Here is a 288358-nt window from a genome sequence, read left to right on the forward strand (position 1 = left end):
TTAGTGATGCCTTTTGGTCTTTCTAATGCTCCGTCAGTTTTCCAGTCCTTTATGCATGATATTTTTCGCGATTATTTGGATAAATTTATGATTGTGTATCTGGATGATATTCTGATTTTTTCGGATGACTGGGACTCTCATGTCCAGCAAGTCAGGAGGGTTTTTCAGGTTTTGCGGTCTAATTCTTTGTGTGTGAAGGGTTCTAAGTGTGTTTTTGGGGTACAGAGGATTTCCTTTTTGGGATATATTTTTTCCCCCTCTTCCATTGAAATGGATCCTGTCAAGGTTCAAGCTATTTGTGATTGGACGCAGCCCTCTTCTCTTAAGAGTCTTCAGAAATTTTTGGGCTTTGCTAACTTTTATCGTCGATTTATTGCTGGTTTTTCGGATTTTGCTAAGCCATTGACCGATTTGACTAAGAAGGGTGCTGATGTTGCTGATTGGTCCCCTGATGCTGTGGAGGCCTTTCGGGAGCTTAAGCGCCGTTTTTCCTCTGCCCCTGTGTTGCGTCAGCCTGATGTTGCTCTACCTTTTCAGGTTGAGGTCGACGCTTCTGAGATCGGAGCTGGGGCAGTGTTGTCGCAGAAAAGTTCTGACTGCTCCGTGATGAGGCCTTGTGCCTTCTTTTCCCGTAAATTTTCGCCCGCTGAGCGGAATTATGATGTTGGGAATCGGGAGCTTTTGGCCATGAAGTGGGCTTTTGAGGAGTGGCGCCATTGGCTCGAGGGGGCCAGACATCAGGTGGTGGTATTGACTGACCACAAAAATTTGATTTATCTTGAGACCGCCAGGCGCCTGAATCCTAGACAGGCGCGCTGGTCATTATTTTTCTCTCGGTTTAATTTTGTGGTGTCATACCTACCGGGTTCTAAGAATGTTAAGGCGGATGCCCTTTCTAGGAGTTTTGAGCCTGACTCGCCTGGTAACTCTGAGCCCACAGGTATCCTTAAGGATGGAGTGGTATTGTCAGCCGTTTCTCCAGACCTGCGGCGGGCCTTGCAGGAGTTTCAGGCGGAGAGACCTGATCGTTGCCCACCTGATAAACTGTTTGTTCCTGATGATTGGACCAGTAGAGTCATCTCTGAGGTTCATTCTTCTGCGTTGGCAGGTCATCCTGGCATTTTTGGTACCAGGGATTTGGTGGCAAGGTCCTTCTGGTGGCCTTCCCTGTCACGAGATGTGCGAGGCTTTGTGCAGTCTTGTGACGTTTGTGCTCGGGCCAAGCCTTGTTGTTCTCGGGCTAGTGGATTATTGTTGCCCTTGCCTATTCCTAAGAGGCCTTGGACGCACATCTCGATGGATTTTATTTCAGATCTGCCTGTTTCTCAGAAGATGTCTGTCATCTGGGTGGTGTGTGACCGTTTTTCTAAGATGGTCCATTTGGTTCCTCTGCCCAAGTTACCTTCTTCTTCCGAGTTGGTTCCTCTGTTTTTTCAAAATGTTGTTCGTTTGCATGGTATTCCTGAGAATATCGTTTCTGACAGAGGGACCCAATTCGTGTCTAGATTTTGGCGGGCATTCTGTGCTAGGATGGGCATAGATTTATCTTTTTCGTCCGCTTTCCATCCTCAGACGAATGGCCAGACCGAGCGGATTAATCAGACCCTGGAGACATATCTGAGGTGTTTTGTGTCTGCTGACCAGGATGATTGGGTTGCTTTTTTGCCATTGGCGGAGTTCGCTCTCAATAATCGGGCCAGCTCTGCCACTTTGGTGTCCCCGTTTTTCTGTAATTCGGGGTTTCATCCTCGATTTTCCTCTGGTCAGGTGGAATCTTCGGATTGTCCTGGAGTGGATGCTCTGGTGGAGAGATTGCATCAGATCTGGGGGCAGGTGGTGGACAATTTGAGGTTGTCCCAGGAGAAGACTCAGCTTTTTGCCAACCGCCACCGTCGTGTTGGTCCTCGGCTTTCTGTTGGGGATTTGGTGTGGTTGTCTTCTCGTTTTGTCCCTATGAGGGTCTCTTCTCCTAAGTTTAAGCCTCGGTTTATCGGCCCGTATAAGATATTGGAGATTCTTAACCCTGTTTCCTTCCGTTTGGACCTCCCTGCATCCTTTTCTATTCATAACGTTTTTCATCGGTCATTATTGCGCAGGTATGAGGTACCGGTTGTGCCTTCCGTTGAGCCTCCTGCTCCGGTGTTGGTTGAGGGTGAGTTGGAGTACGTTGTGGAGAAAATCTTGGACTCTCGTGTTTCCAGACGGAGACTCCAGTATCTGGTCAAGTGGAAGGGATACGGCCAGGAGGATAATTCTTGGGTGAATGCATCTGATGTTCATGCCTCCGATCTGGTTCGTGCCTTTCATAGGGCCCATCCTGATCGCCCTGGTGGTTCTGGTGAGGGTTCGGTGCCCCCTCCTTGAGGGGGGGGTACTGTTGTGAATTTGGATTCTGGGCTCCCCCGGTGGCTACTGGTGGAATTGAACTGGTGTCTTCATCTTCTCTGTTCACCTGTTCCCATCAAGATGTGGGAGTCGCTATATAACCTTGCTGCTCTGTTAGTTGCTTGCCGGTCAACAATGTTATCAGAAGCCTCTCTGTGCTTGTTCCTGCTCCTAGACAACTACTAGATAAGTTGGACTCTTGTCCATGTTTGTTTTTGCATTTTGTTCCAGTTCACAGCTGTAGTTTCGTTACTGTGTCTGGAAAGCTCTTGTGAACGGGAATTTCCACTCTGGTGTTATGAGTTAATGCCAGAGTTTTAAAGTAATTTCTGGATGGTGTTTTTTGATAGGGTTTTCAGCTGACCATGAAAGTGTCCTTTCTGTCTTCTGCTATGTAGTAAGTGGACCTCAAATTTGCTAAACCTATTTTCATACTACGTTTGTTATTTCATCTCAACTCACCGCCAATACTTGTGGGGGGCCTCTGTCTCCTTTCGGGGTATTTCTCTAGAGGTGAGCTAGGACTAATATTTTCCTCTGCTAGCTTTATTTAGTCCTCCGGCTGGGCTGGGCATCTAGAATCAACGTAGGCATGCTACCCGGCCACTGCTAGTTGTGCGTTAGGTTTAGTTCATGGTCAGCTCAGTTCCCATCTTCCAAGAGCTAGTTCCTATATATGCTTATGCTATGTTCTCTTGCCATTGAGATCATGACAGTGTTTCTGCTTATTGCAGCTCTATTAGGTATTTAGGTTTGTAGGATCCATCAATCCCTGCCAGTTGTCCATTGTATCTTGGAGGGATTGCATCTCTGTCTGGCTCCACTGCCCTGCTGTCATTTCAGCTAAGATAAGTGCCTTGTTTTGGTTCTCTGTAGCACACATGCAGTGTGCTTTATGTGCAGTGCAATCTATTGTGTTTTTGTCCAGCTTGACTTGTTTGGATTTTTCTGTCATGCTGGTTTCTCTGGAGATGCAGATATACATCCTATGTCTTTAGTTAGATGTAGTATATAGTATTTTCTGCTGTGGAATTTTCTAGTGTTTTAATACTGACCGCTTAGAACTCTGTCCTATCCTTTCTATCTAGCTAGAAGGGACTCTTTTGCTAAACTCTGTTTTTTCTGCCTGTGTACGTATTTCCTCTTAAACTCACAGTCAATATTTGTGGGGGGCTGCCTATCCTTTGGGGCTCTGCTCTGAGGCAAGATAGGATTTCCCATTTCCATCTTTAGGGGTATTTAGTCCTCCGGCTGTGTCGAGGTGTTTAGGCCTGGTTAGGTACATCCCACGGCTACTTCTAGTTGCGGTGTCAGTATTAGGATTGCGGTCAGTACAGGTACCACCTACTCCAGAGATAGTCTCATGCGGCTCCAGGGTCACCGGATCATAACAGGGGACACTGAAGGATTTTCAAGTTAGGTGGCTGGAGAATAAACTTTCAAAAGGGTTTAACTATTATGATGTAGATTTTAAAAGTAAATACAATAGCTTCATCAGGTATACCAGATATATTTAGTAATACATGCAGCTTGTATTGTGAAAGCTGATGACAGATCCGCTTTAATTACAGATTCAGTTGTACTGAGCAATCATTATCACATTTTGTTCTATTCGAGCATCTTCTGTTCCCCCCCATTACCGCCTTCAGCTGAAATATTGTTCTGTGAAAACTAGACATATTGACCAAATGTTAAGCAGCAGTGATGGATTACGCCCAAAAATCCTTTATTTTTATACCAAACACATTATAGATGCTGAATTTCCCGTCGTCTCCTGTTAATTCTGCGGTCAGACGAGCCAAATCACAAGCTTGTTATGATGATTTGATGTTAGGGTATTAATACGACCGGTGATTATGTGTTGGAGTTCAGAAATTGTACGTTGTGGTGGTTTTTGCAGAATGTAAATGACCAAATGATGAAGAAAAAGGTCCAGGCTTGGAGAAAGCAAATGTACGGTAACAGAAAAACACGAGGGAAAGAGGCACAATATGCTGCTCTATTTCTTGCCAAAAAAGCTCAGATTAATTACTTTCAAGTGAAAAGTGCTCACATTTATAGCTGGTTGTCAGTCGCCACCCCATGAAGTCTTCAGTAGTATATGGTAATAAGGCTGTGCCCATGAAGTCTTCCGTAGTATATGGTAATAAGGCTATGTTCACACATTGCGTTTTTATTCTGCAGGCAAAACGTGCTCTCTTGGCAGTAAAGAACTTGCTTAAAAACAGGTTTTGCTGCAGTTTTTGCTGTGTTTTTCAGGTACATTTGTCTCTTGTGCATGCTGATACAGTTTAGTGCCTGTTGTTCCTGAGTTTTCTGCACCAAAAAGGCAAAAAAAAACCCAATACCTGTGTTTTTTGCTGTATTTTTGCACTTATTCACTGCTTTCTATGGGTGAAAAAACGCTGCAAAATTCCTAAAAAAAAAAAGTGACATGTGAGGGCATGAGCAGACGATCAGGAATTGGCAGTGTTTTGGACGTAGCACATGTCCGCTGCATACAAAGCACTTCCGTCTATTGAACACAGGTGAATCGCATGTGTTAATTGAACCGAGACTAGCTTCTCCGCAAGAGAAATTGACATGCTGCAGTCTGGAAAGACGAGCCTTACATCCGTCTCGGCGGGTGAGCTGTGGGCGTCTATGAACGCATGGTGGAGATGGGATTTCTTAAAATCTAAACCTCTGTGCTGTAACATTTGGCTGCTGCGGGTTGGACGCTGCACAAGTGCACAGTGTCCACCCCGCAGCATTTACTGATCATGGACAAATACCCTTACAGTTTTCAAAAACGCCGCAGTTTTCCAATTCAGTCAGGTAAAAGAAAAACAATGTGTGTGCAGATTTCTGAAATCTCATAGTTTTTCCTGGTACTGTAAAAATCAGCTTTTAATTTGGATAAAAAAGCCGCAAAAAGGCAATGTGTGAACATAGCCTAAATGGATGTTACAATCTAATTGAATAAAGGTTTTTCTGACAATGAAAAGTGATGCATCCTTCTAATATATTTTCTGTATCAATTCATTTTTTTCAAGTTTTCAAGATCTTTACTTCCTATCATTTAACCCCTTTGTGCCGTGGCCAATTTTCAATTTTGCATTTTAGTTTAACCAATCGTACATATACAGCTCTGGCAAAAATTAAGAGACCACTGCAAAATGTTCAGTTTGTCTGATTTTTCTCTTTATAGGTATATTTTTGAGTAAAATGTAAATTGTTCTTTTATTCTATAAACTTCTGACAACATGTCTCCGAATTTCCAACTCAGGAAGAGTTCAGGAATCAATATTTTGTGAAATAACCATGATTTTTAATCACAGCTTTCATGCGTCTTGGCATGCTTTCCACCAGTCTTTCACACTGCTTTTGGCGCAAAAATGTAAGCAGTTCTTCTTTGTTTGATAGCTTGTGACTATCCATCATCCTCCTGATTACATTCCAGAGGTTTTCAGTGGGGTTCAGGTCTGGAGATTGGGCTGCCCATGACAGGGTTTTGATGTGGTGGTCTCTTAATTTTTGCCAGAGCTGTATGCACTCACAAACAACAGAGTGGAACATCGGGGAGTAATGGAAGGAGAAACAAAATGGAGAATATTACCCTTCATACCTGAGCAAGTGCTGGGACCCTGCGCAAGCAGGGGGGCCCACTTGCTGTCAGGGACGACAGCAGGCACACTATGTGGCCCGCGAGTTGGGGGGCCCCCAGTGCTTTAACCTGTTTGAAATACTTACCTCTCCTTGTTCCCCGCTGGCCGCAGGTCCGGTCTCTTCAGGCGCAATGACGTCATTACATCGTGCTCTCTGCGCTGAGCAGTGCAGAAAGTCAGAAGAGGCTGAAGACACCCGAGCTGAGGAGACTGAAGCTGCGGCCAGTGGGAAACAAAGAGCGGTAAGTATTTGATTATTTATTTTTTATGTATGTAGCAATATATGGGCTCATTCTATACGGAGCATTATATAGGGCAGGGGTGTCAAACTGCATTCCTCAAGGGCTGCAAACAGGTCATGTTTTCAGGATTTCCTTGTATTGCACAGGTGATCATTTAATCACCTGCACAGAATGATTCCAGCACCTTGTGCAATGAGAAGGAAATCTTGAAAACACACATGGTTTGAGTCCCTCGAGGAATGCAGTTTGACACCCCTGATATAGGGCCAATTCTGTATGGAGCATTATATGAGGCCCATTCTGTATGAAGCAATATATTGTCACGCAATGTGTAGGAAAGGCTAAGTGCAACACGAAGGGATAAGGGAAAGGGAACCAAACACTAGGGAAGGGGGGAGTGGAGACCCCTAGACAGATCTAATGTCACCATGTCAGCCCTATTATTCCTATATAGGTTCTACAACTATCGCCGAGCAGGATACATAATCCCTGCCTGTCCCTGGCGATAAGCCTTGCAACGGGAAGGACAGGAAGTGCGCTAGTCAATCTCCACTACCACTAAAGATACATGGGATAAAAAAATGGAGAACACTTAGCTTGAGTAGACTCAGAGAGGAATACGGACGTCCTCCAAACATCAGAGAGGAAAATAGCAGACTTCTATAGCTCTAAGCCGCAACAGTGAACTGGAAAAGGAAATATCAACCTCACCTTTCCAGCAACAAGCTGGAAGTTATAAACATAAACACCACTGTCCAGGTTTGACAACTAGAGCCGGAGGCAGGTTGTCACTGGGTCCTAGACTCAGAAGGCCCAGGAAGAAGTCTGCAAAGCAAACTGCTGAGACCTTCTGCAGTCAGATGCGGAGCGACGGTCTGCAGCCTCTGACACACTTGTGACGTATATGGGGCCCATTCTGTATGAAGCAATTTAAGGGGCCAATTCTCTATGGAGTATTATATGAGGCCCATTCATTATACTGTATGGAGCATTATATGGGGCCCATTCTATATGGAGCATTATATGGGACCCATTATACTGTACGGAGCATTATATGGAGCCCATTCTGTATGCAGTATTATATGGGGCCCATTCTGTATGCAGAATTATATGGGGCCCATTCTGTATGGAGCATTATATGGGGCCCATTATTCTGTATGGAGTATATGAGACCTATTCTGTATGGAGCATTATATGGGGCCCATTATTCCGTATGAAGCATTATATGGGGCCCATTATTCTGTATGGAGCATTATATGGACCCCGTTATTCTGTATGGAGTATATGAGGCCTATTCTGTATGGAGCATTATATGGGGCCCATTATTCTGTATGGAGCATTATATGGGGCCCATTATTCTGTATGGAGTATATGGGGCTAATTATTCTGTATGGAGCATTATATGGGGCCCATTATTCTGTATGGAGTATATGAGGCCTATTCTGTATGGAGCATTATATGGGGCCCATTATTCTGTATGGAGCATTATATGGGGCCCATTATTCTGTATGGAGTATATGGGGCCCATTCTGTATGGAACATTATATGGGGCCCATTATTCTGTATGGAGTATATGAGGCCTATTCTGTATGGAACATTATATGGGGCCCATTATTCTGTATGGAGCAATATATGGGGCCCATTCTGTATGGAGTATATGGGGCCCATTATTCTGTATGGAGCATTATATAGGGCGCATTATATGGGGCCCATTATTCTGTATGCAGCATTATATATGTTTCCATTATACTGTATGCAGGACTATGTGGTGCTCATACTGTATGAAGCACTATACTGTTCGGTCTAAAATGAAAACTTTTGAATCCCCGCAGGACATGCACTGTGTGCTGCGAGGATTTGGCGATTTCTGAGCTATTGTAGAATTTACAATACATATCACTCATGTGATGTAAGAAGTACCGTAAGTGAAATTTTTGGCATTGTACTATACCTATATTTCTCCACCATATCTGTGCATTCTAAATTGTGGTATGTGTTAAAGTGGTCCACTGAGACCCTTTCGCCTGGAGCCCAAGAAAACCTGGAGCCGGCCCTAGGCACACAGACAAAACTCCAAGCAACAGTCTTCTGAACAACTCTTCAAAATGCCTCCTCAAACAACCATCTCCTCCAACTCCAGAACCAGGCAGTATGAACTTACACTGGCAAACCCTGAATGCCAGAATTTAGTATACAGCTCTGGCAAAAATTAAGAGACCACTGGACAGTTGTATAAAAATCAGCTTCTCTACATGTCTGACAGCCATTCCATTCCTGTGTCAGTTGAATTCCAGCCAGAATACACCTCATTCTACTTAATGTGCTTCTGATTAGGTGATCACCTGAACCAAATCTTATTTAAGGAAGGAAAGTATAAAAAACACTGTTGTGGTGTTCACAATCTTCTTGCAATAGGAAAAGCTGGATGGCAAAGCAAGTGGTAGTAATATCCCAAAAGTAATAGGTATGAAAAAATAACTTTTAACCATGCCAAAGGAGTTGAAAAGAAAAGTCTTGAGTGAGGAAAAGAAGGGCTCAATTCTGGCTTTATTAGCAGAGGGACACAGTGAGCGTCATGTTGCCTCCATCCTTAAAATTTCTAAGACAGCAGTCCATTATAACAAGGTCAAGCAGCAGACATTGGTGACAAGAAAGCTACAGACCGGCAGAGGGCGAAAATGACTCTTCACTGTCCGGGATGACCGTCATCTTATTCGAATGTCACTCAGCAACCGCAGGATGACATCAAGTGACCTACAAAATAAATGGCAGCTGGGGTAAAGTGCACGGCAATAACGGTTTATAACAGGATCCTAGAGACAAGACTCAAGCCATGTAAAGCTAGAAAAAAGCCTCTCATCAATGAGAAGCAAAGGAGAGCCAGGCGGCTGAAGTTTGCCAAATACCATAAGGATTGGACCATAGAGGACTAGATTAAGGTAATCTCTGATGAGTCTAGTTTTCAGCTTTGCCCAACACCTGGTCATCTAATGGTTAGATGGAGACCTGGAGAGGCATACAAGCCACAGTGTCTTGTACCCACTGTGAAATTTGGTGGAGGATTGGTGATGATCTGGGGATGCTTCAGCAAGGCTGGAATTGGGCAGGTTAATCTTTGCGAAGGGCGTATGAATCAAGCCGCACACAACGTTATTGTAATAATTTTAGGAGACTCTTTGCGTGGATCAAGACAACTACAGGACACAGTTTTATAAGTGGTAAAGTCTATATTATCACACGGTGATTCAAACAGGTGCAGAGAGAAACTCAAGTCCACAACACTTGGTGCAAATAATAAATGCAGCTTAACAGTCTATAGGAAACTTCAGAGCAAAATGCAATCAAGCAGAAAGTCTATGAAGCACAGTTCTTGAGGATACTTGACACGAATAAATCCTTGTCTTAGTCCAGACACAGATATGCTTATAGGCAGTTCAAATCATAACTTAGCTCAACCAGGGAGGCCTGGTTAATAGTCTCAGGTTAATGCAAAGCAGCAGCAGCTTACATGTCCAGCAAATGCAGATGGAAGTAAACACGAAAAGATGGTAACAAATTGCAAGCTTTCGAGACTACATACGTCTCTTCATCAGGCAAAGACTAAAACAACAAATTCTGAAGAATCACATATTTATGCACAACATAGTATAGAAAAAAAAAAAAAGGGGGAGGGGAAAAAAACCTCTCCCTTTTTTTTTTCTTTTTTTCTATACTATGTTGTGCATAAATATGTGATTCTTCAGAATTTGTTTTAGTCTTTGCCTGATGAAGAGACGTATGTAGTCTCGAAAGCTTGCAATTTGTTACCATCTTTTCAGTTAGCCATTAAAAGGTATCAACCACTGAGGACTCTCAATTCTAAATATTTTTCTATCTACTGACTAACACGGTACCAAGATATATTTCTTTCCTGAAGTAAACACGAGCAGCAGATGAAGGAGGATTACTGGAAACTTGTGTATGCAGCAGGGACTCGGAGCAGAGTAGCAGGATCACCACACAGGTTCACAGAAGCAGGTGTATAGCCAGGGAGTAATCAGAGGTCAGGAGCTGGATGAAAGGCAGAATACTCTAGCACAGACTGAAGGCTGTGGTGGAGCTTTATAGCAGGAAGACAGTGCACATGAGACCAAAGACGCCATCTTGGAAAAGGGCAGTAATGCACAAAAGGTAAAAAATGTTCAGAGTCCTGACAGTTATCCTGGAAAAACAGTTGATTCCTTCTTCTCAGGCATTGTTCCCCAACTCTGAGGACTGGTTTTTCCAGCAGGACAATGCACCATGCACACAGCTAGGTCAATCAAGGTGTGGATGAAGGATCACCACATCAAATCCCTGTCATGGCCAGCCCAATCTTCAGACCTGAACCCCATTGAAAACCTCTGGAATGTAATCAAGAGGAAGATGGATAGTCACAAGCCATCAAGAACTGCTTACATTTTTGTACCAGGAGTGGCATAAGGTCACCCAAAAGCAGTGTGAAAGACTGGTGGAAAGCATGCCAAGGCGAATGAAAGCTGTGATTAAAAATCATGGTTATTCCACAAAATATTGATTTCTGACCCTTCCTGAGTTAAAACATTAGTATTGTTGTTTCTAAATGATTATGAACTTGTTTTTTTGCATTATTTGAGGTCAGCAAGCAATGCATTTTTTTGTTATTTTGACCATTTCTCATTTTCAGAAAATAAATTCAAAATGTATTGCTTGGAACTTCGGAGACACGTTGTCAGTAGTTTATAGAATAAAAGAACAATTTACATTTTACTCAAAAATATACCTATAAAGAGAAAAATCAGACAAACTGAAAATTTGGCAGTGGTCTCTTAATTTTTGCCAGAGCTGTATATATATAGTCATGGCCAAATGTGTTGGCACCCTTGAAATTGTATCAAAAAATGGAGTATTTCTCCCAAAAAATTATTGCCATTACACATTTATTTCCTTTGTGGATATTGGAACAACGCTAAAAACTTGAGAAAATAGGCAAATCGGTCATTTCGCACAAATCCTTCAAAAATGGGTTGAACAGAATTGTTAGCACCTTTCTAAAATTGTGGGTAAACAACTTTGATTCAAGCTTGTGATGCTAGTTCATATTCACCTGTGGCAAGTAACAGATGTGGGCAACATGATAATCCACAGCTGAAGCCAGATAAAAAGAGGAGAATTTGACTCAACCTTTGCATTTTGTGTCTCTGTGTGCCACACTAAGCATGGAGAACAGAAATAGGAAAAGAGAACTGTCTTGAAAACCAAAATTATTGAAAAATATCAACAATCTCAAAGTACAAGTTCATCTCCAGAGGTTACACACTTGCGTCGATTTCATTGAACTTGGACCGCTTTAATCAGGTTGTTGGGGCTCAGTGGTTTTCCAAACTGGACCTTAGGGGGGCATATAACCTCATCCGTATAAAGGAGGGGGATGAGTGAAAGACTGCTTATAATACACCAGAGGGACACTATGTAATCTGCATTATGACATTTGAGTTGACTAAGGCTCCCACCGTTTTTGAGCACTCTGTAAATTACGTTTTTCGTCACCTGGCAGGTAGATTTCTGGTAGTCTATCCCAATGACATTGATTTATTCGCCGGACCTCGAGTCACATCAGGTACATGTCAGGCAGGTGTTACAAATACTCAGGGACATTAAATTATTTGTCAAACCTGAGAAATGTATGTTTGTGGATCAGGAGATCCCTTTTCTGGGATATTTCTTATTGCCCACCAGTTTTCACATGGATCTGGCGAAAGTGCAGGCAGTACTAGATTGAGATCGTCCTGAAGACTTAAAAGCTTTTACAAAGGTTTTTAGGGTTCACCAATTATTACCGGAAGTTCATCAAGAACTTTTCGATAGTGACCAAACCACTGACTGATATGACCAGGAAAGGGATGGATTTTTCTGTTTAAATCAGCTATCATGTGCCAGGAAAGATGCGGGCTTACAAATGCAGGGACACGACACACGACATAAATGTACATCATATGTTGTGAAGGGGTTAAAATAAATTTCCATGCTACATTTCTATATGAAAAAAATAATATTCCATCTAAAAATTAATGTGTGCAAAAATCACTTTTTAGCAGGTATATCATTATCATTACAATAAAATGTAATGTCTTTTTTATAAACTTACAATAAAATGTAATGCCTGTAATAAAATGTGTTACAGATAATACGGGACCATTATAGTGTTGGAAACATCTTTTCTCTGACCCTCTCCTCCTTTTGTAGTGACCATTTCAAAGAAGTCAGTGCAGAATCAACTGTAAAAACCTAAAGCTTTATTCCCATCAAACGTGCCATATTTTGTTTGCTTAAAGGGGTTGTCCAGAACTACAATATTGACTATCTCTCATTAATATCAGATTAGTAAGAGTCTGACATCTGGCACTTCCACGTACAGCTGTTTCTTTGAAAGTTAAAGGGACTATGTCAGCAGAAAATTACTGTTCAAACCAAGTACAGGTGCTCGGTGCACCTTTGGCATGGCCAAACATTTAACTACGCTCTATCTCTACCTCCCCTTCTACCGTGATTGACAGCTCTGGCTTCATAGAGCCAAAGAAAGGTGGAGATAGATGGAAAACAAGGAGGTGGGATGGTGCAATTAAATGTTTTACCCTGCCATGATGCACCGAGCACCTGTACTTGGTTACTTGGTTTGAACAGTCATTCTGCGCTAACAGACTCCCTTTAATGACCTGAGCTGCAGTATTGAAGAATGGCCACAACACAGTATATGGTGCTGTGGTATTCCGACTGTACTATGTGTACTTCCTGCCACCAGCTGATCGTGGGTGTGTTGGGTGTCGAACCCCAACCAATCTTATATTGTTGACCTATTCTAAAAATAGGTAATCATTATCATAACCCTAGACAACCCTTAAATTTGAGCAAAGAAATATTAGCAGTAGCTTATCTATTTTACTCAGGTATATTTATTATTCATTTTAGTGTCTTCAGATCGATCTCAAGCCATGGTGACTTGATGGATGAACGATCTGTAAGAAGATCTATCTTGTGCAAGCCTAGATAGGTCCACCAGGGTCTTCTCTGCCATTATCTTGATTGTATCAAGCCATCGGATTGCTGGTTTTAATCTTAGCCTTATTCCTTCTATTCTTCTGACCATGATGTCCTTCTTCAGTCATTGTTCTCTTCGTATTATGGGCCAAAGTAGGTAAGTCGTAGCTTGGTGATCCTTGCTTCGAGTGACATGTCTGGCTTGATTTGTTACAAGATTGATTTATTTGTTTGCCATCCATGGTATTGATAACCTCTTTCTCCAGCACCACATTTCAAAGGCATCACTTCTTCTCTCTTGTTTCTTTATTATCCAGGTTTTGTATATATATATGTTACTACAGAAAAGACCAGACTATGTACGAGCTGTGTCTTTATCACCATTAAAATGTTCCTCAATTTGAAGACCTTGCCTATAGCTTCATTGTTTATTTGCCCATAGCTATTCTATTGACTTCCGGTGACATCACTGTGTAAGGAGGTGGCGGAGTACCTCATTGTTTCTCTCTCTTGCTCCTTTTGTGCTGGGCCCGTACATCTTATGTGGTACCCGGACGGTGTACCCGTTTAGTAATGTCTGTTTTTCTTATGCCTTGTGTATTAATGTATTGCCCTTTTATTCCTATGTTCTGAGCTGTGTTAGTAATGTTTGATAATTTTCATTATGGTATTTGCCTGTATGTTAGAGACAGGGACAGCAAGGGTTAACTAAGGAGGTTGAGTTAACAGCCCCAAAAAGGAGCAGGAAGTTCCTGCTCCTCAGTTGGAGCCGAGGCAGGCTTGCCTACAGCAGGACAAGCTCCCCTGTGGGGAGCTGACCAAACCCCAGGAGGGGAAAAGACTGCTGCCCCGGACTTTTGGGCAGCGAAATGGGCACCAGGACTACGGAGGTGCCCCGCCGAAGGGAATTTAAGCATCCATATTCCGGCATATGGACTACCTCCTCTTTCGGCCACCATGGCTGCTGTGGGTACGGCTGTGGATGTCGTTAGGGAGAGAGCAGGAAGGTTGATTGATTTGCTGCAATTACATTTTTCTTCCTTCGTCTTATTATAACTACCTCCTCTACGCATTCAATAAAAAGTTATCCCTGTTGGATTTTAAATGAGTCCCTGGATCCTGTTTGCCTGTGCTGCAGCTACTGTGGAGAAGAGATAATTCATCTGGGTTATCTCTGTCCTGCGCATTTCATGTGCAAGGGGCCGGGGTGCTTGCTGACTGTTTTCTCAGTGGACTCTGTTCATGGACTGTAGCTTTAAGTGACTCGCCTGGGACTACCACCCCATGCCACCTTGTTACAGCTGCATCTTGAGAGATCAATGATCTGAGTAGGTTCAAGTCCTTTACAATTTCCTGTTCGTCGCAGTCCATCTCAATTGAGTCCTGGTCGTACCTAGCAGTAGTGAATATCTTTGTCTTCTTTGTATAGTAGCAGTCCCATGTACAAACTTTCCATCTTGACACTCCATAATAAGTCCTTCATTCCATCTACTCTTCTTGCTGTCAATGTTGTATCGTCCTGTATATTTAAGATTGTTGATTCATCCAGCAATTTTGATTCCTTCTTTTCCGGCAAGTTCAGCCTTCCTGAAAATAGCTTCTGCATATAAATTGAAGAGAAATGGTGACAGGATGCAGCCTTGTCTGACGCCTCACTCTACTTTGAACCATGCTGTGTCGCTGTGTTCCATTTGGACTGCTGCTTTTTTGTCGATGTAATTGTTCCTAATGAGGCCAATCAGATGGTTCGGCACATCCATATTGTTTTTGGTATTCCCAAGTTTCTGATGAACAACAGTCAAAGGCTTTGCTGTAGTTAATGAAACAAAAAGTCTTGGTGTATTCTTTGTCCTTTTCCATTATCCATCTAATTTTAGCAATTACATCTTTTATTCCTCTGACTTTTCAGAATCATGCTTGTTGTTTGTTTCTCTAGCAGCTATTTTTCAACGTAAGGCTGTCTTTGTAGGATCTTCAGTAGTATTTTGCTTGCATGAGGTATGAGGGCAATAGTCCGATACTTTTCTCAGTTGGTAGCATCTTCATTTTTCCAAAAAACTTCAGGTATGTTGGTCAAGTCGATGTTGGAAAAGGCCTGTTTGCGCTGCTCAACTGTAATCTTTGTTGTCAAAAGTTCATGATTAGCTCCACAGTCAGCTCCTGGCCTTGTTTTCACGGTAAGGATTAACGACCTCCATCTTTGGTGAACACATATGTAGTTAGTCTGATTCTTATGGGTCCCATTTGGTGATGTCCATGTATAGAGTCTCCATTTGTGATTTTGGAAGAAGGTGTTCATGATGGACAGTTGATTTGTCATACAAAAGTCCATGGATCTTCCTCGAGCCTCATTTTATTCACTAAGTCCAAAGTTTCCAACAATGGTTCATCATGGCAATTTAACCTTACAGGCTGGGATGACTAAAAAGCATTTAAAGGGAATCTGTTAGCGTTTTTTTGCTGTTTCATTTGAGAGTATCATAATATAGGAACATAGACCCTCATTACAGTAATGTGTCACTTACAGGGCTGTGTTTTGTTGGTTTAATACAACCAGTGTTTCAGCAGAAGGAGGTTATAATCACAGAACAACTTGGCACGTCCAGGGTAGTCCAACCATGCCCCCAGCACTGATTGCATTGTTACATTACGATGTACAGAGAAAGCTCAACAATAGAGATGGGTGAACCCGAACAGTAAAGTTCATCGTCCGAACCAAACACCAACTGTTCGAGCACGGACACCGAACATGGACTTCACCAGGATGTCCCTGTTGCTGTTCGGGTTCGGCTGCCCGAATACCCGGTGTTTGTCACGCTGTCATGTGAATGACAGCGCGGCAAACACTGCTTCTATTCAGCGGTGAAATCATCCCCACCGGTCGGAGAGCCGTGGTTCCCACGCTGTCAAAAGACAGCGTGAGCACTCAGCTGTGATCGGAGGTTTACAGTTTACCTCCGGTCACTGGTGTCAGCTGATGGGACTACAGCTCCCATCATCCGACACCTGCTGTCGCTAATAGTTATTTTTGATAACCAGCCAGGCAAAACTCACAGCTGGGGACTGCAACCCTCAGCTGTCAGCTTTCAACAAGGCTGATTATCAATACGGCTGGTTATAAATAATTTAAAAAAATGGCATGGGGTCCCCCCATATTTGACAACCAGCCTTGCTAAAGCAGACAGCTGGGGGCTGGTATTCACAGGCTGGTAAGGGGCCATGGATATTGGCCCCTCCTCTAGCCTAAATATAGCAGCCCGCAGCTGCCCACAAAAGGCACATCTAATAGATGCGCCAATTCTGGCGCTTTGCCCGGCTCTTCCCACTTGCCCTGTAGCGGTGGCAAGTGGGGTTAATATTTTTTTCATGGTACTAGCAGGGATCTCACTTCTCATGGTGCTAGCGGGGATCTCACTGAGGTCACAGCAGTTCAGCCTAGCTGGGAACGCAGCCTCAGTGACCGGAAGTAACCTCGATGATGTCACCGCCAGTCAATGATGCTGCTATTGCAGCAGTTCAGTCACCAGTGGTTCTCAGCCTGGAAGGTCGCATCTTGGCACTGTCCAGGTTGAAAACTGTTTTTCCCCCCCAGACATGGATTACTGCGTGGGACAGAACGATGGAGAGGTGAAGGATATTGTTTTTTTTTTTTATTTTAGTTTTATTACAGGAGAATGAGGGCTTTGGTGGAATAAGCGTTTGGTGAGTATAACTGTGTTTGTTATTTTTAAATAAAAAAAGTAAAAGTGTATTTTGTTTTATTTCTAATAAAGGACTTTATTAGTGCTGTGTGTTTATTTACCATACCACTATTGGATTAGTAATGGATAGGTGTCTTATAGACGCCTCTCCATTACTAAGCCGTGGGCTTGATGTCACCTGACAATACAAAGGTGACTTCGACGCGACAAATATTAACCGCACTTGCCACCGCTACAGGGCAAGTGGGAAGAGCCGAGCAAAGCGCCAGAATTCGTGTATCTAATAGATGTGCCTTTTCTAGGCAGCTGTGGGCTGCTATTTTTAGGATGGAGGGGGGCCAATATCCATGGCCCCTTACCAGCCTGAGAATACCAGCCCATAGCTGTCTGCTTTAGCAAGGCTGATTGTCAAAAATGGGGACACCACGCCGTTTTTATTATTATTTATTTAAATAATAAAAAAAAAATGGCGTGGGAATCCCTCTATTCTTGATATCCAGCCTTGTTGAAGCTGATAGCTGAGGGTTGCAGCCCCAGCTGTGAGTTTTGCCTGGCTGGTTGTCAAAAATAAAGGGAACCTACGCTGTTTATTTTTTTAAATTATTTACAGGCAGGAGCCGGCTAATGAATACTACACTTCAACAGATCCCACAGATTCTGAGATTATTTTTTCATGACATATTGTACTTCACGATAGTGGTAACATTTCTTCGATATGACTTGCGTTTATTTGTGAAAAAAAACGGAAATTTATCAAAAACTTGGAAAATGTAGCAATTTTCAAACTTTGAATTCTTATGCCCTTAAATCTGAGAGATGTGTCACTTTAAATAGTTAATAAATAACATTTCCCACATGTCTACTTTACATCAGCTACATTTTTTAAACTTTTTTTTTGTTAGAAAGTTATAAGAGTTAAAAGTTGACCAGCGATTTCTAATTTTTACAACAAAATTTACAAAACCATTTTTTTAGGGCCCACATTACATTTGTGCAATTTCTCCTGAGCATACCGATACCCCATATGTGGGGGGAAACCACTGTTTTGTTGCACGACAGAGCTTGGAAGGGAAGGAGCGCCATTTGCCTTTTTGAGTGCAAAATTTACTGGAACAATTAGCAAATACAATGTTGTGTTTGGAGAGCCCCTGATGTACCTAAACAGAGGAAACCCCCCGCAAGTGACCCCATTTTGGAAACTAGACCCCTCAAGGAATGTATTTAAATGTGTGGTGAGCACCTTGAACCCCCCCAGATGCTTCATATAAGTTTATAAACAAAAAAACAAAAAATGTTTTTTTTATCCCCATATTTTGCATTTTATTAAGGGTAACCAGGGAAAATGCACCATACAATTTGTTGTGAAAAATCTCCTGAGTATGCTGATACCTTATATGTGGGATAAAACTACTGTGCAATTTGACTTTTTAAATGTAAAATTTACTCGAATCATTAGCGGCCGCCATGTCCCGTTTGGAGAGCCCTTCATGTGGCTAAACAGTGGAATCCCCCGCAAGTGACCTCATTTTGGAAACTAGACGTCTCAAGGAATGTATTTCAATGTGTGGTGTGCACCTTGAACCCCCAGGTGTGCACCTTGAACCCCCAGAAGTTTATAACGTTCAGCCGTGAAAATAAAAAAATCACAAAATCACATTTTCTCCACAAATTTTTATTTTAGCCCCAATTTTTTTATTTTCACAAGAGTAACAGGAGAAATTTCACCATACAATTTGTTGTGCAATGTCTCCTGAGTACGCCGATACCACATATGTGGGGGAAAACTACTTTTGAGGCACAGTGCAAAGCTCAGAAGGGAAAAAGCGCCATATTGGAGTTCAGATTTTGCTGGAATGGTTTGAGGGTGCCATGTCACATTGTCAGAAACTTTTTTTATCTTCTACAGTTTTTAAAAACGGTTGATTAAAAATCAATGTAGAAAAGCTGCGGAGACACCATCACGTGTTTCTCAATGCAAGCAATGAATAGCCAGGTCTTTCACCGGGAAGGAACAACCACGGGAAGGGCAGCATCCAATAAAGGAAAACCACCTATGCCAAAACATGGTATCCATCCACAGACAGCTGTTTCGGGGTATTTGCCCCTCATCAGGGTGGAGTAGGAAACTGGCTATTAGGAGCAGTGCCTAGTGAAAAGGCTATGAACATAAGGATGAATGACCTCAGGGAGATCAAAACATCCAACACCGCGGAGACACCATCACGTGTTTCTCAACGCAGTGATCCAGAACACGGCCCCCACCCCTGATGGGAAATATGCAAATGCATGTAGAAAAGCCGTGGAGACACCATCACGTGTTTCTCAAGGCAAGCAATGAATAGCCAGGTCTTTCACCGGGAAGGAACAACCACGGGAAGGGCAGCATCCAATAAAGGAAAACCACCTATGCCAAAACATGGTATCCATCCACAGACAGCTGTTTCGGGTAGTCTTCCCCTGATGACACTTCACTTGAGTATGCACTGGAATTCTCAGACTAGGCATCATTAAAAAGTAAGTAGGAAAAAATAGAAAAGCAGTTAGTGTAATTAGGGAAGGTTAAGGAATTTTTTATGCAAAGGTATTAGAAAATAATTTAGATGATGGCACAAGATAGGGATTTAGAATGAAAATTACTTTGCCTTCGGACCACCCCTTTAAATGTCTGGACTGCTAGGTGGTAGGAGAGATACTGTAAAATTTAGTAGGACAGCTTTCAAAGGTTGGTGCCAGGATGTGTTGGCAGGGACAGACATTAGAGAGTGTGTGGTTGTAGCACCGTACGTCACAATATTATGAAATTAATTACACATGTTCGATCCATTTTTCGCATGCATTGAGATTTTATATCTACGATCTATTGATTAAAACGTACACTTATGTAATTTGCAATTCTTTCCAAAGACCAAAAAGCAGGCATTGTTACATCTGTGCATATAATGCAGCCCTGGGGAATAAGCCTGCTCTTCAGATAGCAATGCATCACGTCCTTCCCCCACCAGTAATGTAATGGTCATGCATGTCTGAGTGTACATCCATGGGGAAATCAATTTCATTATAAAGCTCGGTGCCAGACATCAAACTCTTTATGTCTTTATTTTTACTGATGATGGAAACAATGTTACCACTGTGGGGATGAATCTGCCTTGAATGCACTGAATTGTAACAATGACATGTGTCTTATTTCCAGGTGGATACAAAATCATCTTTCCTTTTCCTGCTATGTAAGGAATCAGCAATTCTTGCAGATCACATATAACATTCCAGGTTTGTTTCAGACCATTTATTGGTTTTGATTTCTGAATTGTAAAGCGCTGCGGAATATGTTGGTGCTTTATATATTAATAGATTAAAAAATATATATATATTTATTAGTAATTATTCCAGCCAGTAAATTAATCCGCTGACTATATTGAACAGATACTAATGTAAGCCCCCAAGGGCAGGGTCCTCTCCCCTCTGTATCGGTCTGTTATTATTAGTTTGTTTACTGTAAGTGATATTTGTATTTTGATGTAACCCAATGGAATCAATGGTGCTATATAAACAAATAATAATAATAAATACTAATGCTTACGCCGATCCCAACTCCAGAGGTAGGTACTCTGATCCCTAACCTGTCACTTGCTTTTTACCAGGCTACAGCAACTGCATGAGCAATCTCATACTCCCTGCTCAAAGCCTATTGGTCCAGAGTGACTGTCAGTCAAGGACACCACTGGCTTTCTATACTAGGATGGGGTGGGTTTTTAGGTTTCCTGGGTAACCATAGTCTGGGCTGAGCTGCAGCGGAGCCTTGGCAGGAGTGTCAGCAGCAGCAATAGGCGAAGGAGGAGGGAGGGGGCACTCTGACCGTCACCTCTCCCACTCAGGCATATTGGGCGACCAGGACTATTCTGTGTATCTGACACATGTATGTGCTGCCAGCGCCACCCTGGCTTGTTGCCTAGGGGGATATCACAGACAGGGGGTGAGTTAACTTCTTTATTTCTAAGGGTGGGGGGAGGAGAGAGGGGTAAGGGGGTCTACAGCTCATTGATGCATGATGTGTGGGGGTGTGTATTATGAGCTCTGACATTGGGCAGGGCTGCCTACTTACTGTCAGATGGAGCTTCCTTTGTTTTGCACATATTCTATAAATTCTGCACAATTGCTAATATTCTTCAATATTGACTTTGAGCGAACTTTCATTGGGTGACATGTGGAAATGATATTCTGTAATTCGTTTCCTTGGTGCAGTGGGAAAGTTGAGTATTGCGCTGGGAAAGCATAGTCCAGGGGAAGATGTATGTGAAATTGTGAATCGGAAAAACCTGCAACATATGCAAAATGCATCTTTTTTTTTTTTTTCCTTGTACCAGCGCCGAGTATGTAAAGTATCCAGCTGATTGCACATGATGGACATAACCGACGTGTCGCACACACCAATTTAGGGTTCATATAACCATAGGGATCCTTGGAGGCGTTCATTTAGTACCAGAGCGGTCCGTGCCTCCGGTTGGTATTCTGGAATCAGTGATGCCTAATTGAATTCTTTTGTTGTGGTCTCCTAGCAGTATGGCCAGCGTCCCCTCTGATGCAATGGGTACCTGCAACTCCTTTGCTTGCTCTGTTGGCATCACTGGCTTGGCTCTATAAATGACATGATAATTACACATCCTAATACAGATGTGTTGATAAAAAAAAAAAATTCTGTAGCAGGCGGCATTGGATCTTCCCAAGCCTCTGCAGGATGTTGCACAGCTAGGGGGCAGAGAAGGGGTTAAATCCACCCCGTCCCATGTGTGAAAATCATGGAAAGGATCCACTTTCTCCCGTGGGTATATTTGCTGTAAGACGAGATGTGTCAGCTGTTGATCTTTGGGTGCTGGTGAGTTACTGGCAGCATTGATTACAGAGGTGTATGCCCCGCCGCAGATCGGGAGGAAGCCTGCTGCCAAAACATAGCCGACTTATGGAAACATTTACCTTGGCTGACTCTGGGGCCAGAGGAAAACTTTATCTGCTGCATCGGCTGAGAGCAACGTCACGATTAGAATCCTACTTCCATGTATGTTGTCACCATATTGAAGACTTCAAACAGGTTGGCGGATTTTTAATGGCAGCATGTCATAAAATGAAAAGTTGTCACTCTCAGTGATACCCCCTCGTCAGTCCATTTTTTTTCTTCCCTTGGGTGACCTCCCTGTAACATTTGATGAGCATGCAAACAATTGCGGCTGCCGTAAAGGCACGACTGCTGCATCCATAATGTCTCTTCTTGCACATCGATATATTAGCTGTTGCCAGATGTCAAAATACAAACTGCATGCGTTATTAAATAGATATGTTAGACCTGGTAAGGCTGACGTACTCACTCTGAAAAATCATTTTTCTATGGATACATGATAAATACACCAGGCTTATCAGGTCCAAGACACTTATATAATAGTGGATGCAGTTTGTACTGTTGAATTCCATTTAAAGGGGATCTACAGATGTGTAAGTGTGAGTACTTAGATTATTAACGGAGCTTTCTCCTGAAAAGAAATGATCTTCAGTGCTGGGACCCTCTCTGATCATCAGAATGGGGCACTTTTATCCCGCTAGAATTGGTACATATGTTCAACCGGCGCTGCATTCGTTCTCTATGGGGATTGTCGAATAAAGCTGGGCACAGCGTTCCTACATTTCCATGGAGAATTAATGGAGAGGTGATCTAGCAGGGATAAAAGGGCCCCAATGTGCCGATCGGTAGAGGTCCCAATGGTCAGGCCATCACCGATCTATTATTTTCCACTGTGGATAGGTGATCATGTATTTTCCCCAGACAACCCCTTTAATGAAACGACAATCCTGGAGAATCTTTTCTCATAACTCATTGCTTTGTGCCATTCCTTAGTTATTCATTCTAGAAATTTGGGAAGAAATTGATTGTTGGGTCTTGCTATTTTTCTTGCCAAAGGGCCGTGTCTCTACAGAGTCGGATACTCTTAGCACTGATTGGGCAGAGTCAGATTGTGTAGGGAGACGCCCCCGACTAGTAACACCCAGTTGTCAATTTGTTCATAAACCTCTAAGAGGGATAACGGAGGAATAACAAGATAACAGGAGCAGTCCTGTCCATTTAAATGAGATGGACTCTATGGGAAGACACGTGGCTGTAGTGCCAAGTGGAGGGGGGTCTCTCTGAGCTGTGGCCTATTAGACAGCCTCCTGTTATACCAGTCATGGCCACTTTACTGTGGGTACCATACATTAATGACGGCCTAGAGCTGAGCCATGTGTGGGAGACTGCTCACAATCTAAGGACCTGGCAGCAATATGCTGGAGGACTAGTCCACATAACTACAGTAGGTGAAGGAAGATTGAAAAGAAAATTACCCAAAGTCCTGTAACCTGGACTAAGTCCGCCTACCGTTGCACATCACTGGAGGTTTTGCCTTCGCCCCATTAGACGAAATAAAGCCACTCTAAATGATAGTCACACAAGTGTCTGTCTCCTACTCTCTAATAGTAGTATCCACCTTGACTTCCCCATTAGTCATCGCAGTACATCCATAGAGCAGAAAGACTTCCCTGGGGGTCACAGCAGACCCTCCCACACACACACACTTTTCCAGTAGTCAAAGCAGCCCTCCATTCACTTCTTTAGTAGTTACAGCAGACCCCCCATCCACTAAGTTAACCGTCATAGCAGTCCCCTCTGCTTCCCTAGTAGTCACAGCAACCTCATATTACTTTTCTCCCTAGTAGTCACATCGAACCCCCAGTTCTTTAGTAGTCATAGCAGTCTCCTCTGCTTCTCTGTAGTCACAGAAACCTTATATTACGTTTCTCTTTAGTAGTCCCATCAGACCTCCACTTCCTCAGTTGTTGTTGCAGTTTCCTCTGCTTCCCCAGCAATCACAGCAACTTCATATTATATTTCTCCCTAGCAGTCAAATCAAACCCTCACTTCCTTACTAGTCGTGGGCCTAGCAGTCTCCTCCGCTTCCTTTATAGTCACGCAAACCTCATATTCCTTTTCTTCCTAATAGTCACATCAGACCTGCACTTCCACAGTAGTTATAGCAGTTTCCTCTTCTTCCCTAGTAGTCACAGCAATCTCATATTCCTTTTTCCCTAGCAGTCACAGCAGATCAATAGTCAGAGAAGTGTGCACACCAAGCCCTATTCCTGTTCTACCACAAAATCTATCATTTCCATTTGGAGGGTATCTATGTGCCCATAGTTTATAGATTTGCATTGGGGTGCCATTTTAGCTTTCATACCTGACCGTCACACATTTCACCTGACATCACTCTTTTAATGAACTCTCAGCGATTGTTTTGACAAATGCTTTTCGAGTCTCCTTTAGCCGATCCAGCTCCTGATAATGCTCTGTTGTGTGCGCTTGGAGGATGCTACAGCTTCAATCAGAGCATTTCATGTTTCCTCCATAGCTACACAGACCAGGCTATGGACCTGACCAGTCTGTGGTCCTGACCAGTCTGTGGTCCTGACCAGTCTATGGATCTGACCAGGCTATGGACCTGACCAGTTTATGGACCTGAACAGTCTATGGACCTGACCAGTTTATGGACCTGACCAGTCTGTGGTCCTGACCAGTCTATGGACCTGACCAGACTATGGACCTGACCAGTCTGTGTTCCTGACCAGTCTATGGACCTGACCGGTCCTTGACGATGACCCTATGTAACACTTAATGTGATCAGTAGTGGAACTGTAGCCTCAATTCCCCCACTCGTCGTGCCAAAGTGGCCTCCTGAGAAGCTCCTCCATTTCTCTCCCTAGCAACAAAGCTTCAGCCACTAAGACCAGAACCAGTGCAATCTGGGACATCTCCTCCGATTCACACACCTTCTCAGTGCTGATATCAAGCGGGGGTTTTGTCAGAGTGAGAGAACAGCTGCACGGATCCTGTAACTGAAGCATTTTTTTTTCTTTACACGTTTCTTCTACATCTCCCACGATATTATGTGTCGGAGAAGCTGCAGCTGAGTCACTTCTATATTTGCTTTATATTTGATCAGTAGAGTATAGGAAATTCCAAGATTCCAATAATCAGTATGAACATGTCAATAGAAATGTATCAAATCTAAAAATTTTTTTAATAATCTATGCATTTTTGGGGATTTTTAAAAACTTTTTTTTAGTTTTATTATGCAGCAACCATCTTCCTCTGATCATCATTTTGGAGATTTTCTGTACAGCAGTCACATGGACATTAGAAATCGACACGGAGACGTGTGCAGAGTGTTGTGGGCATGGGCTGTGATCTGTGCAGTGCTTACTGCGCAGGGAGAGGGGAGGCCATCACTCAGGCCACGTTCACACTAGCCGTATTTGGTCAGGATTTCACATCAGTATCTGTAAGCCAAAATCAGGAGTGGAACAATCGGAGGAAAAGTATAATAGAAACATATGCACCACTTCTGTATTTATCACCCACTCCTGGTTTTGGCTTACACATACTGATGTGAAATACTGGCCTTATTGTCAGTGTCGGTTCTGTATTATCTGCCTCCAGTGACCTCTATGAGACTGTATAATGATCTTTATAAAACAGGCAATGTTGACCTAATATGATGCTGAGCGAAAACTACTGAATTTTTTGATATTTTAGATAGATTGTGGCAAGGAAAATACATAGAAAAATACCCAAAAAAAAATAATATTTTTGGACAAATTATTCACTTTAAACATCAATTCCAATTAAAGGTATCTATAGAGTAATGGAATAGATATAGAGTGGTCTCAATTTCCCACCATTGCTTAGAAAATTCTATTATCAGAATGTGACTTTTTACTTAAATCAAGTTTTTGTCTTAAATGTTTTATTTAAAAAAATCATTTTTTTAACATATCTAATATGTATTAAAATATCGAAATATTGCAATTTACACCATGGCCACTGGGGCTTTTTAGCAATTAGGGTTAGGGACCGGGTTAACTCTATTAATTCAGTAAATCCACATGTACACAGCCACAGTGGTCAGACTCCGACCCTATCTTTGGAATTGAAGCATCTAATGTGTGTGTGCAAAGGTCATTGTGAATGGAGGGAAGCAGGGTCAGCGGTAACATCATCTATTGTGATCGGTGGGTCAGTGTCACGGGGGTACTGGGTAGACTACAGCTGATTACCCGGGCCCCTGCAATATCCCTCAGACTAGGGAAACCCTGTCTGTCCCTCTCCCAGAATTTACACTGAAGGTGTGCATGTCTGGGCCGCCAGGCCTGACCCTGACTCCTGTTTCAGTACTAAGCTGAAACCTCCACCCGCCACCCAGTGATAAAACCTCACACCAGCCCCTACAGAAAGCACAGACAGGGAAAACTAAAAACGCACCACGCCGCAGACACACAGGAAAACACTATAATGTGCGCAGGGCAAAATACAAATATAGGAAGGAGAAATATGACGAAGGATAATACACCACCAGATACGATATTTCCTCTCCTAGACCACCACTCCAGACCGAGATCACCAGGCACAAGACACAAGCTATAATCAGCGACGCCCAAAGCCCAGCAGAACTATTTAAAGGCAGTGGGCGAGACCCAGCCTCCAATCCGAGTACCAGCTAGATTAACCCCCGAACAACCTAGATGAAATCTAGCCGGCGCCACTGAGCGCATAGTGGACGAATGTGGAATTACCGCTGTCTGTCGGACGCCCTAGTGTGAATAGCGTCCGACATGACAGTCAGTTGTTTATAGAGGCATTATCAGTAATGATGACTCTGAGTGAGCATGCTCGGGTGTTATCCGAGTATCTTGGGCGTGCTCGAATATGTTCCAGTCCCCATGGCTGCATGATTCAGGCCTGTAAGACAGCCACAACACAGGCAGCTGCTGGGACTATTGGAGCATGCCCGAGATACTCGGATAACACCCGAGTAAGCTCGGATAACATGTTATCACTAGTTATCAGCCATTGTAAGCCTGAATTTTAAAGCCTTGCTGAAATTTCTCCCTGAAATCACAATTAGTGAGTCTAATAAAGCCCCAGTGGCCCATGTGGAAATTGCAAAATTACTATATTTTTTTTTATATAAAGATCATAATCTAAAAGAAAAAAAAAATTAAAATAAAAAAAATAAATAAATGTAGCACGGAAATCTGATTTAAACAATAGATCATTCTCTGATGATGGCTTTCCTTTAAGCCTTGTGATAGCACAAGTGACATAATAGTGGACCGGTTCCCTGGGGACTCTGTGCTCTACTTTTTCATCACTGACACGCTAACTGGAGCAGTCCCTTCAATAACAATATATTAGTATATTGCTCTTATTTGATGTTAAGCACCCGTAGACTAGATTTTCTGCCTAATTTTGGTTTTCTTAACTTAAAAAAATGATTAACGTCACAGCCTGGCACCCCACTGATATCTGCGGTCTGATACAAGCAATGTAGGGAGCGAAACACGGCAGCTTCGTACATTGTTTGTGGCCAAGTACTGTTGTTTATCTCCCATTTTCGTGAATGAATTGGACATACTCTTCCCAGATGGCAGATTAGATTTCGATTGACCAAGTCTTCCATTTTCTCAGAGACATAAGCCGCTGCCAGATCTGTCCTACACCCCTTTTCCTACTGAGAAAACATGCATTCCTAATCATGTATGGGGGATCGAAAAAGCTGGCCATACACATAAGGACAAGATATCTGCTGATTTTGGTGGGACCAGCAGACCTTCTGATGACTATGGTGGTCTTCTACTTCTCATAAATAGTTTATGTTGGAGAAAATATGGATCGGGCTGTTGATTTTTTTAGTCTGGGTTCACGTAATGCGGTGTAACGCAGTCCGTTAACGCTGCCATTAACCCCTATTATCGGACGCATCGCCAACGCATGCCATAATCGGCATGCGCTAGCGATGTGCCATCATTCTGTGACGGACCCTTGGACGCGGGTCGTCACCGCTAGCGCAGATAGAGCATCTGCGCTAGCGAGATTGCATAACGCGATCTTTTTCGGCACTTGCGTTAACGCAGTCCTTTTAACGCATGCGTTGAACGGACTGCACTAACGCATTGTGAACCTGGCCAAAAGCCTGATCCTTTTGTTATTGCTGGAGATAAGTTGCCAGCAATGAGCTAACTGAGAGTAAATGTTTATGGTGGAATCTTGGATTTTCCCATAGACTTGCATTACACGCGGAACATCCGTAGGTAAAAAACTCACAAATGTACTAAAAACACATCAAAAAAGTTTTGTCAAAGTCAAATACCGGGATGTATCAAAAACAAAGCAGCTTTATTTAATACATAACGTACCAGAGATAAAAACCTCAGAGTCAAAAATACGCTAATAATACATGTAAAAAAACGCAAGTAACCTAATTTATTTAATAAGTGCAGAAATCCTGCAGAAAATCTACATTAAAAATTCCCCACCTCATTGTGGTAACATAGCCTAAGCCCTAAGGTCTCATTTAGACATCATTTTTTTTCACGTAAGACAAAAATGTCCCAAGTTTCATCAGTGATTTTCATTAGAGTTTGGTCAGATCTTCATCAGTTTTTTTTATTGAGGAGAAGGTGGAAAAACTTTTTTTTTCATATCTATAAGGGTTCGCTCACATCTGCATATATAATATCGTACAGATTCTCAGCCAGAAAAGTTGGCAAGAGTCATGCGTATGGCATTCCGTATGTCATGCGAGTGTGAGATTTTTTTCTCGCCTAGCATCCATATGACATCCGTATTATATCCGTATACAATCCATATGCAATGTGTTTTTAACATCATGTTTTACATTCTATAATGCTCTATGTAACTTAAAGCTAGTTTACAAAAATGATTAGGCGATCTTAGATAGATAGATGATAGAAAGATAATAGATAGATAGAATAGATAGATATCCTGTAGACATATAATTTCACAAGCCCCCTACATATAATAAATTAGCAGCCTTTAGTGCCTTTCATGTGCCACTAAACGGTGTTTAGCCTTATTTAACCTAATAAATAATTAGAAAAAAAATGCCCCCTATTTTTGATAACCAGCCAATGTAAAGCAGACAGCTTCAGGCTTATCAGACTGTGAAGGTCCTTGGTTATTGGGCACTTTCCAGGCTAAAAATACCAGTTTTCAGCCACCCTAGAAGTGGAGCATCACATGAGATGCGCCATATCTGCTGCCCGACTAATCCATCTCTCTCCTCGCTACTCCTCCGCTTCCCCCCTCTGCAAATCTCTTCACTGGCTCCCATTTCCTCAGCATATCCAGTTTAAATTACTAATACTAACCTACAAAGCCATCCATAACCTGTCTTCTCCATATATCTCTGAACTAATCTCCCAATATCTTCGCTCACGTAATCTCCGGTCCTCCCAAGACCTCCTTCTCTCCTCCACACTTATTCGCTCCTCACCCAACTGCCTCCAAGACTTCTCCAGAATATCCCCCATCCTCTGGAATTCTTTGCCTCAACACGTCCGACTATCAACCACATTCGGATCCTTCAGACGGAACCTCAAAGCACACCTCTTCAGGAAAGCCTACAGCCTGCACTGACCCCGCCGCCTCCTCATCACTACCGAAGCTACCGCCTCACCAACACCGGAGCTCCTGCAACCCTCAACCTATTGTCTCCTTCCTCACCATCCTGTAGAATGTAAGCCCGCAAGGGCAGGGTCCTCGCCCCTCTGTATCAGTCTGTCATTGTTAGTTTGCTTACTGTAAGTGATATCTGTAACTTGTATGTAACCCCTTCTCATGTACAGCATCATGGAATCAATGGTGCTATATAAATAAATAATAATAATAATATCTGGTGCTTTGCCCAGTTCTTCCCAATTGCCCTGGTGCGTTGGCAATCAGGGTAATCGGGCTTGGAGTTGATGTCAGGTGTGATTTCTGATATACCTTTTGTCTTTGTAATCCTAGTTGAGGCGAGCAACAAGACGTAGAAGACTATCTCTTACTGCCTGCCTCATTAGGTGTATATGGCCGAAAATGACGCACGTCAGAGCACAGTGACTCAGTCTACATCATTATAGTCAATGGTATCATCGGCGCATTAGCCCAAATCCCATTTTGCAGAGGGTTCGATTGTAATCCACAACAGAGCCACTGACTGAGGGTTAAAACACTATGTGAAATCATCCAAATAAGAACCAATTTGGTTTGTAGACTCTGTGGTTAAAATTGGTCAGATGTGTGTAAGGCCTCATTCAGACATCTGGGAAACACAGCCCATGTAAAACCCGTGACAGATGGACTGTCCGCACGCAGGTTTCCTGGCTCATAGGGATATAAGACACTGTTGATTTAAGTTGGGATGCCTGATGCCAATCCAAACACACGGACTGTGTTTCAGGGACGTCTGAATTTGGCCTTAGCAGGACAGAACTGTACATACATATGTAGCACTTTACTGCAGCAAAATACACGGCACCAATTCCTTGTGTAAACCGTGCCTATTGGGATCTTTTTTTACAATCTTCTTTTTTTTTTAAAGAAAATAAATGGAAGATTGTAGAATCCCTGTCTGTATAATCACAATTGTCATCACTCTTATATGTACAATTAAAAGGTAATTCCACCAAAAACAAATGATCTGATAAAAGTCCAATGTTGAAAAGAACAAACAAACTAATTATTACATTATATATATATATATATATATATATATATATATATATATATATACTATACATTATGCCGCTAATCTGAAATATTTTTATACCCTACAATCTCAGCAGTACGCCATGCACTCCGGGGTGCTAGGCATGGTTATCCTGCTATTCGATGTGTATTAACTTTCATGTTTTCCCTGGAGAAATATTCATTTTACTCTTTTTTGCTTTATACTAATATATATTCCTTTCCTGACAGGCAGCTTGGCTGCGAAATATTAACCTGCTGCAATCAATTTTTCTTTTCATCTGCAGGTAAACAGTGTATAAAATGGCCACAATCCATCCCCACTAACAAGCATTGGTGCCAGACAATAAATGAGTCAGTTTTTACAGGTTTCTGAGAGTTCTGAAAGTAACAGTAGAAAAATTAAATCTTAGAACTTTAGATAATTTGGCAAAATGGCACAAAAAAACACTTCTCTGTTTCAATAAAATTATCATTTTTATTAGCAATCCCCAAAAATCCCATAGGAAATAATATACGGTATATGCAATGAAGATCAAGGGGCCGATTCATTAAGGTGTTAAGCCAGAATCCTGGTGTAAAACACTTTAATAAGTCGCAATATTTTTGTGCATCTTGTAAGTTGTGCAAAAATATTGCAATTCTTAGTGCTTACGTGCCAGTCCTGGCTAACTTCACCAATATGGAGCTACCAATACATGAGTCCGACTCTGGATGTATGATTTTAGCCATATATGTTTAACTCTAAAACTCTGGAGTGTTTCATAGGAAAAAATAGTTTAAATGTCACCATGGACCGATCCACAAGGGAGACTAGTCAGACAGGCGGGTCCACAGTGGCTTCTCCCAACCCTCTACTCTGGAGTGACAGGTCTTTCCTGTGTACCTGTATAGGGAGAGACCTGTCACTCAAGGGCAGCAGGCAGGGAGAAGCCACCAGAGACTTGCCTTTCCCCGTGCCTGACTAGTCTCCCATGCGGCTCGGTCCTCGGTGCCTAGATATTGTAATTTATCTTCACAGATTCATTATCTTCATATTATTTTGTATTTTCTGTATTGTGAAATACTAATATAAATGTTAGTGTGGGCAGCTATCCCAGAGAGAATAAGTAAAATGTTATTTACATTATATTTAATAGGTTAAACTACAAAGTAATTGTAAAAACAAGCAACTATTCAATTGTATTCTTTATAGAAATCCTCTCTGCTCGTAAGAACGGAGGGATTTTTAATTTTATTGCTTAGTGTCCTAGGTTTCCGGCCATTCGTGCAGGCTATCAGAGGTGGCTGCTCTGCTAGCCATACAGTGCAGTACTTAGAAGCTCTTTTCTATAAAGCTTGTAAGCTCTGCTCTGAAGCTGACCGGATGTCACGATCCAGCCAGCTCTAGCGTCCTTGCGCTCCTCTGATGCTGCAGAGGCTAAGGTATCTGTGCTTGCAGCATAGGACAATGCTCAGGTTCAGGTCAGAGGTGCAACCATGATGCTGGTCCAAACTGCCAATCAATCAGGAGCTCATGGCCCCCAGGCAAGCAGGAAGGCCGGGGAGCAGTGCGCAAGTGAAAGTAAATGATAAGAAAACTTCTTTAACTGTAAATATAAGGTACATAAATTGCCACATTCCCTTTGTAAGGTGCCAGAGGGCAGTAGCTGTGGTCGAGCTGCTGCTCCATGTTACTTAACAGGAAAAACGTGTCCTAGTGTAGGGTACATTACACTAACTTGTAGGCCATAGGCCTCCGCTGTCTTGTGTTCTCCATCTTCAGGAACAGCCACACATTATTCAGGAGACGTCCAGTTCATTTCCACGTATAAAAGTTTACTGGACAGTTCAAGTACATCAGATTGTACACGCAGTATCGGCAAAGCACCCTGTTGTGAATTCCATCTGGGCTCCCTCTGGTGGCCTTTAGCGTTACTGCGGGTCTGTAGCAGGGCTCAGCTGCCTCATTTCCTGCTATGACTGGTCCCTATTTAATTCCACCTGGACCTTCACTTGTTGCCTGCTGTCGGTGTATTCAGTCCTGATTCTGTGCTCTCCTGCCGGAGAAGCTAAGTTTGTTTGTTACTCTTGCTCATTATTTCCTTGAAAACGTTTCTCAGTATATAATGAGTTCAGTCCAGCTTGCTATTATGTGATTTTTCGCTTGCTGGTTAGTTCTGGGGTGCAGAGTGCGCCCCTCACATCGTGAGTCGGTGTGAGGGTTCTTGTTTTCTCTGCGTGGTTTATTTTTGATAGTTTTTGTACTGACCGCACAGACTCCTATCTATTTTCTGTCTATCTAGTGTTAGCGGGCCTCATTTGCTAAACCTGTTTCATTTCTACGTTTGTATTTTCCCCTTAACTCACCGTTATTATTTGTGGGGGGCTGTCTAAAACTTTGGGGTTATTTCTCTGAGGCAAGTGAGGTCTTTGCTTTCTCTCTAGGGGTAGTCAGTTTCTCAGGCTGTGAAAGAGGCGTCTAGGTTTTTAGGAACGCCCCATGGCTACCTTTAGTGTGTGTGGATAGGATCAGGATTGCGGTCAGTATAGTTTCCACATCCCCAGAACTTGTCCTATATTCTGGTCATATGTGTCAGGTCAGTTTTGAGATCCTACCACCGGATCACAACAGCACCCTCCATTTCTTGTTTCAGTAATACAATACATTTCCCGCTTTACTTTCCGTTCCACCTGGACTATCCCTACTTCTCCTGTTAGCCCCAGGGATTTCTTGTCCAGCCCCGCAGTATTGCCAAGATCCGTTACCTTTCCCTCACGCGGTTCCACGTACATCTTCCTCTGTATGGGAAGGGTTAAGGTGCTCTCCATATCACCTATTTCGAGGCTTATTCTCCCGACGTTGCCTAGAACAATATGTACTCGCTTCTGCTAGTAGCCCACTGCATCTTGAACTTGATCTTGTTACTGTCACTCAACGAACTCTCACACGATCTGCCTAAAACAGGAAGTGGTACTCGTTTTAGTTGCCCTATCCCCCTCGCAATCTGGGCTAGTCCCAAACATTTACGGTTTCCTATCCTAATGTCCTAGTCTACCTGCCGTTATTGTACTTCCCTATCTTTTATCCTATTGACATAACTACCCAATGTCTTTTTTGGAATTTTACGGATACATTGCAATTCTAAAATAGGAAACTGTAAATGGTCTTGTAAAAGATTAATAGATGCTGCTGTAAAAAAACATTGTACAAAACAATTCCCACTTTTCTGGACGAATGTGACTGATTTTTTTTTTATACTCTTGTGTGAACCTACCCTAAGATAGATCATACTGTAGAATCCTAGAATGTTAGAGCTGGAAGGGACCTCCTGGGTCATCGTGTCCAACCCCCTGCTCAATGCAGGATTCACTAACCCATCTCGGACAGACGTCTGTCCAGTCTCTATTTGAAGACTTCCATTGAAGGAGAACTCACCACCTCTGGTGGCAGCCTGTTCCACTCAGATAAGCAGCCCCTAGAGGTGTCTGACAGTGCATTATTCCCCTGATATGCATGCTTAGCTGAACTAGCCTGTATGTGTATGGGCTGTTTGCGAGGAACATCAATTATATTGCTACCTAAAGAACATACAGTATATATAATGATCACATGTGCCAGATTTGCTGCATCTTTTTCTGTGACTGAAAACCAGGTACCTTCATTTTCATTTGTATGGGGTTGTTTTGGTGGTAAATGCATGCTATTTGTTTATTTTGCAAGCCCCATGCAAAAGAATAGACAAAATAGAAAATAGAATAGAAAATTCTGCAACCAATCTGCAGCACGCAGGTCCACTCCAATAGGCATATAATCATGGCAGACTTTTGCTGAAGGAAGCCTTGGCCACCGCACAATCATGTTGAGTGGGTGCAATGTAACCGCATTATTTAAACTCAGAAACAGCCCATCTATTGCAGCAGGACTGTTACAGTTGACTCTTCTCATGTCTTGGGTACAGCTGTGGAGCAGCCACTACCCACACTGTGTGCAGCAAGGGCTTTATTGGCAGCAATATAATTTTTTCTAGAAAATATAAAACAAGAGCCAAAGTAAAAAATGTCACTCTGTGTATTATCAAAAACAATGGAGCCGGTCTGACTTACCGGCAATGACTATTGAGAAAAGGTGTGAGAATGATAATAACTGGAATATGTTGTTTCATTCCATTCCGAGATGTAGGGCAGGTTTGTGCGTCCTCACCCTGGACAGAGCAGGAAATCTGGCTGATTGAATTGATCGCATTTGTTTTCCAGGACAGCGGCTTAGCATGGGATGTATCTGGCGTTGATTTCTGTGAAATGTTTGACATGACATTAGACTTGTAAACAAGTGCAGTCTGGGAATATTTCCTATTAACGGAGCTCGCTGGAGTCACTGATTGAGCGATGAGAGCTCCGTACACACAGGATATGCTGTATGTGAAACGAATTTGGATGAATGTTCTTCTCCATGGAAGATGAAGGTGACGCAATTGTTTTGAAGCAGGTGAATACTGGAGCAATTGTTTTGGGTTTTTTTAATGGCCTTTGGCTCGATCTTGAGCCATGGCGACTTGATGGCTGAACACAAAAATTGTGATAAACTCCAAGCTCTACCTAGTCAAGAATAGGCGGTCATCAATCCAGATTTGGCCCAGAAGCTGATATCCAGCTGCCAGGGCGAAGGGTAGTGGTCTGGAAAAATAAGGAACAACACTGTCTTTACATAAACTTGATGTATTTGTTGATTTCAAGTGTAAAAACATATGAAATGTTACTCCAGTAGGCATGGAAATATCCAACTAAGAGATCTAAACGGAAGCAGCAAACTTTGTGAACATCTAAATTTGTTTTAGTCTCAATACTTATGGCCACAACTATAAGACTGCATCCTTTTGCTGAAAATCACTTCACAGAGGAAAGCTTTTCAACGGTTGGAGGAGACTGATGGACAGGTCTGGTCACATAGTAGAAAACAAAGCAAAAAAACAGCTCACCTGATGCGGCTTGTGGTGTGGGGAAGCACGGAGCACGTGTAGTTACTCGCTGATAAGATCAAAGAAAAAAAGAGAGATTGTTCCAGATTCCAAGTAGTAGTCTAGTAGTTGCATATAAAACCAGACTTATGGGGGCAAGTTAGCATGACCTTTGTCAAAGAACGCCTAGTGTGTTTGAAACGCGTAGCTGCTATACGCTGCTATTTGCTCATGTGAACTTGCCCCCATAAGTCTGGTTTTATATGCAAGCAATAAGTTACTCCTTTTGGGCTACTTGGAAGCTGGAACAATCTCTCTTTTTTTCTTAGGTCTGGTCACATGTTCCTCCATCAGCAGCCATATTGTGGACAAGAGATGTGCGCAGTGAGAGGAAGGCGGCACTGAAAAGAGCTGGAGGAGAACCTGTAATACCCTACATATTTGTTAGAATTAAGGTAAAGTAGCCAACCCCTTTAACCCTCTATTTTTTTTTCTTTTATCAGGTGGTGAAAATTTTTGTTGGCTCCTGATTTTGTCTCCACTTTACACTGATTGATCCTTATCCCTAGTGTTTCATAATTTTTAGATTATTATTATTATTATTATCTTTTTTTTACTACCGGCTGAAGAGTAGATAAGATAACTCCAAATAGATAATTGATTCCCTTGAAGAAAAATGCATAATAATGTGCGTACAGCCAAACAAATGATCGATTAAACACAGGAGAAAGTAGGACATGTTCTATTTCCTCTTAGGTTAAACAGCTTGCCGTGAAAGGATTACAGCGCAAAGCTTGTATGAAAAAAAAATTAAAAGCAGCACAATTCTCCGTGTTTCTGTCATCATGTTTTATTATGTATATTTTCAACGAGACAAAAATAAAAGACAATATATGTGAAATTCATATTAATAATGATAGAGATTATACAGATGTTAACGCTGATGTGTTACTGAAAGTAGTGGTTTGCTCCAAGTTTAAAGAGTCATATGTTTCCTGCATTTTAAATTTATATTTTTTTTGAGTATTTCCAAAATGTTCCATATTTAATGTGCCCTGTAAATTTACATTGGCTTTAATGATATTGGTTCTTTTATTTGTAGGCCAGGGTCACACAAGGCAATTTTTTAAATGTCTTTTATATTGGTTATAATATATAAGCCAGTAGTAAGGGGAAAAACTATGATGGAGCAAGGAGTTTTCTTTATACCTTCCCAAAATGGCTCGCCACATGGACCGCTCACCTTATATGCCGCGGTCAGCTCTTGTCTCAGCTGTTAAGAGGTGAATGCCAGCTGTATAGCTGTATTACACAGCTGGCATTCACCATGTGTGTATTGTGCTCTTGAGTCTGCTCCCTATTAGCCCCTGATGTGTGAGATACATGTGCATCACACATGGGTAAAGGGTTGAAGGGAATGTGCCATCAGAAAATGAACTACTGGTTAAATATGATTATTATGTTAAATACATTTTTTTATGTTTTAATAGTTTTCTTTCAATTTTCTAGATCAATATATACATACAGTATATATCTTGCAATTTGCAATTTTCTCAATACTAGACTCATACTTCCTATTCTGTTCAGAAGACTTTTCAGCAGTGTCATTATCATCGCAGACATGATAAAAAAAAAATAACACCTCTATGCACATACTGGTTCCATCATTCACAGTGGTTGATGTCACAGCTCACTTCATCCACCTTTCTGCATAATGACCTTTGCCCATTTCAGAACATGCACAGAAAATACTTGGCAGGTCTATTATTTCTATGTGGCTGCAGTCTCTGTAGATCTATTATTTTTATGTGGCTACTGAAAAACAAAGTGAGCCTAATGTTTCAGAGCTCTTCTGAAGACTCCCATGCCTGCTCCTAGCTTGTAGCTTGGCTTCATAGGAAACTGTGATTTTATCCTATATACTGCTATACTGTGGTATTGCAGTATGTAGTATAAGCAATCGGGCGATGGTATGTAGTGTTATGTGGCTCATATTAGCCAAGCCAGATGCATTTCGAAGTTTACATATATGTTACATAGTTACATAATTATTAAGGTTGAAGGAAGACTTTAAGTCCATCTAGTTCAACCCATAGCCTAACCTAACATGTTGATCCAGAGGAAGGCAAAAAAAACCCATGTGGTAAGAGTAAGCTCCACATTGGGGAAAAAAATTCCTTCCCGACTCCACCTACGGCAATCAGACTAGTTCCCTGGATCAACGCCTTATCAAGGAATCTAGTGTCTATACCCTGTAACATTATACTTTTCAAGAAAGGTATCCAGTCCCCTCTTAAATTTAAGTAATGAGTCACTCATTACAACCTCATACGGCAGAGAGTTCCATAGTCTCACTGCTCTTACAGTAAAGAATCCGCGTCTGTTATTATGCTTAAACCTTTTTTCCTCCAGACATAGAGGATGCCCCCTTGTCCCTGTCACCGGTCTATGATTAAAAAGATCATCAGAAAGGTCTTTGTACTGTCCCTTCATATATTTATACATTAACATAAGATCACCCCTTAGCCTTCGTTTTTCCAAACTAAATAGCCCCAAGTGTAATAACCTATCTTGGTATTGCAGACCCCCCAGTATTCTAATAACCTTGGTCGCTCTTCTCTGCACCCGCTCTAGTTCAGCTATGTCTTTCTTATACACCGGAGACCAGAACTGTGCACAGTATTCTAAGTGTGGTCGAACTAGTGACTTGTAGAGAGGTAAAATTATGTTCTCCTCATGAGCATCTATGCCTCTTTTAATACATCCCATTATTTTATTTGCCTTTGTAGCAGCTGCCTGACACTGGCCACTGAACATGAGTTTGTCATCCACCCATACACCCAGGTCTTTTTCATTGACGGTTTTGCCCAGAGTTTTAGAATTAAGCACATAGTTATACATCTTATTACTTCTACCCAAGTGCATGACCTTACATTTATCCCCATTAAAGCTCATTTGCCATTTATCAGCCCAAGCTTCTAGTTTACATAAATCATCCTGTAATATAAAATTGTCCTCCCCTGTATTGATTACCCTGCAGAGTTTAGTGTCATCTGCAAATATTGAAATTCTACTCTGAATGCCCCTACAAGGTCATTAATAAATATGTTAAAAAGAAGAGGGCCCAATACTGACCCCTGTGGTACCCCACTGCTAACCGCGACCCAGTCCGAATGTGCTCCATTAATAACCACACTTTGTTTCCTATCCCTGAGCCAGCTCTCAACCCACTTACACATATTTTCCCCTATCCCCATTATTCTCATTTTATGTAACAACCTTTTGTGTGGCACCGTATCAAAAGCTTTTGAAAAGTCCATATACACTACATCTACTGGGTTCCCTTGGTCCAGTCCGGAACTTACCTCTTCATAGAAGCTGATCAAATTAGTCTGACATGAACGGTCCCTAGTAAACCCGTGCTGATACTGGGTCATGAGGTTCTTCCTCTTCAGATACTCCAGCATAGCATCCCTTAGAATGCCCTCCAGGATTTTACCCACAGTAGAGGTTAAGCTTACTGGCCTATAATTTACGAGTTCAGTTTTTGCCCCTTTTTTGAATATTGGCACCACATTTGCTATACGCCAGTCCTGTGGTACAGACCTTGTTATTATGGACTCTTTAAAGATTAAAAATAATGGTCTATCAATGACTGTACTTAATTCCTGCAGTACTCGGGGGTGTATCCCATCCGGGCCCGGAGATTTGTCAATTTTAGTGATTTTTAGACGCCGCCGTACTTCCTGCTGGGATAAGCAGGTGACACTTAATGGGGAATTTTTGTTATCACTAGTCATATTGGCTGCCATGGGATTTTCTTGTGTAAATACTGATGAAAAAAGGTCATTTAGCATATTGGCTTTTTCCTCATCCTCATCCACCATTTCACCCAGACTATTTTTAAGGGGGCCAACACTTTCATTTTTTAGTTTCTTACTATTTATGTAGTTAAAGAATATTTTGGGATTATTTTTACTCTCTCTGGCAATGAGTCTCTCTGTCTCAATCTTTGCTGCCTTGATTTGCTTTTTACAGAATTTATTTAATTTTCTGTATTTATTTAATGCCTTATCACTGCCTACTTCCTTTAATTCTCTAAATGCTTTCTTTTTGTCCCTTATTGCGCCCCTTACAGCTCTATTTAGCCATATTGGTTTCCTCCTATTTCTAGTATGTTTATTCCCATACGGTATATACTGTGCACAGGTCCTATCCAGGATGCTAATAAACGTCTCCCATTTTCTTTGTGTACTTTTATGTCTCAGGATATCGTCCCAGTTAATTGCACCAAGATCATCTCTCATCCGTTGGAAATTTGCCCTCCTGAAGTTTAGTGTCCTTGTCACCCCTCTACTACACATCTTATTAAAGGATACATGAAAACTTATTATTTTGTGATCACTATTCCCAAGTGACCCCCAACCCTTATATTTGATATGCGGTCTGGCCTGTTGGTTAATATTAGGTCTAGCAGTGCCCCCCTTCTTGTTGGGTCCTGAACCAGTTGTGAAAGGTAATTGTCTCTCATAGTTGTCAAAAACCGATTACCTTTGCTGGAACTGCAGGTTTCTGTTCCCCAATCTATTTCAGGGTAGTTGAAGTCCCCCATAATAATGACTTCTCCTTGAGTCGCTGCTTCATCTATTTGCTTTACGAGGATATTCTCCATTGCTTCCATTATTTTTGGAGATTTATAACAAATCCCTATCAGTAATTTATTATTTTTTCCCCCTCCCCTTATCTCCACCCACAGGGACTCTACATTTTCATTAGATTCACCTATATTATCACGCCGGATGGGTTTTAAGGTCGATTTTACATACAGACACACCCCACCCCCTCGTTTATCTGTACGGTCATTTCTGAAAAGGCTATAGCCCTGCAAGTTAACAGCCCAGTCATGGCTCTCATCCAGCCATGTCTCAGATATCCCCACCATGTCATAATTATGCTCCAACAACATTAATTCTAATTCGTCCATTTTGTTGGCGAGGCTTCTGGCATTAGTATACATGCACTTGATGTTCCTCTCTGTACCTCTATTCTTTCTTAAATTACTAACTGTTCTAACCCCACCCCCCATGCCACCGCCACCCCCAACTTCCTTATTTGTGCCCAGGTCTCTATCTGCCCTATCTTCCCCTCCTATAAATTGAATACCCTCCCCCCCAATCCCTAGTTTAAACACTCCTCCAACCTTCTAGCCATTTTCTCCCCCAGCACAGCTGCACCTTCCCCATTGAGGTGCAGCCCATCCCTAGCGTAAAGCCTGTAGCCCACTGAGAAGTCGGCCCAGTTCTGCAGGAACCCAAACCCCTCCTTCCTACACCAATTCTTGAGCCACTTATTAACCTCCCTAACCTCCCGTTGCCTCTCTGGCGTGGCACGTGGTACAGGCAGTATTTCGGAAAATACCACGTTGGAGGTCTTTGCTTTCAGCTTGCAGCTTAATTCCCTGAAATCATCTTTAAGGACCTTCCACCTACCTCTAACTTTGTCATTTGTGCCAATGTGCACCATGACCGCTGGGTTCTCACCAGCCCCTCCCAGTAATCTGTCAACCCGATCAGCGATGTGTCGGACTCGAGCGCCAGGTAGGCAGCACACCGTTCGACGATCCCTGTCTTTGTGACAGATTGCCCTATCTGTTCCCCTAATAATTGAGTCCCCCACTACCAGCACCTGTCTGGCCTGTACTGCTCTCCTATTTCCCTCCTTACTGTAGCAGTCACTCCTCTGGCTTTCAGAGGGCATGCCTGGCTGCAGCAGTGCTACCCCTGTACTGGCACACCCCTCATCCGCCAACTTAGCAAACTTATTGGGGTGTGTCAGATCAGGACTAGCCTCCCTGGCACTCTTCCCTCTACCCCGCTTTCTGAGTGTCACCCAGCTACCTACTTCACTGTCCTGCATCTCCATCCTACCATCCCCCCCCCTCATCTATCCCATTGAGCGTCTGCTCAGTGAGCAGAAGACTCCTCTCCATATTGTCTATGGATCTCAGTGTTGCCAGCTGCACATTTAGATCCAGAATCTGGGTTTCCAAATGCACAGCAGTATGCACCCTCGACCGGCTGATCAAGGACTGCATACATGTGGCAAGATGAGCACTGGATGGCATTAACAATAGTGGAGCACATTTCCTAATGGGGATTGCACCAGACAGAAACGTTAAATATGTTTATTCAATTGAATGTAAACTGCGAAATGCATCTGACTTTTGTACAGTATTAAGATGCATAAAACTACATTCTGCAGCACTTGTGCAAAATCTGGAGTGGAATATTCTCAAAGTGCTGAATAACCAAAAAATGCATTAAAACATGTCAGAAGAACTTTATTTTGAGCCTATATAAAGATGTAAAAGCAGTGGTTTTTATAGGCATTATATGATAAAACATAAATTTGTGCATTTTTTGACACAGAAGAAAAAGAAAAATCAGTGGAGGTCTACGAAACAAAGACAAAACTGACTACAAACACCATACCTAAAGCATGCTGTAATCTTGGAAAAAAAAGCCACAAACACTAAAAAAGTGAACTAAAAAATAAAACACAGCATATATGTATTATATTTAATATTTCCCTGTTGACTCCCATCAAACATCTAGGCACATTACGGTGATTGCTGTTACTGCATTGAAGTGCTTTACAAATGATACGGCAACATGATTCTCTAGGTCAGTTCTTTTACGACAATATCAAACTTGTGTATATATATATATATATATATATATATATATATTTAAATTGTTTATTATTATTCATTGTCTATTTCGTTTTGTTATTGTGGTCAAAAAAGTTCAGAAATTTGTACAAACAATTGGTTTGTGTGGCCATGTTTAGAGGCCAGTAGTGGAGCTGTGTGCACTCTTTTCGTTGACGTGGCCTGCTTAATCTTTTTGGTACCATTTTCAGGTACACGCAACATTTTGAGAAGTTTTAATTGAATTTTTGGGGAAGGTATGGCTCCTTACAAAAAAAAAAGGATATTTTGTCATTTAATTTTTTTTTTTTTTGCTTTACGACTTTTACCATACTGGTTACATTATTGTAGATTTCGATATATCAGAATTTTATGGACATGGCAACACAAGATAGGTTTTGTTTTTTCTTTATTTCTAACCTGGAAAATGTGATAATTCAAAATTTTTAGATTTTTAAAAAAAGTTTTTAATGCTTTGAGATCTGGTTGACCAACTAATGTTTCTGGAGCATTCCGACTTTCCTACAACTGATTTTGCCATGCCCGGTCATTTTATTTTCATAAAACAGTTGCTGCCAGGGGTTTCTGGCCCCTATCTACTCCCTTCTTCCCTTTAAGAACTCACTTCGCTGACACAAGCAAGTATGTCCGGTATATGGGGGTTTGAAGGAGAATCTGTAGACGGGAAAGATATCTAAAGCGTATAGCCAGCTTGAAGGGGATGTCCACCTTTTTGTTTAGGTTCTCACAGACTGAATAGCTCTCCTGTTTGTCATTGGAGGAGGCAGACAGACGGATCTGGTCACATGCTCCACTATCGTCAGTCATACTGTGGACAGGAGAGCTGTGTGGTCTGTGAGAAGGGAGAAGAACCTGTAATACTTGTATAATAGTACAGTATATCACAAAAGTGAGTACACCCCTCACATTTTTGTAAATATTTTATATCTTTTCATATGAAAACACTGAAGATCTGACACTGATACAATGTAAAGTACCGTAGTCAGTGTACAGCTTGTATAACAGTGTAAATTTGGTGTGCCCTCCAAATACCTCAACACACAGCCATTAATGTCTAAACCGCTGGCAAAAGAGGGGGGACACCCTTTAGTGAAATTAGTCAAATTGGGCCAAATTAACCATTTTCCCTCCCTGTTGTCAGGTGACTCATTAATGTTACAAGGTCTCAGGTGTGAATGGGGAGCAGTAGTGGTAAATTTGATGTTATCGCACTCACAGTCTCTCATACTGGTCATTGGAAGTTCAACATGGCACCTCATGCAAAGAATTCTCTGAGCATCTGAATAAAAGAATTGTTCCTTTACATAAAGATGGCCGAGACTGTAAGAAGATTGCCAACACCCTGACACTGAGTGACGGTGTTACAGTGGCCAAGACCATACAGCACATAACAAGACAGGTTCCACTCAGAACAGACTTCACCATGGTCAGTCAAAGAAGTTGAGTGCACGGTCTCAGCGTCATCTCCAGAAGATGTCTTTTCATAATAGACATATGATTTCTGTGGAGGTTAAAGAGGTGGGGGGTCAGCCTGTCAGTGCTCAGACCATACGCTGCGCACTGCATCAAATTGCTTTGCATGGCTGTCATACCAGAAGGAAGCCTCTTCTAAAGATGATGCAAAGGCCACAAAGTCTTTGCTAAAGACAAGCACACTAAGGGCAAGGATTACTGGAACCATGTCCTGTGGTATGATGAGACTAAGATAAACTTATTTGGCTCAGATAGTGTCAAACGTGTGTGGTGCCAACCGGGTGAGGAGTACAGAGAAAAATGTTTCTTACCTACTGTCAAGCATGGTGGTGGAGTATCATAGTTTGGGGCTGCATGAGTGCTGCCGGCTGTGGGGAGCCAGAGTTTATTGAAAGAACCATGAATGTCAATATTTACTGTGACATAAAGAAGCAGAGCATGATCCCCTCGCTTTGGAAACTGGGCTGTGGGGCAGTATTCCAACATAACAGCCCCCAATACACATCCAAGATGACCACTACCTTGCTAAAGAAATTGAGGGTAAGGGTGCTGGACTGGCCAAGCATGTCTCCAGACCTAAACCATATTGAGCATCTGTAGGGCATCCTCAAACGAAAGGTGGATGAGCACAAGGTCTCTAACATCCACCAGCTTCGTGATGTCATCATAGAGGAGCACAAGGTCTCTAACATCCACCAGCTTCGTGATGTCATCATAGAGGAGCACAAGGTCTCTAACATCCACCAGCTTCGTGATGTCGTCATGGAGGAGTGGAAGAAGATTCGAGTGGCAGCCATGAAGCTCTAGTGACCTCCATGCACAAGAGAATTAAGGCAGTGCTGGTAAATAATGGTGGCCACACAAAATTTTGACACTTTGGGCACAATTTGGCCATTTTCACTTTGGTGTGTGCTCACTTTTGTTGCCAGCAGTTTAGACATTAATAGCTGTGTGTTGAGTTATTTAGAGGGAACACCAAATTTACACTGTTACACAAGCTGTCCACTGACTACTTTACATCGTATCAAAGTGTCACATCTTCAGTGTGGTCCCATTAAAAGATATAATAAAATATTTACAAAAATGTGGGGGGTGTACTCACTTTTGTGATATACTGTATATGCCAAAAAATCATGCCCCCTACACATTTGTTAAAGGTGGACAACCACTTCAAGAACACATTGTTGTATATATGTCCATTGATACTTCCCACATTTATACCACACAGCCGCGGTGGGAGTTTATTTTACCTTCTAAAGAGACCCCTCACCCACCGTCTAGAGAAGATGAGGAGATAAGTGGAATCATGTTCTTTGATCGACACTTAAGTTCAATCAGTGCGGTCTAATCAATAAGTCTTCAGATGTAGGATCATACATCTGTCCACAATATTCTATTCATGTATTGTGCAGAGCGGCACGGTGCTATATCCTTTATTGTGTTCCATTTATTCCTTTGGTCAGTGACTGCTGAGTTCTATGTAACTAGTTTTATGGACTGATATTGTGATCAATATTTAATTATTTATAAAGTAGGAAATGTCACACTCTTTTCTTTTACCAGTGCCTGTGTCTGACCTTTGAAATGGTATAGTCCATGGATTGGCAATAAATGGTGAATTTGTGGTGTAACTGAATAGGATTAAACATGTCATCGTGTGAGCCTCCCCTACCATTCAATTTGCAACACATTTATAAGACATAAGATGTTATTAGGAATTAGAGATGAGCAAATTGATTTATTGCCAGATTCTGGTCTAGCGGTCAGTATTTCGTGGCAGCCAGATGGTAGCCCTGCGAACCACCTCCTACCTGCTGACATCCATGGTGCCTATTCTGATTTATTGGCTCGTCGCATTGGTGTATCTAGGTTTTCTGGCACGCGGGCCAAGAATTTATTTCTGCATCCTTCCCCAAGCACATATGGGATGTGTGTGTTCACTTAGTCATGTGTTAGTCAATGTTCAGTGAAAAATCGCATGAGTGAAGTGGCCGTGTGATGACTGTTGGAACTTGCAGAGCTGAATCTCGACAGAGTATATTACATGCTGTTGGAATTGGCTGCAGGGCTTCATTTTATAATTAAAGGGTGCGTCCAGATTGGAGATGAAAGTCTTCAGGCACTATAAGTGACTGCAACCTCTGATTTCTCACAGCACATGCACTGCACACTTTTAGGGTTCTCCCTTGCACAAATATGAGATTTGTATACTTCTAGCCACATTCCAACTAGACTTGTCCAGCCTCACTCAATTCATTTTCATTGAGTCAGGCCACACGTCTAGTCGGCACATGACTATATGTATGCAAATGGCTGGCACGAGACAATCCTGACAGCAAGCAGTGCGCACTATGAGAATTCAGAAGTCTGCAGTCACATAGAATGACTGCAGACTCATCAGAAACGTGGACAACCCCTTTATTGCTCCTAACAAATAAAAATATGAGAACTAGTATCACAAAAAAAAATACATCCAGGTACCTGATAGATCACGTTGCCTCTGGAGTCGTTCACTTCCTTTTCTTCATCTTGTCCAGACCCCATGATGAGTTTTCTCTTCCATAGCCCGTCTTCAGACTTCCATTATTCTGCGGGTTTCTGCAGCGCATCTCCACCTGTCCCTTCTTTGCTCCCCAAACTTGGGCCCTCAAATCATTCCCACACTAAATCTCCTCCAGCCCCGTTACATTAAATACCCCCATCACAGTAAATCTCCCCCAGATACCTTACGCTAAATACCCCATCACAATAAGTCTCCCCCAGGCCTTTTTCACTAAATGCCACCGTTACACTAAATGCCCCCATCACAGTAAATCTTCCCCAAGCCCATTACAGTAAAGGTACCTTCACACGAAGCGACGCTGCAGCGATAGCGACAACGATGCCGATCGCTGCAGCGTCGCTGTTTGATCGCTGGGGAGCTGTCACACAGACCGCTCTCCAGCGACCAACGATGCCGAGGTCCCCGGGTAACCAGGGTAAACATCGGGTTACTAAGCGCAGGGCCGCGCTTAGTAACCCGATGTTTACCCTGGTTACCAGCGTAAAAGTAAAAAAAACAAACAGTACATACTCACCTGCGCGTCCCCCAGCGTCTGCTTCCTGCACTGACTGAGCTCCGGCCCTAACAGCACAGCGGTGACGTCACCGCTGTGCTTTCACTTTCACTTTAGGGCCGGCGCTCAGTCAGTGTCAGGAAGCAGACGCTGGGGGACGCGCAGGTGAGCATGTACTGTTTGTTTTTTTTACTTTTACGCTGGTAACCAGGGTAAACATCGGGTTACTAAGCGCGGCCCTGCGCTTGGTAACCCGATGTTTACCCTGGTTACCAGTGTAAAATATCGCTGGTATCGTTGCTTTTGCTTTCAAACACAACGATACACGGCGATCGGACGACCAAATAAAGTTCTGGACTTTATTCAGCGACCAGCGACATCACAGCAGGATCCTGATCGCTGCTGCGTGTCAAACTAAACGATATCGCTAGCGAGGACGCTGCAACGTCACGAATCGCTAGCGATGTCGTTTCGTGTGAAGGTACCTTAAGTCTCACCCACACACAGTAAATACCCCCAGGCAGTAAATACCTCCCCCCACACACAGTAAATACCTTCCCTATGGCAGTAAATACCCAACACATAGTAATGCCACACACACACAGTAATACTCCCCACAAACAGTAACCCCTCCACAAACACACACACACACACACACACACACAGTAATAACCCCATAGTAAATACACACACAGTAATAACCCCCACTGTAAATACACACACAGTAATAACCCCCACTGTAAATACACACACGCAGTAGTAACCCTCACACACAGTAAATACACACAGTATTACCACCAGCACACAGTAATACCCTCCACACATAGAAATAAACCCCCTCACACAGTAATACCCTCCCACACAGTGAATACACACAGTAATACCCCCCACAGTAATACCCCCCACACAGTACTACCCTCCCACACAGTACTACCCTCCCACACAGTAAGTATACACACAGTAATTACACACACACAGTAATTCCCTCACACAGTAAACATATACATACAGTAATACCCCCGCACAGTAAATACCCCCCACACTGTAATACCCCCACACAGTAAATAGACACAGTAATACCCTCACACACAATAATACCCCTCCCACACAGTAAATGTACACACACAGTAAATACAGACGCGCAGTAATTACACACACACAGCCGGCTTCGAGAACTGCCGACTTCTAGTCCGGGGGGCGGCAGAATGCAGACACTGGGGGAGACGTGTCAGACCGCCGTATTATGCAGCCCGACTGCACCCCCCTGCCGGCTGCGCCTGGGGAACATACCCTGGCTGCCCCTCCCAGATACGCCTCTGGCTCCTCTTGACATCATTATTGCAGCATAACGCAAGCATGATGTTATGTCAGTTTCACTAATCAGAAGGGACGCCGGGCAAATAATGTTTGCTTTCAATTTATTTTAGGCAGGTCTCTTAGGTCTCTCCAAATCCCAGCACATAATAAATTCTGGGGCTAAAAAATTATTACAATCCCCTTGCCCCTTACCGATCTTGGCTGGCCAATTACCATTTTGCTTGATTTGAGTGAATCAAATCACACAGAACTCAGGTTCTGGTAGAATTGAAGTTTGATAGCAGTCCAGTGCCTTAATTCCAGTATGTGTCCATAGGCTCCTCTGCCACGTTCACAAGTGTTAAAAAACATGTGGTACTGTAGGTAGTTGGACTCGGTCAAGAGTTTTGCATTGTGATTACATTAGCATGTTCTGTTAGGGTAAGTTCTCATGATGAGGTTTTGTGCATTTTTGACTCTGCATATGCAGCGCCCCAGAGTCCTGGTCGTTGCAGTAATACCATTCTCCTCTAGGGGGGAGTGATGTTACGTCTGGAGGCAATAAAGGAGATCTCTTTACCAGGTATCACAAACAAGACAACACACTTCACACTCCAGCCCACCAGGGGGAGCTATGCTCCTATTACTAGGGCACTCCTCACAATTAGGTATAACTGGTGGTCTGGATAGGAAGTTAGGCAGAAGCTGACTGGGCTTCACCCAGGCAGCACCCTGTCAGGCAGCCAGAGGGGAAGGAGGAACATCAAAGAGCTGCAGACAGAGAGGTCCCTGACGGGTGGGATCCTGTCAGAGGCCTAGACAGAAGGCCACGGAGCTGCGCCTGCCCCACGTGCGGCAGCATCCTAAGAAAGAGACAAGAACAGAGAATTGTATTGCGGAGGGTGAGAAACTAAGTCATAGCACAAGGAGAGGAAACCAGAAGGAGTTCTGCCCTGTAAAAGGCTGCCTCCTTCTGAGGCGCAGGATCCGGTTGGCGGGACACCGAGGGAGTAATCGTCTCCAAGCCTTGCTCCAGAGACCGGCAGGACAGCTAATTCCATATTAGTTGCCCGACCTATACCCAGGAGGCACGGTGGCAACTTGTGGGGGCCGGGGTGTGATAGAGTCCCTGTAAAGAGCCTCAGGCCACCAATCATACAGGTTTGTCCTATCCTAACCATCAGGGGGACAGAGAAAGAGAAATAACATCTAGAACACCAACATCAGTTGTGAGGACCTTACCGAGAAGCTCAGCAGGGAGGTACTACAACACCCAGGCGCTAGAGGAAGGCTACTGATTTCCACCCGGATAAGGGGACTCTGGATTTGCCTTCAGACCGGCCGGACTCTGCCTGCCCTGTGATCTGGTGCCCTGGACTGTGGACACTGAAGCCTTCAGTAAAGGTGAAGAGACTGCAATCTTGTGTCCTCTTTCTTCACTGCGCCTCACACCATCCCCCCTCTACACTCTGGGAAGCCCTGGGGATACACTTCACCTGTGGGAAGGTATACATCTAGCTGCCATTACATCACCCCAGCGAACCCCTAAGCAGTGTCGGTCACCTTGACCGAATACCACAGGTGGCGTCACGAACATTATCCCTTTAAAGACCTTTCCCCCATATACAACGGACGTCCCTAGGGCCACGGACCGGGTCAGCCACCGTGACATCCCCACTGAGAACCGAAGGACCCAGTACCGAGTACCCCATTGCCCTACTGGGGGCGCTCCACATACTTTCACTTACAGTTCCAGAAAAGTGAATGGGATTTATAGAAATCTCATGCCCACTGTACTTTTTTTTATGCAGCGTGAACTGACCTGCGGTGCGTTTTTTAAGTCCACAACGTGTCAATTTCTCTTGTGGGAACGCTGAGTTTTCTGTGCAGATTTTCCCCCTAGATCTGCATTAGATGCGGAAAATCTGCAGGAGAAAAAAACGCTGTGGAAACACATTAAAAATGCATGCAATCTGCACATGAAGATTTGTTAAAACCAAGTACAAGGAAGTATAGAATACAAGGAGGTGTTATTTAAAATATGACATGCCAAAAAGAGACCAAAAACACACACAAAAAAACACATAAAAAATGCACTCAAAAACACAAGTCACCTAATTCACCTAACAGGTGTACAAAACGGACATACTGATGGCACATGAAAGTAAAAATCAGACATCCGGATGCAACACAAATGTGAAAAAACTGACATACAGCGCACAATACGGATGTACAATCGCTTTTTCAGGATGAAAAATGGACGATTTTCCATAGGCTCGTCTAAATCCGGTCATAGAGGTTTGCTATAATTATTTCCCCGTTGATTTCAGCAAAGATTAAATCAGTATATAAAAGACATACGCGGTTTATGATTTTTAGCAAAAATGAAATATACGACATCGGATCTTTATGTGATCTTTCCAGTCAAGTAGCTAAAATCATTTTGCAATATGTAAAAGTATAAGCAATCAATAGATGACAAGTGTTATGTATTATAAGACTCATGACCTTCATCTTAGGAGGCCGCCGCTTTAACAATACGAAGACATATTACATCAGGTACATTAGATTTTGCCTACGTAAGCGAGACACTACATTATTCTTCACCGACGTTAATGTTTATCCCCCGTTCGGCAGTGAATCTGCCAGCATAGGAAAGCCGGCAATATGGATTATCAATTGCAAGATTACCGGAGGGGGAACCTGCCAAACAAGAAATTGATTCCCTTTATCTAATGGAAACCAGTAAAGCGCATTAAGACATGGACCTTGTGGCATCCACCTGTCCTGCACATGCATTGGCAGCCTTGAAATGCCGCCTAGGATACAGTTGAACTCCTAGAAAACATGATTTTGTGACTTTATCTGCATTGTATGATCAATTCTAAACTCTGGGGAAATTGGGCAGAAAAGTCTAACATCTTTATTCTAAGAATAAGGTCACTTTTAGTGGGTGGTAATGTGTCACTGTCCATATTATGGTGGTGACACCACAAACACAACTTTAGATCTCCAATGAACCGTGTAGATCATCCGCTAAAAGGAAATTGATATAAAAGGCGTTCCGTGAGTTTTATGTTGTACCTTTAAATAACAGGGGAGCACGTGGCTCAGTGGTTAGCATTGCAGCTCTGGAGTCCTGGGTTCAAATCCCACCAACGACAACATCAGCAAGGACTTTTTATGTTCTCGTTTTTGCGTGGGTTTCCTCTGGGTTTTCCGTTTTCTTCCTGCATTCCAAAAACATACTGATAGGGAATCTAGATTGTGAGCCCCATCGGGGACAGCGATGATGAGGTGTGCAAACTGTAAAGCGCTGCGTAATATGTTAGCGCTATATAAAAAATAAAGATCATTAAGATTATTAACAGACATTACTTAGTGTGATGATAAGTAGAGTTGTGCACCATCCTAAAGGGCAAATCCAGTGCGTCTATATTGATGACCTATCCAAAGAATAGGTCATCACACTAAGGCCGGGATCACACACAGCGAGATACGGCAGAGTCTCGCAGGTTAAAACCAAGCTCTGGCACCGGCACTCCACAGCGGAGCGTGCGGCCGCACAGCAATACATGGAGCCGCACACTCCGCTCCGGAGTGCCGGTGCCAGAGCTGGGTTTTAACCTGCGAGACTCGGCCGTATCTCGCTGTAGTGTGTCTCCGGCCTAAGATCAGTGGTGGTCCAACATCTGGCACCTCCATTGATCACCTGCGGCTATTGCGCGCACATGTCAGCTGTTCAAAACAGCTGACATGTTGCGACTTTGATGTGGGCTCACTGCCAGAGCGCACACCAAAGGGGGAGACACGCCATGTGCAGTACTAGTACGGCCATAGGATTTCTGCTCATAGTCAATGATATCACCTCTGGCTGTAATGGAGCAAAATAGGTTAGGTTTGAAAGATATTGTTACCGTTGATAAGCGCGCATGTTTTCTCAATAAGCGGTGTAGCTCTCATGGGAGCAAAGGATCAGGCATGTTGTGCATGCTGAATTTCAATCTAGTACAGAACAGACTTTTAACCACAACTCTATTTTAGAAACATGAAAATTCTTGTTCCAAGCCCTTTCACTTTATTATTTAGGTTGTTATATTTATTTCTTCATTAATGGGTATTCTTTTATTAGCTTTGATGTGTATATGTATTATCTATCCAGGAGTTTGAGGTAGCCTGACATCTAATTTCTCCCTCGTCAGGGTATGTGTCTACGGGCCGTATTACATCCGGAATAGCTGCGGATTGAACGCTGCGTAGAGCCGCAGCGTTCAATCCTCGGCATCCAGATGTTACAGCATAGTGGAGGGGATTTTATGAAACCCCGTCTCCACTATGCTTGCGAACACACACCCGGCGGCCCTACGTTTCCAGACATGCGGCACGTCTTTTTAGAACGCAGCATGTCCGTTTACCTTGCGGCGACGCTGCATCGCCGCGAGGTAAAACACAGGGCCCTATGTGTGGGGTACGATGATTCCGGATGTGTGCAATGAACACATCCGGAATCATCGCGTCTACAGAAGGGGGTGGCGCTTTGGGCGGTGCGAGTTTTCCGCTCCGTCCAAAGCGCCGGCCTTCCTGAACGTGGACACGTACCCTTAGATGATCGGTATGCTTCTGTGACTCGTCCCTTGGCCATCATTCACACTGCAGCTTTACTTTTTCAGATTGATTATCATGTATATGCACAAACCCAGCACAAGTAAGCTGCAATAAGTGTCTGCAGGGATAGAATGATTACACATCACCAGGAAAAGATAACCGGGATCTAGTCACACATATGGTCTACTCCTGCCATCTTTGGATAAGATTATGTTACCAGTTCTATGACAAGTGGGGAGTCCACTTGCAGTATAATGGGGTTGTCATTTTTCTAACCATCTTTTTTACTTTCTTGCATTTTGAGCAATCCCTTTTATACATCTGGATGTCACATTATATACTAGTTTGTCATTACAGACACTTCGAGTATTTCCACACATATGTAGTATATTTTACTTTTATTATCGAATGTGGTGTCATTTGTATGTAATATTAGTTTAGCTAAATAATTATTCCTTTATTTTCCTATTAAATGGTTATTACTAACTTTGCAAGTGGTTGCTGACAGTCCAACTACTGGGACTCCCACCAGTCCCAAGAAAGGGCCTAATAAATGTCTTGTTGGAATTCATTAGTGCCCATGCGTGCCCACTACCGCTCTATCCATTATGGGACTGCCATAGCTGAGTGGAGAGGTGATAACTAGCCCAGTTGGGAATAACCGTCTATAATGCTGATAGCTCCCCTTCTCTCTCCATGCATGGATGCCGGCATACTCACCGCCCAGGCCCTGCGGCATGTTTCCTGGCGTGATGCCTGCTTCCTGGGCTGTGTGTGCAGAAAACTTTTTCAAAGTTGAAGGAAAGACGAATACAATGCGTTATGTGAGGCAGTGACCGCTGTTACAGCTAGGGGGCGCTGTTTGTGCTCACCAGAATGCGCACGGAGGCGTAGTGAGGCCATGAGGGCGTACTGCAGTCACAGGTGTGGCTGTAATTAGAATAGTGAAGCAGTGACTGATTAAAAGCCCTGTAGTAGAGGGGGAGGTGTGTGTCACGGGGGTACTGGGTAGACTAGAGCTGATTACCCGGGCCCCTGCAATATCCCTCAAACTAGGGAAACCCTGTCTGTCCCTCTCCCAGAGTTTACACTGAAGGTGTGCATGTCTGGGCCGCCAGGCCTGACCCTGAGTCCTGTTTCAATACTAAGCTGAAACCTCCACCCACCACCCAGTGATAAGACCTCTCACCAACCCCTACAGACAGCACAGACAGGGAAAACACTATAATGTGCACGGGGCATAACAATACAAATATAGGAAATACAGACAAGGTAAAGGTAAACAACACTTAGCTTAATGCTGCAAGGCACAGAACAGCAAGAAGTAACACCAGATTCACTGGACACAGCAGAACAACAGTTCGCAGCAAGCTCCTACTCCCAGCTTGGTCGCTTTAGAATGAACTAACACCGACAGTCAGCTGATGAACCAGGTGACCTCTTAAAGGATGGAGGGAATGGTCACCACAAACATCAGCTGACCCAGCAGCAATGCAATAACACCAGCGGCCACCGAGGGGGGGGGCGCAACTGCATTAACCCCCGATGACCAGAAAGGAACAAAGGTCTTAAACTGAGGTAAACCAGATCTGCCACAAATCCAAAATTGGATCGTGACAGTGTGTCAGTGTTGGTTTGGAGGCAGAGCAGTTGTCTGCAGAGCTCTTTCTGTGGGGAGTGTTATGACCCCAATGGCAGGGGGTCTCAAAGACAAATAGCGAAGTCTGCAAACATAAAACCCAGCTCATAGGGCAGTGGTAACTGGGCTGACCATATACCTGAACCTAGCACACAAATAACAGCAGCCGGGGAACGTACCTACGTTGATTCTAGACGTCTCGCGCCAGCCGGAGAACTAACTAACCCTAGCAGGGAAAAGAAAGACCTTTCTTGCCTCCAGAGGAAATACCCCAAAAAGTTGGATACAAGCCCCCAACAAATAATAACGGTGAGGTAAGAAGAAAAGACATACGCAAGAAATGAACTAGGTTTTTAGCAAAGAGAGGCCCACTAACTAATAGCAGAATATAGGAAGATGACTTATATGGTCAGCAAAAACCCCTCACAAAAACTCCACGTGGAATATTCAAGAACCCCCGAACCGTCTAACGGCACGGGGGGAGAACATCCGCCCCCTAGAGCTTCCAGCAGTATCAGGAATCACATTTAGTACAAGCTGGACAAAAATAAGAGCACAGTAAATAACCAAAAACAAGAAAGCAGGACTTAGCTTAATTTTGCAAAGAACCAGGACCAGCAGAAAGGAGCAAACAGAAGGATCTGATTACAACAATGCCAGGCACCAGACTGAAAATCCAGGAAGTTCAAATAGCGACACCCCTGGACTAACGAGGCCAGGTGGGTACCAAGCAAGGGAAGGAATATCAAAGTGTCATATCACTAGTGACCACAAGAGGGAGCCAAAAAGTCTAATTCACAACAGTGGAGCAACATAGGGGCAAGAGGAACCAAGGGGACTGACACCCTGCGTCCCGAGCTGTCTTGTGTTTGCCAGGCTGCATTCCGGAGGATAGCGTGTGGTGCATGGCGTGAGTAAAGAGACTTGGTATCAACGGGCGGTCGCCCCAGGGAAACTGGACAAAGGGAAGTCTGGCCTGTGTAGGGACTGCAAACTAAAGCCGTTTACTGTGTATTTCTAATGCACTATGTGAAGAAGCCATGTACTGTGTATTTTCCATTGGTCTGGATGGAGAAGCCGTTTACTGGGTATTGCTAATAGACTGTGTGAAGTAACACAATAAATTAACATTTTGATTGAACTTGCTTGGGTCACTGCCGTTTCGCTGCGTATGGTCCTACCGCTGCATTACGTATGGTGGAAATAATGCGGGCCATGTGAACTAATAAGGCATACCTCAGAGAGTGCTGCAGATCGTTGTGCAAGTCTGCTGGAGAAATGGAGGAACTTTTGAAGCAGGTTATGCTCAATCAGCAAAGGATTCAGCAAGAGGTTCTGCAGCAGCAGGAGATGAAGTTGCAGAGGCAGCAGGAGGTGCGGCAGTGGAAGCTAGTAGAGCTTCAGCATGTTAAAAAGGAGACCCCTAAAGTGAGGGGTGAACAGCAGAGTCCTGAAGAGACTCCAAAGGTAAGGAACGATCATTGGGTGTACCAGTGGTCCTATGTAGAGACTCTGCCTGCCTGGTCTCAAGCAAATTACTTATTGCAATTGGTGGAGGAATGACCCCAGCCTGAGTTTTTTTCCCATTTGAGATGATGGAGAGAATCGTGGCTGACCAGATGGTGAGGGCTCTGCCAGCTGCCATGCAGCGTTGGGTCAGGCTAAGGGACCTAGGCAACCTGGAACTGTTGATAGAATTGATTGAGCGGTATAAATCCACTCAGGACGTGGCACCAGAGCCCGGGCATGGGGTTAGTAATTGTTCGGTGACATCTAAGCCCATGGACTGTGGGAACACCGGTCAGGAGTCTATGTGTGCCCAGCCAGTTTCTGTCGCCACTACGGGCACAGCCGGCAGCGAACCAGAATTGTGCCAGGTACTTGTGAATGGGTACCAAACAGAGGCTCTCCTGGACACGGGGAGTAAAGTGACTCTGGTTCATGGGTCCCTTATTGCCGGGGACAACCCCAAAGGACCGAAAGTGAAGGTGATGGGTATCCATGGGGAAATCCGGGAGTACCCGACCTCGGAGGTTAATTTTTCCACACTATGTGGGGACATTAAGCATGTGGTGGGAGTGGCAAACACCCTTCCCTATGGGGCTGTGTTGGGGAGAGATTTGCCCCTGATTTGGTCCTCGTGGGAAACCAGGGTCAACCCACTCACGGAAAGTGTTGTTCCGGGTGCAGAACCCAAAGATATTGACATACCTGCCATAGGGGTCACCAACCTAGGGACAGAGTGTAATCCTGATAGGCTCCCCCTAGAGGTAATGGCAGGAGAAATTGAAGATTTTTTTTGGGTGTAGAACCCGAAGATCCTAAGTGGTCTGCCACAGGGGTCACAAATTTAGGGTTAGAGTGTAACCCCGATAGGCTCCCCCTAGAGGTTGTGGCAGTAGAGGTCGTGGGGACCCCATTGAACCCTGAGCTGGAGGTGTTCCCTGGTAAGGTCGAGACAGCTCCGATCCAGGGTCCAACACGGAGACGCAGGTGTAAAAGATACAGGTATGAGAAGAGCCGGGAGTGTATGGTCGCGGAGGCGACTGGGGATGTGCGCTCGAGGCACCTCTGACACCAGTCAAGGATGGGGCCGGGGTCAGGGTAAATTAGATAAAGCGCTCGCTAGACAGCAGTGTTGGGAGGCTCAGGTTGGGGTGCGACGTAATACAGACATATGCTCAGAGTTGCCGGCGCAGTCTGTGGCATTTCAGCATGATATAGTCACTGAGGCACGGCTAAGGGTACAGAGGAAATGGTACCAGGGGCCCGAAAGTAGATACTTAAATGACAGGATGACCCGTGAGGTTAGTGAACACAAAATAAACAAGGTCGAGACCACCCAAAACTGGCCCAAATCTGTGGTTAATCAGAAAAGAGGGCTTGGCTTCTGCAATGGAGAATGGGGTGGGTGGTCCCGTAATGAAATATGGAGGAGAAATGCAAAGGGAAGGGATGCATGCGCCGATCGATGGTTCCAGTCCCTACTTTGGTTTCTTAATCTAGTGTCAAGCAGGGATGTCACAGGGGCATACCGATGCCCTGTCTTTCGCCCATACGGGGTAACAAATGTTCAACCCCACAGGTATGAACAGGGGGGAAAATATGTGAGGCAGTGACCCCTGTTACAGCTGGGGGCGCTGTTTGTGCTCTCCAGAATGCGCACAGAGGCATAGTGAGGTCATGATGGCGTACTGCAGTCACAGGTGTGGCTGTAATTAGAATAGTGAAGCAGTGACTGATTAAAAGCCCTGCAGTAGAGGGGGAAGTGTGTTAGTGTTTGGCTTGGAGGCAGAGCAGTTGTCTGCAGAGCTCTTTCTGTGTGGAGCAGCACAGGGGCAAGAGGAACCAAGGGGACTGACACCCTGTGTCCAGGCTGTCTTGTGTTTGCCAGGCTGCATTCCGGAGGATAGCGTGTGGTGCATGGCGTAAGTAAAGAGACTTGGTATCGGCAGGGGGTTGCCCCAGGGAAACTGGACAAAGGGAAGTCTGGCCTGTGTAGGGACTGCAAACTAAAGCTGTTTACTGTGTATTTCTAATGGACTGTGTGAAGTAACACAATAAAGGAACGTTTTGTTTGAACTTGCTCGGGTCACTGCCATTTCACTGCGTATAGTCCTTCCGCTGCATCACAGTTATCAGCAAATACTGGAGGCAAATTTGCAGTCATCAGCCCGGAAGCTGCGCATGGGACGTACTTGGACGTTCCAGCATGACAACGATCCAAAACTAAAGGCCAAGTCGACCTGTCATTGGCTACAGCAGAACAAAATGAAGGTTTTGGAGTGGCCATCTCAGTCTCCTGACCTCAATATCATTGAGCCACTCCGGGGAGATCTCAAGCACACAGTTCATGCTAGACAGCCCAGGAATTTACAGGAACTGGAGGCTTTTTGCCAAGAAGCGTGGGCAGCTTTACCACCTGAGAAAATAAAGAACCTCATCAACAAGTAGCACAAAAGACTTCAAGCTGTCACTGATGTTAGAGGGGGTTATTTTGATGTTTTGGGTTGTCATTATGATTTAAAAAGAGATAACACAGTAGTTTGATAATAAATGGCTTTACCCAACCACTAACCATGAGTGGAGAAAATGTTTTGGTGTTATCATTCATATTCTCTGAAAAAAGGCCAAGAAAGCAAAATTTCTGCCTGGGTATGTAACTTTTGAGCACAACTGTAAGTCATAGTTAAAAATTGCTGAATATGTGCATGGTTAAAAAAAAACTCCTGCAGTCTTACGAGTTTTGGATTGCATAAAGTTTATGCAATCCAAAACACGTAAGACTGCAGGAGTTTTTTATGCCAAAAAGGATCCTTACTGATGTGCATGACAACAGCATTTCAAATCACATAAGATTCCTTACTCATTAGTAATTTTATCCAAAATGCTTGAGATCAGTTTTTTAACCATGTCCATATTTTCTAATTTTTAACTGACTTTTTAAAGGTTTCATTATCTATATTTTTCTTTTTGTGGATCCTGGACTGGTCTTACATGTTTCGGATCTCATAAGGATCCTTACTCATCATTATGTAATCTGAAATGCAGAAAGCCAGAGTTTTTTAACCGTGCGCATATTCAATCATTTTTAACTATGGGTGGAAAGACGTGATTTTGGTGGCGCTCAGCAGGCACAGTAGAAGGTAGTGAATGGTAGATTAGCTTCACTATAGGTGGGAGATGGCACTAGGAGAGAACGTGTTCAGGGAATAAGCGGGTTAACAATCGATGTAGGAAACAGCAAGGTCATGAAATTATCTCTTGGTTTGTGATCTAACAATTTGTGGACTTCAATAAAGGTAACATTATTCACTGAGTATTGCACTTTATACCTCATCTAGGCAGCGCACCGCTATCTTGTCGTTTTTTAATTTTTAACTATGACTTATTAAAGTGGTTGTCCACTACTTAGGAAAACCACTTCTTAAACTAAACGTTATACCCCGATAAAATAATCAAGCCTATACTCACCTACCATGGAGCCATTCCTGCCGTGTCTGCACTCGCTCTTCTCCCGTGCAGTGTTGTGACAAATGACGCTGGCGCTCATTTGGCGTTTGTCACTGTCTCCGCCTTCGGGCAAACTGAACATAAAGAGGAACTCAGGGATCAGTTGACCCTAGGCTCTTTTCTTCATGTTCAGTTTGTCCGAAGGCGGAGACAGTGATGCCAGCGCTAACTGGGCACCAGAGTCACCTCTAACAACACCGCATCACAGCCCCAGGCAGAACGAGTGCCGATACCGCGGGAACTGCGCCGGCACGGGAGGTGAGTATAGGCTTTATTATTTTAACGGGGCCAGACATTTGGTTTTAGAAGAGGTTGTCCTAGTAGTGGAATACCCTTTTAACCCTAGAACGCATACCTGGGGCCTCGCAGGCCTTGCAGGTTACTTGTTTTTTATTTTCTGTAAAAGTACTTTAGTTAGAATTTTGAAAATCTAGGTATTCCTCAGGTATATAGTTGTTAGTAATTTCCAGTTATTTATATATTTTTATGTTACAGACATTTCGGTATAACAACCTTTTTTGGGACTACCCCATATTCACGCACCTGGGGCCTTTTAGGCCTGTACTAGGTTTACATGTGATACACAGATTTGCTTATCAAGGCAAATTACGGAGGCAATGATCCGATGTGGAATACGCTTTCTGGAACATCCAGAGCAAAGAGAAAAAAAAGAAAGCGCTGCTATATTTGTCCAGCAAAGAAGGAAAGAAAATCGGAGCGTTTCTGTTCTACTTGCGGACAAAATGTATGCAAGGAACATTCAGCCGAAAAAATAATATGCGAGAATTGTCAGGGGAATATGTAAAGTTACAAATAAATATTCCTGCACCAAGTTTGCTACAGCCAAAAAATGTTTTCATTAAAAAATTGCATATAGAATGCCTATATTTGGCGTGCCCGTTTACTTACTTTTTTGTTGTTTTATGCACATAATTATGTTTTGAAATATACACATCTTAGGCTGTGTTCCCAGTAGCGCTGGGGTTCGCCAGAAGGGGATCCATAATGGATCTGACCTCCTGGTAACTCCAGGATTCCGCCAGCCTTAGCTGGGGTCACCAGGAGGTCAGATCCATTACGGATCCCCTCCTGGCGGACCCCAGCGCTAGTTGGAATGCATCCTTACCTTGCAATTGTAAAATACATTTTGAAAAGTATTTTATTTGAGTTATTCCATGATAATTGTAAACAGGCCTAAAAGGCCCCAGGTGCGTGAATGTGTAGATTTCTATGGGTATGCGTTCTAGGGTTAAAGGTTACATTTTTCTATATGTTTCTTTTTGTGAATGCTGGATTTTCTCTCCCTACGGATTATGCCTTATCCATTCGTAGCTCCCTTGTTCTTTTCATAGCAGTGCCTGTTTATTACATTATACATTTTATAATTTCAGAAAATACATAAGGTGTAGATATGTTCACGGCTCGGCCTGCTTACAATATTCCAGCTTGCAGTCCTTCCAGTCATCCCTCCTCTTATTTACTTGCCCTTTAACATGCTCCCACGTCAGCAGATAAGTAAATGCTCAGCGGCCTCGGCTAGTCCTGCACATAGCCATAGCGTTCCTGTATTTGCTGCTATCACACGTACAGTTGTACAGTAAACCTCGGCTACAGCTGTATTTAACAATGTTGTATAAAGGAGGTAAAGCATAAATGTAATTTCCACTGGCACACGCAGCGGAGGAATAAAATAAATGGCTTGGCGGATGCCTGCGGTGAGGTTAGAGTAACACAAAAACACTATCACATCCATCCAGAAGAAAAATACAGCCCCCTATTCATCAGTTAATGTGTCATCTTCAATAACGCGCAGTAAATAATACCATAAAATATATGGCAACGATCACGTTTTCTTTGCTTTCCGAGGATCCTGCTGTGATTTCAGTTTTTCCTTTTTCTACTCGACAATGTTCCAATAAATATTCACTTGTTAGGAATCATTGTCAGTTCTGTTACAGAGGAAGTGTCCTCCGTTCTGCGATGTGCGGTGATCAAGGCTTTCTACCAACCCTGGATTTCTCTTTGAAGATCTGTGTCAGTTAATATGAAAGGTAACCTCTCTTGTATGGAGGGGTTTTTGCAATTTCGGGAAAAAAAAATCGTCTGTAGACGTCCAATAACGGATCATAGAGATTGTCAAACGGAATCATCTGTTTTGCTCGATTTACACTTCAATAACATAGTTTTTTTCTCAACTTGCTCCACCAGATCATCCCCTGTGACCCGAACCTGTAGAAGATATACTGTAAACATGTAGGCTATGTTCACATCAGAGTTTGTTTTTTCTGTTTCTTTATATGTACTGAAGAATAGAATTAATTCAGGAGATGGATCCATTACATGTAAGACACAAATGTTGCCAGACAGATCTCATTGACTATAATTAGGTCCATTGGGTTTCCATTATTTTACCAGAAAAAAAAGGAGCAAACATCTACAACAGTAGCATTACAAATAAGCAAGCAGAGTGCTAATCCAAAATTATTTGAAGAAAAGATGCGTCCCTATAAAGAGAGACTGCACCGCCAAAGGATGTCATAAAGATCCTTTATTCAGTACAAAATCACTAACACACTGATACAAAATAGGGTGAAACACAGGCAAAAAACCCCCAAGATGAATATTACCACATGCAGGCATGGCCAAAATGACGCCATATGTACCGTCAATTTTGCAGCTTCTTCAGGGCACATTTTGCCCAAACCTGGATAACTGCATATACTGTATATATATATCCATATATGTATATAAATATACACACACATACAGTGCCTTGTGAAAGTATTCGGCTCCCTGGAACTTTTCAACCTTTTCCCACATATCATGCTTCAAACATAAAGATACCAAATGTAAATTTTTGGTGAAGAATCAACAACAAGTGGAACACAATTGTGAAGTTGAATGAAATTTATTGGTTATGTTAAATTTTTGTAAAAAATCCAAAACTGAAAAGTGGGGTGTGCAATGTTATTCGGCCCCTTTAACTTAATACTTTGTTGCGCCACCTTTTGCTGCGATTACAGCTGCAAGTCGCTTGGGGTATGTCTCTATCAGTTTTGTACATCGAGAGAGTGAAATTATTGCCCATTCTTCCTTGGCAAACAGCTCGAGCTCAGTGAGGTTTGATGGAGATCGTTTCTGAACAGCAGTTTTCAGCTCTTTCCACAGATTCTCGATTGGATTGAGGTCTGGACTCTGACTTGGCCATTCTAACACCTGGATACGTTTATTTGTGAACCATTCCATTGTAGATTTTGCTTTGTTTGGGATCATTGCCTTTTTGGAGGACAAATCTCTGTCCCAGTCTCAGGTCTTTTGCAGACTCCAACAGGTTTTCTTCAAGAATGGTCCTGTATTTGGCTCCATCCATCTTCCCATCAATTTTAACCATCTTCCCTGTCCCTGCTGAAGAAAAGTAGGCCCAAACCATGATGCTGCCACCACCATGTTTGACAGTGGGGATGGTGTGTTCAGGGTGATGAGCTGTGTTGCCTTTACACCAAACATATCGTTTGGCATTGTTGCCAAAAAGTTAAATTTTGGTTTCATCTGACCAGAGCACCTTCTTCCACATGTTTGGTGTGTCTCCTAGGTGGCTTGTTGCAAACATTAAACAACACTTTTTATGGATATCTTTGAGAAATGGCTTTTTTCTTGCCACTCTTCCATAAAGGCCAGATTTGTGCAGTGTACGACTGATTGTTGTCCTAAGGATAGACTGTTCCACCTCAGCTGTAGATCTCTGTAGTTCATCCAGAGGGATCATGGGCCTCTTGGCTCCATCTCTGATCAGTCTTCTCCTTGTTTGAGATGAAAGTTTAGAGGGACGGCCGGGTCTTGGTAGATTTACAGTGGTATGATACTCCTTCCATTTCAATATGATCGCTTGCACAGTGCTCCTTGGGATGTTTAAAGGGAACCTGTCACCCCAAAATGGAAGTTGAGCTAAGCCCACCAGCATCAGCGGCTTATCTACAGCATTCTGGAATGCAGTAGATAAGCCCCAGATGTATCCTAAAAGATGAGAAAAGGAGGTTAGATTATACTCACCCAGGGGCGGTCCCGGTCAGGTCCGATGTGTGTCGCGGTCCGGTCCGGCGCCTCCTATCTTCATCAGATGATGTCCTCTTCTTGTCTTCATGCTGCGGCTCCAGCGCAGGCGTACATTGTCTGCCCTGTTGATGGCAGAGCAAAGTACTGCAGTCCGCAGGCGCCGGGCCTCTCTGACCTTTCCCGGTGCCTGTGCACTGCAGTACTTTGCCCCGCCCTCAACAGGGCAGACAAAGTATACCTGCGCCGGAGCTGCGGCATGAAGACAAGAAGAGGACGTCATCGTAAGAAGATGGGAGGCGCCGGACTGGACCGCGACACCCATCGCACCAGGACTGCCTCTGGGTGAGTATAATCTAACCTCTTTTTCTCATCTTTTAGGATACATCGGGGGCTTATCTACAGCATTCCAGAATGCTGTAGATAAGCCCCTGATGCTGGTGGGCTTAGCTCATCTGCGATTTTGGGGGTGGCAGGTTCCCTTTAAAGTTTTGGAAACCATTTTGTATCCAAATCCGGCTTTAAACTTCTCCACAACAGTATCGCAGACCTGCCTGTTGTGTTCCTTGTTCTTCACGATGCTCTCTGTGCATCAAACAGAACCCTGAGACTATCACAGAGCCGGTGCATTTATACGGAGACCTGATTACACACAGGTGGATTATATTTATCATCATTAGGCATTTAGGACAACATTGTATCATTCAGAGATCCACAATGAACTTCTGGAGTGAGTTTGCACTGAAAGTAAAGGGGCCGAATAATATTGCACGCCCCACTTTTCAGTTTTTGAATTTCCACAAAAATTTAAAATAACCAATAAATTTCGTTCAACTTCACAACTGTGTTCCACTTGTTGATTCTTCACCAAAAATTTACATTTGGTATCTTTATGTTTGAAGCATGATATGTGGGAAAAGGTTGAAAAGTTCCAGGGAGCCAAATACTTTCACGAGGCACTCTATATACACATTTATGCCTAAAATTGGGATATATGTCTGGAAAATCCTTTTATGTTCTAAGCTCAAAAAATGTCTGTTTTTTCCCTAAAATACCCCACCACTTTCGTCCATCTTCTGTCTCTGATCTTGCAGATTAGTCTCGTCACTTGTACACGATTGGATCTGTTTCTGATAAAAGGGAGATTTGGCCATAAGTACTAAGGTTTGTACCATAAGCAGCATCTCTGCGTGGGATAATGTGAGCAGAAGAAGCTGTACAACAAACCATGAATATGCCTGACCATTTATAAATGTATTATCCCTTTTTGTATCCAAGCCAATATACACAACCAACCATCATCCCTATAATTTTGCCTTTCATACAAAACATTTATTTCCCTTTAATCCAATTGTGTATTAGTAAAATCCTCACTAGTAAGCTGCTCACGTACGCACTAGACATGAATCCTCCCCTAGAGAACTGTATCATACAATGCTTTTATGTTTGTTTTTGGCCGTAGTGATTTATGACCTTCATTGTTCAAGCGATTTGCCATTATTCCGCTGAAATTCCCCAGAAAGTCTTCTCCAGGCATGAGATGTAAGATGGCTTTTTTTTGTTTCCTAAGTAAGAACTGATCTCATTCAGGAAACAGTCATCAAGCGAATAAATCTGAATGCCTGGCATCCTCAGTAGGTTAAGATAATCCTACACGTCCATCTCCCCAGGAGTCTGAAGGAGAGGACAGGTGGAGGCAGGGAAAGTCATACACTGGTTTTTCTCTAGGGAATAGTTGCCATTCAGGGCTAGACGGTAGTCACCAGCTGCATTGGCCACGTTTCTCTCCTCGTTGGAGGAAAAGAATAAAGAGGAAACTTTTGTTTCATCTTGACATTCGCATGAAGGTAGAGGATTCTTTAAGCCTCACTTTAAATTATTCAAGCCCTGTGGCAGGTATGAAACACGGAGATTTGTCTGCCGGAGGCTGAATAGGAGACGTGGTCAGTAAATTGAGATGTTGCTCGGTTATATGTTCCAGCGGATTGATGCTGATAAGTGAGTGAAGATGTAAAAAGTTTCTTGTAGCGGCATTTACACATGAAAAAGGGACCTGCCAACAAAACCTCAGATCCTTAAACATTCCTCAGATCCTTACACGTTCCATTTGACAACATGATCAATTGTGACACCTTTTTTATAGCACGTCGCACAATGCTTTCATCAAATCTTTCATTTGTCTCCAGTATATAAAAAGAACACTGAACCTGCTACAGTAAATAAAATCTTTAATCTAGGGTTGTGCATATTCTTTTTTACTTTTTACATTTTTCTTTTACTGCAATCCATGCCTCATTATGAAATTATTTTCCAAAAACTTATCAATCCAATTGACCTAAAAAACCCTAAACTTATTGTCTTTGCTAAACAAGCTGCTAAAATACTAAAAAATACAGAATATTTTAATCATATCATTTCAAAAGCCCTGTGCATTTTCTGGTGTTGCAAGACTATGTGCACACATTACCTTTACTTTTTCATTGCGTTTTTTTTCCCATATGCATTTGGTGCAGAAAACACTAACAAAGTGAATGAGATTTCTGAAATCTGCATACTCTTCCTTTACAGATTTGTCGCAGATTCATATTTGCAGCATATCAATTTTGTTAGTGTTTTTGCAGTGTATTATACCCATGCTAACCAGTGGGGAAAAATATGCAACAAAAACAACAAATGTCAAAAACGTGTATATTTTATACAGCGTTTTTTTCTCCCAACACATCAGGATTTGCAGCAGAATTTTCTGAATGTGTCATAGCCTAACAATCATAGGAATGAGACTTTCCATCTTCTCTGTTGGCTAAATAGAGATAAGTCCCACCACAGGACCTCCTTGAGGATGCCCAAAAATTGAGAAAAACTAAATATGCTGGAACAGTTTCTGAAAATTCTACACTGTTGGCAACTATGTGGCTTACATCAGTATGGATTGGAACACGATTGTAGTCATTGTCTTTTTAGATAATATCAAATCAAATATCACTTTCTGTCTGAATAACCATGGAGTCCATGACCTAGCAGACTTATCTATTCTGGTTAGTGATAATTCACAAAGATATCTGAAAAAATACATGGCAGAAATACTCCAACCATGGAGGAAGTATAGACGATTACTTCTAGCCTCATACTTTCCAACATACCATCATTGAAACCCTTCAAATCAGGTATTTTAAAGCCCAATCCCATGAGCTCCCTCCAGTTCCCCTAAGATGTGTATCGTGATGCAGATTTGCCAAAACCCTACCACTTTTGCGGTGTTCACAGAACTGTCATCATATGTGGTTGTCTTTGAACTAGATGATAAAATGCAGGTAAATAATGAAAAGAGATGGTAATGAGCACAGAGGTAGGAGTTCTGTTGAATTTGTTAGGATAGTTTGAGAAGTTGCTTCCATTGCAGATGGATGTAGTTTTCTATAGATCCAGTAGTAGATCTATCTTCCTTGTGTTTCCTGTCTAGGGACGTTTATAGTAACTGATATGAATTCATTGTTCTGCAAGCTACAGAGGCTAAAGAAATCAGTACTGTTCTGTTATCAGCTGTGATTCCATGTTGTATGACCTCCCAACCAGTATCAGAGACCAAAGTATTAATGCAGAGCACTAGACAAGGGTAGCTAGGTAAGAAAAGAGTTTTGTGTATATATCTGTGACCCAGGTCTGGTTGTGTACATATCCAGTGTTGTACAAGGGTGCCTAGGATCCACAGGTAATACTGGGATCACCAGTGACAGTTATACACCGGAGCTCTGTAGATTGTATACAGTGTAATTATTCAGCCAATGTAAAGATCCCCACTAACATTACATTATACACAGGAGCTCTGTGGATAGTACATAGCGTAATTATTCCATCAATGTAATGATCCCCACTAACATTATACACAGGAGCTCTGTAGATAGTATATAGTGTAATTATTCCATCAATATAATGATCCCCACTAACATTATACACAGGAGCTCTGTAGATAGTATATAGCGTAATTATTCCATCAATGTAATGATCCCCACTAGCATTATACACAGGAACTCTGTAGATAGTATACAGTATAGTGTAGTTATTCCGTCTGTGTAATGATCTCACTAACATTATACACAGGAGCTCTGTAAATAGTATGTAGTATAATAATTCAATGTAATGATCCCGACTAACATACAGAGGAGCTCTGTACATATGATAAACTTATGCATTTCAGCTGTTGCCAGCCTTACTCATGGTTTTAGCATGCTAGTGCCAAAGTCATAGTTATATACACTGTTTTGTATATAGTTGCTGGACGTGGTGATCATTTACATGTTTTTAAAATGAATCAATAAATGTGGACTTTTACCTTCCTCACACTGTCTCGCTGGAATTCTCTCTTTCCTGATTTATCTTCAAGCCGCACCCTGGGCTGTTCTGTGAGAGGCACAAGACTGCATCTGACCTTCATATCAACGGTAAGCTGACTCTCCCTTTCCCCTACCCCCTGCATAATATAGTAATAATGTCCTCAATTCTGGCTCCAATATATAATGTCCCCTATTGGACCCTTATACATTGTAATGTCCTTTTCTATGGTCCCATATAGTGTAATGTCCCCCTCTATGGCCCTCATACGGTAAAATGTCCCACTCTGTTGCCCTCATACAGCATAATTTCCCCCTCTGTGGCCTCCATACAGTATAATGTATCACTCTTTGGCATCAACACAGTATAATGTCCTCCTCTATGGCACCTATGCAGTATAATGGCCCCCATACATTATAATGTCTCCAATTAAAACCCCATATGCTATAATGTTCCCCTTTGCAGCCCCCATACAGTATAATGTCCCCTTTTGTGGCCTCCATTCCATATAATGTCCTCTGTGGCTCCTATACAATATGTCCACCTCTTTAGCCACCATACAGTATAATGTTCTCCCCTGTGGTGCCTGTACTGTAAAATGTCCTCCATCATGGCGCTCATACAGTATACTGTCCTGCTCTGTGACACTCTCTATAAGACAATTAAAAAAACAACCATTCCTGTCACCTGTCCCTGCTCCCACAATGAGCAGCTGCTTCTTCCTTCTCCATTGTCTGGTGCAACCGGTACAGTTTAGTGATGTCATTGTGTCACCTGCAAATAGCTCAGGAAATGGTCGGCTCCTGGCACATCGGACCCGGTCATGGTTGCATCCTCTTCTACTGCCTTGTTACATCCCATCTCAGAGGCCCACCGGGACATTCCCCGCTCCCCCAGTGGGCCAGTCCTAGCCTGCACAGACCACATTTTATGTCCCACAGTGCTTCTTTAGCAAAATCATTTTTATTTTACATTTACATATTTAATATTAGGAATTAGGTGTAATGGTTAAGGCAGTGAGTTTCACAGGATGGGAGTGAAAGGATGTAACAAAAAAGGTAAGAATTGTAGGCCATGACTGACCGAAGGGAAAAAGTGTGTTGGTAGATAAATAAATGTATTACTGGCAGGACTAGAAGGGGACGGAAAGTTTTCAATTCTTGAGATAGGTAAATGTAAGTGTGCAAGTGTCATAAGTTGCATCAAGGCCAAGGTTATTAAATATATAGACTTCAGTCATATGATACTTCTGTAACTTGGTCAGTATTTTGCAATTGGCATTTTAAGCCAAATACACCAGTGGAACCTTCACAAAGAAAAAATTGCCTCTCTTTTGTGTTTTGAACCTACTTCTATTTTTGGCTTATAAACATCCCTATCCCTCATAGTCCTGCTGAAAATGCATTCATATGTTGCATTTTCTTGCCAAAATCGTTGCAATAAAGCTTAATTTTGCCAAGATTTAAAAAAATCGCAGTAAAAATGTTGCAGTTTTACCATGATTGAGGCAAAAGAAACGCACAGATTAACCCCTTCATGACCGTGGGATTTTCCGTTATTCCGTGTTCGTTTTTCACTCCCCTCCTTCCCAGAGCCATACCTTTTTTATTTTTCCGTCAATTTGGCCATGTGAGGGCTTATTTTTTGCGGGACGAGTTGTACTTTTGAACAACATCATTGGTTGTACTAGAAAACGGGAAAAAAATTCCAAGTGCGGTGAAATTGCAAAAAAAGTGCAATCCCACACTTGTTTTTTGCTTGGCTTTTTTGCTAGGTTCACTAAATGCTAAAACTGACCTGCCATTATGATTTTCCAGGTCATTACGAGTTCATAGACACCTAAAATGACTAGGTTATTTTTTACCTAAGTGGTGAAAAAAAATTCCAAACTTTGCTAAAAAAAAAATAAAAAAAAAATGCGCCATTTTCCGATACTCGTAGCGTCTACATTTTTCATGATCTGGGGTCGGTTGAGGTGAGGGCTTATTTTTTGCGTGCCGAGCTGGTGTTTTTAATTATTCCAATTTGGTGCAGCTACGTTCTTTTGATTGCCCGTTATTGCATTTTAATGCAATGTCGCGGCGACCAAAAAAACGTAATTCTGGCGTTTCGATTTTTTTTCTCGTTACGCCGTTTAGCGATCAGGTTAATGCTTTTTTTTATTGATAGATCGGGCGATTCTGAACGTGGCGATACCAAATATGTGTAGATTTGATTTTTTTTTAATTGATTTATTTTGATTGGGGCGAAAGGGGGGCGATTTAAACTTTTATATATTTTTTTATTTTTTTCACATTTTTTTTACTTTTTTTTTTTACTTTTGCCATGCTTCAATAGCCTCCATGGGAGGCTAGAAGCAGGCACAGCACGATCGCCTCTGCTACATAGCAGCGATCTGCTGTTCACTGCTATGTAGTAGAAAATCAGGTGTGCTGTGAGCGCCGACCACAGGGTGGCGCTCACAGCTGCCGGGGATCAGTAACCATAGAGGTCTCAAGGACCTCTATGGTTACAATGGAGAAGCATCGCCGACCTCCGATCATGTGACGGGGGTTGGCGATGACGTCATTTCCGACCACCCGGCCGGATGCGGTAGTTAAATGCCGCTGTCTTCGTTTGACAGCGGCATTTAACTAGTTAATAGCGGCGGGTGAATCGCGATTTCACCCGCCGCTATTGCGGGCACATGTCAGCTGTTCAAAACAGCTGACATGTCCCGGCTTTGATGCGGGCTCACCGCGGAGCCCTGCATCAAAGCAGGGGAGCTGACATCGGACGTACTATCCCGTCCGATGTCAGTAAGGGGTTAAAGGGATTTCTATCATAAGAAATTATCCAAGAGCAGCGAATGAGTTAAATTGAAAAATATATATACGGTAGTCACCATTTCTATCCCCCTCGAATCCAGCACTGCCGCGGCATTCACATGACTGCTGCAGCCTATAATCGGGCTAAGCCCTGATGTTGGCGCATTCACCATGTGAGTGAGTGAGTGCAGCAATATCATGAATGGCATATGATTGCTGCAGGAGGTAAGCAGAGATCGGTAGGGATTTCCAAGGTAGAAGAAGCGCTTAACAGGAATTTGTCACCATGCTTTTGCCACCTAATCCGAGAGCAGTATGATGTAGAGACAGAAAATTATGTGTTGCTTACTGGGCTGCTTGCTGTACTTTTATCAGCAGGACATTATTACTAAATAAATAGTAAACCTGCTGCCATGTAGTTCTCCATATTCATGAGCACCGTACAACCCCGCCTACATCACTAATTGGCAGCTTTCTGCCTATACACCGTGTACAGAGAAAGCTGCCACTCAGTGATGTGGGCGGGATTATACAGAGCTCAGCATTTAGAGAACTACTAGATCTCCAGCAGATAAAACAGGGATTTTATCAAAATTGCATCAGGCAACCTGTGGTGAAATATGTGTATATATATCTATATGTGTGTAGTGACCTATGTCTAGGGTTATATGTGTGACTAGTGATAATGTAACATCTGTCCTGAAGACAAGTCGCACCTAGGTGTTAATAGGTACTTCCTTGGACTAGTAGAATTGTGTCTCCTTATATCACCAGAAGGTCTAGCTAGGGCCAAGAAGAAAGGAACATTTGGCACCTTCTAGGTCTTGGAGGGGAGATGCTAATTGCGGCTGGAGGGCATGTATTCCTGAGAATTTTTTCACATGTATCTCAAGAGAAAATAATGTATTCATTGGGGGCGCGGCCGTGGCCCAATCAAACAGGCAGCAGTTATGATATTGACCTAAGGGGCCGGTTTAGAAACCTGACCTCCAGACCAAAGTTATACATTTTGGCTGCAGACAGAGAATTGTGTTCACATGTGAGGGCAGCCTGAGAAGCTGGTGTGATCCAATCTACATTCACCCCCCCCCCCCCTCAGGGAGCAGAAAGCAACTACCAGTTAGCTAATTTCTGTAAGTTTCTCCTGTTTATTTTTATACTGTTTGCATAAGTTGTATGTCTTTTTATTATCATATTTTTATACCTTTTTCTCATTGTAAGCATTGAACCTTTTGTTATTAAAGTATAAAACTTTAACAAGTTGAACCTTGAATGTTCTAAAAGAATCCATAGCCTAAGGTGTGTGAGCCTTATGAGTGATAGACATATTTTTATTAGTATTATTATTATTTTCCGGGACTCATCGCCCGTGTATTCGATGAGTGGTGGCAGCGTGTATGAGCGGGTGTGTGGCCTGGGTCAGTGTGTGATTTATACTCCTGTTACAGCATAGGACAGAGGTTGAATGCTGGACTGAGAGTGGGAGATAGATTGACCCTTGCAGGCACAACCCCAAGTCACATGTGAGAGCGGGCACGTGACGAATAAGTGACACCACGGAGAAGGGATCCGTGACACAACCCAATAATTGACACATTGCTGGAATCATGGTCTTTGTCCCTACATCATGCTGCTCTCAGATGGGGTATCAAAAATCTTGACAGATTCCCAATAAGCATCAGGAGACTATAGTTGTTTTTTTTATCTATTCCCTATGCTAGGCATTTTAAAGAAATCCCTGAAAACCCCAATAATCATCACAGAACCCTATTATGATCTAGCCTTTGTTCAGTTTATATCCTGAGGTGTTGTCGTCACAATGCAAAGGCAAAAATGCGATCTATTGATATTAGGCAGGAGGAGTTAGGCTATTTTCACACTAGCGTCGTACTCGGCCCGTCGCAGTGTGTCGGGCCGACGTACCGATGCCAGCGTTGTTTGCGCTGCACAATAGGTGCAGCGGATGCTGATTTTCAGCGCATCCGCTGCCCCATTGTGAGGTGCTGGGAGGTGGGGGCGGAGTTCCGGCCGCGCATGCGCGGTCGGAAAAAGCGGACACGTCGCACAAAAAAAGTTACATGTAGCGTGTTTTGCGGCTGACGGTCCGCCAAATCATGACGCATCCGTCGCGCGACGGTTGCGACGTGTGTCAATGCGTCGCAATGCGTCGCTAATGTTAGTCAATGGGGAAAAAACGCATCCTGCAGACAACTTTGCAGGATGCGTTTTTTCGCCAAAACGACGCATTGCGACGTATTGCAAAAAACGCTAGTGTGAAAGTACCCTTACCTGTCACGATCCATGTTTGGATCTGTGGCAGATCTGGCCTCTCAGATTAAAACTTTTTTCCTTTCAGGCTATCTGGGGTTAATGCAGTTTTTCCTCAGTGGCCGCTGGTCTAATTACTTTGCTGCCTTGTTTGATTATGCAGTTGGTGACCACTCCCACCTTCCTTCAAAAGGTCACCTCATGCATCAGCTGACTGTTGGTTATACAGGTCCTTTTGGAGACCAACCTGGCTGGAGACAGGAGCTTGCTGAGTGCAGTGGTTCTTCAGCTGAATACTGATATCTGGTGCCTTACTCTGCTGTGCGGTGCATTGCAGCATAGAAAGCTAAGTGTTGTTTGGTGTTTCCTTTTCCCTGTGGTGTTTGTCTTACCTTACCTTGTGTTGTCTTAGTGCAGCGGTGGGACTAGTGCTCTCACCTGCCAGCTCCCTACCTAGGGATTAGAGCAGGGCAAGTGAGGGACTAGGTATCCTGCTCTGCGACGGGGTGAAAGAGCCCGTATAGGGACGCTAATAAGAGCAGGGCACATCCTCAGGTGAGTGCAGGAGGTGTCCATTTCCCGTTCCCTACCGACAGGGCCCACCATTGTTAAAGTGTCCCCGGTGTACCCTTTTGTGTTTCGCCGTTTTGTGACCGTCCACTCGTCGGGTCGGGTGATGCTAGGATTGTCACTTCATGACATTACCTGTCACTAAAATGATTTTAGGTTCCTTAAAGTGGATATGTTAGCAGGGTTCAAAATATAAGCTGATAACATAGATAAATAGACCTGATGTGGCTGGTGTACATACTTTGAAAATCAATGTTAGATAGGCTGCATAATCCTGATCGTAAAGCTATTCTAGCATGGATTTTGAAGGTAAGTCAGGCTTTAGAGCTCCATATGTTAATGTATTGTGAATTCTGGTGACAGATCTTCTTTAGGTACAATTTCCAGAACTCTGACCACAGAAAAGCAAATGACTGAATGTATTTCACCATAGACAAATTAACAAGCTTAGTATCTGTCGTTCTGGCTAATCAATAGCACATCACTGACAAGTTTCCATCATGGTCTTGTGAATCTCTCAGGAGACAAATTAAGCTCTTATACTGAATGGGGAATTGAATATCTAGCACAGTCCAATGATCTTATCTGTGAGTTGTGGATGTAAGTGTCTTGGATCGGAAATAGTTGATCTTACTGTCAGAGCAAAATTAATCTTATTGGTATGCATTTAAAGAGGCATAGATGACATGACAAGAACATAGTTTTGCCTCTGCACAAGTCAGTAACGTGACAACACTTAGAATACTCTGCAATTTTGGTCTCCAGTGTATAAGAATGACATGGCTGTAATAGAGCGGGTGCAAAGAAGAACGACCAAGATTATTAAAGTGAACCTGTCAGCAGAAGTTTGTTATACTGATTAAAATGATTCCTGGGGTGAAGAAATGCATCTTGTGGTTCTTGTGTAATCAGTGTTAGGTCTTGTGGTTCTTGTGTAATCAGTGTTAGAAGTTTTCAGTTAATGATATGCCCGTGCTCCTGGGCCAGACTGTAGGCAGAGTCTGTCTCTCTCTCTTTCTATCTCTAAGATGAGGAACTTGTTTGTGCTTCGGGGTGACTTGTGGTGACTTGTGGGCAGGTCTTTCCTTGGTTTCTCTGGTTTAGAGTAGGAAGATAAGACTCTGGATGCCTTTCTTGATAAACTATATCAAACCCACTGCCTGTGAATAGATAAGTCTCAAGAAGACAGAAATTAATATAAAAGTTCATAAATACAACTTTATTAAATATCACAATGCATCAATTCAGTAAAAAAGTGCCTCACAAAAGAGAACTCAGCAGAAAACGTGGTAATTACAAAATATAGTGCACAGGAAAGACAGTCAAATGATAACGGAATAATGTCAGCTACTAAATAGATGACAATTAGTTATCTATCCCTCAAGAATGACATACCCCAGAAACAAGCATGGTGAAACGCGCGTCGGGGTGGAGGCATTTGCTGCAGACATTAAAGTTAGTACCCTCTATCTGTGTTCACTGCTCTAGCTGGTTGCACATGTTTTGCGATATGCAGGTTATTTACTAATTTATTTTACTACAGATAACTAATGAGTGGCTGATATTATTCCGTTGATCATTTGATTGTCTTTTTTGCTCATTATATTTTGTAATTACGGTACCAGATTTATTTATTTAAGTATTTTGAAGTGCTGTCCTTTCACGTTTTTTTCTTTTTCTATTATAAGGATTGTTATTTGTTGACTAACTTTCTTGATAAATATACAGTTACAGATTATGGGAACTAGATTCTGTGATGGGGCGTTGATCCAGAGAACTAGTCTGATTGCGAAATGTGAAGTTGGGAACACATTTTCCCCTATTATGGATCTTTTAGCATCTGCCTCATGGTTTTTTTTTTGCCCTCCTCTGGATCAACATGTTAAGTCCATCGAGTTCAACCTATAACCTATGTTTACCTTCAACCTTAAAGACTATGAAACTATGAACCCTGGGACCGCTTGCATTTTCCTTTGTTGGTTTTGTACATTATTTAGCTGTGGTTACATTGTGTTTCATTTAGAACTATCTGCATATTCCCTCGCCGCTATCGAGCATTGTGAATTAATCAATATAATCCTTTCAGAGAGGCCAGAGATGTACATGTTCTGCCTCTGCTGATGGAATGAAGGTTAAACTGTGCCAGTCATTTCAGGTAGCTTTTCGGCGCGAGCTGTCATGTGTATGCTTAAAAAATAACATTATATTTGGCCATGACTTATATTCTGCATTTTTCACATTTTTTTTTGCCTCTACAGACGCCATCTCTAATTTTCTGTTGTTTCTGACTTAGTTGGTGGAGTTTAGCTGCTATAGTGTCTCCCATACACTGCATGCACAAAAAGAGCGATTTCTTCTCTTATTTCTTTAGGTAGCACACTGATTGAAGCAGCAGTAGCATGGATACAATTATACAGGGGTACTAAGCTGTGTAGCTGTGAGTCCTGCTCTAGGGTGAGCTAAATTACTTGCAAGAGAAGCTGCAGCAGGGATCTGTCTGTGTCAGTGTCTCTCCCTGATCCTTGCTCCTCATCTTTCTCCTCCTCAACTCTCCATACAGTTTTATAAGCTCACTGTGCAGGTAGTTTGTTTTGCTTTGACCAAGATGGACTTGAACTGTTTTTGAGAGTGGAAGGGGTTGTTCACTACTGAGACAACCTTTTCTTGATCTGAATTTTAACCCCTGTGAAAATTAAAAACACCTATACTCATATTCCGTGCCAGCGTCGTTCCAGCGATGTCAGCACCTACGGTCCCGTGGCTCACATGGAGTTGGTATGACTTGTGAGTCCTGTGTCCAGTCAGCGCTGCTCTCCTTTTCTTTGGACATATAGGTAATCAAGAGGAACAGCGCCAGCACAGGAGGTGAGTATAGGTGTTTTCATTTTCATGAGGGCAGACATACAGATCGAGAAGGGGTTGTCCTAGTAGTGGACAATCCTTTGAATGAATAGTTAAAAAGACAATAGAGGGTAAGAAGTGGCTCATATGTGGAGAAAGAAGCAGATTTCTCTGATAAGATATATTACAAAGTTTCTTATAGTCTCTTGCTCTGTTGATTTATTGAAATTTATCTGAAACACTGACCATTTAACACGGCAACCTTATGCCTTTTCACGTTCTGTGGAAGAATGTGATTTCTTAAATCACTTTTAGTGCTGGTGTTTATGTAGGAAGATGTATAAAGTCACACGTGGTGGGATGATTTTTTTCTCACTGGTCATCCATGTGCATTCTGTAGTTAATCCAATTTTTTTTCACAGCAGTTATTAATCATTTACAGGAGCATTTACAGTTTCCTATGTTACAGAATTGCAATGTATCCGCAAAAATCCGATGCTGCACTGTGGCTCCGTATGGGATCCAATTTTTTTCACACACCCATAGACTCAAATGGTTAAGTCTCATCTGCTGATCAAAGGAAAAGCATGCTGAGATTTTTTCACATTCAGATTCAGTCAGTGAAAAAAATCAGTAATCTGCCCCATTAAGTAATATTGGTCCGAGTGTGAAGTGTTTTTTTAAGGACTAGCACTCGGACTGAAAATACCGAAAATATGGGCATGAGCCCTTATATAGGTCAATATCAGACCATGGGTGCCAAACCTAGACACCTACAGCTGTTATCAGCTCTGGCAGTGATTATCCATGAATTCCTATAGAAGTGATTAGGAGCTGAGCTGCAGTACCTGGGAGCTGCCATTACACATTGTTTCTACCTGTGCTGTTCGGGATCCATTCCATGTTACATGTGGTTTTCACCGGAGCTGATAACAGTTGATCGATCAGAGCGTTGGGTGTTGGACCCCCACTAGTCTGATATTGATGACCTATCAATATCTTAAAGATGTTGTCCACTACTCGTACAACCCTTTCTGAATCCCCAGATTTCCCCCCAGTAAGATAGTAACATCTGTATTCACCTCTGCTGTCGACTAGGTTTTTGTCCTGATGAAGAGGTCCTGCGTTGAGCTCGAAACGCGTTGACTCTGTAAACCTGCTAAAATAAAGTTTTCAAGGAAAATATTCGTCGGATATAATTATCAGCAGCGCATCCAGTGACACTTCACCTGGATATGTTCCACCTCTGCTGTCGGCGCTGTTCCAGTTGTTGTTGGCACTGGCTCTCTGGCCAGTCAGCGCTGGCTTCACTCTCCTCGCCCGTGGACGAAATTGACATCTGGAGGAATGGAGAGCTGCGACGGCTCTCTAGCAAATCAATGTCTTGATTTGTCCAAAGAAGGGAAGGGCGAAACCAGTAATGATTGGCTGGAGGGATCTCGTAACATAAGAATATCACGCGAGCCGCAGGAGAACCAGTGCAGACAGCTGGAACAGCGCTGGCACTGGAGGAGACTATAGGTGTTACTATTTTACTGGGGAAAACGTAGGGATTCAAAAGAGTTTGTCTGATTAGTGGACAACCCCTTTAAGCCTAGAAAACCCTTTTAAGGTCTGTTGTTTTATCACATTCACATGTAGAACATGACTCTCCTTAACCCATGTAATATATAAGAATAAGTGTAACTTGACTCTTAAATACTTTGCAACATAGTACCGGTAGTTCTTTAATTCTCATGCAATCGTAAGAAAATGTTATAACGCTTCGGTTAAGCACTCTGGCCTTCAGATAAACACATTGCAGTGGAATCGCACATTAAAAGAAAGGCAATTGGCGCTTAGTGCAAGGCAGATATCCCGCTGTGTGTTTTATCACAGACACAACTAATGAGAAAGAAGCATTGAAACTTCATTTTTTTTATTTTTTTTTCTGGACAGTTCATTCAAAAGTCACCGATATCTAACATTATTATGGACACACTGGAAAACTATAATGAATCATGAATAATATGTCATACATTTCTTCTGCTTCTATTGATGTGAACACATTAGTAGAAAATGATAATTCCAATCAGAATAATCTTCACCATCTTCTACAGTATAAGAAGTCACGGATTCATCAACATTTTTTTTTATTAAACACTGGAAAAAAAAGCTGCCTTTGTACACCAGGACCAGGAGAGTTTGGATAGTTGACAACCCTATGAGGAATTGCACCCATAGCTGGATCAATATACGCTGCATGCAACATTTTTGTTTTTTTTTCAAAATCAAACTTTATTTTAATAATAAAAATTAAAGGGGTTGTCCAGACATAACATTGATTTTAATCTTAAATGGCTATCTTTTTATTGTAATAATCTAATCTCTTTTCTAATATTCTTTAATTTAAAAAAATTCCTATTGTTTCCTCTCTAATCTCTCTCTGATTTTTGTCACTTTTTTCCGGTTTGATGACACTTTGAAAATCATTGCATGCTGGGATACTGAAATGAGACCTCATCAGGAGGCAGAGGCTGCGGTCACTGCCGCAGCATCTGTCCCTACCCTGAAATGAAGCGTCATTAGTGACATCTGTTTTGAGGGGTTGGGCTAGTCCCTGCTCTAGTAAGCATGCGTCGGTTGTCAATTGTGACATAGGCTTTTCAATGCACAGTGACAGTTCACTTCCTCTAATGAGAAGTGACGAGCAGGCAAGAGAGCCCACTGTCAGTGCTCACTGTAAGAAGAGAATCTGGCGAGTAGTGAGAATAGAGACCTGCTCCAAACTGGAAACTGACATATTTTTTGAGGATGGAGCTGGTCTCTGCTTTTCTTGCTCGTCGGGTTTTCACTTTACAATGTGCACTGACAGTGGGCTCACTCCAATAATATTTAGGATTAAAATCAATGTTAGTTTTGGACTTAAAGAAGATTTATTATGAATGCAAGTTTACAAACTACAAAAACATCAATTGATGAATAAAATGGCAGGCGTGAAAGTCCTAAGAGTCCGGCCATATGAAAGGGATAAGCAATCAGCATGAAGATCACAGCATAGTAAAAAGAACAAAAAACAAAAGCGGTACACAATCCTTACAAAACCTTAATGTATCCACACTGGTATAGTTGCATATCCAATGCCCGATCCCAACAAAATGCCCCTGGAAAAGAAAAAAAGGATGGAGGGGTGAGATAGAGAGAACATTTATAATACGCTACTCTAAAATCAGTGGAAGAAGAAGGACTTCCAAGAAGCATGTAACGTTTTGTCATCCGGGTCCAGGACCTGTCCGGTGCAACAACTGATGCCCTGAATTCTGCAAATGGTGAAATTCGTAGTCTAAATTGACTTGCAGCAGTCACTTTGCTTGTGGCTGTTTTGTAAAATCTCATCCACAATTCTGCTACTGCAATATGGGTTTCCCCTTGGAAAGTCTGGTGCGTATACACCACCCATATGGGAACGTGCCCTTAATTTTTAATTTAATAAAATAAATAACATTAACAGTTTTCCAGCTATTGACACCTTTTCATGTTATCTAAAGTATTTCTTCTTCACAGTCACACTGGGGACTTTTCGCATAGGGATTTACGTAATCCAGACATAATAATGAGCTATTTAACACTGCCATTTAGAAATGATACTGACTTGCAGCCTGTGCTCCCAGGAGAATAAAATGTATAACACAATGAAAAGGAAAATATCTTCAAATTACAAGTGTAGGCATTGGATGAGTGAGACTTCACTGCTTTATAAACCACACACTCGGTTTCCACGGCTGCTACTTTTAGCACATTGCTATCATTTTATCTCCTTTACGCATTTACAGAGATTGAAGCGTCCTCTGATACAATATAAAGACCTAAAACACTGATTACCCAACGCAAAGGCAGACCACAACTATTTCATCTTTGGTGGTCTGTCCCCTAGGACCCTCAACACAGTGTTTCATTTTAGAGTTTATCCGGGGCCCTGAAGTTCGTATGTATGTTTGGTGTCTCATATTTTAGCTCAGCCATTATCAAAGAATTCATCATGATCATTAGTGGTGGTCACAGGGGTTGGACCTTACCGATCAAAAATAACATTTTGAGGTTAAATTACAGTCACAAACAACAATGTATACCGGTTGTCTTTATACCCACACCCTTCTTAAGCCCCTTCCTTACCATTGGGTAAAAGACAAACAAACCTACAGATTTTGGCCAAACGACCATCTGATGTGTATGACAGATTGGGGAAGAGAATCAGGGATGTAACAGCAATAGGTGCAGGGATTGCAATCGCACCTGGGCCCTGGAGCCTAGGGGCCCCCAAAAGTCCCTTTGGCCTATAGGAAAAGAGCAATGCTATTAACCCCTTTCCGAGGTTGGGCCTAATAATACTCCCACGTCGGAATCCCTCCCTTTGATGTAGGCTCCAGCGCTGAGCCCACACCTTTCCCGTCACATGTCAGCTGTTTGTTTTCGGGTTTTTTTCAACTGAATTTTTATTGAACTTTTTATAATCCAATGCAAAACAATATAATTAATACTAATAGAAGCGAGGGAAGAAGGTGGGTTAAGGAAGGAGGAGAGGATTAGGAAGTGGAAGAACGGGGAACCACAAGGGAAATGGGGAAACTACTAAGGTCCTACTGGTAAATTTGCACTTTATAACCAACTAGCTGTACTACCCGGCTTCGCCCGGGTTAATGACTGCTGTTAGCAAAATAGAATGTGTTAACAAAAATTTATTCTGCACACAAAAACCACAAAACAAATAGATAGAAATGTAATTATTAAAAGGCAAAAACTAAGCAAATAGAAGCATTTCACAACATATATTAGCTTTGTTATACTGAGAATGTCTTTGTTGCCTATATTAACCAATCAGAGCTCAGGTTAATTAACTGTAGCAAAATAGAAGCTGAGCTGTGATTGGTTGCTATTGGCAGCCTGATAAATCCCCAGCCAACAGGAAGCCCTCCCCCCTGGCAGTATATATTAGCTCACACATACACATAATAGACAGGTCATGTGACTGACAGCTGCCGTATTTCCTATATGGTACATTTGTTGCTCTTGTAGTTTGCTTATTAATCAGATTTTTATTTTTGAAGGACAATACCAGACTTGTGTGTGTTTTAGGGCGAGTTTTATGTGTCAAGTTGTGTGTGTTGAGTTGCGTGTGGCGACATGCATGTAGCGACTTTTGTGAGATGAGTTTTGTGTGGCGACATGCGTGTAGCAACATTTTGTGTGTTGAGTTGCATGTGACAGGTTAGTGTAGCAAGTTGTGTGCAGCAAGATTTGTGCATGGCGAGTTTTGCGCGTGGCGAGTTTTATGTGTGGTGCATTTTGAGTATGTGCAAGTTTTGTGTGAGGCAACTTTTGCATGTGGTGCAACTTTTGTACATGTGGCAATTTTTCTGTGTGTGCAAGTTTTGCATGAGGTGAGTTTTCCATGAGGTGAGTTTTGCACGTGTGGCGAGTTTTGCGTGAGCCTAGTTTTGCATATGGCGAGTTTTGCATGTAGCGAGTTTTGAGTGGTGACTTTTGTGTTTCGACTTTTATGTGGCGAGGTTGGTGTGTGTGTGTGGTGAAATGTGTGCTGAGGGTGGTATATGTGTTCAAGCACGTGGTAGTGTGTGGCGCATTTTGTGTTTGTGTTCATATCCCCGTGTGTGGTGAGTATCCCATGTCGGGGCCCCACCTTAGCAACTGTACGGTATATACTCTTTGTCGCCATCGCTCTCATTCTTTAAGTCCTCATTGTTCACATCTGGCAGCTGTCAATTTTCCTCCAACACTTTTCCCTTCACTTTTTCCCCATTATGTAGATAGGAGCAAAATTGTTTGGTGAATTGGAACGCGCGGGGTTAAAATTTCACCTCACAACATAGCCTATGACGCTCTCGGGGTCCAGACGTGTGACTGTGCAAAATTTTGTGGCTGTAGCTGCGACGGTACAGATGCCAATCCCGGACATACACACATACATACATACACACATTCAGCTTTATATATTAGATATACCTGTATGTAATCTCCTGTATATAGTATATACCTGTGTGTCATCTCACCTATATATAGTATATATCTGTGTGTCATCTCCTGTATATAGTATATACCTGTATGTCATCTCCTCCTATACATAGCATATACCTGTGTCATCTCCTCCTGTATATACTATATACCTGTAGGTAATCTGCTCCTGTATATAGTATATACCTGTAAAATCAAAAAGGAGCAAGTGTATGCAAACAAATTGGGATCACCACAAAATAAGAATTTATACAAAATCCAGCTTTATTCAAGAAACTCCACACAAAGACATAAAAACATATTAAAACAACCCCCTAAAAGTATGACCTGGGGTAATGGGTCCATATAGATCATTGATAGAAATTGTAACATAGCAAATAGCCACTATACAGCCGATATATACATGGAACACAGAACCAAAAATATGCAACACACGGGCATTAAATGGTGCGATGTAATAACACAGATGAAGTAATACACCCTTTACTATTCTATGTCCCACAACAAAAAATCTACAGATAGAAAAACCTAAAATACACTTAGGGGCATAGTGAGCACCGTGTGGCTGCCTAGACCCTAGTATTCAGGTCCCATATTAACTCACCCTACCTAACACCTAGGCGGTAATAGGGCTCCTAGCAGCGTTGGTCGATATCGACCTTGAGGAAGACGCTACGGGCGTCGATACGCGTGGGTCACAGCTACGCTACAGCCTGCCAGATATCCACTGAACCAAAAGCTGGATTTTGTATAAATTCTTATTTTGTGGTGATCCCAATTTGTTTGCATACACTTGCTCCTTTTTGATTTTACTATGTTTGGTATGCAAGTGGTGATCCCCTAGTATTTATTCTATATGCAGGTGGTGCCCACTCACTAAGTGCTTTTCTGTAGTATATACCTGTGTGTCATCTCCTCCTGTATATAGTATATACCTGTATGTCATCTCCTCCTGTATGTAGTATGTACCTGTATGTCATCTCCTCCTCTATATAGTATATACCTGTGTGTCATCTCTCCTGTATATAGTATATATCTGTGTGTCATCTCCTCCTGTATATAGTATATACCTGTGTGTCATCTCCCCTGTAAATAGTATATACCTGTGTGTCATCTCCTGTATATAGTATATAGCTGTATGCCATCTCCTCCTGTATTAGCCCTCGTTCACACGTTATTTGGTCAGTATTTTTACCTCAGTATTTGTAAGCTAAAATGGCAGCCTGATAAATCCCCAGCCAACAGTAAGCCCACCCCCTGGCAGTATATATTAGCTCACACATACACATAATAGACTGGTCATGTGACTGACAGCTGCCGGATTCCTATATGGTACATTTGTTGCTCTTGTAGTTTGTCTGCTTATTAATCAGATTTTTATTTTTGAAGGATACCAGACTTGTGTGTGTTTTAGGGCGAGTTTCGTGTGTCAAGTTGTGTGTGTTGAGTTGCGTGTGGCGACATGCATGTAGGGACTTTTGTGAGATGAGTTTTGTGTGGCGACATGCGTGTAGCAACTTTTTGTGTGTCGAGTTGCATGTGACAGGTTAGTGTAGCAAGTTGTGTGCAGCAAGTTTTGCGCATGGCGAGTTTTGCGCGTGGCGAGTTTTATGTGTGGTGCCTTTTGAGTATGTGCAAGTTTTGTGTGAGGCAACTTTTGCATGTGTTGCAACTTTTGTGCATGTGGCAATTTTTCTGCATGTGGCAATTTTTCTGCGTGTGCAAGTTTTGCGTGTGGCGAGTTTTGCACGTGTGGCGAGTTTTGCATGTGGAGAGTTTTGCGCGTGGCGAGTTTTGAGCGGCGACTTTTGTGTTTCTACTTTTATGTGGCGAGGTTGGTGTATGTGTGGTGAAATGTGCACTGAGGGTGGTATATGTGTTCGAGCACGTGGTAGTGTGTGGCGCATTTTGTGTGTGTGTTCATATCCCCGTGGTGGTGTGATTATCCCATGTTGGGGCCCCACCTTAGCAACTGTACAGTATATACTCTTTGGTGCCATCGCTGTCATTCTTTAAGTCCCCCTTGTTCACATCTGGCAGCTGTTAATTTGCCTCCAACACTTTTCCTTTCATTTTTTCCCCATTATGTAGATAGGGGCAAAATTGTTTGGTGACTTGGAAAGCGCGGGGTTAAAATTTCACCTCACAATATAGCTTTGACGCTCTCAGGGTCCAGACGTGTGACTGTGCAAAATTTTGTGCCTGTAGCTGCGACGCCTCCAACACTTTTCCTTTCACTTTTTCCCCATTATGTAGATAGGGGCAAAATTGTTTGGTGAATTGGAAAGCGCGGGGTTAAAATTTCACCTCACAACATAGCCTATGACGCTCTCGGGGTCCAGACGTGTGACTGTGCAAAATTTTGTGGCTGTAGCTGCTACGGTTCAGATGCCAATCCCGGACATACATACATACATACATACATACACACACACACACATTCAGCTTTATATATTAGATTTAATTTCAAACAGAAAGTCAAGTACTGCATGTATCATTAGGGATCATATGCCTAATCGGCATATTGAACTTAGATTACGAAGAAGTCCTTTAATAGTTGATTTGTCGAGGATGATGAAACTTGTCTTGTGTTCGAGTTAATCAACATTGTGAGGCAGTGACCCCTGTTACAGCTAGGGGGCACTGTTTGTGCTCCCCAAGTTGCGCATGCAGATGGATGAAGTCCATAGGTGTGCATGGGAGTCATGGATTTCTGGTCCGGGTTTTCCATGTGGCTGAAGGCCACATGTTTGTGTGTGTTAAAAGCCCTGCAGTAAGAGGGACAGGTGTGTCAGGTGTGAGGTGCAACCTCAGTGTCAGTCTGGTGTGTGCTGGTGTGCAGAGCAGAGGCCTGCAGAGCGCATGGGGCACAGGCCAGCGGAGCCAGCACCCAGGGCAGCTGAATAGCCTGGCACCCACAGCGTATACAGCGATGCAAGTCGTCCATGGTGCTGGTCTCGGATGTTGACAGTCCTGTGCCCGGAGGTGGATGTCCTGTGCCCGAAGGAGTCGGATGTGGACAGGCCTGTGCCTGGATGTGGATGTCCTGTGCCCGAAAGAGATGGATGTGGACAGCCCTGTGCCCGAAAGAGAAGGATGTGGACAGTCCTGTGCCCGGAGGTGGATGTCCTGTGCTCAAAAGAGACGGATGTGGACAGTCCTGTGCCCGGAGGTGGATGTCCTGTGCCCGAAAGAGACGGATGTGGATAGTCCTTTGCCCGGAGGTGGATGTCCTGTTCCCGAAAGAGACGGATGTGGACAGTTCTGTGCCCGGAGGTCGATTTCCTGTGCCCGAAAGGGGACTAGCATGTGTAATGATGGCAAACAGGTGGATATGGTGCCCGGCTGCTATCCAGAGGATATCCTGGGCTGTGTACGGCTGTGTGAGTAAAGAGACTGTAAGAGACTGTGATGCCGGACACCCACGGGAACTAGTCGGGGGGGTGCTGGCGTGTGTAGTGTCTGCAACATATGAGGCTGTGTATATGGAGACTGTAATATGGCGTGTGGTTTCCCAGGGAAACTGGACAAGGGAAGTCTGGCCTGTTTAGGGACTGCAAATCTAAAGCCATATGATATGTATTGCTATGAACTGAACACTGATAATATACACTGAAGTTATATGCATTTGTGTGAATTGGACTTTAATGCTGTGAGGAAACACATTAAAGAGACTTTTGTGTTGGAACTTTGTGGGTCACTGCCTCTTCACTACGTACGATGCTACTACAATCTCACATAATACATATATATGTATATGAGGAGGAAAAACGTTATTCCAAATGTGCCATCTCTTGGTATACGTTATAAATTTGTTCTCTCTTAAAGCAAGCGAGAATTCAAAAACTCATTGAGTAGAAATTCTCTCTATAATATCTGAAATTTTGGGAACATCCTTCCCATGGAGACTATTGAAGCATGCAAAAAGGAAAAAAAAAGTTTTTTAAAAATAAATGAAAAAAAAAGTTGCAATCATCCCCCTTGTGCCTCATTGAAAATAAAACAATAAAAAAAAATCAAACATACAAATATTTTATATTGCTGCATTCAGTATCGCTCGATCTATCAATATAAAAAAAGAATTAACCAGATCGGTAAACGGTGTAACGAGAAAAAAATTCAAAACACCAGAATTCCGTTTTTTTGGTCACTGCTACATTGAAATAAAATGCAATAACAGGTGATCAAAAGATCGTATCTGCACCAAAATGATAAAATTAAAAACGTCAGCTAGGCACGCAAAAAATAAGCCCTCACCAAGCCTCAAATCACAAAAAATGGAGACACTACAGGTTTTTTTTTACCAAAGTTTGGATTTTTTTTTTCACCACTTAAATAAAAAAGAATCTAGACATATTTAGTGTCTATGAACTCGTAATGACCTGGAGAATCACAATGACAGGTCAGTTTTAGCATTTAGTGAGCATGGTAAAAAAAAAAACTGTGGAATTGCACTTTTTTTTGCAATTTCACCGCACTTGGAATTTTTCTTTCCTGTTTTCCAGTACACGATATGCTCAAGTCAATGGTGTCATTCAAAAGTACAACTTGTCACACAAAACCAAGCCCTCACATGGCCATATTGACTGAAAAATAAAGTTATGGCTCTGGGAAGAAGGGGAGCAAAAAACGCAAATACCTCCTGTCGTTAAGGGGTTAAAATTAGAGACTTGCAATAATTGGGGGGCCCATTGGAGCTTTTGCATTGGTTTTCAGGTTAGATATGAGGAGATAAGCCATTGACTGCCAGAGGTGTCTGACAGTGACTACCTCCTCCTGTTAAAGACAAATTAACTCTTGGCTGAACTGTGTATGGCGGAGTCAGGAGAGATAGCTGCTTGCCGAAATAATGTTTGGCTGACGGATATCTTGTGTATATAGTGGCATATTGTGGGTTGTTTGTATCTGGGGCACGGTGAGTATTTTGTGCCCCCTAACCAATGGACCATTAGCATTTCCTGAGTCTCTCTCACCAATCCAATATTTTACTCCTCTTTCCTCCCAAGTATATGTATTGAGTTTTAAGAAAGCGCTAATGTAATTGTAGTTTGTCTTTGACCCTCTAGTAATATCCTATAAAATGTTAAAAATACAGCTATTTTATTTTTTTTATTACCTTTTTGTATTTTTTATGTAACTATTTTATTACCATAGCTGTAGACCACTCTAGTCCTCCTTAGTCCTGCCCCTAATCCTAACGCTATTCCTAACCATTATCCTTTCCCTAACCTTAGTCCTAACCCTAACTATAGTTCTAACCGTAGCCCTAACCCTAGTAAGGTTAAAAAAGTATGTAAAAGCATATTATAACATTAGTGGGGGAGAAGGGTGGCAGGGGACACTATTTTAAGTACAGAACTGCTCCACCAGATAGCCTCTCTCTATCCTCTCAGCGCGAGGATAGACCGGAAGCTGGAGAGCACAGCGCAGCCTGTCATCCCAGTCGCTGCCTAAACAGAGTGCAGCTATTAAGATGAGCTGGTCATCGGCTGCTGCACACTGCATAGATATCAATAAATGCGACAAACCTCACTTCGTTATACTGAGAGTATTGTATTCTTGATTACTGCCTATGCAGAGTGCACCAGCTAATAAATCTAAACTACTGCACACCGCTTAGGAATCTGGGGCACCAACCAAAACTAAAGTTTGTATCCCTATAAAATATAATGCCTGGGCAACCACCCCAAGCCCCATGCCATATCAGTGCATGTTTATCCAACTTTGGAAGGGGTTTATTAGATACTGTTTTTCTATTGTCAAAAATGTTTCAAGCATTGTGAGTCAGAAGGAGTTGTAATACTGGGCAGAGTAAGTGGACAAGTGGGGCCCTGTTATTTCGAAAACACATTTCTTACAACCCCTTTAAGTCACCATTGTTCCATATCCCCATAAACCCCCTCCTGCATCGATGCGTACTTAGGGAACCCCAATGAAGGGAACCCCCACACAAGTTCCAAAGTAAACAGAAGACTTGGTCGAGGTTAATCTAATGTCTACGGCCGTTGGTCGTTAAAGGCTAGTTGTCGTCATAGCCTCCATGAGGACGTCCTCCAGTAGAGCTATGGAGTAGTTTGGGACACTGTTGTACAGTAGTAAAGTCGTTGCCATCTGTAAGGACACCGAACAAAATCCCATTGCTTGTCTACCCTACCGATGGGCAAAGCTTGCAGAGTACTTAGAGCTTTACTTCTCTATCAATGCTGAAAAAGTGGAATTTTATGTTATGTAATCAGCTGGGATACAATTTTCTTGACATCTGGTGGTTGGATGATTCAAGATTAATGGGGAACTGCCAGCATCAGCGAAAATCTATAGCAGTAAAGCTTGTGTTTGTGTGTGTGGGAGGATAGATGATGTGAACAGACAAGAACGAAGAAACAAAGGTGGCACAGATCAAGGGACAATGCTGCTCACCATGTTAATAGCTGCTATAATTATAGCTTTTCAGTTTTCAAAAATTACATTAATTTTTTGTTTTTTATTCCTATTCATTTAAGTGTTTTGTTAACTACTTCACTGCAATATGCTGCGAGATTGTACATGAGCAAAAATAATGGAAAGACATTAAACTGTTATAACTCTTAAATGTATACCCTGTTAAAGGGGCTGTCCAGGACTTTGATAGATATTGACAGTGAAGTTGCAACTCTGCTCCTATTTACTTCAAAGGGAGCTGAATTGCAGTGCTCAAAAAAGCGCACTACTAAGTGTATGGAGCTGTAGTGTCCCATCTTCAGGTACTGTATACATCCAGATTCCACAGAACCAGTTAAAGAAAATCTATCAGCAGCTTTTTGCTATTCAATCTGAGAGCAGCCATAATGGTAAGGGGGGAAGGGCAGAGAAAGCCTAATTCCAGTGCTCAACAGCTTGCTGTAGTTTCAATATAATCAGTGTCTTATCCACAGGAGATTATCACTGCAGGACTAGGTGTCGTGTGCCAGGCTGCCCAGCTAATTTATGTAACCCCAACCCTACTGATTGGCAGCTTGTTGACAATGTACAGTTTGGACAGGAAGCTGCCGATCAGGAATGTTGGTGGGGTTATGCACTTTGCAGTATTGTCTAGCACTGCTACATATACAGCAGAGAAAACATGGATTTTAAGTGATACATTTGTCATGGCTCGGTTTGGGGACTCGATCTAGTGACCTGTTACTGCTTAATCAGTGTACCTATCTGCTGAGCTATTTTCCTTTCTTCCCTGTCAAAATGCTGATGGTTTCTATTGTCTTTGTTTTTCCTTCCAGGTTTGCTCCTCTCCAGATGTATCTCATTTTCCCGTTTTGGTTTGCCCCATCACATTCTGGGTGGAGTTTTATATTTTCACCCTTCACTGCACTTCATTACTGGCTATACCTCTTGATGGATGTGTTCCGGAGATCCAGCCCTTCAGCTAAGGGGTTTACCTTATTTTGTAAACTCCAGTTGTATTCCTGCAGTGAGTCTGTTTACTTTCCTTCCCAGCCCCCTTTTCCTTTTACTACCGTTATGTTCCTGGGAGATTACTTGGTCCTTTTATTTTGGTTCTCCTTAGTTTTCTCTCTCTACCCAATATGAATGTGTTTTAGTTTCTCACCCTTGATTTTCATATCTTTTTTTTACATCTTTCTCTCCCCTTGTTGCCATTGTGTTGCGTCCTCCACTCTGGTTCCTCAGTACGTATGAGAAACCCCTCAATGGCCTTTTAGGGAGTTAGGTCCGAGGTGGTGTTTTAATTGTGCGGCTAGGGCCTTTCTAGTCTGTACATTGACCAGTTGGGTGTAGGTGTATAATTTCACTGTGGTCAACCTTCCTTTTCCCGTTACCTATGTGTGAATGTGTACACGTTCACAACAACATCACTAGAATCAAAGTCTCTGCCCCTACGTCATGCTGCTCTCAGATTCCAAAGCAAAAACCTGCTTACAGATTCCCTTTAACAGTTGATTTGTGGTTTCAGGTGTCGGATCCCCTATTATCGATATTGATGACTTATCTCATCAATATGAAAGTCCTGGATAACTCCTTTAAATGCCTGTTTTTCATGATCTAGTTGCTGGGATATGCCAACAATATGTTGAAGATGTCTTGCAGCTCAGATGTTTGTCAGTACGGACACCCAGATTCCTCTGTAGCGCCGATGCAGGAAGAATGAAATTATTACATCAATATGAATCCCTGTAATGCACAGATGTGCTGGGTCCCCAGAACAAGAGCTCTTCTCTTGGGTCAAAACAGAAGAACCCAGGGGTTGTCTGGGACTTTAACATTGGTGGCCTATCCTTAGGATAGCTCATCAATGTCTGACCAGTAGAGGTGCATTACCCGGCAGCCCCACTAATCAGCTGTTTCCGGTGTGGGCCGGCATTGCTCAGTTGCGGAGCTGCACAGCTCCGTCAACGGAATAGTGGTTGTGGCCGGAAACTGCATGTCCGCCTTCTATTGATATGAGTAGGGGTGCATGTGCAGTACCCAGCCACGGCCACTAGAGAGGCGTCAGAGCTATTCTGTGCAGATCTGTTACTGAGCAGTTTCGGCTGACAATGGGAACAACTGATTGGTGGAGATATCGGGTGCTGCACCTCCACCGATCAGACATTGATGACCTATCCTAGGAATAGGCCATTAATATTAAAGTCCTGGACAATCCCTTTGAATTAGAAAATCACTTTTCTAAACCAGACAACCCATAGGAATATTGTTATTCCTGTAGTGGTTCCTTCGAGGACGCTGCCGAGCATTAGTTTCTGTCCCTTGTTTTTAACATGAAAAATCCTTGAAGAGATCACTTTACATGACGGCTTTGTCTGTTAAAGACAATCCCAGAATCCTCTGCAAAGTGCTTTTTTCTCAAACAGTGTTATTGAGGCGTCTGGGACATACTGACAACAGGGTGCATACAGAATATAAATAAGCCCCCGAGCCCATGCCCTACGTCCCGCACGCTGTGGATAATTGTGACTTTCTAACCGGTGACCTTGATATTGAAGAGAAAAATCATTATTTATGTTCTATGTGCGCTATCACTATGGGAAATGCAACAAGTGACCTTGAAATGCAGGTGTAAACTCTTAATAATCCTTGGTCTCGCCGGTCACCATAGGAACACACTTCCTAAATAAAAAGATGCAAAAAGGAAATGTCATTTTCAGAATTCTGGGGTAGCGGTAAAGCACCATCCAGGAGGTTAGGGACATTCTTTAAAATTCAAGGTGCTTATAAATGGCAGAAGATGTAATGAAATACAGAGCTACTGCGAATAACATGGAGGGCATTGTATTTGTGTCTCTGTCATAGGCCACCGATGTGCAGCACCTTGGTTAAGTAACCCCTTCAGAACCTGGCAATTTTTTTTTTTTTTGCATTTTCTCTCTTTCCTACTCTTCTTCCAATAGCCATAACTTTTTTTTTATTTCTCCATCCAACATTGCAGCATGAGGACTTGTTTTTTTTTTAGATGAGATGTAGTTTTGAATAACATTTCACTTTACCTTACTTTTTTTTTTCAAAGCACCACTCCAGCATTTTTTTTTCAGCGTTGAAGTGGTTCTAATAAGGTTCCTGACCCTAGTCTTATAATTACTTGCCGCCATTTAATCTTCTACCGGTGCTGCTCCAGTCCCACGGTGCCATCTTGTGACCACAATTTCTGAGAGGTCGGAAGTTAGAAGTAATGGTCACAAGGTCTCAATGCAAATCTATAAGAACCAGAACGATGATGCCATAGACTTGCGTTAAAAAGTGAGTCTGGCTCGCCTGGCAAACACTGGAGCGATCCGGCAGGTCACAAACAGCTGGAGACCATCCGGAGTGGCGCCGGGTAGAGCTGAAGACGACGGTGGGTAAGTATGAGACTAAGTGCCGGGAACTTAGATTAGAAGCACCGCTCCAGTACCGCAATAAAAAGAATGCTGGAGTTTAGCTTTAAGTGCTGAAAAAAAAATTCAGAAATTTGTTGAAAAAATAAAAAATTGGGGATTTTGTTGCCATTTTCTGATACCAGTGACATTTTTACTTTTCCATCAATGTAGCTGTGTAAGGGCTTGTTTTGTGCATGACAAGCTGCCATTTTTGTTTTTAACATTTTAGGTTACGTATGACTTTTTGATCACTTTTTATTGTATTTTTCTAGGGAGCTGTGGAGACCAAAAACATGTAATTCTGTAAAATTTCTCATTATGGCGTTTATCAATCAGGTTAATATATTTTGATAGATCGGGCTTTTACGGATGGAAAAATCAAATAAGTTTATTTTTACCCAGCTCCCATGATATCATGATGTCACAAGACCTTGTTTTTTCATATAGAGTATTTGCTAAAACAGACAGGAGGACTTAGGCCATGTTCACACTTTGCGGTTTTTACCGCGGAACCGCGGCGATTTTGATGCTGCGGGTCCGCAGCAGTTTCCATTGCGTTTCCATTTACATGTAAACCCTATGGAAACCGCAAACCGCTGTGCACATGCTGCGGGAAAAACCGCGCAGAAACGCAGCGGTTTAAAACCCGCAGCATGTCACTTCTTTGTGCAGAATCGCTGCGATTCTGCACCCATAGGAATGCATTGAACCGCTTACTTCCCGCATGGGGCTGTGCCCACGTTGCGGGAAGTAAGCGATTAATGTGCGGGTGGTACCCGGGGTGGAGGAGAGGAGACTCTCCTCCAGGCCCTGGGAACCATATTTGGGGTAAAAAAAAGAATAAAAATAAAAAATCATGTTATACTCACCTCTCAGCGCTGCAGGCGGCCGGCCGGTCAGAGTTGCTGTGCGAACAGGACCTGCGGTGACGTCACGGTCACATGACCGTGATGACGCCCGGGTCACATGACCGTGACGTCACGAAGGTCCTTCTCGGCACAGCATCTTTGGAATCGGACCGCCGCGTGCAGCGCCGAGGAGATCCGGACATCGGAGGGTGAGTATAACCAATTTTTATTATTTTTAACATTACTATTGATGCTGCATATTGCTGCATATGCAGCATCAATAGTATAGGAGTAATCCCGCAGCGGAAACCGCGGAACAAACCGCGATAAATCTGCAGGGATAACCGCAGCGGCTTTGCCCTGCAGATTTATCAATTCCGCTGCGGGAGAACCCGCAGAGGGACGCCGCAAAGTGTGAACGTGGCCTTAGAGGTCCTACATAATATACAGTGGGGAAAAAAAGTATTTAGTCAGCCACCAATTGTGCAAGTTCTCTCACTTAAAAAGATGAGAGAGACTTGTAGTTGACATCACAGGTAGACCACAACTATGAGAGTCAAAATGAGAAAACGATTCCAGAAAATCACCTTGTCTGACTTGGCATGATTTATTTTGCAAATTACAGTGGAAAATAAGTATTTTGGTCACCTAAAAGCATGAAGATTTCTGGCTCTCACAGAACTTACCTGTAGTAATGGCTCCTGTTTGAACTTGTTATCAGTATAAAAGGCACCTCATCTTTTTCAAGGGAACCTGTCACCCCCAAAATCGAAGGTGAGCTAGGCCCACCAGCATCAGGGGCTTATCTACAGCATTCTGTAATGCTGTAGATAAGCCCCCGATGTATCCTGAAAGATAAGAAAAAGAGGTTAGATTATACTCACCCAGGGGCGGTCCCGGAACAATGGGCGTCGCTGTCCGGTCCGGCGCCTCCCATCTTCTTATGATGACGTCCTCTTCTTATATTCATGCTGCGGCTCCGATGCAGGCGTACTTTGTCTGTCCTGTTGGGGGCAGAGCAAAGTACTGCAGTACGCAGGCGCCGGGCCTCTCTGGCCTTTCCCGGCGCCTGCGCACTGCAGTACTTTGCTCCGCCCTCAACAGGGCTGACAAAGTACGCCTGCATCGGAGCCGCAGCCTGAAGACAAGAAGAGGACGTCATCGTAAGAAGATGGGAGGCCCCGGATCGGACCGCGACGTCCATCGGACTGGACCACCCCCAGGTGAGTATAATCAAACCTCTTTTTCTCATCTTTCAGGATACATCGGGGGCTTATCTACAGTATTCTAGAACGCTGTAGATAAGCCCCTGATGCTGGTGGGCTTAGCTCACCTTTGATTTTGGGGGTGACAGGTTCCCTTTAAGTGGGAGAACTTACACAATTGATGGCTGACTAAATACTTTTTTCCCCACTGTATTTTCCTAAGAAGCTTCTTGCCCATCCCTTATTTCACCTGCCATAATTATTAGTTAAACTCTCTTGTGATATGCCATCACTTGACAGGGTGATAGTTGCCCCGCTTGGTGAAAAATAACGCTGATCTACCAATTCTTACATTTTGGTCTTTTTGGCCAGTTGACACCAATTCGAAATGCGAAGCCTGAATATCTTACCAAGAAAGAAACCTTGACTACCTCTTCTATTCTTTTGGTAGTCAATATCAGCAAATCCCATGACCTGGATTTTCTGCTATATCATGTGTATGTTGCAGTGTTCTTTGTCCATTATCACTCAGGAAAGGAGCAGCAGCTGAAGGACCCAAAAGTCTACAAGCCAAAATTCTACAAGCCTTTACCAGGGTTGTGCCTAGAATTGAGCAGTCACATGTAATCTACGGTACCTATTTCTCCAAAACGCTGGCAGTAACTCTCTCATAGGGAAGACACAGAACGGAGTATTCCTGTGCATGGGGGAGTTGGGAAAGATGGTCATCAGCCAGACGATAGTCTAATGTCTAATGTGAATGGCCAGCTTAAAGCTACACACATTAGACTTATATCGGCCGAACCTATCAATATCGACGGGTTCAGCACACAGTCTAATGTATTTGTGGGCTCCAACCAATTTATGGTTGAGAAAAATGTCCGATTGTGGGCTGCCAATCACATTGTTCTCCATGAGATAAGCCACCAGCTGACATGTCAGCCAGCGACCTTCTCATAGAGAAGACAGGAGCACTTGGCCGAACGAGCGCTCCTGTATATGGGACAGTTGGCTGGGATGGCTGTTAGAGGAACAATCTTTTGTCCGACAACCAGCTAATGGCCATGTAATGTGTATGGCCAGCTTTAATTTTTATGGTTAATTCTACCATGCATAGCCCATCCATGGTATGCACACAGACATCATATTTCTAAATTAGAGTGTTAACTTACTGTCAGCCAACAGAGAACGCTTGAGGTTATGGGAGGTTCATACTTTTATTTATTTATTTTATGTATATTTTGTGCATTTTCTATTCTTCTAATTAGTGTGATTTGTTGCTTTCTTTGGCTGTTAGTTTTTTTTTTACTCCTAGCAGCATCGATTGTGAGATCTGGCTCTGATCACCGTTCACTCTCTTCTTTGGGAATTAGTAAAGCGCCGTCGTTATCGGATCTGCCTAAAATGGATGGCTTGCTAATGAAATAAAGAGAATTGAGACACAGCTTTAAATTGGATAGAATAATTAACTGCCTGCTTTTGATTGGATCAGCGCTGACAGAATCACATTGTTCTTAGTGGTCTCCTCAAATCTCCCAGGACCATTATCACACCGTTAATATGTGAGAGCTGTACTGGAGGTGATTACTGTAGAATCGCAGGGATCAGCAACACTTTCATCCCAAGAGACGCTAACATGAGTGAAGGTAACAAATTCGTACTTAGCATGCCCAACTCAGCTAGTATACAGTAATAATTGTCTTTATACAGCATCAGCATATGTTGCAGTGTTTATAATGGGGGATGTATTATATAAAAGGGGCCGTCACCAGCTCAGAAGGGACCAGATTTTACTGTTATTTAATTCCCACTACTCCCTTGAGTATTCTATTTTCTTTGTTTTTGAAATCCGCCAAACGGTTCCGGAAATATGGGCTTTTTTTGTCTAGTCCTAAATTTTATTCTTATTTTTTTCATCAAGGGGGCGTGGCTCACAGGATCCTCTGGGGCGTGTATTTAGGCTTCTCTGTATCATTAACCTGTGAGGAACCCTCCCTCGATGAAAACAATAAAAAGTGGTACTAAATAAAAAGGCCCTTATCTTTGGAAACATAAGGCAAATTTAACAAAAGAAAATTGCAAACTACTCAGAGGAGCAGCAGGAATAAAATAAGAGCAAAAACTGGACACTTGTGACCTAGTGATACTGTGGGTCTTCTTGAAATCAGTTTCCAGGGCATCTAATATCTATTACTTATTTCAAGGATAGATCATCAGTGTTAAGAGACCGCCACATACAGAAGGTTTACATCCGGAGCTAATAACATCTAATCAGTGTTGGTGCCAGGTGTTGGACCATCACCATCCCAAGATTTATGCTTTATCCTTAGGATTGGTAGTGATTATTACATGCATAGACAACTCCTTTAACCCCTTCATGCCACAGTGCTTTTTCATATTTGCTTTTCTGCTTTTTGCTCCCCTTCTTCCCAGAGCCATAACTTTTTTATTTTTTCGTCAATATGGCCATGTGAGGGCTTGTTTTTTTGCAGGATGAGTTGTAATTTTGAATGACACCGTTGTTTTTACCATATCGTGTACTCACTAATGGGGAAAAAAATTTCAAGTGCAGTGAAATTGCAAAAAAAAGTGCAATTCCACAACTGTTTTTTTAGATTATTTTTTTTTTTTTTACCATGTTCACCAAATGCTAAAACTGACCTGCCATTATGATTATTCTCAAGGTCATTATGAGTTCGTAGACACCAGACAAGTACAGGTTGTTTTTTTATTTAAATGGTGAAAAAAAAATCCAAAGTTTGTTAAAAATAAAAAAGAAAGCGTCATATTCCTAGACCCGTAGCGTCTCCATTTTTCGTGATCTCAGGTTGGGTGAGGGCTTATTTTTTGTGTGGCAAGTTGACGTTTTTAATGATACCATATTAGTGTTGACACGTTCTTTTGATCGCGCGTTATTGGATTTTAATGCAATGTTGCCACAACTAAAAAAACGTAATTCTGGCGTTTTCACTTTTTTTTTCCGCTACGTCATTTACCAATCGGATTAATTTTTTTTTATTGCTTGATAGATTGGGCGATTCTGAATGTGGCGATACCAAACGTGTATTTTTTTTATTGTTTTATTTTGAATGGGGGGAAAGGGGGGGATTTGAACTTTTACTTTTATTTGACCTTTTATATATTTTTTTATTTTTGTAATATTGTTAAAAACATTTTTTTTTACTTTTCACTTGCTTCAGTAGTCTCCATGGGAGACGAGAAGATGCGATAACCCGATTGCCTGTGCTACACACAGGCGATGATCAGATCGCCTGTGTGTAGCAGAAATGCTCACTTGCTATGAGCGCCGCCCATCCAGCAATGAGAACTACAAGGGCCTACTGCAGACCAACCCACCAGCAACCCGAGGTCGTGTGACACGTACGCCAATGGGCTGGATTAGTGATGCCCTTCCGGCTCGATCACATTAAATGCTGCTGTCCGAGATTGACAGCAGCATTTAACGGGTTAACAGCAATCCACCTATGGCTGTTAGGAGCACATGTCAGCTGTTCAAAACAGCTGACATGTGTTGGGAAAGATGTGGGCTCAGTGCCGGAGCACACATCAAAGGGAGGGATACGACAAGCGCAGTACATGTACGGGGTTAATACCTAACAATCTAAATAACATAGAAAGAGAAAAGTAATTTTTCCAGGGGACCAGCACCAGACCCTGTTGAATTTGGAGTTATAAATAAAGTTGCATGGACCCTGAATATTTACTTAATGAGAAACTAAATACCTACATTTGAAAAGATTTGGGCACTCTGGATTGACAATACTGGTATGGCTTCAAGAGATACTGTCTGTGGCTATTTTAAGGAATGTAACTGGCTGTTGGTAAGCATTAGAGTCGGAACTAGGATCTATAAAATCAAAGTTTAATATATATGTAAGGAGAGCTAGGAGAATTAATACATGTCTTTTAAAGGGAATCTGTCAACAGGTTTTGCTACTTAATCTGACGGCAGCATGAGATTAGGGCTGAGACACTGATTTCAGTGATGTATCACATAGTAGGCTGGCTGCTCTTGTTTCAATACAATGAGTGTTTTATCACCAGGAGATTATCACTGCCTGGACTATAGCTCACATGCATCCTGGTCCAGCTCCGCCCTCACCACTGATTAGCAGCTTATACAGTGTACACAGAAATCTCTGGTGTGGGCACGGTCAGCTTTCTGAGCTCTGCTACATCTACAAATTCTGATAGTTTACTGGGTGCAGCAGTTCTGATACAAAGTGACACTGGAATTAGGGTCTCTGCCCCTACAGTATGCTGCTCACAGGTGCAGTAGCCAAAACCTTGTGACAGTTTCCCTTTGAAATGTGATGTGATCATATTTATCTTGTTTTATAATATCTGATATATGGATCTCAATTACTAACTATGGCATGTTCTCTTTTACTGTACTTTGATGAGCCAAACACACTTAAGTTTTCCTTACCTTGGATTGGTAGTAGAGGGGGAGGGGGAATAGGATACTATTTTTATGTATGAACTGTTTCATACAACAAAATCAATAAAAATACTTGATAATTTTTTTTAATAAACCCATCATCCCTCCAGTATCTGAGCCAACGTGGATACAGAGTGCAGAGTAATACATCATAGGTAATATTTGTGACTAGCTCAGGTTATGTATGGCCATGGATTGTGATTATGTGACAAAAGCACCTTGAAGAAATAGGTTTTCAAGTCACACTTAAAACTGGGAATATTGGAAATTAAGTCTGATGATCCAGGGCAGTGAATTTCGGATGATGGTTGCATCATGGGAGAAGTCTTACAGACGAGAGTGAGAGCATGTAATAAGGGAGGCTGAGAACCATAACTCATTGGTTAAAAGGGAGCATGCGTAAGTTGGCCAATGAAGATAAGAGCATAGATGTATGACCGTGCAGAGATGTATGACTGCGCAGAGATGTATGACCGTGCAGAGATGTATGACCATGCAGAGATGTATGACTGCGCAGAGATGTATGACTGCGCAGAGATGTATGACCGTGCAGTGATGTATGACCGTGCAGTGATGTATGACCGTGCAGAGATGTATGACCGTGCAGAGATGTATGACCGTGCAGAGATATATGACCGTGCAGAGATATATGACCGTGCAGAGATGTATGACCGTGCAGTGATGTATGACCGTGCAGAGATGTATGACTGCGCAGAGATGTATGACCGTGCAGAGATGTATGACTGCGCAGAGATGTATGACCGTGCAGAGATGTATGACCGTGCAGAGATGTATGACCGTGCAGTGATGTATGACTGCGCAGAGATGTATGACCGTGCAGAGATGTATGACCGTGCAGTGATGTATGACCGTGCAGTGATGTATGACCGTGCAGAGATGTATGACTGCGCAGAGATGTATGACCGTGCAGAGATGTATGACCGTGCAGTGATGTATGACCGTGCAGTGATGTATGACCGTGCAGAGATGTGTGACCGCGCAGTGATGTATGACCGTGCAGAGATGTATGACCGTGCAGAGATGTATGACTGTGCAGAGATGTATGACCGTGCAGAGATGTATGACCGTGCAGAGATGTATGACTGTGCAGAGATGTATGACCGTGCAGAGATGTATGACCGCGCAGAGATGTGTGACCGCGCAGAGATGTATGACCGTGCAGAGATGTATGACCGCGCAGAGATGTGTGACCGCGCAGAGATGTGTGACCGTGCAGAGCTGTATGACCGCGCAGAGCTGTATGACCGTGCAGAGATGTATGACCGTGCAGAGATGTATGACCTCTAAGAGATGTATGACCGTGCATAGATGTATGACCGTGCAGAGATGTATGACCGTGCAGAGATGTATGACTGTGCAGAGATGTATGACCGTGCAGAGATGTATAACCGTGCAGAGATGTATAACCGTGCAGAGATGTATGACCGTGCAGAGATGTATGACCGTGCAGAGATGTATGACTGTGCAGAGATGTGTGACCGTGCAGAGATGTATGACCGCTAAGAGATGTATGACCGCTAAGAGATGTATGACCGTGCAGAGATGTATGACCGTGCAGAGCTGTATGACCGCGCAGAGCTGTATGACCGTGCAGAGATGTATGACCATGCAGATTTGGGGAGGGTTTTACAGTCTGATAAATATATAATTGGGGGTCTGGCTGCTGGGGCTCCCATCAATCAACAGGTCAGAGGTCCATGTAGGGCCACCATATTCTACGGCACTCCAGATATTGTTACCATTGGCAGTGGGCTCACAATCTACATTTCTTATCAGTATGTCTTTGGAGTGGGAGAGGGGTAGCATTTCTCCTGGTGGACAGTAACATGCCTGGCATGCCAGTGTAAGGAGACTTATAGGCCATGCAATTCTCCTGAAAAAAGAAATATGCAAAATACATCTTCAGAGAGGAAGAGGACTTGAATTCTAGCTCCACCTATTGGAAGTAGCAATCCTAAAAGTCAATATTGACCTTTTAACGAACCTTGCCACATGACTTAAGAAAAAGCCAAACCAGAATCTCAATTTCCAGACAGGTGTTTCGGGGTGTTGCCCCTCTTCAGTGCAAAGCATGAGATCTGATTTGGTTGTATGATATGCGAGAGAGGAAACCGGGGGTACCCAAAGGAAACATGGAGAGAACTTCTAACTCCTTGCAGATGTTGCTACTGTTCACCTGCAGCTGTTGGAAAGGGGTACTGGTAGTGAGACCTGAGCCAGTAGTAGGTAACCTTGCGACCGCTATTTGAAAGTGATCGTTTATGAGACAACTCCTTTAAAAGAAAAGTGTTATCAGGAGATCACCTATTCCTTGAAGTAAGTTTTTATGTAATATATTTTTTTAAGAACTCTGATGTATTTTTAATATTGTCCATATAAAAAATCCTGACATTTTGGAGTTTTCTCACTGACTGTTATATAAGACTAATATTTCCTGTTCTGTAGAGATCACTTCTCAGAATTTATCCCAGGCAAGATTATAATGACTCCTATCACCCTTTAAAAATTACACAGAATCCCCCATTCACAATAGATGACGGACCCCGCTCAGCTACTACTCACCTCCTACTCCTTCCTGCACAATGACCACTGCACAGGCTGCTGAGCATGCTAACAACACCCTCCCTTAAACATCTCCCATCCATTGTTTTTTATGGTCCATGTGGCAGCTGAGAAGAATATCCATTTTTTTTTATTCTGTTTTCTGGAACCATGGAAAAAAATTGAAAAAAAAAATTAAAATAAGAAAATAACATTAAAAAAGAAGAATCTATTTTTAATTAGAAAGAATAAATAAATACATTTCTTGTAACATATATTCACATAGGGCCATTTGCATCAAGGCTTTCACCCAAGAATTTTGGCATAAAAGCTTTGAAAAGTCACAAAATTTAGGTGCATCTCAATGCTCCACCTGAATTTTGCAACTTCGGGCGTCATCAGTGTCACGTCAGTTTCTCCCAGTTCTGTCAAAATGGAGCTCAGACAGAGACAGGACGGCTGCTGTTTGCCAAATTCATGATGAGCAACAGAGTTCTCTATGCCACAAATCTTACTCCCTAGAGGGGTAGGAGTAGGATTTGTGACGAGGCGCACACGGAGGGTCCCACCACTCGTGAGGCACTCGTGATTCATGGCTCCAACGCACCTCCTCATCGAGACCAGTGCTGAGCATTCACTGCATATGGCAACATCTGTAGATAGTGAGCAGTGGAATAGAGCCCTCTGAACCTCCGCTTACCTGTTGTAGCCCCGACGCTCTGGACACAAGTAGGCCTGGCAAAACTTCATGTGTGGGTCATGCCACAATGATGACATTGCTTAGGGCCTTCTAAGCAGAAGAGACACCAGGGAATCTGGCTTGTCGGAGGAGGTTTGCAGAACTCTGGTCCGGTGGAAACATCTGTAGTTAGTGAGCAGTGGAATAGAGCCCTCAGAACTTCGTCTTACCTGTCGTAGCCCCGACGCTCTTGAGATAAGTAGGCCGGACACCACTTCATGTGTGGGTCATGCCACAATGATGACATTGCTTAGGGCCTTCTAAGCAGAAGAGACACCAGGGAATCTGGCTTGTCGGAGGAGGTTTGCAGAACTCTGGTCCGGTGGAAACATCTGTAGTTAGTGAGCAGTGGAATAGAGCCCTCAGAACTTCGTCTTACCTGTCGTAGCCCCGACGCTCTTGAGATAAGTAGGCCGGACACCACTTCATGTGTGGGTCATGCCACAATGATGACATTGCTTAGGGCCTTCTAAGCAGAAGAGACACCAGGGAATCTGGCTTGTTGGAGGAGGTTTGCAGAACTCTGGTCCGGTGGCAACATCTGTAGTTAGTGAGCAGTGGAATAGAGCCCTCAGAACTTTGTCTTACCTGTCGTAGCCCCGACACTCTTGAGATAAGTAGGCCGGACACCACTTCATGTGTGGGTCATGCCACAATGATAGTTACATAGTTAGTTAGTTATTAAGGTTGAAGGAAGACTGTAAGTCCATCTAGTTCAACCCATAGCCTAACCTAACATGCCCTAACATGTTGATCCAGGGGAAGGCAAAAAAAAACCATGTGGCAAAGAGTAACTCCACCATGGGGAAAAAAATTCCTTCCCGACTCCACATACGGCAATCAGACTAGTTCCCTGGATCAACGCCTTATCAAGGAATCTAATATATATACCCTGTAATATTATACTTTTCCAGAAAGGTATCCAGTCCCCTCTTAAATTGAAGCAATGAGTCACTCATTACAACATCATACGGCAGAGAGTTCCATAGTCTCACTGCTCTTACAGTAAAGAATCCGCGTCTGTTATTTTGCTTAAACCTTCTTTCCTCCAGACGTAGAGGATGCCCCCTTGTCCCTGTCTCAGGTCTATGATTAAAAAGATCATCAGAAAGGTCTTTGTACTGTCCCCTCATATATTTATACATTAAAATAAGATCACCCCTTAGTCTTCGTTTTTCCAAACTAAATAGCCCCAAGTGTAATAACCTATCTTGGTATGGCAGACCCCCCAGTCCTCTAATAACCTTGGTCGCTCTTCTCTGCACCCGCTCCAGTTCAGCTATGTCTTTCTTATACACCGGAGACCAGAACTGTGCACAGTATTCTAAGTGTGGTCGAACTAGTGACTTGTATAGAGGTAAAATTATGTTCTCCTCATGAGCATCTATGCCTCTTTTAATACATCCCATTATTTTATTTGCCTTTGTAGCAGCTGCCTGACACTGGCCACTGAATATGAGTTTGTCATCCACCCATACACCCAGGTCTTTTTCATTGACGGTTTTGCCCAGAGTTTTAGAATTAAGCACATAGTTATACATCTTATTACTTCTACCCAAGTGCATGACCTTACATTTATCCCCATTAAAGCTCATTTGCCATTTATCAGCCCAAGCTTCTAGTTTACATAAATCATCCTGTAATATAAAATTGTCCTCCCCTGTATTGATTACCCTGCAGAGTTTAGTGTCATCTGCAAATATTGAAATTCTACTCTGAATGCCCCCTACAAGGTCATTAATAAATATGTTAAAAAGAAGAGGGCCCAATACTGACCCCTGTGGTACCCCACTGCTAACCGTGACCCAGTCCGAGTGTGCTCCATTAATAACCACCCTTTGTTTCCTATCCCTGAGCCAGCTCTCAACCCACTTACACATATTTTCCCCTATCCCCATTACTCTCATTTTATGTAACAACCTTTTGTGTGGCACCGTATCAAAAGCTTTGGAAAAGTCCATATATACTACGTCCACTGGGTTCCCTTGGTCCAGTCCGGAACTTACCTCTTCATAGAAGCTGATCAAATTAGTCTGACATGATCGGTCCCTAGTAAACCCGTGCTGATACTGGGTCATGAGGTTATTCCTCTTCAGATACTCCAGTATAGCGTCCCTTAGAATGCCCTCCAGGATTTTACCCACAGTAGAGGTTAAGCTTACTGGCCTATAATTACCGAGTTCAGTTTTTGCCCCTTTTTTGAATATTGGCACCATATTTGCTATACGCCAGTCCTGTGGTACAGACCCTGTTATTATGGAGTCTTTAAAGATTAAAAATAATGGTCTATCAATGACTGTACTTAGTTCCTGCAGTATTCGGGGGTGTATCCCATCCGGGCCCGGAGATTTGTCAATTTTAGTTATTTTTAGACGCCGCTGTACTTCCTGCTGGGTTAAGCAGGTGACATTTAATCTGGAATTTTTATCACTAGTCATATTGGCTGCCATGGGATTTTCTTTTGTAAATACTGATGAAAAAAAGTCATTTAGCATATTGGCTTTTTCCTCATCCTCATCCACCATTTCACCCAGACTATTTTTAAGGGGGCCAACACTGTCATTTTTTAGTTTCTTACTATTTATATAGTTAAAGAATATTTTGGGATTATTTTTACTCTCTCTGGCAATGAGTCTCTCTGTCTCAATCTTTGCTGCCTTGATTTGCTTTTTACAGAATTTATTTAATTTTCTGTATTTATTTAATGCCTCCTCACTACCTACTTCCTTTAATTCTCTAAATGCTTTCTTTTTGTCCCTTATTGCGCCCCTTACAGCTCTATTTAGCCATATTGGTTTCCTCCTATTTCTAGTATGTTTATTCCCATACGGTATATACTGTGCACAGGTCCTATCCAGGATGCTAATAAATGTCTCCCATTTTCTTTGTGTATTTTTGTGTCTCAGGATATCGTCCCAGTTAATTGCACCAAGATCCTCTCTCATCCGTTGGAAATTTGCCCTCCTGAAGTTTAGTGTCCTTGTCACCCCCCTACTACCCATCTTATTAAAGGTTACATGAAAACTTATTATTTTGTGATCACTATTCCCCAAGTGACCCCCAACCCTTATATTTGATATGCGGTCTGGCCTGTTGGTTAATATTAGGTCTAGCAGTGCCCCCCTCCTTGTTGGGTCCTGAACCAGTTGTGAAAGGTAATTGTCTCTCATAGTTGTCAAAAACCGATTACCTTTACTGGAACTGCAGGTTTCTGTTCCCCAATCTATTTCAGGGTAGTTGAAGTCCCCCATAATAATGACTTCTCCTTGAGTCGCAGCTTCATCTATTTGCTTTACGAGGATATTCTCCATTGCTTCCATTAGTTTTGGAGATTTATAACAAACCCCTATCAGTAATTTATTATTTTTTCCCCCTCCCCTTATCTCCACCCACAGGGACTCTACATTTTCATTAAATTCACCTATATTATCACGCAGGATGGGTTTTAAGGAAGATTTTACATATAGACACACCCCTCCCCCTCGCTTATCTGTACGGTCATTTCTGAACAGGCTATAGCCCTGCAAGTTAACAGCCCAGTCATGGCTCTCATCCAGCCACGTCTCAGATATCCCCACCATGTCATAATTCTGCTCCAACAACATTAGTTCTAATTCATCCATTTTGATGACATTGCTTAGGGCCTTCTAAGCAGGAGAGACACCAGGGAATCTGGCTTGTCGGAGGAGGTTTTGCAGGGCTCTGGTCTAGTGGCCATGGATCATCATGTGGCCACTGGAGGAAGGTCCTGTAATGTTTTCCTCTACTCCATTATTTGGCATTTGTTGATTTAATAGAGCCCAATACATGCATTTGGGCTATGCCTTAATTGCCAACTTTTAGACAAGTTAAGCACTCCCATAGTCACAACCCTTTTCATGCCATGCCCCTTTACACCCGTGTCACGTCTCTTCCATCCTCCCACCACAATAGATTTTTCGAAAAATGTTGCTTTTCTGGAGATTATGAGGAGATCTGGCGGTACCTTTGGAAATTTGTCCCAGCCCTTCTGAGGGTCCAAGATTTGATGAATATAGGGCGCGTGCCAGGAACTTTCCTGGTGTATATGCTAAATGTGAACCTACATATGGATGGCATTGAGCCAGTGCACGCGGAGCTTGTAAGCTGCATTTAATGTTACTTCTTTGTCTCTGATGTAGTTGAATCTTCATATTTATGAGTGCCGCCATCTCCTGCTAAAACTACTATCTAATTCTAAGCTGTGAAAATATTTGTGCCTCGGTAGGTGACAATAAAAAGAGGGGGAGGGTTCCTAAAAGTGGTGGAGGTGAAGTATCAAGAGTGTCAGGGTAATGATGAGAAATCTCGGCAGAACGTCTTGCGCGTGGATTCAATTTCATTCTCTTTTCACAAGTACAGATTTGTGTAACGTGCACATATGTGTTAGCGTGCACCTCTCCCTCCCCAGAGGTGCCGTTGTATAATGTAACAATATGGGGATATAATTAGACCCGACTGTTATCTGCGGTAATATATTATGACTTTCTGACATCTGCTAAGTAGTTTTCTTCACTTCTGCAATGAATTTTACGCAACAAACATTATTTCCACCCCGCACTGCAGGCTGTAAATGCACATTTTTTTTCTACTTTGCAGCAAGATAAATACTAACGATAATGTAGCCTCTGCCTGGATTTATGCTTTCCCTAAAAATGCAAATAAACAGATCAATTTTAACGGCGGAGTCGTCGGCGTTTGTTGGGGCCACATTTATAATGTCACATTGAATCGAATGCAGCGAGACTTCGAGTAGCGCAGAAAGTGAGATTAGCATGCTGAAATCACTAACACTTGTGTGTCATTTGTATCTTGCCAGCTTTTGGTGTGTGTGTGTGTGGGTGGGGGCCAATATCTATTAGTATTCTGGTTGCTGTGGAGAAAAGGCAAAAGGATTTTGTAAGAACAAACCTCGTAGAGCTTTATCTTACAATAAAAATTTAATCTATTCAAAGAATAGATGAGAAGTCTGTGATGGTGTAACAGTCCTGGGTTATCTTTTCTCCAAATTCTCTCAATATGATGAGCCTCTGTTATTCTGCATGGAAATGTACAAATTAATTGACCAATGGGTGTCTCTCCCATTGACAATATTCTGAGAGAATATGTGCTGTGACACTGTCGACAAAACATCGGTTCTTACTCGGACCAATGTTAGGCTGTGGGGCACATGTCCGAGGAAAAATCACTGCATGTTCGAGTTTCAACCGATTTTGGATCTCACTCGGCCGTAATGAGTCCATGGAAACATTGGACTGCACTTGGATGACATCTAAGTGCAGTACAAGTTCTGCACACTGATACAATGAAGAAGATGGAGAAATTTTGTTCTCCATCTTCTCACACAGAGTGCTCTGATTCTCTCATATGGGAGAATCAGACCACACTATGCTAACACTCTGATCAAACACTGATCACAGTGTCATTTGCATAATCCAACCAATTATCTCAGATGAGTGAATCTACGGGAGACCCAGTAGCCATCTACTATGTATGGGGTTTATTTCTCTCCTGTCGAGGAGAAGGATCGGGCATGTTGAACTACACCCCCCTATCCTTTTGTATCAGGAGCAATAAGCCTTTGCCCGAGATGTGTTACTGCTCTCTACCCATTGGAAACCTGTAACTTCTTAGCCCTAGCCAAGCCTGTGCGTGTACTGAGGAGTCAGGACAGGTAGATGACCACTATCTTAGATGAATGGGAGCCTTTAATTAATTTATGTGTTCGATTATTGTTCTCACCCAGGCCGACGAAGCAAGAGAGCTATACAGAATGACATTCCACCTCCTTCTCCGACCATCTCGGCCCCCTCTCTGCTGCTCTGTGAGCGTCTCAGCATTTCGAGAAGCCGCAGAGCAGGAGCCAGGATGGTTGGAGAGGGAGTTGGAATGTAATTCTGTAAAACAATGCTGTAGTATAATTATAGCACCATTGTTGGAACTGTGCTCACTGAATTATCTGCTGAAATATCCACAGCCATTCTAGGTTTGTGTATTGGCAGCTTTCATGGATGATGGCCAACTGTATGTTGTGTCCAAGAATATAGCTACCCTGTTACTAAAATCGTTAAGGACATATTCACATCTAGCCAAAACCTTGTCTTCCGAAATGTCCTAAAATCTGTGGGTTTGAATGAGAATTTGTCCTCCCATATACAGTACATGTTTTGGGTTTGAAGCGGAGAAATCCAAAACCATTACAAAAAAACTCTCTGCCGGTAGGACATCAAAACCTTTAGCTTCCTCTCATATGTACACAAATTTAGGTTACATCCACCTGGTTCATTCTCGGATCTCCAGGGAACCCGGCTGTGTACATGTAGCTTTTACAATTACTTTCTAACATGGGAATATAGAGCACAATATTTTCCAACACTGAGGGTTTAACTAAAAGGGTAATGGGCTGAATGGTGTAAAACATTTATGGATTTTTGTTCATACTTCCAAGAAGGAGGTCCAAGTTCTTGCCCCAAGGTCCATGTGTTGTAGTGGAGACATATTAGCTCTGCTGTAAGGCAAGAGAGCTGGATGTCTAATGTCACTCATTGTGTCATGTCGGACGCTATTCACACTAGGGCGTCCGACAGACAGCGGTAACTCCACATTCGTCCACTATACGCTCAGTGGCGCCGGATAGATTTTATCCAGGTTGTCCGGGGTTAATCTAGCTGGTAATTCTGGAGTCATTCTGGACTTTGGGTGTTGCCGATTATAGCTTGTGTCTTGTTCCTGGTGATCTCGGTCTGGAGTGGTGGTCTAGGAGAAGAAGTATCGTATCTGGTGGTGTATTATCCTTCGTTATATTTCTCCTTCCTATATTTGTGTTTGTTTTGCCCTGCACACATTATAGTGTTTTCCTGTGTGTCTGCGGCGTGGTGCGTTTTTTAGTTTTCCCTGTCTGTGCTTTCTGTAGGGGTTGGTGTGTGGTCTGATCACTGGGTGGCGGGTGGAGGTTTCAGCATAGGGCTGAAACAGGAGTCAGGGTCAGGCCTGGCGGCCCAGACAAGCACATCATCAGTGTAAATTCTGGGAGAGGGACAGACAGGGTTTTCCCTAGTCTGAGGGATATCGCAGGGGCCCGGGTAATCAGCTGAAGTCTACCCATTACCCTCGTGACACATTGGTGGTAGGATATAGATGTCAGGGCTGGACAGAGACCCAAGAGGGCCCCTGTGCAAGAAGAACAGTATCTTGGCCTTTTGTAGTCCACTAGTTCATCACGTGTCACCTTACATATTGTTTTGGAGGTAGATGTGGGACCTCTTGCCTCTCTGGCTGAAGATGCACACATTGCACCAATGGTATATCCGCCCCTAGTAGCTGCGTTAGAAGTGTTTGCCACATGCCTTAAGATACTTGTTTCCAAAAGGAAAAAAAAAACAGTTGTTATAGACTTCTTGACTCTTCAATGTGCAGAATAGGGAATTGGTTAGCTGGTGGAGAGACCGTTAACCAAGGATCAGGGGTACTGTTTTTTTGGTCACGACTACGAAACTTGCATACGGAGACCAAAGAGCCAGGTAATGCTCCCAAGTAAAGGTGCAAATTAACTCTCCTCCAAAAGGAATATGACTAAGGCTACATTCACATTTGCGTTGTTGGGCGCAGCGTTGTCGACGCATACCGACGCATGCGTCATGCGCCCCTATCTTTAACATGGGGGGTGCATGGACATGCGCCGGTATGCGTTGTACTGTGTTTTACGACGCATGCGTCATATAGACGCACAAGACAGGGCGCAGGGGAAGCTACTTGTAGTGTTTTCCCTGCGCCGAAAGTCCCGATCTGTAGGATCTTATGACAACGCATGCGTCGCAAAACGCTGCGTTGTGTACATGCGTTGTTGGTTGCGTTGCGTCGCCGACGCTGCGCCCAACAACGCAAATGTGAACGTAGCCTAAGTGGTGACACTAAAGAGACAGCTTTCTTCGTTTAAGAGCAAGAAAGGTCTAAGGGTTCCGTTCTGGTTCTTCTTGTGGAGACCATCAACCTGACGTAGGAAGAATTATAACCAGGGAGGATGGAATACAAATTATCTCTCTTCTCCAGGTGGAAGAAAACGGTCTCTTGGTGGCAATATCATCAGCTGTCTTCCTCTTGGAGGGAAGCTAACGTGCATATATTTATAATGTTCCTACATTCGCTTGGAGAACATTACCCCCTATAATTTGCAGCAGAGAAACATGGTGTGATCATTATGCAGTCTTTTGTGGTCCTGTGAAGAAGGGGGCATCCATGTAGCTTTACCTCCCCCTAGGACAAGTGTGATGAGGTTCCCTCTTCCCTAGCCCAACATCAGCTGCTGAATATACGCAGGATATTTATGGTATGTATTATGTACACATGGATGCGAACACTTTTTGACAAATTGAAATCCTCGCGATCCCTCCTTTTCCTAATATACAAAGAAAGAAAAGCGACGTCGGCTCAGGGGATCCGAGGACGGCAGATGTCTTGCTAACAGATTGCGATGCGAATCTTTGACTTCACTAAGCCACTTCTCGATCACCCCTGCCGTACTATGACTTAAGAGACTTACAAACATCTGCTTTTGCCATGTGCAGATACAAGCTGATGCTTCAAGTAATTTCCCTGCTCGGCTGTAATACTCCGCACCCCGACATCGACAGTACAAGCCCTATCATACCTGATTTATGTTGACGATGGTCGAGCCAATCCTTTCCGTTTTTTTTTTTTTACAGTTACAATAAGTTCACCTGCGTTATTCAATGTTTTAATTAAATTTTACAGGAATACAGATGGCCCTGTTGGTTCGCTATGTGGATTGCTGAGGACGGGACGGAAGCCTAGTTGTTGAGGTGCATTGGACTTTTCACTATGGGAACGGCAACGGAAGAACTAGTGGTGGTAGAGGAAGATGCCTCATTGAATCCTTTGTGCTTCGAGTGTGGTCAGCAGCACTGGACCAGAGAGAACCACCTGTACAATTACCTGAATGAAGTGGACGATGACCTGGTATGCCACATTTGCCTTCAACCATTGCTACAGCCGCTGGATACCCCATGTGGCCACACTTTCTGCTACAAGTGCCTCAGAAACTTCCTACAGGAGAAAGACTTCTGCCCACTGGACCGAAAACGGCTGCACTTTAAACTGTGCAAGAAATCCAGTATCCTGGTGCACAAACTTCTGGACAAGCTTGTCGTGTCTTGTCCATTTTCCAATGCTTGCAAGGACACAATGCAGCGCTGCGATGTGGAAGCTCATCTCAAAAACAGGTGAGGGTGCCACCATTATTAAATCTGTCAGTAGGTGTTTGCTGCCCCATCTAAGAGCACTATGATGTAGGGGCAGAGACCCTGATTCCAACGATGTGTCACTTAGAAGGCTGCTGTGGTTTTGAAAAAAATCCTTTTTTTTATCTGCAGTTCTCGGAATGCTGAGCTCTGCATAATCCCGCCCACACTATTGTTTGGCAACTTTCTGTGTACACTGTGCATAGGCAGAAAGCTGCCAATCAGTGGCGGGGTTGGGGTTATACATGGGTCATGAATATGGAAGTCTGCATGGTAGCAGATTTACCATCTCCTGATCATAGTGCTGTGATTTTGTCAAAGCCCAATAAGTGACACATCGCTGGAATCAGGGTCTCTGTCTGTATATTACGCTGCTCTCTGATTAGTTGGCAAAAACCTGGTTACAGACTAACTCCCCTTTACAGATTATTTGAAGTAGCTTATCTATCCCAAGGCTGAAAAAAATCTGTATGACTTTTAAAGCATGTTGGTGCACTTTATATATATATTACGTGATTTTTGCTGCACCCTTCGCCATGGTTAATTTGCAGTAAAATGCAAGGTAAAATCAACATATAACACTTAAGGATATATGAAACAAAATTCTTACATAGTCTTACATTAAAATCTTGCCATAAATGTCATTATTGCTACACACGATTTGGATAAAATCTGCAAGGTTTATGGAAGTATTCTCTAAAATGTGATTTTCTTTTTTTTCCCCTCTGCATGTAAATGATGTTATACATGTGTAACTACTACTGCAACTAATCAACCAATTCTGAACATACTCTAAAAATAAAAATCCCTGCAGAAAATATTATGTGCTAATTACATAAATATCTGATACCTAGACAGAAGCATTACCAGGGCCAGATAGAAGGGATGCAGTATAAAAAGATGCAATCATTTAAAAAAAGTCATAAGACTACAAATATACATAAAAGTGACGTATATTTATAAAATTAATCAACATAGAAAAAAGAGGTGGGATAACAAAAATGCCATGCTTGCATGTAGCTGGATATAAGTAAAACACCATAAATCAACAAGAGTGTCTCAGTACAGTAAAACACCCATTTCCTTTAAAGAGGCTTGCAACAAAATAGTGCTAAACAGCATCAAAATGGAAACCAAAGAGAAATGCTTTACATAAGTGGGTAAGGCAGCAGCCTGAAAAAAATAATAAAATGTGCAAAACAAACCAGCAGCAGATAAAAGAACGACCTCATCCTATGTGTGTTTCGCACAGCATGCTTCATCAGGGGTATGGGTATAGAGTATCAGGGGCAGTGTACAGATGCTTCTACTGCGATAAAGCACAAAACGTATTTCTGTAAACAAAATGATCATGAATACAGTGGCTATAACTATGACTATGCTGTGTTATGTGATCACACTTATAAGAAAGACAGTACAAGATTTTTATGCTGTTTTGATCAATAGGGCTAGAAACTATCGTTTTATGAAGGGTTGCATAATCAGATAGCATATTTGCTTCAAAACTTATTTTCTCATTTTTACTCTCCTTCTGAAAATAATTTTGAGCACTAGGTTTGGAAAACTTCACACACGGAAATGCAGAAAAGATTTATTTTTGCCAAGTTCTCATTATGTGGTTTCTGCAGGCCACAAGTCACACATTTCCTACGTTCTTTCCTCATTCTCCTTACCTTTCCTTGCTTCTGTTTTTCCTTCCAGACGACCAGCTTCACAGTTATTTTTGGAAGCTAATACAAGTGTTAAGACTTTGTGCTGCCTACAACCTGCCAATTTCATCACCAATAATTTTCTCATTTTCCTACAACATAATGCCATAAAATAAATGGGAACAGCGATGGGGTGGAAAATGACCCCACAATACACGCATTTTAAAGACAAACTTAAAGCTCATTTTCTATCCAAAGTACTTAAATATTTTGGTATTATTTGCAATGTGTAAATCTTGAAAACATTTTTATACTATTTTCTATCCTTGAATGATTAGTGTAACAGGATTAAAAGAGCTGTCCAGTCAAGATCAATAAATCTGCAGTTACTCTGTGTCTTCTCCTAATACCGTACTTTCGAAAAACAGGAAATCAATGAGATATTATTTGGATTTAAAAAATAAATATATATATATATATATATATATATAATTGTCTAAGCGGTACTTCCGTCTTTCTGTCCTTAACTTCCGTAACGGAAATCCCGCGTCGCTGATTGGGCTCGCCAGCTGCCTGTCATGGCTGCTGCGACCAATCGGCGACGGGCACAGTCCGATTAGTCCCTCCCTACTACCCTGCAGTCACTGCCCGGCGCCCGCTCCATACTCCCCTCCAGTCACCACTCACACAGGGTTAATGCCAGCGGTAACAGACCGCGTTATGCCGCGGGTAACGCACTCCGTTATCGCTGCTATTAACCCTGTGTGTCCCCAACTTTTTAGGCAGCATCAATAGTAAAATGATGTAATGTTAAAAATAATAAAAAAACAAAAAACCTGCTATTCTCACCTTCCTTCCACCAGCTTCCGTTCCCAGAGATGCATTGCAAAATTACCCAGGTCTCGCGAGACCGCTAAGTCATCTGGGTAATTTTGCAATGCATCCTGGGAACGGAAGATTGGCGGCAGCCGCGCGCACATCGCCAGAGCTGCGCTGGATCCCGGTGGGTGAGTATATAACTATTTTTTATTTTCATTTTTTTTTTAACAGGGATTTGGCGCCCACACTGCTGTATACTACGTAGGCTGTGTTATTTACTGCGTGGCTACTATATACTACGTGGCCAGTGTTAGATACTATGTGGGCTGTGTTTTGTACTGCGTGGGCTGTGCTATATATTACGTGGGCAGTGTTATATACTGCGTGGGCTGTGCTATATACTGCGTGGGCTGTGTTATATACTGCGAGGCCTGTGTTATATACTACTTGGCCAGTGTTATATACTGCGTGGCTACTATATACTGCGTGGGCTGTGTTATATAGTATGTGGGCAGTGTTATATACTGTTTGGGCTGTGTTATATACTGCGTTGCCACTGTTATATAATGCGTGGCCTTTATTAACGCATCGGGTATTCTACAATATGTATGTAGGTATGTATATAGCAGCCACATAGTATATATAGCACAGGCCACGTACTGTTTGTCTGCTATATACTACATGGCTCCTATATACTACGTGGCCTGTGCTACAGTGCCTACAAGTAGTATTCAACCCCCTGCAGATTTAGCAGGTTTACACATTTGGAATTAACTTGGCATTGTGACATTTGGACTGTAGATCAGCCTGGAAGTGTGAAATGCACTGCAGCAAAAAAGAATGTTATTTCTTTGTTTATTTTTTTTTTTAAATTGTGAAAAGTTTTTTCAGAGGGTCATTTATTATTCAACCCCTCAACCCCCCAGAATTCTGTTTGGTTCCCCTAAAGTATTAAGAAGTAGTTCAGGCTCAAAGAACAATGAGCTTCACATGTTTGGATTAATTATCTCTTTTTCCAGCCTTTTCTGACTATTTAAGACCCTCCCCAAACTTGTGAACAGCACTCATACATGGTCAACATGGGAAAGACAAAGGAGCATTCCAAGGCCATCAGAGACAAGATCGTGGAGGGTCACAAGGCTGGCAAGGGGTACAAAACCCTTTCCAAGGAGTTGGGCCTACCTGTCTCCACTGTGGGGAGCATCATCCGGAAGTGGAAGGCTTATGGAACGTGTTGTGAATTTGCTTTTTGCTCCCTCTAGTGGTTACTAGTTTTTTGACTCTGGTTTTTCTGTCATTCCTTTTATCCGCACCTGGGTCGTTAGTTAGGGGTGTTGCTATATAAGCTCCCTGGACCTTCAGTTCAATGCCTGGCAACGTAGTTATCAGAGCTAGTCTGCTGTGCTCTTGTCTACTGATCCTGGTTCCAGTTATTTCAGCTAAGTCTGCCTTTTGCTTTTTGCTATTTGTTTTGGTTTTGCATTTTTGTCCAGCTTGTTCCAAATCTATATCCTGACCTTTGCTGGAAGCTCTAGGGGGCTGGTGTCCTCCCCCCGGACCGTTAGACGGTTCGGGGGTTCTTGAATTTCCAGTGTGGATTTTGATAGGGTTTTTGTTGACCATATAAGTTACCTTTCTTTATTCTGCTATCAGTAAGCGGGCCTCTCTGTGCTAAACCTGGTTCATTTCTGTGTTTGTCATTTCCTCTTACCTCACCGTCATTATTTGTAGGGGGCTTCTAGCCAGCTTTGGGGTCCCCTTCTCTGGAGGCAAGAAAGGTCTTTGTTTTCCTCTACTAGGGGTAGCTAGATTCTCCGGCTGGCGCGTGTCATCTAGAATCAACGTAGAAATGATCCCCGGCTACTTCTAGTGTTGGCGTTAGGAGTAGATATATGGTCAACCCAGTTACCACTGCCCTATGAGCTGGATTTTTGTATTCTGCAGACTTCCACGTTCCTCTGAGACCCTCGCCATTGGGGTCATAACAGGAACGCCTTCCATGGCCTAGACAGCCTTTGAAAGTTTCCTCCCATGCCGAGGCCAGGCTTGTCCGAAGAGTCAAGGATAACCCAAGGACAACAAGGAAGGAGCTCCGGGAAGATCTCATGGGGACATTGGTTTCAGTCAATACCATAAGTAACGTACTCCACCGCAATGGTCTCCGTTCCAGACGAGCCCGTAAGGTACCTTTACTTTCAAAGCGTCATGTCAAGGCTCGTCTACAGTTTGCTCATGATCACTTGGAGGACTCTGAGACTGACTGGTTCAAGGTTCTCTGGTCTGATGAGACCAAGATCGAGATCTTTGGTGCCAACCACACACGTGACGTTTGGAGACTGGATAGCACTGCATACGACCCCAAGAATACCATCCCTACAGTCAAGCATGGTGGTGGCAGCATCATGCTGTGGGGCTGTTTCTCAGCCAAAGGGCTTGGCCATCTGGTCCGCATCCATGGGAAGATGGATAGCACGGCCTACCTGGAGATTTTGGCCAAGAACCTCCGCTCCTCCATCAAGGATCTTAAGATGGGTCGTCATTTCATCTTCCAACAAGACAACGACCCAAAGCACACAGCCAAGAAAACCAAGGCCTGGTTCAAGAGGCAAAAAATCAAGGTGTTGCAGTGGCCTAGTCAGTCTCCTGACCTTAACCCAATTGAAAACTTGTGGAAGGAGCTCAAGATTAAAGTCCACAGGAGACACCCAAAGAACCTAGATAACTTGGAGAAGATCTGCATGGAGGAGTGGGCCAAGATAACTCCAGAGACCTGTGCCGGCCTGATCAGGTCTTATAAAAGACGATTATTAGCTGTAATTGCAAACAAAGGTTATTCCACAAAATATTAAACCTAGGGGTTGAATAAATTGACCCACACTTTTATGTTTAAAATTTATAAAAATTTAACTGAGCAACAAAACTTTTTGGTTTGTAAGATTTATGCATCTGTTAATAAATCCTGCTCTTGTTTGAAGGCTCTAACTTATTTGCATCTTATTAAACCTGCTAAATCTGCAGGGGGTTGAATACTACTGTTAGGCACTGTATATACTATGTGGCTGCTATATACATACATACATATTCTAGAATACCCGATGCGTTAGAATCGGGCCACCATCTAGTATATATATATATATATATATATATATATATATATATATATATATATATATATATATATATACAGTGGGGGAAATAAGCATTTGATCTCTTATTGATTTTGCAACTTTGCCCACTGACAAAAACATGAAAAGTCTATAGTTTTAAGGGTAGGTTAATTTTAACATTGAGAGATTGAATATCAAAAATAAAATCCAGAAAATCAATCACATTGTTCAAATTATATAAATTTATTTGCATTTTGCAGTGAGAAATAAGTATTTGATCCCTCTAGCAAACAAGACTTAATACTTGGTGGCAAAACCCTTGTTGGCAAACACAGCAGTCAGATGTTTTTTGTAGTTGATGATGAGGTTTGCGCACACGTCAGGAGGAATATTGGTCCACTCCTCTTTGCAGATCATCTCTAAATCATTAAGATTTTGAGGCTGTCACTTAGCAACTCGGAGCTTCAACTCCCTCCATAAGTTTTCTTGAGACTGGCTATGCCACTCCATAACCTTAATGTGCTTCTTTTTGAGCCACTCCTTTGTTGCCTTGGCTGTATGTTTTGGGTGCTGTATTGCTGGAAGACCCAGCCATGACTCATTTTTAATGTCCTGAAGGAGGGGAGGTGGTTGTCACTCAGGATTTTACGGTACATGGCTCCATCCATTCTCCCATTGATGCAGTGAAGTAGTCCTGTGCCCTGCAGAGAAACACCCCCAAAACATAATGTTTCCACCTCCATGCTTGACAGTGGGGAAGGTGTTCTTTGGGTCATAGGCAGCATTTCTCTTCCTCGAAACAAGGCGAGTTGAGTTAATGCCAGAGACCTCAATTTTTGTCTCATGTGACCACAGCACCTTCTCCCAATCACTCACAGAATCATGCAGGTGTTCATTGGCAAACTTCAGACGGGCCTGCACATATGCCTTCTTGAGCAGTGGGACCTTGCGGGCACTGCAGGATTTTAAACCTTTACGGCGTAATGTGTTACCAATGGTTTTCTTGGTGTCTGTGGTCCCAGCTGCCTTGAGATCATTAACAAACTCCCCCCGTGTAGTCATAGGCTGACCTCTCACCTTCCTCATGATCAAGGATACCCCACGAGGTGAGATTTTGTATGCTGCCCCAGATCGATGTCGATTGGCAGTCATTTTGCATTTCTTCCATTTTCTTATTATTGCACCAACAGTTGTCTCCTTCTCACCCAGCATCTTACTTATGGCTTTGTAGCCCATTCCAGCTTTGTGCAGGTCTATGATCTTGTCCCTGACATCCTTAGAAAGCTCTTTGGTCTTGCCCATGTTGTAGAGGTTAGAGTCTGACTGATTAATTGAGTCTGTGGACAGGAATCTTTTATAAAGGTGACTATGTAAGACAGCTGTCTATAATGCAGGTAACGAGTTGATTAGAAGCGTCTATCTGGTCTGTAGGAGCTAGAACCCTTATTGGTAGGGGATCAAATACTTACCGTATTTCTCACTGCAAAATGCAATGTTAAATAATTTCTATAGCAGGATTTATCGTCTGGATATTTTCATAGAACTTTCGAAAAACGGGAAATCAATTAGATCATTTTTGGATTCAGTAATGTATAGGCTTTATTTTTATTCACTGCATTCTCAAAGTGTTGTTGCATTATTTTTAATTTGCTAAATAGTTTTGAATTTGTAGTACTTTTTATATTTTCTGTCTTTAAACTATAAATCAGCAAAAATATATATATTTTTTAATTTTCCCTTAATTCTGTACATCGTTTTTCAATCCAGATGTGTTAACAGTTATTTAGAGCATAGCCACGTAATAGAATTGACGTAATGACACAATATATTGAGGAAAAAAAATGAGCGAGGTCAGGCAGTAGAGGTCATTGTTACATAGCACATAAGGTCATACACTGTTCACAATTTTCTTTGCTTCTCTCTTCAGCTTCTAGATTGCAGATTTTGATCTCTAGTGTAGACACAAAATGACAGAATTCCCCAGCCGCCTATTATGATATTGCTGTTATGGTCAGAGCAATATTACAGGTTGCTTAAATTGTCTTCTAATGACTACAAATTCTCAAGAAAGTTATTAAAGCCATGATACCCAAAGATATGGCCACAGTGCTAGTTCTCGGCAGTCACAGAGCGCCTTGTGTCTACTCAACCTTCCTTCATCCCCCATTTTTGCCTTCGGCTTTACCATGTTTTAATAAGTAAAGCTGAAACCCTGTCTCCTGTATATAAAAAAAATCTCAGTTAAGAACTAAGCAGTAGAGCAATAACAGATGGCAAAGGTAGATGTCCATGCCCTATTCTCCGAAAAGGCCAAAAGTCCAAAGTAAAGTGGCAGGACCGGCTGACCATCTAAAGGGTATGGGGACCTGCCATCATCAATCTGTCAGGGGAAAGAAGGATGGGGCATGTTCAGTTTAATTGTCCAAAGCTTTTGTTCTCTTGCGGGATAAATAATTTTTAGAGGTGTTGGGCAGTGACTTAAAGGGGGTTGTCCAGGCTTGGGTTTCAAGTCTGCAGTCATATAAAGTGTGGCGAGTGACCTGGGGAACCAGAGGCACTCTTCTTGGTCCTAACACTAGGGGGCGCCGTAGCTCACCCTGTTCCCCGAGATACTTCAGATGGGGAAGACGCCAGGGCCTCCTCCCTTGCCCTATCTCCTAGATTAGTCCTTCGTCTGTCCCCATCTCCCACCCTGGGAAGAGGGGACACTACTGTGCACCGCAGTACACTAACCCGACAAACAGGGTAACAAAGACAAGAGTAAACTGAAAACTCCAAACACTCAAAATATACACTGACATATAACAGAAGTCTTCACCAGGGTGTGTAGGGAGGGGGAGGAAAGTAAAACAGGGAAGGATAAGGGATTTCCAAGCGTACAAACCAGGCAACAGTCGCTAATAAATTCCTGCAGCTCTCCTTCACAAAACCAACTTCTCCCACTCCTATGTCTTGTAGCAATTACTAACTCAGACAAGGACTTGGTAATCGAGCCGAGATTTTATAGGGGAAAGGAGTGGCTAACCGAGCACAGTTTAATGCAAGAATTTCCAACATGGCCGATTAACCCCTGTTCTGCTGAAAGAAATAAACCCGTTTAATACACTGGAGAAGTGCTTATTCTCAGCGGCGGAGTAGGAGCCACCAGATGCTGTGGTCTTCCGGCTCTGCTCTGTTGTGGTAACCCCGTGACAAAGTGACTGCAGACTTGTGAATCCCCACAGTGTGCACACTTGGAGCTGTCAGGATTCTGTGGTGTGGGCGCGTAATTGCAAATATGTAATTTGCATGCATGAGGTCGCATGCCAACTAGTTGTGTTAATTAAGAGTCACCGGAAACGTCTAGTCAGATAGACAACAGTTACAGTTCTCCATAGAACGTTATGAGCACTAACTGTCATCCCCTTTCTCAGTTATGGGTAAATCTATATTCACTGCAGAACAATTTTGCGCTAGATTTGAGACTTTTTAAAATAAAAGATCAGTCACGGAGAAGAAAGTATCATATTTCTCTGATAAGATATATTACAAATTTCTAATTTTGATGTGTACTATTGATTTATAAAAATAAAAATAAAAGACAACGGTTACACTTTAAGGCCTTTTTTCTAGACTTGTATGGAGACAAATCAATCATATGGTTCCCATATAGTTTTCAAATTGTTGGCAGCTCATTAACGGTTATTGTAGGGCCCACATAAATTATACAGTCCGCTAACGCATAAGCTTGTTCATGGATTGAGTGCTGGAATGTTATGGCTCTGGAGGTAGCGCTATCAGCCAAATGAGGGTTCTGCTGACAGTGAAGGTGTGCGGCCATCCTAAAACGGTTTGTGTCATTTTCTCAGTTCAGGAGCGCTCCATTTGCTAGCCTTCAGATTTCTTGATACAGCGACCTGTCATGATTCCCCAATGGCATGGGAACATCAGAAACACAAAAATTACAGACTAGCTCTCGGGTGATGGAAACTCAAGCTGATCGTGACCTAAATCTACCACACAACTAACAGTAGCCAGGGAGCATTCCTACGGCTGCCTAAATGCCACGCGCCAGCCGGAGAACTAACTACGCCTGGAAGAGGAAGGAACAGACCTGGCTTACCTCTAGTGAAATTCCCCAAAGATGATAGTAGCCCCCACATATATTAACGGTGAGTTCAGAGGAAAAGACATACACAGTATGAAGGTAGATTTAGCAAAGCGAGGTCCACTTACTAGATAGAGGAAAGATACAAAAGAGGACTTCACGGTCAGCTGAAAAACCCTATCAAAAACCCATCCTGAAATTACTTTAAAACTCCTGTGTCAACTCATCACACAGGAGTGGCAATTTCAGTCCACAAGAGCTTCCAGTAACAGGAAAAGACAAAACTGTAAACTGGACAAAAATACAAAACAATAAGGACAAGAGTCCACTTAGCTGATCAGCAGACTAGTAGCAGGAACATGCAACTGAATGACTCAGGTTACAATGATGACCGGCAAGGAAGTGACTGGAGAGCAAGGCTAAATAGGGAACTCCCAAAACTGATGGAAGCAGGTGAGCTGAGGCAGAAAAGAACACACAAGTCTCCAGTACCACCAGCCACCACTAGGGGAGCCCAAAAAGCGGATCACAACAGTACCCCCCCCTTAAGGAGGGGGCACCGAACCCTCACAAGAACCGCCAGGGCGACCTGGATGAACCCTATGAAAGGCACGAACCAAATCCGAGGCATGAACATCAGAGGCAGTTACCCAAGAATTATCTTCCTGACCATAGCCCTTCCATTTAACCAGATACTGGAGTCTCCGCCTGGAAATACGGGAGTCCAAGATCTTCTCTATAACGTACTCCAATTCACCCTCAACCAGCACAGGAGCAGGAGGCTCAGCAGAAGGAACCACCGGCACCTCGTATCTCCGCAACAACGACCGATGGAACACATTATGGATAGCGAAAGATGCCGGGAGGTCCAAACGAAAGGAAACAGGGTTAATAATCTCCAAAATCCTATAGGGACCGATGAACCGAGGCTTAAATTTAGGAGAAGAAACCCTCATTGGGACAAAACGGGAAGACAACCACACCAAGTCCCCAACACGAAGGCGAGGACCAACCCGACGCTGGCGGTTAGCAAACCGCTGAGTCCTCTCCTGGGACAAATTCAAATTGTCCACCACTTGTTCCCAAATCCGATACAACCGATCCACCACAGCATCTACTCCAGGACAATCCGAAGACTCCGCCTGACCAGAAGAAAAACGGGGATGAAACCCCGAATTGCAAAAGAAAGGGGAAACCAAAGTGGCCGAACTAGCCCGATTATTAAGAGCAAACTCCGCCAACGGCAAAAAGGCAACCCAATCATCCTGATCCGCAGACACAAAACACCTCAAATACGTCTCCAAAGTCTGATTAGTTCGCTCCGTCTGGCCATTAGTCTGAGGATGGAAGGCAGACGAAAAAGACAAATCAATGCCCAACCTGGCACAGAATGCCCGCCAAAATCTAGAAACGAACTGGGTACCCCTATCAGAAACGATATTTTCAGGAATACCATGCAAGCGAACCACATTTTGAAAAAACAAAGGAACCAACTCAGACGAGGAAGGCAACTTCGGCAATGGCACCAAATGAACCATCTTAGAAAAACGGTCACACACCACCCAGATAACAGACATCCTCTGAGAGACAGGAAGATCAGAAATAAAGTCCATCGAGATGTGCGTCCAAGGCCTCTTCGGAATAGGCAAGGGCAACAACAACCCGCTAGCCCTAGAACAACAAGGCTTGGCCCGAGCACACACATCACAAGACTGCACAAAAACACGCACATCTCGAGACAGAGATGGCCACCAGAAGGATCTAGCCACCAAATCCCTGGTACCAAAAATTCCAGGATGACCCGCCAGCGTAGAAGAATGAACCTCCGAGATGACTCTACTGGTCCAATCATCAGGAACAAACAGTCTACCAGGTGGACAGCGATCAGGTCTATCCGCCTGAAACTCTTGCAAAGCACGTCGCAGATCTGGGGAAATAGCGGATAATATCACCCCATCCTTAAGGATACCTGTAGGTTCCGAATCACCAGGGGAATCAGGCTCAAAACTCCTAGAAAGGGCATCTGCCTTCACATTCTTAGAACCTGGTAGATATGAGACCACAAAATTAAACCGAGAGAAAAACAACGACCAGCGCGCCTGTCTAGGATTCAGGCGCCTGGCAGACTCAAGATAAATCAGATTCTTGTGATCAGTCAAAACCACCACCTGATGTCTAGCACCCTCAAGCCAATGACGCCACTCCTCAAATGCCCACTTCATGGCCAAAAGCTCCCGATTACCGACATCATAATTTCTTTCGGCGGCAGAAAATTTTCGAGAAAAGAACGCACAAGGTCTCATCACTGAGCAATCGGAACTTTTCTGCGACAAAACCGCCCCCGCTCCGATCTCGGAAGCATCGACCTCAACCTGAAAGGGGAGAGAGACATCAGGCTGGCGCAACACAGGGGCAGACGAAAAGCGGCGCTTAAGTTCCCGAAAGGCCTCCACAGCGGCAGAGGACCAATTGGCAACATCAGCACCCTTCTTAGTCAAATCCGTAAGAGGCTTAGCAACACCAGAAAAACCAGTTATAAATCGACGATAAAAATTAGCAAAGCCCAAGAACTTCTGAAGACCCTTTAGAGAAGTAGGCTGCGTCCAGTCACAAATAGCCCGAACCTTGACAGGGTCCATCTCAACAGAAGAAGGGGAAAAAATGTACCCCAAAAAGGAAATCTTTTGAACCCCAAAAACACACTTAGAACCCTTTACACACAGGAGGGTTTTTCAGGTCTTGCGGGAAAATTCTCTGACCTGCTGAACATGAGACTCCCAGTCCTCAGAAAAAATCAAAATATCGTCCAAATACACAATCATAAATTTATCCAGATATTCACGGAAAATATCATGCATAAAGGACTGAAAAACTGAAGGTGCATTAGAAAGGCCGAAAGGCATTACTAAATACTCAAAGTGGCCCTCAGGCGTATTAAATGCGGTTTTCCACTCATCCCCTTGCTTAATTCGCACCAAATTATACGCCCCACGGAGATCAATCTTGGAGAACCACTTAGCCCCCCTTATGCGAGCAAACAAATCAGTAAGCAGCGGCAACGGATACTGATATTTGACAGTAATTTTATTCAGGAGTCGATAATCAATACAAGGCCTCAGCGAGCCATCCTTTTTAGAGACAAAGAAAAACCCAGCTCCTAAAGGTGATGAAGAAGGACGAATATGTCCCTTTTCCAGGGACTCCTTAACATACTCTCGCATGGCAGCATGCTCAGGTACAGATAGGTTAAACAAACGACCCTTTGGAAATTTACTGCCTGGAATCAGATCTATGGCGCAATCACACTCTCTGTGGGGAGGGAGAGAACCAATTTTAGGCTCTTCAAAAATATCCCCAAAATCCGACAAAAATGCCGGAACCTCAGAGGGAATAGATGACGAGATAGAAACCAAAGGTATGTCCCCATGAGCCCCCCGACATCCCCAGCTTAACACAGACATAGTTTTCCAGTCCAGTACTGGATTATGAGATTGCAACCATGGTAATCCAAGCACTAACACATCATGTAAATTATGCAACACGAGGAAGCGAATCATCTCCTGATGGTCTGGAGTCATACGCATAGTCACTTGCGTCCAGAACTGTGGTCTATTAAAAGCCAGAGGTGTAGAATCAATACCCTTCAGAGGTATAGGAACTTCCAGAGGCTCCAAATCAAACCCACAGCGCCTGGCGAAGGACCAATCCATGAGACTCAGAGCGGCGCCAGAGTCCACATAGGCATCCACGGTAATAACTGATAATGAACAAATCAGAGTTACAGACAGAAGAAATTTAGACTGTAAAGTGCCAATAGAAACAGACTTGTCAACCTTCCTAGTACGTTTAGAGCATGCTGATATAACATGCGCGGAATCACCACAGTAGAAGCACAAGCCATTTTTGCGCCTATAATTCTGCCGCTCGCTTCTTGACAGAATTCTATCACATTGCATTTTCTCTGGCGTCCCTTCAGAAGATACCGCCAAATGGTGCACGGGTTTGCGCTCCCACAAACGCCGATCAATCTGAATCGCCATTGTCATGGACTCATTCAGACCTGTGGGCGTAGGAAACCCCACCATGACATCCTTAACGGCATCAGAAAGGCCTTCTCTGAAAATTGCCGCTAGGGCACACTCATTCCACTGAGTAAGCACAGACCATTTACGAAATTTTTGGCAGTATATCTCAGCTTCATCTTGCCCTTGAGACAGGGCTATTAAAGCTTTTTCAGCTTGAATCTCCAAATTAGGTTCCTCATACAGCAACCCTAAAGCCAGAAAAAACGCATCCACATTGAGCAACGCAGGATCCCCTGGTGTCAATGAAAATGCCCAATTTTGAGGGTCACCTCGCAGCAAAGAAATCACAATCTTAACCTGCTGAACAGGATCTCCAGAGGAGTGAGGTCTGAGAGAAAGGAATAATTTACAATTACATTTGAAATTCAGAAACCGAGATCTATCTCCGGAAAATACCTCTGGTGTAGGAATCTTAGGTTCAGAAATAGGAGTATGCATAACATAATCTTGTAAATTCTGAACCTTCGTAGCAAGATTATTTAAACCTGCAGCCAAACTCTGAGAGTCCATCCTTAAACCGGAGAGATCAGAGCCATTCAAGGATTAGAAGGAGAGAAAGGCAAGGCTGTAAATAGAGCAGAAATACAACTGAGCCAACTAAGTAGCAAACATGTGAGGAAAAAAAAAAAAAAAAATCTACAGACTTCTTTTACTCTCCTTTCTTCTGCCAATTACTTTAACAGTGGCCGGTCATACTGTCATGATTCCCCAATGGCATGGGAACATCAGAAACACAAAAATTACAGACTAGCTCTCGGGTGATGGAAACTCAAGCTGATCGTGACCTAAATCTACCACACAACTAACAGTAGCCAGGGAGCATTCCTACGGCTGCCTAAATGCCACGCGCCAGCCGGAGAACTAACTACGCCTGGAAGAGGAAGGAACAGACCTGGCTTACCTCTAGTGAAATTCCCCAAAGATGATAGTAGCCCCCACATATATTAACGGTGAGTTCAGAGGAAAAGACATACACAGTATGAAGGTAGATTTAGCAAAGCGAGGTCCACTTACTAGATAGAGGAAAGATACAAAAGAGGACTTCACGGTCAGCTGAAAAACCCTATCAAAAACCCATCCTGAAATTACTTTAAAACTCCTGTGTCAACTCATCACACAGGAGTGGCAATTTCAGTCCACAAGAGCTTCCAGTAACAGGAAAAGACAAAACTGTAAACTGGACAAAAATACAAAACAATAAGGACAAGAGTCCACTTAGCTGATCAGCAGACTAGTAGCAGGAACATGCAACTGAATGACTCAGGTTACAATGATGACCGGCAAGGAAGTGACTGGAGAGCAAGGCTAAATCGGGAACTCCCAAAACTGATGGAAGCAGGTGAGCTGAGGCAGAAAAGAACACACACAAGTCTCCAGTACCACCAGCCACCACTAGGGGAGCCCAAAAAGCGGATCACAACAGCGACCGTTCCGATCAGTGGCCCAGAACTGTGCTCTACCAATGAGGCAGCATTGGAAACAGAGTGGAACTGAAGCAGGCTGTGACTGAGAGCCAACACTGTCCTCTTGCAATCCCAGCCAGATTCAGTGCTGTGCTTACAAGCTCAGTAGGAACGAGCTTGTAAGCACTGAGCATGTTCTGCCTTGGCAATGAGCCAAAAGCAATAAAAAATAAAATATCGGGAATGGAGAGGAATTTTAATAAATAGTAAATTACAAAAGTGTTTCATAGAGGGAGGCTTGAGATCCAACATCAAGCCAAAATTATTATTTTTTTTTATAGTGACTTTATGATCACGAGTCAGATAACAACATAGATCTGACTTTGATAAACCGTTGATCTTATGGTTAATTTCCTCTTCCCATCAGAGACTTTGGAGAGTAGGTCACCCTGAAATACATCTGATTCCGTACACTTCTATCCCGAAGAGTCTATTTGTGTAAGAGTTTCTATTTGTGTATCTAAGGCAGCAGCACATAACGTATGTATCCACGCAGTTTTCTGTCCCGTCAGCAGTTCTGCAGTGTTCTGTATGAGGATACCATTAATACTGAGAGAAGGCAGACAGCCGCTAGCACCGAGCCCGGAGACCGCACTTCCTAAACACGTTGCATCTATATATTTAGAGCAGAACTTTGTAACAGAACTGACGTAATAACACAATCTGTGCACCGGTGCAGAAATTGATTAAGGGCGGACATTAGAGGTCATTGTGATACAGCACATAGGGTCATTCACTGCTCAGGACCTTCTTTGCTTCTCTCTTCAGCTCGCAGATTTTGATCTCCACTGTAGACACGAATTGACAGAATTCCCCAGCCAACCATTATTATGCTCCTGGTATGAGCAGCTCAGTGTTACAGGTTACTGCAAATGTCATCAAATCACTACAAATCCCAGAGAAGGTTATTGTAAAGAATCCTGTAAACCATTGCTCGACCATTTCAGACTTTTTTTGTAGTCCTCTTCATAAAGCGAGTCCTCAGGGGCCAGATTGCTATAATGTTAAAGCTCAAGCTCTTACTATACTACTAACTAGTATTTGTACCCTTTAAAGGGAATCTGTCAGCAGGTTTTTGCTATGTAATTTTAAGGCAGAATGAGGTAAGGGCTGAGACACATATTTCAGGGATGTGTCACTTAATAAGTTGTGTGCTGTTGTTTTCATACAATAAAGGTGTTATCACCAGGAGATTATCACTGCCCAGACTAGCTCCCATGTTCTCAGTGGTCTGACTCCACCCCTTCCTCTGATAAGCAGCTCACTGTTAATAGACAATATACACAGAAAGCTGTGGTGAGGACGGGGGCCAGCTTCCTGAGCTCTGATTGTGTCACAACTGCTGCACCCAGTAAACGAAGTGACACATCACTGAAATCAGGATCTCTTTTCCTATATCATGTTGCTGTCAGATGACATATTCCCGTTAATGGTAGTACAAAGAGTAGTACAGCTGAATACAATGTTTTGCTCTGTCTTGGGCTTCACAATTTATGAACTATCCTTAGGTTAAATAATCAATGTTTGATCAGGGAGAAAAGATGGCAGCGGTCTGGCCTCTGGGACCATCAGCCATTATCCCAATGAAGATGCTTCCAGCAAGCACCACGGGTCCTTCAATATTGGCGATCCTTTAAGAACAGACCCCCCATCGAACCTTAATTAATTAATCACCTATCTCAAAATTAGGCTAGTCCAAAAAAAAAAAAAAAGAATTCTCTTGAACACGTGGCTCAGCCAAATTGTTGATGTGTTTTCTAGGAAGGACTGTAGTAAACTGTTGACATCAAGGATCAAGCATTGAATTTCAATCTTTATCTGACCCGACATCACGATTTCGTACTGCCGATCCTTATCTAACCCAACATCATGAATGTGAACTTCCTGATCCTTATCTGACCCGACATCATGAATTCACACTGCTGAACTTTATCTGACCCGACATCATGAATTCACACTGCTGAACTTTATCTGACCCGACATCATGAATTCACACTGCTGAACTTTATCTGACCCGACATCATGAATTCGTACTGCCGATCCTTATCTGACCCAATATCATGAATGTGAACTTCCTGATCATTATCTGACCCAACATCATGAATTCGCACTGCTGATCCTTATCTGACCTGACATCATGAATTCATACTGCTGATCCTTATCTGACCCGACATCATGAATGTGAACTTCCTGATCCTTATCTGACCTGACATCATGAATTCATACTGCTGATCCTTATCTGACCGGACATCATGAATGTGAACTTCCTGATCCTTATCTGACCCGACATGATGAATGTGAACTTCCTGATCCTTATCTGACCTGACATCATGAATTCATACTGCCGATCCTTATCTGATTTTACATAATCTCTTGGGGGAGAGTCAAGAGCCTCCTCATACACAGTAGATAATTGACTAGCCTCACCAAAATTAGGGGCATAAATCCAATGTTTCTGGGGGTTATAAACACTGGTTGTTTTTTGTGCCCGCCACTAAATCCAAATTTATTGAACCAGAGATCACAGATTGTGAGGTGCGATACATACTAAACTGAGCTCTGGTGCATTGACAAGTCCAGCTCTGTGATAGCTGTATACAGTATATGAAGGATGATTTATAGGATTGTGATCTCCATAGAAATGAAAGTTCATATCTAGATGGTGATATGATGAGAGCTGCCTTCCTCAAAATGTGATTGATGTGATGTAAATCATCTAAAGCTTCCAACACAAGGAAACATGTCAGATTGTGGCATTACATAACATGAGACAATGGACTCGTTTATTTTAGGATTATGTAATCACTTTACATTGCCAATCGGGTCTGGATTATCAGCCTAATTGATAGGAGGCCAGTAATCATCATGTCCCTGAATGCTCAGCACTGGGTTTTCCTTTACTAGTGGTTTATAGTTTCTTCTTCCGCTCCCAGTTGGGGCCACAATTAAGGCTATGTTCACATTCTGTTTCACCCTACATTGCGTGGCTCTCTTGAGATTATGTTTGAAGCCCTGTAAAAAGAGAGAGAGCACACTTCTGCGTGAATGCACCTAGGTTACCCATCACTAATTTTTTTTCAGCTAGTTTTTTGCATGTAATATGCATTGATGTTCACGCGACAACAATTCTGTGTACAGTGGCATACCATCAATGAGGACAGGCTATGTGACTGTTATGGGTGACTGTTATGGTGCCTAGGAGCTGGGGGGACTTTGCCAAATGGTTCTGACTACTGCCCCCTGCTTGACATGTACCCACTTGTTCTAACTCCACATTATATGTGTAGCAGACGTTTCTAGTCTAAATGGTTAGATAGTGGGAGTCCTTATATACCCTCATTGGGCACTGCTCAGTGTTTGTGGAAATCTGGATTAATTAATGGTTCCTGGTGGTGCAGAGGAGCTCAATGTGGACATTTTGTGACATCTCCACTAGGACTTGCCCCTGCGACGTGTTCTTCTGTTGGCAAGGGCCGCTGTATTCATTCTGCAGGCGGCACTGGTGATGGAAGAGGCGTTGGAGCCATAAAAGCTCTAGACAGTGCAGACTCTGTCCAGCCATTTAGTTGAGGGTGACTGCGATCTGTAATGCCATCTAAACTCACAGTATAGGTGTGTATGTTGTCCAGCTGGAGTTAACAACTCCCTGCTCCAGTCAAGTGGAAAGCTCCACACCCTACTTAAGCTTCCGGGTTAGTTACTACTGGAAGCAGCCAGATATAGCCTTCCGGGTTACTACTGGAAGCAGCCAGATATAGCCTTCCGGGTTACTACTGGAAGCAGCCAGATATAGCCTTCCAGGTTACTACTGGAAGCAGCCAGATATAGCCTTGTGCTCCTCTGGTTTGTGTTTCTGATTAACCACACATATTCTGATATTGTACTCTTGGTTCTGACCCAGGTACCTGACCACTTATTCTGGTCTACTGCTCCAAACCGCATCTTATTCCCTGGCCCCAGCTCAGTGGCCCCTGTTTACGTCCAGGGATAGGTGTTAAAAGGTGAAAGCCAGGGCTTCCCCTGAGATCTAGTAAGCCTGTGTGTGGTAGCCATTTTAGAGCTGTCAGGTGACCACTGACAGAACGTCATTATGTAAGATGCCCAAGTGAGGTAGTCATGGACGAACTTCAGTCCTCACTCGCTCTGGCATCCTACAGACAAGGTGTGTCCCAGTCCCGGGGTGCTGCTGAGTATGTGGTTCTTCCAACTTACTTGTGGCCTGCAGGCCTCTTCTGACTCTAGGAATCCTTCTTCTGGAACCAGGAGACACGAGGTTCATAAAAACCAAACGTTTACTTTGTGAATGTCAGTCTGTACAGCATTTACAGGCAGATGCAAAGGATAAGGCCCAATGGGTTGTCATCTTTCCCACAGATACCGGAAACAACTTCAGCCCTGGTTCTCGGTATATGTGGCATATACCTCTCACTGGCTTTCCTAGCCTAGAGATTCTTCCTCGCCTCTAGCAGTATATCCGGATTGCAATACCTTTCACCCCATGTAGTCTGAGTCCATCTTTCCCTGTAGCTCCACAAGCTGAGTATGCCTCTGGCCCCCGACGTCCATCTCGAGGTTGCCCCAGGCAGTTAGACGGAATCACACAGAAGGGTATTTGCGGCAAACCACTGCCCTGAATATTATGTTCATGCTGTCCCTAGCAGCCTCAGTACTGCTGCGTTACTCACTGCTGCCCTCACACATATTGTCACTTCCGGCACTTACCACTAACACCCAGTTCCCCTACCAAACTGGGCTGGCCACTAGAGTTAACCCTGTCCCAGCTAACTGCAGCCCCAGTGGATCTAACACCTTTATCACATACATGGGGATCAAATACATTTAAATACATTTAACCCCCGTCATCTCCCACCCCGTTACAATTACACCTTTACTATGGTGCTCCTGGATATCAATGTACACCCCTGGTTGTGTAAATATACCATTAAAGCATAGGAGCTTCCATCTCTTCATAGTAATGTTAGAAAAATTCCCTTTTATTCTTTGCACATATTTAAAATAACTTAGTTCCCCATTAAGAATTCTGAAAGAAGTATTTTAAGCTTATGCTGGGAGAATCTGCAGGATTGGTATGAAAGATAGGTTACGGGTCGTATCTGAAGATCTGTGTAAGCTGTGCTCGCTCATTTTTTATTTTATCCTCAGGATAAGCTGAGGTGCGGATTATCTGAGGATTGATGAGTACAGAACGAAGAATAAAAATATAGATTCCGACAAAGCAGATAATGAGATAAATGTACTAAAAGTATGTTATTTCCATCTCGTTTTTCGCTAAGTCTATTTCTCCCAGAAACGTATTTGTCTTGGAGACTTGTAATTGTTGGGTAATTCTTTACCTTGAAAGCTTTGATCTAGATTATTTAGCAAGTGTGGAGCTTGTTCATCCTACCTGCTGCTGCCCTTTAGGAGGGGAGACTAAGCCTTGGTTAGTCCAGAGGAACTGCAAGGGGATGAAGAATTGGAGGAAGAAACATAAATCAAACACTGGTGTCAAAACAAGGATGGGGGCTCACTTTGCTATGGAGCCCCTTCTTCTCTATATATGCTAATGGATTTTTTAATTTAATTTGTTCAACATGTTTCTACCCCATTGGGTTCAAAATTGTCTTTAGCATCATATCCTGGGAAACTTCTCACTGTGTGTCTCTCCTGAATGTAATAAACCAAAGAATGTAGATTGACAAAGATTTGTAACTATTAAAGCCTATCTATCATATGTTTTCTAGATGTCCAGGAGCATCTCGCAGAAGACAAGTGTTGGACCAGAGAAGAGCCAGCAAGCTGCAAATAGAGATTGAAGGAGAAAATGGCCCCGGTGTGATTGATCATCCAACTGCTGTATCTCCGGATGTAGACAAAGGAACAGGGCCAGCATTGCTAGAAAGAAACGTCACCCCAACTGTCCTGCCTTTGTGGTCAGATGACCAGGGATTTGATAACCCTGCCTTCGAGGAGAGCACGGTGTCTGACAGTATGTATATTAAACCATCAATGGGGCTAATATTGGGGCTGGGAAATATCATGGGTTAGGTTGCCTTGCATAGGACAAAAGAAGGTAAACAAAGACGAGGTAAGATATCTACTTGTCTGATGCAGGTCACACAAGGATTTACAACCATTATAATCAATGTCTTCAGTATGGCTCATGTCCACTCAACTCAATGCAAAACAAGTGTCATGGGGTTGGGTAGACAGTCCTGAATTTTAGGCACTGTCCATGACTCCAGTGCTGATCTCAAACTACAGACATTCGCTACTAGCACAAAAGTTCTCGTTAGAGGAGTAGAGAGCACTCCTATTGTTTTTAACCTACAATTTTCCTATACAAACTGCATTTTTTAATTGTTTTTAATTAATGTTGGAACCTATCGGCTCTTTATATTTTTAGTCTTTTAGCCTGGGAGAGGCATGTTTGACAAATATTAGAATAGGATCCCATCAAAGAAAGCTATGCACTAAGTACCTTCATTTTTATAAGTATATTCTATATAGCAGTAAATGAAATTTCATTTAATCAATGTTTGTATAAGAAGATGGAAGTTTTGCATGTTCCCCCTTGAAGATATCTGTATTAATATAATGTGATGTGTAGTACTGAGGTGTCAAACTGCATTCCTCGAGGACCGCCAACAGGTCATGTTTTCAGGATTTCCTTAGCATTCCACAAGGTGCTGGAATCATTCTGTGCAGGTGATTAAATTATCACCTGTGCAATACAAGGAAATCCTGAAAACATGACCTGTTGGCGGCCCTCGAGGAATGCAGTTTGACACCTCTGGTGTAGTATGTTTAGTAATGTGATAGGATTGGGTTCTGCCCAGCACTAAGTGGTTGCTAGGGACAGTTAGGGTTAACTGTTGGGACTAGACCAGAGTGGGAGGAGATAAGAGGGATGGACAGAGGCACTTTTCTGTCAGAAGGCAGATAGGGTCTAGCCTACAGCAGAGGCAGACTTAAGGTCTGACCAGCGAGCAGAGCCGTATAAAGTGGGTGTCCCTAAAGTGAGAGGAGACTGAGGTAATGGATAGCGAGATCCAGAGTAGACACAAGGAAAAGTCCTAGACAGAGTGAGTGATTTACAGGAGATTTGGATCTGAGGCAAGCCAGAAAGGTAACGGGATGCATCAGCACAGAAAATGTGAGACGAAGAAAGTGCCTTGTGAGGTTGTTCCAAGCCATCGGCAAGCAGAGAAGCTAAGTAATAGCCATAGTGGCATAAGTAGCTCTCCTTAGGGGAAAAGGATGTTTAAGCGCGGGTTGAAGTACAGGACTCTCGGTTACTGGACTGTAGTGCCATTCTTGGGGACAAGGGAAGCTCCCGAAGCACTGTGCTGGATTGTGGTGAAAGCAGAGGAACTGAGAAAGAACTGAGTGAGTTTAGGAAGGGGAGAGATTATGTATATAAAGATATTCTATGTGTTAACCCCTTAGTGACAGCCAATTTTGTTCTTAATGACCAAGCCAATTTTTACAATTCTGACCACTGTCACTTCATGTGGTTTTAAATCTGGAAGGCTTCAACGTATCCCACTGATTCTGAGACTGTGTTTTCGTGACATATTGTACTTCATGTTAGTGGTAACATTTCTTCGATATGACCTGCGTTTATTTATGAAAAAAATGGAAATATGGTAAAAATTTTGAAAATTTTGCAATTTTCAAACCTTGAATTTTTATGCCCTTAAATCAGAGAGTGGTGTCACACAAAATACTTAATAAATAGCATTACCCACATGTCTATTTTACATCAGCACAATTTTGTAAACAAGTTTTTTTTGTTAGGACGTTATAACGGTTAAAAGTTGACTAGCGATTTCTAATTTTTCCAACAAAATTTATAAAACCATTTCTTTAGGGATCACCTCGCATTTGAAGTGACTTTGGGGGGGGGGTCAGTATAACAGAAAATACCCAAAATTGACACCATTCTAAAATCTGCACCCCTCAAGGTGCGCAAAACCACATTCAAGAAGTTTATTAATCATTCAGGTGCTTAACGAGAATTATAGCAATGTGGAAGGAAGAAATGGACATTTTACCTTTTTCACAAAAAATTTACTTTGGAACCATTTTTTTTTAAATTTTCATAAGGGTATCAGGAGAAAATGGACCACAAAATTTGTTTTGCAATTTCTCCTGAGTACGCTGCATGGCAGGGCTCAGAAGGGAGGGAACACTGTTTGACTTTTTGAATGCAAAATTGGCTAGAATTAATGGTGGCGCCATGTCGCATTTGGAGACCCCCTGATGTACCTAAACAGTGCAAACCCCCCAATTCTAACTCCAACCCTAACCCCAACACACCCCTAACCCTAATCCCAACCCGAACCATAACCCTAAGCACAACCCTATCCTCAATACACCCCTAAGCCTAATCCCAACCCTACCCATAACCCTAACCACAGCCCTAACCCCAACACACCCCTAACTCTAATCCCAACCCTAACCGTAATCCCAACACTAACTGTAATTCCAACCCTATCTGTAATCCCAACCCTAACCCTAGCCCAAATCCTAGCCCTAACCCTAGCCTTAACCCTAGCCATAACCCTAGCCCTAACCCTAACTTTAACCTAACACACTTTAGCCCAACTCTAACCCTAATGAAAAAATGGAAATAAATATATTTTATTATTTTTCCCTAACTAAGGGGGTGATAAAGCTTTTTTTTATATTTTGATCACTGTGATAGGGTCTATCACAGTGATCAAAATTAACCAATAGCACAAATTTCCTATTGTTGCCAGTTACCGGCCGGCAGATCTCGGCAGGCATACTGTGCATACGCCCGCCATTTTCTCCCGGAAGAAGATGTCAGCAGCCCGGGGGACTTAACTGGGGCATGCAGGGACACCAAAGGTACCGGGGGGGGGGGTGATCGGGGGACTCTATTTCTCTCTCCTCTGATGTGCGATCACATCAGAGGAGAGAGAAATTAAATGGAAAATCTGACTTTTTTTTGTAGTCGCCGTTATACCGTTAATAACGGCAATCGCAACGCCGGGGTCCGTAAAAACAGACCCGAATCATGTTCTCTGGGCTCTCAGCTACCCCCCGGTAGCCGAGACCCCGGAGAAATTCTGATGCTGGGGGTCGCTATACACTTCTCAGTGCCATTAAAAAGCGGTGCTGTGGTTTAAGCACCCTTAACTGCCGCCGTTAAAAGGCGTATCGGCGGTCGTTAAGGGGTTAAGACAAATGGCAATGAAGATTTGCATCCGTTATCCTCCCTACGTTGTTGTTCAGTAACAAGAAAGTTTATTTTTGACTGGTGGTCTCCCTCATTGAACTTGACAACATCTGGTCCTGGCCAGACTAAATCACCAGCATCATGCGTCCTGCAAAGGCTTAGCGCCCCCCTAGACAAAGTCCACACACACAGCCAGGACCCCCATTTTCATGTACCATGCCGTGGCATGGAAGAAGAGTATCTCTGCCATGGCTACCTCCCCTTGCCACATTACCTTGGCATATATCTTAGCGCTTACAGAGTGCTGTTGTATTCTTTTATATGTATATTATGCAGTCATAGCAACTTGCACCTGTTCACACTAGCTTTATTCTGTTCGGAGGTGCTGGTCAGTTTTTTATTTTTGTTGTCTACATTTTTTCTTGGCTCAGCAAAGGAGAAAAGATGCAAAGTAAAACCATTATGTAGGTATGCTGTGCCCTACAGTGCCTAGTGCCCTACCTGCGGTGCACACTACTATGTGGAGCAATTCAGGAGCACTGCTTCCATCATTATCCCTGGTACTCAGAAAGAAAACACAGGAATAGGTTTAGTTCTAAACTAACCGTCAAGCGGTCATGTGTACGGGGGGACAGCTATCTCATATGTAAGGCCAGCTTTATACATCCATCACGGGCATTATTACCTATGGATTATAATAGAATCCATTTAACGGATACTTCACAATAGGCTATTGAAAACATGACATATCCATCAAACAGTTGCCTATGGTGAATTCCATCCAATGGCATCCGTCACCCATATCATGGTACCATTTAAAGGGTAAGGGTTTTTTTTACATGATCCTGTGCACAAAATGGTTTAGTCTATTGTGCTACTACATACTTTATTTTTTTGCTGCATACTAACATATATCAGCCAGATGGAGGTGAAGAGGAACCTCTTTAGTCTTCCTTCTGACTGATTAAGCTAGAGTAGAAACTATCCAAGTCACCGGATAGCTTCCTCTATAAACTTCTTTATACAGCACATAGAGAAAATTGCAACGTTTCAGCCACAAACGGCCTTTATGAAGCCATACCAAAAAAAAAATTGCATATGACTGATTAACCCTTTACAGCCATACAGTGTACAACACCCTTGAGAGTATACATCAAAAGCTCTCACTAAGTGTACAATAAATCAAGCAGAAACAAAGCAATGTGTAACCAGCCTATAGACCCCCATAAACAATAGATAGCCAAATGATCAGCTGCGGATTCCTCCAAACACATGAGCACTCGGCCAATGATAGAACCCCTGCCAGACGCTACTGGTGGTGTCTTATCTGTCAGAGAACAAAAGGATCATCAGTCCAAAACCAGACTTACCAAATCCTGCTCTCCACCGATATCAGGGGGATAGTCGGGAGAGCCCTGTACACACTATTGTAAAGGAGGTGGAGATAATGTGCTCACCCCTCTTGGAGAATCTGTGCTGATATAATTAATTATATTATTTTGCATGCTTAGTGATTTACATTGTAATGTGAAGTTATGTTCTGCCCAGCAACAGCTAGTTAGTAGGCATATAGTGAGTTAACTGTTGGGACCAGCCCAGAATGGGAGGGACTATACAGGAGTACAGGAGATGACTTCGTGATAGAAGAGCAGATAGGGCGAGGCTTGCAGCTGTATCAGACCTACGTCTGGCTAGTTAGCATAATCGCATGTAGTGGGTGTCCATGTGGCAAGAGGGAAGCAGATAGTAAGACTCTGCATAGAAGACACAGAGAAGCAAGGAGCAGCCCGGAGTCAGAACTGAGATAGAGAGGGATAAGGAAGAAGTGCTGGGGCCTGAGGCAGTAAGTCCATCAGGATGGAATGAAGTTTGCAGCCGGAAACGTGACGGAAAATGAAAGAGAAAGGAAAGCAAGAACAAGAGAAAATGGCAAGCGTGGTAGTTTGGAGGCGTCAGTATAAAAAGAAGCCGCCATATTGGCACAGAAACTCTCCTATGGAGAGAAGGAAGCAATACCATGGGTTGGAGCTTAGGACTCTGGCTTACTAGACTGTAGTGACATTACTGAGAATGAGGGAAGCTCCCGGAATAGTGTGCTCGGTTGTGTTAAGAGAAGATATAGTAAAGAAGAAAGACAGAGTGACTCCAGAAGAGAAGGAAATGTGTGTGATGATGTTCCATGTTACTGAAGAAACCTCCATTGGGATGTCTACATAGTTTCTGGTGTATATACTTCTTACCAAGTTATTCTTAATTAAAAATGTTCGTTTATGAGCTATGGTCTCCCTCACTGTACTCTGTAACATCTGGTCTTGGCCGGCCAAATACATCGGCACAATGTGGTCTACAAGGGCATATCGCCACCACCACTAAAGTCCACGCACCCAACCAGGACCCCCATTTTCATGTTGCATGCCAGGATGCGATGCAAGAGTACCTCACTCACGACTACCACCCCACGCCATGTTACACTGTCAGGGGCCTATTCTCCTAACAACTGTGTTCGTTTTGGGTCACTATGTTGAAACTTGGTCTCCCCAGAGAAGCAGTGATTTTATAAAATTACCATAACTCAATGTGGTTGTAGAGAAAAGACCAAAACATAATTCTTGTGATTGCTGAGCAACTTATTTCTCTTTATTGTGGCTGCATGTAAGTCAAGACGTAAGTGCATCAGTCTTAATAAATCTCCCCAGAATCTCTTGGAGGCATCTACAATATGTTGTGAAATTGTAAACCATTGCCATGGCTGACATCTTGACGAATGTCAGTGATTACATCAGAAACGTATAAAATGTCTTGGCAAATAATGAATAATTAAGAGGCTTAGGTAGCAAATCGCACATTTGGTATGAAGCCACATCGTCCAAACTAAACCACTGGAAACGTTGTGGGTGGAAAGATGGCAACGTTTTATGCATAGGTGAACGTTTCCATATTTTGAAGGGAACTTGCAGAATTAGGTTCCAATGTGGGGCAAGAAAAAGTCGGCGCTCCGTTTCTTCTGTGTTTGTTGTTTTGTTTTTAAATCCAAGTTCTTAAACCATTGAACACAGATCCTCAAACATCTGACGCTTCCTGGAAATAAATTCCTTAATCATAGCTCACTTGATAACTCTTCCTTTAAAGATGAGGAGTCTCTTTTATTTCCCTGTTATACAAATACTTCTTTCTAGTGCTGTCTGTTGGATATCAGCTCATTCCAGTGATGCGTCCCCCCTAGTAAATGACATGGAAGAGTTAAGATTCATATTTTTCTCTTTTCGCAAAATAATTTTTTTTTCCAAGTCTCTGACAATGGTAAATAATTAGGATAATTGAGAATGTATTCTCCTCGCGAGCGAGTCCATTTCTCTTCATGCTTGTAATTGACTTTCATATTCATTTCAGCATGGGATTTATTAGCAGACAGAGGAAGAATTATTTTCTGTTAGGTAAATATAACATTTGCTAGACATAATTCTCTTTGGGGAAGCTTTTCCCTCATCATGAATGACTAATATATAACTCCACAACATAAAACAGGAAGGGAGAGAACAAAGAGGACTTGACCTTGACTTCTACTGATTGAAAGACAGGGGAAATGCAATTACCGAATAACAGCAACTGCTGAGATTTCCTCATCTACACAAAAAACCATTAAAGCCGAATACAAACAGCACAAAAGACACCACCGAATAGGTCCACAAGTCCTGAGGTTAAAAGAACTAGCAAGAGTCACCAATATTTTTCCATATTTTCTCAATAAAGTTTGGTCTTTCAATTTGTGGTAAAATTGCAAAAAGTGTTTTCGGAGAAGAAACTGAGCGGAAACTCAAAGTTTTGATGAGTTTTGAGATTTAGAGGATGATTTTGAACGTTTACGCTTTGATTCAACTCAAAGTGTAAACTTTCAAAATCATCCTCTAAATCTCAAAACTTTGAGTTTCCGCTCGGTTTCTGCTCCAGAAACTAAGCAAAAAGGCCTAAGGCCTCGTGCTCAAGGCTCAGAGGCTAACTATGGGCAAACTATGGATTTCTGTACAGGACTCCATGTGCGGTCTTAGGTGCCAAATCCGTCCTTAAAAGCAATGCTGTTAGGTGAGTATTACGGCAACAAAGCAACGGGTAAATTCTGGAACAAACTACAGTAAACGTGGCCCTGCTCCTTCTGCTAGACTCCAGCCACTTCTCTAAAAAATGGCATGAACGCCAGAGAAAGTTTACGCTGGCTCAGTGGTTAGCACTGTTGCTTTGGAGCGCTGGGGTCCTAAGTTCAAATTCCACCAAGGACAACATCTGCGACGAGCTTGTATGTTCTCCCCGTATTTGCGTGGGTTTCTTCTTTGTTTTCCCCGGTTTACTCCCACACTCTAAAGACCATACTGTGCAGTCCGATGTTTTCCACAGACTCATTGACTTGCATGGACAAGTGTGATCCGAATATTGGCTCAAACTCTGACATGCAGTAATTTTTTTCCTCGGGCAGTCTCTGCCAAAGAAAAAAAATTGGCCCCTTATACTAACATATATCTGGGTGTGATCCGATGTTTCTTCAGATCACACTAGGAATGATAACATGGCTGTCTGCACCTGCCCTTAGGATGATTTTACTTTTGAAACTGATAGTGTAAAAGTCCTTGTGCTATAAAAAAAAAAAAAAAAAAGATGCCTGTCTTGTATTAATCCGATGTGCCAGACCTGAGGTATTGAGCGTTGAAATCATATACAAATTAACTTACAGGTGCATTAGGGCGTGTCCATAAAAATTAGTGAGAGAGTGTCAACATGTCCCCCAATGCAATTCCAGGCTAATTTATTGTATATGTGACTTTAAAGCTTGATTTTTCAGCTCTGGTAAATTGGATTACTGCACTACAGATACTATTTTTAGTTGGATCCAGTAGTAAAATTATCCTAACGGGTCTCATTGAAGCAGTTGTCCCAGGTCTTTTTTAGTCTCTCCAGGGGTAATAAAGGAAAGGACCTACCAAATTATAAAGAACATGTCCAGAATCACATCTTAAAGGAATTTTCCCACTAAAGTAAGTCATGTTATATTGATTGGTGAGAGTCCAATTTAGGAGCAGACTCCGACAGAAGAGGCCCCTGTGCAAGAACAATATGTGGGCCTGTAGTGCAGCGGGGTTGGTGCAGTGCGACATATAGGCAGGGACCACAGAAAAGTTCAAAGCAAATGTCTTTAATGTCCAAGCTCAGAAATGAAAAGTAAACGGTGTCCTCCAGTTCGCAGCCAGAGCATCAAAGCAGTGGGGTGTCAAAGCAGTCCGTATCCAAGACCGGTTGCTGTGGGCGACTGCACCACCGTGTCACGTCAAGGGGCGCCAGTTGTTTGCTTCCCTTGGCTCTGTGTTGACTGCACACATAACCTGGATGTTGCAGAGCCACCTGCTCTGTAGCTTGCAAACCAACACTGACACACCCAACCTTTGCTGCAGGGTTTTTAAATGAGATCTGTGGCCATGGGCCACTTGTAAGACCCGGATGGAAAGAGTGAACCGCCCCACTACCATCCTGTAGTTCTCTCCAAAAATAAAAGCCCTTAACGAGTTTTCCTAACGTATTTTCTAAATGAGAAATCCTTCCCAGAAATACTGTATAAAATGTTACTATATCCGTTTCATTACAGTAATTGCATAAAAATCTGGAGTTTGCAACCTTCCAAACTATCATTACATGATCTCATCAAACCTGATGCATACAGTTTTATTCCACTAGTGTGAAAATCAGTTCGGATTTCCACTTCACATGATGTTTTATCCTGTGCTGTCCAAGAAATTCATAAATACCCTACAGTGCTCTCACTATACCTGCAATAAACCCGTTCCTACTGGCTCTATTTAATTTTATATATTGCTAATAAATTATACTGTCCTTACGTTTCTGGGGAGTCATTAGTCGCTGGGCTTTCCTGGAATATACTACATAAACTTGCTGTGTGATCAATAATTGGGCTGAATCAGTAAATTCTCAGGGAAAAGAAATCATCTCTTCATAATTATGTGGATCATTTATTTCGTTTACGTTACTCAATCTTTACATGGACAGAAAGATGTTAACCTTCTAAAGCCTATAAGGTGCAGTGATATATTACTGAGCTGTAGCTTCAGCTAGAAACACTTACAAAGGCGGCACAACCCTTTCCAAGAGGACCTACCACTTGCCATAAATACAGTGGCATGTAAATATTTTGGTACCCATGGTCAAAATTACTGTTATTGTAAACAGTTAAGAAAGTGTAAGGTTAAATGATTTCTAAAAGGCCTAAAGTTAAAGATCACACATTTCCTTTGTATTTTAGGCACAATATATATATACACTGCTCAAAAAACAAAACAAAGGGAACACTTAAACAACAGAATATAACTCCAAGTAAATCAAACTTCTGTGAAATCAAACTGTCCACTTAGGAAGCAACACTGATTGACAATCAATTTCACATGCTGTTGTACAAATGGAATAGACAACAGATGGAAATTATTGGCAATTATCAAGACACCCTCAATAAAGGAGTGGTTCTGCAGGTACCAATGCTTTCTGGCTGATGTTTTGGTCACTTTTGAATGTTGGTTGTGTTTTCACACTCGTGGTAGCATGAGACGGACTCTACAACCCACACAAGTGGCTCAGGTAGTGCAGCTCATCTAGGATGGCACATCAATGCTAGCTGTGGCAAGAAGGTTTGCTTTGTCTGTCAGCGCAGGGTCCAGAGGCTGGAGCTGCTACCAGGAGACAGGCCAGTACACCAGGAGACATGGAGGGGGCCGTAAGAGGTCAACAACGCAGCAGCAGGACTGCTACCTCAGCCTTTGTGCAAGGAGGAGCACTGCCAGAGCCCTGCAAAATCACCTCCAGCAGGCCACAAATGTGCATGTGTCTGCACAAACGGTTGTGGGTTTTGCTCACAGCCAAACACTGCGCAGGATGCTTGGCATTTGCCACAGAACACCAGGATTGGCAAATTCTGTGCTCTTCACAGATGAAAGCAGGTTCACACTAAGCACATGTGACAGACGTGACAGAGTCTGGAGATGCCATGGAGAGAGATCTGCTGCCTGCAACAGTAATGGTGTGGGGTGGCATTTCTTGGAGGGCCACACGGCCCTCCATGTGCTCGCCAGAGGTAGCTTGATTGCCATTAGTGTCATGATTCTCAATGGCGAGAGAACATAGCCCAGCATATATGAGAACTAGCTCTTGGAAGATGGAAACTATACTGACCATGAACTAAACCTGCCGCACAACTAGAAGTGGCCGGGTAGCATGCCTACGTTTTTTTTATCCCTAGATGCCCAGCGCCAGCCGGAGAACTACCTAATCCTAGCAGAGGAAAAGACAGTCCTGGCTCACCTCTAGAGAAATTTTCCCAAAAGGCAGACAGAGGCCCCCACATATATTGGCGGTGATTTTAGATGAAAAGACAAACGTAGTATGAAAATAGGTTTAGCTAAAATCGAGGTCCGCTTACTAGATAGCAAGAAGACAGAAAGGGCACTTTCATGGTCAGCAGAAAACCCTATCAAAACACCATCCAGAAATTACTTTAAGACTCTAGCATTAACTCATAACACCAGAGTGGCAATTTCCGCTCACAAGAGCTTTCCAGACACAGTAACGAAACAGCAGCTGTGAACAGGAACAAAATGCAAAAACACACAAGGACAAAAGTCCAACTTAGCTGGGAGTTGTCTAGTAGCAGGAACATGCACAGAAAGGCTTCTGATTACATTGTTGACCGGCATGAAACTGACAGAGGAGCAAGGTTATATAGCGACTCCCACATCCTGATAGGAGCAGGTGAACAGAGGGGATGATGCACACAAGTACAATTCCACAAGTGGCCACCGGGGGAGCCCAGAATCCAATTTCACAACAGTACCCCCCCTCAAGGAGGGGGCACCGAACCCTCACCAGAACCACCAGGGCGATCAGGATGAGCCCTATGAAAGGCACGGACAAGATCGGAGGCATGAACATCAGAGGCAGTGACCCAAGAATTATCCTCCTGACCGTATCCCTTCCATTTGACCAGATACTGGAGTTTCCGTCTGGAAACACGAGAGTCCAAGATCTTTTCCACAACGTACTCCAACTCACCCTCAACCAACACCGGAGCAGGAGGCTCAACGGAAGGCACAGCCGGTACCTCATACCTGCGCAACAATGACCGATGAAAAACATTATGAATCGAAAAGGATGCAGGGAGGTCCAAACGGAAGGACACAGGGTTAAGAATCTCCAATATCTTGTACGGGCCGATGAACCGAGGCTTAAACTTAGGAGAAGAAACCCTCATAGGGACAAAACGAGAAGACAACCACACCAAGTCCCCAACACAAAGCCGAGGACCAACACGACGACGGCGGTTGGCAAAAAGCTGAGTCTTCTCCTGGGACAACTTCAAATTGTCCACCACCTGCCCCCAAATCTGATGCAACCTCTCCACCACAGCATCCACTCCAGGACAATCCGAAGATTCCACTTGACCGGAGGAAAATCGAGGATGAAACCCCGAATTACAGAAAAACGGGGACACCAAGGTGGCAGAGCTGGCCCGATTATTGAGGGCGAACTCCGCCAAAGGCAAAAAAGCAACCCAATCATCCTGATCCGCAGACACAAAACACCTCAAATATGTCTCCAAGGTCTGATTAGTCCGCTCGGTCTGGCCATTAGTCTGAGGATGGAAAGCAGACGAAAAAGACAAATCTATGCCCATCCTAGCACAGAATGCCCGCCAAAATCTAGACACGAATTGGGTCCCTCTGTCAGAAACGATATTCTCCGGAATACCATGCAAACGAACAACATTTTGAAAAAACAGAGGAACCAACTCGGAAGAAGAAGGCAACTTAGGCAAGGGAACCAGATGGACCATCTTAGAGAAACGGTCACACACCACCCAGATGACAGACATCTTATGAGAAACAGGCAGATCCGAAATAAAATCCATCGAGATGTGCGTCCAAGGCCTCTTCGGGATAGGCAAGGGTAACAACAATCCACTAGCCCGAGAACAACAAGGCTTGGCCCGAGCACAAACGTCACAAGACTGCACAAAGCCTCGCACATCTCGTGACAGGGAAGGCCACCAGAAGGACCTTGCCACCAAATCCCTGGTACCAAAGATTCCAGGATGACCTGCCAACGCAGAAGAATGAACCTCAGAGATGACTCTACTGGTCCAATCATCAGGAACAAACAGTCTACCAGGTGGGCAACGATCAGGTCTATCCGCCTGAAACTCCTGCAAGGCCCGCCGCAGGTCTGGAGAAACGGCAGACAATATCACTCCATCTTTAAGGATACCTGTGGGCTCAGAATTACCAGGGGAGTCAGGCTCAAAACTCCTAGAAAGGGCATCCGCCTTAACATTCTTAGAACCCGGTAGGTAAGACACCACAAAATTAAACCGAGAGAAAAACAACGACCAGCGCGCCTGTCTAGGATTCAGGCGCCTGGCAGACTCAAGGTAAATTAAATTTTTGTGGTCAGTCAATACCACCACCTGATGTCTGGCCCCCTCAAGCCAGTGACGCCACTCCTCAAAAGCCCACTTCATGGCCAAAAGCTCCCGATTCCCAATATCATAATTCCGCTCGACGGGCGAAAATTTACGGGAAAAAAAAGCACAAGGTCTCATCACGGAGCAGTCGGAACTTCTCTGCGACAACACCGCCCCAGCTCCGATTTCAGAAGCGTCGACCTCAACCTGAAAAGGAAGAGCAACATCAGGCTGACGCAACACTGGGGCGGAAGAAAAGCGGCGCTTGAGCTCCCGAAAGGCCTCCACAGCATCAGGGGACCAATCAGCAACATCAGCATCCTTCTTAGTCAAATCAGTCAATGGTTTTACAACATCAGAAAAACCAGCAATAAATCGACGATAAAAGTTAGCAAAGCCCAAAAATTTCTGAAGACTCTTAAGAGAAGAGGGTTGCGTCCAATCACCAATAGCCTGAACCTTGACAGGATCCATCTCGATGGAAGAGGGGGAAAAAATGTATCCCAAGAAGGAAATCTTTTGAACCCCAAAAACACACTTAGAACCCTTCACACACAAGGAATTAGACCGCAAAACCTGAAAAACCCTCCTGACCTGCTGGACATGAGAGTCCCAGTCATCCGAAAAAATCAGAATATCATCCAGATACACAATCATAAATTTGTCCAAATAATCGCGGAAAATGTCATGCATAAAGGACTGGAAGACTGAAGGGGCATTTGAAAGACCAAAAGGCATCACCAAATACTCAAAATGGCCCTCGGGCGTATTAAATGCGGTTTTCCACTCATCCCCCTGCTTGATTCGCACCAAATTATACGCCCCACGGAGATCAATCTTAGAGAACCACTTGGCCCCCTTTATACGAGCAAACAAATCAGTAAGCAGTGGTAACGGATATTGATATTTAACCGTGATTTTATTCAAAAGTCGATAATCAATACACGGCCTCAAAGAGCCGTCTTTCTTAGACACAAAGAAAAAACCGGCTCCTAAGGGAGATGACGAAGGACGAATATGTCCCTTTTCCAAGGACTCCTTTATATATTCTCGCATAGCCGCGTGTTCAGGCACAGACAGATTAAATAAACGACCCTTAGGGTATTTACTACCCGGGATCAAGTCTATGGCACAATCGCACTCCCGGTGCGGAGGTAGTGAACCAACCTTGGGTTCTTCAAAAACGTCACGAAAGTCAGACAAGAATTCAGGAATCTCAGAGGGAATAGATGATGAAATGGAAACCAAAGGTACGTCCCCATGAGTTCCTTTACATCCCCAGCTTAACACAGACATAGCTCTCCAGTCGAGGACTGGGTTATGAGATTGCAGCCATGGCAATCCCAGCACCAAAACATCATGTAGATTATACAGCACCAGAAAGCGAATAACCTCCTGGTGATCCGGATTAACACGCATAGTCACTTGTGTCCAGTATTGTGGTTTATTACTAGCCAATGGGGTGGAGTCAATCCCTTTCAGAGGTATCGGAGCCTCCAATGGCTCCAAATCATACCCACAGCGTTTGGCAAAGGACCAATCCATAAGACTCAAAGCAGCGCCAGAGTCGACATAGGCGTCCGCGGTAATAGATGACAAAGAACAAATCAGGGTCACAGATAGAATAAACTTAGACTGTAAAGTGCTAATTGAAACAGACTTGTCAGGCTTTTTAGTACGCTTAAAGCATGCTGATATAACATGAGTTGAATCACCACAATATAAGCACAACCCATTTTTTCGTCTAAAATTCTGCCGCTCGCTTCTGGACAGAATTCTATCACATTGCATATTTTCTGGCGTTTTCTCAGTAGACACCGCCAAATGGTGCACAGGTTTGCGCTCCCGCAGACGCCTATCGATCTGAATAGCCATCGTCATGGACTCATTCAGACTCGCAGGCACAGGGAACCCCACCATAACATCCTTAATGGCATCAGAGAGACCTTCTCTGAAAATCGCCGCCAGGGCGCACTCATTCCACTGAGTAAGCACAGACCATTTGCGGAATTTTTGGCAGTATATTTCAGCTTCATCTTGCCCCTGAGACAAGGACATCAAGGCCTTTTCCGCCTGAAGCTCTAAATGAGGTTCCTCATAAAGCAACCCCAAGGCCAGAAAAAACGCATCCACATTGAGCAACGCAGGATCCCCTGGTGCCAATGCAAAAGCCCAGTCTTGAGGGTCGCCCCGGAGCAAGGAAATTACAATCCTGACCTGCTGTGCAGGGTCTCCGGCAGAGCGAGACTTCAGGGACAAAAACAATTTGCAATTATTTTTAAAATTTTGAAAGTGAGATCTATTCCCCGAGAAGAATTCAGGCAAAGGAATTCTAGGCTCAGACATAGGTGCATGAACAACAAAATCTTGCAAATTTTGTACCTTTGTGGCGAGATTATTCAAACCTGTAGCTACACTCTGAAGATCCATTTGAAACAGGTGAACACAGAGCCATTCAAGGATAAGAAGGAGAGAAAGAGAGGAAGGCTGCAGTATAGGCAGACTAGCAAGTGATTCAATTAAAAGCACACTCAGAACTAGAGGGAAAAAAAAAAAAAAAAATTGTAGCAGACTTCTTTTTTCTCTCCTTTCTCAGCCAGTAATTTAACCCTTTTTTTTGGGCCGGTCAAACTGTCATGATTCTCAATGGCGAGAGAACATAGCCCAGCATATATGAGAACTAGCTCTTGGAAGATGGAAACTATACTGACCATGAACTAAACCTGCCGCACAACTAGAAGTGGCCGGGTAGCATGCCTACGTTTTTTTTATCCCTAGATGCCCAGCGCCAGCCGGAGAACTACCTAATCCTAGCAGAGGAAAAGACAGTCCTGGCTCACCTCTAGAGAAATTTTCCCAAAAGGCAGACAGAGGCCCCCACATATATTGGCGGTGATTTTAGATGAAAAGACAAACGTAGTATGAAAATAGGTTTAGCTAAAATCGAGGTCCGCTTACTAGATAGCAAGAAGACAGAAAGGGCACTTTCATGGTCAGCAGAAAACCCTATCAAAACACCATCCAGAAATTACTTTAAGACTCTAGCATTAACTCATAACACCAGAGTGGCAATTTCCGCTCACAAGAGCTTTCCAGACACAGTAACGAAACAGCAGCTGTGAACAGGAACAATATGCAAAAACACACAAGGACAAAAGTCCAACTTAGCTGGGAGTTGTCTAGTAGCAGGAACATGCACAGAAAGGCTTCTGATTACATTGTTGACCGGCATGAAACTGACAGAGGAGCAAGGTTATATAGCGACTCCCACATCCTGATAGGAGCAGGTGAACAGAGGGGATGATGCAAACAAGTACAATTCCACAAGTGGCCACCGGGGGAGCCCAGAATCCAATTTCACAACACATTAGGTACCGAGATGAGATCCTCAGACCTCTTGTGAGACCATATGCTGGTGCGGTTGGCCCTGGGTTTCTCCTAATGTAGGACAATGCCAGACCTCATGTGGCTTGAGTGTGTCAGCAGTTCCTGCAAGATGAAGGCATTGAAGCTATGGACTGGCCCGCCCATTCCCTAGACCCAAATCTGATTGAGCACATCTGTGACATCATGTCTCGCTCCATCCACCAACGTCACGTTGCACCACAGACTGTCAAGGAGTTGGTGGATGCTTTATTCCAGGTCTGGGAGAAGATCCCTCAGGAGATCATCCGCCGCCTCATCAGGAGCATGCCCAGGTGTTCTACAGTACAGTAGGGAGGTCATACAGGTACGTGGAGGCCACACACACTATTGAGCATCTTTTCCTTGTCATGAGGCATTTCCACTGAAGTTGGATCAGCCTGTAATTTGATTTTCCATTTTGGTTTTGAGTATCGTTCCAAATCCAGATCTCCATGGGATATTCATTTTGATTTACATTGATAATTGTTATGTTTTATTGTTCTGAACACATTCCACTATTCAATGAATACAAATTTGCAACTGGAATATTTCATTCAGAGATCTAGGATGTGGTATTTTAGTGTTCCCTTTATTTTTTTGAGCAGTGTATATATTGTCAATTTTACATTTTAAAAATTGCAAAAAGCAAAATGGGCTGATGCAAAAGTTCAGACCTTAATTGGCCTGTTAATGTTAAGGCTTGTTCATATCATTGATAGGAAACGACAAGTGATGCAATTTTCCAGCTTTATAAAAACCCAGCCCCTTCTAACCTTGTGCCTACAAACAGCAGCCATGGGCTCTTCTAAACAGCTGCCTAGCACTCTGAAAATGAAAATGGTGGCAACCCACAGGGCAGGAGAACTATAAGAAAATAGCAAAGCGTTTTCAAGTTGACTTTTCCTCAGTTCAAAATGTAATTAAGGAATTGCAGTAAACAGGAACAGTGGAGGTCAAGATAAGGTCTGGAAGACCAAGCAAATTTTCAGTGAGAGCTGCTCATAGGATTGCTAGAGAGGCAAATCAGAACCCCCTCTTGACTGCAAAAGACCTTCAGAAAGATTTAGCAGATGCTGGAGTTGTGGTACATTCCTCTACTGTTCACAGACAACTGCGCAAATATGGCCTTCATGGGAGAGTCATTAGAAGAATTCCTCTTCTGTGTCTCCACCATAAAATTCAGCATCAGAAGTATGTAAAAGAACATCTAAACAAGCCTGATGCATTTTGGAAACAAGTCCTGTGGACTGATGAGGTTAAAATCACACAATAGACTACCTCAAAAGGTGCAAGCTGAAAGTTTTAGGCTACGTTCTCACTAGGCGTTTTTGCTGCGATTTTTATGCAAATTTTTAGCTGTGTTTTACAGTACCAGCAAAGTCTGAGATTTTCAGAAATCTCATGCACACACATTGGTTTTTTGTCATCAGTATTTTGTACTTTGCATGTTTTTTTGCACATGGATTGTGTCACATCTTTGTTTTTTTTACCCATTGGAATGAATGCATTGTGAAAAAACGCTGAAAAAAAATGCACCAAAAATGCAGAAATCTGGTTTTGCTGCGCTTTTAGTGCCAAAACCTCAGTCTAAAGACTAGGACTTTTTTTTTTTTAACACTAAACTTTATCAGCAGGCACAAGATACAAATCTAGCATGCCAAAACCGCAGCAACAAAAAAAACAAGGAAAACATGCTTTTTTCTGCAGCTTCTTTCCTGCTAAGAGATCAGGTTCTGCTGCATAATAAAAAAAACACTGAAAAAAAACGCCTAGTGTGAACTTACCCTTACAAAGGCCTTCTCAGTGATCTGATCTGAACATCATTGAAAATCTGTTGCTAGACCTCAAAATAGCAGTGCATGCAAGATGACCAAGGAATCTCACAGAACGGGAAGAATTTGTCAAGAAAGAATGGATGACAATCCCTCAAACAAGAATTAAAAGACTCTTGTCCAGCTACAAAAAGTGTTTACAAGCTGTGATACTTGCAAAAGGGGGTGCTACTAGGTACTAACCATGCATGCAGGGTGCTCAAACTTATGCATTGGCCCATTTTTCTTTTTGTAATTTTTAAAATGTAAAAAATGACTATATATTTCTTTTTTTGCCTAAAATACAAAGGAAATTTCTCATCTGTAACTTTAGGCCTTTTAAAGATCATTTCATCTACAACTTGCTTAACTGTTCGCAAAAATCTGGACGCAGTACATATATAAGGGAATATTCAAAAAAGTTAATATATATTCTCTTAAAAACAATATTTATTAAATTCCAATTTAAAGTTCACCCAAAAACCCTGTGTAAAAGGATCTAGGACAGTATATCCGGACAACTGGGACTGCAGACAGTATTGTGGATTGTCCAAATAAAATAGAATATGAGAAAGCTTAATGGTCAAACTTACTGGATCGAAAAAAAAACATATCGTGTATATAATGTGTGATATATACAGATGAGTAAAGAAATGGTTTCTAGTCACAGGAGACAATGCCATCTAAGTGTATAACTCATTTTTAATTTTAGGCTGGAGAGTGAGATATGTTACTTACACGGGGGATTTGATAATTTTTGGGAGGATTTGATAATTTTTGGGCGATAATACAACTTGTTGCCGCTGCACGTGCACCACTGAGATGTTTCTTGAGTCGTTTCTTGTCCTTGATGTATAGCTGTGATGCAGCATGCGGAGTAGTATTGATCTCTGCAGTGTATTGATCGGGACGGCACTGAACCGTAAGCATCCTATTGATATTGTTGTGTTTTTGTTTGTGTACTGGACAGCTTTGCATCCCCCAGCTAGCCTGCCTGAAGGAGAAATCACTACCATTGAAATACACCGATGCAACCCATACATCGAGCTGGGGATCAGCATCGTCGGCGGTAATGAGACCCCTTTAATAAACATCGTCATACAGGAAATATATCGTGATGGCATCATTGCCCGAGATGGGAGACTCTTGGCTGGTGACCAAATACTTCAAGTAAGAGAAAACATGCCACAGTGTAAATAGTTTTTATTAATTGCTCTGTATTCTCTGGTCGATGGAGTCCGCTGATGTCTGGGCTTTAAATAGTTCCAACTTCCCAGTTCCTAACGTTGCTGTGTTGGATAAAATCTGTCTCAATAATAATGGTATGAAGAAAACAAAAATAGGGAAAAAACAAATGGCCGCTTCCTGGAAGAGGCGATGCTTATCGTCTTAGAAATCCATCCTTGTTAAAGGGCTGTTCTTATCTTCATAAATGAGTGCTGTTGGGTATGCTTTGAAAAAAAAAACAAGCACTTTTGCAATTTACTGTTTATTAACATTTGAAGTCGTTGTTGAGATAATGACATTTTTGCTTACAGCCCGTTGCCTAGGAGACCGACCACCACTGTTGTCTAGCTTGTAAGCACTACACTGAATCTGGCCTGGAATAGGAGAAAACAACAAGCTCCAGCAGTACTGGCCGGCTTTAAACCAGTGCTTACAAACTCTATAGAAAAAAAAGCTTTGAGAATGGGAATAACCCTTTAAAGGGTTATCCAAGATAAAAAAAAAAGTCTGTTTTTTTCCCCCAAGAACAGCACCCGTTTCTTGTACATTGGCAGTGTTAGCTGTTGCAGCTCCTACATAGCCACAGTTCATGGACAACAGCAGAGCTGCATCTTATAGAAAGATTTTTTTCTAGTCCAGGATACCCCTTTAAATGGCATAGCCATGTACCAACGCTGAGGTGGTGTTTCCAACTTTGTACCGGAGCCACCTACATGATTACATAATAGACAGAGCCATGGGCAGGAGGTTGCATGGAGGCGCTGCAGCTTTTTGCCATAGATATGTAAGCTCTGCAAGCATGGTGCCTCGTTACATCTCTGTATTAGATATTATCCTCCTTGAAGCAGCATAACTCCATAATTTATTATGCGATGGGTCATCATAGCACAACATTATTTCTTTCAGGATCGTGCAGAATTTAACTAAACTAATCTCTGTTTGACTCTGTGTTTACTACAGACCAATGTGCCTCCATAATAACAAACTACTGACAAATTTTATGTAGTCTGATCGTGCAATCATACTTTCTATAAAATCATAACATGTTAGAGTTAGAAGGGACCTCCAGGGTCATGATGTTCAACCCACTGCTCAATGCAGGATTCACTAAACCATCTCAGATGTCTTTCCAGCCTCTTTTTTTTTTAAGACTTCCATTGGAGGAGAACTCGCCAAGTTCGTAGCAGCCTGTTCCACTCATTGATCACCCTCATTTTCAAAAAGTTTTTTCTAATATCTAATCTGTGTCTTTCACCTTTCAGTTTCACTCCATTGCTTCTAGTGTTTCCATGTGCAAGTGAGAATAAGGATGATCCCTCTACACTGTGACATCCCTTCAGATATTTGTAGACAGCTATTAAGTCTCCTCTTAGCCTTCTTTTTTGCAAGCTAAACATTTCTAGATATTATAACCGTTCCTCATAGGACAAAGTTTGCACCATCCTGGTATCTCTTCTGTTAACTTGCTCCAGTTTTTTTTATTTTTTTAAAATGTGGTGCCCAGAACTGGACACATTATTCCAGATGAGGTCTGGTGAAAGATAATTACTTCACAAGATTTAGACTCTAAGCTTCTCTTAACACATCCTAGAACTGTGTTTCACTTTTTTGTGGCTGCATAACACTGTTGACTCATGTGCAGTCTGAGATCTATTAGTATACTCAAGTTCTTTTTCTCACGTGCTGTTGCTTAGTTCTATTCCTCCCATTCTGTAGATGTAATTTTAGTGTTTCTTGCACAGGAGTAAAATCTTGCATTTCTCCCTGTTACATAACATTCTATTAGTCCCAGCCCATTGTGCAAGCATATCTAGATCTTTTTTTAATCCTTTTTCTGTCTTCTCTAGTGTTAGCTATCCCTCCTAGCTTTGCATCATCTGCAAATTTAATTAGTTTACCTTCAGTTCCCTTATCTAGGTCATTTATAAAAATGTTGAACAACACTGGGGCCAGGACAGAACTTTGTGGTTACCCACTTGAAACACTTTTCCAATTGGATGTGCAACCATTTATTACCACTCTTTGAGTACGATCACTGAGGCATTTATGAATTCACCTAACCGTAGCCTTGTCAATCCCATATTTGATAATTTTTTCAATAAGGATAGTATGAGATACTTTATCAAATGCTTTGCTGAAGTCAAGATATACTATATCTACAACATTTCCCTGATCCACCCAGTCAGTGATTTCATCATAGAAGGAAATTAGATTAGTCTGGCATGACTTGTTTGCTTCAAACCCATGCTGGCTCTGGTTAATTACTGTATACTTATCCAAGTACTTAGATACATGCTGTTTAATAATTTGTTCAAATATCTTTCCTGGTATAGCAGTAAGGCTCACTGGCCTGTAATTTCCTGGCTCCATCTTCTTTTCTTTTTTCAAGATAGGGACAACATTTGACCTTCTCCAATCTTCTGGGACTTCCCCTGTTCTCCAAGATTTTTCAAAGATTCTGGCTAGTGGTTCTGCAATTTCTTTTGCTAACTCTTTCAGTACCCTAGGATGTAATTCATCTGGACCAGGAGATTAGCTGGATCATGTAAATTAGCTAAGTGTTCCCTCACTATCTCTCTGCTTAAATGACTGTTTGGTTGTTTAATTTCTTTGATGGAACTGTGAAGATCAGTTGATGTTACATTTGCTTTCTTAGAGAACACAGATGGAAAATAGGATTTTAATAGTTCGACCTTCACAGCATCATTTTTGACCCCTTTACCCTTTTCATCCTGTAAAAATCCTATAGCATATTTGACTGCTTTTGCTTTTGACGTACCCCTAAAATCCTTTTGTATTTATTTTGCTCTCCCTTGCAAGCCTCACTTTATTACTGGCTTTAGCTCGCCTAACGCATTCCCTGCAAACAGCATTATATTCTTCTTTAGATATGCCCACCCATCTTTCCATTTACGTAATATACATTTATTTTTTCCTTTTTATCAAGTGTTTAAGTTCTGTGTTCATCCGTCCTGGTCTCGTTAAATGCTTCCAATTCTTCCTTCTTTTTGGCATTGTTACTGCTTGCGCAGTGGGAATTTCATTTAGCAAAATCTCCCATCCTTCTTGGACATTTCTGTCCTTTAGAACATCCAGCCCTTGGACCTTTCCTACCCTCTTTCTGAGTCCATTAAAATCTTCCTTTCTGAAGTCTGACCTTAAAATCTTCTTTGCAGGCCTTCCTCCTCTTGTAATCCAAAATTCAAGGATAGCATCGCTGCCACCATTCCTTCCTCAACCATTTCCTCCCTGTTGGAAAGAATTAGGTCCAAGATTTCAGATCCTCTTGTTCTCTCTTCTACTTTTTGAAAAATAAAGTTGTCAGCAAGAGAAGATAAGAATTTTGAGGACCCAGTACTTTTGCCCGAGAGAGATTTCCAACAAATATCTGGATAGTTAAAATCTCCCATTATCACTATGTTGTACTTTTTTGAGAACAGACACATCTGATGTGAAAAGAGTTCATCCATATCTTCAGTCTCTCCAGGTGGCCTATAGTAAACACCTACAATAGTGTCCATTCTGTTCTTCACTCCTTGTATTCTTACTTATATCGCCCTACTTCTTTCATTCAGTAAGATACCAAGACGTAGGAGACAGTTGAAGGAGAGTGTAACTGCAAAATCAGACTATACTTGGTATTGGAGATATATAAAAGCTGTAGATGCGAAGTGAATCAAAAAATCTTAGAGGTTGTCCACTACTTGGACAACAGTTTCTTAATTGCACGAGTCCCATCGTCTGTTCAACGATGTCGGAGCTGGATCTGCCGGCGATCATGTGTCATTGTTATGTTATTTGAGTGCTGCAGCCAATCAATTGCTGCTAGCTGGCTGCAATCTGTACTATTTCATCAGAGCGGAAGTCTGCCCTAGTGAAATATTGATAAACAGCAATCGAACAGTGACCGTTGATTGGCTGCAGTGGTTACTTGACAATGTCATATGAGCGCCGGGAGACTTGGCTACGACATCGCTGGAATGGCGCTAGTGCAAGAGGCAATTATAAGCTTTTCTTATTTTACTCAGAGGACTCAGGCATCTAAAAAATGGTTGACCAAATAGTTGACAACTAGTGATGAGCGAACGTGCTCGAATAAAGTGTTGTCTGAGCATGCTCTGGTGCCAACCAAGTGTCTCCAGCATGCTCGAAAAATATGATCAAGTCCCCGCGGCTGCATGTCTCGTGGCCGTTAGACAGCTGCAACACATGCCGGGATTGCCTGTTTGTTAGACAATCCCTGCATGTGTTGCGGCTGTCTAACAGCCTTGAGACATGTAGCCACGGGGACTTGAAGATATTTTTCGTTCATCACTATTGACAACCCCTTTAGGAAAAATTGCTTGATCTTATTATTGGTAATGTTAAAAAATACCGTACTTTTCTCATTTTGGATCCTAATTAATATGTTGTTTTTCTTTTGTACAGGTGAATAATTTCGACATTAGCAATGTATCCCATAATTACGCCAGGGTGGTCCTGTCTCAGCCTTGTACTGTGCTCCAGCTCACCGTACTCCGAGAGAGGCGCTTTGGAAGCAGAACACAAGCTCACATGGACAGCAACTTACAGAGGGAAGAAAGCTTCCATGTCACTCTAAATAAAAGGGGGACCAATGAGCAACTCGGCATCAAACTTGTCCGCAGAACTGATGAATCTGGAGTTTTTATTCTGGATCTCCTAGAAGGAGGACTCGCTGCTCAGGATGGGAGACTCCACAGCAATGATCGCGTCCTGGCAATCAATGGACTTGATCTAAAGCATGGCACACCGGAACTAGCTGCTCAGATTATCCAGGTAATATACCATGATACATCCTGTAAAAGATAATCAGCCCCTGCACCCGAAATTACACTGAGTTGTCTGCGGTGTTTTTAAACTTTCTTTTTTTCCCGTGCACAATGATAAACCTCTTGTAAGTCTTATAGAGTTGGACTCTTTTGATCTTGTGATTGCTAGTTGTCCTTTGAGTATGATTAACAGGTGAAATGCCGCTTTATCTTAGTAGTATATTATTACTTGCTTAGATTAAAATATAACTTTAAATAAGATCTAACTTATCCGTACTTTAAAGAAATGTCACAATAAGTCAGAGACATGCTAATAAGCTAATACAGCATATGTAGTGCCTACAGGATCCAATGATAGATAAAGAATAATATTGTAACTTGTGTAAGACAATATGTCTTAAAATATAACCATCATTTTAGTTTTTATTCACACTTTGTTGTTAAGTATATAATTCCACATGTGTTAACTCATAGTTTTGATGCCTTCAGTGTGAATTTACAATTTTCATAGTCATGAAAATACAGAAAAATCTTTAAATGAGAAGGTGTGTCCAAACTTTTGGTCGGTACTGTATATTTTTTGTAAATATTATGCCGAATAAATATTAAAAATAATTACATTAGCATCACTAAAATTACCCTGCAAACACTATTTTGGTATTCCAGGGGAAAAAAAAAAAGTTAGGGACATTAAACCACCACATGCATCAAAGTGTCTGTTCACTTATGACCAAAATTATCTGGTCATTAACAAGTTAAAAAAAGATTACGTGTTCAGAAATAAGATGAAATAACACCGAGCAGAGAAATAATTCTTCACAGATGGACTCATTAAATCATGAAATCTGACTAACTGGAGATGTGAATTGTTTTTTTGAAGCATGCCAACATTGGGTAAGTGTGCCAGAACACATTGTTATATCTTATCGAGACATCTTTACAGAGGACTGCAATCATGAAAAGTGCCGCACTGTGGTCAACCTGTACTTTACTGCTTTTAGAGGTCAGCGCTGTGCTGCTGTGGCCCACATTTCTTCTAACACAATGGTGTGTATTCACTCCTAACAAACAATTCGGAACGGTAGATCATTTTTTACACTTTTGCTTTTTTCTAAAGAAACCTGCTACAATAAAGGTGGTGTCTGATGTGAAAAATCATGGTACAGAGCAAGGAAAACTGAGCAGATATATAGGTTCATGGTAAATGCTTGATTAAAGGGGATCTGTCAGTAGGATTAATCCTCCTAAGCAATCTGTATGGTCATGTAGGTCATATTTAGTTGCATAAAAAGATACCTGGATATCTGCGATCCTATGTTTTATCCTTTTTTCCTAATTTGTAAATGAGCTGTTAAGATCTATGGGTCGAACATAGATCTCCTTGAGAATCTACCTCCGGAGATTATTTTCAATTAAAGGGGGAGTTACCAGTATGAGACGTAGATCAGGAGAGCAGACTGTCAGTCATTACACGTCTCACACTGGTAATGCTGCCTTTCATTTAAAATAGTCTCTGGAGGCAGATTTTCTGGGAGATGTATATCCGGCCCATAGATCTTAACAGCCTATTTACATATAAGAAAAATTTGGATTTCTCTGAAATTTGACATCACAACGCAGATATCAAGGGATCATTCATATTTCTATAAACTGCAAGCCCATAAAGTAACCTGAAAAATAAGAAAAACGAGTTAGATTATACCCACCCAGGGGCGGTCCAGTGCGATCCGGTCCGATGGGCGTCGCGGTCCGTGTCTGGAGCCTCTCATCTTCATGCGATGACGTCCTCTTCCTTGCTTCCTGTCGCGACTCCTGCGCAGGCGTACTTTATCTGTCCTGTTGAGGGCAGAGCAAAGTACTGCAGTGCCCAGGCGCCGGACCCGGACCGCGAAGCCCATCGGACCAGACCGCACCGGACCGCCCTCCCAGGTGATTATAATCTAACTTGTTTTTCTTATCTTTCAGGATACATCGGGAGCTTATCTACAGCATCACAGAATGCTGTAGATAAGCCCCTAAAGGTGGTGGCCGCAGCTTATATACGAAAAAAATAGGTGACAGATTCCCTTTAAGATCGTTGACCCTACTGACATTCCCTTTAAATTTCCTGTTGGCAGGCTTGGGGTATGTGCACACAATTTCTTAATTTCAACTACAGAGAGGCTAAGGTGTTCCAAGGCAAAGCCGCTTCAGGAAAAAGCCTGCCATCTATTTCCTGAAGTGTCTTCTCTGGCAGTTTTGCTGTCTTTTTTTGTGGCACCTCTGTCTCCGACATCTTATCCCTATACTTTGAACTATAAAGAATAAACATGCTTCTTCTTTTAACCACTTCATGGTTTCTGAAATCTGAAACAGTTAAAATAAACTAACAGTTGGTGAAGGTGTGCACAGCCATTTAATTTTTACATTGCAGCGCATTATGTTTAAGTTTTTAACAATTTTTTAACAAAACAAATAAATAAATTAAAAAAAAAGGTGCTTCAGTACAGAAAAAAATGTAGAAAATGTATGGCAACAATGCTTGTCGACAAAGGGGTCAATGCTTGTCGACAAAGGGGTCTCTGTAATAAACTCACCTTGGACAGATGTGCTAATGGCAGCCACTACTCACATGGTCGTCAGTCATCGTTGCACCTTCTGATGGCTGGATGCAATCTGCTGGAAGAGAAAGTAAAGATACCAGCGAGAGACCTAGGCAATGATGAAAGGAGCAGCAGGAGATAAAAAAGGTGGACTACCTCTTTGAGGGTACTGAATACACATGCCACTGCCAATACCACCAGTGCTATTGACTGTCCGGTTTTGCTGTCTTCCTGCAGAATTGTGTAGCCACTACCGGTCAGATTGAGAACCACATGCGCTTGCTGCAGCACCTTTGGACCAACCATAAATGGATCTAATTTAGATTGCGGTCTGGACCATGTTGTGGTCTCCGGGCTTGGGGATCAAGTCTCCAGTCATTCTACGTGACTGCAGAGTTGTGGGTCCTCGCAGTGCGCATATTGCACACTGTCAGGATGCTCTGACATCAGCACTGGGATCGGACAGGTGCCATTTTCATACATGTGGTCACATTCTGACTAGACGTGCAAGTTCTCACTCAATACAAGTGAATTGAGCGAGGCTAGACATGTCTAGTCGTAATGTGATCGGTAACTTTTTTTGCATGGGTGTAGAAGACTCCTCTTGCAAAACTTCAGCAGGTTTTACGCAAGACTTCCTATATCTACAAGTGCTTCTCACTAGATTAGAATATTATCAAAAAGTTAATTTATTTCAGTTCTTCAATACAAAAGGTGAAACTCATATATTATATAGAGTCATTACAAACACAGTGAATCTATTTCAAGCGTTTATTTCTGTTAATGTTGATGATTATGGCCTACAGCCAATGAAAACCCCAAAGTCATTATCTCAGCAAATTAGAATACTTTATAACACCAGTTTGAAAAAATGATTTTAACATCCGAAATGTTGGTCTACTGAAATATATGTTCAGTAAATGCACTCGATACTTGGTCGGGGCTCCTTTTGCATCAAATACTGCATCAATGCGGCGTGGCATGGAGGTGATCAGCCTGTGGCACTGCTGAGGTGTTATGGAAGCCCAGGTTGGTTTGATAGCAGCCTTCAACGCGTCTGCATTGTTGGGTCTGATGTCTCTCATCTTCCTCTTGACAATACCCCATAGATTCGCTATAGAGTTAAGGTCAGGCGAGTTTGCTGGCCAATCAAGCACAGTGATACTGTTGTTTTTAAACCAGGTATTGGTACTTTTTGTGTAGAGAGGTGCTAAGTCCATCTCCAAAAATCTTGTCGGCAGAGGGAAGCAAGAAATGCTCAAACAATTCCTGGTAGACGGCTGTGCTGACTTTGCTCTTGATAAAACACAGTGGACCTACACCAGCAGATGACATGGCTCCTCAAACCATCACTGATTGTGGAAACTGCACACTAGACCTCCAGCAGCTTGGATTGTGGCCTCTCCACTCTTCCTCCAGACTCTGGGACCTTGATTTCCAAATGAAATGCAAAATGTACTTTCATCTTAAAACACCTTGGACCACTGAGCAACAGTCCAGTTCTTTTTCTCCTTGGCAGGTAAGATGCTTCTGGCTTTGTCTGTTGGTCATGAGTGGCTTGACACAAGGAATGCGACACTTGTAGCCCATGTCCTGGATACGTCTGTGTGTGGTGGCTCTTGAAGCAATGACTCCAGCAGCAGTCCACTCCTTGTGAATCTCCACCAAATGTTTGAATGGCCTTTTCTTAACAATCCTTTCAAGGCTGCGGTTATCCCGGTTGCTTGTGCGCCTTTTTCTACCACACTTTTTCCTTCCACTCAACTTTCCATTAATATGCTTGGATACAGCACTCTGTGAACAGCCATCTTCTTTAGCAATGGCCTTATGTGGCTTACTTAATTATTCTAATTTACTGAGATAATGACTTTTGGGTTTTCATTGGCTGTAGGCCATAATCATCAACATTAACGGAAATAAACACTTGAAATAGATCATTCTGTTTGTAATGACTCTATATAAGATATGAGTTTCACTTTTTGTATTGAAGAACTGAAATATATTAACTTTTTGATTATATTCTAATTTTGTGAGAAGCGCTTGAACTTCCATTCAGTTACCGTACTTTCGACCTTCTCATGTCTTCCATGTTCTACAGAAAGGAAATACCCAGACCTGGATGCTAGCACACCATAGATCGTGTAACACTGCACAACAAATTTCAGGGAAGTTCTTGTCTCCTGAGAAAATTTTATTGTAGATTATAGATTTTGATATGCTGGACACGAATATGTGCTCCAAAAGTCTGTATCACGGAAGGTTTTTTAACCCCTTCATGACCGGAGTTTTTTTTTATTTTATTTGTTTTCGTTTGTCGCTCCCCTTCTTTCCAGAGCCATAACTTTTTTATTTTTCCGTCAATATGGCCTTGTTAGGGCTTATTTTTTGCGGGGTGACCTGTCGTTTTTAATGATGCCATGTTTATGCAGATACGTTCTTCTGATTGCCTGTTATTGCATTTTAATGCAATGTTGCGGCGACCAAAAAAGCGTAATTCTAATTAGTTGAATAAATTTAGTATATATTATTTGTTTGAGCTACCATCAAAATGCCTCAAACACATAAAAGCCCTCCACTTGTATGCCCAGGTATGATATGACTGTATCACCGTCATCTACCATATGTTTGAGGACTTTGATTTTCCTCCCCCCATCCCCGGACCACCAGGACTGGTTTATCTGATCTCACGCCCAGACTGTGGCATATATACTGGGTGAGATCGTTCCTTGTTATTATTACACACATAGGAATTTAGAAGGGCACTTTTTGCTTTTATTGTGGCACATGGTACATAACTGTCTTGCCTACATGTCCTATGTGTTTTGATGATGGCTCAAACAAATAATAGGAATATATACTAAATGTATTCAACTAATTAGTACCTATTTTTGAGTTCCACATACATGGTCTATTTGTTATTGGTACATGGTCTATTTGTTATTTGTTGTTTGTTTCTTGTTCTTGACCTATAGGGTCTTTTAAGGAATTACTAAAAGTTATATTTTATTTAATATTTCTTCCAATACCTTGCTATAAACCTTGCTCAGATCACCTCTATGCAGCAGAATTACAGGCTTGCTATGTGCGCCGACCACAGGGTGGCACTCATAGCAATCTGCCATCAACAACCATAAAGGTCTCGAGGAGACCTCTGGTTGTGATGGCAACGCAGTGATGACCCCCCGATCACGTGACGGGGGTCCTCACTGAGCGTATTTCCGGACCGGCATCCAGAAGTGCATTTAAATGCCCACTATCAGAGTTTGACAGCGGCATTTAACTACTTAATAGGTGCGGGCGGATCGCGATTGTGCTTGCGCCTATTGCTGGCACATGTCAGCTGTTAAAAACAGCTGCCATGTCGCGGCTTTGAGGTCAGCTCACCGCCGGTCAGCTGGCAATAAGGGGTTAAGAAACAACAGTTTATAGTCTACATTATGACATCCGAGACACTACATCGATGTCAGTAGCAAAAGCATTTGTTCAAAAGTGTTTTGCAGACGACTTTTGTTTCACTTTGTTACAAAGGTTTTGTCCCTCGGAGAATTTTGAGTGTTTCTGATAGATTTTTTCATGCTGATTTCAGAAATGAATTCTGTTGTAATTCTGAAAAAACGGATTATAAACGAAAGTCGTCTGCAAAACACTTGTGAACAATTGCTTTTGTTGCGCAGTGTAATCCGTGTTTTTAGAATTATAACAGAATGTTATAATGTTTCGTGTCATTTCTCAAAAAACTTACGTGGTAGGAAATATCTGAAGTCATTTCTGAAATCAGCATGAAAAAATCTATCAGGAACACTCAAAATTGTTCGAGGGACCAAACCTTTGTAACACAGCGTAATCAGAGCAATGGTTTAAAGTCAAAAAGCTTTATTTTTCTTCTTAGAGTTGATAAAAAATGGTGGTGTTTCTTACGGGAACTTTTCAATAATCATGTCTCAAAGTGCGTGTAGATCATTCTGCATATTGTCATTTTGGATGACTTATCATTCGTCAACTACAGTATAACATATTCCTGTGGATATTTAGTGCAATCACTTGAAACATCGTGACTGGATGGAAGTGATTTCCACTTGACTATGTTATAGACTTCTTCTACCTATTGTGATTCCTAGGAGGCACCTCTATGGTTATTACCTGTAATTTTCGTCCTACTTGTATGACAACCACATTTCGAAACTTAGAATATGTGCCCATGTCGCAAAAGAACCACATTTTTTTTGTGAAGAAAGTCTGCTGCGATCATCTGTCCAAGCAAAGTGGATGTCCTGCCCACGCTGTCGAACTGTGTGTTTTTTTTCAATTGGATTCAATGGGGAGCCTGAATAAAAAGTAGGGAAAATGACTGAATCAGCCATGGAAGAAGCCTTTTGCAGGTTTGTTGGCAGATCGGTGGCATACTTTTATTGGCTGACGATGGGGAACAAGCATTCTATGTGATCGTTCATTATTAGCTCATATAAATTAATATTACAGAGTACCTAACTAAACTTTTTCTTTTTAAGCTGGGAATGTCATTTAGAGACATTTTGTACTTGAGTTAATTACCCTATTTTGATGCCATCATGCAGAAAATAGTTGCTGGAGTGATCTGCCCACACTGCTTAGGTCCGTACAGCGTATCTTGTGTACGGATCTCCCCACTATATCCTTGTATTTTCATAGTGCTGCCCATCATATATGGAAATTACTTACATTAATACTTGGTTATGCTCACATGTTCAGTAGTGATTAGTTAGAAGGGATCCAGCAGCAATCTGGTGGCAAAAAAGGTGAGCAGACACAACATTTTAGTCTTACTGGATCCAGTAAGTAAAAAAACGATCCGTTCCAAATGAAAGAAAAATGGATGGCTAATTAACAGATCTGTTGTCCATAGACATCAATGTTAAAAAAAAACAAAACAAATCCAGCAGAGATCAATTATGCAAAAATGGACTAAAGTTGTATCTGCTCAACTTTTTTGCCAGTGGATTTCTGCTGGATCGGTTATAACGGATATCTGTGGTGGTCTGACCCCTGGGATCCACACCGATCAGTAGAACGGAGTATTTTTATATCTGACGGGGCACTTTCATCCCCATTACAAAATGGAGCTGCAGTTCAGATGCCCGAACTCCACTCCATTCCTTCTCTATGGAGCTGCCAGAAAAAGCCAAGAGTGCTCAGCCACCCCATAGGGAATGAATGGAGTGTCGGTCCGACATTGACACTGCCGATGCATTCTAACAGGGATTAAAGTGCCTCTTTCTGGCAATTGGTGCGGGTCACAGTGGACGGACCCCCACCGATCAATAAGTGATCATCTATACTGTGGGTAGGTGATAACTTTATTTGCATAGGAGAACCCCTTTAACACCAGCCACAAGTGCGCCCTCAAAAGCAGATTTTATATTTCCATTTTATTTTGGGCTGTTGTAACTATAATAGAAATAGATTTTCTTACCGTCTAATAATCCAGAATGTCTGATAATCCATCACCTTGAAAGTAAAGCCTCTCTATATACTGTGCTAAGTATTCTACAATTTCTTTCTTCTGTAGAACAATAAATTGCAGAATTTTATTCTGCCCTCAGGCTCTTAAGAATCAAAGCAAGAATATTTCTTACATAAACCACATTGAGATATTTATATTGATTTGTGTAGGTTCGTCTGACATTCCTGTGCTCTACTACAGGGTAGCGGAGAACGAGTCCATTTAACGGTATCTCGGCCTGTAAAGCATCCAGCAGCTAACATCACCCGAGAAGTCGGCATTAGCCAGTCTCATCACCATCTGCAGCAAGTGTATCATCACAGGCCCAGTGCACACAGGGTGAGGAGTTTCTGAAGTTATCAACACAGTTTATCCAATTACTGTTTGTTTGTCAGATCTCAGAGTTTAATTAACTTCTTGGGTGAAACTTCGAGTTGTATAGCTGGAACCCATAGATGTATGTGGTCCCTTACTGTTCCTCTGTGCCTCCTATTCCATACAGAGGCATATGGGATTTCATATGGAGCTGATGGCATTTTAGTATGACTCTTGCTTTATAGTACGTCTCTGGCTCGTTAGTACGGGTCTATATTACGGCTATGTGTCTGTAGTGTGGCTCTGGGTCTGTAGTACGGCTCTGGGTCTGTAGTACGGCTCTGGGTCTGTAGTACGGCTCTGGGTCTGTAGTACGGCTCTAGGTCTGTAGTACGGCTCTGGGTCTGTAGTACGGCTCTGGGTCTGTAGTACGGCTCTGGGTCTGTAGTATGGCTCTGGGTCTGTAGTACGGCTCTGGGTCTGTAGTACGGCTCTGGGTCTGTAGTATGGCTCTGGGTCTGTAGTACGGCTCTGGGTCTGTAGTACGGCTCTAGGTCTGTAGTACTGCTCTGGGTCTGTAGTGCGGCTCTGGGTCTGTAGTACAGCTCTGGGTCTGTAGTACGGCTCTGGGTCTGTAGTACACCTCTGGGTCTGTAGTACGGCTCTGGGTCTGTAGTGCGGCTCTAGGTCTGTAGTACGGCTCTAGGTCTGTAGTGCGGCTCTGGGTCTGTAGTACAGCTCTGGGTCTGTAGTACGGCTCTAGGTCTGTAGTACGGCTCTGGGCCTGTAGTACGGCTCTGGGTCTGTAGTACGGCTATGTGTCTGTAGTACGGCTCTAGGTCTGTAGTACGGCTCTGGGTCTGTAGTACGGCTATGTGTCTGTAGTACGGCTCTGGGTCTGTAGTGCGGCTCTAGGTCTGTAGTACGGCTCTGGGTCTGTAGTACGGCTCTGGGTCTGTAGTACGGCTATGTGTCTGTAGTACGGCTCTAGGTCTGTAGTACGGCTCTGGGTCTGTAGTACGGCTATGTGTCTGTAGTACAGCTCTGGGTCTGTAGTGCGGCTCTGGGTCTGTAGTACGGCTATGTGTCTGTAGTACGGCTCTGGGTCTGTAGTGCGGCTCTAGGTCTGTAGTACGGCTCTGGGTCTGTAGTACGGCTATGTGTCTGTAGTACGGCTCTGGGTCTGTAGTACGGCTCTGGGTCTGTAGTGCGGCTCTAGGTCTGTAGTACGGCTCTGGGTCTGTAGTGCGGCTCTAGGTCTGTAGTACGGCTCTGGGTCTGTAGTACGGCTATGTGTCTGTAGTGCGGCTCTGGGTCTGTAGTGCGGCTCTGGGTCTGTAGTGCGGCTCTGGGTCTGTAGTACGGCTCTGGGTCTGTAGTGCGGCTCTGGGTCTGTAGTACAGCTCTGGTCTGTAGTATGGCTCTAGGTCTGTAGTACGGCTCTGGGTCTGTAGCCAGACTCTTGGTCTATATTACGGCTATGTGTCTGTAGTGTGGCTCTGGGTCTGTAGTACGGCTCTGGGTCTGTAGTACGGCTCTGGGTCTGTAGTACGGCTCTGGGTCTGTAGTACGGCTCTAGGTCTGTAGTACGGCTCTGGGTCTGTAGTACGGCTCTGGGTCTGTAGTACGGCTCTGGGTCTGTAGTATGGCTCTGGGTCTGTAGTACGGCTCTGGGTCTGTAGTACGGCTCTGGGTCTGTAGTACGGCTCTGGGTCTGTAGTATGGCTCTGGGTCTGTAGTACGGCTCTGGGTCTGTAGTACGGCTCTAGGTCTGTAGTACTGCTCTGGGTCTGTAGTGCGGCTCTGGGTCTGTAGTACAGCTCTGGGTCTGTAGTGCGGCTCTAGGTCTGTAGTACGGCTCTAGGTCTGTAGTACTGCTCTGGGTCTGTAGTGCGGCTCTAGGTCTGTAGTACTGCTCTGGGTCTGTAGTGCGGCTCTAGGTCTGTAGTACGGCTCTGGGTCTGTAGTACGGCTCTGGGTCTGTAGTACGGCTATGTGTCTGTAGTACGGCTCTAGGTCTGTAGTACGGCTCTGGGTCTGTAGTACGGCTATGTGTCTGTAGTACAGCTCTGGGTCTGTAGTGCGGCTCTGGGTCTGTAGTACGGCTATGTGTCTGTAGTACGGCTCTGGGTCTGTAGTGCGGCTCTAGGTCTGTAGTACGGCTCTGGGTCTGTAGTACGGCTATGTGTCTGTAGTACGGCTCTGGGTCTGTAGTACGGCTCTGGGTCTGTAGTGCGGCTCTAGGTCTGTAGTACGGCTCTGGGTCTGTAGTGCGGCTCTAGGTCTGTAGTACGGCTCTGGGTCTGTAGTACGGCTATGTGTCTGTAGTGCGGCTCTGGGTCTGTAGTGCGGCTCTGGGTCTGTAGTGCGGCTCTGGGTCTGTAGTACGGCTCTGGGTCTGTAGTGCGGCTCTGGGTCTGTAGTACAGCTCTGGTCTGTAGTATGGCTCTAGGTCTGTAGTACGGCTCTGGGTCTGTAGCCAGACTCTTGGTCTGTAGCCGGACTCTGGGCCTGTAGTGCGGCTCTGGGTCTGTAGTGCAGCTCTGCGTCTGTAGTATGACTCTGGGTCTGTTGTATGGCTCTGGGTCTGTAGTACGGCTCTAGGTCTGTAGTGCGGCTCTGGTCTGTAGTATGGCTCTGGGTCTGTAGTATGGCTCTGGGTCTGTAGTATGGCTCTGGGTCTGTAACAGTGCAGCGCCCCAGAGTTCTGGTCGTTGCAGTACTGTGGCTCCGCCACTATGGGGAGCTATGGTACGTCTGATGGCACTGAAGGAGTTCATCTGATCAGGTATCACAGACACCAATACATTTCACAGCCGGGCCTCCGGGGGGAGCTAAGGGTTCTATTCACTAGGCCACTCCCCACCATAGTGGGTAAACTGGGGGTCAGGCAGGAAGTTAGTCAGAAGCTGACTGGGTTGGAACCAGGCAACACCTTGTGGCAGAGGGTGTTGTGGGGGAAGATACAGTAGGGTCTCTGTCAGGGGTGGGATCCTGACAGAGGCTTGGCAACTTGAACGAACGTAACGGGACCGTGCCTGCTCAGGATAGCGGCGGTGCCCAAGGAGGGATCAGAAGCGAGATAGATTGTGCTGAGTGAGAAACGAGATCATAGCAATAGGAGAATACCAGTAGGAGTCGTGCTGTAAGACCGAGGCAACATTCTACTGAGGCGCACAACCGGTGGCCGGAACGCCGAGAGAGTATTATAACATTCAGCTTCAAGCAATACTCTAAACAGCGGCAGGACAGTCAGTCTCAGGCGGGCTGTCTAACTCAAATCACCTATGAAGTCTTGGGGGGCAACTTGTGGAGAGGGGCGTCTCTAGGGTCCTGGAAGAGCTCCGAGCCTACCCGTCAAACGGGTGCCGTTCCTACCCGAACCTCAGGGAGGGACGGAGGATTAGCAGAACATCATCTAGTCGAGTTGTGAGGGAACTTAAGAAACAGACACAACAGTTGTGGGGACTTTCCGTAAGCACAGCAGGGAAGGACCACAACACATAGCGCAAGCAGGAAGGCACAGATTTCCACCTGTGAAGAGAACTCTGGAGGTGCCATTGGACCGGCCGGACTTGCGCAGCCTGGTAAACCGTATTCTGGACTGAGGACTCAGAGATCTTCAGTAAAGAGGTAAAGAGACTGCAACCTGGTGTCCTCGTTATTTACCGCGACCTGCACCTCACAATTGCACCGTTACACCACCACCTATTGCACCGGACGTCCCCCACTGACAGACAGGGCCACGGACCGGGTCTAGCCACCGTGACAACCCCAGAACTGAACAGAGACTCCCAGAGGCCCGGCTCCGGGTACCCCTCGGCCCTGCGGCGGTGTGGGGGCGCTCCAAACTTGGCGTCACGAACAGGATCTACTTAAGCCTGAAGAATCAGGTCATATGTGCCTTGGAACTGTGATTTGTTGTGTTTGGACTGTACTTTATTGCAAGAACTGTGCTGCGCCATTTGCCGCCAAAATCTGCCGCCATTACAGCGCTGAGGAGAGCGCAGGAGAAGAAGAAGGGCGTGGAAGTAGGCGTGAACAAGCTGAAGAGCGCGAAAGACAATGGCCGCCCAGTCTAAATATCTCGGCCCCTTGAGGACGTGTCCGTCAGCAGCCGAGGTCCGCCTCCTGATCCTTAATGGTGGGCAGAGACAACGAAAACGAAACCGCCCACGAAGGAGAGAGCGGGAAAAGGACCAGGAAGAAGAAGCAAGCAACATGGAGGACGCCATGGCCAGCCGCCCGGAGCCGGAGCGTGGGGTCGGAGCCGAGGACTCCCCCAGCTACCCGGAGAGGCACCGCAGCCAGACCTCCACAGTTGACGCTGACCTCCTGCAGACCGGAGCGGACGAGCTGATCCACCAACCCCGGCGGACGCAGCTGAGCACTGAGGCCGGGTGGAAGAAGACCATCATCAGGAGCCTCACCAGACATCTGTCGGCAGCCTCATCTGGTCCGGAGCAAGAAAGAAGTTCCAGCGCTCCGAAGCCAGAAAGCAAGGCCCTGCCGGAAAGCGAGGTGCTGCAAGCAGAGATGACAACGTCGCAGCACAAGGCCCTGCAACCAGCGTTCCAGACCCCAGCGCAGACGGAGCAGACCGGCACCGGAGGGACCGCATCTGAAGCAGGTATGAAGGACGACCCTGCCCTGACGACCGACACCACTCCAGTGACTGCTAGTGCCACAGCTGCTGACTCCGTTCCAGTGACTGATCTTGCAGCATCCGCTGCCTCTGCTGCAGCAAATGCCCATACTCAAGCTGCGCAGACCTCCATCGCTGTGCATGACCTAACCGTACATGAGAGACGGATTAACGGCGTTTGTCCAGCACTGGGTGCAACCCTGGACTTCGCCCTTCCCGGGCCAAGAGGGGTTAAGTGCCAGGTGCAGCCCTGGAAGCCGTCCAACTAAGCCTCGGAAACCTGAAACTGTAAATAGTTAATTGTTTATTTCCTTGCTGTTTTGCTGCTAAAACCCGTCCTGGGTTAACTCTTAAAGGGATCCCTTTGTTTACCCGGGATCCCTATTGCTTTTTATTTTTGCTTTCACTTTCATTTTTGCTTTTTTGTTCCACAATGTTATAAAAACTGCTGAATCATGAACAATGCATGATACAAACTTCCTGTATATAGTTTGCACCTTCTTAAAGGCGCTTCCTACTGGTCTTACTTGGAAAGAGACTCTTTGCGAAGATACCATACCGGAGCCTTTGCTGAGTAAGGACTGGTAGCCTGAGGAGATACGCTACCTCATAAAGACTCGATCCTCTCTTAAAGAGGATGCTCAACTGTGTACTTATGAGTGATACTGTTTTAGAACAGTAAAGTGATAATGATGTCTTAAAAGAGAAAGTAATGATGCTGATGTGAAAAAGTTATATGTAACCAACGAGTTAATTGTAAGAAATGTTTAATGAGGTTGATAGAAGAATGAGGATAGAAGGTAAACCCTGAGTCCTCATAGGAGCCATATAGAGATGGCTCAGTGCCCTTAAATTGAAAGTAATGTTATGTTCTATACTGTGTATAGTAGTTGAGAGACAGAAGGCTCGGGCTGAAAGGAGCGGTCCTGTAAGAAAGGAGAGGCAGTAGGTCTGGTGCCGATAGGACAGGCGGTCCTGCAGATTAAAGAAGGATGAAAAAGTTAATTTACCTTATAATGTGATTATAGGAAGGTCTTTAGTGGATTCAGAGTGTATGTCCTTAAAGGCAAAGTTAAATTATTGTTCAACAATTTTGCACTAAGTAGAATACCCGGTTGGGTAAGAAGAGTTGTTTATAGCATGTTGCTATGATATTTAACCATGTTTGTAACGTTCAAGTGTCCTTACCTCCCATAAAGGGAAGCCTGTTCAAGTATACTTACTGTTATTGCACTCAACAAAACTGTATGTCTTTTTGCTAACTTGTATTGTTGTTTTCTTCCCAGTCCCGGAGTACTGTGTTTAACCAGGGGGGAGTGCAGCGCCCCAGAGTTCTGGTCGTTGCAGTACTGTGGCTCCGCCACTATGGGGAGCTATGGTACGTCTGATGGCACTGAAGGAGTTCATCTGATCAGGTATCACAGACACCAATACATTTCACAGCCGGGCCTCCGGGGGGAGCTAAGGGTTCTATTCATTAGGCCACTCCCCACCATAGTGGGTAAACTGGGGGTCAGGCAGGAAGTTAGTCAGAAGCTGACTGGGTTGGAACCAGGCAACACCTTGTGGCAGAGGGTGTTGTGGGGGAAGATACAGTAGGGTCTCTGTCAGGGGTGGGATCCTGACAGAGGCTTGGCAACTTGAACGAACGTAACGGGACCGTGCCTGCTCAGGATAGCGGCGGTGCCCAAGGAGGGATCAGAAGCGAGATAGATTGTGCTGAGTGAGAAACGAGATCATAGCAATAGGAGAATACCAGTAGGAGTCGTGCTGTAAGACCGAGGCAACATTCTACTGAGGCGCACAACCGGTGGCCGGAACGCCGAGAGAGTATTATAACATTCAGCTTCAAGCAATACTCTAAACAGCGGCAGGACAGTCAGTCTCAGGCGGGCTGTCTAACACATATCACCTATGAAGTCTTGGGGGGCAACCTGTGGAGAGGGGCGACTCTAGGGTCCTGGAAGAGCTCCGAGCCTACCCGTCAAACGGGTGCCGTTCCTACCCGAACCTCAGGGAGGGACGGAGGATTAGCAGAACATCATCTAGTCGAGTTGTGAGGGAACTTAAGAAACAGACACAACAGTTGTGGGGACTTTCCGTAAGCACAGCAGGGAAGGACCACAACACATAGCGCAAGCAGGAAGGCACAGATTTCCACCTGTGAAGAGAACTCTGGAGGTGCCATTGGACCGGCCGGACTTGCGCAGCCTGGTAAACCGTATTCTGGACTGAGGACTCAGAGATCTTCAGTAAAGAGGTAAAGAGACTGCAACCTGGTGTCCTCGTTATTTACCGCGACCTGCACCTCACAATTGCACCGTTACACCACCACCTATTGCACCGGACGTCCCCCACTGACAGACAGGGCCACGGACCGGGTCTAGCCACCGTGACAACCCCAGAACTGAACAGAGACTCCCAGAGGCCCGACTCCGGGTACCCCTCGGCCCTGCGGCGGTGTGGGGGCGCTCCAACAGGACTCTGGGTCTGTAGCTGGACTCTGGGTCTGTAGTATGGCTCTGGGTCTGTAGTATGGCTCTGGGTCTGTAGCAGGATTCTGGCTCTGTAGTAGAGCTCTAAGTTTGTAGTATGGCTCTGTACTAGAGCTCTGGGTCTGTAGTATGGCTCTGGCTCTGAAGTATGGCTCTGTAGTAGAGCTCTGGGTCTGTAGTATGGCTCTGGCTCTGTAGTATGGCTCTGTAGTAGAGCTCTGGCTCTGTAGTATGGCTCTGTAATAGACTTATTGGTCTGTTGTATGGTTCTGTAGAACATCTCTGGCTCTGTATTACGACTCTGGCCCTGTAGTACAGTTCTTACTATTCCACCAAAATCGTTTCCTATCCACATAATGGTGTGGGCAATGATAAATGTCTGGTCACTAGCTGTCCCATTGCTCACTAGGACTAGGGTCCCCTCTTTGTGCCTCATTATTTCGGTAATACATGGAGCCAGCCCAGTATGCGTAACGCCGCTGGAATTTGGACATGTACTTTGTTCATTGTGATTAGTGGCGGATGCAGTGTTGGGACCCCAAGGAATTACATATTTATATTACATATTCACTTCCTTGCTTAGGCCATGATCACAAGTTCAGTATTTGGTCAGTATTTTACCTCAGTATTTGTAAGTCAAAACCAGGAGTTGAATAATCAGAGGAAAAGTATAATAGAAACACATCACCACTTCAGTATTTTTCACCCACTCCTGGTTTTGGCTTACTATACTCACCAAATACTGAACATGTGCACGTGGCCTTACCATCCGGTCTCCTGACTGCTGTAGCTGATTACAGGCCCTGCTGTCAGTTGTACAACAACATAGAAAAGAGGCATTACTTACCGACACCTAGTTACAATACCAATATAGCCCCATGATAAAAGGCGGAGGCAACGCAGGTTCCAGAATTCTGACCAGCCACTCGCTCGCATATATCAATGGGGGTGACTGATTAATATTAACATGCACATGGATACGCTTGTAATAGGTGCTAGTCACACAGATACGTGTAGTGCACCATGCCGGCTTACAGGCTATGATATTAGATAATACTACAATCAGATAATACTATCTAATAGTATGGGTGTCAATAATCGACTGTCCGCCAGCATGGCGCACTGCACATACCAGTGTGCTTGGCACCTGATACCGGCCTTATCCTTGTACATCTATAATACTAAGCACATTCCCGCTCCCCCTTGAATGAGAGACATGTGAATACCTCTGCTACCTCCGTCTTGTATTATGGGGCCTGCTGCGTCCTCAGTGTAATGACATTGTGACCAGATATTGAATGGCCTCTATCTTCCTCCGTTGGTCAGTTGACTTCAGAATGGGACGTAATCGCATCTAGTCTCACTGGAGAGCATCAAAGCAGATAATGCTGGGGCAAAAGGGTTTCGAACCCTTTCATGAATTCAGAGCATTGGAATATGTTATACAATGTGTAAAGCAGATCTGTCATGTCTACGTACGGCACCATGGTATGAGGACCCTCTACTATCGGCATAGAAAAGATAGTGTGCTCTTTGACTTACAGAAGTGATCATAAAATACATGGGGTCAATAAATTATGAGTCCGGTGTATTCACGAGGGGAGAGCTCCTCACAACCCTCCATACAGTGAGACATAATCACCACCGAGAGTAGAGGGGGGCATCAGACTAAGAAGTATGGGTTCAGTATGTTCTGTGACCTCTCCTACTAGCCATTTTGGCCACTGTGGGCATAGACCTGTCCTAGTGTAGAACACCGATCTGTACTGTTGTGGAAGCTGCACATGCAGCATCTTCTATCAGTCACTATTGTACAGTGCTTACTTTAATTGATGTATTGTTTGAGCGACTCTTCCTTTGACTGATATTCTTTTTGTCTGTCTTAGGACCTTGCCCAGTGTGTGACATGCCACGAAAAGCATATTACCGTGAAGAAAGCTCCCATGGAATCATTAGGCATGACAGTAGCGGGAGGAAGAGGGAGTAAAAGTGGAGAGCTACCAATCTTTGTAACCAGCGTGCAGCCTCATGGATGTCTTGCGAGAGACAGCAGAATTAAACGAGGTTTAGATCTACATTTGTCATTTTAGCAGACAAATAGAACAGGATAGATGTAGAATTCATGCTGGTAGGAATAATTGGTGATTTATATAGGATCCAGGCACACAGGGCTGAATCCAGACTAGGCTGGTGAGACATCACTGATGGGACTTTTATCCACTACTCTTAAAATCAATCTTCTTACATGATTTATGAGGTGGGAACTTCTGCTATTTTCATCTGCAACAGTAAAAAAGAGGTTGTTGCATGCCAGTCACTGCAGAGTCGGAATACACCTCTCATTCTCCAACTTCTCTAACTTCTCCACCCCGAAATGCTTGACGTCTGCTTCTCAACTCTTCTATTCGTCTGACATCTACCTACTCAGTATTCTGTTGAGAACTTCTACATACTCGGCTCTCCTGTTCCCTTTTTTAAGACAAACAGCTTGATCCACGCTACACCTGGCATAGAATATAATCTGTCCAATATATACAGCACTCAGGAAACAGAAGCCATTACGGTGGTGCACAGTCAAATATTCACAGCAAAGTCTAAATTACCATACAGAAAGAAAGAAGATAGCGCTCACAAATGGCGGTTTTCTTCTTTATTTACAATAATCTATGTGCCTACAATACAGTAGCAGGACGCTTCTCTGGCAATGACTGTTTCACCTCTAACTGACGCTTCCTCTGGCTTGTTACTTCATAGCACCAACATATGTAATATATACACGTTGCTACTATTGTGACCATAAATACACAAAATAAACAGATTAAAAGTCTTATAAAAAGTTAATAATTCAAGACTGCAGTAAGACCTGATCTATAGGAAAATACTGAAATCTTTTTTATTATCTAGATATAATTTACCCATGCGTTCTGTTTTAATTATCCACTTAGCATGGACCTGCATGAGAATCTTATTATGGTCTTCCCCTTGTTATGGTAAGAAGACCTGGGTCTAAATGATAAAAATGATTTAAGTGTTTTCCTATAAATCAGGTTCTACTGAAGTCTTATATTGTGTGATTTTTTTAATCTGTTTATGTTGTATCTTCATGGTTATAATGTAGCACTGTGTATATGTTATGCATGTTAGCGCTAGACAGCAATAGTCTAGAGGAAGTGTGAGTTAGAAACGAAGAACCTAGCGCCTCTGATGCTTTCTGCTATTCTCCCTGCTAATATATTGTTTTCACATGGATTATTGTTGATAAAGAAGAAAAGCGCTGTTGTTGGGTACCTTTTTTCATTTTTTCTTGTACAGTATACATAGCTCTTCTATATTCAAAATTTGTCCACCACGGTTTGTTTATATAATAGACTACTAGTCCCCCGGCTGTCCTTTATGTGAGACCTTAACCTTCCAATTTTCTATACATGGCAGAACACTCCTCTTACATGTCAGATAACTACTTCCTCAGGTTTTGTACATGCCACACTTCTACTTCCCCGTCTCTTCTACATGCCACACTTCTACTTCCCCGTCTCCTCTACATGCCACACTTCTACTTCCTCGTCTCTTCTACATGCCACACTTCTACTTCCCCGTCTCTTGTACATGCCATTCTTCTACTTTCCCGTCTCTTCTACATCCCACACTTCTACTTCCCCGTCTCTTGTAGATGCCACACTTCTACTTCCCCGTCTCCTCTACATGCCACACTTCTACTTCCCCGTCTCTTCTACATGCCACACTTCTACTTCCCCGTCTCTTCTACATGCCACACTTCTACTTCCCCGTCTCCTTTACATGCCACACTTCTACTTCCCCGTCTCTTCTAGATGCCACACTTTTCCTTCCCCGTCTCTTCTACATGCCACCCTTCTACTTCCCCGTCTCCTCTACATGCCACACTTCTACTTCCCCGTCTCTTGTACATACCACTCTTCTACTACCCCGTCTCTTCTACATGCCACACTTCTACTTCCCTGTCTCCTCTACATGCCACACTTCTACTTCCTACTTCCCTGTATCTTGTACATGCCACACTTCTACTTCCCTGTCTCTTCTACATGCCACACTTCTACTTCCCCGTCTCCTCTACATGCCACACTTTTACTTCCCTGTCTCTTGTACATGCCACCCTTCTACTTCCTGTCTCTTCTACATGCCACACTTCTACTTTCCCATCTCCTCTACATGCCACCCTTCTACTTCCCCGTCTCCTCTACATGCCACACTTTACTTCCCCGTCTCTTGTACATGCCACCCTTCTACTTCCCCGTCTCCTCTACATGCCACACTTCTACTTCCCCGTCTCTTGTACATGCCACCCTTCTACTTTCCCATCTCCTCTACATGCCACACTTCTACTTCCCTGTCTCTTGTACATGCCACCCTTCTACTTCCCCGTCTCCTCTACATGCCACACTTCTACTTCCCCGTCTCCTCTACATGCCACACTTCTACTTCCTCGTCTCTTCTACATGCCACACTTCTACTTCCCCATCTCCTCTACATGCCACACTTCTACTTCCCCGTCTCTTCTAGATGCCACACTTTTCCTTCCCCGTCTCTTCTACATGCCACCCTTCTACTTCCCCGTCTCCTCTACATGCCACACTTCTACTTCCCCGTCTCTTGTACATACCACTCTTCTACTTCCCCATCTCCTCTACATGCCACACTTCTACTTCCCTGTCTCCTCTACATGCCACACTTCTACTTCCTACTTCCCTGTATCTTGTACATGCCACACTTCTACTTCCCTGTCTCTTCTACATGCCACACTTCTACTTCCCCGTCTCCTCTACATGCCACACTTTTACTTCCCTGTCTCTTGTACATGCCACCCTTCTACTTCCTGTCTCTTCTACATGCCACACTTCTACTTTCCCATCTCCTCTACATGCCACCCTTCTACTTCCCCGTCTCCTCTACATGCCACCCTTCTACTTCCCCGTCTCTTGTACATGCCACCCTTCTACTTCCCCGTCTCCTCTACATGCCACACTTCTACTTCCCCGTCTCTTGTGCTTGCCACCCTTCTACTTTCCCATCTCATCTACATGCCACACTTCTACTTCCCCGTCTCTTGTACATGCCACCCTTCTACTTCCCCGTCTCCTCTACATGCCACACTTCTACTTCCCCGTCTCCTCTACATGCCACACTTCTACTTCCTCGTCTCTTCTACATGCCACACTTCTACTTCCCCGTCTCTTGTACATGCCACCCTTCTACTTCCCCGTCTCTTCTACATGCCACACTTCTACTTCCCCGTCTCCTCTACATGCCACACTTCTACTTCCTCGTCTCTTCTACATGCCACACTTCTACTTCCCCGTCTCTTCTAGATGCCACACTTCTACTTCCCCGTCTCCTCTACATGCCACACTTCTACTTCCCCGTCTCTTCTACATGCCACACTTCTACTTCCCCGTCTCCTCTACATGCCACACTTCTACTTCCCCGTCTCTTCTACATGCCACACTTCTACTTCCCCGTCTCTCCTACATGCCACACTTCTACTTCCCCGTCTCCTCTACATGCCACACTTCTACTTCCCCGTCTCTTCTAGATGCCACACTTTTCCTTCCCCGTCTCTTCTACATGCCACCCTTCTACTTCCCCGTCTCCTCTACATGCCACACTTCTACTTCCCCGTCTCTTGTACATACCACTCTTCTACTACCCCGTCTCTTCTACATGCCGCACTTCTACTTCCCCATCTCCTCTACATGCCACACTTCTACTTCCCTGTCTCCTCTACATGCCACACTTCTACTTCCTACTTCCCTGTATCTTGTACATGCCACACTTCTACTTCCCTGTCTCTTCTACATGCCACACTTCTACTTCCCCGTCTCCTCTACATGCCACACTTTTACTTCCCTGTCTCTTGTACATGCCACCCTTCTACTTCCTGTCTCTTCTACATGCCACACTTCTACTTTCCCATCTCCTCTACATGCCACCCTTCTACTTCCCCGTCTCCTCTACATGCCACACTTCTACTTCCCCGTCTCTTGTACATGCCACCCTTCTACTTTCCCATCTCCTCTACATGCCACACTTCTACTTCCCCGTCTCTTGTACATGCCACCCTTCTACTTCCCCGTCTCCTCTACATGCCACACTTCTACTTCCCCGTCTCTTGTACATGCCACCCTTCTACTTTCCCATCTCCTCTACATGCCACACTTCTACTTCCCCGTCTCTTGTACATGCCACCCTTCTACTTCCCCGTCTCCTCTACATGCCACACTTCTACTTCCCCGTCTCTTGTGCATGCCACCCTTCTACTTCCTTGTCTTTTCTACATGCCGCACTACTACTTCCCCGTTTCTTCTACATGCCACACTAGTACTTCTATGTGTCGTACTACTTCTTCCCCAGCACTTTTCCATGTCACACTACTATTTTCCAAGCTGTCGTACATTACGTTAACACTTCCCCTGCTCTTCTAAATGCCATAATACTTCACCATCATTTCTACATGCCACATTACTACGTTCCCAGCACTTCTACATGCCACACTGCTATTTCCCTAGCACTTTTACATGCTACACTGCTACTTCACCATAGCTTTTACATGCCACACTATTACATACCCATCGCTTATGCACGATAAGCCACTCTATACATGTCAGGCTATGTGTCACTCTACTATGTTCTCAGCTCTGGTTTATGACGGAATAACACATCCCCAGCTCTTCAATATTCTAAATGACTATTTGCCACACTCTTCTGCATGCTACACTACTGCATTCCTACTAATTTTCCTGCTCTTTTATATGCCTAATAAGTCTATTCACTAGAAAATATAGCCAAAAATAAATCAATATACATCTTTATTGGGAATATAAAAAAAATCATTACTAAAAACGCTATAGTGATGGCAATAATGCATAATATATTTGGCCTACTGGCTACTACATATTAGATATTTATCCTCTTTGTATTTTTGCTATATTTATTACTATTTACAATTTTTTCCTCTCCTACTGTTTATGTTTTGCCCTTAGTGATAGGGCACTGTGCCTTTTTATTAATGATTTTGTGTATATTCTCAATAAACATATTGATTTACCGTATTTATTTTTGGCTTTATTTTCTTGTGAATAGGCTTATTATTGCCATTTTATATAGCTGCACTTATATATATTTTGCAATATACCGTAAGCGCTTTTGATATTTTATTTATTTAAATGGCACTCTGTTGTTTATCTGATGATAGGTCATGTCTTCCATATGCCTGGCAACAATTTGCCAAGTTCTTTGTGCTAGATGACATGACTACACACCTACTGTATGTGTATGAATTGCTACCTCGCCCATGACCCTAAGAAAAGGGTCCCCCAAATCAATTATCAAATGAGAAGTGATACCATGAATAAGACATGTATGTCATGTCGTTGGTCTATTGCATTGAAAAAGGTTGCTGAAGAGATTTTCAGTTCTTCACTTCTGGGTTTTATAGGTGTTACGGACAATATAGTTGAAGAAGCATTTGCCAAACCCAGAATAACTGAACTGGTCTTCCAAAATCCTATTCAATATAACAGATCAATCAATCAATAGTATTAAATAAATGTTGTCTGCAGTGCAATAGTTAGCTGTTACAATGGAAGCTGAGAATTAAAGTCTGAATTATGTGACACATTTTTTTCCCAGGTGATGTCCTGCTGAGTATAAATGGCATTGACCTGACCAACCTGAGCCATAGTGAAGCAGTGGCTATGCTCAAAGCCAGCGCCGCTTCCTCAGTCATTACTCTTAAGGCCCTTGAAGTGGAGGTCCTAGAAGAACAAACCCAAGTAAACGAAGAAATGAGCACAATCAGTGAAAATGAATATGATGCAAGCTGGTCTCCATCATGGGTCATGTGGCTTGGACTCCCCAGGTACATAGTAGTATTGTCGTGTGAAAGCGCCATTCTTTCTCTACAGTGAGGCCTCAAGCATGCAGTTTGTACATGACATGATATGCTAAATATGGCTGATTATTAGCCAATTCGTGCAATTTCTTTTTAATGTTTAATGAGGGCTCTCCAGTGTAAATAAGTTATCACCCATTAACTGAATGGGCGATACGTATTTATTAGAGATGAGCTGATCGATTCACGAGACTCTGGTCCAGCGTCTAGGTCAGTGGTATCTGGCGGCTAGACGGAAGTCTCGAAATTTCTTACCTTCCGGCGTCCCCGACACTGTATTTGGTTTGTTAGGGCTGATACAATCTCATGTGTGTAACATGAGGCACATCTCACCCTGGCTAATCAGAAGCCACGCTGGGGACACCGGAAGGTAAGATATTTGCGTGACTCCCATCTAACGACAGGTACCATTGACCTGGGCCGGAGTCAAGTGAAGCACTTTGCTCATTTCTAGTGTTAATATAACTCACTCTTAAATCAGCTCCATTTTGCACATATCAACCCCCTAAGAATGACTGTCCAGGCTCTATTTACCCACCAGTGATATTGGAACCATCCTCTAGTAGTTCAAAAGTCCATGGTCGATCATACGCAGTGCGGTCTCTCTCAGCTGGCTTCTTGCTCGGGATATTGTCATGGAAAGTGGCAGAGCCTCCGTCATCACCGTGCTGAGAGCTGATACCAGGAATCAATGATGTGCCGGTGTTCTGGTAACTAAGCAAAGTAGTGTACTGTAGGATAGGCTGTATACAGAGAGCTGAAAGGAGAGAGAGCTATGGGAGGATGGGGGCTTTCTATTCAGGCTTGGTATACAGGGGGCGGAGAGGAGAGATATACTGCAGGATGGGGCTCTGTGTACAGGGGCTGAGAAGAGAGATATACTATACCATTGATTGTATGCAGGGGATTGAGATGAGCGTTATACTGCAGGATGGGGCTCTGTGTACAGAGGATTGAGAGGAGAGATATGCTGCGCAGTGGCACTCTGTATACAGGGTGCTAAGAGGAGAGATTTACTGCAGGACGGGCCTCTATATACAAATGGTTGATAGGAGAGATATACTTCACGATGGCACTCTGTATACATGGTGCTAAGAGGAGAGATATACTGCAGGACAGGGCTCTATATATAAGTGGCTGAGAGGAGAGATATACTGCAGAATGCACTGTATACATGAGCTGAGAGGAGAGATATATTGCAAGATGGGGCTCTGTATTTAGGGAGCTGAGAGGAAAGATATACAACGGAGTGGGCTGAGAGGAATAATATACTTAAAGGTGGGCTATATTCAAGGGATTGAGGTGAGCGTTAAACTGTAGGAAGGGGCTCTCTATACAGAGGGCTGTGAGGAGAGATATACTGCAGGAAGGAGCTCTGTCTACAGGGAGCTGAAAGGAGAAATATACTGTTGGTTCAGAGGAGGGAAATACTGCCAGGTTACAGTTGGGACCTTCTCTGTGAGCGGTTGCTTTTTCTCCTCATGCAGTTCTGTGGCATATTCCCAGTTGAAGGGAAAAATTATTACTCTTTATTACAGGCTCATAACTTTGGAGTGGAGGGGCACTGAAGAAAATGAAAAGCTATTCCAGAATCAGTAAAGCAGGGAGGTACTCAGTTTAAATTAAAAAGTGAAAGGTTGACTTTAAGTAAGAATCCATCAATCTGCTGATTTTGAGGAGAATATGTAACTGTTATGTCTCTTTTACTAAGCTTCTCTATGTTGATTTATGATTGTATGGAAGTTCAGCTCTTTGGTGTGGACTGTGGTAATACATAGACTGAAAGGATTTCCGTAAAAGATAGATAAACGTGTTACAAACCCCTGGCAGATCTGAGCTAGTCTCATTTTCAGCCAGCAATGAGGAAGGACAGATGGCCTCTAAGAATAAACGTCAGTTTAATTTTTATTCTGTAAATAAATGGTGCACATGAAAATAAGAAGCATAATATATCTTATCAGAGAATTTTTCTTCTTTCACTTTTAGATTGGTTTTTTACTCGCAATTCATGGGTAAAATCTGTTTTGTGAACCCAAATTTTCCCATTATTGAGATAGGAAATGGCAGTTGGTACTTTTAAAATTCAATGGAGAAGGGAGGTGGGAAAAGAAGGGAGGAGCTAGAGGTAGACAGACATTCTCCTGAAGCGACAGTTACAGTTCTCCATAGAACTTTATGAGCACTAACTGTCATCTCCTATCTCAGTAATTGGAAAATATGTCTGTGTTTACCCATCAATTATTTTTGAACATTCTGAATTCATCAGTCCAGGAGGAGGAAGAAGGGGATTTGCATAGTAAGATATATTGCAATGTCTGATATTTCCACAAGTACTATTGATTTACGAAAGAAAATAAATAAAGTTATGCTTTCTCTTTAAAAGCAAAATGGTGAACATTTTTTAATGAACCCCAATTTCAAAAAATTTTTTAAACCAAAATACTTGTATTTAGGTTTAAAAAAAATAAATAAAAAAGTAAAAATGCCCATGAAGATGTCTGCATCATGATAAAAGCTTTTTTTTTACAATTTGGAAGTCTGTGTGCTTCTCCAAGTACTATGGATTTTGCTGTTAAACAGCACACCATATGGTTAGACCTGGTCTTGCAAGTGGAAATGTTCAAACAAGATAATACAGCAGCACTCTGTAAGGGCTAACAAGTATCCAAACACTGAATAGATAAAATTTGAACTGCATTACTGCCATATAAAATATATTTATACAAATGAAGGTACTTAGTGCGTAAATTGGTCAAATAACATATGCCCATCAACCACGGAAAGGTGACCTTTCTCTGATGGGACACTAAACCAAATAATTATCAAACGTGCCTCTCCTGGGCTAGAAGCCTACACATTTAAGGGTCAGGTAGAATCCAGCATTGATTAAAATCTAGGCTGATGTGAGGAGTAGTAATTCATATAGCATATCCGCATTATCAGGGTAATCCTTAATGTCGAACAATAAGCGGAGGACAATATGACTTATCGTCAATGTTACAAACACCACACCACAAAAAACGATATTGAAGTCAAGGTTATATACCAAAATACAAGTCAATTTTATTAATAAAATTAAACAGACACTTGTGATTAGGAAAGAAGTATATAAACCATATCCTAAGACAATGCTATGCAACAAAACGCAGGGGAGCACATACCCTGGACCAATCCCACTCCATACCAGATTAATATATGGCCACCATTATAACACTGCCCAAGGCATATTGCTGCCGAGAAAAACAGCTATGGGGCCAAAGCTTAAGGAAAATTCCATGCCTACCATAGTTCAACAATCATAGCATAATAATTACCGATGGCTGATGTAGTCGGGATGTCCAGGGGATGTGCGCCCGCCCCAACGCGCGTTTCGGTGAAGCACCTTCGTCAGGGAGCAGTGACCATTAGGCTAGGGTCACACAGCCGTATTTTCTCTCATCAGAAAATCAGTCTGGTTATCCCTTAGATCCCAGTCCAGATCCTCTCACCTAGCCTAATCAGTTCTCATACTTTGCACTGACAAGGGCCAATAGCCCAAAACACCTTGTCTGCAAATTGAGATTCTGATTACACTTTTATCCTATGTCATATTGCAAGACTCGTTAAAGGGTTGATTGTGACTTGTAGGATCGCTACTTCCAACAGGTGGCGCTATAGAGTTCAAGTCCTCTTTCTCTCTGAAGAGGCAATTTGCATATTTGGTTATACAAGAGCTTGATCAGAGTGTAATCATAGTGTGATCCAACTTTTCTCAGATGATGGGAAAAAAAATTCTCAGTCTTCTCCATTCTGTCATTCCATGAAAGTCGGACTGCACTCAGATGTTACCATGCTCATTGACTTGCATGGCTGAGTGCGATCCCAATATCAGATGCAAAATGTGCATGCTGCGATTTTTTTCCTTGGACAGTCTCTGTCTGAGGGAAAAAATCAGACATGTGCATGACCCCATAGAATAACATTGGTCTGAGTGCGATCCAATGTTTTGTCGGATCGCACTCTGACCGAAAATATGGTCGTCTGCACAAGCCCTTAGCTTTAACTGGTAGAAAATTGTCAGAGACTTTAATAATGTCATTTTCACTAGAATTGTTTAGAAGAGAAACCGGATTATACAGGGTCAAGAAGAGAGTTACCTGAGAGATAGTGGATCAGAGGAGAGTGAACCAAGGTTTCCAGGAGTTTAGACCTGGAAGGAAAATTAGAGACAGGTCGGTAGTTAGCGCCACAGTTCTTGTCAAGGAATGACGGCATGTTGAATGAGGGGAAGATTCCAGAAGAAAGAGGTAGGTTGAATATTTTAGTTAGGTGGGCAGTGACAGCCGGGGAGAGGGACTGGAGGAGGTGTGAGGGAATAGGATCACTGGTGCAGGTTGTAGGGCAAGAAGATGTGAGGAGCCTTGTAACAACGTCTTCTGTGGCAGGCTCGAAGATGGGAAGTGAATTTAATGTGCAAGAGGGAAGAGGATCTAGGCTCTAAGGCTAGGTTCACATTGTGTTAGTGCAGTCCGTTCAGCGCATACGCTAACGGACTGCGCTAACGCAAGTGCCGACTTTGGCACAGTGCTAGCGCAGATGGAGCATCTGCTAACTCCATCTGCGCTAGCAGTGACGGACCCGGAAACACTGCAGCCCGCGTCTCGGGTCCGTCACTCAATGACGGCACATCGCCTAACGCACGCCCATTGTGGGCGTGCACTAGAGCTGCGTCCAACATTGCTTTCAATGGCGGCGTTAATGGACTACGTTACACCGCGTTATGCCGCGGTGTAACGTAGTCCGTTTAACGTACAGCCATAACGCAATGTGAACCTAGCCTTAGGGGATTGGGTGAAAAAATAGTAATAGATATGTTTTTTTTGGGGGAAATTATTGGCCAGATCGTCAGCGCCGAGGTTGATGATGGGGGTTTGTATTTTAGGCCTAAGCAGGGAGTGGAAAATTTCAGAGAGTCATCTTGGATTGTCAGATAGTGATGTGATGAGGGCAGTGAAGTCGCTTGTTTAGTAAGATAGAGAATAGAGTTATAAATTTTGAGCATGAATTTATAATAGATGAAGTTTTCTTCTGAAAGTTATTTTCTCCACTAATGCTGGGCACACCTAGAGCACCACTGGAGAAAAGGTGCTTGCAGCGTGTGCCAGGGTTGTCTGTGTCGGGTTGTTCTGCGAGTAGCCGTGTACATTCATCCAGCGCACTTTCCAATGTCTTATTATAAAGGATTCATAGAGCATGCAACAAAACAAATTGCAGCAATGTACGTCAGAAGCCATATTACAGAGGTATGCTCTCTGGAAGCAATGTCTAAGGGAAAGAATATCTCTGTAATATTTCACCAAATGGCCTTTTAAAAATAACCTGTTTTTTTTTTTTTTTTATAATCTTAGATGTTTTCGGTGTATTATATAAAGATGTTTTTGGTGTAAAAAAAAATATATATCTATTTTCAGTCGTAAAGTAAATTTGATGGCTTTTTTACTGTGATTACACAATTTACATTTCATACAAGCATAAACAAAAATATAACTGTAAAAGTCATATTTGCCATTAACTATTGCTTATTATTTGCATACAATTAGGTTGCCTGCAGCAAAGAGGTCTGCACTGCTCGGCTGTTAGCATAATTGACCGCCTGAGTAGATGAACACTGAATTTGCTGCATAGACAGGAATATTTTATTCCACTTGAACAGGCTGTTTTTATACATTCTATTTAATTCGTATGGAAATGTATATGAACGCTGTTTTAAAAGGAACCTGTCATTTGATTTATGCTGCCAAAACTGCAAAACCATAGTCAGCATGAATCAGAGCCTGTCTGCACGACGGCAAGCAGGTATATTTTTTCCTGAAACACTCCAGCATTTCAGAGAAAATAGTTAGAAGATCTATCTTGGATGTATAGCCAAGACTGAACTAGTCAGACGCAGTCCCCGGACGACTTTTCCCAGCATCAAACTAGGTGTCTTGCTACAGGAGAGACCTGTCAATCACCTGTATTTGCACTTGGAGAAGATCTAACTTTATTGTCTATGACGCATGAACAAAAAATATACCAGGCTGCAACGGTGCAGGCAGCATTGATTCATGCTGCCCGTGGTTTGGGCAGCATGAATCAGGTTACAGGTTTCTTTTAACAATGCAGTTTTCACATCTAGGATGTTGTCCACACTTCATGATAAGAAGTGGAGAAAATGGCTGCACTTTTGTGTTATGTTTAAGTAAGGGTACGTTTCCACAGGCAAAGGCAGGAGATATTTTGCCCATGGTCTCCATTTCATCATGGTGTTTATGCCTGAATGTTGACGTAAAACACCTGCAAAAATTTGGTGCAACAAGTAGTTGCTTAAAAATATTTCAACTTTTGTCCAGATTTGGACATCCCCACTAAGATGAGCAAAGCTGGAGAGGAATTGGGGCGAGAGGATGCGAGGTGATGCCAGTCCAAGAAATAATAAGTGGCAGCGTTCCTCTGATGTTATGTGTGTAATTCATAAAGTGACGTGTGCCTCCTTAATAAATTAGCCACATCTTATTTCTGCTTGCCCATCAATAAGACTGGGGTATGAAGCGCCAGTCATAATGCATCGGGGCCAATGTCCACAAAACAACACACACATATGAAGTGACCAAAAGACCATAATGATACCTGTGGTGGCAGGGGGTCACCAGTAACAATGACGCTGAGGCCCCACTGTTCAGCCTTTTCACAAATTCATTTTCTATATAATAAATTATGCAGTATGTTAAATGAATGACGAGTTGTTGCGTTTGTCTATATATGTGTACAGTGCCAAACACTGTTTATGTTGGGGGCCTACTCATGCACAGGGGCCACCAGGGGATTCAACGGCTTTCCTGTGGGCCAATCTAAATCTAGCGCCATTTGCGATTTTTTTTTTTTCACACAGACTCTTAGTAACGTGTCTTTGTAAGGGTATGTTAAAGGGAACCTGTCACCAGGAAATAAAAACGCAATTAACCTGCAGATATGGGGTTATGGGGTTATTCTGCAGGTTAATAGTGTTACTAACCTGCCCGACGCCCAACACATAACTGAACGCTGCGGGGACAAAATTAACTTTATTCCCCGGCTGTGTTCAGATTTTAGTCACCCCGCAACGTGTTCAGTCACCGCTCTGAGGATAGAGAGCAGCAGCCCTCGGCCCTGAGTCACATCCGGCCATAATGCTGAGCCAGTGTCAGTCAGGGCCGGGGCGCGGTTACAGGTTAGGCCGGCGTCACACTCGGCGTAAGACAATACGGTCCGTTTTTTTACGTCCGTACTACGGCCGTAATACGGAGAAATGTTCCCAAAATATTGATCCGTAGTCAGGGTGTGTCAGCGTATTTTGCGCATGGCATCCTCCGTATGTAATCCGTATGGCATCCGTACTGCGAGATTTTCTCGCAGGCTTGCAAAACCGACATCTAATGGATTTATGTGCTCAAATGTTAGGGAAAACATTTATACAGTGTATATATATATATATATATATATATATATATATATATATATATATATATGTCATTGAGACACATATATATATATTCTGTATTTAGATTTCATTCAGCGCGATCTATGTGAACAGCCGGTAATTCAATTGCCGGCTTTTCATTTCTCCTGCACAAACCCGACATGATATGAGACATGGTTTACATACAGTAAACCATCTCATATCCCCTTTTTTTTTGCATATTCCACACTACTAATGTTAGTAGTGTGTATGTGCAAAATTTCAGCGCTGTAGCTGCTAAAATAAAGGGTTAAATGACGGAAAAAATTGGCGTGGGCTCCCGCGCAATTTTCTCCGCCAGAATGGTAAAGCCAGTGACTGAGGGCAGATATTAATAGCCAGGAGAGGGTCCATGGTTATTGGCCCCCCCGTGGCTACAAACATCTGCCCCCAGCCACCCCAGAAAAGGCACATCTGGAAGATGTGCCTATTCTGGCACTTGGCCACTCTCTTCCCACTCCCTGTAGCGGTGGGATATGGGGTAATGAAGGGTTAATGCCACCTTGCTATTGGAAGGTGACATTAAGCCAGATTAATAATGGAGAGGCGTCAATTATGACACCTATCCATTATTAATCCAATTGTAGGAAAGGGTTAAAAAACACACACACATGATTAAAAAGTATTTTAATGAAAGAAACAAACAGGTTGTTTTAATAATTTATTGCTCGCTCAATCCATCAGCAACACCCTCGCTTGGCAAAATAATAAACGCACAAGATACATACCCTCTGTTGAACCGTCACGTCCCACGAGGTAATCCATAGGAAGGGGTTAAAATAATTTACAAGCAGGTGCCCTGCAAAGGCAGCTGTGCTCGTGCCTGTAATTCCCCGGAGAATGAATGAAATGTAGGTCATTGACCTACATTTCCTTCAGTCGCGGTGATGCGCCCCCTGGTGGATGTCCTCATATGACCTGGAGCGTGGGAAAAAGTTCCCAGGCTGCAGTTCATGAGAACATCCACCAGAGGGCGCATCACCGCGACTCAATGTAAGTACAGATCTAGCTTTCCTTTCAGCACCCGGGGATTACAGGCACGAGCGAGTGGTTTATCGCAGCTCGTGCCTGTAATATTAGTTAACCCCTTCAGATGGATTACATCGTGGGACGTGATCTGACATCAGAAGGTATGTATCTTGTGCGGTTATTATTTTGCCAAGCGAGGGTGTTCCTGATGGATTGAGAGAGCAATAAATTATTACAACAACCTGTTTGTTTCTTTCATTAAAATACTTTTTAATAATGTGTGTGTGTTTTTAACCCTTTCCTACAATTGGATTAATAATGGATAGGTGTCATAATTGACGCCTCTCCATTATTAATCTGGCTTAATGTCACCTTCCAATAGCAAGGTGGCATTAACCCTTCATTACCCCATATCCCACCGCTACAGGGAGTGGGAAGAGAGTGGCCAAGTGCCAGAATAGGCGCATCTTCCAGATGTGCCTTTTCTGGGGTGGCTGGGGGCAGATGTTTTTAGCCACGGGGGGGCCAATAACCATGGACCCTCTCCTGGCTATTAATATCTGCCCTCAGTCACTGGCTTTACCACTCTGGCGGAGAAAATTGCGCGGGAGCCCACGCCAATTTTTTCCGTCATTTAACCCTTTATTTTAGCAGCTACAGCGCTGAAATTTTGCACATACACACTACTAACATTAGTAGTGTGGAATATGCAAAAAAAAAGGGGATATGAGATGGTTTACTGTATGTAAACCATGTCTCATATCCTGTCGGGTTTGTGCAGGAGAAATGAAAAGCCGGCAATTGAATTACCGACTTTTCACTAACACCGCTGCGTATTTCTCGCAAGTCACACTGCTGGTCCGTGTGGAATCCGTATTTTTCTCGCCCCCATAAACTTTCATTGGCGATTTTTTTGCGCAATACGGTGACAAACGCAGCATGCTGCGATTTTGTACGGCCGTAGAAAGCCGTATAATACTGAACCGTAATATACGGCTAATAGGAGCAGCCCCATTGAGAATAATTGTGCCGTTTATTTTGCGAGTTTTACGGACGTAGTTTATGCGCTCATACGTCCGTAAAACTCGCCAGTGTGACGCCGGCCTTACTCTGTATAATCAGAGCGGGGACTGAACATATTCAGAAGTTAGTCAGTTCAAAGATGGCCGCTAGATTATTACAGAGGACGGAAGGCGTCTCCTATGATGAGAGGTTGGAAAAGTTGGGCTATTTACCTGCAGATTTACCCCATATCTGTAGCTTAATAGCATTTTTGCTGATGACAGGTCACAGTGGAAAGCAGACCACACACACACACAGACCAATCTCGTGAACATTTTTAGACAGATTGACAGACGGTGTGGAAAAAAATCACAGATGGCGCTGGTCTCATCCATTTTTTAGATTAGATCCTCAACCATAGATTTCAATAGGTGTGTAAAAAAATGGATGCCATACAGCTACCATCTGAAGAACAATTGTCCATTTTTTCTGGATAATAAAACCCCACATGATCTTTGATACACTGGTAGGCCGGATTGTGGTCCGAGTACAGACGTTAAAGTTTGGACCGACCGCGGGTCTTTCGACCTGAAGTAAGCAGCTTCATAGCCTTATATCAGGCTGACTAGTTTGGGACAGGAGACCCGCGGCCGGTCCCAACATTACAGTGTGTACTCGGACCTCGTTCTCGGACCACAACACACTGATGTGTGAATCCGGCCTATGTGTTCCGGTTCTGTTATTTACTTGACCATCGACATTAAGGAGCCATCCATGTGCCCTATGGTGTCACACAGAGTCTTCATGGGACCATGTTATTGTTGTTTATGAGACACTTTTGTACGTCATGCCTCTAGGGATCACATTTGTGTAATACAGCATGTGATGAAACATGCCACATTTTGTTTTCCTATGAAAAAAAAAAATCTCCCAGTCCGGGATGAGAAAATTCTATGGTCACCATATTGCAGACCTCCGGAACAAGATCAAAACTGTCTAAAAAGAAAAATTGTCTTTGTCGCCCATAGCAACCAATCACAACTCAGTTTCCATTTCCTAAACAGCTCTGGTAAAATGAAAGCTGTGCTGTGATTGGTTGCTATGGGAAACAAGGAATGGTTTTCTTTTAACACAGTGTTCATAAACGTGTTTCCCACTACATGTGGCCTACAGGGAGTTAGAGGCAGAAAGGAACAGATCTGCTTTCTTTCATAATACTGCGCTTGTATTCTGTATTCCTTGGATTGTGTCTGATATTTAGTCCCATTGAAGTAAACAAGGGCAAAGCTGCAATACCATACACAGCCTGCAGAAAAAAGTGGCGCTGTGTCTGGAAGAAAGCTGCTCTTCGATTGGTTTAGTACATATTGACCAAAATATAATATATATGAAGAGTTAGTCTTCACATTGCTAATGCAAACTGTAAATATATTAACTAATTTAGAAACGTTTTACAATATTTTTTCTTCTTTTTTCAGCTGTCTGCATAGCTGCCATGATGTCATTTTAAGAAGAAGCAGTTTGGGCAGCTGGGGCTTTAGCATAGTTGGTGGTTATGAGGAGAACCACACAAATCAGCCCTTCTTCATTAAAACCATAGTTTTGGGGACACCTGCGTACTATGACGGACGCCTTAAGTGAGTATGATTCAGCAGAGGAAGCCACCTGCAACAGCAGAGACTGTTTTTAGTCTCCACCTGATATCTGTATGTATTAATAAATGGCAGAAAAGTAACTATATTTATAGCGCTTTCTCCAATCACGTGTAAAAGCATCCAGAAAATCTCCAGTCTGGTGGAAGTAGTATAGCGGACTGCAAAAATGCACACGTAGGGAGAGGATAAAAGAATCTAGGTCTTCTGGTGACCAATACTACAATATAGAGTTTATACTGGCGATGTCCAGCTACCTGGGTCACGTGAGACCCTTGTGTGTCTGCCGTCTTTGCTTGGATTGGTAATGCTTTTTGATCAGGTGCATTGCCTTCCATGAGTTAAAGGGGTTTCCTAACGCTGATGACTACTGCATCGGAGTACTTAAGGAAAAACGTGTGTTTATTACAATCACATATGAGGAAAATAACTTTAATTGAATTGACGCCACCACCACAGAGGATTGCTGCTCCCCTTTTCTCTACTGTATATATAGATGATGTTACAACACCACACACCGGCCAAGACGTGGGCACCATGCTCTTGTCCTGTCCACTTGAATAGGACATGCATAATGTACTTGCCAATTGTGCACGCTCCTTGTCAGGTTATGTGGAAGTAACGTCATCTGCACCGCTCACCTTTGATGCACGTGTGCGTGGTGCTGGAATGCTACTTTAAAGGTTATTTATTTATTTTACTCACTTATTTAATTCCACAGTGCTTTACAGACATTGTCAGCACTGTTCCCTTTGGGCTCATAGTATGTCTTTGGAGTAAAGCGGAGAACATACAAACTCCTTGGAAATGTTGTCCTTGGTGGGATTTGAACCCAAGACCCCAGTGCTGCAAGACTGCAGTACTAACTGCTGAGCCACCGTGCTTAGAGCAACATTGCTGCTTCTTTTTGAACCAGCAGCAAATTAAGCTATTCACAGTAGCACATTCACCTGTTTACAACAGCACATTCACCTGTTTACAGTAGCACATTCACCTGTTTACAGTAGCACATTCACCTGTTTACAGTACCACATTCACCTGTTTACAGCAGCACATTCACCTGTTTACAGTACCACATTCACCTGTTTACAGTACCACATTCACCTGTTTACAGCAGCACATTCACCTGTTCACAGTACCACATTCACCTGTTTACAGTACCACATTCACCTGTTTACAGTACCACATTCACCTGTTTACAGTACCACATTCACCTGTTTGCAACAGCACATTCACCTGTTTACAGTAGCACATTCACCTGTTTACAGTAGCACATTCACCTGTTTACAGCAGCACATTCACCTGTTTACAGTACCACATTCACCTGTTTACAGTAGCACATTCACCTGTTTACAGCAGCACATTCACCTGTTTACAGCAGCACATTCACCTGTTTACAGTAGCACATTCACCTGTTTACAGCAGCACATTCACCTGTTTACAGTACCACATTCACCTGTTTACAGTAGCACATTCACCTGTTTACAGTACCACATTCACCTGTTTACAGTACCACATTCAACCGGTTTACAGTAGCACATTCACCTGTTTACAGCAGCACATTATCCTGTTTGCAACAGCACATTCACCTGTTTACAGCAGCACATTCACCTGTTTACAGTACCACATTCACCTGTTTACAGTACCACATTCACCTGTTTGCAACAGCACATTCACCTGTTTACAGTACCACATTCACCTGTTTGCAACAGCACATTCACCTGTTTACAGCAGCACATTCACCTGTTTACAGTACCACATTCACCTGTTTACAGTACCACATTCACCTGTTTGCAACAGCACATTCACCTGCTTACAGCAGTACATTCACCTGTTTACAGTACCACATTCACCTGTTTACAGTACCACATTCAACCGGTTTACAGTAGCACATTCACCTGTTTACAGCAGCACATTCACCTGTTTGCAACAGCACATTCACCTGTTTACACTACCACATTCACCTGTTTACAGTACCACATTCACCTGTTTACAGTACCACATTCACCTGTTTACAGTACCACATTCACCTGTTTGCAACAGCACATTCACCTGTTTACAGTAGCACATTCACCTGTTTACAGCAGCACATTCACCTGTTTACAGCAGCACATTCACCTGTTTACAGTAGCACATTCACCTGTTTACAGCAGCACATTCACCTGTTTACAGTACCACATTCATCTGTTTACAGTAGCACATTCACCTGTTTACAGTACCACATTCACCTGTTTACAGTAGCACATTCAACCGGTTTACAGTAGCACATTCACCTGTTTACAGCAGCACATTATCCTGTTTGCAACAGCACATTCACCTGTTTACAGCAGCACATTCACCTGTTTACAGTACCACATTCACCTGTTTACAGTACCACATTCACCTGTTTGCAACAGCACATTCACCTGTTTACAGTACCACATTCACCTGTTTACAGTACCACATTCACCTGTTTACAGTACCACATTCACCTGTTTGCAACAGCACATTCACCTGTTTACAGCAGCACATTCACCTGTTTACAGCAGCACATTCACCTGTTTACAGTACCACATTCACCTGTTTGCAACAGCACATTCACCTGCTTACAGCAGTACATTCACCTGTTTACAGTACCACATTCACCTGTTTACAGTACCACATTCACCTGTTTACAGTAGCACATTCACCTGTTTACAGCAGCACATTCACCTGTTTACAGTACCACATTCACCTGTTTACAGCAGCACATTCACCTGTTTACAGCAGCACATTCACCTGTTTACAGTACCACATTCACCTGTTTGCAACAGCACATTCACCTGTTTACAGCACCACATTCACCTGTTTACAGTACCACATTCACCTGTTTACAGTACCACATTCACCTGTTTGCAACAGCACATTCACCTGCTTACAGCAGTACATTCACCTGTTTACAGTACCACATTCACCTGTTTACAGTACCACATTCAACCGGTTTACAGTACCACATTCACCTGTTTACAGCAGCACATTCACCTGTTTGCAACAACACATTCACCTGTTTACAGTACCACATTCACCTGTTTACAGTACCACATTCACCTGTTTACAGTACCACATTCACCTGTTTGCAACAGCACATTCACCTGTTTACAGTAGCACATTCACCTGTTTACAGCAGCACATTCACCTGTTTGCAACAGCACATTCACCTGTTTACAGTACCACATTCCCCTGTTTACAGTACCACATTCACCTGTTTACAGTACCACATTCACCTGTTTACAGCAGCACATTTACCTGTTTACAGTAGCACATTCACCTGTTTACAGCAGCACATTCACCTGTTTACAGCAGCACATTCACCTGTTTACAGTACCACATTCACCTGTTTACAGTAGCACATTCACCTGTTTACAGTACCACATTCACCTGTTTACAGTACCACATTCAACCGGTTTACAGTAGCACATTCACCTGTTTACAGCAGCACATTATCCTGTTTGCAACAGCACATTCACCTGCTTACAGCAGCACATTCACCTGTTTACAGTACCACATTCACCTGTTTACAGCAGCACATTCACCTGTTTACAGCAGCACATTCACCTGTTTACAGTACCACATTCACCTGTTTACAGTACCACATTCACCTATTTGCAACAGCACATTCACCTGTTTACAGCAGCACATTCACCTGTTTACAGCAGCACATTCACCTGTTTACAGTACCACATTCACCCGTTTGCAACAGCACATTCACCTGTTTACAGCAGTACATTCACCTGTTTACAGTACCACATTCACCTGTTTACAGCAGCACATTCACCTGTTTACAGCAGCACATTCACCTGTTTACAGTACCACATTCACCTGTTTGCAACAGCACATTCACCTGTTTACAGCAGCACATTCACCTGTTTACAGTATCACATTCACCTGTTTACAGTAGCACATTCACCTGTTTACAGCAGCACATTCACCTGTTTACAGTACCACATTCACCTGTTTACAGTAGCACATTCACCTGTTTACAGCAGCACATTCACCTGTTTACAGTACCACATTCACCTGTTTACAGCAGCACATCAGCAGCACATTCACCTGTTTACAGTACCACATTCACCTGTTTACAGTACCACATTCTCCTGTTTGCAACAGCACATTCACCTGTTTACAGCAGTACATTCACCTGTTTACAGTACCACATTCACCTGTTTACAGCAGCACATTCACCTGTTTACAGCAGCACATTCACCTGTTTACAGTACCACATTCACCTGTTTGCTGCAGCACATTCACCTGTTTACAGCAGTACATTCACCTGTTTACAGTACCACATTCACCTGTTTACAGTACCACATTCACCTGTTTGCAACAGCACATTCACCTGTTTACAGCTGTACATTCACCTGTTTACAGTACCACATTCACCTGTTTACAGTACCACATTCACCTGTTTTCAGTAGCACATTCACCTGTTTACAGCAGCACATTCACCTGTTTGCAACAGCACATTCACCTGTTTACAGCAGCACATTCACCTGTTTACAGCAGCACATTCACCTGTTTACAGCAACACATTCACCTGTTTACAGCAGCACATTCACCTGTTTACAGTACCACATTCACCTGTTTACATTACCACATTCACCTGTTTACAGCAGCACATTCACCTGTTTACAGCAGCACATTCACCTGTTTATAGTACCACATTCACCTGTTTACAGCAGCACATTCACCTGTTTACAGCAGCACATTCACCTGTTTACAGCAACACATTCACCTGTTTACAGTACCACATTCACCTGTTTACAGCAGCACATTCACCTGTTTACAGTACCACATTCACCTGTTTACAGCAGCACATTCACCTGTTTACAGTAGCACATTCACCTGTTTACAGCAGCACATTCACCTGTTTACAGCACCACGTTCACATGTTTACAGCAGCACATTCACCTGTTTATAGTACCACATTCACATGTTTACAGCAGCACATTCACCTGTTTACAGCAGCACATTCACCTGTTTACAGTACCACATTCACCTGTTTACAGCAGCACATTCACCTGTTTACAGTAGCACATTCACCGGTTTACAGCACCAGATTGTCTTTTCCTATTTTTTTTTTTTAAATAAATATAAAATAAAAAAAACTTAATTGGCATTGATATAGTCAAACTACTGAAATATCCCCCTTACCTCTGTGAACTCTATAAAAATGTATAATTTTTATTCAACGTGCCCCTTTCTCCCACTCAGAGAAAAAGTAGAATAAGCAGTGATCACAAAGCTTTATGTAATCCAAATAGGTAGCAAAAAATTGCAGCTCTTTTTGTAAAAAAAAAAATTGCAGTAGGAATAAAATTTAGGAATCATGTTTGGTTCTCCAATGGGCTACTTCCCACTACTTCCCACTGCAGTGCCTCCCATTCTATAGCATCATAACTACATCTCTTACTCAAATTGCCAAGCGTTTTTAAATACACACGAAGACCTGTCTGCATAAGACAGATTAGCAGAGAGCTGATGGCCCTAATGTTGAAAATAGCATAGATGGAAAATGCCTTTTAATTAGTTTTATCTTTTCTTGTCAAAGTATTGCACAAGCTTTGATGTATTTGATATTAAAATCAGCCTAGCAAACCCAGCTCTGCACAGATGAAGGGCAAGTACACTGAAACAGCTATCTATAGATGGGTGTACCATGTGTGGAAAAGTGTTTGCTCCCTTCCTGATTTCCTATTCTTTTGCATGTTTGTTACACTTAAATGTTTCTTCAGATCACCAAACAAATTCAAATATTAAACAAAGATAAGACGAGAAAACACAAAAATGCAGTTTTTAAATGAAGGTCTTTATTATTAAGGGAAAATGAAATCCAAACCTATTGATCCCTGTGTGAAAAAGTGATTGCCCCCTAAATCTAATAACTGGTTGGGCCACCCTTACCAGCAACAACTGCAATCAATTGTTTCTGATAACTGGCAATGAGTCCATTACTACTCTCTGGATGAATTTTGACCCACTCAACTTTGCAGAATTGTTGTAATTCGGCCACATTGGAGGGTTTCCGAGCATGAACCGTCTTTTTAAGGTCATGCCATATCATCTCAATCGGATTAAGGTCAAGATTTTGACTAGGCCACTCCAAAGTCTTAATTTTGTTTTTCTTAAGCCATTCATAGGTGGACTTGCTGTTGTGTTTTGGATCATTATCTTGCTGCATAACCCAAGTGTACTTCAGCTTGAGGTCAAGAACAAATGGCTGGATATTCTCCTTCAGGATTTTTTGATAGACGGCAGATTTCATGGTTCCATTTATCACAGCAAGCCTTCCAGGTCCTGAAGCAGAAAAATAGCCCCAGACCAACACACTGCCACCACCATATTTTACTGTTGGCATGATGTGCCTTTTCTGAAATGCTGTGTTACCTCTACGCCAGATGTAATGGGACATACACCTTTCAAAAAGCTCATCTTTTGTTTCTTTAGTCCACAGAGTATTCTCCCAAAAGTCTTGGGGATCATCAAGATGTTTTCTGGCAAAATTGAAACAAGCCTTTATGTTCTTATTGCTCATCAGTGGGTTTCGTCTTGGAACTCTGCTATGCAAGCTATTTTTTCCAAGTCTCTTTCTTATAGTGGAGTCATGAATACTGACCATAGCTGAGGCAAGTGAGGCCTGCAGTTCTTTGGATATTGTTGTGGGATCTTTTGTGACCTCTTGAATGAGTCATCGCCTCACTTTAGGGGTAATTTTGGTCATCTGGCCACTGCTGGGAAGGTTCACCACTGTGCCATTTGTGGATAATGGCTCTCACTGTGGTTCACTGGAGTCCCAAAGTTTGAGAAATGGCTTTATAACCTTTTCCAGACCAATAGATTTCAATTACTCCATCTCTCATTTCTTCTAGAATTTCTTTGGATCACGTCATGATGTCTAGCTTTTGAGGATCTTTTTGTCTACTTCACTTTGTCAGGCAGGTTCTATTTAAGTGATTTTGTGATTGAGAACAGGTGTGGCAGTAATTAGGTCTGGGTATGGCCAGGGAATTTGAACTTCGCTTCTCAAAGATGTGATAAACTACAGTACAGTTACTTTATGTTTTAAGGGGGGGAGGTGCAATCACTTTTTCACACAAGGCCCTATAGGTTTGGATTTCTCTTTCATTTAATAATAAAGACCTTCATTTATAAACTGCATTTTGCGTTATCTTTGTCTAGTATTTAAATTTTGTTTGGTGATCTGAAACATTTAAGTGTGACAAATATGTAAAATAACAGGAAATCAGGAAGGGGGCAAACCCTTTTTCACACAACTGTATGTCTTGGATAATATCCATAGTGATGTTGCAAGTGCCATTAAAAGTGTTCCCTGGCAACAGAAATCATTTGTAATTTGAAATAAGTTATTAAATACCTTTAATTAGCAAATAAAGCTTGTTTTTATATGAAAGTAATCAGTTTAGTACATCAGAAAGGCAGCAGCAGATCTTTATCTTCCTACAGCACATTCTCCCAGGCACCTGACCTGTCCTAACCTTCTAGGACAAGTCTCTGTCAGTAGTAACAAGGCAGCGGCCTTTCTGATGTTTTACAGCGATTACTTCCATACAAAAACAAGTGTGATTTTATAATTATAAAAGGTATTTATTTATAAATACCTCTTTCTCCTTTTTTTTATTCCCACAGAACCCCTGCAAAAAGTTTCTATCATATTATATAACAGTGCGTCCTACGTCCGGTTCCATTTATGGAGCGGCCTCAGGATCTGAGCCTGCACCATACCTGGCAGACACCAGCTGTGTTACACAGCCTAAATCTGCCTGTAAATTCAACGACTTGAGATTGAAATTAAATTATGCAATTGCACACAGGCTTCTGTTGGACTCCTGATGAAGGCCGTCATAGCCGCCATCTTTGTTATCCTGCAAGCTAAGCCTGTGGCTTGAACGTCAGAGGAGGACATTACTTGTTCTATATACTGCAATATAATCACAGGGTTGAGTCCACTAAAGAGTCTAAAAAAAAAAAAGTTTTAAAAAATATAAGATTTCAAAATCAAGCCTTTCTCCTGCGTTAAAGATAGAATAAAATAAGTACTGTATATTTGCTATTGTCGCATCCACAAAAGTCCAATCTATCAAAACAGTTAATTAATTAATCCATAAAGAGAAAAAAAATTAAATAGCAGAATTTTTACAAAATTGCAACAAAAAGCCATAAAAAAAACTTTTAACGTTTATGCACTGCAAAATGATATCAATAGAAACATCAGCTTGCCACACAAAAAAAATAGTCGTCACGCAGCTCCATGAACGGAAAAATAGCAAAAGTTACATATCTCAGAAATTGATGAAACAAATTCATTTAGTTTTTTATATATATAAAATTGTTATTTATATATTTTTTTCACATAAATAGAAAAGAAAGTATATACGTTTGGTATTGAATTAATTATACTTACCTATAAAATAATAGTGCCAGGTCATTTTTACTGCACAATTAACACCATAAAAACAAAGCAAAAATACAATAGGGATTTTTTTTTTCCAACATGTAATTGTTTTCATTACATGATACAGTTAGGTCCATATATATTTGGACAGAGACAACATTTTTCTAGTTTTGGTTATAGACAATACCACAATGAATTTTAAACAAAACAATTCAGATGCAGTTGAAGTTCAGACTTTCAGCTTTCATTTGAGGCTATCCACATTAAAATCGGATGAAGGGTTTAAGAGTTTCAGCTCCTTAACATGTGCCACCCTGTTTTTAAAAGGACCAAAAGTAATTGGACAGATTCAATAATTTTAAATAAAATGTTCATTTTTAGTACTTGGCTGAAAACCCTTAGTTGGGAATGACTGCCTGAAGTCTTGAACTCATGGACATCACCAGACGCTGTGTTTCCTCCTTTTTGATGCTCTGCCAGGCCTTCACTGCGGTGGTTTTCAGTTGCTGTTTGTTTGTGGGCCTTTCTGTCTGAAGTTTAGTCTTTAACAAGTGAAATGCTGCTCAATTGGGTTGAGATCAGGTGACTGACTTGGCCATTCAAGAATATTCCACTTCTTTGCTTTAATAAACTCCTGGGTTGCTTTGGCTTTATGTTTTGGGTCATTGTCCATCTGTAGTATGAAACGAGGACCAATCAGTTTGGCTGCATTTGGCTGGATCTGAGCACACAGTATGGCTCTGAATACCTCAGAATTCATTCTGCTGCTTCTGTCCTGTGTCACATCATCAATAAACACTAGTGACCCAGTGCCACTGGCAGCCATGCATGCCCAAGCCATCACACTGCCTCCGCCGTGTTTTACAGATGATGTGGTATGCTTTGGATCATGAGCTGTACCACGCCTTCGCCATACTTCTCTCTTTCCATCATTCTGGTAGAGGTTGATCTTGGTTTCATCTGTCCAAAGAATGTTCTTCCAGAACTGTGCTGGCTTTTTTAGATGTTTTTTAGCAAACTCCAGTCTAGCCTTTTTATTCTTGATGCTTATTAGTGGCTTGCACCGTGCAGTGAACCCTCTGTATTTACTTTCATGCAGTCTTCTCTTTATGGTAGATTTGGATATTGATACGCCGACCTCCGGGAGAGTGTTGGTCACTTGGTTGGCTGTTGTGAAGGGGTTTCTCTTCACCATGGAGATTATTCTTCTATCCTCCACCACTGTTGTCTTCCGTGGGCGCCCAGGTCTTTTTGCATTGTTGAGTTCACCAGTGCTTTCTTTCTTTCTCAGGATCTACCAAACTGTAGATTTTGCCACTCCTAATATTGTAGCAATTTCTCGGCTAGTTTTTTTCTGTTTTCGCAGCTTAAGGATGGCTTGTTTCACTTGCATGGAGAGCTCCTTTGACCGCATGTTTACTTCACAGCAAAACCTTCCAAATGCAAGCACCACACTTCAAATCAACTCCACGCCTTTTATCTGCTTAATTGAGAATGACATAACGAAGGGATTGCCCACACCTGTTCATGAAAAAGCCTTGGAGTCAATTGTCCAATTACTTTTGGTCCCTTTAAAAACAGGGTCGCACATGTTAAGGAGCTGAAACTCCTAAACCCTTCATCCAATTTTATTGTGGATACCCTCAAATGAAAGCTGAAAGTCTGAACTTCAACTGCATCTGAATTGTTTTGTTTAAAATTCATTGTGGTAATGTCTATAACCAAAATTAGAAAAATGTTGTCTCTGTCCAAATATATATGGACCTAACTGTATAGTAAAATGAATTGTGCCATTCAACTACAACTACAACTTGCCTCCCAAAAATACAAAATCTGATATATCTATTTCAACAGAAAAATAATAAACGCTATGGCTCTTGGATGAGTTGGAAGGAAAAAAAAAGGAAAGCTCAAAAATGAACATGGGCCACGACAAGAAGGGGTTATAGGGATTAGACCTTGACATGTAGGGTAGTTACATCCTCTAGGTGGTACAAACAATATAAATATCTTTCCTTCCAGAAGAGAGCTAATTTGCATGTTTTTCCCATGTTTGCTGTTATTTTTATTTTCTTTTTTTTCCAGTGGATTGACTTTGGAACCTCTTATTTCTAACTAGATGTGATGTATCTTCTATTACAGGTGTGGAGACATGATTGTTGCAGTTAATGGCTTATCTACCGTGGGAATGAGCCACTCGGCTCTTGTCCCAATGCTGAAAGAACAAAGGAGCAAAGTCACACTTAGCGTGATCTCATGGCCCGGGAGCCTGGTCTAAGTAACTCTCTAATGCCGCGATGATACATCTTCTGTGCTCTCAATCTAGTCCAGAGCTGTTCCTCATCTCAGCATCAATCACTTCATAGAAAGATGTTCAGAAGTGATCCACATGGGACTCGGACATGCTCACTTGGTCCGGTATCAAGGCGCCATTGCTTTTCTTCCAGCCATCCTAAAACCATATATTGACGGGAGTCTGTAGATCGTGCTGCACTATCGGCTCATATACAATAAAGTTTTGCCGTAGAGGTTATGTCAAGACATGGAGTAAATATTTTGTTTTTGGGGGTTTTCTTTTGTGCCACGGTTATAGTGTTCGATGGCCCTCGCTACATTGTCGGCAACAAAATTACCTGTAATATTCAGAATTTTTCTCTGTAAATGTAAAAGCCGAACCACCACCCAACGCCTGCTGCATTTCTTTATAGACTTTTGTGCTGCTGTGGGACCTTTTTATTGGTTTACCTCATCGGGACATTGCCAATAATTTGTGTCCTCTTAGAATGATATCATTCATCTGCCTGTGGCGGATTTGAAAATTCCCCAAAAATACAAATGCAAACAATATTGAGGGCCAAAGCAAAAATTGCAACTGGGTTTTGTACTGTGCAATAACTGTTTCTTCTCTCTTTTTTTTGGGGGGTGTCAATTTAATACAGTGTATCCTGTCAAAGAACAAGGGGATTCATCTCAAGGTTTACCTACCTGATAACGAATGTGGTTTTTTTGTTAGTCTGATAAACTTTTGATATTTTTACTGCAATATTTCTATTTGGACGTGCTTGTGTTTGTGGACTTTTTACAAGGTCGGACATAAAGACAAGTAATATTGCTTCAATCAAGATTGGGACTCCTGGGGCTTCCCTACCTGTTCCTACCAGACAATAAAAGATGTACAGTTTCTGTGATGAGTGTTGTGGAGGAAGGTATCTATACCTCATGGGGCATATATTTCAACACCGAGGGGATTTCTTTAGCGCAGGCTGCTCTTGTTCCATTTAGACAGTATATGTGATCATTTTGTAAATCTGTTCCTACAAGTAACAAGACCTCCGATTGAAATGAGATCTAAAATGACGATGGCAGTCTCTATCAATATCAATAGGGTCAATCTCATTTTTCTTCTGCCATCACAAATAACAGAATGGCCAAAAATGTCCCCAACGCAAATGTGAACAGAGCCCAAGAGATGACTAGTAAACTCCTCACGTAATTAAATTATGTTTGGATCATATAATCACCCACTATAAAAAAAAATCCATTTGATTTCCTTTTAAAGGGAACCTGTGACATCGAACATGCAGCATATTATAGAGATGGAGGGGCTGAGCAGATTGTATATGGATTTGTAGGAAAAGATTCAGGGTAACTTGTAATTTATTCACTGAAATCCCTGCTCATTTTGGGCTTAGTAGTCAAGTGGGAGGTCCTTATCAGTGACTGAAAGCTATCTCTGAATATACTGTATATGGAAGATTAGGACCTCCCAGATGACTGCTAAGCACAAATTGAGCAGGGATTTCAATAAATGAATTACAAGTTATCCTGATTTTTTTCCAAATTTCTATAAAATGGTCTAATTAGCTCCTCAGCATTTTTAAGTGGATAGGGTCCCTTAAAAGAGGATCTGTCACTGCTCCTGACATGTCTGTTTCAGTAAGTCTTGCATTATTTTCTCATAACTGCGCACTGTGATATTTCTCTATGTTCCTCCTTATTTATATGGATAAATTGACAACTGGGTGTTGTTATTCCCCCTTATTAAAGGAGCGTTTGCTATTCCCCCTTATTAAAGGAGCGTGTCTCTACACAGCATGAAGCTGGTAGCACTGACAATGTCATGGAGTGGTCAGAGATGCACAGGCTTGGACTGGCCATCCGGAGTACAGGAGAATCCCCCGGTGGGCCTCTGTATAAGAGTGGACCACCACCTTCTTATATGAGCAGTATTTGACATTATATACTTGAATCACTATGTACAGACAAAGGCAGCATTTTATTCATTTATTCATTTCATTCATTTTATTCATTTACCAATCTACCTGGTTCATTATTATATAAATTTGTGATTGAGGATAAAGTCACATTTGCATGTAGCTAAAAAGTGGGGCCCTGGAGTTGGTTATAGGTGGACCCTTGGTGCCCCAGTGTGACACTCAAGACACAACTCCCCAGCTGGTAACACCCAGCTGCCAATTTATTGGGATTTGGATGATTCGCCCCCAGCAGTTTGCCCCCCACAGTTCACCCTCGGGTACATTTCGCCCCCACACATTTCGTCCCCAGCATTTGGCCCCCAGGATGTTTTGCCCCCGCACATTTCACCCCCGCACATTTCACCCCCAGCAGTTTGCCCCCTGAACATACCTGGGGGTAAAATACAGTGGGGCAAAAAAGTATTTAGTCAGTCAGCAATAGTGCAAGTTCCACCACTTAAAAAGATGAGAGGCGTCTGTAATTTACATCATAGGTAGACCTCAACTATGGGAGACAAACTGAGACAAAAAAATCCAGAAAATCACATTGTCTGTTTTTTTAACATTTTATTTGCATATTATGGTGGAAAATAAGTATTTGGTCAGAAACAAACAATCAAGATTTCTGGCTCTCACAGACCTGTAACTTCTTCTTTAAGAGTCTCCTCTTTCCTCCACTCAGTACCTGTAGTAATGGCACCTGTTTAAACTTGTTATCAGTATAAAAAGACACCTGTGCACACCCTCAAACAGTCTGACTCCAAACTCCACTATGGTGAAGACCAAAGAGCTGTCAAAGGACACCAGAAACAAAATTGTAGCCCTGCACCAGGCTGGGAAGACTGAATCTGCAATAGCCAACCAGCTTGGAGTGAAGAAATCAACAGTGGGAGCAATAATTAGAAAATGGAAGACATTCAAGACCACTGATAATCTCCCTCGATCTGGGGCTCCACGCAAAATCCCACCCCGTGGGGTCAGAATGATCACAAGAACGGTGAGCAAAAATCCCAGAACCACGCGGGGGGACCTAGTGAATGAACTGCAGAGAGCTGGGACCAATGTAACAAGGCCTACCATAAGTAACACACTACGCCACCATGGACTCAGATCCTGCAGTGCCAGACGTGTCCCACTGCTTAAGCCAGTACATGTCTGGGCCCGTCTGAAGTTTGCTAGAGAGCATTTGGATGATCCAGAGGAGTTTTGGGAGAATGTCCTATGGTCTGATGAAACCAAACTGGAACTGTTGGGTAAAAACACAACTTGTCATGTTTGGAGGAAAAAGAATACTGAGTTGCATCCATCAAACACCATACCTACTGTAAAGCATGGTGGTGGAAACATCATGCTTTGGGGCTGTTTCTCTGCAAAGGGGCCAGGACGACTGATCCGGGTACATGAAAGAATGAATGGGGCCATGTATCGTGATAGTTTGAGTGCAAACCTCCTTCCATCAGCAAGGGCATTGAAGATGAAACGTGGCGGGTCTTTCAACATGACAATGATCCAAAGCACACCGCCAGGGCAACGAAGGAGTGGCTTCGTAAGAAGCATTTCAAGGTCCTGGAGTGGCCTAGCCAGTCTCCAGATCTCAACCCTATAGAAAACCTTTGGAGGGAGTTGAAAGTCCGTGTTGCCAAGCAAAAAGCCAAAAACATCACTGCTCTAGAGGAGATCTGCATGGAGGAATGGGCAAAAACAGTGTGTGGCAACCTTGTGAAGACTTACAGAAAACGTTTGACCTCTGTCATTGCCAACAAAGGATATATTACAAAGTATTGAGATGAAATTTTGTTTCTGACCAAACACTTATTTTCCACCATAATATGCAAATAAAATGTTAAAAAAACAGACAATGTGATTTTCTGGATTTTTTTTGTCTCAGTTTGTCTCCCATAGTTGAGGTCTACCTATGATGTAAATTACAGACGCCTCTCATCTTTTTAAGTGGTGGAACTTGCACTATTGCTGACTGACTAAATACTTTTTTGCCCCACTGTATACAGGACCCCAATTGCTGGGGATTCCTATGGCTGCCTTTTCAGCAGCTCACCCAGTGTCACTTCTGGCTGGCCTTAAAGGGGAATTATCACCCTAGAACACAAAAAAGCTGACATACTTACCTGTCGCAGCTGCAGCTCCTTGGATCACGGAGTGCAGTCTAGCAGTTCCCTGTGATGTCTTCTTCTGCTTCTGGCTGTCTTTTCATCTTGCCTGGATCACTGATCCATGAAGCATGATGAATACCGCAGCAGTGAGGCCGAATGTCTCCTGGCCGCTCACTGACATGAAGTCACTCCTGCCCCATTCATCAGTCAATCCAGGGGGTAGGATGCCTCTCCTGTTACCAAGAAACTGCTGCACATGCGCAGTGCCGCGATGAGATCAGGCAGAAGAAGAGGAAGCTGGGAAGGAGAGGACTCGTGGTGGCCTCCGGATCCAGCATGGCGACTGATCGCCAGCCCACACAGCCAGAAGATCAGGCAAAGATGAGCAGAAGAAGACCTCCGGGGGCGAACTGCTGGGGGCGAAATGTGTGGGGGTGAAATGTGCGGGGGCGAAATGTACCCGGGAGCGAACTGCTGGGGCAAAACATCCTATAACCAAATTTATTCATAAAATTCTGGAAAAAATAACAGAGGAACTGCACAACACAGAGCTCTAAGAAAAGTTGTGCCAGATTTGTAATTTCATGTAGAATTCAAGCATTTACTAAAGCAGAAATGTCATCAGAGCGGATGGGTCATCTTTAAAGGACATCGCCTTCATTCAGCATCCACAGCTGCCATTAACAGTGCTGATGTGTAAGTACTGAAATGCTATTGATCTCTATGATGTTCCCATGCAGAATTAGTATCTATAGGCTACATACTCATAATGTTATCTCAAACTACAATTGGTTGCTTTTACTATAAAGTATACTTTAAAGGTCCACCTTTGTTACCATTTTTGTTGCTTCAGTATAGATAAAATTAAAAACAATAAAGTGACTTTGAAAATAATTATTTTTGAAAATATTATGTTACGTCTACAGCTTCAGTGCAGACCTATATTTTTTCATGGTAACGCCAGCAAACAAACTCTGTGTAGTCTAATCCCGCAGTCAGATTTCTTTTCCATATTTCACCAATGTCTTGCCATCATACATTTGGTAGGCTTTAAAAAAAACTGGTCATACACTTTAGACTATGTTGACTTTACACCGATAAAGCTCCAAGTGAACATGTCAAGCATATTCATAGTGCTATTTTAGCCCCTTTGTGGTCAAAACAAGTACTTTTTGCCCTCCATGTGGCTGGTCTCAGTCACTATTCCACAAGATAGGGGATGGAATAGCGTAGTAGACAATGCTATTCCCTTCAGCAGTATCCAATATATAGACACATGGACAAAATGGTTGGTACCCTTCTGATAAAGCAAGAAAAACCCACAATGGTCACTAACAAAACTTGAAACTCAAAAAAAAAAAAGTAATTTTCAATTTAAATTTACTGAATATCAACTAATGAAAATCAGATTGCTTTTGAATTGTGGTTCAACAAAAAAATAAAATAAAACCTAGCAAAAATGACCTGGACAACAATGATGGTACCCTTCGAAAAAAGACTGACAACAATTTGACCATGTGGACATGTTAAACTAAGGTGTGTTCTGCACTTAGCATGACTGGTGTCTACAGACTTATAAGTAGTCAGTCTTGTCTATTTAAAAAGTGTAATGCAGTTACTGTGCTGTTTGGTATCATGGTGTGTACCACACTGAACGTGGACCAAACAAAGCAAAGGAGAGCGTTTTCTCAAGAGAGTCTGAAGCTTAAGGTCTATGGGACTGTAGCCAACCTCCCTGAAAGAGTAAAATTGATGACAAATTGAAGAGACTGATAATACAAATGATAACCGAAGAACCCAGAACAACTTCCAGAGACATTGGAAGTGAACTCCAAGGTCAAAGTACATCAGTGTCAGATGCCACTATCCGTCACTGTCTTGGCCAAAGTGGACTTTATGGAAGACGACCAAGGAGGAAGCAACTGTTGAAAGCAAATCTTAAAAAAACGAGAATGCACTTTGCTAAAATACATATTGACAAGCCACAAAGCTTTTGCAAAAATGTCCTTTTGGACAGATAGGACAAAACTGGAGCTTTTTTGCAGGTCACATCATCTCTACAGCTCTAGCAAAAATTAAGAAACCACCACATCAAAACCCTGTCATGGGCAGCCCAATCTCCAGACCTGAACCCCATTGAAAACCTCTGGAATGTAATCAAGAGGAAGATGGATAGTCACAAGCCATCAAACAAAGAAGAACTGCTTACATTTGTGCGCCAGAAGCAGTGTGAAAGACTGGTGGAAAGCATGCCAAGATGCATGAAAGCTGTGATTAAAAATCATGGTTATTCCACAAAATATTGATTTCTGAACTCTTCCTGAGTTAAAACATTAGTATTGTTGTTTCTAAATGATTATGAACTTGTTTTCTTTGCATTATTTGAGGTCTGAAAGCATTGGGTTTTTTTTCAATTTGGACCATTTTTCTTTGTCAGAAAAAAAAATACAAACATTATTGCTTGAAAATTCGGAGACATGTTGTCGGAAGTTTATAGACTAAATTAACAGTTTACATTTTACTCAAACATATACCTATACAGAGAAAAATCAGGCAAACTGAACATTTTGCAGTGGTCTCTTAATTTTTACCAGAGCTGTATTTTCACAGACACAAAAATGAAGCATACAAATAAAAGAACATTTATGGAAACAGACACATGTGGGCTACTTGCACAGTGAACAAGTCTGTAGGAACATGTCCACACACCACCAAGAAACGTGAAGACACAAAAGAGCACAGTAAGACCAAAAACACTCTGTTGCAAAAGAAATCACAGTAATAAGCAAGTGCTAGTAAAAAGATGGAAAAAACAGGGTATTTGGTTGATACGTTTTTTGCAAAAAATGTATACGAATCTGCTCCACCAAACGTCAAGGTATACCCATATAGAGCAGTCCTAACTGATGTATGCAATCCCTATCTGATGTATTTCAAAACCTGATCATCTGTGTATTACCTGTATAAGCAGGGTTCAGAGAGGAAATGTCCATGTGGACACGCTGAATGGAACAGCTTGTGTGCAAATGGCCCACAAGGAGTGGTGGATAACTCACCAGTCTTGTGGACACAAGAGAACAATTATGGAAACAGAAACACATGGGCTACTTGCAGAGTGAACAAGTCTGTAGAAACATGTTCACACACCACCAAGAAACTTGAAGACACAAAAGAGCTTTTGTGCAAATGGCCCACAAGGAGTGGTGGATAACTCCCCAATATACAGATGATCAGGTTTTTAAATACATCAGATAGGGATTGCATACATCAGTTAGGACTGCTCTATATGGGAATACCTTGACGCTTGGTGGAGCAGATTAGTATACATTTTTTGCAAGAAATGTATCAACCAAATACCCTGTTTTTTCCATCTTTTTACTAGCACTTGCTTATTACTGTGATTTTTTGGCAACAGAGTGTTTTGGTCTTATTGTGCTCTTTTGTTTCTTCAAATAAAAGAACATTGTACCTAATGTGAAGCATAGAGGAGGCTCGGTTGTGTTTTGGGCTGCTTAGCTGCACCTGGGAAAGGATGTTTTGAATCTGTGCAGGGTACAATGATATCTGAAGACTATTGTGTAATTCTGGAGCAAAATGTGCTGCCCAGTGTTAAAAGCTTGTTCTGAGTCACAGGACATATGGTAATAACCCAAAACACACAGCTAAAAAGATCCAAGAATGGCTAAGAGCAAAGCACTGGATTATGCTGAAGTGGCTTCTATGAGCCCCGATTGAAATCCTATTGTGCATCTGTGAAAGGAGCTGAACCATGAGAAGTCAGCCAACATGGACTGGTACAGAAGTGTCATTGAGAGTTATAGAAATCATATGTTTTCTGTGATTGTCTCAAAAGGTTGTGCAACAAAATATTAAGTAAAGTGTACCATGATTTTTGTCCAGATCAATTTAAATTAGATTTTTTTTCTAATTTTTCTGTTGAGCTAAAATTCAAAAACAATGCCTGATGTTATCATTAGTTGATATTCAGTAAATCTAAATATTGAAAATACTTTTGTCAATTTCAAGTTATTTCAGTGACTATTTTGGGTTTTTCTTACTTTAACAGAAGAATACCAACACTTTTGTCCATGGTTGTAAATATATATACCGTGTGATATACATTTTTAATATGGGTGGCTAATGATGACTGAGGACTAGTGTTGAGCATTCCGATGCTGCAAGTATCGGGTATCGGCCGATACTTGCTGTATCGGAATTCCGATACCGGGATTCCGATACTCTTGTGGTATCGGGTATCGGGTATCGGAACAACATTAATGTTAAAATGTGTAAAATAGAGAATTAAAATAAAAAATATCGCTATACTCACCTGTCCGACGCAGCCGGGACCTCAGCGCAGGAACCGGCAGCGTTGTTTGTTTAAAATTCCCGCTTTTACATGGTTACGCGAAGTCCCGGCTTGTGATTGGTCAGGGCGGCCATGTTGCCGGGCCGCGGACCAATCACAGCAAGCCGTGACGAAAATACGTCACGGCTTGCTGTGATTGGTCCGCGTCCCGGCAACATGGCCGCCATTAACCAATCACAAGCCGTGACGTCACGGGAGGCTGGAAACGCGCTCATTTTAAAAAGGGCGCGTGTCCAGCCTCCCGTGACGTCACGGCTTGTGATTGGTTGCGTCGCGGTCAACCAATCACAAGCCGGGAGGCTGGACACGCGCCCATTTCAAAATGAGCGCGTCCAGCCTCCCGGCTTGTGATTGGTTGATCGCGGCGCAACCAATCACAAGCCGTGACGTCACGGGAGGCTGGACACGCGCCCATTTTAAAATGAGCGCGTGTCCAGCCTCCCGTGACGTCCCGGCTTGTGATTGGTCAGGGCGGCCATATTGCCGGGACGCGGACCAATCACAGCAAGCCGTGACGTAATTTCGTCACGGCTTGCTGTGATTGGTCCGCGTCCCGGCAACATGGCCGACCTGACCAATCACAAGCCGGGAATTCACGTAACCAAGTAATAGCGCGATTTTTAAACAAACAACGCTGCCGGTTCCCTCGCTGAAGTCCCGGCTGCGTCGGACAGGTGAGTATAGCGATATTTTTTATTTTAATTCTTTCTTTTACACATTTATATGGTTCCCAGGGCCTGAAGGAGAGTTTCCTCTCCTTCAGACCCTGGGAACCATCAGGAATACCGTCCGATACTTGAGTCCCATTGACTTGTATTGGTATCGGGTATCGGTATCGGATTGGATTCCGATACTGTGACGGTATCGGCCGATACTTTCCGATACCGATACTTTCAAGTATCGGACGGTATCGCTCAACACTACTGAGGACACTATTTGCTCTCTCGGCCCCCTTTACACATCTGCTTGAGACAGTCTGTTTTTACTATCAGTGTGGTACCATAATACAATGCAAAATGGAAATTACAGATTTTTAGGTGTAAAAGATGTGCAAATAGATAGATAGATAGAACTTGATATCAGCAGTGTTTTTGGACAATTCACAGCTGACATCAACTCCAAGCACCATTACCCCGATTGCCAATGCAGCAGGGCAATCAAACATAATGAAGGCAAAATGCCAGAATTGGAGCATCTCATATGATGCGCCACTTCTGGGGTGGCTAAGGGCTGGTATTTTTTGACTGGGAAGGGCACAATAACCATGGACCTTTCCAGCCTGAAAATATCAGCATTCATCTGTCTGCTTTACTTTTGCTGGTTACCAAAAATAGAGGGGACCCCACAACATTTTTTTAATTTATTCACAGAACTAATTATATACAGTATCTCACAGATATCTATGTATCTATAATTTGTCTATCGTCTATTTACTCCATATCGATCTATATCTCTGCACATCTTTAACACGTAAAAATCTGTAATTTCTATTCTGCATTCTATTCCGGTACATGCCACATGGATGATGCAAGGATGTCATCAGTGTGCGTGTGTACAGTATGTATTTTCATCTATGCTGCCAGAAAAAATTGGACATGACTACATGGGTGGTTACCCGGACACACGGTCCACGTGAAAACATAGACGTGCGCAGTTCCATAATTTGAAAATAGCCGCTTCAGAATGGAAGAGGACCAGAACTCTAGTGCCACCAATTGGAAGTAGTAATGTCAATATTGACCCTTTATCGAGCCTTGGTGCATGAATTAGGATAAAAGCCAAACCAGAATCTCAATTTGCAGACAGTGTGTTTCGGGGTGCTGCCCCTCATCAGTGTAAAGTGTGAGATCTGGTTTGGCTGTGTGAGAGGTGCCTGATCGGGGTCCAAAGGGTACCGTTTCACCTTGTGGGGAGGGAAATACCAAGCCTGGATTGCCAATGTAAAGAGACGAGACTTTTAAGCCTTGCAATGGATGTGCGTGCATACACGTCTCTGGTACGTGTGAAAACGGACGCTACACATACTGGAAACACAGACATGTGAAGGGTCCCTATGAAATTTTTCCTGGCATTCATGTTAAATGGAAAGCAGTAATATGAGTTGAACAGGACCCTAGATAGCTGTCGGATAGCTATTCCCCCCGACTTGCCCATACACATGAACAGCTGGTTTTGCATTTTAACTCAATTAGTAAAAAGGGTAAATTGCTGTCAAACATCTCTGGCAGCAGCATATCTCCCTTAAAGGGAGTCTACAGTGCATCGTAGCCATGACCAAGGGTTCTGTGCACTGTTAGGCTCCCTTAATTTTGTAATTGACATTGCTCATTTGCCAAAAACATGCCTGAACTCAGCCCGCGTGCCTGGGTATGTGCATTGACACAGCCTGAGTCTGGTACACGGTGTCAGAACCCTGGCTTCTTTTTTACGGCCACCACACTCTGCACCCATAGTAAGCAGCTTCAAATAGGAAAAGGAAAATTCTATATGTGTAGCTCCTGACTTTATTCAATCCACCTTCTCCTCTCTGAAGATTCTCTGTCTCTGTTTAGCTAGTTTCATAAGCACTTTTGTGGTGACAGACTTCCTTTGAGAACACAAGGATTGGGCATATCTTTTCCCTGACATTAGATGGTTGGCTGGTTCCACCAAAATATGACCCATCTTAAAGAGCATAGTATTTTGCCAATGAGGTCTTCACGTATTCTACACTATTCTCAATTAGGATTTCTGTACAGTTGATTCCTTTTTTATTTGAGATACAGCTATGATTGTGAACCTAGCTTTTAAGGTCCGTGCTACAGAACATACTGTTGTGTAACCTAAAATAATGTATTTCTCACATCTCACATGCCATAGAATTGAATAGAAATTGTGTGACTGATCATTATTCACTTCTGTCGGAGTTGAGTAGTTGCACCAAGTTGCATTTGGCTTTACAAATTGTGCAGTCCCATTGCTGTCCAGGCTTTATGATTCAGGTATATTGTTTGTAATTAGCTGGTGATAGAGAAACGCAATGTACAATGTAATGTACCACAAGAAATGAAATCTTAAAAAAAAATTGATGCATAAAAATATTTTGCTCCCTGTAATTGAATACAACTTTCACACTCAATTCACAAAGGGCGAAAATTTTAAGTGATACAAAGAAATAAACTGTTCTTCAAAAGGCATAGATATTGTTTGCTATATGGACGGGAAACTTTGATGAATGATGTACTACAACGAAATTGATAAAATGTAATGTGGGTCTGTTATATGTGCTGTTCTAATTTTTACCATGTTCAATTACAATATACTGTATGGGTAGAACATTCCTTAAAAAAGTTTTTTTTGCCGTCATTCATGAAAAAATAGATCAATAAAATGATCGAATACCACTACTCAGGTAAGGTGGCTGGCGCCAGTCACGCCTACAAACACGAGAGTGAATGAGGAAGGCTGTCAGCAGCTGAAACGCGTTGGGTTCTTATTCTGTTTTTATTTATTTAAATTTATCATTTGGAAATATTTGTCTCAATGCTCTATTTTTATTAATTCTCTTCTGTGGGAGCGCTAATCACTTGGGTCTTTCTCCTCAATGCCGGAACTCCATTGAAGGAACTTTCTACAACATACGAGACCGTTTTTGAACTTTACCATTGCTTTCAACCAAGACAAATGCATTCGCTGGGAAAAGTCATTTTAACATTTTACAACTTTAGCTGGCCATGTGGTGTGTGGCACATCAAAAACTGAGGGCACTACTATAAATATAAGTAACTGGGATCACTGACCACATGCTAAAGAAATATGAGCAAACAACAAAGAAAGTAGCGTGTAAAGGCAAGGATCACCATTGAATATACAAGATTTAACAAAATTATCTTTATTCAAAATTAGACAAGCAAAATAAGAAGTGATTTAAAAAAAATTAAAAAACCCAAAAGTTTCTAGATGAACAACAACATGGAAGGTCATATAAGTACCCTCCAGACTCCTCCACTATGTGCACCGGGAGTGCGCTGAGGTCAAGCACACTATACAGAAAAAAAAACCTCATATAATCAGTACAAAATATACAAAGCTCAAAAAAACTCCAAAATTACAAAATATGAAAATACATCCTTTGACTGTAAATAATTGAACCCCCTTTTAAGGGAATATAATAATTCCTGAGAATGGAAAGAGTAAGGAACTATCCCTATAAAAGGGAAATAATAAACACAAGTCTGAGGGAAAGAAGGAGACGAAAGAGCAAGTAAGGCTGTATAAGACCTGTTGGACTCTAAGAAGAAGGGTCACCCGGGCACATCATAGAGGAGGGGGAAGAGCCCCACACGTATCACCACACAGCGTCGCTTCCTCAGGGGAAAGTGAGGGAGAGGAAAACTTGTCAGCTGTATATAGTCAAAGATCATTAAGTTAATTACCGATAAGTCAGGTGTCAGGCATCCAGGAGTAACATGCATGCGATTATTTGCGCCTACGTATGCTTAACAAACATGCTAAACATCATAATTGGGTCATAAAAAGACTCGATAGTCACATAGACGTTATGAGCCTGCGCAATAGAAAATCAATATATGCATCAAAAATGACTTCTTAACCCCTTTACCCCCAAGGGTGGTTTGTACGTTAATGACCGGGCCAATTTTTACAATTCTGACCACTGTCCCTTTATGAGGTTATAACTCTGGAACGCTTCAATGGATCCTGATTATTCGGACACTGTTTTCTCGTGACATATTGTACTTCATGATAGTGGTAAAATTTCTTTCATATTACGTGCGTGTATTTGTGAAAAAAATGGAAATTTGGCGAAAATTTTGAAAATTTCGCAATTTTCCAACTTTTAATTTTTATGCCCTTAAATCACAGAGATATGTCACACAATATACTTAATAAGTAACATTTCCCACATGTCTACTTTACATCAGCACAATTTTGGAACCAAAATTTTATTTTGTTAGGGAGTTATAAGGGTTAAAAGTTGACCAGCAATTTCTCTTTTTTGCAACACCATTTTTTTTCAGGGACCACATCGCATTTGACGTCATTTTGAGGGATCTATATGATAGAAAATACCCAAGTGTGACACCATTCTAAAAACTCTACCCCTCAAGGTGCCCAAAACCACATAGTTGTAAAAAAAAAAAAAAGGTCCACATTGTGGAGGTAGCAATTTTTGAAAAGACACAGTCTGAGCTGGGTTAGACGATAGATACATATGTAAGAAGTCCAAATGATAACTTCCCCAAATTTGGTAAGTATTAACAGTAATGTATAAAAACATTACAAAAAAGATGCACATAGTGAAGGAAACAAATTTCAAATGGACAAGTTCAAAATTAGTTAGACCATATCAAAGAATGCATATTATGTATAAACGAAGTCCAAATGAAGCAGGCCGATCCAGAGAAGAGCAATGAAAACTGTAATGGTCAAAGACAAAAAAGTGATATCACCAATGATGGACCTGTGTAAGAAATAGAAAAAGAATAAGTAAAAGTAAGCAAGTAAATGAACCAAAATAAAAAATCAGTAAGAGCATCATTCCTTATAGAAATAAAAGTTCTTCATTCAGACCTTTTGGAGCCAGGCTATTCAAGTTGTAAATCCACCTGAACTCACGTCGGAGGAGTTAATCCGTACTACTGCCTCCTCTGTTAGAGCTAGAGATTTTGTCTAACACCATAATAATTTGCTGTTGCTTATAAGAGCCATTGTGAAAATCCAGAGAATAAGATGCCACTGGCATGATGGGCTTACCAAGGGCTTTATCCTTTTTGGCACAAGCAATATTAGACATATGTTGTTGTACCCTCCGGCGCAGTTCCTGCTGGTTTGACCAATGTAAAGTTTCGGACATCCGCAGACAAGCAGGTAGATAACATTTTTAATCCGACGGTTGGAATAAAACCACGTTGAGGAGTCTGGAGGGTACTTATATGACCTTCCATGTTGTTGTTCATCTAAAACCTTTGGGTTTTTAAATTGTTTTTAAATCACGTCTTGCTTTGCTTGTCTAATGTTGAATAAAGATAGTTTTGTTAAATCTTATATATTCAATGGTGATCCTTGCCTTTACACGCTACTTTCTTTGTTATGTGACACATTATCAGACACATCCTGTTTCATTTATGAAGGAGGGACTCTGAAAGTCACAAAGCCTATTTTTATAGGGCCATCAGGCAGCCTTTACTATTCTTAGAGATTCAACAGCCGGCTATGCTTTGTTGTTCCCATTATTAAACAAAGGGTCTCCTATACTGTTATTGCGCATGCAGTGAGTGGCAGGGTTGGCCAAAATTTGGACACACCCCAATACCCGTTTGACGAGACGTACAGGAGGGCCTCATGGAAAAATGTTCCCATTATTAGGAAGTGGGACTCCCATAGTGTTTGCCTATGTAGTGAGTGGCCAGGCTGCCCAAAATTTGGACACACCTCAATACCCCTTTGACAAGACGTACAGGAGGGCCTCATGAAAAAATGTTCCCATTATTAGGAAGTGGGTCTCCCATAGTGTTTGCATATGCAGTGAATGCAAGGGCTGCCAAAAATTTGGATACACCCCAATGCCCCTTGCTGAACAGACGGTATGACAGTTGTGCAGGTAGTACCATCTATAGCACATGACACTAGCTTCTGTTCTTCCTCCTCGTGCTCCTCTTCCTCATAGTCACCCAATCCACATTGGGATGAGATGAGGCTGGGCTGTGTGTAATCACCCTGTATGGTTCCTTTCTCCATCTCATCGTGCTCCGCTTGCAATGCATCCTCTTTGATTGTGAGCATAGAGTGTTTCAGAACACAGAGAAGTGGGATAGGGACACTAATTATAGCATCATCGCCACTCACCATCTTGGTGGAGTCCTCAAAGTTTTGGAGGATGGTACATATGTCTGACATCCATGTCCACTCCTGAGGTCTTATATGTGGAGTCTGAGCTGAATACCGATGGCCTTATTGATGCTGGTAGTCAACAATTGCCCTCTTCTGCTTACAAATCCTTTCCAACATCTGCAGTGTACAGTTCCAACACATGGGGACATCACACACCAGTCGGTGAGCCGTAAGCTGCAAATGCTGCTGAAGCACGGCAAGGGCGGCTGAAGCTGTAGCTGACTTTCTAAAATGGGCACACAGTTGGCGTACTTTGACAAGCTGATCCGGCAGCTCTGGGTGGGTTTTGAGAGACCACTGAACCACGAGGTTAAGCACATGGGCCAGGTATGGTACGTGTGAGCTCACCTCGCCTCAGAGCCGCTACCAGGTTCCAGCCATTGTCGCATACGACCATGCCTGGCTGTAGGTTCAGTGGTGTCAGTAACAGATCTGCCAGTTCTTTCAGAGCTGTCCACAACTCTTCTGCATTGTACGGTTTGTCACATAAGCATATTAGCTTCAGCAAAGCCTGTTGCCGCTTGGCTGAGGCAGTGCTACAGTGCTTCCAGCTTGTGACTGATGTGGTCATTTCGGAGATGGAGGTTGAAGAGGAGGAAGTGCAGTAGCTGTAGACTGTGGGGGCAACCCTGATTGACCTAAGGCCCGCAATCCTTGGTGTAGGGAGGATGTGTTCCATCCCAAGGTCCGACTGGGTCCTGGCTTCCACTATGTTAACAAAGTGTGCCATCGGTGAGGTGTGCCATCCCTGCCCACAAGCACTTGTCCACGTGTCCATGGTTAGGTGGACTTTCCCAGTAACTGCATTGCACAGCTTATGTACACGTGCTTGTGTAATCCGGGGACGGCACATCGAGAGAAATAGTGGCGGCTCAGGACCGAGTACTGAGGGACGGCCGCCGCAATCAGGTTGCGAAAGCTTCTGTCTGCACGAGCCTAAAAGGCAACATTTCGAGCGCAAGCAGTCGCAAAATTTGTGAATTGAGTAGTGGGAACTGTGGGGCATTGGCTTCGCATTTGCGCTTGCTTTCCAGGGACTGAGTTATGGACAACTGAAGGCTGCTCTGGGACAAGGATGTGGACGTGCTTGCTGATAGTGCTAGTTAAGTGTGTGCAACGACAGGTGCAGGGCAGGAGGCATCTTCACATGCACCATGGACAGCGGATTGACTTTCACTCACAACAGCGGAAGAAGCAGTGGTGACACTGTTCACGGACCCTGGGGTTCGGTCCACAAAGTCGGGTGCTTTGCTGCCATATGCCTGATCATGCTGGTGGTGGTCAGGCTGGTAGCTTTGCAACCCCTGCTGATGCTGGCCTTGCAGGTGGTGCAAATGGCCTTTTTAGGGTTATCAGCAGAGTCTTTAACCCCTTAATACCATATGATGTACTACCCCATCGAGCTAACCTGGGACTTAATTCCCAGTGACAGGATAGTACGTCATAGTGGATCGGCCGCGCTCACGGGGGGAGTGCGGACGATCGCGGTCGGGTGTCAGCTGACTATCGTAGCTCACATCCGGCACTATGTGCCAGGAGCAGTCACGGACCGCCCCCGGCACATTAAACCCCGGCACACTGTGATCAAAGATGATCACAGTGTTACAGCAGTACAGGGCAGCATCGCACAGGGAGGGGGCTCCCTGCGTGCTTCCCTGAGACCCTCTGAGCAACGCGATGTGATTGTGTTGCTCCGAGGTTCTACCTCCTCCTCCCTGCAGGCCCCGGATCCAATATGGCCGCGGGGCTGCTTCCGTGTCCTGCAGGGAGGTGGCTTGCAAGCGCCTGCTTGGAGCAGGCGCCTGCAAGCCTACAGCAGTGCACGTCAGATCGCTGATCTGACCCTAAAACATGGTGCCCCCCTGGGGCAATGTTGTAAAGTTAAAAAAATATATATTCACATATGTAAAAAAAAATAATTCCTAAATAAAGAAAAAAAATAAAAATATTGTTCCCATAAATAAATTTCTTTATCTAAAAAACAAACAAACAATAAAAGTACACATATTTAGTATCGCCGCGTCCGTAACGACCCGACCTATAAAACTGTCCTGCTAGTTAACCCCTTCAGTGAACACCATAAAAAAAAACGAGGCAAAATCGCTTTATTATCAGACCGCCGAACAAAAAGTGGAATTACACGCGATCAAAAATACGGATATAAATAACCATGGTACCACTGAAAATGTCATCTTGTCCCGTAAAAAATGAGCCGCCATAAAGCATCATCAACAAAAAAGTAAAAAAGTTATAGTCCTCAGAATAAAGAGATGCAAAAATATTTATTTTTTCTATAAAATAGTTTTCATCGTATAAAAGCGCCAAAACATAAAAAATAAATAAATGAGGTATCGCTGTAATCGTTCTGACCCGAAGAATAAAACTCCTTTATCAATTTTACCAAACGTGGAACGGTATAAACGCCCCCCCCAAAAGAAATTCATGAATTGCTGGTTTTTGGTCATTCTGCCTCAAAAAAGTCAGAATAAAAAGCGATCAAAAAATGTCACGTGCCCGAAAATGATACCAATAAAAAGTAAAAGTAAATCAAACCCTCCTTCATCACCCCCTTAGTTAGGGAAAAATAATAAAATAAAAAAAAATGTATTTATTTCCATTTTCCCATTAGGGTTAGGGTTAGGGTTGGGGCTAGGGTTAGGGTTGGGGTTAGGGTTAAGGCTAGGGTTGGGGCTAGGGTTAGGGTTGGAGTTAGGGTTGGGGCTAGGGTTAGGGTTGGGGCTAGGGCAAGGGGTTAGGGTGGGAGCTAGGGTTAGGGTTGGGGTTAGGGACACAGTTAGGGTTGGGGCTAAAATTAGGGTTAGGGCTGGGGCTAAAGTTACGGTTAGGGTTTGGATTACATTTATGATTAGGGTTAGGGGTGTGGTTAGGGTTATGGTTGGGATTAGGGTTGGGGTGTGTTGGAGTTAGGGGTGTGGTTAGGGTTGGGATTAGGGTTAGGGGTGTGTTGGGGTTAGGGGTGTGGTTGGGATTAGGATTGTGGTTGGGATCAGGGTTAGGGGCATGTTCGGGTTGGGGGTGTGTTTAGGGTTATGGTTAGAGTTGGGATTAGGGTAAGGGGTGTGTTTGGGTTAGGGTTTCAGTTAGAATTGTGTTATGATCTGGTGGCCTAAGAGCAGCATGGGACGTACTCTGGAGAAGGTGGTACCTGTACTGACCGCAGACCCTGAACCTAACACCGCAACTAGAAGTAGCCGTGGAATGTACCTAGCGCTCCCTAGACATCTCGACACAGCCGGAGGACTAATTACCCCTAGAGATAGAAAAGGGAAAACCATCTTGCCTCAGAGAAAATCCCCAAAGAACAGGCAGCCCCCCACAAATATTGACTGTGAGAGGAGAGGGAAAAAACATACACAGACTGAAATGAGAATTTAGCAAAGGAGGCCACTTCTAGCTAAATTGAAAGGACAGGACAGAGTACTATGCGGTCAGTATTAAAACACTAGAAAATATCCACCACAGAAAATACAAAAACTCCACAGCTAACTAAAGACATGGAGGGTATATCTGCATCTCCAGAGATACCAGCTTGGCTAAACAAATCCTTATACAGACCAAGCTGGAAAAGACAAAACATGGAAAATAACTGAACAATAAGACCACAGCATGTGGACAGCAAAATCAAGGCCAGAACTTATCTTTGTTGAAAAGAACTGCAAAGCAGAAGAGACCAGGCACGGATGTGAATCCTCCAGGAACAATGGACAACTTGCACTGACTAAAGGGTGAAGCAAGACTAAATAGCCCTGTCCAAATTGCAAAAAGTGAAAACACCTGATAAATGCTGTGATTCAGAGACAGCAGCGCTACCACTTACAACCACCGGAGGGAGCCCAAGAGCAGAATTCACAACAGAATTGGGGGTTTCCACTATTTAGGCACATCAAGGGCTCTCCAAACGCGACATGGCGTCCGATCTCAATTCCAGCCAATTCTGTGTTGAAAAAGTAAAACGGTGCACCTTCTTTCCGAGCTCTCCCATGCACCCAAACAGGGGTTTACCCCAAAATATGGGGTATTATCATACTCAGGACAAATTGGACAACAACTTTTGGGGTCCAATTTCTCTTGTTATCCTTAGGAAAATAAAAATTTGCGGGGCTAAAAAACCATTTTAGTGGGAAAAAAATGATTTTTAATTTTCACGGCTCTGCGTTATAAACTGTAGTGAAACACTTGGGGGTCAAAGTTCTCACAACACATCTAGATAAGTTCCTTGAGGGGGTCTAGCTTCCAATATGGGGTCACTTGTGGGGGGTTTCTACTGTTTAGGTACATTAGGGACTCTGCAAACGCAATGTGACACCTGCATACCATTCCATCTAAGTCTGCATTCCAAACGGTGCTCCTTCCCTACCGAGATCTGCCATGCGCCCAAACTGTGGTTCCTCCCCACATATGGGGTATCAGAGTACTCAGGACAAATTGGACAACAACTTTTGGGGTCCAATTTCTCCTGTTACCCTTGGGAAAATACAAAACTGGGGGCTAAAACATAATTTTTGTGGAAAAAAAAGATTTTTTATTTTCACGGCTCTGCGTTATGAACTGTAGTGAAACACTTGGGGGTTCAAAGCTCTCACAACACATCTAGATAAGTTCTTTATGGGGTCTACTTTCCAAAATGGTGTCAATTGTGGGGGGTTTCAATGTTTAGGCACATCAGGGGCTCTCCAAATGCAACATGGCGTCCATCTCCATTCCAGTCAATTTTGTATTGAAAAGTCAAATGGCGCTCCTTCACTTCCAAGCTTTGCCATGCGCCCAAACAGTGGTTTACCCCCACATATGGGGTATTGGCGTACTCAGGACAAATTGCATAACAACTTTTGGGGTCCAATTTCTCCTGTTACCCTTGGTAAAATAAAACAAATTGGAGCTGAATAAATTTTTTGTGAAAAAAAGTTAATTGTTCATTTTTTTTTAAACATTCCAAAAATTCCTGTTAAACACCTGAAGGGTTAATAAACTTCTTGAATGCGGGTTTGAGCACCTTGAGTGGTGCAGTTTTTAGAATGGTGTCACACTTGCTTATTTTCTATCCTATAGACCCCTGAAAATGACTTCAAATGTGATGTGGTCCCTAAAAAAAATGGTGTTGTAAAAATGAGAAATTGCTGGTCAACTTTTAACCCTTATAACTCCCCAACAAAAAAATTTTGGTTCCAAAATTGTGCTGATGTAAAGTAAACATGTGGGAAATGTTACTTATTAAGTATTTTGTGTGACATACAGGTCCTTCTCAAAAAATTAGCATATAGTGTTAAATTTCATTATTTACCATAATGTAATGATTACAATTAAACTTTCATATATTATAGATTCATTATCCACCAACTGAAATTTGTCAGGTCTTTTATTGTTTTAATACTGATGATTTTGGCCTACAACTCCTGATAACCCAAAAAACCTGTCTCAATAAATTAGCATATTTCAACCGTCCAATCAAATAAAAGTGTTTTTTAATAACAAACAAAAAAACCATCAAATAATAATGTTCAGTTATGCACTCAATACTTGGTCGGGAATCCTTTGGCAGAAATGACTGCTTCAATGCGGCGTGGCATGGAGGCAATCAGCCTGTGACACTGCTGAGATGTTATGGAGGCCCAGGATGCTTCAATAGCGGCCTTAAGCTCATCCAGAGTGTTGGGTCTTGCGTCTCTCAACTTTCTCTTCACAATATCCCACAGATTCTCTATGGGGTTCAGGTCAGGAGAGTTGGCAGGCCAATTGAGCACAGTAATACCATGGTCAGTAAACCATTTACCAGTGGTTTTGGCACTGTGAGCAGGTGCCAGGAAGCATGAAGTGCTCCAAAATCTCCTGATAGCTAGCTGCATTGACCCTGCCCTTGATGAAACACAGTGGACCAACACCAGCAGCTGACATGGCACCCCACACCATCACTGACTGGGTACTTGACACTGGACTTCAGGCATTTTGGCATTTCCTTCTCCCCAGTCTTCCTCCAGACTCTGGCACCTTGATTTCCGAATGACATGCAAAATTTGCTTTCATCAGAAAAAAGTACTTGGGACCACTTAGCAACAGTCCAGTGCTGCTTCTCTGTAGCCCAGGTCAGGCGCTTCTGCCGCTGTTTATGGTTCAAAAGTGGCTTTACCTGGGGAATGCGGCACCTGTAGCCCATTTCCTGCACACGCCTGTGCACGGTGGCTCTGGATGTTTCCACACCAGACTCAGTCCACTGCTTCCTCAGGTTCCCCAAGGTCTGGAATCGGTCCTTCTCCACAATCTTCCTCAGGGTCCGGTCACCTCTTCTCGTTGTACAGCGTTTTCTGCCACATTGTTTCCTTCCAACAGACTTACCATTGAGGTGCCTTGATACAGCACTCTGGGAACAGCCTATTTGTTGAGAAATTTCTTTCTGGGTCTTACCCTCTTGCTTGAGGGTGTCAATGATGGCCTTCTTGACATCTGTCAGGTCGCTAGTCTTACCCATGATGGGGGTTTTGAGTAATGAACCAGGCAGGGAGTTTTTAAAAGCCTCAGGTATCTTTTGCATGTGTTTAGAGTTAATTAGTTGATTCAGAAGATTAGGGTAATAGGTCGTTTAGAGAACCTTTTCTTGATATGCTAATTTATTGAGACAGGTTTTTTGGGTTATCAGGAGTTGTAGGCCAAAATCATCAGTATTAAAACAATAAAAGACCTGACAAATTTCAGTTGGTGGATAATGAATCTATAATATATGAAAGTTTAATTGTAATCATTACATTATGGTAAATAATGAAATTTAACACTATATGCTAATTTTTTGAGAAGGACCTGTATCTCTGTGATTTAAGGGCATAAAAATTCAAAGTTGGAAAATAGGAAAATTTTCAAAATTTTCGCCAAATTTCCATTTTTTTCATAAATAAATGCAGGTAATATCAAATAAATGTTAACACTATCATGAAGTACAATATGTCATGAGAAAACAGTGTCAGAATCATCAGGATCTATTGAAGCATTCCAGAGTTATAGCCTCATAAAGGGACAGTGGTCAGAATTGTAAAAATTGGCCCAGTCATTAACGTGCAAACCACCCTTGGGGCTTAAGGGGTTAAAAAATAACCAGACTCTGGAAGACCTAACAGTTGGACTAGCAACTTCCCTCGTGTTGGTGTTACGGTGAACAGTTGCCCGCCTTCTCTCTGCGGCCACCACACTGCTTCTTCTTGCCTGTTGGGGTGCTACGCCTCTCTCCCCCTGTGTCCTGCATGTGCTCCTTCCAGGTTGGGTTAGTTACTATATTATCCACCACATCTTCCACTTCCGAACCCCGGTCCTCCTCCTGACTTTCTTGCAAATGTGTCTCATCATCGTCCACCCCTTGTGACACGTTCACACCGTCGCCTTCATGTGACCATGGCTGCTCAAATATTTGGGCATCACTACATGCGATCTTCTCTTGCCCCGCTTCAAGTTGACGTGGCGAGAGTCTCAAATCTGTAAATGGAAAAGTGAACAGCTCTTCAGAGTGTCCAAGTTGTCTTCGGGTACTCGGCACGGTGGGAGGAAGGAGGATCAAGGTGAGGAATATGCAGTTCAGACTCACAGCTACTCAGAATTGACCATTTGGAAGACAGGGTGGTGGTGGCGGCAAAATGACTGGAAGCATTATCTGCTATCCAACCAACAACCTTTTGACACTGCTCTGGGTTCAATATTGGTGTGCTGCGGTCCCCTAGTAATTGGGACAGGAAGGTTGGGCGAGAAGATGTAGGTGTTCACAGTTTCAGCTTGCCCACGGCCTCGGCCTCGGCCTCTGCATGCACCATTACCATGTCCAGTTAACCATCCCTTGCCACGCGCCTTGCGCATTTTAAATGGAGGAAAATATTTTCCACCTTTACTACAAATTGCTGAATTAGGAGCGAACTTATATGTGATCCGTATGATGGACAAACCACAGTTTGAAATACGTGGCCTGTAGGTAACTATTTTGAATAGCAAACTGGTGTCAATCTCTTCGCTAACACACTGCAACAAAATTTAAAGGGAGGCCAGAAATGTCAGAATTTTGAGTGCATGTTTATGTGATCCGTGTGATGGAAAGCCCACAGTTTGAAATAGATGGCCTGTAGGTAACTATTTTGAACAGCAAACTGGTGTCAATCACTTTGCTACCACACTGCAACAAAATTTAAATGGAGGCCAGAAATGGCAGAATTTTTAGCGCACGTTTATGTGATCTGTGTGACGGAAAAAAACACAGTTTGAAATAGCTGGATTTCTCACGATGTAATATGGAAAGGATCTGCCTGTATTCTGCAGTGCCAACAAGCAAATGGAGCAGAAAAACAGTGTTCTCTGGATTGCTTTTTAAGCAAATAGTCAGAATTAAGATCCAAAACAAAATTATTCCTGGCCTCTGATACCTGGGGCTATGTCTACAAATATCTGTAATATTTATACACATACACCATGCCAATTGCAGGTGAAAAAGAGGCATAGGCATAAAATACATTATTAAAATATGATTTTATTTCACACAAAGTTTAAAACAAGACAAGAAAATTCATGAAATTACCGATGGCAAGACAGGAAAGGATGAAACAAAAATAGCTGTAAAAAAACACAACCACTATAATTTTATACTGTAAACAATATAGCATGTGTTATAGCTCATTAAATAGTATGTAAAACCAGGGAATATTTTGTTGTTTTTTTTTGTCTTTTTTTGTCTATATTTATGGATGTAATTTTATGTAGCTTTATATTTGTCAACTTTGTTTATATATTGTGGATAATTTCTTCGATTCACTTATTCTTTAAGTATTAGACTGTAGGATTATAATTATGGATGAATTTCTCTATATATACTTTTTTATTTGAAATTTTTGTCCATATAATGTAGGCGTTTTTTCTGACTCACCTATTTATGAGTACCACCTATCACAGAATATTTATGTGGCACTAGTTATATTTAGGGGTAGTTAACTTTATATATAAATACCACCATAATTATTGGTTTCCCCCTTTTTTTTCTTTTTCCTTTTTTCTTTTCTTCGATCCGCTGTCCACGGAGCCATGTAGTTGTTCTGCAGTGATTCATTTCGGCACCTGGTTGGCGCATGCGCTGATGAGAACAGCCCTGTGTTTTCCTGCTCCGCTCAAATATGGTAACGTAGAGCGTCTCACGCTTGCGTTCCAAGCACGGAGAACAGGAAGTCACTGTTTGCACTAAGGGAAGTTCGTCAATCGGCGCATGCGCAGTTATAAGCCGGGGATAGCGACATTGATTTCAGCTATGTATGGGGGTATAAATATACGGGACTTTGCAGCATACATACATGCCCCTATTTAAGGAAGCCATTATGGCGAAACGGCGCTGTCGGGGTCACTGATGGACACTCAGGAGAGGACACATAGTTATGTGAGTAACATAAGATTCTAGCTGTGATAGTCAAATTTAGATCTGATATATTTTCTTGCACTTGGCACTTCTATTCTAACAATAGCTGCTATTCATATATATGGACATAATGCTCTGGGAGGTTTTATGTTTCAAGAGGCTCTGTATCTTAATAACCAAAGTATTTAGCACTATGCATTTTGATTAAATTGAGTTTGAGTTATTTAGCAGTATGCCCTGATTTTACATACTATTTAATGAGCTATAACGCATGCTATATTGTTTACAGTATAAAATTATAGCGGTTGTGCTTTTTTACAGCTATTTTTGTTTCATCCTTTCCTGTCTTGCCATCAGTAATTTCATGAATTTTCTTGTCTTGTTTTAAACTTTGTGTGAAATAAAATCATATTTTTATAATGTATTTTATATGCCTATGCCTCTTTTTCACCTGCAATTGGCATGATGTATGTGTATAAAAATTGTTTTTGGAGGTGGTGATTCCAATATTGGATTTTGGTTATGTAAAAATATCTGTAATAGCAGCAGCAGACAGAACTGGAATGGACCCTCTTGCTATACGCACTGAAGTCTGCTACATACACTGCCTGCCTAGCACTAATATTTATGCAACCAAAGCAAATCTCTTCCTAGTTCAGCAGCAACTCTCCCTAGTTCAGCAGCGACTCTCCCTACACTGCCTGATTCCGTAGTAGACTGTGACGAGCATGGCGGTGCCAGGTTTGATATAGACCTGATGATGCTGTGCGGCCAGCCAATCACTGTAATGCCACAACCAACATGGTTGCAGCATTACAGTGTGTGGCAGTCAATCCCTGCATGTTCACTGGCTCTCTACCGAGTGCCAAACATGCAGTACTGGGACTCAAGCTCTCGCCGAGCAACCCTGGAAATACTCAGCGAGCTCCGAGCATCTCGAGCAGTGAGATGCTCGGGCAAATGCAGAGTAGTGGGCAAGCATGCCCGCTCTTCACTACTCACCACTCATCCATAAAAAAAAAAATATACAGTGGGGCAAAAAAGTATTTAGTCATTCAGCAATAGTGCAAGTTCCACCACTTAAAAAGATGAGAGGCGTCTGTAATTTACATCATAGGTAGACCTCAACTATGGGAGACAAACTGAGAAATAAAAATCCAGAAAATCACATTGTCTGTTTTTTTATCATTTTATTTGCATATTATGGTGGAAAATAAGTATTTGGTCAGAAACAAACAATCAAGATTTCTGGCTCTCACAGACCTGTAACTTCTTCTTTAAGAGTCTCCTCTTTCCTCCCCTCATTACCTGTAGTAATGGCACCTGTTTAAACTTGTTATCAGTATAAAAAGACACCTGTGCACACCCTCAAACAGTCTGACTCCAAACTCCACTATGGTGAAGACCAAAGAGCTGTCAAAGGACACCAGAAACAAAATTGTAGCCCTGCACCAGGCTGGGAAGACTGAATCTGCAATAGCCAACCAGCTTGGAGTGAAGAAATCAACAGTGGGAGCAATAATTAGAAAATGGAAGACATTCAAGACCACTGATAATCTCCCTCGATCTGGGGCTCCACGCAAAATCCCACCCCGTGGGGTCAGAATGATCACAAGAACGGTGAGCAAAAATCCCAGAACCACGCGGGGGGACCTAGTGAATGAACTGCAGAGTGCTGGGACCAATGAAACAAGGCCTACCATAAGTAACACACTACGCCACCATGGACTCAGATCCTGCAGTGCCAGACGTGTCCCACTGCTTAAGCCAGTACATGTCCGGGCCCGTCTGAAGTTTGCTAGAGAGCATTTGGATGATCCAGAGGAGTTTTGGGAGAATGTCCTATGGACTGATGAAACCAAACTGGTACTGTTTGGTAGAAATACAACTTGTCGTGTTTGGAGGAAAAAGAATACTGAGTTGCATCCATCAAACACCATACCTAATGTAAAGCATGGTGGTGGAAACATCATGCTTTGGGGCTGTTTCTCTGCAAAGGGGCCAGGACGACTGATCCGGGAACATGAAAGAATGAATGGGGCCATGTATCGTGAGATTTTGAGTGCAAATCTCCTTCCATCAGCAAGGGCATTGAAGACGAAACGTGCCTGGGTCTTTCAACATGACAATGATCCAAAGCACACCGCCAGGGCAATGAAGGAGAAGCTTTGTAAGAAGCATTTCAAGGTCCTGGAGTGGCCTAGCCAGTCTCCAGATCTCAACCCTATAGAAAACCTTTGGAGGGAGTTGAAAGTCCGTGTTGCCAAGCGAAAAGCCAAAAACATCACTGCTCTAGAGGAGATCTGCATGGAGGAATGGGCCAACATACCAACAACAGTGTGTGGCAACCTTGTGAAGACTTACAGAAAACGTTTGACCTCTGTCATTGCCAACAAAGGATATATTACAAAGTATTGAGATGAAATTTTGTTTATGACCAAATACTTATTTTCCACCATAATATGCAAATAAAATGATAAAAAAACAGACAATGTGATTTTCTGGATTTTTTTTTCTCAGTTTGTCTCCCATAGTTGAGGTCTACCTATGATGTAAATTACAGACGCCTCTCATCTTTTTAAGTGGTGGAACTTGCACTATTGCTGAATGACTAAATACTTTTTTGCCCCACTGTATATTAACTGGTCAAAGCATCATATCCACTCAAATTGGTATTAATAAAACCGTCTGCTCACCTCACAAAAAAACAAATCCTTGCAGAGCTTCATAGACTGAAAAAAAAATGTAACTGGTCTCTCCAAATGACACAAAACATTTATGTTTACAAACTTCAGAATGTTTTTCTTCATTTAAAAAAATTAAAATCTTCTTTTGTATCACCATAATTGTACTGACCTGAAGAATCACAATTCACAGTCATTTTTCCCAGCGAAGGAACGCCAAAAATATATGCACCCTCCCCCCCGAAAATGACAGAATTGCATTTATTTTACAATTTCACCTAATTTTTCCCATTTTTTTCACTACATTGAATGTTTAAACAATTGGTGGCATTCAAAACTGCAACTTGTGCCTCGAAAACCAAGCTTTTATGTGACTATGGAAAAATAAAAAAAAGTTTGGGCTTTTGGAAGAAGAGGAGGAAAATGCAAGAACACACATGCAACACGGAAGTCTGAATGAAACCTTAGGAAGAGCTAACAACGTGAAAATAATTGTTAAATATCTAAATAGAAATATTAAAATGTTTTAAACTTCAGATCATACCCTTTTTCCAATTTTTGAAAATATGAAAAATAAAAAATGGCCACACAAACTAATTTTTTTACAAAGTTTTGGATTTTTAAAAGTAGTTAAAAAAAAGTATGTAGATTTGGTATTGCTGTAATCATCCTAACCTGGAGAATTATGTTATTGGGTCATTTTTACTGCACAATGAATGCCAATAAAACTAAAAAATCATGTTGGAATTGCATTGATTTTACCATTACATCCCATTTGGAATTTTTTTCCTTGTTTCTGGTACATTACTAGAAATGAGGAAAAAAAATCCAAATGGGATGTAATGGTAAAATATATGCAATGCCAACATGATTTTTTAGTTTTACTACAACTCATCATGCAACAAAACAAGTCTTCATATGGCTATGACAATGTAAAAGAAGGTGAAAGTGAAGAAAAAAAATAAAAGAAATAAATAAATAAAATAAATAAAAGAGCAAAAATGAAAATCAGCTGTCCCGGGAAGGGGTTTCATCTTACGGCGATGCACTATATAATGGATATTCATATATAAAATGTATGTATCAAAATGTAAATTTAATTTAAGTTAAGTAGGAAGAACAATGCATGGTAAGACAAGAGAACAGAGCGTATAATGATTTCTATTTTACATCATGGGATTTTCCTATAACCTGATCCATTATCCTGAATATTTATTTCACATCCATTGTGCTCAGTTTTCAGAAAAAACAAATGTTGCAGTTCTGGTTTATGCAGAAATCCATTTTGTTAAGTATGGACATTTGCGTTTGCCGATGTTCTCATCATCTCCATCCTTTCTGAATATGTGCACCTTTACAAGACTTTAAATGGACTCCGTATCATACCAATCCCAAAATACCTCCGATTAAAAGCTTTTACTACCTCTTTACGCAGTGACCCTGCAATTACAGATGATGTACTGCATTTCATCCTAGCATTGAAATTAATAACAGCGGTGCCCGAGTTGACTCAGAGTGGAGTTAATTGAACAAAACAGGGCACTTCACAGCGGGTAATAAACTAGTTCAAGAGATAATCTTTGTTTCAAATAGATACATAATGTGTCTGTAGCACCGTGCCGCATTATTTGGACATGGACATCTCAAATGAAATTAATATGAAGCTGCTCTTCAGTTCTGCTGGAAAAAAGGAGCTTTATTAAAAGTCAGAGTAGGGTGAAGGGCAGATTTTTATCCAGTTAAATTGGAAAATGACATGTTGGGGGGCATTACCCTATGTCCAGCAACAGTTCAAGTTCCAAAGTCCTAGTCAGAAGAAGCATTTTTAACTAAGTATGTTGTGCCTATTGTTAAGGACCTTGCGCTATAAATGTAGGGTGCAGGTTCCGAAACTGGAAACTCAAGCCTTTTATAAATAAAGTTTAACCACATCATGACCAGGCAATTTTCCATTTTTTTTTATTTTTTTTTCTTTTCCGTCCACATAGCCATAGGAGAGCTTGTTTTTTTTGCATGAAAAGTTGTAATTTGGAATGAAACCATTCATTTTGTTTGCTAAGTGATGCACTGGAAAGCAGAAAAAAATCTAAGTGTGTTGAAATTGCAAAAAAAGTAGTTCAGGGTATGTGTCCACGTTCAGGATTGCATCAGGATTTGGTCAGGATTTTTCATCAGTATTTGTAAGCCAATACCAGGAGTGGGTGATAAATGCAAAAGTGGAGCATATGTTTCTATTATACTTTTCCTCTAATTGTTCCACTCCTGGTTTTGGCTTACAAATACTGATGAAAAATCCTGACCAAATCCTGATGCAATCCTGAACGTGGACTCATACCCTTATTTTTTTTTATTTACCATGTTCACTATACGGTAAAACTGACCTGGCAATGTGATTCTCCAAGTCAGTACGAGTACAGAGATACCAAATGTTTGGGGGTTTTTTAAGTGGTGAAAAACAATTAAGACATTTTTGAATAAAAAAAACTATTTGGCTTCTTTCACCATATTCCGAGACCTGTAACGTTTTCAACTTTGGGGCTTATTTTGTGCACCCCGAGCTTTCGTTTTAATTAATACAATTTTGGAGTAGATACAATGTTTTGGTCGCCTCTTACTAATTTTTATTGCAATGTTGTGTTGGCAAAAAAATTAAATTCTGCTGTTTAGATTCTTGTTTTCGTTACGCCATTCATTGATCGGATTAATCTATTTTATATTTTGATAGATCGGACATTTACAAACTTGATACCAAGTGTGAGTATTTTTTTTGTCTTATTTTTATTGGGGCAAAAGGGATGTAATTTGAACTTTTGTATTTTTTGTATTTTTTTCATATTCTTGAAAACTTTTTTTTCACCTTTCTCTGTATTTGTTAGTCCTCTTTGTTAGACTGTGTCATGTGATCGCAAACTGGCTTAGTGATAGAAAGCAGAGGGTGGTTATAAATGGTATATTTTCTAACTGGGTCGCTGTGACCAGTGGGGTACCACAGAGGTCGGTGTTGGTACTTATTCTCTTCAACATATTTATTAACGACCTGGTAGAAGGTTTAGGGTATGTGCACATGTTGCGGATTTGTTTGCGGATTTTTCCGTGTGGATTCTGCAGAATCTGCAGGTAAAATGACCAGCGTTTTACCTGCGGATTCCCTGCAGGTTTCCTGCGGATTTATTGCGGATTTTGTGCAGATTTCGCCTGCGTTTGCACACCTGCAGAATCCTATAATGGATTAGGTGTAAAACGCTGCAAAATCCGCACAAAGAATTGACATGCTGTGGAAAATAATCCGCTGCGTTTCTGCGCAGAATTTTCCACAGCATGTGCACTGCGGATTTGTTTTTTCATAGGTTTACATGGTACTGTACAACGCATGAAAAACTGCTGCGGATCCGCAGGGCCAAAACCGCAATGTGTGCACATACCCTTACACAGTAAAATATTGATATTTGCAGATGATACAAAACTATGTAAAGCAGTCAATACAAGAGAAGATAGTATTCTGCTATAGATGGATCTGGATAAGTTGGAAACTTGGGCTGAGAGGTGGCAGATGTGGTTTAACAATGATAAATGTAAGGTTATACACATGGGAGAAAGAAATCAATATCACTATTACACACTGAACGGGAAACCACTGGGTAAATCTGACATGGAGAAGGACTTGGGGATACTAGTTAATGATAAACTTGCCTGGAGCAGCCAGTGCCAGGCAGCAGCTGCCAAGGCAAATAGGATCATGGGGTGCATTACAAGAGGTCTGGATACACATGATGAGAGCATTATACTGCCTCTGTACAAATCCCTGGTTAGACCGCACATGGAGTACTTTGTACAGTTTTGGGCACCGGTGCTCAGGAATAATATAATGGAACTAGAGCGAGTACAAAGGAAGGCAACAAAACTAATAAAGGGGATGGGGGAACTACAATACCCAGAGAGATTAGCAAAATTAGGATTATTTAGTCTAGAAAAAAGACAACTGAGTGGCGATCTAATAACCATGTATAAGTATATAAGGGGACAATACAAATATCTCTCCGAGGATCTGTTTATACCTAGGAAGGTGATGGTCACAAGGGGGCATTCTCTGCGTCTGGAGGAGAGAAGGTTTTTCCACCAACATAGAAGAGGATTCTTTACTGTTAGGGCAGTGAGAATCTTGAATTCTTTGCCTGAGGAGGTGGTGATGGCGAACTCAGTCGAGGGGTTCAAGAGAGGCCTGGATGTCTTCCTGGAGCAGAACAATATTGTATCTTACAGTTATTAGCTTCTTTAGAAGGACGTAGATCTGGGGATTTATTCTGAAGGGATATAGGCTGAACTGGATGGACAAATGTCTTTTTTCGGCCTTGCTAACTATGTTACTATGTTGTACTATATATTGCAGGGCATCAGCAGAGGAAATCACAATCTCTTATGAACACCAGCTCAATGCTGGCTTTCACAGGAGAATCGTCAAGACAAGCACAGGGGTCTTCAGCAGATCCTCAGCTGTCAAGTCAACCCATCAGCACCCCACAATTACATCACAGGCGCACCGATTGGCGCCTAGAATGATGCCATGAGCGTACAGGTAGTGATACATTTTTCCTGCAGGCTCCTGCCATTCTAGTGCCCATTCTTGCAGAGCAAATATAGCAATGTCAAAAAGCAGCACTAATCATGTACATGGGGGGTGTAGAGTATAAGGGTATGTGTCCACGTTCAGGATTGCATCAGGATTTGGTCAGGATTTTTCATCAGTATTTGTAAGCCAAAACCAGGAGTGGGTGATAAATACAGAAGTGGTGCATATGTTTCTATTATACTTTTCCTCTAATTGTTCCACTCCTGGTCTTGGCTTACAAATACTGATGAAAAATCCTGACCAAATCCTGATGCAATCCTGAACGTGGACACATACCCTAACATGGAGAAATTGTTTTCTCCATTCCAGACTGTAGCTTTTAATGTGCATGCGGCTTTAAAAGGTAGTCTGTCAGCAGAAAATGACTGTTCAAACCAGTGCACCCTTGGCATGGCTAATCAGTTCAGTGTACCTTATCCCCCACTTATTTTTCATCAGCGTCCACCCTTCTTTAGTTACTGGTGTCAGTGAAAGAACAGGAGGACACAGATAGATGGAAAACAAGTAGGCAGGAAAATATACTGATCTGTTCATCCACCCCAACAGTATACCAAGCACATATATGCTTAGTTTAAACAGTCACTTATACCGATAGATCTGATTAAAGAGACTGAACATAACTCATTTTGATCACATTGTGATTTTGTGCGACACAATCCTGCTAATTTCTAGCAGGATAATGTTGTGAAGCTATGAATTTATCATCACCTTATGATTAATAGGGCTGCAATAGAGGTGGTGGAAGTTTTTACTGCATCCACATATTCCACCAATTTCATATAGATACTTTATTTTACAAATAAAGCATGAACCCAAAAGAGAAAAATGATGCTCCGCTGGGCTTTGTACGTGGAGCAGAAACTTTGTATGTGAAGCTTACATCATTGCATGGAGGCTAAACAGCACCAAACTAAGGAACCATACAGGGAGTGAGTTTAGATCTTCTCCAGCACTATCTAAATAGGATCATTGATATTTGCTATGTGCACTTTCACAGGGGGGAAGACGTTCCCCTATGTAATTTTATTCTATTTCAGTGTATCATATACTGTTATACTTAATAAATTTGGGCAAATTTCAATTTTGGAAAGCTCGTAATTGCTCAGAAAATACACTTAGGGAAGAGGAAAGAGAGAGAGGACCCTGCTGAGCATAGGAGCTTGCACTTTATAGGTGACTAGCTGTGCTACCCGGCTTTGCCCGGGTTAATGACTGCTGTTAGCAAAATAGAATGTGTTAACAAAAATTTATTCTGCACACAATAACCACAAAACAAATAGATAGAAATGTAATTATTAAAAGGCAAAACTAAGCTAATAGAAGCATTTCACAACATATATTAGCTTTGTTATACTGAGAATGTATTTGTTGCCTATATTAACCAATCAGAGCTCAGATTAATTAACTGTAGCAAAATAGAAGCTGAGCTGTGATTGGTTGCTATTGGCAGCCTGATAAATCCCCAGCCAACAGGAAGCCCTCCCCCCTGGCAGTATATATTAGCTCACACATACACATAATAGACTGGTCATGTGACTGACAGCTGCCGTATTTCCTATATGGTACAATTGTTGCTCTTGTAGTTTGTCTGCTTATTAATCAGATTTTTATTTTTGAAGGATAATACCAGACTTCTGTGTGTTTTAGGGCGAGTTTCATGTGTCAAGTTGTGTGTGTTGAGTTGCGTGTGGCGACATGCGTGTAGTGACTTTTGTGAGATGAGTTTTGTGTGGCGACATGCGTGTAGCAACTTTTTGTGTGTCGAGTTGCATGTGACAGGTTAGTGTAGCAAGTTGTGTGCAGCAAGATTTGTGCATGGCGAGTTTTGCGCGTGGCGAGTTTTATGTGTGGTGCGTTTTGGCTATGTGCAAGTTTTGTGTGAGGCAACTTTTGCATGTGGTGCAACTTTTGTACATGTGGCAATTTTTCTGTGTGTGCAAGTTTTGCATGAGGTGAGTTTTCCATGAGGTGAGTTTTGCACGTGTGGCGAGTTTTGCGTGAGCCTAGTTTTGCATATGGCAAGTTTTGCATGTAGCGAGTTTTGCGCGTTGCGAGTTTTGAGTGGTGACTTTTGTGTTTCGACTTTTATGTGGCGAGGTTGGTGTGTGTGTGGTGAAATGTGTGCTGAGGGTGGTATATGTATTAAAGCACGTGGTAGTGTGTGGCGCATTTTGTGTGTGTGTTCATATCCCCATGTGTGGTGAGTATCCCATGTCGGGGCCCCACCTTAGCAACTGTACGGTATATACTCTTTGGCGCCATCGCTCTCATTCTTTAAGTCCCCTGTTGTGATCCCAATGGCAAGGGATCTCCAAGATTAAAGCAAGTCTGCAAACATAAATACCAGCTCATAGGGAAGTGGTAACTAAGCTGACCATATAGCTAATCCTAGCACAAACACTAACAGTAGCCGGGGAACGTGCCTACGTTGATCCTAGACGTCTCGCGCCAGCCGGAGAACTAACTAACCCTATCAGGGAAAATAAGACCTCTCTTGCCTCCAGAGAAAAGACCCCAAAGTAATACAAGCCCCCAACAAATAATAACGGTGAGGCAAGAAGAAAAGACAAACGTGAGAATGAACTAGATTTTAGCAACGAGAGGCCCACTGACTAAAAAGCAGAAGATAGAAAGATGACTTATATGGTCAGCAAAAAACCCTGCAAAATATCCACGCTGAGTATCCAAGGACCCCCAAACCGACTAACGGTGAGGGGGGAGAATATCAGCCCCCTAGAGCTTCCAGCAATATCAGGAATCACATTTTGTACAAGCTGGACAAAAATAAGAACAATGCAAATAAACAAAAATAAGAAAGCAGGACTTAGCTTATCTTGCAAAGAACCAGGACCTGAAGACAGGAGCAAACAGAAATGAACTGATTACAACGATGCCAGGCACTGGACAGAGAATCCAGGAAGTTTAAATAGCAACACCCCAGGCCTAACGAAGCAGGTGAGTACCAACCTGGTAAAAGACAATCAAGTGCCAAATCACTAGTGACCACAAGAGGGAGCCAAGAAGTATAGTTCACAACAGTACCCCCCCTTTAAGGAGGGGTCACCAAACCCTCACCAAGACCACCAGGGCGACCAGGATGAGCAGCGTGGAAGGCACGAACCAAATCGGCCGCATGAACATCAGAGGTGGCCACCCAGGAATTATCCTCCTGACCATAGCCCTTCCATTTGACCAAATACTGAAGCCTCCGTCTAGAGAGACGAGAATCCAAGATCTTCTCTACCACGTACTCCAACTCGCCCTCAACCAACACCGGAGCAGGAGGCCCAACAGCAGGAACCACAGGCACAACGTATCGCCGCAACAAAGACCTATGGAACACGTTGTGAATGGCAAACGACACCGGAAGATCCAAACGAAAAGAAACCGGGTTAAGAACTTCCAAAATTTTATAAGGACCAATAAAGCGAGGCTTAAACTTAGGAGAGGAAACTTTCAGAGGGACATACCGAGAAGACAACCAAACCAAATCCCCAACACGAAGTCGGGGGCCCACACCGCGGCGGCGGTTGGCAAAACGCTGAGCCTTCTCCTGTGACAACTTCAAGTTGTCCACCACATGATTCCAAATCCGCTGCAACCTATCCACCACGGAATCCACCCCAGGACAGTCAGAAGACTCAACATGACCCGAGGAGAAACGAGGATGAAAACCAGAGTTGCAGAAGAATGGCGAAACCAAAGTAGCGGAACTAGCCCGATTATTAAGGGCAAACTCAGCCAATGGCAAGAAGGTCACCCAATCATCCTGGTCCGCAGAAACAAAACATCTCAAATAAGCCTCCAGTGTCTGATTAGTTCGCTCCGTTTGACCATTAGTCTGGGGATGGAAGGCAGATGAAAACGACAAATGAATGCCCATTTTAGCACAAAAAGATCGCCAGAATCTGGACACAAACTGGGATCCTCTGTCGGACACGATATTCTCCGGAATGCCATGTAAACGAACCACATTCTGAAAAAACAAAGGAACCAGATCGGAAGAGGAAGGCAACTTAGGCAAGGGTACCAAATGGACCATCTTGGAAAAACGATCACACACCACCCAGATGACAGACATTCCTTGAGACACCGGAAGATCAGAAATGAAATCCATGGAAATGTGTGTCCAAGGCCTCTTCGGGACGGGCAAGGGCAGAAGCAACCCGCTAGCACGAGAACAACAAGGCTTAGCCCGAGCACAAGTCCCACAGGACTGCACAAATGACCGCACATCCCGTGACAAGGAAGGCCACCAAAAGGACCTAGCCACCAAATCTCGGGTACCAAAAATTCCCGGATGCCCTGCCAACACCGAGGAATGAACCTCGGAAATGATTTTGCTGGTCCATTTATCAGGAACAAACAGTCTGTCAGGTGGACAAGAGTCAGGTCTACCAGCCTGAAATCTCTGCAACACACATTGCAAATCAGGAGATATGGCCGACACGATTACTCCCTCTTTAAGAATACCAGCTGGCTCCGAGACTCCAGGAGAGTCAGGCACAAAGCTCCTAGAAAGAGCATCAGCCTTAACATTCTTCGAACCAGGCAGGTACGAGACCACAAAGTCAAAACGAGAGAAAAACAATGACCAACGAGCCTGTCTAGGATTCAGGCGCTTAGCAGACTCGAGATACATCAGATTTTTGTGATCAGTCGAGACCACCACACGATGCTTAGCGCCCTCGAGCCAATGACGCCACTCCTCAAATGCCCACTTCATGGCCAACAACTCCCGATTACCAACATCATAGTTCCGCTCAGCAGGCGAAAACTTCCTAGAAAAAAAAGCACATGGTCTCATCACAGAGCAACCAGAGCCTCTCTGCGACAAAACAGCCCCAGCACCGATCTCAGAAGCATCCACTTCAACCTGAAAGGGAAGTGAGACATCAGGCTGGCACAAAACAGGCGCCGAAGTAAACCGGCGCTTCAGCTCCTGGAAGGCCTCCACGGCTGCAGGGGCCCAATTAGCCACATCAGAACCTTTCTTTGTCATATCCGTCAAAGGTTTAACAACGCTAGAAAAGTTAGCGATAAAGCGACGGTAGAAATTAGCAAACCCCAAGAACTTCTGAAGACTCTTAACAGACGTGGGCTGAGTCCAATCATGAATAGCTCGGACCTTGACTGGGTCCATCTCCACAGCAGAAGGGGAGAAAATAAAACCCAAAAAGGAAACTGTTGTGAATTTGGATTCTGGGCTCCCCCGGTGGCTACTGGTGGAATTGAACTGGTGTCTTCATCTTCTCTGTTCACCTGTTCCCATCAAGATGTGGGAGTCGCTATATAACCTTGCTGCTCTGTTAGTTGCTTGCCGGTCAACAATGTTATCAGAAGCCTCTCTGTGCTTGTTCCTGCTCCTAGACAACTACTAGATAAGTTGGACTCTTGTCCATGTTTGTTTTTGCATTTTGTTCCAGTTCACAGCTGTAGTTTCGTTACTGTGTCTGGAAAGCTCTTGTGAACGGGAATTGCCACTCTGGTGTTATGAGTTAATGCCAGAGTTTTAAAGTAATTTCTGGATGGTGTTTTTTGATAGGGTTTTCAGCTGACCATGAAAGTGTCCTTTCTGTCTTCTGCTATGTAGTAAGTGGACCTCAAATTTGCTAAACCTATTTTCATACTACGTTTGTTATTTCATCTCAACTCACCGCCAATACATGTGGGGGGCCTCTGTCTCCTTTCGGGGTATTTCTCTAGAGGTGAGCTAGGACTAATATTTTCCTCTGCTAGCTTTATTTAGTCCTCCGGCTGGGCTGGGCATCTAGAACCAACGTAGGCATGCTACCCGGCCACTGCTAGTTGTGCGTTAGGTTTAGTTCATGGTCAGCTCAGTTCCCATCTTCCAAGAGCTAGTTCCTATATATGTTTATGCTATGATCTCTTGCCATTGAGATCATGACAGTTTGACCGGCCCGCAAAGTGTTAATTGTTTGGGTTGAAGCAGGAGAAAAAGAAGTGTTGAAGGGAAATTTTTTTTTTTTCCCCTCAGAGTTTTGCTGCCTAGCCCTTAATTGCTGTCTAGCTGCTTCTTACCTCCTCTTAACCCTTGAATGGCTCTGTGTCCACCTGTTTGTAATGGATCTTCAGAGTGTAACTGCAGGTTTGAATAATCTCGCCACGAAGGTACAAAATTTGCAAGATTTTGTTTGTCATGCACCTGTATCTGAGCCGAGAATTCCTTTGCCGGAATTTTTCTCGGGGAATAGATCCGGGTTTCAGAATTTTCGAAATAATTGCAAATTATTTTTGTCTCTGAAATTTCGCTCTGCCGGAGACCCTGCACAGCAGGTCAGGATTGTGATTTCCTTGCTCCGGGGCGACCCTCAAGACTGGGCTTTTTCATTGACACCAGGGGATCCTGCGTTGCTCAATGTGGATGCGTTTTTTCTGGCCTTGGGGTTGCTTTATGACGAACCTCATTTGGAGCTTCAGGCAGAAAAAACTTTGATGTCCCTATCTCAGGGGCAAGATGAAGCGGAAATTTACTGCCAAAGATTCCGTAAATGGTCTGTGCTTACTCAGTGGAATGAGTGCGCCCTGGCGGCGACTTTCAGAGAGGGTCTCTCTGATGCCATTAAGGATGTTATGGTGGGGTTCCCTGTGCCTGCGGGTCTGAATGAGTCCATGACAATGGCTATTCAGATCGATAGGCGTTTGCGGGAGCGCAAACCAGTGCACCATCTGGCGGTGTCCACTGAGAAGTCGCCAGAGAGTATGCAGTGTGATAGAATTCTGTCCCGAAGCGAGCGGCAGAATTTTAGACGGAAAAATGGGTTGTGTTTCTATTGTGGTGATTCTACTCATGTTATATCAGCATGCTCTAAGCGCACTAAAAAGCTTGGTAAATCTGTTTCCATTTGCACCTTACCGTCTAAATTTATTCTATCTGTGACCCTGATTTGCTCTTTGTCATCTATTACCACGGACGCCTATGTCGACTCTGGCGCCGCTTTGAGTCTTATGGATTGGTCCTTTGCCAAACGCTGTGGGTATGATTTAGAGCCTTTGGAGACTCCTATTCCTCTGAAGGGGATTGACTCCACCCCATTGGCTAATAATAAACCACAATACTGGACACAAGTAACTATGCGTATTAATCCGGATCACCAGGAGATTATTCGCTTTCTGGTGCTGTATAATCTACATGATGATTTGGTGCTAGGATTGCCTTGGCTGCAATCTCACAACCCAGTCCTCGACTGGAGAGCTATGTCTGTGTTGAGCTGGGGATGTAAGGGGGCTCATGGGGATGTACCTGTGGTTTCCATTTCATCATCCATTCCCTCTGAAATTCCTGAGTTCCTGTCTGACTATCGTGACATCTTTGAAGAATCCAAGCTTGGTTCGTTACCTCCGCACCGAGAGTGCGATTGTGCCATAGATTTAATCCCGGGTAGTAAATACCCAAAGGGTCGTTTATTTAATCTGTCTGTGCCTGAACATGCTGCTATGCGAGAATATATAAAGGAGTCCTTGGAAAAGGGACATATTCGTCCATCGTCATCTCCCTTAGGAGCCGGTTTTTTCTTTGTGTCAAAAAAAGACGGCTCTTTGAGACCATGTATTGATTATCGGCTTTTGAATAAAATCACTGTTAAATATCAATACCCATTGCCGTTGCTGACTGATTTGTTTGCTCGCATAAAGGGGGCCAAGTGGTTCTCTAAGATTGACCTTCGTAGGGCGTATAATTTGGTGCGAATCAGGCAGGGGGATGAGTGGAAAACCGCATTTAATACGCCCGAGGGCCACTTTGAGTATTTAGTGATGCCTTTTGGTCTTTCTAATGCTCCGTCAGTTTTCCAGTCCTTTATGCATGATATTTTTCGCGATTATTTGGATAAATTTATGATTGTGTATCTGGATGATATTCTGATTTTTTCGGATGACTGGGACTCTCATGTCCAGCAAGTCAGGAGGGTTTTTCAGGTTTTGCGGTCTAATTCTTTGTGTGTGAAGGGTTCTAAGTGTGTTTTTGGGGTACAGAGGATTTCCTTTTTGGGATATATTTTTTCCCCCTCTTCCATTGAAATGGATCCTGTCAAGGTTCAAGCTATTTGTGATTGGACGCAGCCCTCTTCTCTTAAGAGTCTTCAGAAATTTTTGGGCTTTGCTAACTTTTATCGTCGATTTATTGCTGGTTTTTCGGATATTGCTAAGCCATTGACCGATTTGACTAAGAAGGGTGCTGATGTTGCTGATTGGTCCCCTGATGCTGTGGAGGCCTTTCGGGAGCTTAAGCGCCGTTTTTCCTCTGCCCCTGTGTTGCGTCAGCCTGATGTTGCTCTACCTTTTCAGGTTGAGGTCGACGCTTCTGAGATCGGAGCTGGGGCAGTGTTGTCGCAGAAAAGTTCTGACTGCTCCGTGATGAGGCCTTGTGCCTTCTTTTCCCGTAAATTTTCGCCCGCTGAGCGGAATTATGATGTTGGGAATCGGGAGCTTTTGGCCATGAAGTGGGCTTTTGAGGAGTGGCGCCATTGGCTTGAGGGGGCCAGACATCAGGTGGTGGTATTGACTGACCACAAAAATTTGATTTATCTTGAGACCGCCAGGCGCCTGAATCCTAGACAGGCGCGCTGGTCATTATTTTTCTCTCGGTTTAATTTTGTGGTGTCATACCTACCGGGTTCTAAGAATGTTAAGGCGGATGCCCTTTCTAGGAGTTTTGAGCCTGACTCGCCTGGTAACTCTGAGCCCACAGGTATCCTTAAGGATGGAGTGGTATTGTCAGCCGTTTCTCCAGACCTGCGGCGGGCCTTGCAGGAGTTTCAGGCGGAGAGACCTGATCGTTGCCCACCTGATAAACTGTTTGTTCCTGATGATTGGACCAGTAGAGTCATCTCTGAGGTTCATTCTTCTGCGTTGGCAGGTCATCCTGGCATTTTTGGTACCAGGGATTTGGTGGCAAGGTCCTTCTGGTGGCCTTCCCTGTCACGAGATGTGCGAGGCTTTGTGCAGTCTTGTGACGTTTGTGCTCGGGCCAAGCCTTGTTGTTCTCGGGCTAGTGGATTATTGTTGCCCTTGCCTATTCCTAAGAGGCCTTGGACGCACATCTCGATGGATTTTATTTCAGATCTGCCTGTTTCTCAGAAGATGTCTGTCATCTGGGTGGTGTGTGACCGTTTTTCTAAGATGGTCCATTTGGTTCCTCTGCCCAAGTTACCTTCTTCTTCCGAGTTGGTTCCTCTGTTTTTTCAAAATGTTGTTCGTTTGCATGGTATTCCTGAGAATATCGTTTCTGACAGAGGGACCCAATTCGTGTCTAGATTTTGGCGGGCATTCTGTGCTAGGATGGGCATAGATTTATCTTTTTCGTCCGCTTTCCATCCTCAGACGAATGGCCAGACCGAGCGGATTAATCAGACCCTGGAGACATATCTGAGGTGTTTTGTGTCTGCTGACCAGGATGATTGGGTTGCTTTTTTGCCATTGGCGGAGTTCGCTCTCAATAATCGGGCCAGCTCTGCCACTTTGGTGTCCCCGTTTTTCTGTAATTCGGGGTTTCATCCTCGATTTTCCTCTGGTCAGGTGGAATCTTCGGATTGTCCTGGAGTGGATGCTGTGGTGGAGAGATTGCATCAGATCTGGGGGCAGGTGGTGGACAATTTGAGGTTGTCCCAGGAGAAGACTCAGCTTTTTGCCAACCGCCACCGTCGTGTTGGTCCTCGGCTTTCTGTTGGGGATTTGGTGTGGTTGTCTTCTCGTTTTGTCCCTATGAGGGTCTCTTCTCCTAAGTTTAAGCCTCGGTTTATCGGCCCGTATAAGATATTGGAGATTCTTAACCCTGTTTCCTTCCGTTTGGACCTCCCTGCATCCTTTTCTATTCATAACGTTTTTCATCGGTCATTATTGCGCAGGTATGAGGTACCGGTTGTGCCTTCCGTTGAGCCTCCTGCTCCGGTGTTGGTTGAGGGTGAGTTGGAGTACGTTGTGGAGAAAATTTTGGACTCTCGTGTTTCCAGACGGAGACTCCAGTATCTGGTCAAGTGGAAGGGATACGGCCAGGAGGATAATTCTTGGGTGAATGCATCTGATGTTCATGCCTCCGATCTGGTTCGTGCCTTTCATAGGGCCCATCCTGATCGCCCTGGTGGTTCTGGTGAGGGTTCGGTGCCCCCTCCTTGAGGGGGGGGTACTGTTGTGAATTTGGATTCTGGGCTCCCCCGGTGGCTACTGGTGGAATTGAACTGGTGTCTTCATCTTCTCTGTTCACCTGTTCCCATCAAGATGTGGGAGTCGCTATATAACCTTGCTGCTCTGTTAGTTGCTTGCCGGTCAACAATGTTATCAGAAGCCTCTCTGTGCTTGTTCCTGCTCCTAGACAACTACTAGATAAGTTGGACTCTTGTCCATGTTTGTTTTTGCATTTTGTTCCAGTTCACAGCTGTAGTTTCGTTACTGTGTCTGGAAAGCTCTTGTGAACGGGAATTGCCACTCTGGTGTTATGAGTTAATGCCAGAGTTTTAAAGTAATTTCTGGATGGTGTTTTTTGATAGGGTTTTCAGCTGACCATGAAAGTGTCCTTTCTGTCTTCTGCTATGTAGTAAGTGGACCTCAAATTTGCTAAACCTATTTTCATACTACGTTTGTTATTTCATCTCAACTCACCGCCAATACATGTGGGGGGCCTCTGTCTCCTTTCGGGGTATTTCTCTAGAGGTGAGCTAGGACTAATATTTTCCTCTGCTAGCTTTATTTAGTCCTCCGGCTGGGCTGGGCATCTAGAACCAACGTAGGCATGCTACCCGGCCACTGCTAGTTGTGCGTTAGGTTTAGTTCATGGTCAGCTCAGTTCCCATCTTCCAAGAGCTAGTTCCTATATATGTTTATGCTATGATCTCTTGCCATTGAGATCATGACAGGAAACCTTCTGCACTCCAAAGAGACACTTTGAGCCCTTCACAAACAAAGCGTTATCACGCAAAACCTGAAACACCATCCTGACCTGCTTTACATGAGAATCCCAATCATCCGAGAAAACCAGAATATCATCCAGATAAACAATCATAAATTTATCCAGATACTTCCGGAAGATATCATGCATAAAGGACTGAAACACTGAAGGAGCATTAGAGAGCCCAAAGGGCATCACCAAGTATTCAAAATGACCTTCGGGCGTATTGAATGCAGTTTTCCATTCATCTCCCTGCCTAATGCGCACAAGGTTGTACGCACCACGAAGATCTATCTTGGTGAACCACTTGGCACCCTTAATCCGAGCAAACAAGTCTGACAATAGTGGCAAAGGATACTGAAACTTAACAGTGATTTTATTCAGAAGCCGATAGTCTATACAAGGTCTCAAAGACCCGTCCGTCTTGGCCACAAAAAAGAATCCCGCACCAAGAGGGGAAGAGGATGGACGAATATGCCCCTTCTCCAAAGACTCCTTGACATAGGAACGCATTGCGGCATGTTCGGGTACAGACAAATTAAATAATCGTCCCCTAGGAAACTTACCGCCAGGAATCAAATCTATAGCGCAGTCACAGTCCCTATGAGGAGGAAGAGCACTGGACCTGGACTCACTGAACACATCCTGATAGTCACACAAATACTCAGGAACTTCTGAAGGAGTAGAAGTAGCAATAGACACCGGCGGAGAATCGCAATGAATTCCATGACAACCCCAACTCGACACAGACATAGCCTTCCAATCCAAAACAGGATTATGGGTCTGTAACCATGGCAGACCTAACACGACCAAATCATTCATTTTAATGCGAACAAGAAAACGAATCACCTCCCGATGTTCAGGAGTCATGCACATGGTCACTTGTGTCCAAAACTGCGGTTTATTTTCCGCCAGTGGCGTAGCATCAATTCCTCTGAGAGGAATAGGAACTTTTAAAGGCTCCAGGACAAAACCACAGCGCTTGGCAAACGACAAGTCCATAAGACTCAGGGCAGCACCTGAATCCACAAACGCCATAACAGGGTAGGAAGACAATGAACAAATTAAAGTCACAGACAAAATAAATTTAGGCTGCAAATTACCAATGGAGACAGGACTGACAACCTTGGTTAGGCGTTTAGAGCATGCTGATATAACATGTGTAGAATCACCACAGTAAAAACACAGCCCATTCTGTCGTCTATGACTTTGTCGTTCGGTTCTAGTCAGGATTCTATCACATTGCATTGCTGGATCGGGGTTTCTATCACATTGCATTGAAACAGGAGTCTGTTCAGACAACACCGCCAGAGGATTAGCGGATTTGCGCTCCCGCAAACGGCGATCAATCTGAATAGCCAGTGCCATAGAATCATTCAGACTTGTAGGAATTGTGAAACCCACCATCACATTCTTAATGGCTTCAGAAAGGCCATTTCTGAAATTTGCGGCCAGAGCACATTCATTCCATTGAGTAAGCACGGACCATTTCCGAAATTTTTGGCAATACACTTCGGCTTCATCCTGGCCCTGAGAGATAGCCAGTAGAGCTTTTTCTGCCTGAATTTCAAGATTAGGCTCCTCATAAAGCAATCCGAGCGCCAGAAAAAACGCATCAACATCCGCCAATGCCGGATCTCCTGGCGCTAACGCGAAAGCCCAATCCTGAGGGTCGCCATGCAAAAAGGAGATAACAATTTTAACTTGCTGAGCTGAATCTCCAGACGAACGAGGTTTCAAAGATAGAAACAATTTACAATTATTCCTAAAATTCCTAAATTTAAATCGATCTCCAGAGAACAGCTCAGGAATAGGTATCTTAGGCTCAGACATAGGACTGCTAACAACAAAATCCTGAATGCTCTGCACTCGTGCAGCAAGCTGATCCACACTAGTAATCAAGGTCTGAACATTCATGTCTGCAGCAAAGCTTACAGCCACTCTGAGAAAAAGGGGAAGGAAGAAAGAGGAGAAAAAAAACACAAAAAAAACTCAGAACTCCTTTTCTTTTAATCCCACTTCTGCAATGCATTAACTATTAACGGCCTGGCATAAAGTTGTGATCCCAATGGCAAGGGATCTCCGAGATTAAAGCAAGTCTGCAAACATAAATACCAGCTCATAGGGAAGTGGTAACTAAGCTGACCATATAGCTAATCCTAGCACAAACACTAACAGTAGCCGGGGAACGTGCCTACGTTGATCCTAGACGTCTCGCGCCAGCCGGAGAACTAACTAACCCTATCAGGGAAAATAAGACCTCTCTTGCCTCCAGAGAAAAGACCCCAAAGTAATACAAGCCCCCAACAAATAATAACGGTGAGGCAAGAAGAAAAGACAAACGTGAGAATGAACTAGATTTTAGCAACGAGAGGCCCACTGACTAAAAAGCAGAAGATAGAAAGATGACTTATATGGTCAGCAAAAAACCCTGCAAAATATCCACGCTGAGTATCCAAGGACCCCCAAACCGACTAACGGTGAGGGGGGAGAATATCAGCCCCCTAGAGCTTCCAGCAATATCAGGAATCACATTTTGTACAAGCTGGACAAAAATAAGAACAATGCAAATAAACAAAAATAAGAAAGCAGGACTTAGCTTATCTTGCAAAGAACCAGGACCTGAAGACAGGAGCAAACAGAAATGAACTGATTACAACGATGCCAGGCACTGGACAGAGAATCCAGGAAGTTTAAATAGCAACACCCCAGGCCTAACGAAGCAGGTGAGTACCAACCTGGTAAAAGACAATCAAGTGCCAAATCACTAGTGACCACAAGAGGGAGCCAAGAAGTATAGTTCACAACAGTCCCCATTGTTCACATCTGGCAGCTGTCAATTTTCCTCCAACACTTTTCCCTTCACTTTTTCCCCATTATGTAGATAGGGACAAAATTGTTTGGTGAATTGGAACGCGCGGGGTTAAAATTTCACCTCACAACATAGCCTATGACGCTCTCGGGGTCCAGACGTGTGACTGTGCAAAATTTTGTGGCTGTAGCTGCGACGGTGCAGATGCCAATCCCGGACATACACACATACATACTTACACACATTTAGCTTTATATATTAGATATACCTGTATGTAATCTCCTGTATATAGTATATACCTGTGTGTCATCTCACCTATATATAGTATATATCTGTGTTCATCTCCTCCTGTATATAGTATATACCTGTATGTCATCTCCTCCTATACATAGCATATACCTGTATGTCATCTCCTCCTGTATATACTATATACCTGTAGGTAATCTGCTCCTGTATATAGTATATACCTGTGTGTCATCTCCTCCTGTATATAGTATATACCTGTATGTCATCTCCTCCTGTATGTAGTATGTACCTGTATGTCATCTCCTCCTCTATATAGTATATACCTGTGTGTCATCTCTCCTGTATATAGTATATATCTATGTGTCATCTCCTCCTGTATATAGTATATACCAGTGTGTCATCTCCCCTGTAAATAGTATATACCTGTGTGTCATCTCCTCCTGTATATAGTATATACCTGTATGTCATCTCCTCCTGTATATACTTTATACCTGTGTGCCATCTCTCCTGTATATAGTATATGCCTGTGTGTCATCTCCCCTGTATATAGTATATACCTGTGTGTATAGTATATACCTGTGTGTCATCTCTCCTGTATATAGTATATATCTGTGTGTCATCTCCTCCTGTATATAGTATATACCTGTGTGTCATCTCCTCCTGTATATAGTATATACCTGTATGTCATCTCCTCCTGTATATAGTATATATCTGTATGTCATCTCCTCCTGTTTTAGACCTCGTTCACACGTTATTTGGTCAGTATTTTTACCTCAGTATTTGTAAGCTAAATTGGCAGCCTGATAAATCCCCAGCCTACAGGAAGCCCACCCCCTGGCAGTATATATTAGCTCACACATACACATAATAGACTGGTCATGTGACTGACAGCTGCCGGATTCCTATATGGTACATTTGTTGCTCTTGTAGTTTGTCTGCTTATTAATCAGATTTTTATTTTTGAAGGATAATACCAGACTTGTGTGTGTTTTAGGGCGAGTTTCGTGTGTCAAGTTGTGTGTGTTGAGTTGCGTGTGGCGACATGCATGTAGCGACTTTTGTGAGATGAGTTTTGTGTGGCGACATGCGTGTAGCAACTTTTTGTGTGTCGAGTTGCATGTGACAGGTTAGTGTAGTAATGTTGTGAAATTGGATTTTGGGCTCCCCCTGTGGCCACTGGTGGAATTGAACTGGTGTGCATCATCCTCTCTGTTCACCTGTTTCCATCAGGATGTGGGAGTCGCTATTTAGCCTTGCTCCTCTGTCACTTCCATGCCGGTCAACATTGTAATCAGAAGCCTTTCTGTGCATGTTCCTGCTGCTAGACAACTCCCAGCTAAGTTGGACTTTAGTCCTTGTTTGTTTTTGCATTTTGTTCCAGTTCACAGCTGTAGTTTCGTTTCTGTGTCTGGAAAGCTCTTGTGATCTGAAATTGCCACTCTGATGTTATGAGTTAATACTAGAGTCTTAAAGTAATTTCAGGATGGTATTTTGATAGGGTTTTCAGCTGACCATGAAAGTGCCTTTTCTGTCTTCCTGCTATCTAGTAAGCGGACCTCAATTTTGCTAAACCTATTTTCATACTACGTTTGTCATTTCATCTAAAATCACCGCCAATATTTGTGGGGGCCTCTGTCTGCCTTTCGGGGAAATTTCTCTAGAGGTGAGCCAGGACTATATTTTCCTCTGTCAGGATTAGTTAGTCCTCCGGCCGGCGCTGGGCGTCTAGGGATAAAACGCAGGCTACGCTACCCGGCTACTGTTAGTTGTGCGGCAGGTTTAGTTCATGGTCAGTTTAGTTTCCATCCTTCCAAGAGCTAGTTCTTATGTTTGCTGGGCTATGTTCTCTTGCCATTGAGAACCATAACAGTTTGACCGGCCCGAAAAGGGTTAAATTAATTGACAGAGAAAGGAGAGAAAAGAGAAGTCTGCTGAAGATTTTTTTTTTTTTTTTCTCAGTTCTGAGTGTGCTTGTAATTGAATCTCTTGCAAGTCTGCCTATATTGCAGCCTTTCTCTCTCTCTCTCCTTCTAATCCTGGAATGGCTCTGTGTTCACCTGTTTAAAATGGATATTCAGAGTTTAGCTGCAGGTTTGAATAATCTCACCACGAAAGTTCAAAATTTACAAGATTTTGTTGTTCATGTTCCTATATCTGAACCTAGAATTCCTTTGCCTGAATTTTTCTCGGGGAATAGATCTTGCTTTCAAAATTTCAAAAATAATTGCAAGTTGTTTTTGTCCCTGAAATCTCGCTCTGCTGGAGATCCTGCTCAGCAGGTCAGGATTGTGATTTCCTTGCTCCGGGGCGACCCTCAGGATTGGGCTTTTGCATTGGCTCCAGGGGATCCTGCGTTGCTCAATGTGGATGCGTTTTTTCTGGCCTTGGGGTTGCTTTATGAGGAACCTCAGTTAGAACTTCAGGCGGAAAAAGCCTTGATGTCCCTATCTCAGGGGCAAGACGAAGCTGAAATATACTGCCAGAAATTCCGTAAATGGGCTGTGCTTACTCAGTGGAATGAGTGCGCCCTGGCGGCGAATTTCAGAGAGGGTCTCTCTGATGCCATTAAGGATGTTATGGTGGGGTTCCCTGTGCCTGCGGGTCTGAATGAGTCCATGACAATGGCTATCCAGATCGATAGGCGTCTGCGGGAGCGCAAACCTGTGCACCATTTGGCGGTGTCTACTGAGAAGACGCCAGAGAATATGCAATGTGATAGAATTCTGTCCAGAAGTGAACGGCAGAATTTTAGACGAAAAAATGGGTTGTGCTTCTATTGCGGTGATTCAACTCATGTTATATCAGCATGCTCTAAGCGTACTAAGAAGCTTGATAAGTCTGTTTCAATTGGCACTTTACAGTCTAAGTTTATTCTTTCTGTGACCCTGATTTGTTCTTTATCATCTATTACCGCGGATGCCTATGTCGACTCTGGCGCCGCTTTGAGTCTTATGGATTGGTCCTTTGCCAAACGCTGTGGGTATGATTTGGAGCCTCTTGAAACTCCTATACCCCTGAAGGGGATTGACTCCACCCCATTGGCTAGCAATAAACCACAATATTGGACACAAGTAACTATGCGGATTAATCCGGATCACCAGGAGATTATTCGCTTTCTTGTGCTGTATAACCTACATGATGTGTTGGTGCTTGGATTGCCATGGCTGCAATCTCATAACCCAGTCCTTGACTGGAAAGCTATGTCTGTGTTAAGCTGGGGATGTAAGGGGACGCATAGGGACGTACCTGTGGTTTCCATTTCATCATCTATTCCCTCTGAGATTCCTGAATTCTTGACTGAATATCGTGACGTTTTTGAAGAACCTAAGCTTGGTTCATTACCTCCGCACCGGGAGTGCGATTATGCCATAGATTTGATTCCGGGTAGTAAATACCCTAAGGGTCGTTTATTTAATCTGTCTGTGCCTGAGCATGCTGCTATGCGAGAATATATAAAGGAGTCCTTGGAAAAGGGACATATTCGTCCTTCGTCATCTCCCTTAGGAGCCGGTTTTTTCTTTGTGGCTAAGAAAGATGGCTCTTTGAGGCCGTGCATTGATTATCGGCTTTTGAATAAAATCACGGTTAAATATCAATATCCGTTGCCACTGCTGACTGATTTGTTTGCTCGCATAAAGGGGGCCAAGTGGTTCTCTAAGATAGATCTCCGTGGGGCGTATAATTTGGTGCGAATTAAGCAGGGGGATGAGTGGAAAACCGCATTTAATACGCCCGAGGGCCACTTTGAGTATTTGGTGATGCCTTTTGGTCTTTCAAATGCCCCTTCAGTCTTTCAGTCCTTTATGCATGACATTTTCCGTGATTATTTGGATAAATTTATGATTGTGTATCTGGATGATATTTTGATTTTTTCGGATGACTGGGACTCTCATGTCCAGCAGGTCAGGAGGGTTTTTCAGGTTTTGCGATCTAATTCCTTGTGTGTGAAGGGTTCTAAGTGCGTTTTTGGGGTTCAAAAGATTTCCTTTTTGGGATATATTTTTTCCCCCTCTTCCATCGAGATGGATCCTGTCAAGGTTCAGGCTATTTGTGATTGGACGCAACCCTCTTCTCTTAAGAGTCTTCAGAAATTTTTGGGCTTTGCTAACTTTTATCGTCGATTTATTGCTGGTTTTTCTGATGTTGTTAAGCCATTGACTGATTTGACTAAGAAGGGTGCTGATGTTGCTGATTGGTCCCCTGCTGCTATGGAGGCCTTTCGGGAGCTTAAGCGCCGCTTTTCTTCCGCCCCTGTGTTGCGTCAGCCTGATGTTGCTCTTCCTTTTCAGGTTGAGGTCGACGCTTCTGAAATCGGAGCTGGGGCGGTTTTGTCGCAGAGAAGTTCCGATTGCTCCGTGATGAGACCTTGTGCTTTTTTCTCGCGTAAATTTTCGCCCGCCGAGCGGAATTATGATGTTGGGAATCGGGAGCTTTTGGCCATGAAGTGGGCTTTTGAGGAGTGGCGTCATTGGCTTGAGGGGGCTAGACATCAGGTGGTGGTATTGACTGACCACAAAAATCTAATTTATCTTGAGTCCGCCAGACGCCTGAATCCTAGACAGGCGCGCTGGTCGTTGTTTTTCTCTCGGTTTAATTTTGTGGTGTCCTACCTGCCGGGTTCTAAGAATGTTAAGGCGGATGCCCTTTCTAGGAGTTTTGAGCCTGACTCCCCTGGTAATTCTGAACCTACAGGTATCCTTAAGGATGGAGTGATATTGTCTGCCGTTTCTCCAGACCTGCGGCGGGCCTTGCAGGAGTTTCAGGCGGATAGACCTGATCGTTGCCCACCTGGTAGACTGTTTGTTCCTGATGATTAGACCAGTAAAGTCATTTCTGAGGTTCATTCTTCTGCGTTGGCAGGTCATCCTGGAATCTTTGGTACCAGGGATTTGGTGGCAAGGTCCTTCTGGTGGCCTTCCCTGTCTCGAGATGTGCGAGGCTTCGTGCAGTCTTGTGACGTTTGCGCTCGGGCCAAGCCTTGTTGTTCTCGGGCTAGTGGATTGTTGTTGCCCTTGCCTATCCCGAAGAGGCCCTGGACGCACATCTCGATGGATTTTATTTCGGATCTTCCTGTTTCTCAGAAGATGTCTGTCATCTGGGTGGTGTGTGATCGTTTCTCTAAGATGGTCCATTTGGTTCCCCTGCCTAAGTTGCCTTCTTCTTCCGAGTTGGTTCCTCTGTTTTTTCAAAATGTGGTCCGTTTGCATGGTATTCCGGAGAATATCGTTTCTGACAGAGGTACCCAATTCGTGTCTAGATTTTGGCGAGCATTCTGTGCTAGGATGGGCATAGATTTGTCTTTCTCGTCTGCTTTCCATCCTCAGACTAATGGCCAGACCGAGCGGACGAATCAGACCTTGGAGACATATTTGAGGTGTTTTGTGTCTGCAGATCAGGATGATTGGGTTGCTTTTTTGCCTTTAGCGGAGTTTGCCCTCAATAATCGGGCCAGCTCTGCCACCTTGGTGTCTCCCTTTTTCTGTAATTCGGGGTTTCATCCTCGATTTTCTTCTGGTCAGGTGGAATCTTCGGATTGTCCTGGAGTGGATGCTGTGGTGGAGAGGTTGCATCAGATTTGGGGGCAGGTAGTGGACAATTTGAAGTTGTCCCAGGAGAAGACTCAGCTTTTTGCCAACCGCCGGCGTCGGGTTGGTCCTCGGCTTTGTGTTGGGGACTTGGTGTGGTTGTCTTCTCGTTTTGTCCCTATGAGGGTTTCTTCTCCCAAGTTTAAGCCTCGGTTCATCGGCCCGTACAAGATATTGGAGATTCTTAACCCTGTGTCCTTCCGTTTGGACCTCCCTGCATCTTTTTCTATTCATAATGTTTTTCATCGGTCATTATTGCGCAGGTATGAGGTACCGGTTGTGCCTTCCGTTGAGCCTCCTGCTCCGGTGTTGGTTGAGGGCGAGTTGGAGTACGTTGTGGAAAAAATCTTGGACTCCCGTGTTTCCAGACGGAAACTCCAGTATCTGGTCAAATGGAAGGGATACGGTCAGGAGGATAATTCTTGGGTGACTGCCTCTGATGTTCATGCCTCCGATTTGGTCCGTGCCTTTCATAGGGCTCAACCTGATCGCCCTGGTGGTTCTGGTGAGGGTTCGGTGCCCCCTCCTTGAGGGGGGGGTACTGTTGTGAAATTGGATTTTGGGCTCCCCCTGTGGCCACTGGTGGAATTGAACTGGTGTGCATCATCCTCTCTGTTCACCTGTTTCCATCAGGATGTGGGAGTCGCTATTTAGCCTTGCTCCTCTGTCACTTCCATGCCGGTCAACATTGTAATCAGAAGCCTTTCTGTGCATGTTCCTGCTGCTAGACAACTCCCAGCTAAGTTGGACTTTAGTCCTTGTTTGTTTTTGCATTTTGTTCCAGTTCACAGCTGTAGTTTCGTTTCTGTGTCTGGAAAGCTCTTGTGATCTGAAATTGCCACTCTGATGTTATGAGTTAATACTAGAGTCTTAAAGTAATTTCAGGATGGTATTTTGATAGGGTTTTCAGCTGACCATGAAAGTGCCTTTTCTGTCTTCCTGCTATCTAGTAAGCGGACCTCAATTTTGCTAAACCTATTTTCATACTACGTTTGTCATTTCATCTAAAATCACCGCCAATATTTGTGGGGGCCTCTGTCTGCCTTTCGGGGAAATTTCTCTAGAGGTGAGCCAGGACTATATTTTCCTCTGTCAGGATTAGTTAGTCCTCCGGCCGGCGCTGGGCGTCTAGGGATAAAACGCAGGCTACGCTACCCGGCTACTGTTAGTTGTGCGGCAGGTTTAGTTCATGGTCAGTTTAGTTTCCATCCTTCCAAGAGCTAGTTCTTATGTTTGCTGGGCTATGTTCTCTTGCCATTGAGAACCATAACAAGTAAGTTGTGTGCAGCAAGTTTTGCGCATGGCGAGTTTTGCGCGTGGCGAGTTTTATGTGTGGTGCCTTTTGAGTATGTGCAAGTTTTGTGTGAGGCAACTTTTGCATGTGTTGCAACTTTTGTGCATGTGGCAATTTTTCCGCGTGTGCAAGTTTTGCGTGTGGCGAGTTTTCCATGTGGCGAGTTTTGCACGTGTGGCGAGTTTTGCATGTGGAGTTTTGCGCATGGCGAGTTTTGCGCGTGGCGAGTTTTATGTGTGGTGCCTTTTGAGTATGTGCAAGTTTTGTGTGAGGCAACTTTTGCATGTGTTGCAACTTTTGTGCATGTGGCAATTTTTCCGCGTGTGCAAGTTTTGCGTGTGGCGAGTTTTCCATGTGGCGAGTTTTGCACATGTGGCGAGTTTTGCATGTGGAGAGTTTTGCGCGTGGCGAGTTTTGAGCGGCGACTTGTGTTTCGACTTTTATGTGGCGAGGTTGGTGTATGTGTGGTGAAATGTGCGCTGAGGGTGGTATATGTGTTCGAGCACGTGGTAGTGTGTGGCGCATTTTGTGTGTGTGTCCATATCCCCGTGGTGGTGTGGTGATTATCCCATGTCGGGGCCCCACCTTAGCAACTGTACAGTATATACTCTTTGGCGCCATCGCTGTCATTCTTTAAGTCCCCCTTGTTCACATCTGGCAGCTGTTAATTTGCCTCCAACACTTTTCCTTTCATTTTTTCCCCATTATGTAGATAGGGGCAAAATTGTTTGGTGACTTGGAAAGCGCGGGGTTAAAATTTCACCTCACAACATAGCTTTGACGCTCTCGGGGTCCAGACGTGTGACTGTGCAAAATTTTGTGCCTGTAGCTGCGATGCCTCCAACACTTTTCCTTTCACTTTTTCCCCATTATGTAGATAGGGGCAAAATTGTTTGGTGAATTGGAAAGCGCGGGGTTAAAATTTCACCTCACAACATAGCCTATGACGCTCTCGGGGTCCAGACGTGTGACTGTGCAAAATTTTGTGGCTGTAGCTGCGACGGTGCAGATGCCAATCCCGGACATACACACATACATACATACACACATTTAGCTTTATATATTAGATATACCTGTATGTAATCTCCTGTATATAGTATATACCTGTGTGTCATCTCACCTATATATAGTATATATCTGTGTTCATCTCCTCCTGTATATAGTATATACCTGTATGTCATCTCCTCCTATACATAGCATATACCTGTATGTCATCTCCTCCTGTATATACTATATACCTGTAGGTAATCTGCTCCTGTATATAGTATATAACTGTGTGTCATCTCCTCCTGTATATAGTATATACCTGTATGTCATCTCCTCCTGTATGTAGTATGTACCTGTATGTCATCTCCTCCTCTATATAGTATATACCTGTGTGTCATCTCTCCTGTATATAGTATATATCTATGTGTCATCTCCTCCTGTATATAGTATATACCAGTGTGTCATCTCCCCTGTAAATAGTATATACCTGTGTGTCATCTCCTCCTGTATATAGTATATACCTGTATGTCATCTCCTCCTGTATATACTTTATACCTGTGTGTCATCTCTCCTGTATATAGTATATGCCTGTGTGTCATCTCCCCTGTATATAGTATATACCTGTGTGTCATCTCTCCTGTATATAGTATATATCTGTGTCATCTCCTCCTGTATATAGTATATACCTGTGTGTCATCTCCTCCTGTATATAGTATATACCTGTATGTCATCTCCTCCTGTATATAGTATATATCTGTATGTCATCTCCTTCTGTATTAGACCTCGTTCACACGTTATTTGGTCAGTATTTTTACCTCAGTATTTGTAAGCTAAATTGGCAGCCTGATAAATCCCCAGCCTACAGGAAGCCCACCCCCTGGCAGTATATATTAGCTCACACATACACATAATAGACTGGTCATGTGACTGACAGCTGCCGGATTCCTATATGGTACATTTGTTGCTCTTGTAGTTTGTCTGCTTATTAATCAGATTTTTATTTTTGAAGGATAATACCAGACTTGTGTGTGTTTTAGGGCGAGTTTCGTGTGTCAAGTTGTGTGTGTTGAGTTGCGTGTGGCGACATGCATGTAGCGACTTTTGTGAGATGAGTTTTGTGTGGCGACATGCGTGTAGCAACTTTTTGTGTGTCGAGTTGCATGTGACAGGTTAGTGTAGTAAGTTGTGTGCAGCAAGTTTTGCGCATGGCGAGTTTTGCGCGTGGCGAGTTTTATGTGTGGTGCCTTTTGAGTATGTGCAAGTTTTGTGTGAGGCAACTTTTGCATGTGTTGCAACTTTTGTGCATGTGGCAATTTTTCCACGTGTGCAAGTTTTGTGTGTGGCGAGTTTTCCATGTGGCGAGTTTTGCACGTGTGGCGAGTTTTGCATGTGGAGAGTTTTGCGCATGGCGAGTTTTGCGCGTGGCGAGTTTTATGTGTGGTGCCTTTTGAGTATGTGCAAGTTTTGCGTGAGGCAACTTTTGCATGTGTTGCAACTTTTGTGCATGTGGCAATTTTTCCGCGTGTGCAAGTTTTGCGTGTGGCGAGTTTTCCATGTGGCGAGTTTTGCACGTGTGGCGAGTTTTGCATGTGGAGAGTTTTGCGCGTGGCGAGTTTTGAGCGGCGACTTGTGTTTCGACTTTTATGTGGCGAGGTTGGTGTATGTGTGGTGAAATGTGCGCTGAGGGTGGTATATGTGTTCGAGCACGTGGTAGTGTGTGGCGCATTTTGTGTGTGTGTCCATATCCCCGTGGTGGTGTGGTGATTATCCCATGTCGGGGCCCCACCTTAGCAAATGTACAGTATATACTCTTTGGCGCCATCGCTGTCATTCTTTAAGTCCCCCTTGTTCACATCTGGCAGCTGTTAATTTGCCTGCAACACTTTTCCTTTCATTTTTTCCCCATTATGTAGATAGGGGCAAAATTGTTTGGTGAATTGGAAAGCGCGGGGTTAAAATTTCACCTCACAACATAGCCTATGACGCTCTCGGGGTCCAGACGTGTGACTGTGCAAAATTTTGTGCCTGTAGCTGCGACACCTCCAACACTTTTCCTTTCACTTTTTCCCCATTATGTAGATAGGGGCAAAATTGTTTGGTGAATTGGAAAGCGCGGGGTTAAAATTTCACCTCACAACATAGCCTATGACGCTCTCGGGGTCCAGACGTGTGACTGTGCAAAATTTGGTGGCTGTAGCTGCGACGGTTCAGATGCCAATCCCAGACATACACACATACATAGGGTTGAGCGACTTTCATTTTTTTAAGATCGAGTAGGGTTTTGGGAAACCCGATTTTGTCCAGAGTCGAGTCGAGTGCAGTCGGCCGATTATCGCTAAAAATCGGGGATCGACCGAAACACGAAACCCAATGCAAGTCAATGGGGAAGCATAGTCGGCAGTGAGTGGAGGCCAGGAAAACACCTACAGTGCCCATTTTAATGCCAAAAACATCCATTCTTGTTTCTGAAGCTTGCCAATCTTAATTAACTGTATAATAATAGTTGGGCATAGGGAATTGGGGGAAAGTTGTGGGGGGAGTAGGGCTGGCTCAAGTTTTTCGTGGGCCCAGGAAATGCGGACTACGTCACGGCGGTGTTGCAGGGAAAGGTAAGTATTTAAAAGTTGCAAGTGCTGTGATCCTGAGCAAGCAGGGGGGGCCCACTCGTTCGCATTGCCACTGGCACAGGGCCCCTCAAAGTACGGCGGTGTGTTTGCATGGCGGGGGCGCCTCCCACCAGCAGCGACACTTTTGCGTACTCTGAGGGGCCCTGTGCCAGTGACGTCGCCAACGAGTATGCCCCCCCACCTGATGAAGGAACCTGCACTTTCATCTGCACCTTCCTCTTTGTCCCTGTGTAAGGTGGTATAACATGCGGGAAGGGGAACCTTACTTTCAGCAGGGACAGATTCTGGCTGTGTAGAGTACAAGGGGAATGTAGTGGTCTAGGTCAATGTACCAGCAGACTCATTTAGCAGTGGCTGGGCAATGGGCAGGATGAGGAGGAAACAGATATAGGGCCAAAGAATAAAGTAGGCTACATGCAGTTCAAAATTGGTAACAGGACTAAACAGGCGGCATTGCTTTGTTCAGTGGAGTAGCAAACCCAAGAGCAGCAGACACTGTTTCAAGGGCCTAACCACACTAGTAGGCCAAATGCAGTTTAATATCTGATAGTATAGGGCGAAAGCCAGAATGTGGAAGCTCAGCTTTGTTCAGTTGAGGACAACACCAGGGAGGGGCAGACACCTTTAGTAGGCCGGAAAAGCCTATTGCATTTTTTAAAATGGTAATTTGGAGCAGAAGGTTGAAGCTCAGCTTTATTTAGTTGAGGGCAACACCAGGGAGGGGCAGAAGCCGTTAGTAGGCCCTAACCACCATTTTTTTTTTTTTTAAAACCACTTAATGAGAGCCGGAAGGTTGAAGCTCAGCTTTATTTAGTTGAGGACAACACCAGGGAGGGGCAGAAGCCGTTAGTAGGCCCTAACCACCATTTTTTTTTTAAAACCACTTAATGAGAGCCGGAAGGTTGAAGCTCAGCTTTATTTAGTTGAGGACAACACCAGGGAGGGGCAGAAGCCGTTAGTAGGCCCTAACCACCATTTTTTTTTTTTAAACCACATAATGAGAGCCGGAAGGTTGAAGCTCAGCTTTATTTAGTTGAGGACAACACCAGGGAGGGGCAGAAGCCGTTAGTAGGCCCTAACCACCATTTTTTTTTTTTTTAAAACCACTTAATGAGAGCCGGAAGGTTGAAGCTCAGCTTTATTTAGTTGAGGACAACACCAGGGAGGGGCAGAAGCCGTTAGTAGGCCCTAACCACCATTTTTTTTTTTTTTAAAACCACTTAATGAGAGCCGGAAGGTTGAAGCTCAGCTTTATTTAGTTGAGGACAACACCAGGGAGGGGCAGAAGCCGTTAGTAGGCCCTAACCACCATTTTTTTTTTAAAACCACTTAATGAGAGCCGGAAGGTTGAAGCTCAGCTTTATTTAGTTGAGGACAACACCAGGGAGGGGCAGAAGCCGTTAGTAGGCCCTAACCACCATTTTTTTTTTTTAAACCACATAATGAGAGCCGGAAGGTTGAAGCTCAGCTTTATTTAGTTGAGGACAACACCAGGGAGGGGCAGAAGCCGTTAGTAGGCCCTAACCACCATTTTTTTTTTTTTTAAAACCACTTAATGAGAGCCGGAAGGTTGAAGCTCAGCTTTATTTAGTTGAGGACAACACCAGGGAGGGGCAGAAGCCGTTAGTAGGCCCTAACCACCATTTTTTTTTAAAAACCACTTAATGAGAGCCGGAAGGTTGAAGCTCAGCTTTATTTAGTTGAGGACAACACCAGGGAGGGGCAGAAGCCGTTAGTAGGCCCTAACCACCATTTTTTTTTTTAAAACCACATAATGAGAGCCGGAAGGTTGAAGCTCAGCTTTATTTAGTTGAGGACAACACCAGGGAGGGGCAGAAGCCGTTAGTAGGCCCTAACCAAAGTTGAAGGCCAAATGCAGTTTAATTTCTGATACTATAGGCCGAAAGCCAGAAGGTGGAAGTTCCGATTTAGACAGTGGAGGACAATTTGAATTAGGGACTGCAGACAGACTTAGTAGGCTGTCCCCTGTGGACCATGCATCCACCACATTAACCCATTGCGCCGTAATGGACACGTAATCTTCCGTGGCCATGCCTACAGGTCCATGCGTCTGTTGTCAGGTGCACCTTTGTACTCACAGATTGCCAGAGTGCATGGACAATGCGGTCTTCTACATGCTGGTGGAGGGTTGGGATGGCTTTTCTCGCAAAAGAAGTGTCGACTGGTTAGCTTGTAGCGTGGTACAGCGTAGTCCATCATGGCCTTATTAATAGTAAATAAAATATATAACTAGGCTCTATGAACTTTTAAATAGGTTCCAGGGGTACACGGGCAGCATTGGTGTGGTCAGTGGAGGAGTATTGCAAGTAGGGGCTGCAGACAGGCTATCAAAGGCCTAAAATAACAAACAGTAGGCAGTCATGGCAGTTTTACATCGGTTACATGGATACACAGGCAGGCACTCCAGGCAGCATTGTGCTCAGTGGAGGAGTATTGCAAGTAGGGGCCGCAGACAGGCTATCAAAGGCCTAAAATAACAAACAGTAGGCAGTCATGGCAGTTTTACATCGGTTACATGGATACACAGGCAGGCACTCCAGGCAGCATTGTGGTCAGTGGAGGAGTATTGCAAGTAGGGGCCGCAGACAGGCTATCAAAGGCCTAAAATAACAAACAGTAGGCAGTCATGGCAGTTTTACATCGGTTACATGGATACACAGGCAGCTAGGTGGTGAGTGGAGGAGTATTTAAAGTAAGGACCGCAGACAGGCTATCAAAGGCCTAACATAACAAACAATAGGCTCATGGCAGTTTTACAGCGGTTACATGGATACACGGGCAGGCAGCTTGGTGGTGGTGAGTGGAGGAGTATTTAAAGTAGGGACCGCAGACAGGCTATCAAAGGCCTAACATAACAAACAATAGGCTCATGGCAGTTTTACAGCGGTTACATGGATACACGGGCAGGCAGCTTGGTGGTGAGTGGAGGAGTATTTAAAGTATGGACCGCAGACAGGCTTCGAAGGCCTAACACAATAAAATGGGCTGGCTGTAGGCACTTTAAAATTGGTTCCAGGGGTACACGGGCAGCAGTGGTCTGGTCAGTGGAGGCCTAGTGGAAGGAGGGACCGCAGACAGGCTTCGAAGGCCTAACACAATAAAATGGGCTGGCTGTAGGCACTTTAAAATTGGTTCCAGGGGTACACGGGCAGCAGTGGTCTGGTCAGTGGAGGCCTAGTGGAAGTATGGACCGCAGACAGGCTTCGAAGGCCTAACACAATAAAATGGGCTGGCTGTAGGCACTTTAAAATTGGTTCCAGGGGTACACGGGCAGCAGTGGTCTGGTCAGTGGAGGCCTAGTGGAAGTATGGACCGCAGACAGGCTTCGAAGGCCTAACACAATAAAATGGGCTGGCTGTAGGCACTTTAAAATTGGTTCCAGGGGTACACGGGCAGCAGTGGTCTGGTCAGTGGAGGACTAGTGGAAGGAGGGAGCGCAGAAAGGCTTCAAAGGCCTAAAATAACAAACAATAGGCTCATGGCAGTTTTACAGCGGTTACATGGATACACGGGCAGGCAGCTGGTGATGAGTGGAGGAGTATTTAAAGTAGGGACCGCAGACAGGCTATCAAAGGCCTAAAATAACAAACAATAGGCTCATGGCAGTTTTACAGCGGTTACATGGATACACAGGCAGCTTGGTGGTGAGTGGAGGAGTATTTAAAGTAGGGACCGCAGACAGGCTATCAAAGGCCTAAAATAACAAACAATAGGCTCATGGCAGTTTTACAGCGGTTACATGGATACACAGGCAGCTTGGTGGTGAGTGGAGGAGTATTTAAAGTAGGGACCGCAGACAGGCTATCAAAGGCCTAAAATAACAAACAATAGGCTCATGGCAGTTTTACAGCGGTTACATGGATACACAGGCAGCTTGGTGGTGAGTGGAGGAGTATTTAAAGTAGGGACCGCAGACAGGCTATCAAAGGCCTAAAATAACAAACAATAGGCTCATGGCAGTTTTACAGCGGTTACATGGATACACAGGCAGCTTGGTGGTGAGTGGAGGAGTATTTAAAGTAGGGACCACAGACAGGCTATCAAAGGCCTAAAATAACAAACAATAGGCTCATGGCAGTTTTACAGCGGTTACATGGATACACGGGCAGGCAGCTGGTGATGAGTGGAGGAGTATTTAAAGTAGGGACCGCAGACAGGCTATCAAAGGCCTAAAATAACAAACAGTAGGCTCATGGCAGTTTTACAGCGGTTACATGGATACACAGGCAGCTTGGTGGTGAGTGGAGGAGTATTTAAAGTAGGGACCGCAGACAGGCTATCAAAGGCCTAAAATAACAAACAATAGGCTCATGGCAGTTTTACAGCGGTTACATGGATACACGGGCAGGCAGCTTGGTGGTGGTGAGTGGAGGAGTATTTAAAGTAGGGACCGCAGACAGGCTATCAAAGGCCTAACATAAAAAAACAATAGGCTCATGGCAGTTTCACAGCGGTTACATGGATACACGGGCAGGCAGCTTGGTGGTGGTGAGTGGAGGAGTATTTAAAGTAGGGACCGCAGACAGGCTATCAAAGGCCTAACATAACAAACAATAGGCTCATGGCAGTTTTACAGCGGTTACATGGATACACGGGCAGGCAGCTTGGTGGTGAGTGGAGGAGTATTTAAAGTATGGACCGCAGACAGGCTTCGAAGGCCTAACACAATAAAATGGGCTGGCTGTAGGCACTTTAAAATTGGTTCCAGGGGTACACGGGCAGCAGTGGTCTGGTCAGTGGAGGACTAGTGGAAGTATGGACCGCAGACAGGCTTCGAAGGCCTAACACAATAAAATGGGCTGGCTGTAGGCACTTTAAAATTGGTTCCAGGGGTACACGGGCAGCAGTGGTCTGGTCAGTGGAGGACTAGTGGAAGGAGGGAGCGCAGAAAGGCTTCAAAGGCCTAAAATAACAAACAATAGGCTCATGGCAGTTTTACAGCGGTTACATGGATACACGGGCAGGCAGCTTGGTGGTCAGTGGAGGAGTAGGGACCGCAGACAGGCTATCAAAGGCCTAAAATAACAAACAATAGGCTCATGGCAGTTTTACAGCGGTTACATGGATACACGGGCAGGCAGCTTGGTGCTGAGTGGAGGAGTAGTGCAAGGAGTGTCTGTCCCAGTACTCCCAAAATATAAATAGATGTTAATGTCTCGCAAAACAACCAAAACAAAAAAAAAGATGGCATACTTAGGTACAGGGGTGGGCTCATCTGCTGTGTTTCTGACATAGTAATTTGGCAGTAACTATTTAATGGTGCCAATATAGGACACAGACACAGACTACTTTAAGTTGCATCATAGATGTCTACAAATTTGTATTGTCAGTGCCAGACATTGAATGATGTCAGCGAATAGACTAAAGATTGGTGGAGCTGTGCGACATAATTTTGCACGTAGTAGAGCCCAGTTTGAGCTGGGGTAGGGGGGAACTCTCTTGAGGCCGGCGGGACCGCCCCAGGGCCACTCATGTTACAACGGTGTGTCTGACGTTGGGTGCGCACCACCACCGCCAGAGACACTACATTGTACTATGAGGGACCCAGTAGCAATGCCGTCAACCAAAAGCGAGCACACCCACCTCTTCAGACAAACAGCAGTCTCACGGGTGCTTGCGCCAAGTCGCGATACCACGGCCCCGTGTGGGGAGTTTGGCCATTTAGGGAGGTGTAAACATGTCGTATGCTGTACAATCTGCAGCAGCAAATTAGACATTAGAAAAGTAATTCACAGGCAAGAGCTTTTCATAGGAAAGCTAGGTGTCGGCCGGGCAAGGTGGGGCAAAAGATTTTGAAATCCAGTTGTGGTTCATTTTAATGAATGTTAGATCGTCAACATTTTGGGTAGCCAGACGAGTCCTTTTTTCGGTTAATATTGACCCTGCAGCACTGAATACTCTTTCTGATAGGACACTTGCTGCCGGGCAAGCAAGCTCCTGCAATGCATATTCTGCCAATTCTGGCCAGGTGTCTAATTTGGAGGCCCAGTAATCAAATGGGAATGACGGTTGAGGGAGAACATCGATAAGGGATGAAAAATAGTTAGTAACCATACTGGACAAATGTTGTCTCCTGTCACTTTCAATTGATGCAGCAGTACCTGTCCTGTCTGCGGTCATAGCAAAATCACTCCACAACCTGGTCAGAAAACCCCTCTGTCCAACGCCACTTCTGATGTGTGCACCCCTAACACTCCTAGTCTGCTGCCCCCTGGAGCTCGTGTGAGAACGATCACGTGCGCTGTGTGCTGGGAATGCCTGAAGCAAACGGTCAACAAGAGTTGATTGTTTGGTTGCTAATATTAGTTCCAAGTTCTCATGTGGCATAATATTTTGCAATTTGCCTTTATAGCGTGGATCAAGGAGGCAGGCCAACCAGTAATCGTCATCGTTCATCATTTTCGTAATGCGTGTGTCCCTTTTTAGGATACGTAAGGCATAATCCGCCATGTGGGCCAAAGTTCCAGTTGTCAAATCTCCGGTTGTGATTGGTTGAGGGGCAGTTGCAGGCAAATCTACGTCACTTGTGTCCCTCAAAAAACCAGAACCCGGCCGTGACACGCAACCAATTTCCTGTGCCCCCGTGAAAGTTTCCGCATTAAAAATATACTCATCCCCATCATCCTCCTCGTCCTCCACCTCCTCTTCGCCCGCTACCTCGTCCTGTACACTGCCCTGACCAGACAATGGCTGACTGTCATCAAGGCTTCCCTCTTCCTCTGGTGCAGACGCCTGCTCCTTTATGTGCGTCAAACTTTGCATCAGCAGACGCATTAGGGGGATGCTCATGCTTATTACGGCGTTGTCTGCACTAACCAGCCGTGTGCATTCCTCAAAACACTGAAGGACTTGACACATGTCTTGTATCTTCGACCACTGCACACCTGACAACTCCATGTCTGCCATCCTACTGCCTGCCCGTGTATCCTCCCACAAATAAATAACAGCACGCCTCTGTTCGCACAGTCTCTGAAGCATGTGCAGTGTTGAGTTCCACCTTGTTGCAACGTCTATGATTAGGCGATGCTGGGGAAGGTTCAAAGACCGCTGATAGGTTTGCATACGGCTGGCGTGTACAGGCGAACGTCGGATATGTGAGCAAAGTGCACGCACTTTGAGGAGCAGGTCGGAGAACCCAGGATAAGTTTTCAATAAGCACTGCACCACCAGGTTTAAGGTGTGAGCCAGGCAAGGAATGTGTTTCAGTTGGGAAAGGGAGATGGCAGCCATGAAATTCCTTCCGTTATCACTCACTACCTTGCCTGCCTCAAGATCTACTGTGCCCAGCCACGACTGCGTTTCTTGTTGCAAGAACTCGGACAGAACTTCCGCGGTGTGTCTGTTGTCGCCCAAACACTTCATAGCCAATACAGCCTGCTGACGCTTGGCAGTAGCTGGCCCATAATGGGACAACTGGTGTGCAACAGTGTCATCTGCCGATGGAGTGGTTGGCCGACTGCGTTCTGTGGAAGAGCTGTAGCTTCTGCAGGAGGACGAGGAGGAGGAGGAGGGGGTGCGAACGCCTACAGCCAACTGTTTCCTAGACCGTGGGCTAGGCACAACTGTCCCTAAATTGATGTCGCCTGTGGACCCTGCATCCACCACATTCACCCAGTGTGCCGTGATGGACACATAACGTCCCTGGCCATGCCTACTGGTCCATGCATCTGTAGTCAGGTGCACCTTTGTACTCACAGATTGCCTGAGTGCATGGACGATGCGCTGTTTAACATGCTGGTGCAGGGCTGGGATGGCTTTTCTGGAAAAAAAGTGTCGACTGGGTAGCTCGTATCGTGGTTCAGCGTACTCCATCAGGGCTTTGAAAGCTTCGCTTTCAACTAACCGGTAGGGCATCATCTCTAACGAGATTAGTCTAGCTATGTGGGCGTTAAAACCCTGTGTACGCGGATGCGAGGATAAGTACTTCCTTTTTCTAACCAGAGTCTCATGTAGGGTGAGCTGGACTGGAGAGCTGTAGATCGTGGAACTTTCGGGTGTGCCGGTGGACATGGCAGACTGAGAGACGGTTGGAGACGGTATTGTTTCCGCCGGTGCCCTACATGCAATATTTCCTCCTACAAAACTGGTGATTCCCTGACCCTGACTGCTTTTGGCTGGCAAAGAAACCTGCACAGATACTGCCGGTGGTGCGGAAAATGGTGGCCTTACAGTGACGGAAGGGATGTTGCGTTGCTGACTAGCTTCATTGGCCGAGGGTGCTACAACCTTGAGGGACGTTTGGTAGTTAGTCCAGGCTTGAGAATGCATGGTGGTTAAGTGTCTATGCATGCAACTAGTATTTAGACTTTTCAGATTCTGACCTCTGCTTAAGCTAGTTGAACATTTTTGACAGATGACTTTGCGCTGATCAGTTGGATGTTGTTTAAAAAAATGCCAGACTGCACTCTTCCTAGACTCTGATCCCTTTTCAGGGATTGCAGACTGAGCTTTAACCGGATGGCAACGCTGTGCTCCAACAGGTTTTGGCTTTGACACGCGTTTTGGTCCAGATACGGGCCCGGCAGATGGAACCTGTTGCGATGTTGATGCCTGCTGCGGCCCCTCCTCCACCTCCGCTTCTGAACTACTGCCGCCTGCACCCTGTTCCCCCAATGGCTGCCAATCGGGGTCAATAACTGGGTCATCTATTACCTCCTCTTCGAGCTCGTGTGCAACTTCGTCTGTGTCACTGTGTCGGTCGGTGGTATAGCGTTCGTGGCGGGGCAACATAGTCTCATCAGGGTCTGATTGTGGATCTGTACCCTGAGAGGGCAATGTGGTGGTCTGAGTCAAAGGAGCAGCATAGTACTCTGGCTGTGGCTGTGCATCAGTGCACTCCATGTCAGAATATACTTGTAATGGGCATGGCCTGTTAAATGTTTCACTTTCTAAGCCAGGGACGGTATGTGTAAAGAGCTCCATGGAGTGACCCGTTGTGTCGCCTGCTGCATCCTTCTCTCTTGTTGTAGTTTTTGCTGAGGAGGACAAGGAAGCGACTTGTCCCTGACCGTGAACATCCACAAGCGACGCGCTGCTTTTACATTTACCAGTTTCGGAAGAGGAGGCAAAAGAGCTAGAGGCTGAGTCTGCAATGTAAGCCAAAACTTGCTGTTGCTGCTCCGCCTTTAAAAGCGGTTTTCCTACTCCCAGAAAAGAGAGCGTTCGAGGCCTTGTGTAGCCTGACGACGAAACTGGCTCCACAGCTCCAGACTTAGGTGGAATATTTTTATCCCCACGACCACCTGATGCTCCACTACCACTACCATCATTACCAGCTGACAATGAACGCCCACGACGACCTCTTGCACCAGACTTCCTCATTGTTTTAAAATCTTAACCAAAGTAACTTTATTTGTTGCTATCAAACAACTTACACGGTGAGCTATAACTTCAGTATGATTTCAATATCCCTTAACAGGTTGGTGAGACCACAAGGAAAATCAGGCACAATGTTACACACTCTGTTTTCTGTGGCACAAAATCACAGAGATGACACACACGCAGGACTGTCACTCAAGCACTAATGTCAATATTAATCTCCCACCTAATTTATTTATTTTTTTTTCTCAGGGAGACTTTAGAAACCAAATAATATTAAAAAAAAAAAAAAAAAAGGCTTTCTATGGCCCACAATTAGAGAGAGAGAGGTGGCACAACCAGGAGTCAAGACTGGCGCACAAGCTGAAAGGGCAATATTACTCTCCCACTGTTTTTTATGTTTTTTTTGTTTTTTTCAGGGAGACTTTAGAAACCAAATAATATTAAAAAAACCAAAAAAAAAAAAGGCTTTCTATGGCCCACTGAATGAGAGGGAGAGAGGTGGCACACCCAGGAGTCAAGACTGGCACACAAGCTGAAAGGGCAATATTACTCTCCCACTGTTTTTTTAGGTTTTTTTTTTTTTTTCAGGGAGAATTAGAAACCAAATAATATTAAAAAAAAAAAAAATAGGCTTTCTATGGCCCACTGAATGAAAGGGAGAGAGGTGGCACACCCAGGAGTCAAGACTGGCACACAAGCTGAAAGGGCAATATTACTCTCCCACTGTTTTTTTATGTTTTTTTTGTTTTTTTCAGGGAGACTTTAGAAACCAAATAATATTAAAAAAACCAAAAAAAAAAAAGGCTTTCTATGGCCCACTGAATGAGAGGGAGAGAGGTGGCACACCCAGGAGTCAACACTGGCACACAAGCTGAAAGGGCAATATTACTCTCCCACTGTTTTTTTAGGTTTTTTTTTTTTTTTCAGGGAGAATTAGAAACCAAATAATATTAAAAAAAAAAAAAATAGGCTTTCTATGGCCCACTGAATGAAAGGGAGAGAGGTGGCACACCCAGGAGTCAAGACTGGCACACAAGCTGAAAGGGCAATATTACTCTCCCACTGTTTTTTTATGTATTTTTTGTTTTTTCAGGGAGACTTTAGAAACCCAATAATATTTAAAAAAAAAAATAAATAGGCTTTCTATGGCCCACTGAATGAGAGGGAGAGAGGTGGCACACCCAGGAGTCAAGACTGGCACACAAGCTGAAAGGGCAATATTACTCTCCCACTGTTTTTTTAGGTTTTTTTTTTTTTTTCAGGGAGAATTAGAAACCAAATAATATTAAAAAAAAAAAAAATAGGCTTTCTATGGCCCACTGAATGAAAGGGAGAGAGGTGGCACACCCAGGAGTCAAGACTGGCACACAAGCTGAAAGGGCAATATTACTCTCCCACTGTTTTTTTATGTATTTTTTGTTTTTTCAGGGAGACTTTAGAAACCCAATAATATTTAAAAAAAAAAATAAATAGGCTTTCTATGGCCCACTGAATGAGAGGGAGAGAGGTGGCACACCCAGGAGTCAAGACTGGCACACAAGCTGAAAGGGCAATATTACTCTCCCACTGTTTTTTTAGGTTTTTTTTTTTTTTTCAGGGAGAATTAGAAACCAAATAATATTAAAAAAAAAAAAAATAGGCTTTCTATGGCCCACTGAATGAAAGGGAGAGAGGTGGCACACCCAGGAGTCAAGACTGGCACACAAGCTGAAAGGGCAATATTACTCTCCCACTGTTTTTTTATGTATTTTTTGTTTTTTCAGGGAGACTTTAGAAACCCAATAATATTTAAAAAAAAAAATAAATAGGCTTTCTATGGCCCACTGAATGAGAGGGAGAGAGGTGGCACACCCAGGAGTCAAGACTGGCACACAAGCTGAAAGGGCAATATTACTCTCCCACTGTTTTTTTAGGTTTTTTTTTTTTTTTCAGGGAGAATTAGAAACCAAATAATATTAAAAAAAAAAAAAATAGGCTTTCTATGGCCCACTGAATGAAAGGGAGAGAGGTGGCACACCCAGGAGTCAAGACTGGCACACAAGCTGAAAGGGCAATATTACTCTCCCACTGTTTTTTTATGTATTTTTTGTTTTTTCAGGGAGACTTTAGAAACCCAATAATATTTAAAAAAAAAAATAAATAGGCTTTCTATGGCCCACTGAATGAGAGGGAGAGAGGTGGCACACCCAGGAGTCAAGACTGGCACACAAGCTGAAAGGGCAATATTACTCTCCCACTGTTTTTTTAGGTTTTTTTTTTTTTTTCAGGGAGAATTAGAAACCAAATAATATTAAAAAAAAAAAAAATAGGCTTTCTATGGCCCACTGAATGAAAGGGAGAGAGGTGGCACACCCAGGAGTCAAGACTGGCACACAAGCTGAAAGGGCAATATTACTCTCCCACTGTTTTTTTATGTATTTTTTGTTTTTTCAGGGAGACTTTAGAAACCCAATAATATTTAAAAAAAAAAATAAATAGGCTTTCTATGGCCCACTGAATGAGAGGGAGAGAGGTGGCACACCCAGGAGTCAAGACTGGCACACAAGCTGAAAGGGCAATATTACTCTCCCACTGTTTTTTTAGGTTTTTTTTTTTTTTCAGGGAGACTTTAGAAACCAAATAATATTAAAAAAAAAAAAAAAAAAAAAAAAATAGGCTTGCTATAGCCCACTGAATGAGAGATAGCACACACAGCAGTGGCACACAAGCCCTGACTGAGGCCAATATTTTTCTCCCACTGATTGATGTAGTGTTTTTGTGTTGAGGTAGAATTTAGAACACAAATCACGGAAAAAATAAATAGGCTTTCTATGGCCCACTGAATGAAAGGGAGAGAGGTGGCACACCCAGGAGTCAAGACTGGCACACAAGCTGAAAGGGCAATATTACTCTCCCACTGTTTTTTTATGTATTTTTTGTTTTTTTCAGGGAGACTTTAGAAACCCAATAATATTTAAAAAAAAAAATAAATAGGCTTTCTATGGCCCACTGAATGAGAGGGAGAGAGGTGGCACACCCAGGAGTCAAGACTGGCACACAAGCTGAAAGGGCAATATTACTCTCCCACTGTTTTTTTAGGTTTTTTTTTTTTTTCAGGGAGACTTTTGAAACCAAATAATATTAAAAAAAAAAAAAAAAAAAAAAATATAGGCTTGCTATAGCCCACTGAATGAGAGATAGCGCACACACAGCAGTGGCACACAAGCCCTGACTGAGGCCAATATTTTTCTCCCACTGATTGATGTAGTGTTTCTGTGTTGAGGTAGATTTTAGAACACAAATCACGGAAAAAATAAATAGGCTTTCTATGGCCCACTCAGTGAGAGATGGCACACACAGGGATGGCACTGTAGCAGAAATGCCAATCTTAATCTCCCACAAAAAAAAAACAAAAAAAAAAAAAAAACTGTCCTACAATTACTATCTCCCTGCAGTAATGTAAGCCAGGTATGGCAGGCAGCAATAGGAGTGGACTGATGCACAAATTAAATAAAAAGTGTGGACAAACAAAAAAGATAGCTGTGCAGAAAGGAAGGAACAAGAGGATATGTGCTTTGAAAAAAGCAGTTGGTTTCCACAGTGGCGTACACACAGCAATACAGCTATCACGGAGCCTTCTAGGGCAGCCCAATGAGCTACAGCGCTGAGGGAAAAAAAAAAAAAAAATAGCTTCCACTGTTCCTGCACACCGAAGGTGGTGTTGGACAGTGGAAATCGCTGCAGCACAAGCGGTTTGGTGGTTAGTGGACCCTGCCTAACGCTCTCCCTGCTTCTGATGAAGCGGCAGCAACCTGTCCCTAAGCTCAGATCAGCAGCAGTAAGATGGCGGTCGGCGGGAACGCCCCTTTATAGCCCCTGTGACGCCGCAGACAGCAAGCCAATCACTGCAATGCCCTTCTCTAAGATGGTGGGGACCAGGATCTATGTCATCACGCTGCCCACACTCTGCGTTCACCTTCATTGGCTGAGAAATGGCGCTTTTCGCGTCATTGAAACGCGACTTTGGCGCGAAAGTCGCGTACCGCATGGCCGACAAGCACAGGGGTCGGATCGGGTTTCATGAGACGCCGACTTAGCCAAAAGTCGGCGACTTTTGAAAATGATCGACCCGTTTCGCTCAACCCTACACATACATACATACACACATTCAGCTTTATATATTAGATAGAGTGAGACAGAGGACCCGGCTGACCATATGAGCTTACACACTACAGAAGAGAAAGACTTACCCAGTGACTCCTGGGATGAATAACAACTTTCCCGTATAAACTGTGCTCCACTGGGAACTGTTGATATGTGATGGCCCAGTGGTGGACACTGACAGCTTTGGGCCCCTGTGCAAGAAATGTGTCTGGGCCCCCCTCCCTGCCCAGCATGATGCTTATGATGAGAGCAATCTGGCTCCGAGCAACAAAACCAGATTGCCCTCATTATCAAAGGTTAAGATTTGGTTCTGCTGGTTCCAGTGCAGTCAGACTTGCAGTCAGGTGACAACTAGTGTTCGCTGCCAGTGAATAGAACACTGCAGACTCTCTAGTTGGCACATGACAGCAAGTGTGCGAAGTGCATCCTCTTGGTTATGTGATTACTGTGGGAAACGGCAGAGCCTGACCATGTACCTATATATTATATTACATTATATGTCTGGTATCTGATAGTATACTACAAATAAAGGTATGGAATTGTGTAGTAGACTGCATTATTCCATACAACAGTATCATGTAAAAGACGTACTACAGGGAGAGCCCCCACACAGCTCTCCCTATATACAATTTGTGCCCTCACAGAGCCCCCTATATAGAGCAGGAGCCCTCACAGAGTCCCCAATGAGATCTGGATGCATGTCAGCTGTATATTGCGACCTGCAGACCAGTGGTTCCGGGTGTTTTGTTATCACAGATAGCCTGGTCCAATTTCCACATTTAACCGGAACACTGTGGTTTTAAATTAGAAAATCTCCTACATTAGTGCGCTATAGCATCTATAGCAAAGAGCTTGTAAGCACTGCACTCCAAGCCAAAGATACTAGCCACCGATTGCAGTGGAGGTCTGTTCTTGAGAATGAAGAGGATTTTTATTCCAAAGTAAAATTGCCAAGTTGTTTGTTTTTTACAACCTCTTTGCAATTGTAACCCTTTATCATGATGAGAATAACCCTTTAAGCCAGGGATGTCAAACTAAATTCACATATTCCTCCATACAGTGAAATGGGCCTCACATAGGGCCTCACATAGTGCTCCATACTGTGTAATGGCCCCACATGATGGTGCCTACTGTATAATGAGCATATATGATGCTGCCTACTGTGTAATGGCCCCACATGATGCTCAATACTGTATAATGGCCACACAGGATGGTGCCTACTGTATAATGGCCATATACGATGCTGCCTACTGTATAATGGCCACATATGATGCTCCATACTGGATAGTGGCCCCACATGATGCTGCCAACTGTATAATGGCCACACATGATGATGCTCCATACTGTATAATGGCCACACATGATGCCCCATACTGTATAATGGCCACATATGATGCTCCATACTGTATAGTGGCCCCACATGTCGCTGCCTACTGTATAATGGCCACACATGATGATGCATATGGTATAATGGCCCCACATGATGATGCTCCATCTATATATATAATTGTCTAAAGGGTACTTCTGTCTGTCTGTCTTTCTGTCTGCCTGTCTTTCTGTCGGCAACTTCCGTCATGGAAATCCCGCGTCGCTGATTGGTCTCGACAGCTGCCTGTCATGGCTGCCGTGACCAATCAGCGATGGGCACAGTCCGATTAGTCCCTCCCTACTCCCCTGCAGTCAGTGCCCGGCGCCCGCATACTCCCCTCCAGTCACCGCAAACTCGGGGTTAATACCAGCGGTTAAGGACCGCTTTATGGCATGGGTAATACACTCCGTTACCGCTGCTATTAACCCTGTGTGTCCCCAACTTTTTACTATTTATGCTCCCTATGCGGCATCAATAGTAAAAAGATGTAATGTTAAAAATAATTAAAAAAACAAAAAAAGGCTATTCTCACCTTCCGTCGTCGGACGATGCGCTCGCGCCCGCCGCCATCTTCCGTTCCCAGAGATGCATTGCGAAATTACCCAGAAGACTTAGCGGTCTTGCGAGACCGCTAAGCCTTCTGGGTAATTTTGCAATGCATCCTGGGAATGAAAGATGGCGGCAGCCGCGCACGCATTGCCAGGACTTCGTTGGATCCCTGCGGGTGAGAATATAACAATTTTTTATTTTAATTATTTTTTTTAACAGGGATATGGTGCCCACACTGCTAAATACTATGAGGGCTGTGTGATATACTACATGGCTGCAAGATACTGTGTGGGCTGTGCTATATATCATGTGGGCAATGTTAGATACTACATGGCTGCTGTATACTGCGTGGGCTGCTGTATACTGCGTGGGCTGCTATATACTGCATGGGCTGCTATATACTGCGTGGGCTGCTATATACTGCGTGGGCTGTGTTATATACTGTTTGGGCTGTATTAAGGCATCGGGTATTCTAGAATATGTATGTATGTATATAGCAGCCACATAGTAAATAGCACAGGCCACGTAGTATTTGTCTGCTATATACTACATGGCTCCTATATACTACGTGGCCTGTGCTATATACTGTGTGGCTGCTATATACATACATACATACATACATATTCTAGAATACCCGATGCGTTAGAATCGGGCCACCATCTAGTACTGTATAATGGCCATGTATGATGCTGCCTACTGTGTAATGGCCAAACAGTGCTCCATACTGTATAATGGCCACATATGATGCTCCATACTGTATAATGGCCCACATGATGCTGCCTACTGTATAATGGCCACATATGATGCTCCGTACTGTATAATGGCCCCACATGATGATGAATACAGTATAATGGCCAAATATGATGCTGCACACATTATAATGGCCACATATGACGCTGCATACAGTATAATGGCCCCACATGATGCTGCATACGGTATAAAGGCCCCACATGATGCTGCATACAGTATAATGGCCCCCACATGATGCTGCATACAGTATAATGGCCCCACATGATGCTACAAACAGTATAATGGCCCCATATACTGCTCCATACTGTGTAATGGCCTTGCATTAAAAAAAAAATACTCATCTCTGTCCGTTCCAACACTGATCTAGTCTCTTCATATATTAGTCCCACCTGTGGACATGCGCACCATCTCGGCAATAGTGCCACCGCCACTCTCCTCAGATCGTGAGCCATCCCCGTCCTCAGCAAGAGCGTAGACTGATGGAATGGCTTGTGGCCATTCTTGATGGGAGAGTTGGGGTCTTTTTAGAACACATCTTGTCTGTTTACCTTGTGGCGAAGCTCCGTCACTGCAAGGTAAATCACAGGGCCCTATGAATGGGGTGTGGAGATTCCGGATGTGTGCAATGAACACATCCGGAATCACCGCGCGTATAGAAGGGGGCGGCGCTTTGGGCGGAGTGAGTTTTCTGCTCTGTCCAAAGCGCCGGCAATCCGGAACGTGGAACCTTACCTTTAGGAGCAGAGTGGCCGTGGTGCTAGTGATGAGGGTCTGGGAGATTATAAGCGGGCTGAGAAAAGTGATGGCAGAGCTAGTTTTGAGGAGATGGCACGCATGCCCCCTCTGGCACTTGTGCCATAGGTTCGCCACCACTGTACTGTAGGTTTGCCACCACTGTACTGTACTATGTGCACATATATAGTGTTACATGCACTGAGCACTGACCAGGCTGCAGGAACTCACATTATAATATATATCTGATATATACTGCGGGATGTCCTGGATGGCTGGGCTCAGGGTCACACAGTGCAGGGTGAGGATCACTGTGACTTATTGCTGCAGCTTCAGCTTACATGCAGATCGGGTGACGCTGGAGCCGGGACCTTATCTGTATGTAAGTTTAAGATGGTGCAATAAATCTCACAGTACAGATAGATCCTCTACAGAAAGTAGATAAGAAAGCAGGAATCAGATGAAGCCCGTCACATACCTCCTGCCCCGACCCCTGGCTCTCTGCTAACTTCATCTCTCCTCTCCAGGCCTCCGGCAGAGTGAATGAAACAGGCGCGCAGGTGACGACAGATCAGTAAACACACAGCCTGCTGTGTCTGCAATAGGGGGATGCCGGCCGGCACTTGTACACTGCTAATACAGTGCGGGGTGTTATGATCCTAGTGGCAAGGATCGCAGGTCGGACTAGCTAAGTAACTGAACAGATGACTAGCTCTGGGGAGGTGGTAACTAGATTGACCGCAACCTGATCCTATCCGCAAACAACTATAGGTAGCCGTGGAACGTTACCTGAAAATCCTAGACGTCTCTTCACGGCCTGAGAAACTGACTATTCCTGGAGGGAAAGAAAGTCCTCTCTTGCCTCAGTGGAATGACCCCAAAGATATAGAATAGCCCCCCACAAATATTAACGGTGAGTTAAGGGGAAAGAACAAACACAGAGATGAAATTAGATTTAGCAAATGAGGCCCGCTAATACTAGATAGCAGAAAATAGGAAGGGAACTGTGCGGTCAATAAAAAAACCCTATTCAAAATATCCACGCAGAGATTGCTCGAGCCCCCGCACCAACTAACGGTGCGGGGAAAGCAACTCCGTACCCCAGAGCTTACCAGCAACAAGAAATCACATATTAGCAAGCTGGACTAGACTCATAGTACACAGAAATAATATTGCAGGCAGATGAGCAAAAAATATTCAAACAGAACTTAGCTTATCCTGAAGAGGCAGAAAATGAGATAATCAGGAGTAATCAGAATAGCACTGAATACATTGACAGCCGGCAACAAGTGGAAGTGAAGCAGAGCTAAATAGGAGCCTCCCTGGTGAATAACGAGGCAGCTGATCCAGCCAGACCCGCAGGATAATAAACCAAACCACCAGGGGGAGCCAAAAAACCAAAGTCACACAATACCATCTGTGACCACAAGAGGGAGCATGAAAACGGAGTTCACAACAGTACCCCCCCCTTGAGGAGGGGTCACCGAACCCTCATCAAAAACCCCAGGGCGATCAGGGTGAGCCACATGGAAGGCACAACCCAAATCGGCCGCATGAACATCAGAGGCGACAACCCAGGAATTATCCTCCTGACCATAGCCTTTCCACTTAACCAAATACTGAAGCCTCCGTCTAGAAATACGAGAATCCAAGATCTTCTCCACCATGTATTCCAATTCTCCCTCAACCAGCACAGGGGCAGGAGGCTCAACCGAAGGAACCACAGGCACCACATACCTCCGCAACAACGACCGATGGAACACATTATGAATAGCAAACGATGCCGGGAGGTCCAAACGAAATGACACAGGGTTAAGGACTTCCAAAATCTTATAAGGACCGATAAACCGAGGCTTAAACTTAGGAGATGAGACCTTCATAGGAACAAAGCGAGAAGACAACCACACCAAGTCCCCAACGCGAAGTCGGGGACCCACACAGCGACGGTGGTTGGCAAAGCGCTGAGCCTTCTCTTGTGACAACTTCAAATTGTCCACCACATGATTCCAAATCTGATGCAACCTATCCACCACAACATCCACTCCAGGACAGTCAGAAGGCTCCACCTGACCCGAGGAAAAACGAGGATGAAACCCTGAATTACAAAAAAAAGGCGAAACCAAAGTAGCAGAACTAGCCCGATTATTAAGGGCAAACTCGGCCAATGGCAAAAAAGTCACCCAGTCGTCCTGATCAGCAGAAACAAAACATCTTAAATAGGTTTCCAAAGTCTGATTAGTGCGCTCGGTTTGGCCATTCGTCTGAGGATGGAAGGCCGACGAAAAAGACAAATTAATGCCCATCTTAGCACAAAAGGTCCGCCAAAATCTAGACACAAACTGGGATCCTCTGTCGGAAACAATGTTTTCAGGGATCCCGTGAAAACGAACCACATTTTGAAAAAACAGAGGAACCAACTCAGAGGAGGAAGGCAACTTAGGCAAGGGCACCAACTGGACCATCTTAGAAAAACGATCACACACCACCCAAATGACAGACATTCTCTGAGAGACAGGGAGATCTGAAATAAAATCCATGGAAATGTGCGTCCAAGGCCTCTTCGGGACAGGCAAAGGTAACAACAAGCCACTGGCACGAGAACAGCAAGGCTTAGCCCGAGCACAAATTCCACAAGACTGCACAAAGGAACGCACATCCCGCGACAAGGAAGGCCACCAGAAGGACCTAGCCACCAAATCTCTGGTACCAAAAATCCCAGGATGGCCTGCCAACACCGAAGAATGAACCTCGGAAATAACTCTGCTGGTCCATCTATCCGGGACAAACAGTCTCTCCGGTGGGCAACGGTCAGGTCTATCCGCCTGAAACTCCTGCAGCACTCGTTGCAAATCTGGGGAGATGGCAGACAAAATCACCCCTTCTCTGAGGATACCAGCTGGCTCTGAATCACCAGGAGAGTCAGGCACAAAACTGCTAGAAAGAGCATCAGCCTTCACATTCTTCGAACCAGGCAGGTATGAAACCACGAAATCAAAACGAGAGAAAAACAACGACCAACGAGCCTGTCTAGGATTCAGCCGCTTGGCCAACTCGAGATAAATCAAATTCTTGTGATCAGTCAAGACAACCACACGATGCTTAGCTCCCTCGAGCCAATGTCGCCACTCCTCAAATGCCCACTTCATAGCCAACAACTCCCGATTACCAACATCATAATTCCGCTCGGCAGGTGAAAACTTTCTTGAAAAGAAAGCACATGGCTTCATCACAGAGCCATCAGAGCTTCTCTGCGACAAAACAGCCCCCGCTCCAATCTCAGAAGCATCAACCTCGACCTGGAAAGGAAGGGAGACGTCTGGCTGACATAAGACCGGAGCCGAAGAAAACCGGCGCTTCAGCTCCCAAAAGGCCTCCACAGCCGCAGGAGACCAATTAGTAACATCAGAACCCTTCTTGGTCAAATCCGTCAATGGCTTAACAACACCAGAAAAATTAGCGATGAAGCAACGGTAAAAATTAGCAAAACCCAAGAACTTCTGAAGACTCTTAACAGATGTAGGCTGAGTCCAGTCATGAATAGCCTGAACCTTGACTGGGTCCATCTCAATAGCAGAAGGAGAAAAAATGAAACCCAAAAAAGAAACCTTCTGGACTCCAAAAAGACATTTTGAGCCCTTCACAAATAAAGCATTGGCACGCAGGACCTGAAACACCATCCTGACCTGCTTAACATGGGACTCCCAATCATCCGAAAAAAACAGAATATCATCCAGATACACAATCATAAATTTATCCAGATATTCGCGGAAGATGTCGTGCATAAAGGACTGAAAGACAGAAGGAGCGTTAGAAAGTCCAAAAGGCATCACCAAGTACTCAAAATGGCCTTCGGGCGTATTAAATGCAGTTTTCCATTCATCACCCTGCTTAATACGCACAAGGTTATACGCACCACGAAGATCTATCTTGGTGAACCAACTAGACCCCCTAATGCGAGCAAACAGATCAGATAACAATGGCAAAGGATACTGAAATTTGACCGTGATTTTGTTTAGAAGGCGATAATCAATACAAGGTCTCAGGGAACCATCCTTCTTAGCCACAAAAAAGAACCCCGCACCAAGAGCGGAGGAGGAGGGGCGAATAAGTCCTTTCTCCAAAGACTCCTTTATATAACTCCGCATAGCAGCATGCTCCGGCACTGACAAATTGAAAAGTCGTCCCTTAGGAAACTTACTACCAGGAATCAAATTTATAGCACAATCACAATCCCTATGAGGAGGTAGAGAACTGAGTTTGGGCTCATCAAATACATCCTGGTAATCCGACAAAAACGCAGGGACCTCAGAAGGAGTGGATGAAGCAATTGACACCACAGGAGCGTCGCCATGAATTCCCTGACAACCCCAACTTGACACAGACATTGCTTTCCAATCCAAGACTGGATTATGAGTCTGCAACCATGGCAGGCCCAACACGACAACATCATGCAAATTATGCAATACAAGAAAGCGAATCACCTCCTGATGAACAGGAGTCATGCACATGGTCACTTGTGTCCAGTACTGAGGTTTATTCGTAGCCAATGGTGTAGCATCAATTCCCCTTAGTGGAATAGGGAATTTTAAAGGCTCCAAAACAAAACCACAGCGCCTGGCTAATGACAAATCCATCAGACTCAGGGCAGCACCTGAATCCACAAAAGCCATAACCGGGTAAGATGACAGGGAACAAATCAGGGTAACAGACAAAATAAACTTAAGGTACCTTCACACGAAGCGACGCTGCAGCGATAGCGACAACGATGCCGATCGCTGCAGCGTCGCTGTTTGATCGCTGGAGAGCTGTCACACAGACCGCTCTCCAGCGACCAACGATGCCGAGGCCCCCGGGTAACCAGGGTAAACATCGGGTTGCTAAGCGCAGGGCCGCGCTTAGTAACCCGATGTTTACCCTGGTTACCAGCGTAAAAGTAAAAAAAACAAACAGTACATGCTCACCTGCGCGTCCCCCAGCGTCTGCTTCCTGACACTGACTGAGCTCCGGCCCTAACAGCAGAGCGGTGACGTCACCGCTGTGCTTTCACTTTCACTTTAGGGCCGGCGCTCAGTCAGTGTCAGGAAGCAGAGGCTGGGGGACGCGCAGGTGAGTATGTACTGTTTGTTTTTTTTACTTTTATGCTGGTAACCAGGATAAACATCGGGTTACTAAGCGCGGCCCTGCGCTTGGTAACCCGATGTTTACCCTGGTTACCAGTGTAAAACATCGCTGGTATCGTTGCTTTTGCTTTCAAACACAACGATACACAGCGATCGGACGACCAAATAAAGTTCTGGACTTTATTCAGCGACCAGCGACATCACATCAGGATCCCGATCGCTGCTGCGTGTCAAACGAAACGATATCGCTAGCGAGGACGCTGCAACGTCACGGATCGCTAGCGATGTCGTTTCGTGTGAAGGTACCTTTAGGCTGTAAAGTACCGATGGTGACAGATTTATCAATCTTTTTTGTGCGCTTAGAGCATGCTGAGATAACATGAGCTGAGTCACCACAGTAAAAGCACAACCCATTTTGCCGTCTATAATTTTGCCGTTCACTTCTGGTCAGAATTCTATCACATTGCATAGACTCAGGTGTCTGTTCAGAAGACACCGCCAAATGGTGCGCAGGTTTGCGCTCCCGCAAACGCCAATCAATCTGAATGGCCAGAGTCATTGACTCATTCAGACCTGCAGGCGTAGGGAACCCCACCATGAAATTCTTAATGGCTTCAGAAAGACCTTTTCTGAAATTTGCAGCCAGGGCACACTCATTCCATTGAGTAAGCACCGACCATTTCCGAAATTTCTGGCAGTACACCTCTGCATCATCTTGCCCCTGAGAGAGGGCCAACAACGCTTTTTCAGCCTGGTTCTCAAGATTAGGTTCCTCATAGAGCAATCCAAGGGCCAGAAAAAACGCATCCACACTGAGCAATGCAGGATCCCCTGGCGCCAATGCGAAGGCCCAATCTTGAGGATCGCCACGCAAGAAAGAAATAATAATCTTAACTTGCTGAACAGAATCCCCAGAGGAACGAGGTTTCAAAGAAAGAAACAATTTGCAATTGTTCTTAAAATTCAGGAACCTAGATCTATCTCCAGAAAACAACTCCGGAATAGGTATTCTAGGCTCTGACATAGGACTGTGCACAACAAAATCCTGAATACTTTGTACCCTTGCAGCAAGATGATCTAAACTGGAGGCTAAACTCTGGATATCCATATCAGCAGCTGAACTCAGAGCCACACCAAGATTAAGAGGAGGAGAGAAGCCAGACACACAGCAGCTAGACACACGGCAGCAAAAGAAAAAAAAAAAAAAAATTCTCCAAGCTTCTTTTCTCCTGCTTCTGCCATGCAATTAACACTTTACTGGCCAGCTGTACTGTTATGATCCTAGTGGCAAGGATCGCAGGTCGGACTAGCTAAGTAACTGAACAGACGACTAGCTCTGGGGAGGTGGTAACTAGATTGACCACAACCTGATCCTATCTGCAAACAACTATAGGTAGCCGTGGAACGTTACCTGAAAATCCTAGACGTCTCTTCACGGCCTGAGAAACTGACTATTCCTGGAGGGAAAGAAAGTCCTCTCTTGCCTCAGTGGAATGACCCCAAATATATAGAATAGCCCCCCACAAATATTAACGGTGAGTTAAGGGGAAAGCACAGACACAGAGATGAAATTAGATTTAGCAAATGAGGCCCGCTAATACTAGATAGCAGAAAATAGGAAGGGAACTGTGCAGTCAATAAAAAAACCCTATTCAAAATATCCACGCAGAGATTGCTCGAGCCCCCGCACCAACTAACGGTGCGGGGAAAGCAACTCCGTACCCCAGAGCTTACCAGCAACAAGAAATCACATATTAGCAAGCTGGACTAGACTCATAATACACAGAAATAATTTTGCAGGCAGATGAGCAAAAAATATTCAAACAGAACTTAGCTTATCCTGAAGAGGCAGAAAACGAGATAATCAGGAGTAATCAGAATAGCACTAAATACATTGACAGCCGGCAACAAGTGGAAGTGAAGCAGAGCTAAATAGGAGCCTCCCTGGTGAATAACGAGGCAGCTGACCCAGCCAGACCCGCAGGATAATAAACCAAACCACCAGGGGGAGCCAAAAAACCAAAGTCACACAATACCATCTGTGACCACAAGAGGGAGCCTGAAAACGGAGTTCACAACTGCGGGGCCTGCACTAATCTACTGCAGCAGCAGAAAGCCGGGCCCCTGTATGCCCCTGCCTGCAAGGGCCCCCCTCCACCTCCGGGCCCCGGTGTGGCTGCATCGGTTGAATCGGCGGTAGGTCCGCCCCTGTGATGGCCCAGATAGTAACTACTACTATACAAGGTATGATAATCCAGAAGTTGTCATAGCTGCAGGACATTATAGGGAGGTCCATGCAGCAATGCATAGTGACATTAGTTCCCTCTGATGCTACAGCAGTGTAAGAAATGGTGCTGGGCAAGTTTTTTTTTTCAAATTGCGAATCAAATTTTAAAATGTTCGAATTCACGTAAAAATATTGAATTTCAGGTAATTCTACTTGAACTTGATCCTCTGTGCATAAATCCACTCTCGACTCATCAGTACATGAATACAGCACCAGAACCACCATCAGTACATACATACATCACCATAATCATCATTAACCCCTTCCCGACCTTTGACGCCACGTAGGCGTCATGAAAGTCGGTGACAATCCGACCTGTGACGCCTATGTGGCGTCATGGAGGGATCGCGTCCCTGCAGAGCGGGTGAAAGGGTTAACTCCAAGTGGTGCTTCAGCCCAGGGGGGGTGGCTTCACCCCCCCCCGTGGCTACGATCGCTCTGATTGGCTGTTGAAAGTGAAACAGCCAATCAGAGCAATCTGTAATATTTCACCTATGAAAATTGGTGAAATATTACAATCCAGCCATGGCCGATGCTGCAATAGCATCTGCCATGGCTGGAGACCCCGATCTGCCCCCCCCCCACCGCCACCGATCTCCTCTCCGTCCTGTCATGTCCCCTGCTCCCCTCCGCCCTCCTGTCCACTCCCCCGGTCCTTCTGTCCGCTCCCACCATGCTCCGATCCCCCCCCGTGTTCTGATCCCACCCCCCATACTTACCGAGCTCCGATGTCCCTTCCGGTGTCCGTCCGTCTTCTCCATGGGCGCCGCCATCTTAGAAAATGGTGGGCGCATGCGCAGTGCGCCCTCCGTATCTGCCGGCCGGCAGATTCGTTCCCTGTACATTTTGGTCAAAATAAAAAAAATAGTAAATAACCCCCCCCTTTATCACCCCCATAGGTAGGGACAATAATAAAATACAGAAAATATAATTATTTTTGTTTTTCCATTAGGGTTAGGGTTAGGGGTAGGGTTAGGGGTTGGGTTAGGGGTAGGGTTAGGGATAGGGTTGCACTTAGGGTTAGGGTTGCACTTAGGGTTGCACTTAGGGTTAGGGTTTCACTTAGGGATAGGGTTGCACTTAGGGCTAGGGTTGCACTTAGGGGTTGCACTTAGGGTTAGGGTTGCACTTAGGGTTGCACTTAGGGTTAGGGTTGCACTTAGGGTTAGGGTTGCACTTAGGGTTAGGGTTCCACTTAGGGCTAGGGTTGCACTTAGGGCTAGGGTTAGAATTAGGGTTAGGGTTAGAATTAGGGTTAGGGTTAGAATTAGGGTTAGAATTAGGGTTAGGGTTGCAATTAGGGTTAGGGTTACAATTAGGGTTAGGGTTAGATTTAGGGCTAGGGTTGGAAATAGGGTTAGAATTAGGCTATTTGCACACGGTGCGGATTTGGCTGCGGATCCGCAGCGGATTGGTCGCTGCGGATTCGTATCAGTTTTCCATCACGTTTACAGTACCACGTAAACCTATGGAAAACCAAATCCGCTGTGCCCATGGTGGGGAAAATACAGTGCGGAAACGCTGCGTTGTATTTTCCGCAGCATGTCAATTCTTTGTGCGGATTCCGCAGCGTTTTACACCTGCTCCATAATAGGAATCCGCAGGTGAAATCCACACAAAAAACATTGGAAATCCGCGGTAAATCCGCAGGTAAAGCGCAGTGCGTTTTACCTGCAGATTTTTCAAAAACGGTGCAGAAAAATCCACACACAAATCCGCAACGCGAGCACATAGCCTTAGGGTTAGGGTTGGAATTAGAGTTAGGGTTTGAATTAGGGTTAAGACTAGGGGTGTGTTGGGGTTAGGGTTGTGGTTAGGGTTGGGATTAGGGTTAGGGGTGTGTTGGGGTTAGTGTTGGAGTTAGAATTGAGGGGTTTCCACTGTTTAGGCACATCAGGGGGTCTCCAAACGCGACATGGCGCCACCATTGATTCCAGCCAATCTTGCGTTGAAAAAGTCAAATGGTGCTCTCTCCCTTCTGAGCCCCGACGTGTGCCCAAACAGTGGTTTACCCCCACATATGGGGTACCAGCGTATTCAGGAGAAACTGGACAACAACTTTTGGGGTCCAATTTCTCCTGTAACCCCTGGGAAAATAAAAAATTGCAGGCTAAAAAATTATTTTTGAGGAAAGAAAAATGATTTTTTATTTTCACGGCTCTGTGTTATAAGCTTCTGTGAAGCACTTGGGGGTTCAAAGTGCTCACCACACATCTAGATAAGTTCCTTTGGGGGGTCTAGTTTCCAAAATGGAGTCACTTGTGGGGGGTTTCTACTGTTTAGGCACATCATGGGCTCTGCAAACGCAACGTGACGCCCGCAGAGCATTCCATCAAAGTCTGCATTTCAAAACATCACTACTTCACTTCCGAGCCCCGGCATGTGCCCAAACAGTGGTTTACCCCCACATATGGGGTATCAGCGTACTCAGGAGAAACTGGACAACTTTTGGGGGCAAATTTCTCCTGTTACCCTTGGGAAAATAAAAAATTCAGGGCTAAAAAATTATTTTTGAGGAAAGAAAATGTATTTATTATTTTCACGGCTCTGCGTTATAAACTTCTGTGAAGCATTTAGGGGTTCAAAGTGCTCACCACACATCTAGATAAGTTCCTTTGGGGGTCTAGTTTCCAAAATGGGGTCACTTGTGGGGAGTTTCTACTGTTTAGGCACATCAGGGGCTCTGCAAACGCAACGTGACGCCCGCAGAGTATTCCATCAAAGTCTGCATTTCAAAACGTCACTACTTCCCTTCCGAACCCCGACGTGTGCCCAAACAGTGGTTTACCCCCACATATGGGGTATCAGCGTGCTCAGGAGAAACTGGACAACAACTTTTGGGGTCAAATTTCTCCTGTTACCCTTGGGAAAATAAAAAATTGCAGGCTAAAAATCATTTTTGAGAAAAGAAAAATTATTTTTTATTTTCATGGCTCTGCGTTATAAACTTCTGTGAAGCACTTGGGGGTTCAAAGTGCTCACCACACATCCAGATTAGTTCGTTGGGAGGTCTAGTTTCCAAAATGTGGTCACTTATGGGGGAGCTCCAATGTTTAGGCACACAGGGGCTCTCCAAACGCAACATGGTGTCCGCTAACGATTGGAGCTAATTTTCCATTCAAAAAGTCAAATGGCGCGCCTTCCCTTCCGAGCCTGGCCGTGCGTTCAAACAGTGGTTTACTCCCACATATGAGGTATCGGCGTACTCAGGAGAAATTGCCCAACAAATTTTACAATCCATTTTATCCTGTTGCCCATGTGAAAATGAAAAAATTGAGGCTAAAAGGAATTTTTTGTGAAAAAAAAGTACTTTTTCATTTTTATGGATCAATTGGTGAAGCACCTGAGGGTTTAAAGTGCTCACTATGCATCTAGATAAGTTCCTTGGGGGGTCTCGTTTCCAAAATGGGGTCACTTGTGGGGAAGCTCCAATGTTTAGGCACACAGGGGCTCTCCAAACGCGACATGGTGTCCGCTAACGATGGAGATAATTTTTCATTCAAAAAGTCAAATGGCGCTCCTTCTCTTCTGAGCCTTACCATGTGCCCAAACTGTGGTTTACCCCCACATGTGAGGTATCAATGTACTCAGGAGAAATTGCCCAACAAATTTTATGATCCATTTTATCCTGTTGCCCATGTGAAAATGAAAAAAATTGAGGCTAAAAGAATTTTTTTGTGAAAAAAAAGTACTTTTTCATTTTTATGGATCAATTTGTGAAGCACCTGAGGATTTAAAGTGCTCACTATGCATCTAGATAAGTTCCTTGGGGCGTCTAGTTTCCAAAATGGGGTCACTTGTGGGGGAGCTCCAATGTTTAGGCTCACGGGGGCTCTCCAAACGCGACATGGTGTCCACTAAAGATTGGAGCCAATTTTTCATTCAAAAAGTCAAATGGCGCTCCTTACCTTCCGAGCTCTGCCGTGCGCCCAAACAGTGGTTTACCCCCACATATAAGATATCAGCGTACTCAGAACAAATTGGACAACATCTTTCGTGGTCCAGTTTCTCCTTTTACCCTTGGGAAAATAAAAAAATGGTTGCTAAACAATCATTTTTGTGACTAAAAAGTTAAATGTTCATTTTTTCCTTCCATGTTGCTTCTGCTGCTGTGAAACACCTGAACGGTTAATAAACTTATTGAATGTGGTTTTGAGCACCTTGAGGGGTGCAGTTTTTAGAATGGTGTCACTTTGGGGTATTTTCAGCCATATAGAACCCTCAAATTGACTTCAAATGTGAGGTGGTCCCTAAAAAAAATGGTTTTGTACATTTTGTTGTAAAAATGAGAAATCACTGGTCAAATTTTAACCCTTATAACTTCCTAGCAAAAAAAAATTTTGTTTCCAAAATTGTGCTGATGTAAAGTAGACATGTGGGTAATGTTATTTATTAACTATTTTGTGTCACATAACTCTCTGGTTTAACAGAATAAAAATTCGAAATGTGAAAATTGCAAAATTTTCAAAATTTTCGCCAAATTTCCATTTTTTTCACAAATAAACGCAGAAATTATCGACCTAAATTTACCACTAACATGAAGCCTAATATGTCACGAAAAAACAATCTCAGAATCGCTAGGATCCGTTGAAGCGTTCCTGAGTTATTACCTCATAAAGGGACACTGGTCAGAATTGCAAAAAATGGCCAGGTCATTAAGGTCAAAATAGGCTGGGTCATGAAGGGGTTAATATGTGAATACATCAACACAACATCAGTACATGAATATATTACCAAAACCACCATCAGTACATGAATCCATCACTGGAGCATCATCATCGCATGAATACAAGAACATAGTTTACTACAGTGATCAATTGCAATGTTATGACGGCCTCATATACATTTGTATCACATTATAATGTTCCTGAATAAAAATATCTGCTCTTGTGCTCCTAAATAAATAATGGCTTCTCACTGTGCTTCCTATACAAAATATGTTCCCCATGCTGTCCTTATTATGGTACATAGTATCCACAGTTATGAACGATATGCTGCAGCGCTGGAGCCACAGCTGGAATCTGCCTGCAGAAGGTTGTTTTCTTTTTTAAGTATGTACAGGTATTCATTATGTTCTTGATGTTATTAATTTAACTCCTTCACCCCCGGAGCTTTTTTCGGTTTTGCATTTTCATTTTTCGCTCCCCTCCTTCCCAGAGCCATAACTTTTTTGTTTGTCCATTAATATGGCCATGTGAGGGCTTGTTTTTTGTGGGACGAGTTGTGCTTTTGAATGACACTATTAGCTTTACGAAATTGTGTACTAGAAAACAGGAAACAAATTCCAGGTGCGGTGGAATTGCAAAAAAAGTGCAATCCCACACTTATTTTTTGTTTGGCTTTTTTTCTATGTTCACTAAATGCTAAAACTGACCTATCACTACGATTCTCCAGGTCATTACTAGTTTATAGACATCAAACATGTCTAGGTTCTTTTTTATCTAAGTGGTGAAAAAAAATCTCAAACTTTGCTAAAAAAAAAAAAAATGTGCAATTTTCTGATACCCATAGCGTCTCCTTTTTTTGTGGTCTGGGGTTGTGTGAGGGCTTATTTTTGGTGAGCCAAGCTGATGTTTTTAATAATACCATTTTGGTGTAGATACGTTCTTTTGATCGCCCGATATTGCAGTTTAATGCAATGTCGTGGCGACCCAAAAAAACCGTAATTCTGGCATTTTGACTTTTTTTTATCACTACGTCGTTTAGCGATCAGGTTAATCCTTTTTTTTATTGATAGATCGAGCGATTCTGAACTCGGCGATACCAAATATGTGTATGTTTGATTTTTTTTATTATTGTTTTATTTTGAATGGGGCGAAAGGGGGGTGATTTGAACTTATATTTTTTTTATTTTTTCATATCTTTAAAAACATTTTTTTTTTACTTTTGGCATGCTTCAATAGCCTCCATGGGAGGCTAGAAGCTGCCACAACTTGATCGGCTCTGCTACA

At 43.3% G+C, this 288358-nt stretch overlaps 1 protein-coding gene across 2 annotated transcripts; it reads left to right on the forward strand.

Annotated features, from left to right (window-relative positions):
• Positions 1–20761: 20761 nt before the first annotated feature.
• Positions 20762–208465, forward strand: LNX2 (ligand of numb-protein X 2). 2 transcript variants are annotated; one of them, XM_077298294.1, is made up of 11 exons: positions 20762–20980; positions 110667–111154; positions 132127–132371; positions 151282–151481; positions 155967–156335; positions 164591–164728; positions 173731–173908; positions 179510–179738; positions 190737–190895; positions 201481–204001; positions 205604–208465. In XM_077298294.1, exons 2-10 carry the CDS (start codon positions 110754–110756, stop codon positions 201614–201616), a joined length of 2055 nt encoding a protein of 684 aa, XP_077154409.1. In that variant the 5' UTR covers positions 20762–20980; positions 110667–110753; the 3' UTR covers positions 201617–204001; positions 205604–208465. The 2 variants fall into 2 exon arrangements, with proteins under 2 accessions (XP_077154409.1, XP_077154410.1); XM_077298295.1 differs by lacking the exon at positions 20762–20980 and adding an exon at positions 21797–22093.
• Positions 208466–288358: the final 79893 nt, after the last annotated feature.

This window comes from Ranitomeya variabilis, chromosome 3 (assembly GCF_051348905.1).
Source record: "Ranitomeya variabilis isolate aRanVar5 chromosome 3, aRanVar5.hap1, whole genome shotgun sequence".
In the NCBI taxonomy this organism is placed as follows: Eukaryota; Metazoa; Chordata; class Amphibia; order Anura; family Dendrobatidae; genus Ranitomeya; species Ranitomeya variabilis.

Coding starts and splice junctions, on each gene's coding strand:
- LNX2 (XM_077298294.1), top strand. CDS start 110,754: ATGGGAACGGCAACGGAAGAACTAGTGGTGGTAGAGGAAGATGCCTCA. Junction 179,739..190,736: donor ATGTGGCTTGGACTCCCCAG/GTACATAGTAGT, acceptor TTCTTTTTTCAG/CTGTCTGCATAGCTGCCATG. Junction 190,896..201,480: donor TACTATGACGGACGCCTTAA/GTGAGTATGATT, acceptor CTTCTATTACAG/GTGTGGAGACATGATTGTTG.